Source organism: Podarcis raffonei, chromosome 13 (assembly GCF_027172205.1).
Source record: "Podarcis raffonei isolate rPodRaf1 chromosome 13, rPodRaf1.pri, whole genome shotgun sequence".
NCBI classification, from domain to species: Eukaryota; Metazoa; Chordata; class Lepidosauria; order Squamata; family Lacertidae; genus Podarcis; species Podarcis raffonei.
Window position 1 is genome coordinate 32596546 of NC_070614.1, and position 281502 is coordinate 32878047.

The 281502-nt window shown below is 46.1% G+C and overlaps 12 protein-coding genes and 3 long non-coding RNA genes across 39 annotated transcripts; 12 read left to right on the forward strand and 3 right to left on the reverse strand.

Moving 5' to 3' along the window:
* Positions 1–13555: 13555 nt before the first annotated feature.
* On the forward strand, positions 13556–19832 carry LOC128398770 (butyrophilin-like protein 2). Its single transcript, XM_053360025.1, has 6 exons — positions 13556–13654; positions 14253–14342; positions 15597–15702; positions 17616–17972; positions 18757–18870; positions 19696–19832. Exons 3-6 carry the CDS (start codon positions 15618–15620, stop codon positions 19830–19832), a joined length of 693 nt encoding a protein of 230 aa, XP_053216000.1. The 5' UTR covers positions 13556–13654; positions 14253–14342; positions 15597–15617.
* A 7885-nt stretch (positions 19833–27717) lies between these two features.
* On the forward strand, positions 27718–30269 carry LOC128401061 (uncharacterized). The gene is made up of 3 exons (XR_008327422.1): positions 27718–27772; positions 28680–28706; positions 30214–30269. It is a non-coding gene; the product is annotated as an uncharacterized LOC128401061 (long non-coding RNA).
* A 10150-nt stretch (positions 30270–40419) lies between these two features.
* LOC128401043 (zinc finger and SCAN domain-containing protein 32-like) lies at positions 40420–54169 on the forward strand. Of its 6 annotated transcripts, none has more exons than XM_053363916.1 (4): positions 40420–40624; positions 46917–47864; positions 50529–50658; positions 52290–54169. In XM_053363916.1, the coding sequence occupies exons 2-4, from the start codon at positions 47031–47033 to the stop codon at positions 52763–52765; spliced, it is 1440 nt and encodes a 479-aa protein (XP_053219891.1). In that variant the 5' UTR covers positions 40420–40624; positions 46917–47030; the 3' UTR covers positions 52766–54169. The 6 variants fall into 6 exon arrangements, with proteins under 6 accessions (XP_053219891.1, XP_053219895.1, XP_053219889.1 ...); XM_053363920.1 differs by lacking the exon at positions 40420–40624 and adding an exon at positions 40631–40874 and having other exon boundaries at positions 52293–54169; XM_053363914.1 differs by lacking the exon at positions 40420–40624 and adding an exon at positions 40632–40874.
* A 1371-nt stretch (positions 54170–55540) lies between these two features.
* ZSWIM9 (zinc finger SWIM-type containing 9) lies at positions 55541–60601 on the forward strand. Of its 2 annotated transcripts, XM_053363898.1 has the most exons (4): positions 55541–56127; positions 56863–56965; positions 57328–57580; positions 58391–60601. In XM_053363898.1, exons 1-4 carry the CDS (start codon positions 55810–55812, stop codon positions 59760–59762), a joined length of 2046 nt encoding a protein of 681 aa, XP_053219873.1. In that variant the 5' UTR covers positions 55541–55809; the 3' UTR covers positions 59763–60601. The 2 variants fall into 2 exon arrangements, with proteins under 2 accessions (XP_053219873.1, XP_053219874.1); XM_053363899.1 differs by lacking the exon at positions 56863–56965 and having other exon boundaries at positions 56037–56127.
* A 2619-nt stretch (positions 60602–63220) lies between these two features.
* On the forward strand, positions 63221–86305 carry LIG1 (DNA ligase 1). 6 transcript variants are annotated; one of them, XR_008327412.1, is made up of 28 exons: positions 63221–63343; positions 65285–65437; positions 66132–66218; positions 68884–69040; positions 69389–69500; positions 70550–70660; positions 70778–70933; positions 71033–71188; positions 72255–72366; positions 74349–74447; positions 75094–75150; positions 75244–75416; positions 75589–75755; positions 76880–76956; positions 77246–77337; positions 78143–78242; positions 78868–78953; positions 79997–80112; positions 80213–80308; positions 80454–80564; positions 80881–80952; positions 81094–81238; positions 81558–81640; positions 82003–82155; positions 82419–82472; positions 82851–82994; positions 83809–83895; positions 85118–85212. XR_008327412.1 is itself a non-coding variant. In XM_053363887.1 (28 exons), exons 2-28 carry the CDS (start codon positions 65406–65408, stop codon positions 86068–86070), a joined length of 2919 nt encoding a protein of 972 aa, XP_053219862.1. In that variant the 5' UTR covers positions 63221–63343; positions 65285–65405; the 3' UTR covers positions 86071–86305. The 6 variants fall into 6 exon arrangements, 5 of the variants coding, with proteins under 5 accessions (XP_053219862.1, XP_053219866.1, XP_053219863.1 ...); XM_053363887.1 differs by lacking the exon at positions 83809–83895 and adding an exon at positions 85993–86305 and having other exon boundaries at positions 85118–85210; XM_053363891.1 differs by lacking the exons at positions 71033–71188; positions 83809–83895 and adding an exon at positions 85993–86305 and having other exon boundaries at positions 85118–85210.
* Positions 86306–86359: 54 nt separating this feature from the next.
* Positions 86360–92845, reverse strand: ATF5 (activating transcription factor 5). Its single transcript, XM_053363926.1, has 4 exons — positions 92536–92845; positions 90069–90197; positions 88670–88948; positions 86360–87507 (listed from the first exon to the last, which is right to left on the reverse strand). Exons 3-4 carry the CDS (start codon positions 88845–88847, stop codon positions 86864–86866), a joined length of 822 nt encoding a protein of 273 aa, XP_053219901.1. The 5' UTR covers positions 88848–88948; positions 90069–90197; positions 92536–92845; the 3' UTR covers positions 86360–86863.
* A 7286-nt stretch (positions 92846–100131) lies between these two features.
* LOC128401042 (zinc finger protein 239-like) lies at positions 100132–107369 on the forward strand. Of its 3 annotated transcripts, none has more exons than XM_053363913.1 (4): positions 100132–100334; positions 101310–101477; positions 103423–103683; positions 105350–107369. In XM_053363913.1, exons 3-4 carry the CDS (start codon positions 103456–103458, stop codon positions 106163–106165), a joined length of 1044 nt encoding a protein of 347 aa, XP_053219888.1. In that variant the 5' UTR covers positions 100132–100334; positions 101310–101477; positions 103423–103455; the 3' UTR covers positions 106166–107369. The 3 variants fall into 3 exon arrangements, with proteins under 3 accessions (XP_053219888.1, XP_053219886.1, XP_053219887.1); XM_053363911.1 differs by having other exon boundaries at positions 100133–100334; positions 103423–104175; XM_053363912.1 differs by lacking the exon at positions 100132–100334 and adding an exon at positions 100781–101072 and having other exon boundaries at positions 103423–104175.
* A 4662-nt stretch (positions 107370–112031) lies between these two features.
* SULT2A1 (sulfotransferase family 2A member 1) lies at positions 112032–120284 on the forward strand. The gene is made up of 7 exons (XM_053361995.1): positions 112032–112570; positions 113773–113908; positions 114728–114936; positions 115560–115686; positions 116491–116585; positions 118004–118184; positions 118981–120284. The coding sequence occupies exons 2-7, from the start codon at positions 113773–113775 to the stop codon at positions 119130–119132; spliced, it is 900 nt and encodes a 299-aa protein (XP_053217970.1). The 5' UTR covers positions 112032–112570; the 3' UTR covers positions 119133–120284.
* Positions 120285–122109: 1825 nt separating this feature from the next.
* ARHGEF40 (Rho guanine nucleotide exchange factor 40) lies at positions 122110–159414 on the forward strand. 5 transcript variants are annotated; one of them, XM_053363215.1, is made up of 20 exons: positions 126382–126732; positions 134423–134620; positions 135356–137138; positions 142358–142478; positions 143451–143556; positions 144430–144528; positions 145458–145574; positions 146043–146141; positions 147500–147627; positions 148578–148695; positions 149642–150243; positions 151167–151413; positions 151914–152000; positions 153191–153415; positions 153719–153880; positions 154741–154903; positions 156034–156186; positions 156279–156385; positions 156948–157001; positions 158124–158229. In XM_053363215.1, the coding sequence occupies exons 1-19, from the start codon at positions 126709–126711 to the stop codon at positions 156984–156986; spliced, it is 4578 nt and encodes a 1525-aa protein (XP_053219190.1). In that variant the 5' UTR covers positions 126382–126708; the 3' UTR covers positions 156987–157001; positions 158124–158229. The 5 variants fall into 5 exon arrangements, 4 of the variants coding, with proteins under 4 accessions (XP_053219191.1, XP_053219192.1, XP_053219190.1 ...); XM_053363216.1 differs by lacking the exons at positions 126382–126732; positions 156948–157001 and adding an exon at positions 122110–122368 and having other exon boundaries at positions 158124–159414; XM_053363214.1 differs by lacking the exon at positions 156948–157001 and having other exon boundaries at positions 158124–159414.
* Positions 159415–163436: 4022 nt separating this feature from the next.
* On the forward strand, positions 163437–181413 carry ZNF219 (zinc finger protein 219). The gene is made up of 5 exons (XM_053363218.1): positions 163437–163771; positions 171912–172020; positions 173511–174909; positions 177844–177963; positions 179224–181413. The coding sequence occupies exons 2-5, from the start codon at positions 172015–172017 to the stop codon at positions 180045–180047; spliced, it is 2349 nt and encodes a 782-aa protein (XP_053219193.1). The 5' UTR covers positions 163437–163771; positions 171912–172014; the 3' UTR covers positions 180048–181413.
* Positions 181414–184458: 3045 nt separating this feature from the next.
* Positions 184459–208332, forward strand: LOC128399777 (tubulin polymerization-promoting protein family member 2-like). 4 transcript variants are annotated; one of them, XM_053361507.1, is made up of 6 exons: positions 184468–184668; positions 195378–195467; positions 196450–200199; positions 204984–205164; positions 207127–207277; positions 208068–208332. In XM_053361507.1, exons 4-6 carry the CDS (start codon positions 204995–204997, stop codon positions 208251–208253), a joined length of 507 nt encoding a protein of 168 aa, XP_053217482.1. In that variant the 5' UTR covers positions 184468–184668; positions 195378–195467; positions 196450–200199; positions 204984–204994; the 3' UTR covers positions 208254–208332. The 4 variants fall into 4 exon arrangements, with proteins under 4 accessions (XP_053217481.1, XP_053217483.1, XP_053217482.1 ...); XM_053361508.1 differs by lacking the exon at positions 196450–200199 and having other exon boundaries at positions 184466–184668; XM_053361506.1 differs by lacking the exons at positions 204984–205164; positions 207127–207277; positions 208068–208332 and having other exon boundaries at positions 184459–184668; positions 196450–200677.
* A 286-nt stretch (positions 208333–208618) lies between these two features.
* LOC128399779 (uncharacterized) lies at positions 208619–210137 on the reverse strand. Its single transcript, XR_008327263.1, has 2 exons — positions 209939–210137; positions 208619–209037 (listed from the first exon to the last, which is right to left on the reverse strand). It is a non-coding gene; the product is annotated as an uncharacterized LOC128399779 (long non-coding RNA).
* On the forward strand, positions 210102–213507 carry LOC128399778 (tubulin polymerization-promoting protein family member 2-like). 2 transcript variants are annotated; one of them, XM_053361510.1, is made up of 4 exons: positions 210102–210220; positions 210806–210983; positions 211802–211955; positions 213249–213507. In XM_053361510.1, the coding sequence occupies exons 2-4, from the start codon at positions 210811–210813 to the stop codon at positions 213429–213431; spliced, it is 510 nt and encodes a 169-aa protein (XP_053217485.1). In that variant the 5' UTR covers positions 210102–210220; positions 210806–210810; the 3' UTR covers positions 213432–213507. The 2 variants fall into 2 exon arrangements, with proteins under 2 accessions (XP_053217485.1, XP_053217486.1); XM_053361511.1 differs by lacking the exon at positions 210102–210220 and adding an exon at positions 210227–210389.
* A 5014-nt stretch (positions 213508–218521) lies between these two features.
* NDRG2 (NDRG family member 2) lies at positions 218522–259561 on the reverse strand. 4 transcript variants are annotated; one of them, XM_053360694.1, is made up of 16 exons: positions 259436–259561; positions 250428–250510; positions 248151–248195; positions 241773–241878; positions 239014–239134; positions 238847–238909; positions 237108–237168; positions 236100–236186; positions 234153–234209; positions 231777–231880; positions 228294–228338; positions 224453–224504; positions 224236–224283; positions 222964–222999; positions 222307–222358; positions 218522–220546 (listed from the first exon to the last, which is right to left on the reverse strand). In XM_053360694.1, exons 2-16 carry the CDS (start codon positions 250503–250505, stop codon positions 220386–220388), a joined length of 1116 nt encoding a protein of 371 aa, XP_053216669.1. In that variant the 5' UTR covers positions 250506–250510; positions 259436–259561; the 3' UTR covers positions 218522–220385. The 4 variants fall into 4 exon arrangements, with proteins under 4 accessions (XP_053216669.1, XP_053216670.1, XP_053216671.1 ...); XM_053360695.1 differs by having other exon boundaries at positions 259432–259558; XM_053360696.1 differs by lacking the exon at positions 248151–248195.
* Positions 259562–259665: 104 nt separating this feature from the next.
* LOC128400506 (uncharacterized) lies at positions 259666–263464 on the forward strand. The gene is made up of 3 exons (XR_008327335.1): positions 259666–260298; positions 260523–260726; positions 263170–263464. It is a non-coding gene; the product is annotated as an uncharacterized LOC128400506 (long non-coding RNA).
* The last annotated feature ends 18038 nt before the right edge of the window (positions 263465–281502 follow it).

Sequence of the window (281502 nt, forward strand, 5' to 3'; positions counted from 1 at the left end):
TTCTTTTCTTTTTTTAGAATAATTTTTATTAAGTTTTCCATTTTAACAATCTAATCAAATCACATTAAATATTCCAAATTTTACAAATACATATCATAAAGTCCAAATATTTTGCCAAATTATAAATTTTTGTTGGGGCTTCCCATGCTTCAAGTTCAGTGGGGTCCAATCATCTTATGGTTCTACTGCCTTGAGTTTCCAATAATTCCTTCTTTAAATCTTCCTGCTGTTATCCTTCTTTCTTTCATAGCCTCTGAGTTGTTTCCACAGGCGAGCTGAAGTGAGCAATAATATGCTTCTGTGTGAACTTTGTATGACTCTCTCTTTTTTTTGCAGCTGGTATGTCTTTTATTTGCAATATATCTTCACACGCTGGTGTTTATGCTGAATCAATCAAAAAGTCCTTCTCTGGTGGCAGACGCCATCTTCTCTCAGTTCCGATGAAATAAAGTCTAGGCGTTTGCTCATTAATTTTCTCAGACAGGTAGCACCAAAAATTAGTCTTTCCAGAGGAGGTTTGCCAAATCGGACTTGAAATACAGATATAATAACAAAGTAAGAGCTTGCCTCCCCCTATGACTATAAATATCTGTAACACAGACTGACTCATAATGGCGGATCCCGATTAAATAGTGCATCACAGGAGAGTCTTTTATCTTCTTCCAAGTATTTCAAAGAGCAAAGGCTTTAATTAATATTATTATTTCCACACAGTTTATATTTTCCGATCTCACTTGCTATAAATAATGTAGACAGTTCTTCTGGGGGGGGTTATTAAGTATTATCATAGTAGAAAAAGAAAAAGTTTTATCCCCCCCTCCTTTCCGTTCCGTTCCAACATACCGGTTTAGATGTTGTTCTTTGATGTTATCTTTCTTCCTCCCATCACTCTTGGCACCTCAGTGGCTGTAGTTGGCAGATTAATTACCCTTTCTTCGCCCGAAGCACATCCAAAATTCTTAAATCCAATTTTTTATCTTAAGAAATGGAACTTGGAGTGCTCGCAGAGATAGCATCCAGGAGATCCGAACTCCCTCGAGGGCTTTCCATCCAGTGCCCCCACCCCCTCCTTCTTTACGAACTCAGGGATGGTTTGTGGGCAGCCACAGGTGAGACTTCATCTTCCCTTCCACCGGGAAGAATTTGGGAGGCTGATTACTCCCATCTCAGCCTCTAAATTACCTTGTGTGAGCTGGAGAGATGGTATTGTCGGCCATCTTCCGTGGCGCCCCTAGCGGAGCCCCCCCCGGTTGTGCTCATTTTCAAGACAACTGTCTTCAAATCTGGAACTATACTAGATGATCTGATAACGTGGATATTCTTTCCTTGTACTTTGTTATTTTAACTCATGTGCAACTACTCATTTTACGTGCCTATTTTATAGTTATGTTTCTCATTTTTTAGTTTTCTTCTCGTTACCATTGTCCTTTCTTTTTTATATACTGTATTTTATAAAATCAAATAATAATAAAAAAACTTCACCCCTAAAAATGAAAAGAGAAATAATATTATTATTATTATTATTATTATTATTATTATTATTATTATTATTATTATTTACCCGCTCTTCACCCTAAGGTCACAGGATGGGTTACAAGATTTAAAAAAACAACATGAAAAACAGTTTAAAATGACTTATAACCACAAAAATGAGGCGGGTCCTAAAAATATACACGTCAAATGTCAAAGACCAGGATAAAGAAATGTGTATCCAGCATTTGTTTGAAGCTGTATAATGAAGGTGCCAGATGCACCTTTGCTGCTCCTGCTAGCCTGAGGCTGCGTTAAAAAGGATAGTCTGCCCTGTGTATGTTTGTTTAATTGCTGTTCACATTATTCTATTCACTCCCCAAGTGTGCACTCTTTGCAGTGTAAAATAGAATTAGCTGGCTTTTGGATGTTTCACTCAACAATAACACTCTTGAAAGAAATCAGAGGGAAATGTTAATATTGTAATGCGCCCCTTTCCCTTTGCATCTCCTCCACACAGTCACTGCTAGTTAGCTGGTCATCAGTGGACCGTGGTGTATTAATACAGAGTGACAGGTCTGTGTGTGAGAGGGGGGGTTGTCAGCAGAGCAGTGGCATAGCGTGGGGGGTGCAGGGGGGCCGGCCAACCGGGCGCAACATCTGGGGGGGGCGCTCGCACTCACAGCTCTCTGCCCCCTGCTAAAATCCATGGGTTAGTCAGCAAACATAATGTTATGACCAATATCTTGTGCCCATTTAATCATTGCAGATTTAACCGTTTCATCCTGCGTATTCCATTTTAACAGCAAGTTATACATTCTTGAAAGTATCTTAGTTTTGGGATCTAACAGTTCTGTTCCCAATTTTGATTTTTCCACCTGGAAGCCAATTTTTTTGTCCAAATTATAGGCCTCTCTTATTTGATAATAATGAAGCCAGTCTCGCACTTTATCTTTTAATTTCTCAAAGTTCTGCAATTTCAATTTCTCTCCTTCTTGTTCCAATATTTCCCAATATTTCAGCCATTTGGCCTCCATATTGAGCTTTTTCTGAGCCTTTGCTTCCATTGGTGACAACCACCTTGGGGTTTTATTTTCCAATAAGTCTTTGTATCTTATCCAGACATTGAACAATGCTTTCCTGACAATATGGTTTTTAAATGCTTTATGTGCTTTAACCTTGTCGTACCACAAATATGCATGCCACCCAAAAACATTATTAAAACCTTCCAAATCCAAAATGTCTGTGTTCTCAAGAAGCAGCCAGTCTTTCAACCAGCAGAATGCTGCTGATTCATAGTAAAGTTTAAGGTCTGGCAGGGCAAATCCGCCTCTTTCCTTTGCATCAGTTAATATTTCAAATTTTATTCTGGGCTTCTTGCCCTGCCAGACAAATCTAGAAATGTCTCTCTGCCACTTCTTGAAACAGTCCATCTTGTCCAAAATTTGCAATGATTGAAACAGAAATAACATTTTTGGCAATACATTCATCTTTATAGCTGCAATTCGACCCAACAAGGAAAGCTTCAAATTTGACCATATTTCTAAGTCTTTTTTCACTTCTGTCCAACATTTCTCATAGTTATCTTTAAATAAATTTAAGTTCTTAGCAGTCATATTAACCCCCAGATATTTTACTTTCTTAACTAATGTTAAACCTGTCTCCTTCTGAAACCTCTCTTTCTCAATCAGTGTTAAATTTTTCTCAAGAACTTTAGTTTTTGACTTGTTCAGCTTAAATCCTGCCACATGACCAAATTCTTGAATCAGTTCTAATACTCTTTTCGTACTAGATTCTGGCTCCTGTAACGTCAAAACTAGGTCATCTGCAAAAGCTTTCAATTTGTATTGTTTGGCTCCGACCTGGATACCTTTAATCAGACGGTCCCTTCTAATCATATTTAGCAAAACCTCCAGGACCGAAATAAAAAGTAATGGGGAAATTGGGCAGCCTTGTCGTGTACCTTTCTCTATCTTAAATTCCTCTGTCATCACATCACATTATTTTCTGTTAATCAATGAAGGCAAAATATTGAGTGTGTTCTGCTAAGAGTTGTGAAGTTGCATGTGCTTAGAATATCTTGTTTTCCACCCAGGAGCTCAAGGTTTATGAATTATTCTCCCCTTTCCCTTTTATCATTGCAACAGGCAGGCTTTCCTAAATTTATATACGTACATACCCTCCAACATTTCTCCAATGAAAATAGGGATGTCCCATTCCATAATGATAATTTTACTATTTATACTCCACACATCTTACTGGGTTGCCCCAGCTGCTTCCAACATATATAAAAACATAATAAAACATTAAACATGAAAAACTTCCCTATACAGGATTTCCTTCAGACAGCTCGGGGGTCGTATAACTCCATCCCCACCAACATTTCTCCAATGAAAATAGGGATATCTCTGGAAAATAGGGACTCTTGGAAGGTCTGTATGTATATAGAAGTAGCTCCAAATCAAGTAAATCAATAAAAAATACTTAACTAACTCAGGTTCTGCCACCCCAAACCCCATGCTACACTCATGCTGGCTACACCCATGCTTGTGTGGCAGTGGTACTCAGCCCAGGAAATCCTGCTGGCATCCCTGGTTGAATGTCCCTTCTCAGTGAAACTTGACTAGCACTTCTAACTCTTAGATCCCAGGTGAAAACACTGGCATATAATGGAAAGGGGGCATAATGATGGCAGCAACCATATTTTTCTCCCTGGAAGAGAAGGCAACTGTGGCCTTATTAAGAACACCCAGACTTTCAGCCTGCTTGGACCACCTGTTACAAGTCTGTGTGTATGCTGAGGTGAGGGAGAAAATATGAGGCATTAAATCACAGCTTGGATTTATCTTGTAAAACTAGGTTTTTAAAAGAATCTTTGGAAATTCTGCCGAGTCCACCTGAGAAAGCACCACTGAAGAAGTTGAGACTCTTCCATCCAATGCCACATGGAGTTTCTTTCAACTTCTTCATAACCGTTCAATTTATGTAGCTGTTAGCGTTCCTTTTTCAAGAACTGTTATATAGCCTTTAGGTTATGTACAGATACATAAGAAGAGCATTGCTGGATCAAACCAAAGGCCTTTCTAGCCTAGCTTTCTGTTCTCACTGTGTCCAACCGCAAGATACATGTTTGAAGCCCACAAGCTGAAGCAGAGTGCAAGAGCAGATACCCTTCTCTGCAGACATAGTGACCACATTACAGGCAGAGATGAGTCTGGATAGTATGTGTTTGCACAAGCTATTAAAAAAATTATTATGCTAATGGGTTAAACAGTATGTTAACGAAAACCTCAAAGGAAAAGAAAAAATGAGCGAATGTCCCAAAATAAATGTTATGCTGTAGCAATGTGGTCAGTTCTACAATCAGCCTAAAATACATTCTGAAGTTTGTTTTTTACTGTTCCCCTTCTGAGGGTTTTGCCAACACAACTTTCATACTTTCTCCTAATCCATGTAATTAGTGAGATTTAGGTATTGTTATTATTACTATTAATTATTTATTCAATTTATATACCGCCCTTTATCTAAAGATCCCAGGGTGGTGTACAACATTAAAACATTAAAAATACATTACAGAACATCAATGATAAAAACATAGTAAAAAGCACATTGACATGAGCCTGAAATGAGAAACTACCTGACAGACAGGTAAGCTTCCTATTAAAATCCGGCTGCGTGAGCTGCTCCCTCCATCCCAGTGAGACTCCTCCTGCAGGTCTTGCTGTTTAGGGATGTTCCTGTCACAGGTGGATGGAGGCACATAGTGTTGAAGTGCGTCATGATGGACCAGCAAGGCTTTGGCACCAAGGTCATGCTTGATAGTTGCCTGTTTGTACATATGGCCCATGATGGCCCTAATGGCTTATTTGGCCAATAGGCCTATGGGACACGTTTATCTTTTGGTTAATCAGGATTCCTCAGCACTGATGCAGTTTCAATTTGGGGCAGTGTTGCCCCAGGCCCTACATCACCAGACGATGTGAGAGTTTGGAATGCATTCATTCCATATTGGAGCCATGGATGTGGCTTGATGGGCATCCCTACAGATCTTATCAAGGACATCAAGAGATGGCATTCCAGTGTTTACAAGTTACATGTTAGGTACTGTCAGCGCTGCCCAAGGTCCCAGCTCACACAAGACCAACGCTGCTTCTTGCTCAAGTTTAAAAGTCTTTATTGAAGTTCAGTCTCATTTCCAGACGTGCAGCGCGCAACGCTACATCTATCCGTCAGACCGTAGAAGTCCCATCTGAATCTCCGCCCCCCTGACACCAGCTTAAGATTCTAGCTTTACTCCACCTTTTCCTCTGTTCCTTCTTTCTCTGGGTCCTTCTGCTAGTCGGAGTCTCTGCCCTCCGAGATTCTTCTGACGCTGATTCTCCCGACTCCTCCCCCCCCCCTCTTTCGGGCTTTAGGACCTGGCTCCCAATCCGGGTTTTCTGCTGTCCCGCGCTCCTCCACATTTGAACTTGGCGCGCGCGCGCAGCCTCCCACTTTCCTTCTGACCGTTACACTTGTGTCACTGCTCCCCCTTTCGGGGAGGCTAGCTGGACCTGGCCTTCCCTCCTTCTCCCCACTCCCCGATGGAGGAGAAGATGGTCCTGACTCACGTGACTCTTCCCCCCCACTGTGCTCTGGTGGGGAAACTGGCCCTACTCCTCCGCTACTCCTTTGGGACTCCCCTCTGGTTCCTTGTTTATGGATCGTCCCCTCTGGGATTCGCCTCGCCCTTACCATAGGCGCCCTCTCCTGGGAATCTTCTGATTCGCTGGAGAAGCTCATGGAATCTCTCGGTCCACTGTCATATTCCCCTACGCTCCCCTCTGATTCCTCTCCTCCGCTCTCTATCTGCTCTCTCCCCTGCTCTTCTGCTCCTGAGCCTCTGACATCCATCCCCCCCTCGAAGCCCCCCCTTCCCCCCTCCCCCTCTTCGGGTGTGGGTTCCAGGTGCTCCAGCGCTGGGGGTGTGAGTGCTGGCTTCTGTTCTCTCCCCCTGGTGTGCAACCGGCCCGCGGGATCAGGCCCCCCCACGATGGGTTCGTCGACGTCGACTTCCCCTGCTTCCATTTCTCTGCTGTCGTGCTCAAAACCAAGATCCTCCCCCCACACGTCCATGTCCTCCTCTCCACCCGGTCCCTCGGGTGAGGCTGTGTGCAAGGGCCCCCTCAGCAGTTCCCTGCTCCACCCCACTTCTGGTTGAGTGTCCCACCAATAGGAGCGGTCCGTGGCAAACCCCGAGAGCGACCCCTCCGGGGAGCTCATCCCCGGCGTCGGCTCCTCATCTGAGGAGAAACCTTGGAACGTGCTGGCTGACAGTGTGGGTGTGAAAAGCCAGTCGTCGAAATACTCCGCCGGCATGGGTCTGTGTGGGAAGATCGAATGGAACTCGTCTTTGAGATAGTGCTCCTCCACGGCGTAGCAAGGCACCCACTCGTTGGCGCTGGCCGGAGTACCCTCCCTGGCGAGGAGATATTCAACTCCCTCTTCCCCCCATCTGGAGTCCAAAATCTCTGTGACCTCGTTGAGTGGCGTCGCCCTCTGTGGTCCCTCCCCTGTTGGCGATGGGCTACGTGGAGCTGGTGCGTTCCCTGGCGCCTGAAACCTGTGGGGCGCCTTGTAAGGCGTGAGCACTGACCTGTGAAAGACTGGGTGCATTCTGGAGCCCTCCGGGAGTGTCAACCGGTAGGCCACTGGATTGATTTGTGCCGCGACCTGGTAAGGTCCCAGCTGCTTGTGTCCTAGCTTCCTCTTAGCTAGCGTTCTGGCCGGCACTGCCTGAGCTGCTAACCAGACCCAGTCCCCTACCTGTATGTCTTCCCCAACCCTCCTGTGCCTGTCTGCCTGCATCTTGTAGGCGTGTTTCGCGAGTTCCAAGTGCCTTCGGAGTTGCTCATGGACCTCCTGTAACTCTGCGGCTAAGTGCTCTGCCCCCCGTGGCTCCCCCTCTGCCTCGGTCTCCAACCCCGGGAAGGTTCTGGGGTGGCGCCCATTGTTGGCGAAGAACGGTGTCACCCCTGTAGACCCGTGCTTCGTGTTGTTGTAGGCAAACTCGGCTAGCGGTAGGTAGTCCACCCAGGTCGAGGGCTGTTGATTGGCGTAGCATCGCAGGTACTGCTGCATGATGGCGTTGACCCTCTCCGCTTGTCCGTTGGTCTGCGGGTGTCGTGCCGACGCTAAGTTGATCTTGACGTTCAGGATGCCCAGCAGCTTCTGCCAAAAGTTCGAGATGAATTGGCGACCCCGGTCGGACAGGATGGACCGCGGCAGGCCGTGAGCTTTGAAAACGTGGTCTATGAACAGCTTGGCGGTCTGTTCCGCTGTGGCCACCTTCGCGCACGGAATGAAATGCGCCATCTTGGTGAAGAGGTCTACGACCACGAGTACCGCTGTTTTGCCGCGCGAACTGGGCAGATCTGTAACAAAGTCCAGGGCCACTTTCTCCCATGGTTCGAGCGGCGTCTGCAGCGGTTCCAGCAGACCCGCCGGCTTCCTGTGTACTGGCTTGGCCCTTTGGCAGGTGTCACACCTGGAAACGTAATCCGCAACTTCTCCCCGCACCTTGGGCCACCAAAAGTCCCTGGTGACTAATTCCGCCGTCTTGTTCTTGCCGAAGTGCCCAGCGCTGGGCGCGTCGTGCAGCTGCTGCAAGACTCTCGCGCAAAGGTCGTCTCCCGGTACGTAGAGAGCCCCTTTGCGGAGGAGTAGTCCGTCGCGTATCTGGAACTCGTCGTCCCTCGCTGTGCCGTTTCGCACCTCCTCCATCTTGGATTGCGCAAACGAATCCGCCTGTAGCGCACGACGGACTGCGTCCAGGTGCACTGCGGCTGAAGCGCACGCCCACACCTCTGGTGCGAAAATGTGTTTGGCCGCTGCCGGTGCCGCTTCCTCGAGATACTGCGGCTTCCTGGATAGCGCATCCGCCATGACGTTGTTGTCTCCCGGGATGTATTCTATCCGGAAATCGAAATCTGCAAAGAACTCCGCCCAGCGGATGTGTCTCTGGTTCAGGAACTTCGCCGTGCGCCAGTACTCCAGGTTCTTGTGGTCTGTGCGAACCTGCACTGTGTGTCTGGCTCCGACGAGGAAGTGCCGCCACGCCTTGAAAGCAGCATGAATGGCCAGCAACTCCCTGTCCCAGATGGTGTAGTTCTGCTCCGACGTGCTGAGCTTCCTGGAGTAGAATGCGCACGGTCTCCAGTCCCCTTGCGGATCTTGCTGCAACAGGACCGCCCCCACCGCTCTGTCCGAGGCGTCCGTTTCAACCCTCATCGGTTTGCTGGGGTTTACGTGTAGCAGCTGTTCTTCGGACGCGAAGAGACGCTTGAGCCTCCGAAAGGACTGCTCCGCCTGGTCCGTCCAGGCGAACTTCTTCTTCTTGGAGCTGAGGGTGTCCGTGATGGCTGCTGTCTCCTTCGCGAACCCCTTGATGAACTTGCGATAAAAGTTGGCGAAACCGACGAACTTCTGGACCTCCTTCCGGTTGCGCGGGCTCTTCCAGTCCAACACTGAGCGGACCTTGGCGCTGTCCATGGCAAGTCCCTTGTCGGACAGCTTGTAGCCCAGGAAATCCACCTCTGTCGTGTCGAACTGGCACTTCTCCAGTTTGGCGTAAAGTCTGTGCTCCCGTAGTCTTTGCAGGACCTCCTTGACGTCCTCCTCGTGCGCCTCCTGCGAGTCCGAAAAGATCAGGATATCATCTAAGAAGCAGACGCACTTCTTGTAGAGGAGTCCCGCTAGCACGTGGTGCATGAAAGCTTGGAAACAATGGGAGCCATTTTGGAGACCAAACGGCATGACTCTGTATTCATAGGTTCCTAAAGGCGTAAACATGGCTGTCTTCCACTCGTCGCCCTCCCGCATGCGTATAAGGTTGTAGGCCCCTCGTAGATCCAACTTGGTGAAGATCCGCCCCTTCCTCACCGTCGCGAGCAGGTCGTCAATTTTGGGCATGGGGAATGCTGTGGGCTTTGTCCTGGAATTGATGATTCTATAATCCACTATGAGCCTCCGTTCGGGCGTGTCTCTCTTCTTCACGAAAAACACGGGACTGCCCCCCACTGCTTTGGATTCCCGGATGAATCCCCGCTTCAAATTGCGATCTATGAACTCCCTGAGTTCTTGCATTTCGTCTTCAGACATGGAGTACAATTTCCCAGTCGGCAGCGTCGCCCCTGGCAGGAGGTCAATCTTGCAGTCGTAGGGTCTGTGGGGAGGCAGCTTGTCTGCTTCCTTCTCGCAGAAGACTTCCAAAAAGGCCTTGTACTTGTTGGGCACCGCTTGCACCATGCCTAGGTGTAGCTGCGGTGCATCCTCTTGCCCCTCCTCTTCCTGGCAGGTCTGGATGCAATGCGCTGCGCAGTAGGAAGAGCAGAAGGTCAATTGCCGCTGGTACCACGCTAATGCCGGGCTGTGCCTATCCAGCCAACTCATGCCCAACACTATGGGCGTGTCCGACAGGTGAGTGACGTTGAAACTGATGACTTCACGGTGGTTCCCAATTTGCATCACCAGAGGCGGTGTCTGCTGTACCACCTCTCCTCCCAGTATCTTCCTGCCATCTACTGTGACAACATTTAGGGGCGTCGTGGCTGGCAGGAGTGCTATGCGATGCTGCTTGACGAAGTCCAACCCTACAAAGTCTGCGTTGCTACCAGAGTCAATGGTAATAGGGACCTCCAGGGTGAGCCCATCGGGCAGCTGGAGCGATGCAGTGAGTTGCACCACTGGTTTGGGTGGGAGGGGGTCCGTGGGCTGCAAAATCTCTGGGGACTGCTTCACTGACTCGCCTGGTTGAGCCCCAGTGCCTCTGTCTCCAACCAGGCTCCTCCGTTTCCCTGGGGCTGCTCCTCCTGCTGAATTGCTCCTTTAACAGTTGCTGAGGCTGCAGTGTGCTTCTGGAGCCTCTGGGGACACTCTTTGGCCATGTGCAGTGCACTGTCGCAGATGTAACACTTCCTGCTCCCTCTAGGAGCCTTCGCCTTGACTGCTCCTGGTGTTTGGGCTCTGCTTGCTGTCTGAGCCCTTGCACCTCCGATTTCCATTGGCTCCTCCCCCCTCATCAGAGCAGGCGTGGACTGAGCGCGCTCTGTCTCTCTGGGTAGGAAGGGAGTCGTTCTAACTGACGTGTTTGCTCTTCCCCCCTGCTCCCTGCTCCACGGGCGTTCTTCCAGGCGCACCCCAATTGCGAGCGCCCTTTGGACAACTTCTGTTGTATTTTGGGGTCTCTCTCCCCTCGCCAGCTCATCTTTCACGGCTCCATTCAGCCCCTCCCAGAACAGATCCCTGACGGCAGCTGAGTCCTTCTGCCAGCCCAGCACATTTACTAACCCAAAAAAGCGGGAATGATACTGGCGCACTGTCGCTTTTCCTTGCCGCAATCCATGCATTTCCCTTCTAGCGACATCCACATCCACCATTGATTTAAAGCAAGCGTCCATGGCTCCAATAAAGGCGCTTGAATCTTTGAGGGCGGGGTCATTTTCGCGTAACAAGGTTCGCAGCCACGACTTAGCTTCCCCATGCAGATGAGTGATTATGAAACCCACTTTCTCCTCCTCATCTCTAAAATCTTTCCGAAGCAAATTGAGCGCGAAAACTACTTCTGCTCTGAAGTTAGGGTACTGCTGCAGGTTCCCGTCAAAATGGGTCACCAGGCTTGCCCCCCTTTTCCCGAGGGCAACTCCCTCCGGCTTGGCTCCCAGCTGCCCCTCCTTTCCCCATTTGTCCCACCTGGCTTGCAGATCCTGGCAGAGCGCAGCTGTTTCTCCTTCTTTTTTCTTAGACGCAGCCAATTCTGCGTAGAGCGTTGACACCGCTTCCTGCAATTGCTTGATTTTTTCCTCTGTAGTCATCTTTGCCTATCTTCGTGAGCTTGCAGAGTTTTTAGGAGATGGGACTTACTGTCAGCGCTGCCCAAGGTCCCAGCTCACACAAGACCAACGCTGCTTCTTGCTCAAGTTTAAAAGTCTTTATTGAAGTTCAGTCTCATTTCCAGACGTGCAGCGCGCAACGCTACATCTATCCGTCAGACCGTAGAAGTCCCATCTGAATCTCCGCCCCCCTGACACCAGCTTAAGATTCTAGCTTTACTCCACCTTTTCCTCTGTTCCTTCTTTCTCTGGGTCCTTCTGCTAGTCGGAGTCTCTGCCCTCCGAGATTCTTCTGACGCTGATTCTCCCGACTCCTCCCCCCCCCTCTTTCGGGCTTTAGGACCTGGCTCCCAATCCGGGTTTTCTGCTGTCCCGCGCTCCTCCACATTTGAACTTGGCGCGCGCGCGCAGCCTCCCACTTTCCTTCTGACCGTTACACTTGTGTCACTGCTCCCCCTTTCGGGGAGGCTAGCTGGACCTGGCCTTCCCTCCTTCTCCCCACTCCCCGATGGAGGAGAAGATGGTCCTGACTCACGTGACTCTTCCCCCCCACTGTGCTCTGGTGGGGAAACTGGCCCTACTCCTCCGCTACTCCTTTGGGACTCCCCTCTGGTTCCTTGTTTATGGATCGTCCCCTCTGGGATTCGCCTCGCCCTTACCATAGGCGCCCTCTCCTGCGAATCTTCTGATTCGCTGGAGAAGCTCATGGAATCTCTCGGTCCACTGTCATATTCCCCTACGCTCCCCTCTGATTCCTCTCCTCCGCTCTCTATCTGCTCTCTCCCCTGCTCTTCTGCTCCTGAGCCTCTGACAGGTACTCTCTGGTAACTCTCTCCCTTTGGGCCTGTTGCCAGAGGCTTTCAGAGCTACACTATGAGAGCAATCTCTCTTGTTCTGTGTGCAATGGAGGGATGCATCATTGGCTGTTGGTATGCAGTTACATTTGCCTGCCCATATTACTTTCCAGCGCGTAACTGGGAGAAGCATGCTTTGAGGAGAGCTGCTGGCCACATTTTCTCACCTTGAGGTGCCTGGGTTCTTCCCCCACATCTTATGCATCCATTTGGGTGAGAATTATTTCATCCAGTGGACAGGAATTAACATCCTAGTGAGTTACGAAGGATCTTTGCTGGATCCATACTTTCTTTCCTTGGTTTGGTCTGAATTCTTGGAGCCTTGTGTGTGGCAAGAGGCACACCTACCAATCAAGGTGGATAGGGCCTGCTGGAAGGTGAATTGCCTGTTTAAGGACTTTGTTTGGGGTAGGATCCACGTTGATCTTCCCCACCATTTTTCAGGATGATGGGATTCACCTGTCCAAGGCAGGCTGTGACTTATTTCTTGAGGATCTGCAGAGGGCTGTTTTTGAATTTTGGTTTTATTTATAGAAGGCGTGAACTGGATAGAGGGATGGGGTGATCAATTGAGGTCATATTGGGTTAAAGGCACTCTTGGCCAGCCTACACTTTTTGGGTATCTTTGGTGGTACTCTTATTATTGGCTTGCATGCTGAGGTGAACATCAGGGCAGCAGGGCCACAAGACACTGGGCATGTTCATATACACAAGGTGCTCGGAGCAAGGCTTCTTTGCAATCCCTTTCTCCTCTACGACCTCGGAGCAAGGCTTCCTTCCAATGCTTTTCTCTTATACCAGCAGCGATACCTGCAAACATGCCCCCATGAGTAGGGAAGATCTTGAACCCTCCAAATTAGGGCTCTGCCCTGCCCAGACTGCATGTTTTTTGTCCATTTGCTTCTTTTGCAGAACCTCTCTGCAGCAGTTGTCATTTTCTTTCTCCAGTTAAAACATTGTACTTGCAAACAGCATTGTCAGGAGGTCCCCCCACCTGTGTCTTTACTAGCAGGAATTTCATAGTGAACCGAAGTTTTAAGTGATCTTAGCAGTAAGCAAACCCTACCTCTACAATACACCATTTATCATATTGGCAAGTATTCTGCTCATGCAAACATTACGTTTTATTGCTGGGAGGTGGTTGCTCAACTGAAGCAGAAGAAATGTAGGGTAGCTACTTACACATCACCAGAAAAGAGGCAAAAGAGGGCACATATTTGCATAAAATCAGCATGTGCTAACTCTGCCTGCAAGAGAAATACTCTGCCCTGAGCTTCAGCCCTTCCCCTAAATTAATCTGTAATTTTATCTGTTTTTTCTGGCCAAGGTTCAGCAGCACTGAACCTGCTCTCACCCTGCCAAGAATAGAAGCGAAACAAACACCAACCGCAGTTTGCTTTCTGGTAGTCAAGGGCAGAGCGTTTTAATCACAATCGTGATTTCTTCTAAATCCAGGAAAAGGTAACTTCTTCCTTGTATTTTTTTTAATTAATATTATTTTATTGTCAAAGGGTGTGACAGCATAGCTGCTTTTATGGATAATTCAAAGTGCATTATCACAGTCAGCAAGTGGGATTTCTTCACATGATCATCCCCTTGAGCTTTTTCACCAAATGTAAGGACACAATACAGTCAAAATTATTGACCTAACATAACCCCCACTGTTGTCAGCAGGAACATTAAGTGTATACTTGGATATTCTAACCTGAAATCAAATCGGATTAAAAATGTAGTTAGATTATGTCTCAAATTACCTTTTTCTGAATTTCTTAAGCAGATAATTTGCCTGTAGAAGAGAGAGAAGAAATGAAAGAGAGGATATGTGGAACAGATTTGAAGAACTTGAGCTACCTACAACTCTTTAGTGAGAGGAACTGAAACAGATACCAAAGGGGAGGGCTGTATTCACACACCCCACTTCCTCTGCATCTAGTACACTACCTCTGCTGGTTGGGGAGGTGGTCTACACACAATGTTAGCCACTATCCATATCTATCCTGTATAAAATGCTGCATTTTAATGCATTGCTCTCTTTCTCTCTCGTTCTCTCTTTCCCCAGCAAAATACATAGAAGTTACGTTTGAGAAAGCATCCAGGAAGTAGTTATTTTCCCAATGGATGAATGTGCAGTTCTCAGTACTGGTGAAAGGTATGTGTACTTGGCAGAGGTTTGTATTACAGTATGTTTTCTAACGGCCAACAAGAACCGGACCTTTTAGTGCTCGCTTTCCCCTAATGTGTGCATTTTTGTACACAGGTTTTGGTTGGAGAACTGCATCACATGAGTCAGTGTGAATTTTGAAGGATCGCTGCGTTTCAGTTTGTGTGTCTTTTTAGCAAGTGCAGATTAAGTACATTCGCATTGAAATATGAACCAAACCAATTTTCTCTCCCATCCCTACCCAATACTATATAACAACAAAACAATCAGACTGAGGGAGGCAACCAACTACAAACCTAATCCCTGTAAGTTTATTTACTGCATGGTTTCAGGAAGACGGAAAATAAAAATGTATCCATTTCGCTTCAACTCTGGAAGCTGCCCTCCCTCTATAAACTGCAAAAAAAAAAAAAAAAAGCGCTTTACATGGCTCTTGCTCCAGACTGACTGGATTCCTAAGCAGCAGCAGCAGTCCTGTTAGAGGGCAGGAATGCTCTGCAAAATTTTGTTTAGGTCCCCACTTTTCATGTGGTAGTGTCCTTTATTGTCACAGCAATACCTCAGAAAGTGCGTGACAGGATTTCTTCTTCAAAACCCCTCAGAAAGTGCGTGACAGGATTTCTTCTTCAAAACCCCTCAGAAAGTGCGTGACAGGATTTCTTCTTCAAAACCCCTCAGAAAGTGCGTGACAGGATTTCTTCTTCAAAACCCCTCACCATCCAAAACCTCCCTAGCTCGGAATGCCAGCAGATATGATTGTCGTTGATTTTGATACTTTTGTAGTAATCATTATTTTACATTTCTCTTCACTCCCCCCGCCCCGCCCCGCCCCACTTGTACTTTACCCTATGGTCTGAGGTCAGATTTCAACAATGTAAAAATGCATTATGAAAAGTCAGTTAAAACATTTTACAACCAGAAAAATAAGATCAGCCCCAAAAGCAAATATCTGAAGTGTCAAGGCCAAGGTAAAGAGACATGTCTTGTTGTGCATATTAGCAAGAAGGACTTCTAAATCCCTGCTACATTGAATTTCCGCATGGAAGTAGCTATTGACAAAAGGGAGTTTTTTTAACAAGCAAAAAAAAAACTTCACAGAATTAAAACATATTATTATCCTTGACTTTGACACCTGGATTGGTATGATTTGTTGGGATAGATGGGAATGTAATAGACAGGGGCTTCAAAACACAAAGCATTTGCTCCTAATTATGTTTGTTGGTGCTGTTGCTCATATTTCAGATCGGAGCTGTCTAAAGAAGGATGGGGCTCTATAAACCTCAAGAAATTGTCCATCTCATTCTTGGTTCTTTCTACGTTGTAGTCCTGGCACTGATCCCTTCATCAGGTAAAAAGTGTAGAGAAGCAGCAGCAGCAAAATGTTATGTTGCCATGGACTTAGCCAAGAAGGACTTTTAGGCATGTTGTGACACAGAAATCAATGTGCACATGGGGTTCTCATTGGTGGATCTTTGCAATTTCTCCTTTCCTACTTGACAGTGGAGAAGCCATAGCAGAATCTGGAAATGTGTCTGCCTCCATCTTGATTGTGTTCTCAGTATACGACTGGTTCTCATGGGGAAACTAGGAGCTGCAGTGGCCCTGCAGAAAAGCTAATTAATTCTTTTTGCCTCCCTATATCTTACTCTCATTTCAAGTAGGAGTAAGCAATGAAATGTTCAAAGACAAGGTGGGGCAGTCACTGTTAAGAAGGAGGATGTTTCAGTAATGGATGAGGCTTTTTCAGTGAGCAAACTAGTTTTGTTTGATAGCAGCCTAACCTTATACAGTGGTACCTCGGGTTAAGAACTTAATTCGTTCTGGAGGTCCGTTCTTAACCTGAAACTGTTCTTAACCTGAAGCACCACTTTAGTTAATGGGGCCTCCTGCTGCCGCTGTGCCGCTGCTACACAATTTCTGTTCTCAACCTGAAACAAAGTTCTTAACCTGAGGTAATATTTCTGGGTTAGTGGAGTCAGTAACCTGAAGCGTATGTAACCTGAAGCGTATGTAACCCAAGGTACCACTGTACTGAATTCTGACTATTGATCCATCTATCTCAATATTGTTTGCACCGATTGGCAGCACCTCTCCAGAATTTCAGACAGGGTTCTCTCCCAGCTCTACCTGCCAATGCTGAGGATCGGATCTCAGACCTGCATTCTCCACTATTGAGCTACACACACTCACCTCCTTCATACAGATGATTTAAAGGCTTTTCCTGCTTCTATCATCTCAGCTACCTCTGCTGCTGAGGCTATGAACTTATTTAAGACCTTGACTGACAGATTGCAATACCACTTGAGAACTGAGATCAAGAGTAGTGGCTCACAAAGATCGTTGGGATCTTCCAGCTGGTTTGACAAAGAGTGCAAACAGGCCAAAAGCCAGCTGAAGAGAGTCTACTGTAAATACAGGAACTCTAATAATAAATTATTATTATTATTATTATTATTATTATTATTATTATTATTATTATTTCCCTGCCCATCGGGCTGGGTTTCCCCAGCCACTCTGGGCAGCACCCAACAGAATATTTAAAACACGATAAAACATCAAACATTAAAAACTTCCCTAAACAGGACTCCATTCAGATGTCCTCTAAAAGTCAGATAGTTGTTTATTTCCTTGACATCTCACATGAAGGTGTTCCACAGGGCGGGCACCACTACCAAGAAGGCCCACAGAGTGTTTGTTGTGGGGGAGGAAGGGAAAGGAGATTGTTAGCCGCTTTGAGACTCCTGAAGTGGAGTGAAAGGCGGGATATCAAATCCAAACTCTTCTTCTTCTTCTCTGCCTGGTTTCCTGTAACTTCACTTCTCGCAGTGAGGGAACCGCCAGAAGGCCCTCAGAGCTGGACCTCAGTGTCCAGGCTAAATGATGGGGGTGAAGACACTCCTTCAGGTATACTGGGCCGAGGCCATTTAATTCATACCTTCCCCGATAGTAATAATCAGATAGTGTAGCCATCAGCAAATAACCTCAAAATGAACCTTAAAAATGGTATTCAGTACAAGTGCACCAAACGTCTGTAGACAAGTCTGGCCCATACATCCAGTGAGAGACTTGTAAAGGCTGCCTGTTCCTCTCAATCAGAATATTCCCCAATCTCACCGCTCACCTCCATGTACACAAAGTCATGTGGAGGGAAAATATTTGCCCCTTCTGTAAGGAATCCAAACCCCAAGATTTGGGAAAACCTTTCAACCTCAGACATGGTGCTGCTGTTGTTGCCTTTAATATTTGTGATTTTTTTTCCAGACCATTTTGAACTGAACTCTGCTCTATTTGTCATTGGGTATGTGGGGCAAGATGTCATATTGCCATGCCAGAGCTCTTCTGGGGCTCTGCCACAAAATGTGGAAGTTCAGTGGAAAAAAACTGTAGATGACAACACGGAGAACATCTACCAGTTCACAGCTTTCACTGGCCAGGAAACATTTGGGCAAGGCTATGAGTCCAGGACAGTGTTTGCCACAGAGGGACTGGACACTGGAAATGTTTCCTTGATGCTGAAAATGGCCAAAAAGTCTGATGAAGGAAGCTACAGCTGCATTGTCAAGACCAAAGACTGGGGTGCTCAGACCCAAACTGTTCTGGTTGTTGAATCTTCAAAAGGTATGAATCACAAAGTAGGACGGGCACAGAGGAAATAGCTCAGGCCTAACTTTTGCATTTGTGGTGTAAAATTTAAAGCTACAGTAATCACCAGAGATGACCTCTCCTTTACAAAGGAAGTCCTATTTGAAGGCACCCTCTCTTTGAAAAGCTTCCCAGTCCAAGACTGGTTTAAAGATGAAGAGCCATAAGAGGGGAAAGCAGCGGCCTTGAATTTGATCATTAACAGTTAGTGACTGCTCAGCAAACTGAGCAGGAACCTGAGTCATCTATTCACTAGGGTGAATTGGATACTATTTCTGATTAAATTTTAGCAGTTAGTTCCAAATTTGCATCTATGCTTATAAAGTGGCACGATGTATTTTATCTTTTTTAGTTGGTTCATGTGGGCATGGGAGGGGGTTAACAAATGAAAACAGGCCCCCTTACAACTATATTTCCCACTACTCTCTTTGCGACATCATAATCTAATCAGCAAAGAAAGGACCTGGCTGAACTTCTGAATAATGTGTTATCATAGTCCTCTCCATTGTCCTCCATGAGTTCCTGCTGCCACGACTGATACTGAGTCCCTGGATAGATGGCAATGAGTCCAAAAATCTCAGAACTCAAGTGGTTCCATTTAAAATGGTTAACGTTTTTAAAATATCTGCTGCCTGATCAATTAGGAACCTATTTTTAATCAATGGAAAGGTTTTCAGTTGATTAATCATACTGCCTGATTGTCTGACTATCATAGCATATAAAAAGGTATCCCTTATTCTCTGCCATTTCTTTCTTTCAGGCAACAGTACCTCAGAGAATTATTGTTCCTGCACTGCCTTTTGGGTGATATTTGTCTTTTTTCTTCTCACCCTTCTTGCTCTTGCAGTCACTGTTTGGGCAGTCATACACAAAGGTACCATATAAATCACTCTCTCTAACAGTGAATTCATGTGAGGAGTGGAGTGCAGACAGTGGGGCCAACTTGCATAAAATATTGGGGGCCCCAGATAAACCCCTCTCCACATAATCGATCACAAGATGCAGTGTACACACACCGTTTGCATGGCAATGCCCATCAATTTTGGGGGGCAGCCCCCTCAAATATTTTATTGGGGGGCAAAGAGCCCTCAGACCTTAGGAGTGCAGATAAGATTGTAGCCAAAGCAGAGACCCAAGAGAGATTTATCTACATGCTCAGAGTAATTACAAGGCAATGGTGGACCGTGGTTTTTCACATTTCAGTGGTCTCCCGTGTGACGCCCAAATCCGGCCTTCTGTAGCACTTCATAGTTGTGTCACCTGCTGCAGTGTCCCAGAAGCTCTGTGCCTAGTGTGGCCGAACCAGTCATTCTCCCCTAGATCTGCATCTGCACAAGGTCTGCAGATGTACAAAAAAAAAATCCAACAGAGGGTACAATCCCCCTCAAATGGCTTATAATCTGTGATTTTAACAGTACTGTAGCTGGATTACAATTCCCATCATCCCTGATGATGCTGGCTAGGGCTAGAGTCCAGCAATATCTGAACAGGCAGAAGAAGACTACCCCAATCCACAGAATTTATCCACTCTTACATCCTTGCCTTGGGACTTTTACTGTAGAGACCTACAGCTCTATATTCCGTAGTTGATTGCAAATAAAAATATCCATTAGGGTATTCTATTCTGGTGGTGCCCTTAGATGCCAAGCTAAACTGGACTTCCTTGTGATTCCCCCCGACCCCTGCCCCACATCTCAAGGTGCCAGAGAAAAGGAAACTCTCTCACGGAATGAAGAGCAGAGTGCTAAAGAAGAAAATGAGGAAATAAAGGAAGAAGAAGAAGAAGGTATGTCTTGTAAAATCTGTCTGCTTGTAAACAACCATTTGATCAACTGAAAACACGGCCACATATTCAATTTTGGTATTTAAAAGGAGAAATATGAACCATCAAGATTACCCCTTTGCTAAACCAAGAGGCATTTTCTGCCAGCCTGAGCCCCACATTAAGCCCGGGACATTATCTGGGGTGTGGGTAGGTGGTCCAAGCACCTCCCTGTAACTGATTTGTGGGTTAGGGACTGAATAGAAACAATGCCCCGTGCTGAATGGAGACTTGATTAGCTCTACTGATCAGAGGGAAGTGGTGTGAAACAATGTCTCCAGAATCACACCATCAACCCCCTCCACACGTAAAGCAGGATGGTGCTTGTGTACACCCAGCAACTATGCCACTCTAAATGGTATTTGTGGAAAGTCCCTCAGTCAGTCAAATCCCTGCTGTAGGCAGGCCACTCACCCTGAGAGACCTGGATCATTCCCTCTGTTAGGAGATTGGTGGGCCATATTGCTTAGAATGAAAACCATATGCATTTCTGTTTTTTAGGACTATTTCCAGAAAACAGAACATTGCAGGAAGAAAAAAGGTATGCCTTATGTTTCTGCTTTCAAACAACCATTTGATCCAATTAAAATATAACCCTATATTTCATTTTCCTTTCGTTTGTGACAAAACACGTTGTGTTCTGCATAGTTGTACTTTGAAACGCATGAAAACAAGGTAGACTTTCTTTCTTTATTAAGTTGTTGTAGCGGTACAATAGGAGATTCCACAAAACAGAACACCAGAGAGAGAGAGAGAGAACACCACTTGCCTGTTGAATAAAATAAATTGCCAATAAACATACTTTTAGTTATAATTAGCAGAATACAAGACAATGAGCTTGAGTGGTGGGAGGGAATCAGAAATTTCTGCACACTTTGTATCATGCAGCATATTCAGATGGTCCTGTAAAGAATAGCCCAAATCTTCCTTTGTAATCATCCTTCAGTGAGAACACAGAAGCGAGTGTGCACTCTTCTTATTTGTAATTATATGTGTAATGCCAAAAGCACATCTGGAGGGTGAGATCTGAACGTGGATATACCGTATTTTTCGCCCTATAGGACGCATTTTTTCCCTCCAAAAATGAAGGGGAAATGTGTGTGCGTCCTATGGGGCGAATGCAGGCTTTCGCTGAAGCCTGGAGAGCGAGAGGGGTCAGTGCGCACTGACCCCTCTCGCTCTCCAGGCTTCAGGAGAGCCCCACCGCCAGCCCCACAAGCTCGGGGGACAGCAGGGAGGCGGAACGCTGCCATCCCGCTGTCTCCCGACATCCTTTGGAGGCTGGCAGCGGGGAGAAGCCTGCCTCTCCCCCCCCCCGCCAGCCCCGCAAGCTTGGGGGACAGTGGGGAGGCGCAGCGCGCCATCCCGCTGTCTCCCGACGTCATTTGGAGGATGGCGGCAGGGAGAAGCCTGCCTCTCCCCCCGCCAGCCCCGCAAGCTCGGGGGATAGTGGGGAGGCGCAACGCGCCCAGGCTTAGCTTCAGCTGTGGGAGCCCAGTGCTGGGCTCCCACAGCTTGCGGAGAGCTGCATGTTCTGGGGGCTTGGGTCGGGGGAAGCTCGGGCTTCCCCCGTCCCAGCCCCGTGCCTGGGGGGGGAATAAATTTTTCCCCCTTTATTTCCCCCCCAAAAAATTAGGTGCGTCCTATGGGCCGGTGCATCCTATAGGGTGAAAAATACGGTAACTCCATCTTCTCCTTTTATAAAATCTAGTTACGAGATTCTCACACTCTGGACTATTGAACTGGGGTGTTGTTTGGGGGGGTTTGTTGCTGGGGAGGGACGTTCCGCCATTCATGGGGGGGTTTTTGTATCTTTGTTTTGTATCTTATGATTGTTGATCTTGTGATAGTTTATCTTATGAAGAATTGTTCGGTTTGGTTTTATACTCGTGGATGTTCTATTAATTGTTTATGAATACCTTAGTTATGTTAAGAAACTGGTGTCTAGATTGAGAAATGTTACGTGAATGTCTTCCCCGGCCCATACTTTCCCCTGTGTTACTCCAGCCAGTAAATATCAGCATTATGAGCACGCACAAATAGCCCTTTCGGGGCTGCTTTTCTCTCTTTGGGGGGGTTTTCATGCCTAGTATTCTGGAATTCTAATTTTGTAGAAGTATAGGAGATTCAAAGACAGACTAGCTGTCTGCCTGTCCTGTGTCTGCAGCTAATGATTGCTGTCAGCAGGGGAAGCAACCCTCTCTGTCGGGCAAATCCCTCCTGTTAGGCATGCCACTAACCCTAAGGGACCTAAGGGAAAACTGCAGAAGGAAAAAGGTATGTCTTATAAAATGTTTCTGTTTTTAAACAACCATTTGTTCCAATTAAAATATAACCACATATTCCATTTCTCTTTCTTTGTGACAAAACACATGAAAGAAGAAGGTATTAGATTGGAGGGTTAAGGTGCACATTGGCCGGCATTCAGTTAGTTAGGGGCCTTAAGATTAAGCCACAATGATGACACCAACACAGAGTTTTAAAGATCGCTAGGCCTGAACATTTTGTTCTTCCCTCAATCACCATCTGCCATTGTCTAGGTTTCCCTCAGTTTTGTAGCTTGCCTTTGTCATTTTTGTATTAAGAAATAAACCATCAAGATTATCCCTGTGCTTTGAAGCATTTTCTGCCAGTCTTAGCCAAACATTAAACACAGGACATTAACTGGGGCAGAGCATTTCAAGCTCTTCCCTGTAACTGATTTGTGGGTTAGGGGCTGATGTCAGAAACCTGGCTCTCCAGGACCCAGCAAATGAGGCAGGAGACGGGGTAGGAGAGGAGAGTCAGCCAGCAGAAGAGCCAGGAGGCTTGTCTTTTCGAAATGACACCCCGTTTCTAGACCTGGCACTTCCTTATCAATGGGAGGGGGAGGGCTGGAAGAGAGCCCAGACGAAGACAGTCTGCCAAGGGGCCGGGTGGCTCCGGAACCACTCTCTAGTGACAGTGATGGAGAACCAATTAACACTCTCAGTCCAAAGTCCCAATGTTGGGCACACCTATAGGAAGAACGTAAACACAGAGGCAGGCTTAAGAGGTTTTGGCACGGATCTTGTTGGAAACATAACCAGAAAGACTCAGATTTGAACATCCTTGATGTGTAGTGGATGTGTGTAAGAGCAGCTCTGTGAATATGCTTGTAAATCAAGCTCAATTGAACCGATAACCATTCCCGTGCTTGCTGGACTGTTTGCTGCTAACTATCATTATAGCTGAATGGAAACACTGTCCCCTGCTGAATGTAGCCTTGATCAACTCCTCTGTGACTCTCTGTTGGTAGTGAGAGAATAAGCTAAGTCTGATTGAGTCCCCCACTCCATGCACAGTTTCCATGGTGTTCTGTCTTACTTATTAAGGACCGACACCCCAGTATCTCCTGCATCTTCTTATTCAGATCTCTTAACTGCCACGTAACTACTCTACTTGGACTTCCTTGTCCACGGCTCTGGTCCACGGCTGAGGCAACAAAAGAAACCCTGCAGCTGTTGCCATTTCTTTTTGGCTGGTCCTAATGAAAGTATTGCCCAATTGTAGATCTGGGTGTTTCTTTTGACGCACTAACAGAGTTACCTTTGTTTTTCACGTACTATAATAATATAATAATAATAATTTATTATTTGTACCATGCCCATCTGGCTGGGTTTCCCCAGCCACTCTGGGCGACTTCCAACAAAGATGAAAGATACACTAAAATGTCACATATTAAAAACTTCCCTGAACAGGGCTGCCTTCAGATGTCTTCTGAATGTCAGGTAGGTGTTTATCGCTTTGACATCTGATGGGAGGGCGTTCCACAGGGTGGGCGCCACTACCGAGAAGGCCCTCTGCCTGGTTCCCTGTAACTTGGCCTCTCGCAGTGAGGGAACCGCCAGAAGGCCCTCGGAGCTGGACCTCAGTGTCCGGGCAGAACGATGGGGGAGGAGACGCTCCTTCAGATATACTGGACCGAGGCCGTTTAGGGCTTTAAAGGTCAGCACCAACTTTGAATTGTGCTCGGAAACGTACTGGGAGCCAATGTAGGTCTTTCAAGATCGGTGTTATATGGTCTCGGCGGCCGCTCCCAGTCACCAGTCTAGCTGCCGCATTCTGGATTAGTTGTAGTTTCCGGGTCACCTTCAAAGGTAGCCCCACGTAGAGCACATTGCAGTAGTCCAAGCGGGAGATAACCAGAGCATGTACCACTCTGGCGAGACAGTCTGCAGGCAGATAGGGTCTCAGCCTACGTACCAGATGGAGCTGGTAAACAGCTGCCCTGGATACAGATTTGACCTGTGCCTCCATGGACAGCTGTAAGTCCAAAATGACTCCCAGGCTGCGCACCTGGTCCTTCAGGGGCACAGTTACCCCATTCAGAACCAGGGAATCCTCCACACCCGCCCGCCTTCTGTCCCCCAAAAACAGTACTTCTGTCTTGTCAGGATTCAACCTCAATCTGTTAGCCGCCATCCATCCTCCAACCGCTTCCAGACACTCACACAGGACCTTCACCGTCTTCACTGGTTCTGATTTGAAAGAGAGGTAGAGCTGGGTATCATCTGCATACTGATGAACACCCAGCCCAAACCCCCAGCGGCTGCATATAGATGCTGAAAAGCATGGGGGAGAGGACAGAACCCTGAGGCACCCCACAAGTGAGAGCCCAGGGGTCTGAACACTCATCCCCCACCACCTTCTGAACATGGCCCAGGAGAAAGGAGCGGAACCACTGTATGACAGTGCCCTCAGCTCCCAGCCCCTCAAGACGGTCCAGAAGGATGTTATGGTCGATGGTATCAAACGCCGCTGAGAGATCCAGCAGAACTAGGAAACAGCTCTCACCTTTGTCCCTAGCCCACCGGAGATCATCAACCAGTACGACCAAGGCAGTTTCAGTCCCATGATGAGGCCTGAATCCCGAATGGAAGGGATCCAAATGGTCCGCTTCTTCCAGGTGTGCCTGGAGTTGTTCAGCAGCCACTTGCTCAATCACCTTGCCCAAGAATGGAAGATTTGAGACTGGGCGATAATTGGCCATCATGGCCGCATCTAAAGATGGTTTTTTAAGAAGCGGTTTAATAACCACCTCTTTCAGCGGGTCTGGGAAGGCTCCCTCACGGAGGGAAGCATTCACCACCCCACGAAGCCCATCGCCCAGTCCTTCCTGGCTAGCTTTTATAAGCCAGGATGGGCAAGGATCCAGGAGACAGGTGGTTGGCTTCACTCGTCCAAGCAGCCTGTCCACATCCTCGGAGGTAACAGATTGGAATTGATCCCACACAACTTGACTAGACAGGACTCTAGCACTCTCCCGCCCTGGCCCTGCTCCCACGGTGGAGTCTACTTCTTCCCGAATCTGAGCGATTTTATCTGCAAAAAACTTTGCAAAATCATTGCAGGAGATCATGTGGCCCGTACTGGGCCCCGATGTCGCAGGTGGTTCCGCTAAATTGTGAACCACCTGAAAAAGTCTCCTGCTGCTGTTTTCTGCAGATGCAATAGAGGCGGCGAAGAACGTCTTCTTCGCCGTCGCTGTCACCACTTGGTAGGCTCGACGATGAGCTCTAACCTGTGTCCGGTCAGATTCGGAATGAGTTATCCGCCACCGGCGCTCTAGCCGTCTCAACGATTGTTTCATTGCCCTCAGATCCGTGGAAAACCACGGGGCTCTCCGGGCTCCATGCAATCGGAGAGGGCGCTTCGGAGCCAAACAGTCAATAGCCCTGGTTAACTCCACATTCCAGCGGGCCACCAGGGAATCGGCTGAAAGGCCATCAACATGGGATAAAGCATCCCCTACCACTCTCTGGAAACCATTTGGATCCATTAAGTGGCGGGGGCGGACCATCCGAATCGGTCCCACCTCCCTGCAGAGGGGATGGGTCGCAGAGAAGTCCAGTTGCACCAGGAAGTGATCTGACCATGGCACTTCTTTCGTTTCGCTTTTACTTAGTGTCAGATCACCAACATCCATAGAGGTAAACACCAGGTCCAAGGCATGTCCGCGGCTATGGGTTGGGCCAGACTTATTCAGGGACAGCCCCATGGAGGCCATGCTTTCCACGAAGTCCCGAGCGGCCCCTTGTAAGGTCGTGTCGGCATGGATGTTAAAATCCCCTAGGACAACCAAGCTAGGTGTCTCCAGGAGAACATCCGCCACGACCTGAAGCAGCTCGGGCAGGGAATCCTTGGTGCAGCGGGGAGGTCGGTACACCAAAAGGAGTCCTGTACTACCCCTATTACCCAACTTCCAGAACATGCACTCAGAAAACTGGGTCTTCCCAATAGGACGCCTGGTGCAAACTAATGATTTCCTAAAAATCACTGCAACCCCCCCTCCCTGCCCACATGACCTGGGTTGCTGTGCGTAAGAGAAACCTGGTGGACAAGCAGCGGCAAGGACAGGCCCATCTGCTTCATCCAACCAAGTCTCTGTTACACATGCCAGGTCAAGTCCTCCATCCATGATCAAGTCATGGATGGCAGTGGTCTTATGAATCATTGACCTGGCATTGCACAGCAGCACCTTCAGGTCATGTGGGTATCCCTCGATGATTCTAGTATCCATCCGGTCAGGACCAGACCCGGAGGCAGGGATAGTCCTCAGACAACGACTAAACCTGCCTCCTCTGTAATGACATGGTCTGGTCTTAGCGTAACTCCTCCTCCTACCCATGATCACTGAGATCGGTTGTCCCAGTGCATCCCCCCCTGTGGAACATGCCCCAGCCATTTTGTGGGCTGGGGCCCACTCCCCAGCAGCCCTGACCCCTCCCCTTAAGAACAAAATAACACCTTAAAAAAAACACCAATAAAACAATACAAACAAAAAACAATAAAAATTACAAAAACATAAAATCAAACAAATTCCCAGGCCCAATAAACATCCATCCCACCCCCACCCCCCACATACAAAAAATTCAAAAGAAATTTTTAAAAACATTTTAAAAGCACTCTGCACCCCTCCAGCAGGATTTTAAATTAAATGTTAGATGATGTAATCCCTGCATTCATTCATTATACAGTGGTACCTCGGGTTAAGTATTTAATTCGTTCCAGAGGTCCATTCTTAATCTGAAACTGTTCTTAACCTGAAGCACCACTTTAGCTAATGGGGCCTCCTGCTGCCGCCGCTGCACAATTTCTGTTCTCATCCTCAAGCAAAGTTCTTAACCTGAAGCACTATTTCTGGGTTAGCGGAGTCTGTAAACTGAAGTGTATGTAACCTGAAGCGTATGTAACCCGAGGTACCATCGTATTTCTTTGCTGCTTTTCACTCACATGAGTCACAAAGTGGCTTACAAACAATAACGGAATAGAAAATCACAATCACAACATAAATCACACAAAATAATTTACAACTCATCAGTAAAACAACCACTTTCTATAACAACTAACAAAACAACAAAATAACTAACAAAACAGATTAAACAGCAGAACCACAAAGAAGTCATAATCTAAAATTCACAAAGCATGACAGCATGATATTAACAACATTAACAAACAGCAAAAGGAAACTAAGCACTGTTGAATTCATACACACACACTGCCCCACACCCACCCCCCTTGACTCACAGGCTGGATCTAGATGCATCAAAGAAGCTTCAAGTTTCAGTTAAGTGCATTGTAAACTTTTTAAAGAGAAATCGGCTTAGCAAAAACAGGACTCATCGCCATCTGGTGTCACAGTGTTATATTGCATATACTATGCATACATATCGCTTTTTCTTTACCAATCTAGCTGAGTCCATAGTCTTCCAGTCAGTTCATCGAAAGACATATACAAATAATGCCTATACCACTCTCAATGGTATTTGTAGAAATCCCCCTGTCATATCTATGCCACTCACCTCAAGGGACCTGAATCATTCCTTCTATTAGGGGATTGGCGGGTGATATTGCTTAGAATGAAAACTATATACATTTCTCTTTTTTAGGACTACAGTATTACAAGAAAACAGAAAATTGCAGGAAGAAAAAGGTATGCCTTATAAAATGCTTCCGCTTTCAAACAACCATTTGATCCAATTAAAATATAGCCATATATTCCACTTCTCTTTGTTTGTGGCAAAACACATGAAAAAATTAGGTATCAGTTTGGAGGGTTAAGGTGCTCAGTAGTGGGCATTCATTTAGTGAAGGACCTTCGATTAAGCCACAGTGATGATACTGGCACAGAGTTTTAAAGATCACTTGGCCTGAGCATTTTGTTCTTCCCTTGATCACCACCTGCTACTACCTAGATTCCCCTCAGTTGTACAGCTTGCCTTCGTCATATTCTATATATATATATATGTAGTGGGAATTGGGGTTGCTTATGCGTAAAACTCCAAACTGCTCCAAGCGGGTTGTATAGCTAAACCTTTCCCTAGTTTGACAGCCCCTTACAACGCGACTGTCTCAATCACTGGCAGAATCCGTCAGTGGGCGTTTCCTGAACTTCTTCCAACATAAAAATTCCTTGACAGCCAGTCTCCGCCTAGCTTCTCTGCGCGGAAGCCTTCTGCGCAGAGTAGGCGTGCCAAGCGGAGGTCCTGCGCTCTCCCCACTGATCTCACTGGAAGAGTCTCGGAGCCTTCCCTCCGAAGTACTCTCAGCCTCCCCTTTCTTCCTGGTGTCACCTTGGTTTCCTTCCCCAGCGGAAGCTCTCTCTCTCCCCTTGCTAGTTCCCTCTCCTGCATCATTGGAGCGACTTCCCTCTCCGCTAATCTCTGATGTCAGTTCCCTGACTATATATATATATATAAAATCATCATCATCATTACCTCTGTGGTGTGTGGAGAAGAGCTGTGGGCCAGCTCGCTGGATAGCTTGTGCCAACATTGCTGGTTGTTATGTGAAAAGAACTACTTACTAAGAATTACTTTTCTTCATTCCTTTATTCACAGAGTTCTGAGAGGCCTGTTCCTTCAGATGTGAGAACAACATACTTTTTTCTTTCTTTTTTTAAACTTTATTGAGTATTTGCAGAGGTACATTGGGAGATACCACAAAACAGAACACCATAACAAAACAATACAAAAAATATGGGAAGAACCACTTGTCTGCTAAATAAAATAGTCAATAAACCAAACGCTCCAACTCCAGGGGGCTAAGGCTCTGTGAGTTCTCCCAATCTTTTTTTTAGGGGGCTGCCCCCCCCCTTCCACTGTTGAGGCCAAACGTGGAGCCAGGCACGGAGCAAGCTTCATGTCAGGGCCCCCTCCATGTTCTTTGGAAGATGATGCTTCTGCAATAGACATACTTGTAAATATAAGTAGCAGAATACAAGCAAAGACAATGGGCTTTAGTGGTGGGAGGGAATCAGAAAGTTCTGCACACCTTGTGTTGTGTTGTGTCACTTATTCAGGTGATCCTGTAAAGCACAACCCAAATCTTCCTTTGTAATCATCCCTCCATGCCAAAAGGATGCAATAAAGATGCAGGCAATGCTTTTACTTGCCATCAAAAGCTGCAAGTGAATTTGTTTTTGTTTAGTTTTTTTAAAAAATGAAAATAGAGGAGATTCCTCTGCAGCACTGAAGAAAATGTCCAGACTTCCAAAAAAAACCTATGTTAAATAGTGAAATAGTGAATTGCTTGGTGCAATCTTACAGTACTAGTATCTGTCTTGCTTGTGTGTGCTTTTGTGTTTAAAACCACATGAATGTTCTCTCCAATTCAGTGGATAGGATTCTAAAAATCCAGAGAAATATACGTAAATTAAAAGTAGTACTGTACTACTACTAATAATAATAATAATAATAATGGGCGGCTCCCAACAGAACACTAAAAACGTGATAAAAGATAAAAGATTAAAATCTTCCCTATACAGGGCTGCTTTCAGATGTCTTCTAAAAGTCAGATAGTTGTTTATTTCCTTAACATCTGATGGGAGGGCATTCCACAGGGCAGGCGCCACTACCGAGAAGGCCTTCTGCCTGGTTCCCTGTAACCTCACTTCTCGCAATGAGGGAACCGCCAGAAGGATATGGATGATTCTCAGATATGGATGATTCTTTAATTTGCACCAGTACACTGTACTGCCACCTCTTTTCCCCCAGCCACCATCTTGCCAGCGCCATTTGCCCTCCCACCACATGCTTGCTTGCTTGCTCCCATACACACCTTGCTGCTTCCACCACCACTACCCTGCAGGAACGGCCTCCCAGAGGAACTTTGGCACAATCCTTTTACAATCTCAAAAGCGTCTTCCTCTGCTCTGGCGCATCCTTTTTCCAGTCGACAGACACCTTCCTGGAAGGCACTTTGGAGATCATGAGGAAATATGTCCCATTGACCTCCATAGGATTTACTTCTGAGTGAAAATCCCTAGGAATGGGATGTTGAATTGAAATTTCTATTTATCGCATGGTACAATGGCAGCTTGTTGAACGTGGCGTCGTTGTCCAATTAATGAAGTCCGTTTTCTTTACTTTGCAGTTGACGTGGTCTTCGACCCCCGAGTCAGCTCCCTCACAACCGGAAGTGTCCAGAGTGTTTCAGACACAGGAAATATTTCTAAGCTTTTTTACTACAGTGATATGTTAACCCTTCATACCTTCATTGTGGCAGCACACTTTTTTTCTGAAGGCAAATATTACTGGGAAGTGGAAGTTGTCCAAAAAGAAAATTGGGACTTAGGGGTTGCTTCTCATTCTGTTCATAGAAAAAGGAAGGCCAAACTGCATCCTGAGAATGGCTACTGGGTCATAGGACTTGATGGTGGGAAAGATTACTGGGCTCACACAAAGCCAAGGACCCATCTAGAAGTGACTGGAAATATTACAAATATAGGAATGTTCCTAAATAAGGAGAAAAGTTCCAGAACCCTACCTTTTTATGACGTCCACACAAGAAGTAAATTGCACACTTTCTGTATCTCCTGTCCTGACAAGCTTTCTCCTAACTTGTCCATGGGCCCCGTAACTGCAGAGATAGATCACTGGAAAAATCAATATTCCATTGTTTGAAGATAAGCAGATTGTTCAGAAAGATGAGAGGAGGGAGTGCCACACCTTAGTTCCATCAGCATCCTAGATGAATAATTTTGCATATACTTCTCACAGATAAGTTCTCAAACCCCAAAAGCAAAGCAAGTCTTAACTTGCCTCGATGAACCATAACGTGTGAGATTATCCATAAAGAATGTGCATTTCTTGCGGATCCCGACAGTTATTCATGGACAATTTACTTGACAGATTCAATTTACTTGACAGAAAGACTTATCCAACAAACATTGTAACCGGAGATTTTTATCCCAGTCTGTATGGTGGTATCTTGGTTCTCGAACTTAGTTCATTCCGGGAGTCCATTCGACTCCCAGAACCGTTCGAAAACCAAGCCACAGCTTCCAATTGGCTGCAGGAGCTTCCTGCACTCAAGCGGAAGCCGCGTTGGACGTTCCACTTCCGAAAAACATTCGCAAACCAGAACACTTACTTCCGGGTTTGCAGCATTCGGGAGCTGATTTGTTCAACAACAAAGCCATTCGAGAACCAAGGTACCACTGTATATGTTTTGGGAATTAAATTGTGTGTTTTTTAATTAATAATTTTTTATTAATTTTCAATTACAGTCCAATAACAGCCTTATTATAACAATATGAATTTATAATACAATTATTAATACCAAATTATATAATTTAGATAAAGTTCGTCCCCCCCACGTGCTAGATGTGATGGTTTCATGGTTTTCTTTACTTCTGCATTCAAAATCTTATTAATTCCAATTACATTCCAGTCATAATAATAATCCCTCATACAACAACTGCAATATTAATAACTTCTATTTGTGCTGACACATTAAATGATTTATAAAACTACAAGTGAGGAACTCAAACTATATCCTATATCTTTCTGTGTGTGGCAATTATTCTGTCCATGGTGTTCCTTCCTGTCCTTGTAAGGTGTTATGTCTTTCCTTCCCCCGGTTGTTGCTGTTATGCATCTTGCCTTGGGTGAAGCTGATATCCCACTGTTCCAGAAATTTCTCATTTGCTCCGTCCCATGCTTCATTGTTTTGCAACTTTAACAACAGCTGCAAAAGTCACTCTGTCCCAGTAAATATTACCTGTTGTCAACATTTTTCCTCTCAGCCTGGGAAGAAGAGCAGTCTGTCGAACTGCAGATGACTCAGTAAAGAACCTTATCAGTTCCTAGGGTTTCCTTCCTCCCAACTGAAGATATATGAGCAATTATACTTCTAATCAAATTAAATTCCAAGTCCTCTAAGCGTTATTCAGTTCACTTCATAAATAATAAAGGATGGGGAAGAGTCAGCTCTAAATTTCCATTGTATACCTTTTGCAAAATAGAGCTTCCCTCACTTTTTCCTTTTTTGTGGTGGAATGATGGTGGAAAGATACATGATTTGAGCTTAATAAATAGAGCAATGATGGGGTAAATGTAACTTATTTTTTGTTTTCGTTGCTTATATTAAATTGATGTTTTATTCACTGGTTTGTTGTTTCTAAAATGACATTTTGCAAGCTAATTTCAAGGCCCTCTTGCTCCAAAAGATACATATATTTCATTCAAGGAAGTACCGTACATAAAGAATCTGGGAGAAGCTGGTAAGACAGACCACCTTCTTAACACCCTGAAGAGCTATCACCTATCAGTATGGACAATACTAAACCACACACTCAAATAGTCTTGAGTTTCAATAAGACACTTCCTAGGTATTTTGGGGCAGCTCCAAATTACAAACTAATTACAGTGGTACCTCAGGTTAAATACTTAATTCGCTGCGGAGGTCCATTCTTAACATGAAACTGTTCTTAACCTGAAGCACCACTTTAGCTAATGGGGCCTCCTGCTGCTGCCACGCCGCTGGAGCATGATTTCTGTTCTCATCCTGAAGCAAAGTTCTTAACCTGAAGCACTATTTCTGGGTTAGCGGAGTCTGTAACGTGAAGCGTATGTAACCTGAGGTACCACTGTATGTGGTTTATAAAAATTCATTGACAGTAATGTACAAAAAAATCAACACCTTCTTAAATGGGAAAGAACACTCCTTTCAATAATGTCTCTGGCCCCATCTGACTCCTGTGTTCTGTGATGGTTTGAAGGAGGAGCACAAATGAAGTGAATTTCTGAACATGCATAGGTTCCTTGATGGGTTACAGAGTCCTTCAAGATCAGGATTTTCAAATGTAGAAAAGTCTACACACAAAACTATATGTGTGTAGATTCCTCAGTCCATATTCTCAGTCCATGTTTAATGTTTTATTTTGTTTTTAATATGTGTTGGAAGCCGCCCAGAATGGCTGAGGCAACCCAACCAGATAGGTGGAGTATAAACAATGAAATGATGATGATGTTCTTCTTGTATTCCTTGGTCTTCATTTGAGTATGTTAGCCTACCTAACTTCTGGTTGGTGGTGCAGTGATATTAAAAATGTGACAGTTACCTAAAGTACCACCCCCCCCCACACACACACACATGACCAGAAAGGTCACCAAGATTATCAAATAAGAATTTGCTGAAATCATCCAGCAGCACCCCAAAAGCAGGCCTTCTCCATAGTGAGTCCAGGGTTTGGGAGTCCAGGGTCTAAAATTACCTAAACAGCACCACTGAAATCGTGAGACCACAAGGAAAAGGCACTCTGTGCATGCTTGTTGTGACATTTCACAGAAGGAGTCTGGGCCAAAGATAAAAGAAGTGATGCTAAGTGGCTGAGCAGCAGTGGAGCTACGTGACCAAGACCAGCTGTGGCTGCAAGAGATTTTTAAAAAATAATAATAATAATACACTGCTAATGAGACCATGAGAGTTTTTTGCACCTTTACTTTGGAAAACGTCTCTGATGTAACACAGTATTTTCCATCTGACTTCTTTCCCATTTAGCAAATACTTGACAGCAAATAATTGACAGCCTGTCATTTTAAAACTTAAACACCAGAGGGAGCTAAACACATACAGCTTGTTGCAGAATTGATTTTTATTTTTTAACAAATCTGACTGTACTTCTCAGGAGGCAAGTACTGTCTATATGAAAACACCTGTAGCAGTCCAGAATTATTATTATTTTAAAGCAGGGAGTGGAATTTGGATCAAAACCCAACAAAAGAGACTGTGTCTAATCCTTAACCTGCATGCATCCCCTCGCCACAATTTCAAATGTGAAATTGCCGCAACATGGCAATGGCCCCATCTCATCCTTCAATTTATAACTTATTCATTCACTTTTTAAAAAGAGCAAGATCCCTATGCCCTTACAGGTGGTTTAGCAATCATGTCACCTCTGCTCAGGAGATAATAAAATTATTATTAATAACAATACTACTAATAATAATAATTAGTAACACGGGTGGTGCTGTGGTCTAAACCACAGAGCCTAGGGCTTGCCAATCAGAATGTTGGCGGTTCGAATCCCTGTGACGGGGTGAGCTCCCATTGCTCGGTCCCTGCTCCTGCCAACCTAGTAGTTCGAAAGCATGAAGTGCAAGTAGATAAATAGGTACCACTCTGGTGGGAAGGTAAACGGTGTTTCCATGCACTGCTTTGGTTCGCCAGAAGTGTCTTAGTCATGCTGGCCACATGTCCCAGAAGCTGTCTGCGGACAAAACGCCGGCTCCCTTGGCCTATAGAGTGAGATGAGCGAGCAACCTCAGAGTCGTCCGCAACTGGACTTAACAGTCAGGGATCCCTTTACCATCACAGAGATTTGAAACTTCCTGGTTCCTTTAGTTAAATCTTTTTCTTTTACTGTCCCAGGGGAGAAGCTCAGTTTTTCTTTTCCAACAGACATTCAACGTTCTGTGGTTACCACCCAGTCTTCATTGGGCTGTTTGTGTTTGTTTCTCGGGGGTGGGGGGGCTTAATAATAATAAATAATAATAATAGTTTTCCATACCTTGGGGTTCCTTAAAGCATATCAATACTTCTCTTTTGCCTCTTGATGGCATCATTTTAGCTCCAAACCTGTTAGGACATACTACCTGAGTTTGATATTAGGAGTGATGAAGAAATCCAAGATTTTAGTAGAGTCATGATTGCTAAGCAGCAGGCCCACCCAGAAACAAAAGATAACAGTAAAGACACAAGACTGTGCCTTTCTAACTTAGTTCTTACTTCATGCAAGATCGTAGGCTGTTACCAAGAAGTAACATAGCCCACTATTAATACTGCAAGCCAAACGTGAGGCTGAAGTTGGTTTTGATTTGTAGCCAGGAAACAAACATCAGATTCCCAGCCCAAATCCAGCACTTATATTGCCTACAGAAACCTTGCGCTCCTTTAAATTAAATGCAGGCATGCGGTCCTATTCAATGTTTAACAGCTAAACAAACAATTAAAATATAAAAAAGAGATGCGAGTCCAGAAAAGAAAGAGTTCCTGTCTATGTTGCTATTGTTTAGTGGGGAGGGATGGACGTTTCTGCCCAATCACAGCAAATATCCGAAAGGTCTGTAGATTTTCTCTGAGCATCTAAACCAGGAAATGGACCCTGCGTGTCAGTCTACCCTTCCAAGTCTATGGCGATCTCATGTTCAGCCCCAGGGGCTTGTGGGAAGGCATCTCAGCCCCCACCCACCGAAGAAGTTAAAGAGCCTGCGCAGGTTTAAAGGTTCGCAGTAGCTGCAAGCTACACAAACCGGCTTAAGCAGCTTGCTGAGCCAATAGGAGCAGCTGTGTGTGAAAGAGCACATTCACAAACCACGGGGAGAAGCAATTGGGAGCAGCCAGTTTTGTGAAGGCAGCGTAGCCCCAAGGCACACTCTTAGAGCTTTGTTTTATTAGCAAGGGATGCTGCACCAATGTACGAGGATAAAATTCAAAAAAAGTATTTGCACCACCTTTTCTGCACACAGATTGCTGCACCTGGATAGCATGCACACTTTGTCCTGCCTGTATTATTTACTCCTTTTCTGGGAAACTAACACAGATGACTGCCAAATTAAAGAAGCCCTAACTTTGTGATGTTCTTTATTATGCTCACTCACTTTGCTGTCCTGCAGATGTTTCTCATCCTTTCCATTACTCCCATTCTACTCTGGGCATTCTTTTGTTCCTAATCTCTTGCGCATATTCACCTATTCCTCAATTCCAACTACAGTGGTACCTCTAGTTATGAACTTAATTCGTTCTGGAGGTCTGTTCTTAACCTGAAACTGTTCTTAACTAGAGGTGTGCTTTTGCTAATGGGGCCTCTTGCTGCTGCTGCGCTGCCAGCACACAATTTCCGTTCTCATCCTGAGGCAAGGTTCTCAACTTGAGGTAACTCTTCCAGGTTAGTGGAGTTTGTAACCTGAAGCATTTGAAACCTGAAGCATTTGTAACTCGAGGTACCACTGTATCTGCTTTTCTTGTTTGTCCCCCATCACACAGCTGTGTAACTCCATCTACTTCCACATCTCACAGAAGTTTCCTCCATCCCTACCCTTTAAAGATGGACTCTTGCAAAGATAAAGTTGAACACATTTAATACAGTAATGGCAACCAGCTGCCTCTAGGCATATTCGGCTTTAGAGCAATAATTTTTTTAAAAGATATAAATCCAAACAGGAGGCATGCAAAGAGCAGAAGAAACAGCAAGAGAAACTTGTGGTAGATCAGATGTTGGAACTTTGGGAGCAGGGAAACCTAGGTTCAAATCTGTACTTGTTGACTGGTCTTGAGCAAGTAGCTATTGAAAGCCAGTATCCTGTTGAACAGTGCTGCATTTGAGCCATGGAGAACTCAGTTCAAAGCTTCACCCTGCCATGAAGGTCTTTGCATGACCTTGGGTCAATCAGGATCCTACAGGGTTGCTGTGCAGATGAGGAGCGGCAGGGAAGTCCCATGCATGCCACCCAAAATATGGGCTAAAAATGCAACATATACATCAATGGCCAACGCTCTATTTTATCTCATGGCTGTTCTGAGGATAAAAATGGGATAATCCTGGAGGAACGGTGCAATATACACATGATAAATAAATAAAACAAAGAAACAATCGAGGAGTTTAAAAAAGGAAGAACTACGTCCCTAGAACTACTGGGAGGCAGTGCCAAACTCAGCTAGGACTTTTTTATCAGCCTCAGGTATGCTGTTTTGGCAAGTGCACCTGTATCAAATTACACTCTGCAACTAGCTCTGGGCCCTTTGTTCTGTGCCAGTCTCTCTGCACTCACTGGCATGCATATAAATATTTAGGAAATGGTAATGCTTGACAGCTGTTTAGTAATAAGGAAACAGACACTGCCTGCAGAATTAACCACAATAACACTTAATGGGCAGGTGCCGGGCAGGGTGTATTTACAGATTTTTTGGTAGGTGATTTTGAAGTATAGGAACGGTGCAGTAAACATTGGTAAGAGCTGGACTGTGCTTGGAATGCATATTCCTGTGCCTCAGCAAGTCAAAAAAGAAACTTGTGTATGGTACTGGCACAACTTGCATTGAATGGCGAATAGTGTTGGCAATATCGTGTGTATGTAAATAACAGGAGATTTTATTTATTTCAGTTTTGCAAAACTTCTTAGGAATTGAACAGGACCTGGAAGTGAGCACTGAGGTCATCAGGTTTGCTAACAATGCCAAGTTATTTAAGGTGGTGAAGATACAAGGCAAACGTGAAAAGCTCCAAACACAGATCTCTCCAAGCTGGGTGAATGGACAATAGAGCCAGATAAATGGCAAATGATGTTCAGTGCAAACTAAGTGCTGTGTGATCACACTGGGGCAAAAAGCAAACAAAAAAGCCACCCCCCACAATCTTAGTTTCGCATATATTGAACTGGCAGCGACTGATCAGGAAATAAATCTTGGGACTGTTGTGACAAACGACTCCATGGAAATGGCAGTGCAATGTACAGCATCCATGAGGATGGTGGATTCCACACTAGGAATTATTAGGAAAGGAACAGCAAAGAACTTTGCCAATATCATACCAATCTTTGATGAGGCCACACGTGAAACACTATGTACAGTGCTGGTTGCCTCATCTCAAGAAGGATATTGTAAACACTTACAGGGGGGAGAAAAGGAGAACCAAAGTGATTTGGGGGCTGGGGGCTAGGCTGGAACACCTGCCCTACAAGGAAAGGCTAGAGCTGTGAAAGCTTGTCTGGGGGTGTGGGAGTGATTAAAGATCACTTGATCGATCAGTTTACCCTACTACACAGGGTTCTTGTTGTATTAAAGGATGGGAAACAGGTATTCTCAGAGAGGCAGACTTGGCCCCATCTCTGTCAATGTTCAGTCACCAGCCCAAGACTTTTCCATTCACCCAGGCCTCCGGTTAATTCATTTTGCTTCATGTGGTGGTGTTCATCTTTTAGTGGGGTGGGTAGGACTTGACTCTTATTCATTTATTATTGGATGAGCATTTTATGTATATTGTTACTAGTGATTAAACCTTCTCTGGTTATAAATTGTTATATGAAAACTGTATTTTACTGTTTTCAAGTCGCTTTGAGACTTCATTGCAAAAAGGTAGTGTTGTTGTTGTTGTTGTTTAGTCGTTTAGTCGTGTCCGACTCTTCGTGACCCCATGGACCAGAGCACGCCAGGCACCTCTGTCCTCCACTACCTCCCGCAGTTTGGTCAAACTCATGCTGGTAACCTCGAAAACACTATCCAGCCATCTCGTCCTCTGTTGTCCCCTTCTCCTTGTGCCCTCCATCTTTCCCAGCATCAGTGTCTTCTCCAGGGAGTCTTCTCTTCTCATGAGGTGGCCAAAGTACTGGAGCCTCAGCTTCACGATCTGTCCTTCCAGTGAGCACTCAGGGCTGATTTCATTAAGAATGGATGCGTTTGATCTTCTTGCAGTCCATGGGACTCTCAAGAGTCTTCTCCAGCACCATAATTCAAAAGCATCAATTCTTCGGCGATCAGCCTTCTTTATGGTCCAGCTCTCACTTCCATACATCACTACTGGGAAAACCATGGCTTTAACTATACGGACCTTTGTTGGCAAGGTGACGTCTCTACTTCTCAAGATGCTGTCTAGGCCTGTCATAGCCCTTCTCCCAAGAAGCAGGCGTCTTTTAATTTCATGGCTGCTGTCACCATCTGCAGTGATCATGGAGCCCAAGAAAGTAAAATCTCTCACTGCCTCCATTTCTTCCCCTTCTATTTGCCAGGAGGTGATGGGACCAGTGGCCATGATCTTCGTTTTTTTGATGTTGATCCTCAGACCATATTTTGCACTCTCCTCTTTCACCCTCATTAAAAGGTTCTTTAATTCCTCCTCACTTTCTGCCATCAAGGTTGTGTCATCTGCATATCTGAGGTTGTTGATATTTCTTCCGGCAATCTTAATTCCAGCTTGGGATTCATCCAGCCCAGCCTTTCGCATGATGTATTCTGCATATAAATTAAATAAGCAGGGAGATAAAATACAGCCTTGTCATACTCCTTTCCCAATTTTGAACCAATCAGTTGTTCCATATCCAGTTCTAACTGTAGCTTCTTGTCCCACATAGAGATTTCTCAGGAGACAGATGAGGTGATCAGGCACTCCCATTTCTTTAAGAACTTGCCATAGTTTGCTGTGGTCGACACAGTCAAAGGCTTTTGCATAGTCAATGAAGCAGAAGTAGATGTCTTTCTGGAACTCTCTAGCTTTCTCCATAATCCAGCGCATGTTTGCAATTTGGTCTCTGGTTCCTCTGCCTCTTCTAAATCCAGCTTGCTGATGATGCCCTGAACTACTTGGGAAACAGGGTAGAATATATAATTATTATTACTTTTACAGAGTCTCTGCTTGCAATTCACAGCGCAAAACTGGGATGGCAGGTGACAGCAGCACATTATGCTAGTGGAAGAACAAACAAGTGGGGTCAGCCTCCCAATTGGTCCCTAAATGTTTTGTCTTTGAACATGCAAAGAGGACCTTTCTTTCACCCACTGAACAACCACAATTCTGATCATTACATATTCTAAGACTTCCAGGTTCCCTAGTCAGACCAGAGTCCTGGCACCAGCAAACACACTAATGGGCCTTGGCGGTTTTTGTGGCCTTTAACAATCCAACAGGTGATCCCAGCCTGCCTGCCCCCAAAACACATCAAGGAGGTGAAACTATCTACTGCTAATGTCTGCACAGGAAGTCGCTATGAAAGGCAGAACTGCATAGAGTCCACTTGAAAAGTTGGCAATTCTACCTGAAGCTGCTCCTTTTAAAAAAAAGGCATGTGGGAAAACAATTCCACTTAAAAGTTAGCTCCCAAATGATAGAATTTGCAGACTTTCTGAACTCGACTTGCACTGTATAAAACTGTTGGTGCACGGAAGTAGGACATTCGCTTGTTAGGCAGCAAACTTACAAAGCAAGCACAAACAAGGAGGGGTGTTTTGTGGGTTTTTTGAGCAATCGCTTTGAGGCTGCGATCCTATTCACATTTACTTGGAATAAGACCCAAGGAGCTTAGAGGAACTTCCAAGTCGATATGCGCAAAACCGGAGCGCAGTTTGTTCCATACTGGTAAAAAACAAAACAAAAAACCCAGCTGTAGCTTATCTGTTCTGTTTGGCTTTCTTTATCCATCAACACACACACACCGATTGTGTCCCCGTTACAGCCACCCCAACTCACCCTGAAAAGCTCTTGCATTCCGCAGCTGTGCAGCGGGAAAAGCCCCTACTTCCAAAACAACCGGGGCGGCTCTAGGACCCAGAGAGCTCCGCCCGTTAACCCTTTCTCGTCTTACTTAGCAAAAATTTAAGGCTTCGTTTGAAACGGATCTGAGCGCCGAGTGCCTTTTTTTCCAACGCCGGGAAGCTCATCGCCGGGAACAAATGAAAGAGCGAGCGAGAGGAAAGTGCCTCTGAACGTAGACAACGTGCTTTGCCAACGCCACTGCATAACCACGGCCAATTTCCCACACATCTGGGATCACCAGGGGGAAGGACTTCCCAGGTCAGAGGGATGTGGTTTCCGGGCAGCTCTGAGCCCCGGTACCTCTTTTTTTATTATTTGGAAATTAACCGCCGGCAGAAGCTCAAGCAGAATAGCCCGCAGCAGCAGCCTCAGCAGCCGCCCTGGCGAAAGTTGCATTTTCAGAACCACTAGACACAGATGAGCGTTGCACCCTTTAGCCACCCTGCCGTGATTTGTGTTTAGTGCATGCTGCCGGGCAGAACTTAATTTCAGCCAGGGCTCACCAAAGGTATAGTTGCCTCCTCCTGAGCTGCTGCAATGTTCTGGGTACCTGGTTGCACCTGCTCCTCTGCCCCCGTTTGCTTTGTGCAGTCGTAGACCGTAGAAGTGAGCAGCGCATCAGCTGCCGGGCGAAGAGTTCTGCATAACCTGGAAACTTGCTGGATGGAGAAATGACTTCTCCGGGGAGCGAGGTGGGGGGGGGGAGGCGGAAACCATCTGTCCCTTATTTACCGGCGTTACTACCTGCCGCTTTAAAAAAGTGCTCCCTTGCTTCTCTTTGACTAGATAGGATAGCGGGGTGGGGAGACAGAGAGAGTCTAGTCCAGACCACTTAAAATCTGGTTAGAATGAGATCTTGCGGGAAGGAACGTTAATTATTTCGGCTGTCAAGGGAGGGTTTAGAAATGCTTCTTAATAGCCTGTTTTATGACCCTGCGGGAGCAATGGGAGGAGTTAAGGGCGCTCACCAGTAACCCTGGCAAGAAAGCGGCTTCAGTCAAGTCATTAAATAAATACGCCCGAAATCCTTTGCACGCTTCTTTGGGACCAAGCCCCACTAAACCGGGCGCCTAGGTCTGTGCAGCCTGATCCTGCGCCCGCTTGCTCGGAAGTAAATCAGATTCGGGTTCATTGAGACTTGCTCCCAGGCAGATACGTTTAGGCTACAGCCTTAATAAGGTGTGAAGACTAGGTAGCTACATCTATTTGTTCTGTAGAGTGAACACCGTGCACTTTTCCTTTGGTTTAGCGTTTTGATAAACTGAGGCTGCAATCCTAAACATTCTTACTAGGGAGTAAGGTCCACTGAACACGGTGGGGCTTCCTGCTGAGTCAACGTGCGTAGGATTGCTTGTGAGCTTTGGACTGGAAGTCTCTGCAGGGACAGGGTGTTCTAGTGCAATAGTACTGAAGGGGTTGGAAGAATTGCACCTGCCAAAATGTCCTTTTCTATAATTAATACATGTGCAGAGCTCCCCTAAAGTGCAGAGAATTATTTATTGATTCACAGCATGGCAATCATTTACTGTATCTTCTGTTTTGAAACCTGGACTAGGCACTGTAAAGCGAGTCATGCTGTTTACTGGGGGGGTGGGTAGATGTAAGGAAATGAGGTAAGGAGAAAGGAGGTTGGAGATTTTGCACCCTTCCTTGTTATAAACTGCATGCAAAGTGTTTTAGAATTTCGTGTTTCTTTTTGTGATATTAGCTAAAGCTGCAATCTGTAATTGATTAACTAACTGCAATTTAATCAGCTGCAAAGGCATCCCTGACAAATAGGGGTAAGATATTAAATGGTGGGCTTTCCCCCTTCACACCCACACAGAAGTTAATCCCTCTTCTAAAATGTCACATACAAACAAAGGAAGAATACTTTCCCCCTCCAAAACTACTGTTTTATTCATATGCAAATCAAACAATCGATTAAACCTCATTCAGCCATAATGCAATGTAGCTCAAATATTGTTCCTGTTTTCCAGAGGGAATAGATACTGACTAATGGCTCAATGTCTCATAAGAAGCTAAACCATGCTATATTTCAAACAGTCATAGAAACGTAGAATTCTAGAGTTGGAAGGGACCCCGAGAGTCATCTAGTCCAACCCCCTGCAATGCAGGAATCTCAGCTAAAGGATCCATGACAGATGGCCATCCAACCTCTGCTTCTAAACCTCCAAAACAGGAGTCCGCCACCTTCAAATGGAGTCTGTTCCACAGCTGAACAGCTCTTACCATCAGAAAGTTTAAAATGTTACCTATTATCAGTTGTAGATAAAGCCTCCCTCTTGATGCATCTGATTAACCCACCAATCATAGTCACATTCAGAGTTTAAACCAGGCTTTAATTTTGGAGCCTGGAAATCATACGCTATGCTGAGGTAATTTAGTACTTATTAAGGTAAAGGTACCCCTGCCCGTACAGGCCAGTCTTGACAGACTCTAGGGTTGTGCGCCCATCTCACTTAAGAGGCCGGGGGCCAGCGCTGTCCGGAGACACTTCCGGGTCACGTGGCCAGCGTGACAAAGCTGCATCTGGCGAGCCAGCGCAGCACACGGAAACTCCGTTTACCTTCCCGCCAGTAAGCGGTCCCTATTTATCTACTTGCACCCGGGGGTGCTTTCGAACTGCTAGGTTGGCAGGCGCTGGGACCGAGCAATGGGAGCGCACCCCGCAGCGGGGATTCGAACCGCCGACCTTTCGATCAGCAAGCCCTAGGCGCTGAGGCTTTTACCCACAGCGCCACCCACGTCCCATTAGTACTTATTATTATTGATAAAAATTTATAGAGGGTGCCTCTGAACATGTGCAAAGTGCCTTTTCCTGAGCATTAGGGCAGCCACCATCTGGCAGGCATTCTTTGTCTTTCAACAGCTGCATAAGGGGCAGAAACTTGGCAGAATAAACATTTCCCTATCAACCTCTACTCCTGGCTCTGAATTGCTGCACCTGTTCAATTGCTTCCTGCCATGTAGTTGTTAAGAGCACTGGAGCCCAGAAAAAAAAGGCACAGCTGACTTCAACGAGTGGAGGGAAAGGTTTCTTGGAATCTTGAGAGCTCCAGCACTTTAATTTATGCAGCATACATCATTGAGGAGCTCTCACAAACCAATCCAGGGTGCAGCTTCTCAGGTGTTTTGCAGAACTCAATTAGGCTGTCACTAGGGTGGCGCTGTGGGACGCGGGTGGCGCTGTGAGTTAAACCACAGAGCCTAGGACTTGCTAATCAGAAGGTCAGCGGTTCGAATCCCCGCGACAGGGTGAGCTCCCGTTGCTCGGTCCCTGCTCCTGCCAACCTAGCAGTTCAAAAGCACATCAGTGCAAGTAGATAAATAGGTATCACTCCGGCAGGAAGGTAAACGGCGTTTCTGTGTGCTGCTCTGGTTCGCCAGAACCGGCGTAGTCATGCTGGCCACATGACCCGGAAGCTGTAGCTGGCTCCCTCGGCCAATAAAGCGAGATGAGCGCCGCAACCCCAGAGTTGGTCATGACTGGACCTAATGGTCAGGGGTCCCTTTACCTTTACCTTAGGGCCTGAGTCTCCTCAAGTGGCAGGATGAGCTGGTGGTAGAATCTAGAGATGGTGGGGTGGTTACACCACTTCAGACCAAAGGTGGGGGCATTTTTGTTGGCTCTCCCACTGCCAAGCTTCCTGCAGGTGAAACAAAAAAAACCACAAACTTAGCAATTTAAGGAGCCGATCTCAGACCATTTCCTACTGCATAAACTTCCGTCTGTGGGTTGTTGTTTTGACTTTTAAATTTCTTATTATTCGAGGTGCAAATGTTGCCCATTCCCATAAGCAGAAATGATACTGCCCTTTCTAGTGATCCAGGATACCCCCACTTCATTCTTCTGCATGTGGTGACCCCCATCTTCTTCCCAAGTGTATTTAGAATGAGCAGCTCTCCCCTATAAATCCCAAAATGGGTGGTTAAAGCCTGCCATTTCCCTCACCCTTTGAATAGGTGCTTATGTGCAAGGGGGGAATTGTGTTTTTTTTAAAATCTGTGTTAAACCTGTGGAACCAGATCCTGGTATTAATACTCAGGTTTAATTATTTGAAGTAGAAGGATGTGATGTTGTGTATGTGGTAACAATACTCCCTCTTTTAAAAAGTGAATGTTTCAGGTATTTCACAGCTGCATGACCAACAGGAGTCAACTGGTAAAGCTTTTACTATCTCAGTGGCTCCCAATAACAGGAAAGTGCTTCTAATGTGGTTGTTAAAAGGCACAGAATTTATCTTTTTCTGTAGTTAAGTGATAATGTTCTTAAGAATGTGCTAATCCCTGCACATAGATGGCTAAAAAAACCCAACACTTTAGGCCTGCCTAGAGGCTTAAACAACTTTTTTAAGAAGTATAAACTCTGGTATGCATGTGGCCATAGAAACTAAGCACTGTGGGCAGATAATAATGCGCATGTATTTGTGAAGGTGATTATTGTGCATGGGTGGGGGCAGAATCCTGGAAAAGAAAGGAGCCCGGCAATCCGGCTAAGTTGATGGCCTTCTTTTGTGAAGCCAATGCTCTCTCCTGGGCTGGCCTTTTGTCTGCAATGCTCGGCCAATTGCATACATTCTTAACAGTGCTCTACTGTTTGTGGGAAATACAAAGTGGTCTGTGACCACATGGGTGCAATGAGGCCTAGTCAGTTGCACAGCCCATTTGATCTGAGCATGCTCAGGGTGGGTGGGTAGGGGGAGGGCGGAGAGGAGTGGTGCCATCCATTCCAGAAAGCAATGGGAATTGCAAAGGCAAGAAGTGGAGGTAAGGCATTGACTATCTGAGGCAGCTGTGGAGAACACTTGGGTGGACTTGGAAGGGTGCAAGCTGATGCTCGCTGGACTTCTTGGTTGGCAAGAAGCACCATTGCACGTGAGAAATCAGACCAGTAAGAGCTACCCACTCCCCCCTCAAAAAACACCCTGTGTTTCATTTTTCTGTCCTTTCCTGACTTCATCCTGCTTTACTTCTCTTGTTTGATTTTATTGCAGTGGTTTTTGAACAGGGCATAGTAGGATTGCCACATATATATATATATATATATATATATATATATATATATATATATACAGTATATATTGGTCTAACAAGTGTATCAGTTAATACATTTGCAGGTACTGAGGTGAACAAATGTGTGTGGGCTGGGGAAAAGAAAGCAGCCCCAAGATATGGCTCAGAATTGCACTACGTGTTCCCAGATTTCTCTGGTGTAAAAAAAGTAATAGGTTTGCCTTCTCTTGATGCGGTTATGCTCCCCATGAAGGAGCGGGTATGCAGCTTGGGGGTACTTTTGGATTAGGGTTACCAGATGTCCCTGGTTCCTGGGGACAGTCTCCAGATTTGCAAATCTGTCCCCGAGAAATGTGGCGGCAGCAGCCCAGAGCCAACCTGGTAGCGCAGTTGGCTCTGGCAGGCTTCAGGAGCTGCTTGCTGCTTCCTGCCATGGCGCCTGCCATGTTTTCCTCGCCGGAAGTCCCCATATGATGCGTTGCACACAGACCCATCATATGGGGACTTCCAGGAGGCAAACTGGCTGGCGCCACAGAGGCAAGCAGCTCCTGAAGCCAGCCAGAGCCAACTGCTCTATCAGGCTGGCTTCGGGCTGCTGACTGCTGCTGCCACTGCTGAAGGGGAACTGGGGACGTCCGGCAGTACAGATCTCCTGCCCGCTTCCCCCTTTGTTTTGACTGATCGGGGAAGGCTCGGAAGTTGCAGGCGGATGGCCATTGCCCAGTTTTTTAAAAAACTGTGCATTTATGTTTCACAGGGTGCAAAAGAAGGGCTTTGCACTTTTATACAATATGCATGTGTGCCTGGGCCCAGGATCTTTTTTTTTCTTTTCTTTTTTTTGCCTCACCATCCCCACTACTGGCTCCCTGTTGCTACTCAGCTTCAAAAAAAATAAAAGAGTCCCCAGATTCATTGAAAAAAAATCTGGTAACCATATTCTGGATCCTTTGCTGTTGCTTGAGGCTCAGATGGCCTCAGTGGCACAGTGTGCCTTCCATCAGCTTCAGCTGGTGGCTCAGCTGCACCCCTATCTGGACAAGGATAGCCTAACTAATGTCGTCTACGCTCTGGCAACCTCTAGGATAGATTACTGCAATGTGTTATATGTAGGGCTGCCTCTGAAGACAGTTTTAAATGTAACCAAGCCAGCTTTTTGATGCAGAAGGAGCCAAAATGTGTGCTTGCTTATTTTACAAAATGTATACTGATTGACTGTAGTAAAACCTCTAAGAGGTTTGCAAGAAATGTGTTGTTTATTTTCAAATACCACTGTAACACACCCTTTTCAGAAGACAGAATCAGATTGTTTTTGCTTGTTTGTTTTGCCTGAACTTTCTGTTCCTTCAATTCTAGCTAATATGATATTTCAAGCATAAGAAATCTCTTTCACAAGACTAGCAAACTGGTAGATTTTTAGAGCCCTTGCTGACCTATGGATTGATTGAAGCCTGCTGCCTTGTTAATAATGTTGCTGGAATTACAATTTAAATGGTTCTAATTCTTACAATTTTTTGTGTGATTATCACCCCTCCAGGTTGGCATCAAGACAGCCATAGGAGCTTTCCGCAGCTGATAGGCTCTCCTAGTGGCAAATTGGGTGTTGGAAACCCTAGTAAAAGGCCACATAAACTCAGAAACCGATTCAAAAATGAGGAGGAAAATGGCAGCCAAGCGGAATATGGTAGCTCAGTATCTACAGTGTCCGGCACCACTGGAGCAAAGAGTGCAGCCGTCAGTGAAAATGGAGAAGGAGCCAGACCCAATGGGTTCTGACGCACTGGGGATATCAGAGGGTTCAGTAAAAACCTATCGTATTGTGCAGGTTGGGACAGCTGGAGGCGGCCTAAGGCTGATAACACCTCAGCAGACCAGGAGCGAACGGCTGGAAACACCCCAGCGGTGGGAGATTCAGGGGCAACAGGAATTGCCAACGCCAGATCTCACGCCAGTTCAGTCGCCGGCGTGGAGGAACCTGCAAGTGCCAGAACTCACATTGACAGAAGACGTTGAGACCTACCTGGCTACCTTTGAGGACGTGGCAGAGGCCTGCAAGTGGCCGAAGGAACAGTGGGTGACGCGGCTCATGCCCGCCCTCAATGGAGCCGCGCTGCAGGCCTACAATAACTTGGATCCCAGAGAGAGTGGGGATTATGGGAAAGTGAAGGCCGCTATCTTGCGAGAGGATGCCGTCAGTCTGGAGAGGCAGCGCCAGAACTTCAGGCACTTCCGCTACCAGGAGGCCGAGGGCCCTCGCGAGGTCTGTGCCCGCCTGCGAGGGCTCTGCCATCGCTGGCTGGAGCCAGAAAGCCGCACCAAGGAGCAGATTGTGGAGCTGTTGGTCCTGGAGCAGTTCCTGACCATCCTGCCAGAGGAAATGCAGGACTGGGTTCAGGAATATCGCCCCAAGACCTGCGTTCAGGCCGTGACCCTGGCAGAGCATTTCCTGCTGAAGCAGCAGGAAGGCGAGAGGTGGGATCAGCAGGTGAGAACATTTTGTAGTAGTAACTGGAAGTTTTAGGAAGCTGAGGAAGTTTTAGATCATGTTGCTGAGGTCTACCGCAAGATTGAAATGCTTGCACAGAAACCTGGGGAATATCAATTTTATATTTATTAAAAAGCTTTTCTTTTCCATTTTGTGCACAAGAATGCATATAAAACCCTAAAAGTAGTGGTTGCTATGTGGGTGCTGATGTGCCATGCTCTGAAGGCTAGAAATTCTGCCTTTTCTTTTGAGCTTGTAATATTTCATCCAGCATTGGACAAATCTCATAAGGCTTTGTTGTTGTTGTTTAGTCGTTTAGTCGTGTCCGACTCTTCGTGACCCCATGGACCAGAGCACGCCAGGCACCTCTGTCCTCCACTACCTCCCGCAGTTTGGTCAAACTCATGCTGGTAACCTCGAAAACACTATCCAACCATCTCATCCTCTGTCGCCCCCTTCTCCTTGTGCCCTCCATCTTTCCCAGCATCAGTGTCTTCTCCAGGGAGTCTTCTCTTCTCATGAGGTGGCCAAAGTACTGGAGCCTCAGCTTCACGATCTGTCCTTCCAGTGAGCACTCAGGGCTGATTTCATTAAGAATGGATGCGTTTGATCTTCTTGCAGTCCATGGGACTCTCAAGAGTCTTCTCCAGCACCATAATTCAAAAGCATCAATTCTTCGGCGATCAACCTTCTTTATGGTCCAGCTCTCACTTCCATACATCACTACTGGGAAAACCATGGCTTTAACTATACGGACCTTTGTTGGCAAGGTGACGTCTCTACTTCTCAAGATGCTGTCTAGGCCTGTCATTGCCCTTCTCCCAAGAAGCAGGCGTCTTTTAATTTCGTGGCTGCTGTCACCATCTGCAGTGATCATGGAGCCCAAGAAAGTAAAATCTCTCACTGCCTCCATTTCTTCCCCTTCTATTTGCCAGGAGGTGATGGGACCAGTGGCCATGATCTTCGTTTTTTTGATGTTGAGCCTCAGACCATATTTTGCGCTCTCCTCTTTCACCCTCATTAAAAGGTTCTTTAATTCCTCCTCACTTTCTGCCATCAAGGTTGTGTCATCTGCATATCTGAGGTTGTTGATATTTCTTCCGGCAATCTTAATTCCAGCTTGGGATTCATCCAGCCCAGCCTTTCGCATGATGCATTCTGCGTATAAATTAAATAAGCAGGGAGACAAAATACAGCCTTGTCGTACGCCTTTCCCAATTTTGAACCAATCAGTTGTTCCATATCCAGTTCTAACTGTAGCTTCTTGTCCCACATAGAGATTTCTCAGGAGACAGATGAGGTGATCAGGCACTCCCATTTCTTTAAGAACTTGCCATAGTTTGCTGTGGTCGACACAGTCAAAGGCTTTTGCATAGTCAATGAAGCAGAAGTAGATGTCTTTCTGGAACTCTCTAGCTTTCTCCATAATCCAGCGCATGTTTGCAATTTGGTCTCTGGTTCCTCTGCCTCTTCTAAATCCAGCTTGCACTTCTGGGAGTTCTCGATCCACATACTGTTTGAGCCTTCCTTGTAGAATTTTAAGCATAACCTTGCTAGCGTGTGAAATGAGTGCAATTGTGCGGTAGTTGGAGCATTCTTTGGCACTGCCCTTCTTTGGGATTGGGATGTAGACTGATCTTCTCCAATCTTCTGGCCACTGCTGAGTTTTCCAAATTTGCTGGCATATTGAGTGTAGCACCTTAATAGCATCATCTTTTAAAATTTTAAATAGTTCAGCTGGAATACCATCACTTCCACTGGCCTTGTTATTTGCAGTGCTTTCTAAGGCCCATTTGACTTCACTTTCCAGGATGTCTGGCTCAAGGTCAGCAACCACACTACCTGGGGTGTACGAGACATCCATATCTTTCTGGTGTAATTCCTCTGTGGAATTATAAGGCTTACGAATGGTTTTAAAAACAGCAACACACACACACACACAACCAAAAACACTATAAACTGATTCATGAGTCTAAATTTTTCGCTTGGTATGTACTGCATGCTCACAGTCCCAGAATACACACCAAGATAACAGAATGTACATAACTGAGGTGGTGCAGTCCTCACAGACAGAGGGACTATACCACTACAAGTTGCACATACAGAGAGATTTGTGTGATAGGTGTGGAATCATGTCCCGTTTGGAAGCATTATTCACAGGAAGGGTATGTGGGGAAGGTTTGTTTCATTTTAACTTTTCTGTACACTGCGGTTAATAGTGGCTTGCAAACGAAATGGCTAACATCAACGTAGAAACTTCATTTTGTTAAATGTGAAGTCCTTTGCTAAACTGATTCGTTTCTCTGTTGTTAACAATGAGACAGCAGCGCAGGTGAGGAAGCAACAGGAGCCATGCCTTAACTCCTGCACTGTTAATCCAAGCCTCCCCCTTCATTGTGCACATTTGAATGAGCCCTGAATCAGGCCTTTGCCCACCTAGTCCAGTACACATGCGCTTTCTCTCTCTCTCTCCCCCCAACTGAACGCCGTTTTCCAGACAGAGCTCTTTCCTTGCTTGCCTTCCAATCTGTGCTCCTTTGAAAGTGATGGCTCCAGGGACTGTAGCCTTTATCTTTTTTTAACTGACTTCTCCAATTCTACAGTGGTATGATCTTATGAACATACCCCTCTCTGGCTTGAATGGGGTCCTTGCTGTTTTTTCAGGTGCTGGGGCCTTTTGTACTCGAGGAGGCTGTGAGCTTCCCAGAAACTGAGCAAGTGCCCTTGGACACCAGGCAGACGATGCTTTGCAGAGATGCCAAGGAGGAGGTGAACGAAAATGCCACTTCATTGGGTAAGGATTTTGCAATAGCATTCTAGTACAGGTGAGAGTATTAACGGGTTGCTCTCCTATACTGTTTTTCACTGTCTGTCTCTCCCCCCCCCCCCCCGGAATATTTCCTCCCTTCCTCTCTGGGTTCCCAGCTCTGGGATTATTAACACAAGGCAGCCAGTGTGTTGTGCAGTACCTCGGAGAAAAATAGGCTCACGTGGCACCTCTGTTGTGCATTCATTCTGCGCTTCAAGGAAGTCACACTTAGCCTCAGTTATTCATATCTAAAATGGCATATTTTTGTGGAATGCATTTGAGAGAGGTCATGAGGCTAAGTCCTGTTTTCAGTGCTAAGACTCATATTTGTAATAGACTGCATCCATACTAACTTAGTTTTATTCAGTTCCCATTAAAACCCAAGTGAAAAGTTAGTTAGACTTAGATCCACTTGATTTCTGTGGGTACCAAGTGCAATTAGCTTGTAGTGCAAAACTATACGCATCTACTCAGAAGTAAGTCCCATTAAGTTCAATGGGGCTTACTCCCAAGTGATGTGGGTATAAGATTGCAGCCCAAGTCTGGATCCAACCCAGTACAATTCATTGTTAGCATGATCTTAAGTGTTTCTCTCTACGCTTTGTGCAATTCAGAGTGTTGGTCCTAGCCTTTGAAGCCTCCACAGTTAAAAATTGAAATACCTTTACATTGCCTTCTTCCTGCATCAGTATGCCTGTCCACTGAGATCATCGTATATAAGGCATTTCTCAGGATTCCCCCATCAAGGCAACCAGAGAGAGCGCCTTTTCAGTGGTGGCTCCTAGCCTTGGCATGTCCTCCGTAGGTACTATAATTTAGAAACCAGGCAGAAACATTTCTGTTTTCCCAGACTGTTAAGAGCTGCTAATCTTAGCATGTTTAACACTGTACAATTTTGGATGGTTCCTGTCTATTTGAATGGTTTGTTGTTTGATTTATTATTTTTTAAAGTATACTTTACTTGCGACTTTGTTAACCACCCTGGCTGCATTAATTTATGTTGAAGGTCCAGGTTATAAATTATGTAAATAAGTAACTAACTGGAGGTGATAGCTCCAGGGCATGTGCAGAGTTGACAGCCAGTGTTCAGTAATGGTTATAGTATTGAAATAGGACTCAAATCCCCACTCGGCTGTGAAGCTCATTGTGTCACTGTGCAGCCTCCAGCTCTCAGTCTGATCTACCTTACAGGATTATTTGTTTCACTTGCTGCATTTATATAGCTGCTCCACAACAGGAGCAAACCAACAACAACATTTAAATTCAGGATAAAGCAAACAAATATGTAATAAGTATTTCCTTTTTTAAAAAAATGGAGAGCAATTAAAATACTTAATTGGGAGGTTATAAAGGATAGAGAAGAACCATGTAGACCACCCTAAATAAATATCTGCCTCCCTTGCCAATGTAGAATCTTAACTACCGTAGTCCCCACATATTTAGGAAGGGAGGCGAAGCAATAGGTTATGGATCAGATTGCATGCCTTCCGGCAGCAACCCTTCAGCTTTTGGCCCCCCTCTTTCACACACACCACCTTCTTTCCAGCAGCGAAATTATCAAGTGTTTCTACTAGTCTGATAGATTGATTAAAATGGGAAATTTTCTTTCCATCCAGCAGGTGAAGAGATCCAGACCAAAAACGAGGGGGGCTTTCTAATACAGGAAAGCATAAAGAAGCAGAGAAGCCGGATGCTCCCCACCTTGCAGCCAGCCCAGTTCGCCTGCCAGAACGTCGACGGCCAGCAGCCTGCGAATAAGCAAGACGCGCTTTTCCCCTGCCCCGAATGCGGGAAGAACTTCTCTCGCAAATCCACCCTCACCAGGCACCGGAGGGTCCACACTGGGGTCAAGCCCCACCAGTGCACCGAATGCGGGAAAAGGTTCCTGCACAAATTCAACCTGGTGAACCACATGAGAACCCACCTGCGGGAGGAAGCGAGCCGCTGTTCACTTTGCGGGAAGAATGCAAAGTGGAATTCGGGCCAGGGGGGCCACGACAGGAAGGCCGGGTGCTGCGAATGCGCAGAAAGTTTCGGCCTGCAGTTCAGTGCAGAGCAGAGCATGCAGGAGAGGGAAGAGCCCTTCAGCTGACTTGAAGGCAAAGGCGGGAATTGTAGCTGACTTGAATGTAGAGGAATTTTTTTTTAGGAAATACTCTAAACCTAGGGGATCTGTTTTATTTTTATTTTTGTCCTGGAACTCTTTAGAAGCAGGAACTGCCTTCTGATGACGAGGTGGTTACCTTTAACATAATCGAAGCAAAGAATGCCTTCAGCAGCTCAGATGGGTTGTATGTTTGTTTGTTTTCCTTTGGATGTTTGTCAGTTTATGGAGGGGAGTGTGGTGTAAGAAGGCAAAGAAGCCCCAACCTGCATTTACAGTGGGAAATATTTGCTCCTCCTAATGCCGTTGTGAAAGAGAGCAAAGATGGACAAGGATCCCTGTTGTGTCAGTTGCACAGGACCTACATGCAGAACTAGTAAAAACTACACACAAACGCAATGTGATTGAACGGCATCTTATCCACACACTCTTTTCAACTGACAGAATAGCTGTCTGAATATGGAAATCTGAGCAGTGAAAAGATAAGCTTCACCCTCAAAACTTATTATCATAAATAGGAATGCAAGCTCAAAGTATCTGTATTGGATGATCTGGAAAGCCATGTGGGTGGGTGCCAACCAATCATATTTTGGCTAAGAAATGACATAGTCAGAATTCTGTTAGTTTGGAGCAAACTCCTGGTAATGTGTCACCTCAAAGGCCTTCAAACCACTTCCTCCTTCATGGTGGTCTTTAACAAAACATACTCACTATTGCAACGTGGAGGAGATCTGTTCTATTGACATTCAACTTTTCTTTGTTTTTCTTTTTTCATAGCCTCTCAATTTAGAAGTGGAGCAATTCATAAAGAATATTTGTTGTCCATTCAAACTTCTCCTTTTACAATTTGTGGCATGAGATCTCCCTCTGACACTAGTTTTCTCCCCACCCAATTAATTTACTTTTACTTCTTTTTTTACTTTTAAGAATTAAAAGAGTCTCCATAGTTTCACATGCCCAAGGGGGACCTTGGACTCATGTTTTTTTCCTCAAATAACAGCTTTCCATACCACTAAAGCATTTCAGAAGTAGTTTGTGATAAGAAATGGGAGGTCTGATATTCAAAAGGGTGGGGGGAGTTTTTAAAAATCCTACTGTGTATGGCTAACGTAGCTTTTGGAACTCTGCCTCCGTTTATTTGTACAAGTCTGTCAAAACACGTTTCAGTATTTCAAGCCTTTCTAACACTACCAGTTTTAACCCCTGTAACACTGTTGATACACCAAAATTGCATGTTTGGAAACCTGCAATGGTTATAGCTGCATATGTAAATTTTAGGGTTTTTTTAAAAAAAAGAGAGAGAAAGAAAAAAAGGAATTGTTTTCATAAAAATTTTTTATTAAAGCTTTATTTTTGTGTAGTTTGCACATTAAAAAAAGTTTAATGTTGTAATAGCGATGTTTAATTCTACATATCCTGCTTAACATGGCTACAACCACCCTTCAGTTGTTATCTCTTAGTTTATAACCCATGGACAATGAATAGAACCTATGTTACATAATGGTTGTCGTGAAAAGAGCTCACAAAGCAGAATTAAGACTCCCAATTCCGTATACACTTACCTTACCTAGAAATAAGTTCCACTCAACTTACTGGGCATGGACTTCAGTCTGAGTTGGCATGCATATAGAATTGCACTGTACGGGGCCCAGCTACCAAAGTGTTCTAAGAATAGAAATATTGAGATGATTACCAAATACTCCCCTTAATAATGCTCTGTTTTATTTTAAAGTCTCCTGTCAGTGTTAGAGAAGGAATTGTTTTAACGAATAACAAACGCCTTTCCCAAAGGACTCTCCACGTTTGATGGCTGTGGTCCTGCCCATACATCCACTCAGTCTCTCCTTCACACACCCCTATAACCTCTCTGCACAAATCCTACATTTACCCCCATCAACCACAGCTCTCTTTTCTTCGGCACAAAAGGGGGCACATTGTCTGTCTGCCCAGGCACCCAACCTTGCACGGATTGAGCCCTGGCAGCCCATTCAGGAATTTCCACGCGCCCACCTTCGAGAGCTGCTCGCGTAGTAATGAAGCCAAGGTGAGCTGCGCCCCGGCCAGAGCAGAATTGCGCATCTTTCTCCCAAATGCGCCCTCGCGAGTGGTCGAGATGCTTGTCAATCCGCAGAGGTGGGAGGCGAGGCTCATCCTTCGCTCCCTTTCGCAGGCTCTGGCGCGCTGTTTCTTCCATCGGCAGCTCCAGCTCCATTCATTTCGGCTGCAGTCTGGACTCTTCTCCCTGGCTCTTCAGGTGCGCTCCGGTGCCGTGGGGTCCGAGCTGCCGTGCGGCAACATGTGAAGACGACAGCGCTTCTGTACCAGGAGCAAAGTGAAGGCACTTCCTAAATGCACTAGGTGGCCACTTAACGATTCAGAAAGGAAGGAAACAGATTTGGATATACTCATTTGTACTGGCGTACATTTAGAAGACAGAAGTGCCTGGCGTGCTCTGGTCCATGGGGTCACGAAGAGTCGGACACGACTAAACGACTAAACAACAACATTTAAAAATGGTTTCTATAACCGAAATGCAATTCAACCCAAGGGAGGGGCTTGAGTACCCGCTCAGTCGGCTGGCCCTGTGCGGATGAGCAATTTTTAAATTACGCGCCACGGTAATAAAGAGGGCCTCGTGAGCACGTGCAAAGTAAGGGAACATCAGCCAGCCTCCCTTCAAAAATATTTCATTTAAGGACGTAACCTCCGGCAAGAAGCCGGGGTGTGTGAAGCCGGGGTGTATGCGTTGCTAATTCTTGACATGTTTGCCCTGCTCTTCCTTCGAGGAGCGCAGGGGGGCGCAGCAGTTTCCCTCTTTATCTGAGGTCTGTAAGGCTGAGAGAGAAAGTCACTAGCCTAACTTGAACCCCCGTCGCTAAGTCGGGGTTCGAACCCGGCTCCCCCCGGTCATCACCTGGCGCGCCGGGACTGCCGAGCTACTGCGCCTTCCCAGCTCGAAGGCAAGTTCAGCTCCTAATCTCGGGTGCGCGACTTGCTGTCGGCCAGGTAAGCTACGGGAACGCACTCTGCACATGCTCAGAGGCACCTTCGTCTTCCCGCGCCGTTCTCCCTCGTCAGCCCTCCTCGTGATCCTTTCCCTTCTGCTCCTCCAGCCACCTAGACTTTGCTCTTTCTTGGCAACGCAGTGCTGCCGTCCACGGAGCAGGCTGCGTTGCTGGAAGCTCCAGCAGGCGGAGCTCGCGGCTCGCCTCCGTCGCCCAGCCGGAATCAGCAAGCGGGAGACGGAGCGCCCGGGTTTGTTTCGCTGGGAACGGGCCTGGCACTCTGGCCGCATCCCGGACAGGCAGAGATCCAAGGTGGCTGGAGGGGTTAAGGAGACAGCCGGCCAGGTATGGGTCCAATCCGGGGTCCTTTGCCGGGCGGAGGGGGTACGGAGAGTAACACAGGATTGGGACTCCCAGAGACAGCTGGGGGCGCTCTCTGAAGCTGGAAGGGTGGGAGTCGGGGCCCCAGAGCGCACAGCTCCGAATTGGCCGAGCTTATAAAATGCATGCATAAATACGTGCACTTTCATTTAAGCATATGTTCCCCTTCCTCATCATACAGGCATATATATTTTTGCATTTACTGCTGTATGGATTAAATGCACACATTTATGTCTCTTGCAGCATATGATGCATGTTTTTGTTGTGTCTGCATGCATGAATAAGTGTGAGTGAGTGTGCATGTATTAATGGGTGTGCGGGTGTTCTCAGATTTGTGCAAACCATCGTGCTTTATATGTGCCAGCCCAGGAGTAACTGTTTTCAGTTTCCTACTGACTGCAGTCCATTTGGGTGAGCCCAAGTGACAGGTGCCATTAACTTTTCCATTCTTGCACGCGTACGCAGACATGCCATACTTCTTGTAGTACATGAACGTTGTCACAACTTAGATCTGACAGCTGCAGTGCATCCCCTGCCCTGCCTCAGCTTTGCAATGGGCACCCCCAAAACTGCATCACATCTCTTGCTACTTACAGTCTTAATTCAGAGGCACCAAGAACCTCCCATGGGCATGGCAATTACTAGTAGTTCAAAATATTCCCATATTTGGTACTTCATACTGTATATATCTTTCTTCAGGTTACTTTTTCTCCAAAGAGTGGCAACAAGTCTTCATGGCATGATTGCCAGTGGATACTGGATCTCTGTAAAGAAAAGACTTTAAGCATATTCACTTTGGCAGGTACTGTACTAGCTTCCTTAATTGTGTTCCAAATTTGCAGTCCAGTTCCTTATATGACTTACTCCCAGAGAAGTGTGCATTGGATTGCAACTTCAACTACTTAACAAGAACACGTATCCAGATTTGTGGAATCTAAATAGTGTTTTACATAATATGTCTAAAACAAAATACAAAAGCCTGCATTTTAATATGGAGATATGCATCTTGTAGGAAAGGTTAGATCGCAGAAGGTGTCTTAAGAGACATATGAAGTTTTTTGGGTGGAAATTGCTGGCTACAAATGCCATCACTGGAACTGCCAATCTCACTGCCGCCTCCTGCTTTCTCTTATGATTTAAATGACTGTGCTTCTCTGCTCACAGATGCCATGGGGGACCTCGGCCTGGGCCGGGAGTTTCACACCTGGCACCAGTTCAGCACGTTCTTTGATGACTGGTGTGAAAAGCACAAAGTGCTCTTCATCATCGCCAGCCTGAAGCCACTGATCTCACTGCGCCAGAACCCACCGCACTATCAGCCCAGCCTCGCCGAGACACTCCGCTTCCGATTTGTGCGTCTCATCTGCAAGCACAGCGGGACCTATGTGGGGCAGAGCACAGTGCAACGCAACCGCCTGTAAGTCTGTCGTGTGTTTGATTATATAATGCCGTCTGTGTACATGCTGCTGCGCAGGCCCCATGCTCCAAGATGTTTACAAGCTAAAATTCTCTCTGATTCCCATTCCCCCAGTATCATTGAGACCCTCAAAGAGACATTGATTGTTCCTCTATATAGCTTAGCTTCCAGGTGCTTTTGGGTTCCACCAGCCCAAGTCAGCATGGCCAGTGGGCAAGGATGATGGGAGCTGTAGTCCAGCAACCTCTGGTGGGGTGCAGGTTGCTTATCCCTGCTCTATAGAAAGCAAAACCCTAGGATTTCGTCACCAAACAAGATATTGTTGTGCTGTAATTACTCCTGAATTAAAAATCCCAAGTGTGTAGTGCAGAAGAGAATTAAGGCATGCTCTTCTGAATAAAACCTGCAGAATTGGTTGGCCCTCTTTGCCTTTTTTGACATAAGCACTGCTAATAATAGTCATAGTTACAATAATAATTATAATATTTATATGCCGCCCATCTGGCTGGGTTGTCACAGCCACTCTGGGTGACTAAACTACAATACATTCAATTTTTTATTTTTATTTTTAAATGAAGCCATGGAAGATTTCTTTTGAAAAATCCACAATATACTTGAGATATTTTTATTTCCCCCCACTCTATGTAAAATATTTCCTCTATGTGGCGGGGGGGGAGACCCCCAGACGGGGGGGGGGGGATTGGCAGTGACAGCGGTTCCTACCAGTATCCATTGGAGTCCAGTGTCAATAGTGCTATCGCTTCTTACTAAACAAAACCCTTTCCCCCCCCACCATCTCCTCCTTTGCAGCAGTGAGAAGATCGACTGCCCAGCCTCCATCACTCTGCGCCTGGGCCCCAAGAAGGACCGCTTGGTGGTGATTGAGGCCAACCTGGAGCACAACCACCGCCTGTCGGAGCTGGAGTTTGCCCATCACTTCAAGCGGCACCAGCTGAGGGCCAGCCTAGGGCTGCCCATCCGCATCACCAACAGCATCTCCAAGCGCTTTCTGGCACCTGACCTTATCTGGAACCTGGAGGACTACAGCAAAGCCAAAGACAAGGGCATGTGCAACCTCCTGGCTGTTCTGGATGCTCTCTTCAAGGCAGATCCAGGGGCCAAAGTCAAACTTGTCTTCCAGGAGGATGTGGCTGTCCTCAACAGCATCTTCCTGGCCACCTCGCACATGCGCAAGCTTGTGCAACATTTCCCGGCTCGCCTCTTCTTGGAGCGCGCTGCCTGCCTTGATGCGGACTTTGAGCTCTACACCGTGCTTTGCCAAGATGCCAATGGGCGCGGGCGTGAGGTGGCCTACTGCCTGGCACGCCAGGGGCTGCCCGACCTCCTTATATTCATTGTGGCTTCACTGGTGCAGAGTGCCCCAGACATCAAGTTGAGGGTGAAGGTGGTCACAGTAGGGGCTGGTGTCACAGGGCTGGACGCTGTGGAGGAGGTCCTGCCATGTGCCCGGGTGCAGATCTGCCGCCTGCAGGTCTTGGAGGCCCTCTACCGCAGAGCTTGCGAGCTGGCTGTGCCGAAGGAGGACCGGATCCGCAACCTGTTGCTGAACCTGGCGAATGCTGACTCTCCACGGGTCTACAGCCAGTACCTGAGCGACCTGGAAGATGTCGCCCCGCTCTCCTTTTTGCAGTACTTCCTGGAGCACTGGCACCCTCACAAGGGCATGTGGGTAGAGTGCTGGGCCTTTGAGAAGAACCGGGAATGCTCCTTCCTCGACCACCTTAGCACTCACCGCCGTAAGCTGCTGACAGTACTCACCCCTCCTATGGTGTTGGCCACCTGCGTTCAGGGCCTGCTAGATCTACAAGCCCTGCATGTGGAGACCTCAACGTTCAACGTGGCACCTGTGGCTGAGCTGTACCACACCGCCTGCCTGCCCGACAGCGCTGATCTGGTGGCCGAGGAACTGGACCTGGTGCCCCACGCGCACTATGAGCTCAAGGACACGCCTGAGGGCCACCTCTTGGAGGGAAGCACCTGCTCTTTCCTGGTGAGCCAGGACCTGGCCACTTGCAGCTGTTCCATCTACATGGCTCACCAGCTGCCCTGCCGGCACATCTTTGCCGCACGCCTTTGGGTTGGAGAGCCTCTCTTTGACCCCTGCCTGCTTCCCACCTCACCAGATAGGCATCAAGACTGCACAGGCCAGGAGGAATGCTAGCTATGTTGCCCAAGTGCCGCGGTCCATTAAAGTGGCAGAACACAGTCCCGGTGACCAATTCAGTAATTGCCACTGGCACGAGGAAGACGCTGGCTGCCACACTTCTTTGGCTGGAAGTGATCCAGCCTGGGGTGCTACACATACTACTGACCAGCCGTCCCTGGACAGATGTCCAGTACCCAGCCATATGGTGGGTACTACGAAGCATCACATGAGCACTGCCACATTCTAGGACCAATACTAATGGACCGATCGTCTTATTCAGTAGAAGGCAGCTTCCAGTGTTCCCAGGATGCTAGTTCATTATGCGTTAAAGCACAGCTAAAAAATGCCAACTTCTGACCTTTTTCAGTGAGCAGATCTGTGTACACACTGCCTTTAAAAAATATGTAAAGATTGTGCACCAAGGTAGCTCAATTTTTTTGTGAGGAAAGCTAAATTCTGTATACATTACTTTATGCAATTTGCAGCACAATCCTGTGCAGAGTTCTGTGAACCCATCTACTGAAATCAGTGGACTAAAGGTGTGCCTAGCTCGGCCTAAGATAGGGTGTTAATCATATTCTAATTTTGTTAGTTATAAGAGGAGGCAGAGAGCGGTGGAAGTCGCCGAAAGGCCATCAACCAACAGCAGTCCTGCTCAGCTCTCCCCTAGGCTTCTTAATTACCCCACCTCAAATATGTCCACTGACTCCAGAACCTGGATTTTATGCCTCGTATTAGTTATCCTAGTAGCCAAATGCACAGAGCCCTAGGAATAAGCAATGTATCTAAATGGATGGATGTATACCATGCTATCTGACTATCTGATCTAATAAATTCACTCATTTATTTATTCATTCAGAGATTTATATCTTGCCTTTCATAGTGTTGCGTCCTCAGAAGGAAATGTATGTACAGTTTTAAAAAATAAAAATAACAATTAGAAATGAAGCATTGATTTGCGTATAGGCAGCAGCAACTAAAAAATTTCAGACCCACAATGGACTGAATTTTTTTCAAGCTTCTTAAAAACCAGCAGACACTGAGAAGATCCTGTTTCTGATACCTGGAAATCTAAGCTCCTACCAGCAGTCCGGAGAGCAGGAACTAAACATGTAATGCTCAAGCAATCTCATAACAGGAGCAAGCAATCCTTCCAGTAACACAGTTGCAAACCATTAGTGCTTTAAAGGCCAAAGCCAGCAAATAGAATTGCACATGAAAGCAAATAGGCAGCCAATGTAACCCATACAGAACATGTGTAATATATCTGAGCTCCCACGTTCTTGCTGCTGCATTCTGCACCAACTGCAGTTTCCAAGCACCATCAACTATTCTTCAGTGGAATGGATATTTTGTGGCTTCCACAACAGTTTTTTTTAGATTTTCAAAGATGCCCCCATCAAGGTAAGGTTGGGCTGATCTAAGTTAAATGGCACATTGCAAGGCAGGACTATTTGCACATTAGTGACTAGGCTAGAGTTTTGAACTATTTTGTGTTTCTGTTTTCATATTGTTGGTAAAATGTCTGAAGAAAAATACACTGGGAATAAAGGTTTCCAGGATCAGAAGATCTTAAGCCTTCTCAGTTTTAAGACTGAGCAGAAAAACAGTGGATTTGGTTTGGATCTAAAGTGTTAACATGGTTATATGCCACTATTTTACATTAATACCGAATGTTCTCTTTTTTTTATAAATATTTATTAAAGTTTTAAACACAAACATATAATCACACAATACAAAATAAAAAATTAACAAACTAAAGAAAAAAAGTGAGAAAAAACACACATAGAAAAAGTATATATAAAAAGGAAAATATCATAATAACAAAATATAAGAAAGAAAACAGATAAAATTCAAAATTAACTCCATCTTTCAATAGTCCTTAGTCTCATTTCCTTAATTCTTTGACCTCCTCACACCTCCCCTTTTGTATTCCCATTTAAAAAGTCCTTTCAGCAAATCCTTACCCTCTACCATTTTTCATAGCTCAATATCATCACCTATTGTAAATATATATTTTAACCGTTATCAATCCATACTTGCATATTCTTGTAAAACTTTTTACCAATACCACTTATTTTCCATCCAACATCATTTTAACATTCCTTAATTTTACAGTATTTCTGCAAGTAGTCTTTAAATTTCTTCCAATCTTCTTCCACCAACTCTTCTCCCTGGTCACGGATTCTGCCAGTCATTTCTGCCAGTTCCATATAGTCCATCACCTTCATCTGCCATTCTTCCAGGGTGGGTAAATCTTGTGTCTTCCAATACTTGCAATGAGTATTCTTCCTGCTGTTGTTGCATACATAAAAAAAGTTCTGTCCTTCTTTGGCACCAATTGGCCGACAATGCCCAAGAGGAAGGCCTCTGGTTTCTTCAGAAAGGTATATTTAAATACCTTTTTAAATTCATTGTATATCATTTCCCAGAAGGCCTTAATCTTTGGGCATGTCCACCAAAGGTGAAAGAATGTACCTTCAGTTTCTTCACATTTCCAACATTTATTATCGGGCAAGTGATAGATTTTTGCGAGCTTGACTGGTGTCATGTACCACCTGTATACCATTTTCATAATATTCTCTCTTAAAGCATTACATGCCGTAAATTTCATACCTGTGTTCCACAACTGTTCCCAGTCAGCAAACATAATATTATGTCCAACATCCTGTGCCCATTTAATCATAGCAGATTTAACCGTTTCATCTTGAGTATTCCATTTTAACAGCAAGTTATACATTCTTGAAAGTATCTTAGTTTTGGGATCTAACAGTTCTGTTTCCAACTTTGATTTTTCCACCTGGAAGCCAATTTTTTTGTCCAAATTATATACCTCTCTTATTTGATAATAGTGAAGCCAATCTCGCACTCTATCTTTTAATTTCTCAAAACTCTGCAATTTCAATTTATCTCCTTCTTGCTCCAAAATCTCCCAATATTTTGGCCACTTGGCCTCCATATTGAGCCTTTTTTGAGCTTTTGCCTCCATTGGTGACAACCACCTTGGGGTTTTATTTTCAAGTAAGTCTTTATATCGTATTCAGACATTAAACCATTAATACCGAATGTTCTAACACACCTTCAAATCAGTAGTGTCTGTTTTCTCCCAATAAGAGGAGCAACTGCCACAGTCCTATAAAAAGAGTACTGAAAACTGGAATTAAATCATTTAATGGAGCCTTCACTAACTGCAGAACTTGCCCAAACTCACAAACATCGACTACATTTCCCAGCACGCACTTCGCTAAGCAGTTCGGAGTGCAGGACATCAAAAAGTGGAATGCGATCTAAAAAAATAAATAAATCCATTTTCTAGGATGCCTCCGCCGAACCATAAGTAGCACAAAGCGCTTTGGCTGCCTAAGATCGGACTTCATTTCCCAGCATGCCCACGGAATGAAGGATGGAAACGGGGGAAGTGATTCCCCTCCACCACCACCAGAAAACTACGTTTCCCAGCGTGCTGAGGGTTGTCGAGTGTGTGACGTCGCTCCGTCTGTCAGAGTTGGATTTTCGCGCGAAAAAAAATAGAAAGGTTTGCAAAGCGGCAGAGAGAGAGAGAGACAGCGATATCGACGTTGCAGAGGCTCGTGCAGGTAACTGTCGCGTGCAGGCCGCTGAAGGAACCTTCGCAACGAGGGGGGAGGGGCGGGGTAAAGTTTTGGCGGGAATTCACTGGGCAGCGCGAGACAGAGAGTGGGGCCCCCCCTTTCGCGAGGGGGGAATGGCGGGAATGTGGCAACCCCTCCCCCCACCCCAGTTCTCCAAGGAGGCGCCCCCTCACCTGCCCCTTTTTTCTTCTTACTCTTCTTCCCAGGGACCCAAGAGGCCGTCGGGTATTATTCTCTTTGGCTCCCATCACCCCCACCATCACCTCCGTTGGAGGTGGCTGCTGAGGGGGGCGGCCTATACCTTTCACCTCCTCTGCTCCTCTCAGTGAATTGGGTTCTTTAAACGAAAAACGGTTTATTCGTTCGTTGTTTGTCTCATTCGCCGTTATGAGGGCGGCGTTTTTCTATCTCTCCCCTCCCCCCCCCCGCACGCCTTTCTTCAACAGAAGATGAGGCGACGTTTGTTCATACAAAATGAAGGGGCTCAGGCAGAGATACTATCGTGCCAACAAGGGCCAACCAGCCTGTTCATGGTGAAAGAAACAAATCCTGCCACATCCAGAGTTCTGTTTCTTGGTCATTTAAAATGTGGCAGGACACGAGAAACTAGATAAAACTGTGGGGCACGTGAGACGCCTGTTTGGGTGCTGAGGTTCCTGCGCTTTCAAAAGTTAGGAAGGAGAGGAAAGCCTCTCTTGCTGAAGTTTCTCCTTTTCCACAACTTTTAAAGGCACAGGGACCCTGTCCCTGCTTTCTATCAGGCAGCATATGTAGCAGCTACAAGGAGTTTTGCCTACTGTGTTTTTTGTAAGTCGATTAATCTTAAGAGGTCTAGCATTTCTCTGCTATGCAGCTGAAGCACAAGGATGTTCCTCTGGACCCTGAAAAAGACATGGCACCAGATAATGTAGCTTCTCCGCTGTCCCTTTTGCTTCACAGATCTTTCCTTTTTTTAGGTTACATGCTCTTGGCTGTGTAGTGCCACAGAAAGTGTTTCAACATAATTTCTTTTTTAAAAGAAAGCCTTATCAATTTCACACACATATCTTCAGCAGCTGCCATCCCCTTCTATCCTGTCCTGTGGCACACAGTACTACGAGGGATTTACAGGAGGACTGCACACACACATACAAAATTGTAGTTGGGGTGTTTTATGCACAGTTGAGTAAAACAGTTCTAATCCATGTTAGTGACGGGGGATATAAAATCGTTAGCTAGTACAGTAGTCGTTCTTGATTAGTTCACTATATACATGTATGATTACGTGTAGAAGGGTGCACAAGTTAGCTGCATTCCCCCCCCCTTTCCTATTTAAATTCATTTTAGTCTCAAGGACTACTGGGGCCAAGTGACCCTTCAGGAAGTGTTCTCCTTCTTTTTCCTAAGGTGCCTTTGTCAGTCCCTCGCCAACTCCATCCTCTCTTTTTTTGTACCTAGTGAAAGGGTTGTGGAGGCTCACAGCACTGTCTCTCAGCTGACAAAGTTTGGTGCATCCTAGGAGGGAACTGGAACTGGAACTGTAACTGTGGAGACACTTGTGTCTTGTGAACCAGACAGCTGTGTCTCATAAGACTAGCTATTCATACTATGCTTTTGGGTTTCCTCCACAGTACAAGTATGTATATGTGAATGTTTGAGGTGTCGTGTATACTCCGTAGCATGCTCCCATATATATATATATATATATATATATATATTCATTTCTAATTGTCATATCACAATGACTTGGAATGGATATCAACACTTAAAGCAAGATCATGAAAAATATAAAGTACTGCATCTTGAGATGGATTAATATTTATATTTTATTTGTCTGAACTTTAAAATCAACCCAGATGAGGTCTTGCCATACTTCTGGGAGTAGCTCAGGCTCCAACTAATGCATGACTTGTTTGTTCATCTGCTTCCTCTTTTCATTTTTATCAGCTATAGCCCATGAGAGGATAGAATCTAACAACCTGTTCCATGAACCCCACTTGTGCTCTCTTTGCCTTGTGGAAGAGGCCAGCTGAGTTGTTATTCTGACAGCAGGTTCAGTACTACCCTTATGCAAATCTGCACAATGCAAAGCACTATAAGGTAAGCATCACTTTGGAATGTGGGAATGAGGAGAACTTCCCCCCCCCAAATGTTCAAACATAGAAATTGGCAACTTGGTGAAATGTTTCCTTGTCAAATATTTTTTGCTGGGCTGAACAGTGTGATCGTTCTTTAGAGCAGGTATTGTCAGCCTTTTCACACCCAATACCCGCTTTTAACCCAGACATGCATTTGGGGACCCATTTCTTAATCTTTTACCATACATTTGCACGTTGGTAGTTTTCCTGTAGCAACCCACCTTGGATCAGGCCACAACCCACTGGTGGGTTCCAACCCACCAGTACTGTGTGCATGGTTCTCATTCTCCCTATTTTTATCCTCACAACAACCCTGTGTGGTAGGTCAAGCTGAGAGAGACTAGTTGGCCCAAGGTCACTTAGCAAGTTTCATGACTGCATGGGAGGACTTGAACCCTGCTCTCCTAGTTCCTAGTCTGCCACTCTAACCACTCCACCACCACTGACTTGCCATGTATCATCATGCGTACTATATCTGCCTAAGATACCCATGTAATAATATGTGACTCTATTGGGTATTGGGGGGAGCTATTGGCTTTTTGAACAGCCAGAAGTACTGATAACCTCAGTCCTGTTGTTGAAAGAAGTGGGTGAACTCTGCCGCCAGGAGTAGAGGAAGATAACAGACATAACCATATTTACTTGTATCTGGGCAGATCATTCTTCCAGCCCCTGGCACAAACAAAGCCTGGAAAAGAAGCAGCAGAGAAGAAGCACCTGGAAGAGGAGCCTGCCCCCAAAAGGTAAGTCACATTGGGGTATGCACTGGTATATGGACAAAACTGTACACTACTCCCCTTTTTAATGCAGTTTGAAACAATCAGGATGCAAAATTTTCACAGAATACCAGATTCCACACATGCACAATAAAATCTGCTGAAGACCAGTGCTTTTAAGTAAGAGCCTTTTGGTTTTACTCTTACAATGCAGTGCTACTTTGGTTCTCAAACTTAATCCATTCCAGAAATCTGTTCCAAAACCAAAGCATTCCAAAACCAAGGTGTGCTTTCCCATAGAAAGTAATACAAAACAGATCAATCCGTTCCAGACTTTTAAAAACAACCTCTAAAACAGCAATTTAACATGAATTTTACTATCTAACGAGACCATTGATCCATAAAATAAAAGCAATAATCAATATACTGTACTATAAAATAAATAAGACAGTATTGTAGTTGATAAAAATAAAAATTACTTTTTTTCTTACCTGCACTGATGATAGTCATTGTTTGGATGGGGGACTTTTATCCATTTCCGCAGTCACACAATCCATCAGTAGCTGAACTGGGTTCCACACAGTCACAAAAACAAGTGAACTGAAAAAGCCTCAAAAACAAAAATGCAAAATAAATAGCAAAAACAAAAGCGCCAAACTTAATCTATTTCGGAAGTCCATTTGACTTCTGAAATGTTCAAAAACTAAGGCACATCTTCTGATTAGTGCAGGTGCCCTGGAAACAATAGCCGACAGCTGGGTTTTCGGTGTTTAAGAACCAAGGCGTTTGAGAACCAAGGTACCACTGTATTTTCTCAAAATATTTAAAATGCATTTAATGATATTAGATAAATACACGTGAAGAAGTACAAATTAGGAACAGTGTTAATGTAAAACAATTTTATACTTCCAAGCAGCACTTTTCAATTCTACCACGTTTCTCTCTCAGAAGTAAAGAAGCTTTAATTGCTGCTATTACATTTATATCCCACTTTTTAAGATAACAGATTTCTTGTTGAAGCTAAAAATGAAATTTAAAGGAAAACCAAAAATACTGTTCAGCAATCCAATATGGTCATTATCTGTCTAAATATGAAATATATTTTTATTGGTTTGCTATTTTAATTTTTGTTATAATTATGTCATGGGTTGTGTTATGTTATTATAGAGCGGGAGCATTTATCATTCCAACACTGAAAAGAGTTGACCCTCTTAGAAGGTTGGTAAGGAACTGTATCATGTGATGGACAAGAGCATTCCAAAGCAGTTAGAATCGGTTAGGAGAAAGCTGCAATCCAATAAACTCTTGCCTATCCATAGGGCTTAATTCTGAGTAGAGAAGTGTAGTCCAAGTAGCATGAAATAAAACAGGAGAATATGGAAAGAGAGACTTCACAGGTGTTTTAGTGTCAGGATTTAATGTAACTATTAACATGAACAAGTTTGTTTGTTCTTTTATTTACTGTTTGCTTTTTCACTTTTTATGTACAACTTCCTTGACATTGATATAAGAATCAGAGACCCAGGGTGTACATTTTGATTTAATTATGTTTCAAATATTAATGGCATCTAATGCTTAGAAAGATAGAATGCATCACTGAATAGTTTTTATGTGTGGTTCCTGTGTGCCTATATTTTATAACCCCTGTGCTCTCTAGGCCATAAACAAAAAACCCTATCTAACCTTGAAAGTTGCACAAATGGTTATGTTGTTCTAGTTAACATCAGAGTGTAAATCCAAACATCTCAATGAAGCTTCCTGAAATGTCCCAGGGACAAGGGAAGTGAGATAGGAACTGGAATGTAAACAACCCTTCTAAAGGCCTGGTTGCCAAGGAAATGGTGATAGAAATGCATCATTTGAGACCAAATAGCCAGGACACTCTTGGGCTATCTCAAGGTGTTTGCAGGGGTGAATATATAGAACCATATATGTTTTACTTGTCGTGTAACCTTTCTTGATGTATGTAGAAGGATGTTTATGTTTTGAGAATGCTTAGGTGTTTTATGACTCTTTGTGTGCTGTGCCTATAAAACCCTTGTTTTAATTCTTCTCATGGCAGACCTTCTTAAGTGGTGGTTTGACTAGAATAGCCACATTCATTTGGTCCTTTTGCAATAGTATCTAATAAACTCCAAGTCCCTAACTGGATCTGCTGAATCTTGCTGTAATTCTCTTGGTTCCGTGTTTTATTTAAAAGTTGTCCCCTCACCTGGGTAACGAACAAGTGGTGTAGAAGTAAATTCTTGCCACACCATCAATTCTTTTTTCCTCTTCACAATGTGCCTGAAGTGTAATTGCTACCTAAACCTCTCTGCTAGAACTTTTGCTCCTGCTCTTTGCTGATGGCACATAAACTAGAATGGATTTTGGAATGAATCCAGCTCAAAGAGTCCACATTAGGGATGGATGATTGGCTTGTGCATACATGGGAGAGCCTGTATGGTATAGAGGTTAGAGTTTTGGATTAGGACTGTAGAGATCCAAATTCAGATGCCCATTCAGCAATAAAGGTCACTTCATTAATTTGGGCCAGTAATTATCTCTCAGCCTAACCTACCTTATATGGCTGTTGTGAGTATAAAATGATTGAGGAAGACTATGTTTGCCAACTTGAGGTCTTTGGAGGAAAGTTGGGGTTAATAATAATAGGTCCAGTTGTTCTGTTGCTAAGCAATCTGTCTCTTTTCAGGAAACCTGTAGATTCCGAACCACAGGTAAATGGTACAACACACCATGCAAATTCCCCAGTGAATACTGCAGCCCCAAAAACCACCTCCATTATTAAAAGTGAAGAGGATTCTGGGAAACCAAAACAAAAGGATACAGAGGCAGATAATAACAAGCAGGTAGGCCCCCTTTCTGACATGCCCTGATCTTCGAATAACTATTCATGCAGAAATCAATCCATCTCTGAAAACTGTAGTTCAGGTCTTGCAGCCCTGGTCTTTTGGGTGTAATTTCAGTTTCCAGCAACTTAGTGTATTTAGGGTGCCCTGGTTCATCACTATGTATAAAGACTGCTACATCCCCCTTTCACCCTCAAAACCGCATCCTTTGTAGTGCCTCTTTCATTTCAACATTAAATTGATTCTCAGGTAGTTTTCTTGTCCTGCCCAGCTCCAAGAATGCAACACTTTTATTTGGAGTTATTTCTTCTGCCGACACCTTTTTACTGTGCAGTTCTGCCTTTTTAGGTTTCTGACTGTGTTCCTGAGCAAAAGATTCCTGCGCAGAGCACCTCACAAAGCACCAGCCCAGCTACCTCTAATTCGCCCTCACCCACCTACATTCCCCGGCGCAGAACAGGTAGGTACCCAGCCATTTGGTCTTCAAGAGCATCCATAAAATCGTAGGTTTTTTCTTCTTCTGTACATGATAGTATAATTGAATATTGACCTGGCTCTTACCTTACAACTTTCACCTCTCTGCTATAAGACTTCTTTAGTGGCATTTCTTTTGAAATTATTCTTTAAACACATAAGAAAGTAAGTTTCTTTGAAGTTAGAGAGGTTTAGTTCTAAGTAAGCATGCACTGTTTAGAATATGGGCTTATTGATCAGTGCCACTTCTAGTTCTTTTAGCTACTTGGAAAGACTATTACATACATGCACATCACATATTTAAATTCCCTAATTTCCCCTGTGTTACACATTTGAAAAATTAAGATGGCAAGGATGGATGGACCCACAACTTGCAATAAAATAGTTTTTCTGATGCAGCAGAACAGGTTGAAATCACAAATGTGTTGAAAATTCTCTTGCACACTTTAAAGTAATAGAATGGCTTTATCACCAGGCTGTTTCCTCTTAACTGGAGAAATTTGGCTCTGAACAGAAGGGCAACTTGCAGTTTGAGATACACATAGGGGATTCATTAGATTCCAGAGCCTGGGGAAGTAGTTTTCAATCATAGCAATCCTAGAAAAATGCAAAGAATTTTCAAATAGTGAATGCAGGCAAAGAAAAACTGGAACTAAGGCTTCCAACATGGTGTTCTCTAAGGCTTCCCTTAAAATATTTCACTTCCCTTTCAGCAGCCTACCATCTTAACCCTTTTGGGAAAATTCCCTCAGGCTAATACATCAGTGTGTGGTATTATGGCTAGACAAGTGCAGAGACAGAACCCATAGGACCTGAACATCATTAATGTCTGTGAATGTGACATTCCATTGTTGCACCCATAACCTAGGTTTAAGGTGACATTTAGCTCCTAGCTTTCATATCTCAGTTTGGCTGAGGGGCTAGTGAGGTGACAACTAACTCTTACTTTAGTTTGTACCAACAATAAATTATCTTAATTGTTAAGAAAATTGTAGTGCCAATTTGTCCATCAGCAAGACTTATCTCTGCCTTCAGCACGCAAGCAGCTCCCTAAACGTAAAGCAGAGGAAGAAGTCAGTAACCATGATAGCATCCAGCAGGAACATTGTACCAAAAGATGGAAAGGAGATAATGAGGATGGAGAGGGTGAGTACTTTCTGATGCCTGGTTGCAAGGCTGAAGAAAGGTACAAGATGATATCCAGGTATCCAGACTGAACCTTCTTTGAATTCTGTTAGATCTTGTCTTCTCCTTCTTGTGTAGGCACAGAAGGGGAGCCAGATGAGGAGTCCAACAAGACAGAAGAAATGAAATATGATAATTCAGAAGTGGTGCAGGTAAAAATTGAGCAAGATGCAGAGGAAGAGACAACACCAGCACCCCCTAAGCCATCCAACAACCCCATCTCTAATTTTTTTGGTGAGCATATGGTAGATGCAAATATTCATGCTCAAATGATAGTACTTCTATTAGATCCCCACTGAGAATGTTGTGTGGGAATGTATCCTTCTTGTGTAGGCACAAAAGGGGAGCCAGATGAGGGGTCCATCAAGACAGAAGAAATGAAAGATGATAATTCAGAAGTGGTGCAGGTAAAAATTGAGCAAGATGCAGATGAAGAGACAACACCAGCACCCCCTAAGCTATCCAGCAAGCCCATCTCTAATTTTTTTGGTGAGCATATGGTAGATGCAACTATTCATGCTCAAATGATACTACTTCTATTAGATCCCCACTGAGAATGTTGTGTGGGAATGTATCCATGGCCCCATTTAGAAACCACTATATGATGAGAGTTTTGGATTCTTGAAAATATATGGTTTTTTAAAAAAAATTAGTCAGAATGGTTGTGAAAGGAAATTTGAAAGGGATTGGCAAAGAACTGTGTGGAAAAAAGAATACCTTCTACACCAGTACTGTGCTGCATAACATCGGAGATAACAGATGCCAGGAGGTTTGTGGGTCTCCCTCTCAAGACTGTTTGGAAACTTCAGCTGGTGCAGAATTCAGTGGCCAGGTTGCTCACTGGGGCAAGATGGCTTGAGCATATAACACCAATCCTGGTTCGACTGCACTAGCTGCTATTAGCTTCTGGGCCTACTCAGGACCACAATACCTCAAGGTCCACCTCTCCCCATATGAACCAACCCAGACCCTGCACACTTCATCTGAGGCCATTCTTCATGTGCCTCCTCTGCAAGAAGTCCAGAGGTCAGCAACACAAGAACTGGCATTTTCTGCAGTGGCTCCTCGTTTGTGGAATGCTCTATCCAGTGAGGCTCACCTGGCCCTATTATTATATATCTTTAGGTGCCAGGCAAAAACTTCCCTTTATAACCAGGCCTTTTTCACTTTTAACTATTTGTGGTCTTTTAGAAGTGAGTGGGATGTTTTTAATGTATTCCTCTTTCATCTTGGTTTCAGTGTATCTATGTGGGGTTTATTGTCTGTTTGTTTGATTGGAAGTTGCTTTGGATTGCCCTAGGCAAGATAAAGCAACTGACAAATTTAATAGAATAAAAAAGGGAAAGGAAAAATAAGAAGTGATTCTGAAATCTCACTGTTGATAGTCCAAGAAGGGGCTAAGAGTCTGGCCTACTGCAGAATGCTTCCAAAGTCTTAGACTTGGTCCCAGTACCTCCCAAGGTTGTGGTAATTCTCATAGATTCATCAGTACTCCAAAATAGTTGTTCTGCCTATGGAGGGAAACTGCCACTTTTGTCTCATTTCTGCCTTATAGCCCCTCGGAAAGCCTCTATGAAGACAGAGAAAAAAGAAGTGCCGGTGATAGGAGGAATCATGCCTGCACCAAAGAGCCTTAATGGCCATGAATCCAATAGCAAAGCTGACTGGCAAGTGATCAGTGCCATTTGAGGCACTATATTTCTTTTGTGTTACCACCAGGTTAGGTGCATGCAGGAATTCATACAATTGCCAGCCACTCTGTATGGAAGCAAGCTAGTTTTTGCTCACTTGGGAGAGTTGATTGGAGGGAAAACCAAAGGTAATGGTAGCAGCACAGTAAGAGAGACTGTAAAGTGTTTTGTCCACAGAAAAAAACCACCATAGATGACAATAAATTCAAATATTTCTGTTTTGGACTGTATGGGAGCCCCACAATTGTACATGTTATGTTTGTTGTTTCTAACAACTGTAATCATGCTGATAAGAAGTTAGGGCTGGCAGACAGTGCCTTGACAAACTTTGAACTTTCTGTTTCACTGTTTGTATAGAGGAATTGGTCTATGTTTCTGCTCATTCCCAAGTAAGGAAACCCACCACAATCACCCTTCATTCTTACCCATCTTCTCTCCTGCATAAACTAGGCATACTTTGAGAAACTCCTTGTCCAATGAGACAGTTGAATTGATGGTTGTGGTCAGTGCTTTTTTCCCTAGAAAAATAGGTACAGTGGTACCTCGCAAGACGAAATTAATTCGTTCCGCGAGTTTTTTCTTCTTGCGAGTTTTTTGTCTTGTGAAGCACGGTTTCCCATAGGAATGCATTGAAAATCAATCAATGCGTTCCTATGGAAACCGCCTTCAGACCAGGTCCGGGGACAGTCTGTCCCCCAACCTCTTCTGAAGGCTAGGGGGGGGGACAAGGGCTTTTCTTCCCACCGCCAGCCTTCAGAAGGCTGTTCTGAAGGCTGGCGGTGGGAAGAAAAGCCCTTCTCCCCACCTCCCGCCCCGCAAGCTCCGGGGACAGGAGGGCTGTCCCGGGGCGATTTTAAAATGCTGGCGGGCGGCAGCGAAGGCTTCGCTGCCGCCCGCCAGCATTTTAAGATCGCCCGGGACAGCGGAGAAGTCTCCGCTGTCCCGGGAAGGCAGGCGGTCGGGAGCAAAGACTTTTGCCCCCCGCCGGCCTTCAGAAGAGGTCCAGGACCTCTTCTGAAGGCCGGCGGTGGGCGAAAGTCTTTGCTCCCGACCGCCAGCATTTTAAAAGAGGTCCCCGGAGATTTCCCTATGGGCTTTCTTCTTGCGAAGCAAGCCCATAGGGAAATTCGTCTGGCGAAGCACCTCGAAAAATGGAAAACTCTTTCTTCTTGCGAGTTTTCCGTCTTGTGAGGCATTCGTCTTGCGAGGTACCACTGTACTGGTACTCACCATGAAGCTGTTAATGTGTACCCTTGAGTACTCCCTGAAAAAAAAGCACTGATTGTGGTCATTATTGGCCCCTTCATTCACTTGATGAGTTGCTAATTTTACTTAGTTGTCTTCTCTGTTCCTTCTCACATTTGTGAAGGCTATCCCTAGAGCTTTGATTAGCTTAGTACTGATTATAAGAAAAAGCTAGTAACTCCAATCCCAGACTGGGTAAAGAATGCCTGGGGAAATAATATGTGTTGACCTAGGTCTTGGCTGGCTTTGTGGGAAGAGTTGGGGTTGTTAATATTTCTCAAGGTGCCATTGAATTCCACACCCTCAAGTATCTAGTCACATGTGGGGTCTAAAATGGTTTTGACTATATTATTTTTATCTTTTTCTAACTAATGTGTATTTAGTAATGCTAGAAAGTTTCAGCTCTTGTCAGTGCTAGTTTGTTTAAATAAGATTACCAATTACCAACTCTGAACCATTTTGGATCCTATCAGTCTGTCTTTACGAGAGATCTATAAATAACCACTTGCTTGTGCTGAGCCAGAAATTAGCATCAGAAGATGGAGAATTCTTGTAAACAAAGTAACAGTGGATTATGCATGTGCAGGTGAACTAATTTATTTTAAGAGAAAAAGGTTAATGGTTTGAAACCTTTGTGGACTTATTTGCTAAGTTGCCTGAACACATACATGACGGTCACAGTCAAACTGCATGCCTATTTCCTACTTTTATAGTTCTGCCAAGCCATCTCTTACACTTGAGCCTACAAATTACAACCCAATGAAGGGAAATTATCATCCTATAAATGATGCTTGTTGGGGCCCTGGCCAGAGGTAAGTGCTGCTAGGGTGGGGGCCTTTTTTGTGTGACAGAAGGCTGTTAGTTGCAACCCTTGTTTCCATAGTCTACCTTCATACACCCCTTATAATCCAAGAACTAGAGAGCATAGTTAACAAGTGGCTAACCTGTGACCCCCAGATGTTGTTGGACTCCCAACTCCCATCAGGCAGCATGGCCTATAGTCAGGGAAGATGGCAGGCCAGCAACATCAGGAAGGCTAAAGATTAGCCATCCTGTTTGGATAGTCTGTTTTCATGTTGGCCACATTCATGCTTGACCATAGAATCATAGTGCTGAAAATTACTGCATTGATCATCTAATCCAATTCCTGCCCTGAGGTCAGAATCTAAACGGTCCAAAAAAGCACTCTTGTCATTGGTTTGTCGCTCCATGTTTGCTTTGGTTGGAGGGGAAAAGTGGCTTTCTTCTATGGTGTATCTTGGCTTACTTGTTTCAGTCAATGCAGAAGGTGGATGGACTTCTTGGTATGACTTAAGACTTTTTAATACTCACATTCTATGACCACAGCCCTTGCCAGGCGATGTAAAAGGTACAAGAAAGCAGCAACTGACTCTGTTGCCTGATCCTTATTTAGCTACATGGCTCTGAACCAGTGTCATGTCCTCATTCCTCTGACAGGGTACCATACCTGGCAGTAGCTCGTACCTTTGAGAAGATTGAGGAGGAATCTGCCCGGTAAGGTCACTTTCTAGAATTCATGGAATGAATGGGGGTAGCATTTTATCTGACCACAAGCTGTTCTAATACGCTTCTGATCTATGTTGCCAGGTTGAAAATTATAGAGACCCTGAGCAATCTTTTCCGCTCTGTGATTGCTCTGTCTCCAGAAGACTTGCTGCCCTGTGTCTACCTCTGTCTCAACCGGTTAGGCCCAGCATATGAGGGCCTAGAGTTGGGCATTGGTAAAACCATCCTCATGAAAGCTTTGGCTCAGGCCACAGGTGAGTTTGCCCAGTTACAGTTACTGCTAATCTCCAGGCATTCAGCACCAATGTAATAATGGCTGCCTCTGTCCTTATCTAAATGATGAGATTGTCAGGAATTCATAAGAAATTGGCGATTGAGCTAGACCATGGTGTTCATGATCATTGTGGTCCTTCCTTCCTTCTGTAGGTCGTAATTTGGACCAGATCAAGGCAGAAGCAGCAGAAAAGGGAGACCTAGGTTTGGTTGCTGAGAGTAGCCGCACTACACAGGGTACCATGTTTGCCCCACCCAAGCTTGATGCTGCTTCTGTCTTTGGCAAACTTCAGGCCATTGGGCGCATGACAGGAAGCTCTGTAAGTAATGGATGATTGGGCACGGATGGTCAGGGACAGGAGTCAAGAGAAAGCATTGGGTTATCTGGGGAAGGGGCAAGATTGAGGTCAGGTTAAGCCTAAAGCAGAGACTTAGAACCTCCAGCACATGGGTCTAATTTGGCCTGCTAGCCCCTTTTTGTCAAGCCACACTCATCTGTGGAGCATGTAAAGACCTGGCTTAGCCAAAGGAGGTTTGCTATGGTTTGTGCAACAGGCTTTGCAAGACCTGACCACCAGTGAAACACTTTGAAAGGAGCTTTGCAACCAGTGCACTTGCCTGCACAGTTGGATTTGAAACTGCAGGCAAAAAAGATCATATGATGTTATAACACCAGACGATTGACAGGTGGACCATCCTTCCCACCTACCAAATTTGTCTTACACAGTGGAGAGATATAATTCTGGCCCACCATCCAAATCTAGTTCACCACCCCCAAAGCGTTTCTCCTCTAATGTGCATTTGGTACAACATATCTGATGTGATATTTTCCAAGAAAGCACAGATAATGCTGTGCTAAAGGAGTATACATGTGTGGTACGAGGGCTCTCATATAGTACAAGGATTCTAAAGCAGAGGGTTTTTCTCTGTACTTTTAGATTGGGCTGCTCTTTTACTACAAATCATACAAAGGATAGGCTGCAGAGTCCCCAAGGGAACATAGCTATAAGCTAATATCTGGGAGGGGTGTTGTAAAAGCATTAACTTGAACACAATTTTTGTGAGCTTGCTATCTTCATTCATTCATTCATTCATTTAAAAGCATTTCTAAGCTACTTAATATTTAAAAATCTGTAAGCAGTATACAAAAATGGCATAAAAACAATTAAAAGCAGTAAAACAGCATTATAAAAAGAGGATCAGTTAAACACAGGAATTCAGAAACATCAGGGGTCATTCTTTCAGGTCAGTGAAAGCTGGGCAAAAATATATGTCTTCACATGATGTCTGAAGCAACCAAGATATATGCTTCATGTATGGCAGATGAATGGGGATTCCACTGTATTTCATTATATAACACTAAAAAGAGTTCCTGAAGTATGTGCCAGCTTGCCTTTCCCTCCAGGTGCATCTCAACATTAACTCCCATTTGTGCTCCTTTCAGTCAATGAACAAGAAGATTGACATTATCAAGACTTTGTTTGTTGCTTGTCGCTATTCAGAGGCTCGCTACGTTGCTCGGTGAGTGAGATAGATCTTCCTCTAGTGTGCCTCCTCTCATATCCTCACTTTAGCACCTCCATACTGCACCCCTGTAACATTCTGTTCCCTAAAACTATACTGTAAGTTATTTCTCCCACTCCTATCTTACCCGTTGGTTTATTGTTGCCACACACCACCCTATTTCTCAGTCCCCACTCCTAATAACCCTGCTTCCAACAAGCACAGACCCATTCACACACAGAGTTCTCCTAGAGCCTTCAATTCCAGCCTTGTAATGTTACAATTGGGTTTTTTTCTTGTATCACAGGTCACTAGAAGGAAAACTGAGGATTGGGTTAGCAGAGCAGTCTGTCCTGTCTGCTCTGGCCCAGGCAGCATCACTCACTCCTCCAGGACAAAGTGAGTTCAGGATACAGTACAGCAGTGAGGGTTGGAGCTGTGTTGTGTTGCAGCTGGGAATAGTTAGTGTCCAGTGTCAAGCAGTTGGATGTTGCATGTAGGGAATTTGGTGCCATCCACAGGACAAGAGTAATGTGTATTTTGCAATTGGTCAGAATTAAATGCAAATAAATGGGTCTCTTATTTCCAAAGATGAGATTTTGTAAGTGTGTGGAATTTGAAGCTTTGAGTCATGGAGGAGAAGGAATAGGAGAAAGACAAAAAGTTGGGCTGTGGTAGCCATGAATGATACGGAACTTTGCAATATACCGTATTTTTCACTCTATAAGACGCACCAGACCACAAGACGCACCTAGTTTTTGGAGGAGGAAAACAAGAAAAAAATATTCTGAATCTCAGAAGCCAGAACAGCAAGAGGGATCTCTGCGCAGTGAAAGCAGCAATCCCTCTTGCTGTTCTGGCTTCTGGGATAGCTGCGCAGCCTGCATTTGCTCCATAAGACGCACACACATTTCCCCTTACTTTTTAGGAGGGAAAAAGTGAGTCTTATAGAGCAAAAAATACGGTATTTAAGCACGCTCTGCTTCCCTTTGTTTCTTGATCTGTTTCCAGATACTGTATATGTATAAAAACTTCCTTGTTATCTTGGAAGCTTAAGGGTTAGGAATTAAAATTGAAAACTGCGTTTAACAGATTCTGTATTTTTCATAGTGAAATCATAAACAAAGAGGCACATCCCAGCTACAGGGACCTTAGCAGTTTATATGTGAGCCACTGGGAATAGATATATTTCTTCCCTCTATAGAATTTCCCCCAGGAGTTTTGGATGCTTCAAAGGGCAAGTCTGCAGAAGTGCGCAAAAACTGGTTGGACGAGAGAGCATTGATTGTTAAACAGGCCTTCTGGTAAGTAACATTCTGCTTAATGTTCAGCCCCAATTGTTTTTCATCTGTCCCTAGTTCTCTGTCTTCAGAGGCTGAAATAGCTAAAGTTTCAAAGAGCAACGGGACCTCAAGGAATATCAGATATTTTTGCTCTCAGCCACGTGTATGTGGGCCTTTCCAGACTAAAATAAATAAGTGTATCCATTTTGGGATGATAAGAATAACCACGTGTCGTAAAATAGTAATCGTGGGCACTGTTAATCTGCTAGTTTGCATTTTATGTGTATACTCAGCCTACCCCACCCAACGCCTAAATGCACTCCTTGTTCTGGGGAGGGAAGGGGAGAGGGTTGCTCTTATTGTATTGTAATCAGATTGGAGTGCAAATTATCAAATTAGTAGTAAAATGTGGGTTTTTCTCACGTTAGCCTTTCTTTCCTACAACCTGGAGCCTGATAGAACTTTCTGCAAGAGCAAATAAATGCCAGAGAAGACATACATAGCCATAGGGAGTGCTGCATGAGTAGTGCTGGCTTCTGAATCAGCAGCCTAGGGCTGCAAGCAGTACTACTCTTTTGCAAGACCTTGGCTTGGAACCAAGGCCTTAGCAGAAATCTTAAGTCATTCTGGTTTACTTTGTTTTCAGTGAGCTGCCAAATTATGATACTATTGTGCCTGTCCTTCTGGAACATGGTGTGGAGAGTCTGCCTCATCACTGCAAGATCACACCAGGTACCTAGAACATTTGTCTTGTGGGTGGAAGGAAATTTAATGTATTGCCTTCAGCAGAGTGTTTACCTCTTTTCCAGAATTATTTATTCTACAAGGAGGAGGGAATCTTCAGATGGGTTGGTCCTCCCTCTCACACCAATATGCAGGGCTATTCAAATTAGCTGCAATACAAGGGAGAAAGTCCTCAGTTCTAGTCCTGCCACTGATCAGGGTTCTGGCTAGCTCCACCTTTTTTGCTGATTCTGCCTAGAATTTTTTTGCCCTTCTCTCAGTTTTCTTCTGAAAACTGTTAACCAGTGCAAAACAAAAAATTTCTAAAAAACATATGCTTTCATTTACAGAAACAAAATAAACCAGTCTCTAACCCTCTTGGTTGTGGGTGTATATTTTAAAACACAGATGTTGTCTATAACAACAGTAAGAAGTGACTCTGTCATGCATGACTTCATGTTTTGGAATCTCTTAAATTGGGAACTCCATACTTAAATTGGGAAGAATTAATAATAATAATAATAATAATAATAATAATAATAATAATAAATTTATTACTTATACCACGTCCATCCAGCTGGGTGTCCCCAGCCACTCTGGGTGGCTCCCAACAGATTAAAAACAGAATAAAACATCAAACATTAAAAGCTTCCCTAAATAGGGCTGCCTTCAGATGTCTTCTAAAAGTCAGATAATTGTTTATTTCCTTGACATCTGATGGGAGGGCGTTCCACAGGGTGGGCACCACCACCAAGAAGGCCCTCTGCCTGGTTCCCTGTAACCTCACATCTTTGAGTGAGGAAACCGCCAGAAGGCCCTCTGAGCTGGACCTCAGTGTCTGGGCAGAATAGTATACCTTTGGGTATACTGGGCTGAGGCTATATTAATAGGGGGGGAAATGTTGAGCTTCCCTTACCCCTTTCTTCTCCATCACCATCATATGTTTCCTGAATCCTGATCTTTTCCATACAGGGATCTCTGTCACTTTCCCTTCCAATGACTTGCTGATTAAACTGTTGTTGCAAATCTCAGCTTGTGTACTTTCCCCACAGGGATTCCACTGAAGCCCATGCTGGCTCACCCAACAAGGGGAATTGGGGAGATACTAAAGCGATTTGAAGAGGCAGCTTTCACCTGTGAATACAAATACGATGGGGAGCGAGCACAGGTAAGGGTGCTAAGGATGCGTGGTGTAAGACCAAAAAGGGGAATTCACCCCCATCCCTTTTCAATTTGTAGCTCAAGCTCAACTGTTTCCTTTCTCACAGATACACATCCTGGAGAATGGAGAAGTGCACGTCTATAGCCGGAACCAAGAGAACAACACAACAAAGTACCCCGACATTGTCAGCCGTATCCCCAAGGTGCAGCAACATTTAGAAGTATGGGGTGAAGGGAGTGCATAACTAGGAGGGAACAGAATGTGATGGAGGCTTGCTAACACAGGGTCATCTCTATACCTACTGGGTCTCAAAAGGGAAGCTAAGCTAAATCCACTCCCTTGTTCAGGTAAAAAAGAGCACTGTGCAATCATGCATTTTGGATGCAGAAGCTGTGGCCTGGGATCCTGATTCCAAACAGATCCAGCCATTCCAGGTACTCACCACCCGCAAGCGCAAGGTAAGTGGCCTCTGCTGGATTGTTTTACAAAAATATTAATCAGGTATGGTGCACACCACAGTTATAATGAGGTGGATTATGTTTGGATTGGGGAAGGAGAGTATTGCATGTGGGAGTTGTGGCTTTGGGAATAAGAGTACCTTCCATGAATAAATTGTGCGGCATATGGAAAGAAGATTTCTCTTCTAGCATCTGTTAGTTGGGGTGTGCAAGAGACGTGAGGAAAAATAAAACCAATAAGCAGAAACATTTCAAAGAATTTTTCCTGTGAAAATGTGTACTTCCCCTTTTCTCTGACTGCACCTTTATTCTCCAGGATGTAGAGGCCACAGAGATCCGAGTGCAGGTTTGTGTGTATGCATTCGACATGCTCTTCCTTAATGGACAGGTAAGTGTATCCAGTATTACCTGGATCTTTGGTGCTTTCAGTCATTTGTTTTCCTGATGCCCTGCTTTCGGCCTTCCTCACCCCACTGGACTCCCTGTTCTGTATCTGCCTTTCAAAACGTGTAATTGTGCATCTTTCCAGTCTCTAGTCCGGAAACCCCTATCTGAGCGCCGGGCTTTGCTTCATGATTCCTTCAATGAAGTTGAAGGCCAGTTCCTGTTTGCAACCTCCATGGACACTAGTAACACTGATGAGATAGCAGATTTCCTGGAATGCTCCATCAAAGGTATTGTGGGGATAGTGGTGGCTCACTGTTCTCCTTGCCACTGTACTATTTCACATAAGAAGCTCTAGACTCCTGGTGAGCCCCCACAATGAGAGCCAGTGTGCAGTCATGGGTAGGAGACCCAGGTTTAATTCTGTGCTTAACACGAAGCTCACTGAGTGACCTTGAGCATGTCCCTCTTTCAGCCTAAACTATTTTATAGTATTGTGAGGATAATAGGGGGAACCATGTGGACAGCTTAAAGCTCCTTAACAAAAGGAGCAGGATAAATAAATGTGCCATAAAGGTTGGGATAATAAGGATGGTTTGTCTCCCTCAGATTCATGCGAGGGGCTAATGGTGAAAACACTGGAAGTGGATGCCACATACGAAATTGCAAAGAGATCTCACAACTGGCTGAAGGTGAGAACAGAATCCCAGTCCAGCTTGTAGTGCCACCTGGCAAAAGAAAGTCTGCTTTAACTCGACTGACCTGAGGCAGGAGTGAAGATCCTGCCCCCTTCCTTCCCCAAATTGGCTGTGCTCTTGTTGGAGGGAGGAGGGGATCTTATTTATTTTCCTCCTTGCTTCTTCATTTGAATAAAATGTCCTTATGGAATGCTGACAATGATATTATAAGCAAAAATTCATAAAAGCAACATTATATACCTCAAATTCAGAATAAAAATTTGCATCATTTGAAAGTTCCAGACAAAGATACAAGTTCAGCCCATATGCCTGAACAGACAAGTTGCTCAACTTAGTAACTCTGTTTTCCATACCAGCTTAAGAAAGATTATCTGGAAGGTGTTGGCGACACCTTGGACCTTGTGGTGATCGGTGCCTATCTGGGCAAGGGCAAACGTGCAGGCGTATATGGTTGTTTCCTCTTGGCTTGCTATGATGATGATAGCGAGGAGTTCCAGAGCATCTGCAAGGTAAGGCATCCCCAGGATTACCCAACTGTTAAGGACACTTGGCTTAGTGGTGCCCTGTTGCATCAAGTGCACCTGGCCCAAAACTTTAAAAAGTACTTTTGTTTGTTGCCATTTTATAAGTTAAAAGGCAGGAGGGTAGATGAAAGTAGTCTGAGAAGCAAACTGAGTGGGTCTTGCACTTCCCACATCATGTTCAGCGCATGGGTTTGCCAGCTCTGCAAGGCAACACTTCCCTAACAGCCATGTTTCCCCTCTACTCTCAGATCGGCTGTGGATTCACAGATTACGACCTAGAAGAATTCCACACCTCTCTCAAGGTAGGAGCTTTTTTCTGCTCTGACAAACTATCCTCCTGTATGTCCCTCCATGCTTGGATACAGAAGAAATTCTCATTCCCCCCACCCCCACCTTATCGCTTTACAAGGAATTTCTATTTATGTGGAGCTAGGAGTGGCAAAGAAGGGAGTCCATCCTCCTTGGATCTGGCCTTCTGCCCTAGTCAACTATTTCTTGATTTATAGGGGAGAAACGCCAGTGTTCTGGGTCCTATGCCTAGAGAGTCTTAGTGGGCATCCAACCCTCAGCTATAAGTAGAGCCCAGAGGAAGATTGTATCATGTTGTGACAGTGACGATTGTGCAAACTCCTCTGGACTAGTCCATACAAATACTACTTATTCTAGTCTCTATATTGCAGGACTATGTGATTCCACAGCCACGACCCTACTACCGCTGGGGTGGAACAGCTGAGCCTGACCACTGGCTAGAGGCTCAGCATGTCTGGGAGGTGAGGTGTGCTGACTTATCCATTTCTCCAGTCCACAAAGCAGCAGCTGGTTTGGTGAGTGATTGATGGGCCATTGGTGAGAGATTGTATGTATGATAATTCTACACTAAACCTCTCAAAACTATCCGTAGGACAGGCTTAGATGCATATACTTCACTTACCTGCTTTTTGTTCCTGAACTGTCCCACCCTGGAATAAATTTGTATGAAGGGCAGTACACACATACCTTGAGTTAGGAAACTATTTTTTGTTCACATTAATCATTCTGATTAGATACACAGTGGGTAATGAGTAGGATGTAACTATTCAGGAAATCTTTTTAATGCAAAGTTCTCTGAGAACATTAATTCAGCATGCTATATAAAGACACTCTTTAGGTTTTGTCACTGGAGAATCAAAAGACAACTAGGTGTAAATCATTGTGCCAAACTGAAAACGTGCTAGTGAAAAACCACAAAACTTTATTGTCCAAACACAGTCAAATGCTAACTAATTTTGACCACATACTCTTTTTTTTCAGAGATTATGTGTTAAATAGGAATTCCTCATGGGATTTTGAAGCAATTGTTAATATGTAACACATCTTATTTGAAAAACATTCTCTCTATATATATATGTTGTTGTTGTTTAGTCATGTCCGACCCTTTGTGACCCCATGGACCAGAGCACGCCAGGCACTCCTGTCTTCTACTGCCTCCCGCAGTTTGGTCAGGCTCATGTTTGTAGCTTCGAGAACACTGTCCAACCTGCACCCACAGAAGCACATTAGTTGTTCATTTGATTATAAACACACGTAGCAATTAACAGTAAATTCTGCACCATATATATATATATATATATATATATATAATTGCTTCTGTGGGTGCAGGTTAGAAAAAATAAATTTTGTAGAGAAGGTGGATGACACTTTGATCTGGCTGAAATCCATCACTTGCCTTTAATAATTTAAAGACAGGTAACGTTTCTTGGAAGATTACTTCATATTTAAGTGTGCTAACCTTGAAAGACCTTCAGCACCCTGTTTCTAGAAGCATCAATGCCAAAGTCACACATAAATTATTATTTCTGGCACATGCTCGGTGAATGTCCTGACATCCATCATAGTTAAACTCCTCTGGGCTCTTCTGCTTAGAACATACAATTACTGTTGAACAATATTTTGCAGCTATTTACAAAGTTGTACTATTTGTCCTATTGGTAACCATACTATGTAATTTGTGGCAAGTTATATTTTATCCATTCAAATCATGTGCTGCCAAAATTGTGGTATAGTTTGTATACTACTGCACAGTATTGTGGAGTGTGTAATGTTTTACATAGTTTTTCATGTTTTTAGAATTTTGTAAAACATGCAAGTTTATTATGGCCAGTGGCTTAACACTGGCAAACATTTTTTCAATGTTTCGTGAAATGTCTTGTCATTGGTGCTTCAGTATATCAGATCAGAAGAAGAAGAAGAGTTTGGATTTGATATCCCGCCTTTCACTCCCTTTAAGGAGTCTCAAAGCGGCTAACATTCTCCTTTCCCTTCCTCCCCCACAACAAACACTCTGTGAGGTGCGTGGGGCTGAGAGATTTCAGAGAAGTGTGACTAGCCCAAGGTCACCCAGCAGCTGCATGTGGAGGAGCGGAGACGCGAACCCGGTTCCCCAGATTATGAGACTACCGCTCTTAACCGCTACACCACACTGGCTCTCAGTCATATCAGTCATAATGTTGACTTTTAGATAGACGTTGCAATTGGTCTGAGCAAATTTTTCAGTTCTGTATTATTGGTGTATTTCATGTGTGTTCCTCCTCAGATTTTTTTTCTTCTGCAGTGTATACATATGCACGCAGACATGGATAGAAAGAGCCGCGCATATGCAGAAAAGCAGTGTCTAGATTGCTCCGAAGAGATCATGGCTTAGTTCTGGACAAGGAAAGAGTAGTCAGTGCTTCAAGTAATCTAGACACTAAAATTTGCCTCTTCAGAATTAAAATAAGTATCGCATCGCAAAAACTGTATTGCAGAAGGGCATACCCTATACTGTTTCTCTTCCCTTGCTATCCAAATCACCAAATTCTGAAATTGGCTAGAACTCCAGATAAAATACTTTGGGGGAAACTGCCTTGTACAAATGAGGCACTGAAACATCCAACCCTAAACTTCTGACCAGCAAATCTTTCCACTCCAGGTTGATGAAGAAAAGGGCATCTCCCTCCGCTTTCCCAGATTCGTACGCATCCGTGATGATAAGAAACCAGAGGAAGCCACTGCCAGTACTCAGGTACAGTGGCGGGAGGATACATATGTATGGGATTGTAGTCTATGGGTCTAATAGTCATTGTTTGCAGACTCTGCAGAGCCATCTTTTCCTTTTACTACTCTAGTATTTAATTTCTATAGACCAGGTAAGAAGCGGGTGAGGAGGGAGAAGGGATCATCTTCAGGTTTTCTTGACAGATCTGTGACATGCAAGAGATTGGCCTCGTTTTTCTTTGGAAACATATACAGTGGTACCTCGGGTTAAGAACTTAACCTGAAACTGTTCTTAACCTGAGGTACCACTTTAGCTAATGGGGCCTCCCGCTGCCGCCACGCGATTTCTGTTTTCATCCTGAAGCAAAGTTCTTAACCCGAGGTACTATTTCTGGGTTAGCGGAGTCTGTAACCTGAAGCGTCTGTAACCCAAGGTACCACTGTACAATTTAGGACATTAAGGAACCATCTCCCTCCAGAGATCTAAAGGTTTAGGAACACTGGGCAATATTCTAACACATTCCTTCAACACAAGGAATTCTGCTTGCACAATAGGACTTCCTCCCTCTCCTCCCCACTATGTGCCCCATGTCCTCCCCAGAGAATTAGGAGAACCCCCTGGAACTGAATTAGGGTTAATGTTCCATTGTGTAAACAGAAACCCTTGCACTGACAGAATGTTCTCCATAGTGCTACGTTGGATTCCACCCACTGGAACTGTAGATAAGGACTAGGTAGCAGTGTGCAGGGTAACTATGGTGAATGGCAATGGAAAATGGACAGCTTTCCATAATATTTCTCTGGCTGCAGGTGGCTGAGTTGTACCGGAAGCAGCAGCAGATTCTGAATCAGCAATCAGTGGAAAAAGGAGATGATGATTTCTACTAATCCTATTCATCTGATTGTGAAAGGGTTTTTGCTGAACCCCTCTTGGAGTCAAGGTAGAATCTTGGTGCCCTCTTCAGACTTTATCTAATGAATGTACCCCAACTCTGTGGAGCTGTGGTAAAGATACAATGAGGCATGTTCTGATAAGGCCCTGCTGCTTTCCCTGCGCTCGCCCAAATGCAGGCATATGTTGAGTTGATGATGGTCTGTTAATAAACCCTTGTATTTTTGGTAACTGCCTGTATCATTTGCTGTGCTATCTTGGGCTTTCACTCACATGACTCATGGCAGGTGTTCAAAACAAGTGTTTATTGGTGCATAGTTGAGAAAAGGTGCAAGAAAGTAGTGCTATATAGTGTACATATGAAAAAGCCATCTCACAGCCTTGAGACTGTTGTCTGTTTCCTGATTTGGGGGACAAGTAAGGATGGGGAAGGAGAAAGAGAGAGAAAGAGAGGTACTATCCTGTCACAGCCTACCCCAAAAAACCTGAGACGATTTCCAAAACTAGCTCATCTTGGACCTTTACACATCAGCAATCCTCATTTCCTCCAAATGTAATCCATTCTCCCCCTGATTTGTGCAGAGTTCAGTAGCCCCACAACTCTGAATCTGTCTTGTATAGTTCGTCTACATGGCCCTAACCTCATGCAGGCTCCTAATTCCCAACACATCCCAAACTTTATTCCTACATGCTTGATCTGTTCTTGTCTACTTCCTGTATCCCCATGGTTTCTCCTTGAGGCTATTATTTGGGGAAGTGGAGAGAGAATTGATACACAGCCCCCTGCCTTTAGGGGGAGGTGCGCTGGCGCTGACTTCGTGCCTTGTAGACTTCAATGAGAAGGTCTTTTACATACTGGATTTCTCTCTCAATGGATTCTGCTTTCTCGCGCAGCTCACGATTGCGTGCCTCCAGGGCCTGGCACTCATCCCCCAGTGCCTCATGTTCAGCCCGCTTGCGCTGACGGTACCGCAAGGCTGCTGTCTTGTTCTGGTCTCGCTTCTTCTGGCGCCGGTCCCCCTTGGGTGCTAGGGCAGATGACCGTTGTAATGGGGCATGGACATCACTGCCCTGCAGGGGGAGCTCAGCAGGCACTTCTCTGCCATAGATCTCCAGCAATTCTAAGCAGCTTGAATCCAAGGTCTGCAGGGGAGCAGGTGCAGGGTGGTGGTCGAGGGGTTGAAAACCATCACCAAAGGGGAAGTGGAAGTTCCCATCAGAGGGAGGGGTGCTGGGTGCTACCTGGTCTGGTGAGAGTGACTCCTCCAAGAAATAATCCTCCATCTGCTCCAACTCTTTCTTGAGCAGTGAGGCCATGGCCTCCAGGTCCGGAGCAGGAGGGGAGGGCAGTGAGAGTGGCGAGGGCTCCCCTGACACACTCAGGAGCGTGGCCAGGTCTGTGCGCTCCGTCATCCAGTCTGAGAAGCCATCGCCTACAAACAAGCAGGAAGAAAGTCAGCTGTAGACAGGCAAGTATGAATCTACAAGACTCTGCTAGAAAGCTGACTCCAACTTCTACACATGAGAGTGGACAAACTGGGAGCCAAGGCTCTTGCACATTAGGCAGTTGGTACATATGGGATGTTCTGGAGACAGCCACGCGTCAGAATAAGCACAGGAAGGTCAAAATATGCAGCAATCAGAAGCCACATGTGGGAAAGGGTAGGAGGAAAGTGTAAAAGAAATTAAAAGACTCTAAATTGAAGCCTTCTCCAGTCCTTTTATTGGTTGTAAAACAGCTATTCACCTTTTAGCTTTCAAGCTGTCCAGTATAATTGTGAGTCTTGAGTCTTTTTTAAAAAAATAATTTAATACTGTGTAATGGATATCAAGAGGATAATATTCAAGAGGAATAATAGGTTCATGGGGGGGCAATGCTAACCCTTGATGGAGTGGCATAGCCACCCCTGCTTTCACAGTCCTGCTTAAGATGGGAAGGGAGTATGGAAGAATACATTTTCACAAGCTGGAGCAGCAAAGAGGCCTGGATCAGGTCTGTTGCTGTCGTACGATAGCAGGCTTCTCTGGCCTATACTCACCCCCTCCATTAAATGCCCCAGTGGTAGCTCCCACACGGCTGCTATTTGGGCAAGGCCATTGTAGTACTCCTCACAAATGGGGCTGGAGCCATAGCTCAATGGTAGAGCATTGCTTTGCATGCCCAAGGTCCCAATTTCAATTTGTAGGCATCTCCAGGTAGGGCTGAGAGAGAATTTCATCTAAAACTCTGGAGAGCTGATGACAACCCCGAGCTACACAGCCAATGATCTGACTCAATATAAGGAAGCTTGCTGTGTTAATGGCAGAGACCAGCCAGGCAGACACCTCCACCCATCAAAACCCTCTCCAGCACAGAGGATCATCAGATGGGATTGCTCTGCCCACTCTCAAATATATCTGATTTGCTGATACTTTGGTTGTTTCCCAATGCTGTAGCAGATTTATGAGCAATGCTTAGAAGAACTACAATCTTTGCCAATGCTAGTTTCTCCATGACCTTCAGGGAAAAGATTCTCCTTTCCTGCTGCACCTGGAACAATTCCCCACAGCCCTCAGACTCCAGCTTATGGTTCCTCCCCTGCTCAACCTACTCACCTGTCAGCAATGGGCGCTCCATGCTGAGGGCAAAGCCCTCATCCACAGGTCCGGCAAGCAGCTCGCAATGACCGGCGTGGGGCAGCCGGTGCTTGAGCAGCTCCGGCCTGCAGGACATGGTGCTAGCTGGGAGCATGGTCAGGTCCAGGTCCAGGGTCAGTGCCGCCAGCAGGGACATCGTAGCAATGGTAATTCAGGGTGGACACAGGATTGGGATGCAGCACGCAAGGAGTAGCTCGGCTCCTGCAGGCAGGGATAGTGGTGGTGGCAAAAAGGGACCTGGAGGAGGAGGAGGAGGAGGAAAATACAGGTCAGAAATGCATACAGTTTACCATTTCAGTAGAGGACCGAAGAAAAGGCCAGATCCCTTCTTACTCCATACCAGGCTTAGCTTACCCATCTCAAACTGGAACTTTAACTTTTTTGTTCTGCTAGAGGATTTAAGTGATATCAGAGCAGACAACAGGACTTGCAACGCAGGCCTTCATATGTTGTTAGGCGGTTAGCTGTGGCCTGGACCACTCCCCACCTCCAGTCCTACAACCTTCCTAGCTTCTCTCTCCCCTCCCCCCACATCAAGAGTATTATCCAGATGGACACGGCATGTGTATGTTGCACAATTCCTGCCAGCATAGCCTTTGGGAGAAGTGCTTCATGATTCCGACCATGTGGCATCCACAGTACAAGCTCTGGACCATTCGACTGCTGGTTTCGGGTGTCATGAAAGGGCAGCATATGGTAGATCCCATTGATTATCACTGCATTTTGACTGCCAGGGATAGAACAGGCATTTGTGGGACTTTCCGTCTTGGGTGCCAAAATAACCTGGCCGCAAAACAGCATTTAAAAAAAAAAGCGCTTGGGCCAGCCCTATAGAAGCGCTACGCCCTTGGAACAGTGGAAAATCTCCCGAGAGGTGTAGCATGGGCAGGGATAGACAAGTCGCGCTCCCCCCCCCCCACCATCTGCCTTATGCGCTGGGAGGGGAAGAGGGCGGGAACATGTCATCGCGCACCTGCTTCTCCCGGTGAGGTTTGGCATGACGCACCTGCTCCCTTCCCTAGAGAGCCCAGAAGAACAACCCTCTCGAGCCCCGAGAACAGAGGGCGCCGATTTCTCTATGCGTTTTTTCTGTGCGTGGGGGGGGGAGGGGGGTCGTGCTGTTCTACCGCAATACAGAGGACTATGCTGGCGTTAGGAAAACCTGGAGGTCTAGCAACACGCCCCCACCCATTGCGTTTCGGTCTGTATCCTCAACGCCCCCCGGGATTGCAAAAAGAGATACAGGGAGGGAGAAAGGGGGAAAGGGACCCGACCGCGCCAAGAGGCAGATCGATCCCCGACCCGCTTTTCCTAAAGATGGGTTCTGCCAGCGGAAACCCCCAAAAGATCTACTCACTCCATTATGCTTGTTTCGTTGCAGCGTGCAATACACGCTTGTTCGCTTCAAGATCCGCGCAGCTCTAGAAAGCCATGTCCTCGATCTCGCCCACGCGTCGCCGCTCTCCGTCTGAATCCTCTGTTGTATCTGTGTCGAGAAAGGAATGAGTCATAGCGGGGTGGAGTCTTCCTATATATCGCTCCAGCCGCCCTAGCCGCAGCGCCCGCTCGTCGCGTATCCATCCACCGGCCCTTTCCCTTGACATTGCGCATGCTCCTCTTGGAACGGGATTGTAATCTGTTTATCCCTCCTTAAAACATATTCTTTATTCCACGCTAGGAAACGCGCGGTTAGTTCGTAGCTAATTCTTTAAAATAAAGGTGTTTCGGTCCTGTACTTCCCGAGGAATGCAGAGCTGAGCTGCGGTTAGTTGAGCGACATGCCTGTACTCTGCACATGCTCAAAGGCAGCCTTGTGATCTAAGAACACCTGTCCAGAGGTGGAGCCTTGAAAAGGAGGTTGCTGGCTAATTCCTTCTCTACTCGAATTAAGTTATGGCATTGCAGGTGCAGAGTGCCCTGGCTCAGTTTAGCTGGAGCCATGCCTGGTAGGACATGAGCAAGTAAATCATACTTGACATATACTGTACCCAGCCATACTTTTGCTAATGCACAACAACTCTCGAGCTGAACAGGTGTTTTTCATGGAGGAATAAAAAACAGAAAGGTGACCTATAACCCAGATCAATTTTCTCTTCTGGTTCTTTGAACTTTCTTTACTAGCAAGAAGAACTGAAGAAAAGATGGGAGAGGAGGGAGGGGTCATGGAGAAGACCCTCTGCTGCTAAGTCACTGATGGGACTTCATTGCTGCTTCTACTTCTGCATGCAGTTTTCAGGTGATTTCTGATCTTTGCCTGTTCCCAACAACTTTATGCCTTAGGTCCTTCTTGTTCCTATTGTGCGATCTAAGAGGCTGAGATCACAAAGCATCGTGTGATAGGATAATGAAACATGAAAAGGATCCAATCTAGATCAAATATTTGCTCTAAGTGGGTGGGTGAGTTATTTCCCACTGATATAGACTGCCACATGCTTCCATCACAATCACACAAATAATGTGTGCTCCTTGTTTCAAATGATAATATTTGAATATTGGGTCTTAGGTGTGGCATCTTTCTCTGACAACACTAGCTGGTGTGAGCAGTGTGACTTGCACAGTTGAAAATAGTGGAGGTTGCCAAGCTCAGCCATCTTCCACTGCAAACAAAACAGTAGCCCAGGTGGGCGTTTCCCAACCCAACAAATGTCAGTCCCTCTCGTCCCTCTGATTCACAGGGAAAGCACCAAAAAGTCTCCACAGAGCAGTGTGCAATATTTTAAGATGCACCTTCAAACACGCATCCCAAAGAATCCTGGGTAACATGAAAGCTTGCACATTTGTTTCTTGATTCTCAAAAAGCTGGTGTATAACTCTCATTGGGATATACTTCTTTTTAACCATCTAACATAGATATTAAACCCCTGGCCCATGTCTTTTCTATACAGTATTTAGCACTCAAGTGGTTAAAGAAGATTTTAAGCAGTAACAATAGCCCTCTCCTCTGCCCCCAAATTGAAAATGAGATCATCACAAGCCGGTCTTTGGGCTTGAATGTTTATGCCTGCCTACAATGTCCACATGTTAGCAAGAACTAGATGGTACGGTATTTCAGAACTATTTTACCAGTGCAGAGAGCAGAACACACACAGCAAAGGCAGCCGCGATACGGCACATTGCACTAGGGTTGCATCAGCTGTGGGTGTACCAGGATAAAGAAGGGGAATTCTCAGTTGCTTCTCATTGGCTACTGGACAGGCAAGTGCGGCATCAAGATTAGCTTCAGGAACTGTCCATCTAACAGGAGGCCAGCAGCTCAGGCCCGCCTCCTGCAACGGCCTGCTGAGGTTGTCACAAATGCTTCCCACATATGTTGAAGTGGCTCCTTTTATTAGCGTCCCTGAAAGTAAGCAAGCTTTTGCATTGCGCAGGTCTCCTATCAGGCAACAACTGTGAAGGCTGTTGTTACTATGTATAAGGATAAGAGCTACAAAGAATATAGGAATCCCGGAAGTATCACCATGGTTTTAGGGAGAGAATTTAAAGCTTATTCTAGCAGAGGAGGGAGTCACTTCGGGTATGTCATATACTACTGGCCATGGCACTGCCATCTGCTTCTGAAATCAGTCCCACTCAGAAAGATTTAAATTCCATCTGTACTGACCTGAGATGAGTAACAGAATGTAGATTTCTAAATGTAGACTCTGCATGTCAAGAGGGAAAATAAAAAAATGAAACCCTTGCTATTTGTACTGTGAGGTTTTAAAAATCAGATTCTTCTGATTTTTTTGTAGTGAATTTGGATAAAGGTTGACCCTTGAAATCGGGTCTTTTTTCACTGCCATCATGCTGAATTTTTAAATGTGTGGGATTCATTATACTCTTACATCTTTACTCCTGATCGAGTTAATAACATTGACATCTTCTTTCCATTTATTCTTGAATTCAGTTATTTCTTTCCTGTTACCCTTGCCTCTGTCTTCCCTTTGTCATCATGACAATAGAGTTTGGATAGAAATGCTGCTTCGGGCACTGAAGGAGAGAGTTGTTGTCAAAGGACTTGTAATTATTGAAGAACATTGAACAGAGATTGTATCTTATTGGCCAATGCTTCCCATAACATGGTAATAAAAACTGTCAGTTCCGAGACAATAATAATCTGGAAAGTCCCTATTATCCGCCTCCTCCTTTTCTCTCGCTGTTCTGACTAACTTCTCTTCCTGAACTGACTCCAACTGGCTCCAACTGCCTTGGAATGCCCATCATGAGTGACATTCCAAACGACTCCATCAGCAAAATTTGGATAGTAGGCTCCTTGGGGCAGGGAGCAGTCTTTTTTTTGCTTAGATTATTATGTTAAGATCTGTGGGATGGATGAAGGAAAAAATGCTGAGCTTGAATCCTGGCAAGAAATCCTGGCACTGTAAGTAGTTCCTGTGTCAGAGAAACTGGCCCATTGTCTGCCCTGGGCCGATGGAGGAGGAGGAGCACATTTTGTTTGGGTGTGCACCCAGGATTTATTTATTTATTTATTTATTTATTTATTTATTTATTTATTTATCATTTTGAGGAAAGGAGAAGGGAAAACAACAAGACAAGCAGATAAGGACAAGGAAGAGGCAAAAAGCTAACAAAACAACCACAAGAAGTGTGCTCACAAAGCCGAAACAGGAGATTTTTCCTGAAGAGGGGGAAAAAACAAACTCGTGCCAAACTGACCAGAGGCAGGGCTGATTTGGAAGGCTGAGGGCACCAGACCCTCAAAGTGTCCCTATTTTCGAGGGATGTCCCTGATTTACAGAAGACATCCCAGTTTCTGAATTGATCCCAGAATATCCCACTTTTCCTTAGGATTTCCCTATTTTCATTGGAGAAATGTTGGAGGGTATGGTAAGATTTCCCTATTTTCAATGGAGAAATGCTGGAGGGTATGGAGTTATATGACCCCTGGGCTGTCTGAAGGCAATCCTGTATAGGGAAGTTGTGTGTTTTTTTAATGTTTAATGTTTTATTATGTTTTATATATGCTGGAAGCTGCCCAGAGTGGCTGGGGCAATCCAGTCAGATGTGAGGGGTAGTAAAATTATCATTATGGAATGGGACGTCCCTATTTTCATCGGAGAAACGTTGGAGGGTATGAGGCAGGATGGCTCCTTCTCCACACTTGCGGGCCACAAAAGCAGCCCCTCACCCCCACAGATTTCTCTCCACAAAAGATGGCAGCCTATGGGGCTGGGAGAGCTTGGCCACGGTAGTCCAGGCATTGGTGAATCCAAGACTAGATTACTGCAATGTACTCTAGGTATGGAGTTTCCCTTGCACTTGGTCTGGAAATGGCAGTTAGTGCAGAATGATTGTTAGCGTGGTCAGCATATAACACCCATGCTCAAAGATCCGCTAGTTTGTTGCTAGATTTTGGGGGTGGGCAGTAAGGTTTTGGAGGGGACACAGTGTGCCCTACAGCCTGTGTTTTGTTGCCTAAGCTAGCCGGCTGACTTCAGTTGTGGCAAAGACAGCAGCACTGTCACCAGTACCAAAGTAAGATTCAATTTACAGCCTAGTCAGCTTATGTGTGTGGAAGGTGAGTTGAGAGGCACCTTTGCTTCATGCAACAAAGCATCTTGAGCCAGCCCTGTCTAAAGGCTTCTTGTACTGCTTTCAATAGAATTTAGCCACTTCCGGAAAAGCTCCTAGCAACTGCTGTCAGATTGTCCAATCTCACACTGTAAAATGTCCCTTATGCAAGAGAATTGGGATCTCATGTTCACTGAAGGGCAATCCACACATGGAAATACAGTTCTAGTGTTCTGAGGAGGCCTGGCTGGGCCAATTTTTGAGCCTCAGAAAACTCCTGTTAGCTTCATCTTAACAACTCATATGTCGGATTTTTCAAACTGCGTTTTCACTAGTGAGAATTAGAAACTCCTTTGGCCTGTGGAGTTTCTTACTTGTAAACACTCCTAAGGCAAAATAGGAAGCGGAAGATAATTCCCAGACCATCAGTTTATTGTATCAGATGCAGTTTTTTAAAATAACCTTTGAATTTCAGAACTTGTGATTTCACAGACCATTTGAGGATCTCTTTTGAAAAACTGAGTGAATCTCTGTGGTACTTTGAATTGTTTGCTCCACTGGCAACGGCAAGGCCTGGCCAAGAGGCCACCCTCTGCTGCCTTGACCCCTGGCCAGTTCTCTCTTACTGTAGGGTGACCCTTGCCTTGCCAACTGCATTCCTGGAGGTCAATAGCCCAGAAGGGGCAGAGGTTGCCGTATGCAGCCAGCATGGCGGGGACAAGGCCTCTGTCTCCTGGATTACCCCTGTATGTTATTTTCTCTGCCCGTTTGCTGGTCATGAAGGCAGCACGTGGAGATTGCTAACTGTGGCTGGTTAATGTGGCCAGGAAATCTAGGGCTTTTGGGTACCTCTGTCCCTTGCATTAGTTCTATTATTGTTATTATTTATATAGGTTTAGAGTAACAAAACCAAACAAAAAGCAGGTCCCTGCCCCAAACCACTTACAGTAAGGGTTGGGCAAATCTAGCACTTTTGGTTTTCCCCTCAGTTTTCCAGACTGAAATTCATTTCCACATAAGTTTGCATTTTTAAAAAAAGCTCCTCATGAAAAATTAATTGCATTTTAGTAAGAACTCCCTCTAATAAGCACATCTGAATGCAATTTTGATAGACAACGTTTTCCAATAATACAATGCATTTGGTATGACATGTTCACTAATACATGCATATTTATGCACACTTGACCCCAGTGTATGCGTTTTTGTATGCAATGTCTCAGGAAGCACAATGCAACATTTGGAGAAGTGCACATTTTGAAGGTTTCCTGTGTTTCAGTTCTCATTAGTTTTGGAAAGTTTAAATTAGGTAGATTTGCCTTTAAACGCAAACATAATTTAATTTCTCTTGCGCCCCTAATTATGGTCCACAGTTTACTGTGAGGGAGGCAACAGAAGGGGGGGGGAGATGGAAATGGTCATAGAAAAGGGGCTTTTGCTGATTGCCACGAAGTTGGGGGGGAGTGACAGGCCCCCAGGGTTGGCCCAGGACCTGCTGCCTGAAATGAAAGGCAAGATGTCCCCACACAGGGGCGTAGCTAGTTGCTCTGGCACCTGGAGCGGTGGGGGTGGGCTGTGGCCCTCCTCCCAGGGGGGCGCCGCAGCAAGCTGCCCATGGAGTCCGCCTGGCGGACGCAAGTCCCACGCTGCCATTTTGGGCAGTGCAGGGCCCCGAGTCACCGCGTCACTCTCAGGAGAGACGCGTGGCTCGGGTGTGGTGCAGACCAGGCCCCGCAGTAAGTGCCGCCCCCCGCAGTGTACCATTTTGTCACCCCCACAGGGATGACACCCGGGGCGGACCACACCCCCTGCACCCCCCTTCCTATGCCCCTGTCCCCACACCCATTCCATGTACAGAAGCTGACATATTTCCTCCTCTGCAAACTTTGCAAAGACATTTGTAGCTATGCGAAACCTGAGGTGCTTCAGATAGCAGACCACGCTTCACAGGAAGAAAAAAAGACAAAACAGGCAGCTGATTCTTATACATAGATACACATTGTTATAAATGGGTAGCTCGGGCTGTAATGTGCCAAAGGGAGAAGTGGATGGTCTTGCCTTCTGGCAGGGAATGGTTGGACGGTTGAATTTGTGGCAGAAAAGATACCTAGAATGAAGCCTGTCTGCAGTTTATGCGCACACACACACACACACAGAGAGAGAGAGAGAGAGAGAGAGAGAGAGAGAGAGAGAGAGAGAGAGAAAGGAGACAAGTAGCCCTTGCAACACTTCCTAGGTGTGGAGATGCTGGCTGCAATTAGGAGGGAAATGCACTCTGCATATGCACATAAGCAACCATTTCCTAATACAGTACTAAAACTATTCCAAGGTTGATCCTAAGCCTTGGCTTGAAGCAAACTCTATTGACCTTGAAAGCCTTTTCAACCTTTTTGAGGCCCACTAAAAGTACTTGGGGTTTTTTTGTTTTGTTTTTGGCATGCTGAACAAAGTTCCCCAGGAGTATTGTGTAACTAAATGTTGGCTCCATCCTCATCGCAACCTCCAAGTCTCCATGGTGACCATGGCTGGCTCCCCACCTCTCTTTGGTGAGTTGTCATGGAGATTCCTTTAAAAACTCAGGGGAACTGAAGTGTTCCAGCCAGTCCTTCCTCGAAGCACAGGGCAGGGTGAAACATAAAATCCTGTGGGGAGTTACTGTCAGCTTTTCCACTGAGACTTTGTAGGAAAACATATTTGGGTTGTGTAAATGCAAGGCAGCCAATCTCACATCAGTCCTTAATCATAATCTCTAACTCTTCCCATTTACCTGAGGCAGTCCCCATCTTCTGATAGTCAATTACTATCCCTTTTTTTGGGGGGGGGGTTTATTTATTAACTCAAGTATTAATTCATTCCACATTGCATTAACATCTCTACATTCAAAAAATACCCAAGTCATTTACTGAAACAGAAAATAAATGGATGTTGGAGATACCGTCTTTTAATGTTGTTATGTTCACTAAAGAGGGTGTTCACCTGTCCTACTTTACAGAGGACAGTTCCTCTGAGGAACTGTGGTTTGTTAAGGGCGCTGGGGATTGTAGCTCTGGGGTGATAAACTATACTTCCTATGAGACTTTAAACGTATGCTATGTATGCAGCCTCAGCTTGGTTTAGAGAGAAAAAGCTATCAGAGAGCCTTCAAGTTGCTCATCCACAGTTGGCACCTAGACAGCAGACTGAAGATGAGGCACTTCTAGGGTGACCTAGTCATCACCTACATCTACCTTTGCTCCAGTACAAAAGCATGAACCCACACTTCTGCCCCCCCCCCCACCTGCCTCCCTGGTGTAAGGTATTGCATTTTTATGAGCATTAAAAGGTAAAGGTAAAGGTACCCCTGCCTGTACGGGCCAGTCGTGTCCGACTCTGGGGTTGCGTGCTCATCTTGCTCTAGAGGCCGTGAGCCGGCGCCATCCGAAGACACTTCCGGGTCATGTGGCCAGCGTGACGAAGCTGCAGCTGGCGAGCCAGCACCAGCGCCGCACACGGAAACACCGTTTACCTTCCCGCTATAAAGCGGTCCCTATTTATCTACTTGCACTTAAGGGTGCTTTCGAACTGCTAGGTGGGCAGGAGCTGGGACCGAACGACGGTAGCTCACCCCGCCGCGGGGATTCGAATCGCTGACCATACGATCGGCAAGTCCTAGGCACTGAGGTTTTACCCACAGCACCACCCGCGTCCCTTTTATGAACATTAAAGTGCATTTATTCATATTAATTAGTGTATGCACATTTTATTGAAATCATCTTTGGCCCTCTTTTTCAGGGGTGGAAGGGTAGGATATATAGCTACAGCTGTTCTTGGATTGAACTATCTGTGAAATGGTAACCTCATGGTTGGATTACTGCAATGCACTCTAGGCGGGGGGGGGGGCTACTCTGGAATAATAGAATTGTAAAGTTGGGAGGGACTCTGCGGATCATCTGTTTAAACCCCCTGCAATGCAGGAATACGCAGCTGTCCCATATGGGGATCAAACCTGCAACCTTGTCACTATCAGCACCGTGTTCTAACCAACTGAGCTATCCAGAAGAAGTTGTTCTGGAGGCTACAGCTGGTACAGAAAGCAGCAGCTAGGTTGCTTGTGGGTGGGTGGCTGGGACATTGGATAGAACACCTTTGCTATCCCAGTCCCACAATGGCTGTAGCTATATATCCTGTCTTTCCTCTGGAAGAAGCCCAGGGTGACAAGCACATCAATGATAAAGCATATATTTTTTTAAAAGCATTCTGAAAACAGTTACATTCTAAAAAGCTTAAAACATTCTCTGAACCAGTGATCTCAGGGTTGCCAGGAACAGTGTTTCATGCCAGGGAATTTTCGATTTCCTCCTGAAAGTCAATAATGTAAATAATGAGGGAGACAGATGCACCTCACCAGAGGAGGACACACCAAAAATAGGGAACAACAGGTCAATGCCAACCATGCAATCACCAGCAGCAGTGGCATCACCATGAAGCTTTATTTGGTTAGCACTTGGGTCCTAAGCGATTTAAGGCTCCATCTGCTACTATTACCTTGAATTGGGCCCAGTAGCTCACTGGCAGCTAGTGCAGTGCTTTCAGGATCGGTGACACCAGATCTCACTGCACTGGATCCCACCCTAGTTTCAGCCTCCAAACTATCTTCAAGGGCAGCCCCACAAACACACGGTCTTATTTGGTATATAAAAAAAGCTTTGCTATGTTCCTGACTTTAGCCCATGACCACATGGTAATGCAAATCAATGCCATACGGCATTTTCTTATAGTGTGGACGGCTAAAAGCTCTGTTATTATCAATTAAAAAACAACAACCAGATTGACATTCTCAGTTTTAACCAGATCTATTACTGAGAGACTAGCTTCTCTTCCAAGGTTCGAAACATTCTTCTCCTGGGAACATTTACAGCCTTGTTGACATTGCTGAGGCAATGAACACAACTCAGCGACTGTGTTTACTGCCTCCGGTTAGTGTACTTGGCACCTGAACAGCTCCAGCTTCTTCCATCTAAGGAAGGTGCTATCTGTGGCCCTATAGATGTTGTCAGACTTCAGGGCCAGATTTAGGTCTGATGAGGCCCTAAGCTACTAAAGGTTTTGGGGCCCTTTATATGTCCAGCTGTCCTTTGTCAACAACAAATTGTCACGTTTTGTGTTGACTATATGCTATATGGTAATTTATGGACCTAATAGGTATCTAAAGCCATTTGCCACTGTTGCTGTATGTAGGTTTTATTTGATTTGTTTTTTTCTCTTATATTTTGGAAAATATAAGTTTTTCCCCCCTTTACATTTTTTGGGGGCCCAAAGAGAGTGGGGCCCTAAGCTATAGCTTGTTTAGCTTATACGTAAATCCGGCACTGTCAGACTACAATGCTCATCAGCCCTTGACCATGAGCCACGCTGGTTTCATGTAAAGGAAATTCCTAATAAACATCAGGAAGAGCATTCTGACAATAAGAGCTGTTGGACAGTCTCCCTTAGGAGGTGCTGGCCTCTCCTTCCTTGGAGGTTTCCAAGCAGAGGCTGGGTGGCCATCTGCCATGGATGCTTTAGCTGAGATTCCTGCAGTGCTGGGGGCTGGACTAGATGACTCTGGGGGTCCCTTCCAACTGTACAATTCTATGATGGGAGGGGGGAGAGGGAGTATGACGCAGCACATCATTTGCACTACAATGCCCACTAACGAGGGAGGGGCTCAAATATTTTACTGGGGCGGAGCTAAGGGCCCCTGGGCCCTTAGGAGTTGGCCCTATGAAGCAAAGAAAGGGGGCGACCAATGGCGCGGGAGGGAAAGGGAAGAGTGCTTGATCCTCGATGCTTGATCCACTGCGGAATCCAAAGCGGGGGGGGGGCAGCGAGACGGTGCATGCGCACTTGCGATGGAAAGCAAGCGGGGTGTGTGTGTTGGGGGGCTGCTAAGACATGCAGCAGCGTTGCTGCTTCAGCTGCCGCCTCCTGGAAGTGCTGCCGGGTCTGCCGAGAGGAAGAGGAGGGCGGCCCAACTCTTGGTGCGATCGCGTGTTTCGCCAGGAAGGGGTCGGGTTGGGGGAGCTCCGAAGCGGCGCCGGCGCGAAAGGGGCGGAGGAAGGAGGAGCGAGACAGAAGAGGCGGGCGGCTCCGCAGGGTGAGTCGCGGCAAGGCTCGCCGCCCCCCTCTCTCCCGACTCCCGCAGGCAGGCAGGCGAGGAAGGGGTCCGCGCCACCCCACCCTAGGGCGCCCACAGAGGGAGGCGGTGCAGCCCCTCTCGGGCGCGGCTCCGTGAACCCAGATCCCCAAAGGCTGCCAGTGCCCCCGTGGCAACACCTGAGCCATCCTCGAAGGGGAGGGTCAGAAGGGAGAGCCCTCCCCCCAGAGGTGGAAGGAGGGACGTGGGATCCTTGACTTGCCCCATGAAGGAAGTGGGGAACCTGATTTTATTTTATTTTAGCAATGCCGAGGTGGTCGGCCGCCTCTGCCTTCCGCCCCTATTTTCCTTATTAGGAGTGGATTCAGACGTGCTACACACAGTTTGTGAAACAATATGGGAATTCCAATCTCTCCCCTCCGCTCAGCGAGATGACGGCAGTAATGCCATTTGATCTGCCATCCTCACTTCCTTACCGAAATAAAAGAAAAAAGGCAGGATAGAATTGGGATGGGGGGTAACATTTTTTAATAAACCAACATACCAACAAACAGAAGTAGCAAAATCAATCACCATATGCTGTAGGTTCTGTCTTGCGGTACTGTGCTCTCCATCTTCCACGAACCTAGTAAACCTCCCAAATCTTATTATTTGAGGTGTCACCTGCTGGGTTAATTTCAGCAGGTCTTGCTGAAATCCAGTAGTCCCAGGGGTATTTTGAATTTCTGTGCCTTCAAGGTAGGGATGTTTTGTCTGTCAGTCATTCTCAAAGGAGAAGCTGTTTAGGGCATTTGCCCATAGTAGATTGGTGGATATATATATATATTCTAAGAAGATTGGATCATGGATTACATGCCGTATATTGTGGTGAATTTCCTGTGGTGGGGAATGTCATCAGTAGACAACACCACATTGCATGTGTTTGTGTGGCCTCCAGTCATATTTTTTATTGTTTTCTCCTATTTTTTTGCATAGGGTCAAGGAGACCAGTTACTGGTAACTCTCAGCATTGTTCTTTGTTGGATTAGTCACTGAAGAGATGGCCCATACTGCTGCCAACTGCCATTTTGAAAGGATGATAGTGGCAGGATCCACACTCCCATTTCACTCGCCGATAGTCTTAAAATGAAGACCTTCATTTAAGTAAGTATATGAAAATGTGGCAGATCACTTGACTCCTGAGGCTTCCGCCATTTTGGATGAAAGTAGTGGCACTCCTTAATACCAGGGCCGTTGTTAGAAAGTGGCTGAGGGGACCCAAGCCCTGGGCCTGTTGTGGTGGGCCACATATCCCATATTCCTTCTCTCTCTTGTGTAAAACCTTCCTTTAAAAAAAAAAAAGCCTATAGGTCAGCTGGGCACCCTGCACATCTCAGTGCTGCTGAGACTCCATCCATGTACCACCTTAATTTTCCAGACCCATTTATGATGAGTTAACATATTAATATTTTGAGTAAGTTTGTGTCATTGGACTATGCCCCAAGTCCTTTAAATACCTAGTAGTGCCTCCCATTAGGCCTTTACTGCTTTGCAGCAGCCAGGTTTCATGATACTTGGAGAATCTGGAAATGCACAAGAATATTCTTAGAAACAGAAGGCACCCTTTCCCATAACGCAATAGCTAGTAGTTGTGGTTGGAAACTTGATTTTTCCCTTGCAGAAACACACACACAAACACTTGGAATATTTTCGTATGCACAGCGTATGTACTTTGTTGGCATTGTAAAGTGTCTTGGGAAATCAAGCTGTATTTCACACCCAACAAAACAGTATATCGTTCCAAGTTATGGAGTATATAACATCTCACAGGCACGCATTGTAGATATTAGGATGGCTTAGAACACGACACAAAATTTACACAGAAAAGGTTTCTGTGCAGAGAATATATCGTTGACACATGATTATTGTACAATGGTATATTTTGCTCTGCTTAGCCTTGCATGCTTGTGTTTTTCTAGTGCATGCATTTGTGTGCATGCTGCAAAACAGACTTGGTAAATGTGCACATGGATTGAATGTTCCATCTTATCCTCTGTTATATGGACTTCTTTAACATATGAAACTGCCCTTCCTCAGCCAGCAAAATGCAATCTGCTTTTCTCATTGATTGGCTTGCAGCTGCCCCTGCTGGAGCAATATTAAGGCAGCTTCCAGAACCAAATTACCTAAGAACATCTTCTACTGAGTCAGCCCATTGGCCCATCTAGCCCAATACTACTGTCAATAGTGGCTCTCCAGGGTTTCAGCCAGGAGCCTATCCCAGTCCTAGCTGGAGTTGGCAGGGATTGAACCTGGGATTTTGTTCATGCAAACCATGTGCTTTAAACCCTGAGCTATGGCCCTTCCCCAATTTACCAACTGCCCAAACACATCATCATCGTCACAGAGAGGCAAAAGATCCAGAGCGTGGAGAGGAGAGGACCATGCTTGCCAGGTGAATGCGGCTAGACTGAGAAACACACTTGAATTGGTGTCATGTAATGACTATGATTTTGTATATATATATAATTTTTATTGAATTTTCTATTTTACAATTTAAAGATATCAATGACTTCCCTTCTTCTCTTTCCATGGTTCATTTTACATATCACAAATCCCTGCATATTTTACAGAAACTATACCATTCAGTATTCCATTATTACATCCATCTTAACTTGTTTACACTGTTGAATTTATCTTAATGCTGCCAGCGTTTTCAGCTGTACACAGTTATTTCACATATATTCAATAAACGTTTTCCAATCTTCTCTAAACATATGTTCTTCTTGTTCTCTTATTCTATATGTTAAGTCTGCAAGCTGCACATATTCTATCAACTTAAGCTGGCACTCTCCTTTGGTTGGGACCTCACTTGTTTTCCATTTTGGGGCTAACAAAACACGGGCTGCAATTGTGGCATACATAAATGACTATGATTTTGAGTTGTGTGTTCAACTTTTTACCAGATGGTTTTGGGCAAGCCACCATACCTCAGCCGTAGTCTTATCTTCAGTGATAACAACGCTGACCTACCTGACAGTGTGTGAAGGGCTTTGAATAGGAATAAAAAACACTAGGCAAATTACTTGTTTTTTGTCATTTCTTGTAGAGGAGTGGGCTCGTGAAGTTAGCAGCACCCGCCATGGTGGACGTTCCCTCTTCTCCTGCCCATGAAGCAGATTTCTCACCATGTCGCATACCCAAGAACGGCTCTGAGGGATCTGAGCTGCTGGTATCCCTGGAGGACTGGAACGATGGTGAGAAGGAGCTGGACTTCACCGGAAGCTCTGTAGGCCACTCTAGGAAAAAGCACTTTCTATGTGTCTCATTGCAAGGCAAGGATGCCACCGCCGCCACCTCCAAGACTGAGGTGAGGGTGGCAGAACTGCAACACTCCTCCCTCTCTAGCCACAAGCCCCAGCAGTGTAGAAAGCAAGGGTTTGTGGCCCAGGAGGTGGACAGACCTATAGGCAGCATGGAGGAAGCTGGGCCTTCTCATGGGAGGCATCTACGGTCTCAGGGTACCTGCAAGAAGAAGGGAACTGCAGAGAATGGGCAGGAGGTGCGGGAGAATCTAGACGCCCAAGCTCCCTGCTCAGATGACGTGGTGCAGCTGATAAATGAAGATGGGGTGTATTCCTCAGCCAAGCTGGTGCCCACTACGAAGGTGGCGCTCTCGCCGTGCCTGCCGCAGCGTTTGGAGCACTGCAGAGGGGAGGATTTTGAGATCCGGGAGGTGATCGTGGATGAGAAGCCATTCCAGTGTGCCATCTGCACCAAGGCTTTCAAGCGGGCATGGGAGCTGTTCAGCCATGAAGTGGTGCACAATGAGGAACGCCCCTTCTGCTGCCAACTGTGCCAGGTGAGGCAGGTGAAAGCAGGCAGGAAGCTAGAAATGGGAATGAAAGGAAAAACACACAGAGAAGTAAACTATTGGGTTCCCACGATTAGCCTTTGGAGCAAGGTAAAAATCCAACTCGTATTTTGAGGCAGAGCTGCTGCCCATTGTTAGAAGGTACCAAATGTATTGATTCCTGCTTCCTGCTTTCCCGGACCTGTAAACACCATCTAGGGCAGAGTCTTTCCCTGCAGCATTTTCCTTGGGAGGAAATAGTGTGTGTGTTTGTGTTTTGTGCTCTTTAAATTGCAATAACTAAGGGGTGGGGAACCTTTGGCCTGCCATATGTTGCTGGACTGCAACTCCCACCATCTCTGACCATTAGCCATGCTGGCTGGGGCTGATGGGAGTTGTAGTCCAGCAACACCATTATAAAGTTGCAGTTCTCATATATAACAACCAGCTGGGATGGAAGCAGTTCAGGTATGCTGATGGAATGGCAACAGCTCAGGAAAGCCAAAGGCATTATTTTCATTTTGGGCAACTGCTGGTAGCCACCAGTCATTCAAAAGCAATCAGAGCACCTTACATATAGATGTTTCATGGTTAAGCCATACAAAAATCCAAAGAGATGACTATCTTCTTTCCTCTTTTTTTGTAAATAATTTTTTATTAATTTTCCATTAATAGCTTTCCAATTAATAACATATCAAATCATACCAAATCATAACACAAATAATAAAGCCAATTATACACTCCAAATTACCGTATTTTTTGCTCTATAAGACTCACTTTTCCCCTCCTAAAAAGTAAGGGGAAATGTGTGTGCGTCTTACAGAGCGAATGCAGGCTGCGCAGCTATCACAGAAGCCAGAACAGCAAGAGGGATTGCTGCTTTCACTGTGCGGCGATCGCTCTTGCTGTTCTGGCTTCTGAGATTCAGAATATTTTTTTTCTTGTTTTCCTCCTCCAAAAACTAGGTGCGTCTTGTGGTCTGGTGCGTCTTATGGAGCGAAAAATACGGTAAATAGATGACCATCTTCTTTCTGTGTGGCTTTATCAATATGATAAATGACAAGAGGCAATTTGTGCAGAGGAGCAGGCACCGGAAATTATTCCTCTCTGTCCGGCAGGGGATCCCTGGGGGTTGCTGCGTGTGTGTCAGCCTGTTGCTTTCTGCCCCACTTTCCCTCTCCAGGCCTCGTTCAAGCGCCATTCAGACTACAAGAGCCACGCCCTCGTGCACACAGAAGAGCGGCCCCATCGCTGCGAGCTCTGCGGGAAGCGTTTCAAGCGCGCCTCCAACCTTGCTGAGCACCGGCGCATCCACTCGGGGGAGCGCCCTCACCGCTGCGCCGCCTGCGCCAAGCGCTTCAAGACTCCCTACGAGCTGCAGAGGCACATGCTGACGCACTGCGTGGAGCGGCCCTTCACCTGCACCGCCTGTGGGAAAGGCTTTGCCGCGGCGGGGGCCCTCCTCCTGCACCAGCGGCAGCACTGCGACGACAAGCCCCACGTCTGCGGCGTCTGCGGCAAGCGCTTCGCCTACGGACACAGCCTGCGCGTCCACGAGAGGGTGCACACCGGGGACCGCCCGTTTTCCTGCGTCCTCTGCGGCAAGGCCTTCAAGCAGTCCAACGCGCTGGCCTCGCACGAGCGGGTACACACGGGGGAGCGGCCCTTTGCCTGCGCCACGTGCGGCAAGGCCTTCAAGCAGTCCTCGTACCTGGCCATCCATGCGCGGTCTCACACCGGCGAGCGCCCCTACGCCTGCGGGGCATGCGGCAAGGCCTTTGCACGGCCCTCGCTCCTCCTGCAACACCAGCGCGTCCACAGCACCGAGCGGCCTCACCGGTGCCAGCACTGCAGCAAACTCTTCAAAGACTTGGCCTACCTGGCAGTGCACGAGAAGGTGCACACTGGCGAGACCCCGTACAAGTGCTCCATCTGCCAGAAGGGCTTTGCGCACCCGTCCAACCTCCTTCAGCACCAGCGAATCCACCGGGATGGATAGCAAGACGGGCACAAAGAATAATTTGTCATTCGATGTAACTTTACGTTCCCCGACTAACAGAAACACAGCAGTTTCTGTTCACCTGTGCGCTCCAACCTGCATCAGTGCCACATGTGCATGCTGCGGTGGACAGAGAGCATCACTTGCATGCCTTTTGCACATTCCCCAAGCCATGCTCAAGCTTGCCTGGGCATGCATTGTTGTACACAAATGCACTATGGTTCCCTGCCCCTGCAGCAGCACGAAAATAAATAGTAGCTGGAGTATGAGGAGCAGGGCTCCGTGTATTTCACACAAAATTGCACCCTCTGAGAATCTGTGCTGTAGCTTGGTTTTTCATCCTGCAAGCGTGTTTCTAGTCCATAATATTACAGAAATAATGTTGAAAACCATGCATGGTGTAGTTTTGCAAATCGGAGCCATAGGGCTGAGCAGGAAATCTACAGGAGCTGCAGTGCTCTGGGTAACCCTTTGTCCTTTTCCTTAGCTAGCAAAAACAGAAGGCAATTGTGTAATATAAGCAAATGTATGCACATTGGCTTAATTTGCATAATGTGGTCCATTGACTATTTTTTAAAAGCACAGCCATGGTTCTGAGTATTGTTGTCTTTTACCCTGATGGGCAGTATTGCTGACTTACAGTGCCTTGCATATTTGCAGGCACTTGCAGAACTTCCGAAAAAAGTACTGTAATTTGTGGGTTCTTTTTATAAAAATGTGGGTCAATGCCAAGTCTCTCACAGTGTTGTGAGAGTGTGTTTGTGTGTGTATTGTATTATGCAGGGCCAGCCTTACCATTAGGTAGAGTGAAGCAGCTGTCTCAGGTAGCAGATGCTGGAGGTCGGAGCTGGAGGTACCATGAGGCTTGCTATATGTCACCTAAGCTAGCCTGCTACCCCCAGGTGCAGTGCAGGATACTGACCTGTCATCATTGTTGATGTAAGATTGACTTGCCAGGCCTGTCTGTCTACAGAATGGGAGGGAGGAGGTCTTAACCTTTCTTCTCTATTGTGGCTTAGGCAGAATGGGCCTCCTTCCCTCTACCGCTGCCTTTGAGCAAAGAGGTGGTGTTTGCAGTATTACAGAAATAAGCTAGGGAAAATGCCATCTATATGTTTAAATTGTGAACCGCCCTAAGATCTACAGTTATAGGGGTGGAATACAAATAATAATAATAATTTCAATTAAAAAGCAATCCTCTTTTTATTTTCTTTATGTCTTGTGATTTCCACATGTGTGTAGATTATTTATGGGATGAAAAAATTCCTGTGCTCTATGGGGTAACCAAATTGAGAAGATCAGTGGATCTCACATCCACAAACTGGAGGTTATCTGTTCACCATACTCTCACATGTGAGATTCAAATAGTGTTAATTATGTGTGTGGTCTAAAACCACTGAGCCTCTTGGGCTTGCCGATCAGAAGATTGGCGGTTTGAATCCCCACGACAGGGTGAGCTCCCTTGCTTTGTCCCAGCTCCTGCCAACCAAGCAGTTAAAAAGCATGCCAGTGCAAGTAGATAAATAGGTACCGCTGTGGCAGGAAGGTAAACAACATTTCTGTGCACTCTGACTTATGTCACAGTGTTGCGTTATGCCAGAAGCTGTTTAGTCATGCTGGCCACATGACCTGGAAAGCTGTCTGTGGACAAACGCCGGCTCCCTCGGCCTGAAAGCCAGATGAGCACTGCAACCCCATAGTCGCCTTTGACTGTACTTAACTGTCCAGGGGTCCTTTACCTTTACCTTAGTTTAACATATACTTAGAATTTCAATAAGGATCTCTCAATAGTTCGCATTCACACACAATGACAATCCTTCATCTGCTGTTATGAGGGTGCGCTCGCCCTTCCCCTTCTTTTGCACACAAGCGAAAAGAGAAGATTTTATTTTGCAACAGAACATAGTTTGGGTTCCTGATTTGAGGGCAATATGGTTTGCACAAATCAGTAGTTTGGTGCATTTAGAATCTAACTGAATCAGCAGACTAGAAGTAGAAGCTTATCTCAACACCTACAAGGGGATGATGAAGAGAAGGAACAGCACACATCTTTTTATGTCGAACTCTGAATCGAACCATTGCCTTTGTTATCCTTACAAGCCAGTATTATCTCCATACTGCAGACACAGGGGCTGAGGCTGAGAGGGCAGTGGATTGCCAGAGACAAGTGGATTCATAAAAGAGGCAGGGTTTGAACCCCTGCCTTGACTATTGGCCTCTACTTCTGTGTATGTGTGTGTGTGTGTAAGCATGTAAAACTCCCTGTGGCTTCGGGGTTATTTTTAAGGGTAACCGTTTTGGTGTTTTAGAAACCCATCACCACCAGGCCTGGATTCTGATATTGTGGCCTGATTAACAGACCTGGACACCAATAAGCTTAATGTGACCTGCCACAAAGTTTTCATTTGGTGGTTGTTGCTGACTGCCATCTTGAATCTTGACTAGAACCTCACTGTTCCATCTTTTGCAATGATTTGAATTCAAAACCTAGAAATCCATAAAATCCAAACCTCTTGAACAGCCTAACAAGAATACTGTACCTACCCATAACAATGTTAATTTAATAAGTTGCTGAGATGCCTTTTTAAAAGGTGATATTATGAAAGCAATTCAGACCTCAGATATCAACAAGTTTGGTCTCAGTTTTATGACACTCTTATGTGCCCTGGAGACACCTCATCAGTTGTGGAGAGAGAGAATTGACCAAGGCTTAAATACCTTCCTCTTGGATACATTTGAAATTACCTGTTAAAACCACATTTATACCATACAATCAAAATAGGGCAGTCATTCTTGTGGAAACAAATTGATCTCTGACTTTGACTTTCCATGCTATTCTTTAAGCTCTAAAGATCACCACAGATCCTGCACGTTCAGGGTTCTTCCACTAGAGGGCATGGAGGAGTAAGAGACTGGGCTCCCTTTTCCAAATTCAGATTTCACCCCTGACTAAAAAACGGGGTGGGAGTCCAGAGGTAACAGAGGACACCTGTGCAGAGAAGCAAGGAAGGGAAGGGTCCTGCCTTGGTGCAAACAGGTGTTATGGTTGAAAGTTACCTCAGAAAAGGTGGAGACTATCAATAATCTGGGAAACTATTGTGGATCTTTCCCCAATTATATAGTATGCTTTTTATTATTTTTGTGAGTATGGCCTGTAAGAAAAAAGTTGCAGGGTTGAGTGTTTCTGTTCAGGATACTCTATTCTCCCTCATTTTCCAGTCCACCCCCTGACAACGGGGAACATTTTTTTGCCACAGTGCGCAAAGTCTTCATTGCACATCCCTCTTTTTTTGTTGATGGGGAGAAAGGTTTTGAAACTTTTCTGTACTTCTGCAAACCTTCTGCCATTAACTTGGGGTTGTCATATTTCAGAAAGTGAAAATCGGGACACAAAAGTTGCTTTGTTTTGGGGCAATGTTGAGCTTTTTTCAGTTTTGTCCAAAGTTGTTGAGATTTTTTTCCTCACACACAAACAAAAAAGATGTACCCCCCACACTATTTTTAAGGGAAATTAGCAAATACGACACTGTGACATGTAAAAAGTATTGTAAACAAAGCCCATCTCATGGAAGCTAGCTGGTACCACCTATTCTGGACACAGTCCTATAAAACCTGGCAATTCAGATATGTAAAGCATACTTTATATACGCCATCACAAAAATGCTTAGGTATATATATTACAAATTACCGTAACTCAGTTGGTAAAGCATGAGACTCAGTCTCAAGGTCAAGGGTTTGAGTCCCCCGTTGAGCAGAAATTTTCCTATACTGCAGCAGGCTGGGCTTGATCCTTGCAGTCCCTTCCAACTCTACAATTCTATAATGAATTAACATCAACAATAATAAAATATTATCAAAACAACATGTGCCAAAACATGACAAAATTGGACAGGGCGGGCGGGGGAGAGATATGATAAGGAGTCAGAGAAACAATATAAAAATACTGTCTATTTATTCCAAACATGATACTTTTCAAATGTAATGGTGTCTATCAAGGGCCTTAAGACTGCAATTCTGTAGTCACTCGCTGGGCAGGAAGTCCTATTGTGCATAACAGGTTTTAGTTTCAAGTACTTGAACTGTAAGGCCACGTTCCTATACCCACCAGCGTAAAATAAGGCCCATTGAATTCCATGGGACTTACATGCATTGGTCTAGGATTCTACCGCAAAGCGTGTCAACCATCCAATTTATAAAACACAATGTCTTTCCCTTGGGAAGTTGGCTCATTGACATTTCAAACCATTTTCTTCCTCATCAAGATCCCACTTTACACACAAACATGTAGCCTGTTAAGAGTTGATGGGGAAAAGAAAAAATTACATCATCAAGGGAAACCCCTTTAGAACATGTAACAACGTTCTCTCTCTCTCTCTCTCTCTCTCTCTCTCTCTCTCTCTCTCTCTCTCTCTCTCTTTCCCTCTCTCCTCTGTAATTCACACAGTAACTAACTCCCAAGGGCAAAGCATTTCACAGCCAAGCTGAAAATATCTACTTTCTTAAAATACATATTCTATCGGATGGGAACCTACTATCAAGGCTGCCTCTTGCATAATCACAGTCATTATTCAGTCTGGCAATTCATTACCAAAGTGGATATTTCAGCTTGGCTGAGGAAGAATAAGAATATGTATGTCATAAATACACTGAGAAAATAAGATAGAAGGTTCTAACCTTCAGAGATGTAATGTATTATTCTGCACTCTGCACTTTCCTGAGGGCTGAGGAGTGCTGGGGTACTGCCACTGGGTCCCCCCCTTTTTTGAATGAAGCATTCCTTGGGGATTTAAGATGTCTGCAATATTCAATTTATTGATAAATGTAGAAGTAAATGGAAGCAAAGAAGCATACCTGAAGCACAGAGGGGTCTGAAAAGAGGGTGCTGGTGAGATCCCAAAGATACAATTTCAGTTCCAGCTAGAAACTTGAAACTCTTGAACCCGTGGCCCTGAGCTGAAGAGTCCCATGCTCTACCAACTGAACCATCCATGTATGTACAGGCAGTACCCAAGCAGTTGCATCTAGCTGCTGTTTCTGGACCCAGAGAGAGTGATGCTACATCAGAGACATTGTGGCGAATTAAAATGTCGGCTGGAATTAGCTGCTCAGAGCACCAGGCTGAATCTTTTTTTAAAAAAGCAAGCAGGGTTCAGGGCAGGTGGGACCTGCAAGGATGTTGAAGCCTGGCTGCTGCCCAAGGATGCCAGGCTGAGCTTGCATCTTCCAAACTGCCAACTGTGGTCTCTTCCCCTCTTGACCCCCTCATGCCAGCTTTGCTTGTGGATAAAACATCCACAACCATCAAGATTAAGGGCTTGGGGGGTCATATTTAAGCAGATTCTAAGCCAGTGGTGAGTGGTCAATTACAACGAATGGGGCACTGCTTCACCAAGCTCAGTCTGCCCTCAACCAACCACCAGCTTTCCTGTCATCTTGTAACCAGTCCGGGGGGGGGGTAGCATTGCCTATCAGCTTCCTGCTCCTTAGCCCCCTCCACCACCTGTGGGTCTGCCTGCCTTCTGCTCCAGCAGTCCCAATGGGCATCGGCCACCAGTACATTTATGCAAATACAGGGGTACCTTGGGTTAAGTACTTAATTCGTTCCGGAGGTCTGTACTTAACCTGAAACTGTTCTTAACCTGAAGCACCACTTTAGCTAATGGGGCCTCCTGCTGCTGCCGCACCGCCGGAGCATGATTTCTGTTCTCATCCTGAAGCAAAGTTGTTAATCTGAAGCACTATTTCTGGGTTAGCGGAGTCTGTAACCTGAAGCGTATGTAACCTGAGGTACCACTGTAAGCATGCTTTGTGTTTCTTTCCGATTTTTTGCTCCATCGACGGAAATGGGCTAAGCTTATCCAGTGAATTAGCAACTCAGATCGTAGCAAAAGCAGGGGGGAAAAAACCTTAGGACGATGCAGAAATCTTCATCTTTTGAATTCAAGTGGACAAGGAAAGGCTGAGGAGGGGGTGTCAGGTGATGGGGTTAACAACAACAGGCATTCCAGCCGCAGCGAGTGGGACAAAGCAACGCTCACAGCAACAAGGCCTGCTTATGAATGAGACTCACAACATCTGATTCACATTATTTCCACCCATGCACATTTCTTTTTTGTTTAAAGCCAGGGTCAGCGAGGGCTGTATAGACTGTGTGGGACATTCTGTTAATGATTTGCTTTTGGGTCGCTGCTGCTGCTGCTGAGGCACACGAGAAGATTAATAAAGACCTTCTGAAGAAGAAGGAGGCAGGCTGAGCTTGAGGCAAGCAGGTGGGAGATTTAGCTGCCCGCTACTCTTTGGTAGTAGACGTTACCACGTAATCCCACCCATCCCTGCAATTTTGCTGCGGTCTCCTGGAACTTCTCTTGCTCCCTGCACATCCAAGGAAGCCATATTATTGCACAGGTGAGTAAGCAGATTTAGAGGAAATTGTGTGTATGTGTGTTCCTGCAAATGCGACATCAAGCTTACTATCTCAAGAAGGTTGCTATGCTCCACCTCTTGCCGGGCATTGGCTGGTTCACCCATGGCCCTTACAGTTTCTACATGCCGTGGGGCAAAGAGGGCTTGTGTATCAGTACTTCACAGCACATAGAAACAGCATTAAAGCAGGGCCCACACAAGGAAATACCTATTATCGGGTCTGGTTACTGGTTCCATATAGGCCCTAGTTCACATTCCCAGATATGAGGGGCAAAGAGCCATCTGGCTCATTCAGGAATATTCCAGGCCTGCTTCCTGATTGTCACCTCTTATTAAAACAACAACAACCAGACCTTTTTTCTTTCTTTTTTTACTTTTGGAGAGAGAAGGAACAGCGTGAGACTATGTTGTTGTTGCTAACAGAAAAAACCAACACCTGCAAAAATATAGAAAAAGAAGGAGGTGCATAATTTGAGTTGCTCCCCAAATCACGATGATCACTTCACTGAACCATCATTGTGCAGCAGATAGGAATACTAATGTCTGGCTTTAGCTGGTGCACCAAAGGTAGCCATGCCCTTGTAACCTCCAAGTTTGACTACTATGATCTGTCCTTCAAGTTGGTTCAGGAATTGCAACTAGTGCCACAGTCAGGATGCTTATGGGAGTGGCAGGCTGGGTATAAATCCCATTTTAAAGCAGCTTCCCTGGTTACCAGTTGTTTTCTAGGCCTAATTCAAGGTGCTTACAGTTATAGTCCTGGACAGTGTGGGGCTCAAAGATATAAGAGAATGTCTTCTTCAAATATGGATCTGTGGTTGACGTTTGCTGGTTGCCCCACACAGGAAAGAAGTATGTAGTGCTGGGGCCTATGAAGAGCTTGTTCAGTGGCAGCTCCACATCTATGGAAAGCTCTCCTCACTGAGGTGCACCTAGCTTGGCTCAAAGGCTTTCATGACTGGCCACAGCTTAGTGGAGCAAGGAGACTTCTTTGGCTGGCCTCCCTGCAGTTCCCTCCATTGGCCAGGGCACAGTGATGGCAAACCTCCATTCAAAACTGTTGTGTGCTTGGATCCTGACACCTGAACACACTCTATAGGAGACCCACCCATCTGCATCAAGAACCCACAGTTTCACTGGTGCTTTGTCCCCATGTTGAATTCTCTTTTTTTGCTCCATAGGAGATGGCTGTCCAGTATGTCCATTATAAGGGGATAAAGTTCCCCCCTGGATATAATTCTGTGGAGAACCTTTGCTTTGCTGAGAATGAGTTTGAAGTGCGAGATGACGACATCTTCAACGTGACTTACCCCAAGTCTGGTAGGAGTGGGATTCCTGCTCGGGAATCAGGTGGGGAATGGGATTTCAAAACGGAAAGACATTCTACATTTGTATAGAATCACAGAACGCACAGCCCTGCCCATTATGTTTGGACCTACTATGAATTCAGGCCAGCTTTGTTGTAAACAAAATATTACAATGCCATCTTTTCTCGTGCACTTGCAAAAATGTAGCTGTTTTTATGTGCTTCTGTAATTTGCTTCCCACCCCTGGAAACATTTGTAGTTGTTTAGTTTTTAGGTGGGGGAATTAAAGGACAACATAATTGAATCTGGAAACTGGATAATTAAGACGATGGCCTTAACATTCTTTAGATAGACTTAAGGTTTTAAATTCTGTAATACCAGCCTTAAACACCGAATTTCAAAAAATAAACACGGGATTGCTCAAAATCCAAAATCAAACTTGCTTGATTCAGAACTGATTGAGATTCAAATGTTGCTTGAATTTGAATGTTTGGGAAATGTTATTAAGGATGTAATCCTCTATCCACTTTCCTGAGAGTAAACCCCATTGAACTCAAAGGGATGTACTTATGAGTTGGCATGTACAGGAAGGTTTGCACTGCATATTTTGAAATCAAATTCAAAGCCTGGTTTTCCTCTTCACCACTCCCACTCCCAAATTTTGAACCAGATTTAGATGTAGGAATTGTGGTGGATTGCTTTGCAAATGGTTTTGGGCCAGCCACTGTTAGAAAATGATGGTGTGCTTGGCTTAAAGTAAAATGAATTTGTGGGTACCGACAAAATAACAACCCTCATTAAACCTGTGGATTTATTTCTTTCCTTGATCAAGGAACAGTGTGGATGATTGAGATCCTCAGCTTGATCCTCAATGGAGGTAATCCAAGCTGGAATCAATCTGTGCTTAATTCCTGCCGTGCCCCCTGGTTCACCACCCAGCTAGGCCTGGAGGCAGCGCATCTCCTCCCACCTCCACGGCTGCTCACCTGTCACCTCCCCATTCATATCTTCCCCAAAGCCTTCTTCAGCTCCAAAGCTAAGGTGAGTAAATGGTGAGAAGCTGAATATGGAGTTGCCTGGGGTCCTATCAAAGAGTCTAGGGGCACTGCCATGGTGATTGCTTGTGCGTGAAGGGAAGGACATCTTTGGAAGTGGAAAATAACATTTCATTTGATCCAGGAGTGAAGGAGAAAAACAAACCTTTTTGTCGTATTGTGGGTCTAGCCCATTCAGCACAAAAAACTCCATGTTGGGTATGCAGCTTATTTATAGGGGTGGGGGAAAGTTTTGTCATTAAAGCTGTGGTTATAGCTCCAGGCCAGACTTTTTTTTGTTTCAAGTACCTTAAGCTATTTTCATTGCAAGGACTCGAAAACCAAAATTATAACTACATAGTATAGTTGAGTTAAAGTGATCAGTGTTGGTGTTGCCATATTCACCAGTGAACCATATTCCATCTCATCTGAACCTGCCCTTGGCATCTCACTGTTATCACTCTGAATGGCAAAAGCCATTTTTCACCACAGAAGTTCAGCCTTGGATCATGCAAAGTTCCAAATTTTACAACCTAATGCTCAGATGGTTTCCCTGTAGTCATCCTAAGTCAGTGTTCACTCACTGATAATGCCCCACCCCCACCAATTAACAAAAGTTTTCTCCCTTAGGTGGTGTACACATTGCGGGACCCCAGGGATGTACTTGTTTCTTACTATCATTTTTCCAAAATGTGTGTCCCATTTGAGAACCCCAAATCCTTCAACCACTTCCTGGAGAGTTTCCTGAGTGGGGATGGTGAGTTGGATTGAGGGTGGGTGGCCGGAGGAGGAGGAAGAAGAGACTGGGACATTTGGGTGTCCTTGGTGGAAATCCAGTTCATGTGCCAAGCAGTTCATTGCCACAAGATGCAGTGAGGGTCCACTCACTCAGGTGGCTTTCGAAATAACAGCTGAGACAAATTTATAGGGCATGGTTTATCTATGGGTTTGCCTATGACCCTCCAGATATTGTTGGACACCCACACCATATTTAAAGCACTTTTGCATTAACAGTCATGCCTTCCCCCAAGGAATCAAATAAATTGTAATTTGTTAAGGGTGCTGGGAATTGTGGCTCCATGTATGGCGTGACCCTCATATGGGTTCCTGTTGTGTGTCTGCTTACCTGCATAAATCTATCTGTATGTGCAGAGACATGCCTTTTCAGACCCTTGGATGCATGTGTGGCAGTCAGGGTCAGGACCAGCAAGGTGCAGTGACATTGGGGCCAGGCCAGCAGGCTTGGTCCCATTCCCCCTTCTGTGCATTATCTTTACTCATTGAGAGAGCATAGGAAGCTTCCTTATTGTGAGTCAGACCATTGGTCTACCTAGCCCAGTACTGGTCTACAATGACTGGCAGTGGCTCTCCAGGGTTTCAGACAAGGGAAATTCCCAGTCCTACCTGAAGATGCCAAAGATTGAACCTGGGACCTTCTGCCTGCAAATCAGATGCTCTACCAGTGAGCTACATCCCTTCCTTGTAAAAAAAAGGGTTTCTGTAAAAAGTATTTCCACCACCCATTGCTGATGTCTCTATCTCCGTGTATTCCTTGGTGCAGTACCTTTTGGATCGTGGTTTGACCATGTCACAGGTTGGATGAAGCTGAAAGGCAAAAGCAACCTCCTTTTCATCAGCTACGAGGAGCTGAAGCAGGTGAGAGCATGGGGCAGATCGCACCCTTTCCAAGGTTTCTGTAAAGCATCCTCCCCATTAGTCGAAAAATGAATGCAAACCTATTCCACACGTTCTTCATTGGTAAGACAAATGAGACAATGTTTTAGCAAAGTGAAAAACAGGGTTGAATTCAATGCTACACACATGTAGTTCCACCCGCACAGCAGGACTTCCTGTTCTACTCCTTGTACCTCACCCCCAGTCTGTTCCAGACGGTCCCCCAACTCAATAGAGCAGATTTTGAATTTGTGATGGGGAGCAGGGGGCTGCAAGAGAGTGGAGGGGGAGATTCCACTGTCCAAATGGAAGTTTATAGACCAAGCAGAATTGCCATGCTGGTAGGGTTGCCCTTCAGACACAAAAGTAGTTTTTGAGCTATTTTTAAGGAAATTTGCCAAAATCTACACTTCTGACATGGGTTACAATGCATCTGGATTTTCTTGGACATTTCATCAATTTGTGCCTGGACACTGTTTCCAACAGCCAAATTCTGACTATGTCCAGGAAATTCCAGACGTATGGCGGCCCTAGGTGTTGCATGCAACCCAGAATTCAAAAATGTCTGCTAGGTGTTGGAGGGAAAAGACAATTTACACAGGATAGCATAGGAACCTCCCATAGGTTTACACAGGATAGCATAGGAACCTCCCATAGGAACCTCCCAAGCCAGATCATTGCTCCATCTAGCTCAGTCTACTGCACTGTCTCACAGGTTTCAAACCAGAGCCTTTCCCAGCCCAACCTAGTGATGTCAGGGACCTTTTCTGAGCAAAGCATGTGCTCTTCCAGTTGCCCTATGTCACCTCCCATTTTTATTTCATTCATCCCACAAGTCACAATCTGTATTCCTTTTCCATTGTTATCAGTTCTTAAACTGCATCCTAAACATCACGAGCTGCAGTCATGGACACACTTTCCTTGGAGCAAGTCCCCGGAGTAGACATGTACAGGATCATGCTGTTCTTTATTTAAAGCGCTACCTCCTACTCATTTCCCCCGAGGTTGTTGCATTGGATATTGCAGTATCATAAACAGGTAGACACCATTATTAATATATGGTGAAACCTCAAGAAGCTGTCTCTAGTCTTTTGTCTTGGCTGTGATTATGTCTCAAGTTTTGTGCAAAAATTAGAACCCAGGGCATGATAACAGAGGGATTTGGGGTTAACTGGGAAACGGATTCTCTGGCTGTGCTCAGGATAAATAGGGCTTTGTATATTCTGCAGTTTTCTGACATGATGCAGGATGAGTGCACAATTCATCACCATGAGCATCTCAGATTTCATTAAAACACACACTTCAGGATACAAAACCTTAAGACTGAAGATAGGTATCAAAGAACATAGGTCTTATTTTTTCTGCTGCCTAGAACACTAGTCCCCTCTGTATCTGTTCAGGACCTGTTTGGTATTGTGGAACGCCTCTGCCATTTCCTAGGGAAAGAGCTCGATGAAGCAGCGATTACATCAGTGGTGGAGAACACTTCCTTCGAAGCCATGAGAAGGAATGACATGTGCAACTCAACAATGCTTCCCAAGGAATTTATGGACCAAGAGAAAGGGACCTTCCTGAGGAAGGGTGAGGCTTGCTCCAGTAGCTTTTTCCGTAGTTTCAGAGGAGATGGGGAAGAAGGGGCATGGCAGACAGATCACGGATAAAGGAACAATCCAGCCCCAGTGCCAACAAAGGTGAGAGAATTTGGGTGGCACCACCAGTGACCTTGCACAATCAAAAATGGCTGGGGCGAAGATGGAGTGAGGACAGGAGTGGGATGTGTGTGTGGTGACACAGCAGAATCTGGTGACACAGCAGAATCCTCTCCATGTCAGCAAGACCAGAGACGCGCCACCCGAAAACCATTTATATTAATCAGTGCTGAGGCCCATAGCCCTAAATTAAAAACCAGGCGATAATTAGCATGCATTAGTGCAACAGTAGAGCATTAGGTTGTTAATGGGGTGGGAGAGAGCAATGTAGTATCTTTGCCATTGCCTAAGAGGCAGGCAGTGACAAAACAGAAGGGGAAAGTTAAGCAACTTGAGAAGATCTTGGCTGACTGGCCATAACAGAGAGTCTAAATAAGTCTTCTGGCACCATGGGAGAGAGAGAGAGAGAGATCTGAAGGCTTCTACTTTGACCTCTGACCTCCTGACTCTGCCTTTGCACCGGTCACTTTTCCCTTTGCTGGAAGTGTCCTGCACAATTTCATTGGCAATTACAGGCACCCTTTGATCTAGTAGCAGTGGCTTTTACAATGCTTATTTTCTCTGGTGGGCAGAGGAGCTGACTTGCAAAGTGCTGGGAAGCTCAGCTCCAGAGAAGTTTAATCAAAGGTAGTTTGAATTTAATTGTTGCCCGTGTCCTCATTTTCTAGGCATCTGCGGAGACTGGAAAACTCACTTCACGGTGGCACAGTCTGAATACTTTGACAAGGTTTACCAGGAGAAGATGGAGGGCCTGAAAGGAATATTCCCTTGGGAACACACTAGGCAGGAGAACCACTTGGGAAAAGGCCTTAATTTCTGAACTGAAAGATGCTGCAGCTTAAGCTTGTCTGTCTGTTACCAAGAAAGCCTTTCCTTAATCCTAAACCCTAAAGTAGAGGCACTTTTTGTAGGGGAAATGTATGTGCTCGGAGCAATTCATAACATTTTTTATAATTTCACATGCTTCAGGGTGCTGGATGTGAACACATGTTATGCTTCAGGGCACAGAGTGGCATATGATGTATCATGTGAAGGCATCTACTGCAGTCATCTGGCTGAAGATGGGCTGCATTGGAATTAGCAGGGGGAAACTGACGGAGGCTGCCTTAAGTTGCACAGAAGAAAACGGGGATCTAATCATGTTTCTTTTTCAAAAGAAATATTATTAAGGCAAGCAACGAACAGCAACTGAATATAGCGATGCAACACACTATTAATCTCAAGATGGTAAATAGCAAAAGAAAGGCAATTTTTAAAATAATAATACTCAGTGCTTTTTTTCTAAAAAATGTTTAGGGGTACAGTGGTACCTCAGGTTACATACGCTTCAGATTACATACGCTTCAGGTTACAGACTCTGCTAACCGAGAAATAGTGCTTCAGGTTAAGAACTTTGCTTCAGGATGAGAACAGAAATCGTGCTCCGGTGGCGCAGCGGCAGCAGGAGGCCCCATTAGCTAAAGTGGTGCTTCAGGTTAAGAACAATTTCAGGTTAAGAACGGACCTCCGGAACGAATTAAGTACTTAACCCGAGGTACCACTGTACTCTCATTTTGACTCAAGAAAACCACCATTTTATAGTTCAAATAGGGGAAAAATAAATACAGTAAATGGACAAAAGTACAAAGATTCACAAAATGTTTAGGAGTATGTGTCCCCCAGCGTCCCCACAAAAAAAAGAACTGATAATAATAATAACAACAACCACCACCAGTTTTACAGACAACCACAACCGAGACCATATTTTAGAATCAACAGTGTGGATTTCAGAAAGTTATTATTCTACAATGTTTGTGGGAAAGGGCTTCCGAACCCCATAAAATAAGCTTGAGGGAAGGATGGGTGGCAAAGGCAGAGAGGACTGCAAAAGCATGTGTTTGGGGGGCAGCATTTTGATTTGAGCTAATCAGATGCCTTTCCTAACTAAACAGTTTTTAAAAATAAATAAATAAATAAAAACGGATTAAATTTATTTGTTCGTTTTGGCTTCAAATCTGGAACCTGATCAAAGTGAAGTCACTTGACTCCCACTCCTTCTCTTTTGCCAGCTTTTCTGGGTACAGGCATCTCCATCCTGCCTTGTCCTCCTTTGCTTTCAGGCTTATTAGCTCTGCTCAGTCGAAAAGCCTGGAAAGTTGTGTGTGTGTGTTTAAAGTTTTTCCTGGAATTTAAACTTGTTCTGAAAGGGAAACCTAGAAGAAAGTAGCCCCTCCCCCTAGCTGGCATATGAAATACTGCTGATACAATGTCAGTCTGTTATGCATGCATTTGTGTGTGGCCCAGCTCCTATAAACTGGGGGGCGGCAGGGGGGGGGATACAAAAACCCGCTTGGAACTCACATTCTTGGAATCTCACAACCCAAAAGTATGAGGGTTGGTTGCGGTTACGCACTGGCAAGGAAACCGTATGGTATACTCATAAGTGGCATGGCTCAAAAGTATAAAATTGGTGCAGGAGAAGAACCCCACCCCCTCCCTTGCACACACACACACAATTTCCAATCCATTCTAATAGGTGTATTCACATTGCGGGATTCCTCAGAGTGCCACATGCTGAGGACTGCCTTCCTGCCATACTCAAGAGCTTTATAGCGGCATCTGGCTTGTTAGTAGGTTTTAGTGGACTGTTGTTTAGATCCAGCAGGGTTCTTTAGATGTTATTGGTGAGAGAGAGAATTTTGAATGTGGAACTAGTAGATAGTAGTTTTCTTGGATTAATTAATGTTATGTTGTTGGGTACATAAGGACCCGTCCTTGTGCCTGTAGGCCTCCATCAAAATGATTCTGTTTTCGTGGTTTGCAGCTCATAGCCCAAAGGCAACGTCTCATTTCTGAACCGGAGAAGTGCTGGGGCTAAACTCTGCCTGGGAATTGCACCCCTGGAAGCCCCAAAGTGGCACTCTGCATGCGGTCAATAGCCATTCTCTTCTATAGCAACCTGCTTGGACTCTGACATTTCTATTGTCCCAAGGCAAAGGGCAGCAAATCTCTTGGACTATAACCCGGGTCACTGGCCATGCCGGCTTGGGCTGATGGGAATTGGACTCCAGCAACATCTGGAGGGCCACAGGTTCCCCGCCCTTGTTTATGGCCAAGCATCTGGTTTAAGTTAAGCCAAACAAGCAGTTCCTGAATTGGGAAGGGAGAGAGAGAGAGAGAGAGAGAGAGAGAGAGAGAGAGAGAGAGAGAAGGCTCTTAATGAAATCCATAAGGTCCATGTGACTTCTCCCAATTTTCCACAAATCATGATCCCTCCCAGCCTTCTAAAAACAGTAGCTATGTGGGGGACAACAGCACATAAACTCAGGATCCCTCTGTCTCCGCTGTGGTCCAAGCACTACCCTGCGAGCTCGCATTTCTCAAACTGTCTCAGCATCATTTGCTTAAATCATTTTTCTCCAGAGGATCGTGTGTGTGTGTGTGTGTGTGTGTGCAAGAAAAGCCAAATCTGCCCGGGGAGGGCGAGCCCTTTTACCGGGCAGCCTCGTGGTCTAATGAGCCTCATCCTCCCCTGCGTTAAACACAAGCGCGCTCTGCACACGCTCAGAAGCAGCCTCGCCTCTCGATTCGCAGACGTTCCGACATCATCAGCCGAGCCCCGCCGCTGCAAAGCGGGCTGGAGGGACTGAGCTGCCTGGAGCTGCAAGTCGAGGCGCGATCATCCGGCTGGGGGAACTTGTGGCTCGGCTCTCAAGGGCACTCGTAGGCGGAGAGCGAGCCTGGTCCCCCTCCGTCCCTCCCTCCCTTCCCCTCCCCTCGCCTGCCTGCCTGCCTCCCCTCCCCTTCCCCTCCCGCTCACTCGGCGCTGCCGCAGTCGCGCCTCCACGTGCCCTTGGCCGGGCTCCGGCGGGGACTGCAGCTGCAGGCAGCCGTGGCGTCGGGGGCCGGGATTTCTGCCAGGGGGTGGCTCCAGGCTGGGCTAGAGCCGGCCAAGGCGGGGGGCGGGGGCGCAGCGCGGAGTTCGGAGGCGGCGGCGGCGGCAGCGACAGAAGCAGCCGCCTCAGCAATAGATCAGGCGAGCCCGTCCCGTCGGTGAGCCCGCCTGTCTGCGCCATGGTGAGCCGCTGTGCGCTCTGCTGGGGGGCGGCGGGTGGGGGTCCGGGCTGGGCAGGTAACGCGGCCTCCGGGGGTAGCTGGGTGGGTTGCTAAGGGCAGTGGGGAGGTGGGCCACGTCGGGAGAGGTATTCTAACCTCACCGCCCCCTCCCTTGAAGGAAGCATACTAACAGCGGGAATGAGGTGCCGGGCATCAGAGAGGGCATTGCGATACTGGAGGGGGCGAGAGTGATGGGGATCAGGGTGGCTCGCCGCTGGAGGGAGCCCACAGCACTGGGGGGGGGCAGGCGGGGGCGGGGCAAGAGTTAGGGGTGTACCTGTCAGGGGTGTAACTGGGGCTTTCAGCCGAATCGCAACCGTGTTTACTCGGGAGTAAGTACTACTGGCCAACCTCGCTGTGCGCACGCAGGACTTCTAAGTCTGCTCTTTAATTCCGAGTAGTTAAAAGAGACGGTGTGTCTCTTCCTCAACCGCGCCTCCCCTCCTGAATGCTTCATGCCTGCTGATGTGAGGGATCCCAGCCTAAGATTTGTGATTCTGGGTCGGGAACCCCGGTACTGTGGTGGTGGTTACTGATTTCTGGCCGTGCAGTACAAGAGTGTGGTTTTCAGCACCTGGCAGGAGTCTCTCTTTCCAAGGGATGCTCAAACAGAGAGTTTCCTTTGACGTTTCCTGCATCTGTAATTCGAATTAGAATCTACACTAACCAGAACAATCCTTTTGGTTTAGAATTGTGTGTCTTCATTCTGCTTTCTAGCCTACTCTTCCATCCTGCCTCCCTCCCTCCCTCCCTCATTAACAACACTCTCAAATGTTTTTGGACAAAAAAGGCATTGATAAAGTATATTATTGGGTGGTGGTGGGGAACCTTACATTTTGGAGCGGGGATTAAGAGCAGCATAGCTAGCTGAAAGTTGGCTCTGAAGGAGACACCTGATCTCATTGCGTGTGTGGACCGGGCATTTGTTCTAGCTGGGCTCAGGTTGGTTGTTCCAAGCTGGAGGTGGTGGCAAGATACCTTTTCTTCCGGATTTAAACAAAGTCCTACGATCTGTGTGGGAGGTCAGCAAAGGGGAACATATTTTAGTATCTTATTGCATGGTTGTCATTTATAGATCCAAAGAAACCCCAGGAAAGGTTGACCTGGTTCCTGGCTCCATTGAAAAAGAGCAATCTTTGGTGTGCACACACATGCAAAGAATTGTGAGAGTTGAACTGCACATGATCTGCAAATGCTTGCCGCGAAACCACAGTAGGTGGTTCTTCAAAGGAAAAATGGCTAGATTGATACTTTTTTAGGCATTTGTTTGCTGCCTTATAACCTTGCTTGCCATTTCCCCATTGCAACTCTATTCCCCCCACCCCAAAACACAAACACATGCTAGTTGCTACTCTTCCTCCTCCTCAGCTGCTAGGTATGGGTTTAAATAGGTGGAACACATTTGGAAACCTGTGGAGCAAGGAAGGAATAGGACTGTGGCTTGGGCAGAGGTAACTGCCACTGAAAAATGGCAGATGGGGAAAGGACCAAATAACCCCTTCCCTCCTTATTATCCCCCTCCCAGAACTGCTTGTCTTTAGAAGCAGCAGGTTTATTTCACATGCTTATGTGTAATTTAACTTTGATGGGCCTTGCATTCTTTTTTTGCTTTTGCAAGTTGACAGTGTGGCAGAGGGTCTGTCCCATAACCCCCATAATGGCTGTGTGGTCTAGGGACCGACTGGTGTGCTTCGTGTGCCTCCTCTCAGTGCTCAGTGTTAAAAACAAAATGCACCAGAGCTTTAATCCTGGAAGCGTAAAGTGGAAGCCCCCACTTTGTCAGGTGGGACCGTATAACACATGATTCACAAAGAAGAAACCGCAAGTTCAGTCTGTGGTGTCTTCAGATAAAAAGGACCAGGCAGCTGATAGGCCTATGCAAATTGTTTAACATTTTCTTGAGCAGATGGTCATTTTCACTATTGTTCTGAACCACTTACAGTGTTGTTGGTTTTTTAAAAATGTTTTTATAATGTTGTACACCATCCTCCTGACCTCCTATGAGAGGGCAGTGTAGAAATACTTCTGTGAATAGGTGGATAGCAGGTGATGGGAAGAATGTTTGCCACAAACCAGAGCATTTTTCTACCTGAGGCAGAACAGGAAACAGAGCCCCTCCCACAAGCCAAGGTGCATAGGACCCCTGGGAGTATGTAATAAATAAGCAAAATAAAATAAATAAGGGTTTTCTGCTCTTTCGTGGCAACCGAGACCAGTTGTCTCCACCCTGACTCATGGTAGAGCCGGCCTTCTGCTGAAACTGCTCAGTGCTACTCAAAGGAAACATCTCTGGGCTAGATGGGCAAATGATCTGGCTTGGCATAAGGCAGACTCTTGTAATCCCAGGTGTGTGAGGGCTAGAGTTGATTGTGAAGTCTTCTCCGATAGGGAAAGGCACTGCACTTATTCAGCAGGGTGGCTCGTAGGTAATTTTTTCAGCTTCTTATTTTCTCCATGGAAACCATTCCCCTGGTACACAAATGTCTGCAGAAACATAATCATGGCAGTCAGTGGTGCCCAGCAGCGATTTCTGAGATCAAGGTGATGTTTTCTAAATGATGTGATTTCCCCCCTCCCTCCACACATTCAAAAAGTGGGTATCAACTGTGTTTTTAAATAGAAAGTTATCAGTTCTTGATGTATTTCAATCCAAGACACTCTTCACTGGGGAATATCAGTAAAAGGGTAAAGGTAAAGGGACCCCTGACAATTAAGTCTAGTTGCTAACGACTCTGGGGTTGCAGCATAACCACTAAACACAGGCACAGCTCTGCAATGGTAATATTTACAAAAAAAATTAAAGAGAGAAGAAAGTCAGTATATAACATCATATCATAAATATTGGTAATATTAATATCTGTCATAAAAGTGATTTTAAAAAATAAGTATACTTGCTTGGAAAGAATAGATGCACTAATGTGTGCCGCATAAGTAGGGACAACGATGATAAGTAATGAGTTTAAACATTTTTTCTACATTCTCTATTTTAAAAGCCATACAAAAACAAGTCCTCGACAATCTGGCTAGGAAGAAGCAGAATTTAACTCTGGCATTTAATTTTCTTAATGCAGGGGGTGCCAACATGGAGCCTTCCAGAGATGATGCTGAACTGCAGTTCCCATCATCCTTGGCTGTTGGCCATGCTGGCTGAGCCTGATGGGAGCTGGAGCCCAACAATATCTGAAGAGCATGATATTGGCTCCTCTGGACCTAAAGAGATAAAGAACAGCCTGTAACATCTCAGTCATACATGGAACCACTTATTTAGACTTTCTATAACTTCCCTGATCATAAAAAAATGCTGCTGAATTATATATGGACTAAGTTCCTGGCTTACACAGTATATTGCTGGGCAGGCCATCCCAAGACATTCTGCTACCTGAGGTGGAGCAGTCTCCCCAGGTGCTGAGTACCTAAAGCCAGCCAAGTTATTTTAGCACCCGAGGCAGAAAATTCCATGAGCACCTCTCTGCTGCTGTTCCCTCACACTGTAATAATAGATTAGATAAGTAGCAATTTGCTGACCTTCCATGACACTCAAAATCAACTGCCTGAGGGGGCTGCCTCATTGCCTAATGGTAGGGCTGGCCGTACCTGACACTAGTAAGAGAGAAGACTTGGTCACTTTTAGAAATGGAGGCAGTTCATACACTGAGCAGTGAACCCCTTTGAGCAATCCTTGAAAGTTTACTTTGACCCATTGAAAACCACCGCTGTAGAATTAGATGAAAGACGGAGATCTGCCTCTGGTGTTTGATGTGAGATGATGGCTTTTCCACCAACACTAAGACATAATTTGTGCAATTACTGAGTGCTGTGTGTGTGCACGCATGCATGCGTGCATGCGTGCATGTGTGAACTTGCCCCAAAACAGGGCATAATCTGACCAGGGTTCAGCCCCTGTGAAATGTTGCATAGTGTCCAAGAGACGGTGTTGTGCACTAAGAGCTCCTCAGTTCCAGTCTGAAATTCAGTAGGTGCTCTCAGGTAAGCTGCTCTCTCTTGACCTCACCTATAATATGGGGATAATAACTCACAGAGTTTTCCCTAAGGATTAGTGATGTTGAATATGTGAAGCACCTGGAATCTGCTAAAAACACTATATGAATGCTAAATCTGATGATGACCTAGTGCAGAATGTATTTCCTTGCCGGAAGGGCTGTAACATAGTGGCAGAACATCTGCTTTGCTTGGGAAAGGTTCCAGGTTCAATTCCTGGTATCTCTAGGTAGGGCTGGGAGAGAATGCTGTCTGAAATCCTGGAGGGCCACTGATGGTCAGTGTAGACAACCCTGAGATGGATGGACCAATCGTCTGCGTTCAGGGTAAGGCTCCCTTTCCACTGAGTAATCCTAACTAGGTTGCTGCACATTGATTACATTAATCTTACACTTCCTCCCAGAAGCTTATACAGTAGTACTTCAGGTTACAGACTCTGCTAAACCAGAAATAGTACCTTGGGTTAATAACTTTGCTTCAGGATGAGAACAGAAATCGCGTGGCGGCGGCATGACAGCAGCAGGAGTTCCCATTAGCTAAAGTGGTACCTCAGGTAAAGAACAGTTTCAGGTTGAGAACGGACCTCCGGAACGAATTAAGTTCTTAACCTGAGGTACCACTGTAGTGGGTTTATGTGGTCCCCTCATTTTATTCACAAAGCAAGCCTATGAGGTATGTTAGGCTGAGATACTGTCGCAGTGAGCTTCATGGCTGAGTTCAGATTTGAATATTTTTCTCTGATAGGGCCAGTCCTACCATTACATAGAGTGAGCCGGGTTGCCTTAGGCGGCAATGTAGAATGACCTGGTTCAGGGTTCCAGCTAGCCAGCCAAATCCGTTCCATTCTCACCTCACTTTTTTCCCCTTCCCCACCCCGTCAATCAGTATTTTGTGCCCACTGAGCATGCTCAGTGTTCAATGAGCGATTTTGGGATCTCCCATCTTAGGATTTTTTAAATAGAAGGTTTCCCCCTTTTTGTACTTCTGCAAACCTTGGGCTTCCCCCAAGTCTGCTGATAATTCTCCTTTGTGCATGGATGGTGCTGTTTTCATTGCAGAAAGATCCACACTTTGAGAAGGAGTTTGGGTTTGGTATTAGTACGTAGGATGGAGATGCGGAGACTCCAATTTGCGTTTATGAGAAAGAGAGAGAGAAAATATATATACTCCACCAGCAATATTTCTGGAGGAGGACGGCTTTCTGTTTTTTTGCCAGCCACTGTTCTCCCTGGAACCATCTGCCTTGCACACCCTCCAGGACGTCGAGCCAAGAAGGGGCCTCCTCACTCCTTCCTGCCTCCTGCCAGTGTCTGTGTGGGAAGGGGGGGTTGCCTCTTCCTGTCGGGGATGTAGAACTTCTCCCTCAAGCTTGGCTGGCTCCGAGTCTCTACTTTCCTGCCTCTCTTCCAGAAAGTGGCAAAAAGCTCCTGGGGGGCGAAGGAGGAATGTAAAACAGACATACTTTCCACTATTCTACAAAGTACCGTGTGGCTAAAAACTTGAACTGAGGCCTGGTGAGGGCTAGTCCCTGAAAAGTAGCCAGCTTGCCAATTTGAGCCTTCCTTGTGGGAAGAGGGCTGGGGCCGGCCCTATTATGAGACGCGCTGAGTCACTTGTCTCAGGTGTCAGATTGAAGGGGGGCGGTGGAATGAATGCCACCCCCCACTGCCTTGCTAAGCCACCCCCCACCCCCGGCTGCTAGAATGAGTTTGCCCCCTTGCCAGCCGCTGCTTGAGCTCTCGTTTCCGGCAGCTGCCTTGGCTAGACGTTTTGACACGGTGCTGTGAGACTTGGGACACCTTCGCTGCTGTGCTTGCAGTAAGTAGCAGTTGCCCGTCTTGTTGGGTGCAGCGGCTGGGGATGAGGGGTGGTCCTGCCTTGCTTCAGGTGGCAAAATGGCTTGGGCTGGTCCTGGCTGTAGGGCACCTGTTTTGCATGTAAAACAAGGATGTAGTACCTTGGCCTTGGGGATATGAGTGCCACTGCCTGGTTCTCTTTATCAAGCCCTTGGGACTCTTTGTCACTCGCCCTCTTGAGTGCTTTGGCCTGCCTGGAATGCGTCCTTGAGCAGTGATAACTGCTGCTTGCCAGAATGGAGGCTTGCATGTGCATTGGGTGTGTTTAGAAGGAAACCTCTTGACTTCTGTGTGGCTGGAATGCAACCTGCTGTACAAAGGTAAGAGTCACATGTATCTCTCTGCTTAAGTTTGCTTCTACCTCTCACATGTGCCTGGAAGGTTTGTTTGCTTGTTTATTTTATTTATATCCCACCTGCCTTCCAAAGAGCTCAAGGTAGCATTCCTGGCTCTTCCTTTCCCCTCACAACAACCCTGCAAGATAGGTTAGGCAGAGAGAGTGACAGGCCCAAGGCCACCAAGTGAGCTTCATGGCAGAGTGGGGATTTGAACCCAGGTCTCCCAGGCTGTGGTCCAGCAATCTAACCACTACACAACTCTGCCCGTGAGCTTCCTCACACCAGTGAAAAGGTTCCAGGTTCAATCCCTGCTGTCCCCTGTTAAATGATATTGAATAGTAGGCAGGAAAATTTCTCCGTTGGGAAGCCACCACCACACAAGGGCAACGAGTTTACTGGGTGATTTGGGATGCTGGTTTCAGAGGCAGATTTAGGGGAGTGTGACTGGTTTGGTCGCATTGGGTGCAGAGCCTCGGGGTTGGCACAGCTGTGATGTAGAATGGAAGGCAAGAGGCACCCAATTTTGGCATTGCCCAGGGCACCACTGGAGAGCCAGAGGTTCCTCACCATTGTCCCAAAGGATAAAGGCATCAATAGTACGCAGGATCTGGAGTGGATGGAAATTGAATGGAAAGGGGTAGCGATGTTAATGGATATGCAGCGGGATGTGTTTTACAAAAGAAGAGAAGACAAATTCCTCACTACTTATGCCAAAGAGGAAAAATGCATGGAGAATATCCTTTAAGCTCAGTGATTTCATAGATTGGCTAATTATACTCACTAGAGAAGAAGCAAGGGCAGTTAAATGATACAATAACAAACCCACCTCTTCAAAGAGAAGGATCTGATTGAAAGTTAAGAGATCGATTCAAATTAATTATCACCAGGAAATTATTATTTTTAAAAGCTTTATTCATTTTGACTCTTTGGGCACAGATGACTTGGCAAGTTACTTACGCAGCAGAGGTGAAACTGGGATCCCAATCAATCCAGGAAAGGAAAAGGCAGGCTGCAATGGGACTGAAGATCCTATGGAAGTGGAAGCTTGAAGGGTATAGTTGGCCAGGTAGACTGTTCCCCCAGCAACCAGGTAGCAAAGAGAGAGGACAAAATTCCTCCCTGGAGATGCTTTTGCCTGTCTCCAACAAAATGAGCATACTGCACCTGAAGACATTCATGTTTTGCTTAAACTATTCCACCTGCTGATAACCACAAAGATGGGATTTCATTATTATTATTATTAGTTTATATACTCCTTTCTGAAGTGGTATGTGGCTTTTTCCAGGGAGCCTCTGTTGGCCACCACATCTTTCTGGTTCTCGGGCATCATCCTGACACAATCCCCTCTCCTGACATGCACACCAGTGTATGTTACCTCCTGGCACTTTCCTTACAGGCCCCAGAGGTGACCAGTGGTGCCTTCCTGGATGTGTCATGGAAGGAGAACTCCTGAAGTATCTCTTGATGTAACGTGGTAATGAAATGTGTGAGGATAAGGATAGCCAGATGACACTTCTCTGACATCTGGAAGTTCCTCCAGCAGGCCTTGCCAAATACCTCAGCAGGGATCAGTTTGCTGTATTGATCACAAGTACTGGCACATGACTGGAAGGATCTAGACTTGGTGCCCATTGAGTTTGGCTTAAAGCAGGAGTGGGGAACCTTTTAAAGCCCACAGGCAACCTTCCAGGCAACCTTCTGGGGGAACCCAGTGGTGGGTGTAGCCAGAGGCAAAACATGCGTGAAACAACAGGTGTTACTCTTGTCTTTGTGCAGTAGGCCACATTCAAGTCACGCAAAGCTTGGAGGTTTCTAAGGCAAGCAAGAGGGCTTATCACAGCTCAAGGGCACAGTCCAGTCAGCCTAAAGCTCTCCAGGAGAGGGTGGAGCAGTGTCCATGAGAGAGAGTCCCAAGGGGCGGACAGAGATGCTTAATGGCCCCCAGGCTTGAGGTTCCTCACCCCTAAGCTAAAGCATAGAGGGTTACACATTGCCCCATCTTGTTTCCAAAGCACCCTGTCCATATATACCACTTCATATGGCGTATATGAGGCGGAAGAATTGCTGATGGTGTTGAAGAAAGCAGAGTATTCGATCAGTGGGACATTAGGTGCGTTTTCAAAGTTTGCCCTCCGGGGCCATTAAAGTTATCCTGCCAAGCAGGTAAGCAGGTGCAAGAATGTGGGGAGAGGCAGGAGAACAAAGGAGCACAATAAAAATAATAGGGAGTGCTGGCAGAAGACGTGTGTTTCTGGGACAGTCCTAGCTCCACAAGGGGGGCTCTTAAAGAAAGAGCAGGGTAGAGTGAAAAGGCAGGTAAGACTAACACTCTCAGCACACAGCCAGGGAGATGTATTCATACATCTCTTGCCTTGTGCCCAGCTGGACTATATACTTCAGCCTGGTCTTCCGCTCCCCACCCCCCCTAAATAAGATTCATTGTTTCTTCCTTTGCCTGGTGGAAGAGTTAGCAAGAGAGGGGAGAACAGTGAGCTAAGAGGAGGTGCAGCAGGCAGCAGCTGTAATGGGGGGGGACAAGGGAGAAAGGTGGGGGGAAGCGGGAAAGCTGAGGGTGGGGAGATGCAGATGCTGTCGCAGTGCTTCTTCTTCTCTGGGCCCCTCTCTGGCAGGTGACATCACCGTTCTGGCACCGAAAGAAGGAGAAAAAGCACCAAATCCTGTTTTCCCTACCATTGTGTAATCTTAGGCAGCCTCTTCTATACCTGGGATTAGGAGAACTGATTTTTTTAGACATAGTAGCATACCCTCTCCTTTTTAGAAATGTAAAATAAAGCCCTGTTTCTGCAAAATACATGAATATGTGCTCTTGCATTTGGTCCTGTCCCCCCCCATAGAAAGCTACACCCAACAGATGGTTGCTTGCACAAAGGCAACCTAAAAGTGCAGCCCTGATTCACTGTCATTGCAGATGTGCTCTGTATCCACGTAACGCTGTAATAGGTTTCGAGGCACTCCAACTTCTTCATCAGTTGTATGTGAGCACTGAGCTTTTCACTATGAGGTTTTTATAAGCCACCCTGCAGATCTGGCCCTACCGTTAGGGAGAATAAGGTTGCTGCAGCAGATGATGAGGGCAATTCTCTCTGTGTGTCTTGCACAGCTCCCCATATTCCCTAAGGGAGCCTGATGTCCTTTGGCACATTGTCCTTTTGCCACTGCAGAAAACAAGATTCATATGCCAGTCCGGTCAGTTTCTGTACAAGGAATTTTAGGAGGTGGGGGTCTGTATCTTGTCCTTCACCTCAGGCAGCAAAATGTTTTGGGCAGAAAACTGCATGGTCCGTAAACCATTTGAAGAAACGCGGAAATAAAAAGAACAAAACGTCTCAAAATCTTGTGGCGTTTTAAAGACGAAGGGCTGCATCCAAACCTAGTCCTATTTAGAGTAGGCTCATTGAAATGAATGAATGTGACCCTGGTCATTAATTTCAATGGGTCTATTTGCGTATGACTAACACATTGGATACAACCCTAACAAATGTCTCATGACGTAAGCTTTTGGGTGTGCTACAAGACTCTTAAATTGTTTTTGCTGTGACGGAGTAACACTGTTACCCCTTTGGAAATAAATACAAGAGCTAGTGGTACAAATAAGTCAATTCTAAAGGGTTGTAATGGTCACCGTCTGCTACAGGGTTTGTTTTTTTAAGGTTCAATTCAGGGTGGATTTGATTTAAATCAAATCGATTTAAATCACGATTTAAATCACTAGTCAGTAAGACTTGATTTAACCCCCCCTTTTTTTACAGAAAGGCATTCCTGCTGGTATAATCTTAATATTTACAATGAGATGAAGGTTTCATTTTTTGGGAATAACAAATTGTCAGAGTAGTTTTTACAACTATATCAAAAATTACTGATTTGGTTATACATATACAGATAATTATGAAATTATTGTGAGGTTTAGTAAGTTAACTGTTTATATTTGGACAACTTTTCTGCTGTACTTTATTGGAAGGAGAAAAACAATCATTTCCTTAATAACAATTTAAACAATTTATTTAACTAAAACAATAACATTGTAGCATATGTATCCATGTTTTTTAACTGATGTGGTTAAACTTTTATATACTGTATATACTTAGACTGAGTTTTAACACACATGAAAAACTTAAAACAAATCCTTATTTCCTGATGGCCTTTGGACTATAACGTAACTTAAATAGAAAACTATCTTTAGAAATACTTTTTCCTCCAAAAGCATTTTATTTTAAAAATCCAATTTAAATTTAAAAAATCATTTTTTTTAATTTTTAAAAATCATTGATTTTTATCCACCCTGGTTCGATTGATGGTATAGTTCCATGGACCCCTCCAGAATTTTCACATTTCAGTACCCAGCAGTGTGTTCCTGTGTCAGCGGATCTTGCCTCTAGGTACGAGGCTTTGGATTGCAGAATACCCTCTTTTTTGGACATGTGTTTCATTCCACTTCTGAATAGACATGGAAGGGATTAAAAACCAAGAAAGAAACTTTTAGCACTTTAACAACTTACAAGTTTGTCCATGGCATAAGTTTTCATAGACTTTGGTGTGCTTCAAGAAAACTTGTTCCTTAATAAATTAAGCCGCCTAGGTGCCAAAAGACTGTTGTTTTCTAATGCAGAAGTCTAACACGACTACCCCCTGGAAATGTACAGGACTACACAAAGGGGAAGGGTCACAGTTCAGTGATAAGAGCATCTGCTTTGCACACCAAAGGTCTCAGCTTCAGTCCCTGGCCTCTCTAGGTAAAGCTGGGAGTCACCCTGTCAAAAAACCCCGGAGGGGCACTGCCAGTCAGTGCAGGTAATACTCAGCTAGATAGGCCAGTGCCTTGTTTGGTACAGGGTAGCTTCTAGCATGTGCCCTGTAAATCAAGCCCACCACCACCTGATTCTGCAGTTTTTGGGATTTTTTTTTGAAAACAAAGCAAAATAAATAAATAAATTGCAATAGGTTTGCAAAGTCGTTTGATCTGGATTCTGAAACCAATGCAGGAAAGCACGGCACCCGTAGCAAGTTAGAAGAATTAAAAGGTTTGCATCTGATTCAATGTGCTTGCACGTGGTACGAAAAGGGTTCTTGCTACTCGTGATTAGGTGCATTTGGAAGGTCTGGCACAATGGCTGCCTCTTGCTGTTGGCCCCTTTCCCTCGCAGCCTCTTTCTCTCTCTCTCCCCCGCCCCCACCCCCATTTCCTTTGCTGGGTGGAGCTGCGGAAGGAATGAGCTCACAGCTGCTAATGTATTCCAGATGGAACCTCGGCTGCTCTGTTCTCAGACTTTGGCACCTTCCCAGACTCTTTCTTCCCTGCTGCCCCCTCATGCCCCCTGTTCTTTTTACACGCTGCCAATCTCTGTGCGCTGCGCCGCCGCCGCCAGCTCCCTTGCTGCCCTGTCCCATTTGGCTCGCCGCTAGGGGGCAGTGATCTGGCGTGAGGCTTCAGCCAATGCTTGCAGGTAGCCACGACCGCTGCATCTCTTCTGTGAGTTTGCTAAAACAAATAAAAATGTGCTTTTAAAAAAAATGGACAAGATCAAGTACAAGAGGCCCTTGGCAGCAGCGCAGCAAGTCCCGTGTCATGCAAAACAGCAAAGGACATTGCGTTTGTGCTGAGAAGGCACCGGTGCAAGTGGTTGGATCTAGCAGTGGTGGAGTTTGTCCTGGAGTATTTAATGGTCTGGGAATTGGCATAGATTCCCTGGTGATTGTATGGGCATTAAAGAGCCAGGGAGCTGGCGATGGGGCAGAAAGGGAAGGTGCAGGGGAGGCTACTGTTGGATGCTGTTTTCCCCTCACTATGCTCTCTCTGTTTGCAGGAGCCTGAGCCGGTTGAAGAATGCGTCCAGAGTACGCTGGCCGCCTTGTACCCCCCCTTCGAAGCCACTGCCCCCACCCTGCTGAGCCAGGTCTTCGAGGTGCTGGAGCGGACGTACCAGCACGACGCCCTGCGCTACACCCTCGACTTCCTTGTTCCTGCCAAGCACATCCTGGCTCGCATCCAGAGTGAAGCCTGTGTGAGCTGCTGCATCGGTTTGGCTCTGTTCCTCCGGAGTATACCTCTGAGTGGGAAATCTAGCTCAGCACAGGGGCAGTATAAAAGCATTCTGTTCTGACGCTGGAATCCCATTACAGACCTGTAGAACCACAGCTGGTGGACTTCCCCTTCTGCGTTAGAGCTCGCTCCAAGAGTCAGGCTGAGTCTTATTAACTCCAGCATCCCCCTTGCTCCAGACAATAAGTTCCAAACACATCAACCTTGTACCCCCATTTGAGTGTTGGCAGATATGGGTGGGTGGCAGTTTAGAGAAGGAGTGTACATTTTCTTTAGCTTTAGGGCTCCTTGAAATGTTAAGCCGTGCACTGGGCTTCTCTCTCCCCTCCCCTCCCCATCAGTTGTGTGGATTCCATGATAGTGCCATGCAAAAGCAGGAACTGTGTGCATCATGAAAATCTCAGCTTTGGTGCAGAAACCAAGTTTTTAGCCCATAAGATGCTGGAGGGATTCTTATAAATCCTTCGACTGTTGAAATGCCAGCTGCCAGAGGAGGGTGGGACAGGATTTCTCATTATCATGGAGTGGCTCTTTGCCCCTCTGCGAGGTTGGCAGAAGCAAAATAGATGGTGCAAAATAAACAAATCTTCAGTATATTCATTGTCACGGGACTTAGCATTTCTTGATGCACAATTTTCTTTTCTCCCAAGGCAGTGCTGCATATATAATTCTGTGCCTCTCTTTCCCACTGTTGCAGGCTCAGTATAGTGGCTTTGTGTTCTGCCACGAGGGTTGGCCACTGTGCCTCCGCGAGAAGGTCCTAGTGCAGCTGGGCTCGCTGCCCTGGCAGCACCTCTGCCCTGGCGATTTCTACCTGCAAGTGGTGCCTCACCGGGAGTGCTCTCCGCGTCTGGTGCTGAAATGTCTCTCCCCAGAGGGCCGTGGCGTCCAGGAGCTGCCTGTGTCCTCTGACTCCTACCCCTTCCTTTTCACCGTCGAGTGGCTCAATGGCATCAACAAGGAACGCAGAGCGGGGCGCCTGGAGCGTTGCCTCCTGGCTGCTGGAGAGAAGGTGCTGAGCCTGCCCTGGCCGGAACTGGTCTACCCCCAGTTTGTGCACAAGGACGGGTTCATTGTGGGTCAGCGGTGCCCTGCGGATTTGCCTCCTGAGGTCCTGGGGGCCCGGAGCCCTGGAGACGGGCGCCATTCAGGCGGCGAGAACCGGGAGTCCGAGGGGGAATACGTTCACCTCCTGGAGGTCAGCCCCACCCTGCACCAAGCCCCCAGGATCCCACAGCCTTGCGGTACCCAAATCCAGACAATGCCTACTCGCAAGGGGCACAATAAGAGCAGGAGCCGGCGCCATCGGGCCTGGCTCCACCACAAGTCTGGGTGTGGGGAGAACTTTGCCTTGCGCCAGGCCTGTAAAACCCAGGAGGCAGAGAGGTGCAGCCGAGAAAGCAGCACTCGGGGGGATAGGGTTGAGCAGCAGAGAGGAAATCCTACTCTAGTCCTGGGTTTAGCATCAGAAGCCTCTCAGGAAGTGGTAAGCTTGAGTCCTGGACAACAAGAGCAAAACCAGAGCCCCTCTGGAACTGAGGCACGGGCTGCCATTTTTGATGTTGTTGCTGCTGCTGCTGCCACTGAGGACACAGGACAAGGGAAAGCTGAGGTGCCAGGAACTGCCCACCACGATCCTGCTCGTTCCAAGGAGGACAGTAATGAGAACCACTCTCCGGCTGCAGCCACACCCAAACGCACCTCTAAGGGAAACCGCAGGAAGAAAAAGGGGGCCGGGAGAGGAGGCGGCGGACGAATTAGACAGGGGGTCGATCCGGCTAGCAAAGAAGAAACAGCTTCTACCGATACAAAAGAGCCCAGGAAAGAGGAAATTTATGTTGGTACAAGGGAACAGGATTCGAGGAATGCAGAAGCTGTAATTAGCACCCAAGAGCAAGCAGCTAGCATCGAGGACTGCTGTGTCAGCATCGCAGTTTGCGGCAGCACCCAGGAGAGAAGTAGCGTCCCTGGGGATCGAAGCCTTGTCGCCGGAGAGGAGGTTGTCAGTGCCAGTGAGTTGGCTGCTGGCACTGGAGAATGTACTGTTAACACCAGGGAGCCAGAGGGTGATGCAGAAAAGTGCTCTCTTTCTGTTGGCGATGGTGGCATTGGCACCAGCGGAAGGGGCATCGGCAGAGAAGGCCCGGGCCTTTGTGCTGAAGATCCAGCTGCTTCTGCTGAGGCTGACGGACCTGCAGTTGGCAGAGAGGAGCAGAGCATCAGCCCCCCAGGGCAAGGGGTGGATGGTACTGAAGGGCCTTGTATGGGAGAACAGGGCCTCCCCGTTAGCACTGAAGAAGCGACGTTGATCCCATTGCCAAAGAAGAAGGAGCCAAGTGCTGATGGGAGAGAGGAAGCCTTAAGTACTGCAGCTGATCAGGGCGCAGAGGAAACACAGAATTCCCCTCACCGTGCTGCAGTTCATCTTGGGCAGGCTGTAGACTGGGCGCTTGTGCTGTCGGGTGTCTTTGCTCTAACAGGTAAGTGACAAAGCAAGGCTATCTTGGGTCCAGATAGTCATCTTTTCAGGATTTGAAACAGCCTTGTTCTGTGCTTCTTGTAACCCTTAGGATGTGCAGAAAACTTTGTCCCCCTATGCTTCTGTATTCACAACAGTGTGGGAATACAGTGTCGGGATTATATTCATTTTATAAATGGGAAAACTGAGGCCTTGGTTAGCTTATCCACTCACACTACAATCAAAAGCTGGTTTTAAGTCAGTTGAGGCATCTCCCCAGGCAATGCTGCTTTTGAATGAGGAAGTCATAGCTGTTGCAAAGGATCCCACAAACTCACTGGGTAAGGGTAGACAAGCCATCAGCTTTCAGCTTTTGCCCGCTCCCATCTGTCCTACAGGTAAAATAAAATTGCTTTGTCTTACAGGGCTGTTGCAAAGATTATTGCGATTAAAGCACCATCTACGTGTTAAATGTAATTATGGATTGCGAGGATCCACCTGTTGGATGATGCTTGTGACATCTCTGCGGCGAGTCACATAGATCCCTCCTACTTCTACCTTTTCTGTTTTAAGAAATGGCTTTCCACCTTGGATAGGCTTTTCCCTTTTGTTATCATCTTTCTCCTTTGGAGGCTGTGCACTCCCAAGTTGTTGGAGTGTCCCTGGAATGTTTATTCTCTCTGTCTCTCCTCTGCCCTTCTCCACTACGCAGGGATGGGGAAGTAGTGCCAGAGATGCTGGGTGAGGCTAGTGCTAAGAGAAAACCATAAACAGGTACAAATTTGGTTCAGAGCTGCCCTTAACCCAGAGGTGCATTCAGGTGAGGAAAGGCCACCTGGGGACATAGATTTTGGTTGCCATTGAAAATGGTGGAGTGGGAGGCAGGCAAGTCTGGCCCACAGGGCACAATCAACCAACTGGTCCTCCTGGCTAAAATTAGTAGGAGCTGTGTGAGAGCCCATTATGCAGCTTCTTTTAATTTCAGTGGGGCATGTGCAGAAGAATTCTCCAGTGGATTGTGCCCCATATTAACCAGAGTGCAGAACAGTGGAAGTGCCCTTTGGATTTTTCACCTTGGGAACTTGGGATGGGAGTCCAACACCAAGTCTGGAATTCTGTGCGCACTGCATGAGAGCAAATCCCATCAAATGCAGTACTGCTTAACTTCCCAGTAAATATGCATAGGCTTGGGAAGCATGGATTAGAATGGAGGTACTCTGGCGAGTGGGAAACCCAAGGGGCCATTGCACACTGCAGCCTGTGTCTGACTGTGCATAAGATCTGTGCAAAACTAGTCTCCTTGGGCTTCCCAAACCGACTGTCCTTTCGCCCACATTTTGCCATCTTCCTCAACATCACAAGGTCTGAGCAAAACAAACCTCCTCACATGCCACATCACAGCAGTTTGCAAAAACCACTCCCTAACCCAAAGCCACAAGACACGACCCAAAATAACACCAGAGCCTGATCACGTTACCAGAGGCCTGTGGCTTGCAAAATGGGAGGCCGACCTCCCTGAGGGCAGTCACTAAAGGGAAGCGTAAACAAAGGCAGGACAGAAAGGAAGGGAAAAACTGGAATGTTACAGGGGAGGACAAAGGGAGGAGCTGCTTCAAAAAGGCATAATATTAGTGGCACTCTTTAGGATCCCTCTATATTTAACAAACTGGTCATCAGAAGTAACAGTGCATCTGAATATGTGGTTAAGCGCCATTATTCTCTTTGAATTTGCCTCATCCTTTTCCCTCTCCCAATTTAGCTTTTTGGTGTGCCAGTGAGATGATAAGAGGGGGATCAGAGGACTCTCCACACACAGAAAGAACATGGGGCTTCACACTCTGTTTACCATGCCATCCATATATGTTTAGAGCATGTTGAAAGGAACTCTGTATATGCACTGCTATACGTGCATAAAACTTCTCCAAGCAAGGGAGAACTCTGTGGTATTCCTAGGCCTCCTTCTGACACACACTGAATGAGTTGAGGGGCAGGGCATGGCCACTTGGTACATCAGTGGAAGTGGGCAGAGACCTCCCCCCACATCTTTTTCCAGTGTGTGTGTGGTTATTTGAACTGTCTGAAGAACAGCCCTATCAGAACAGATCAGAGCAGCAATTAGTCCCATGTTCAGCAGCAGCCAATCAGATGCCTTTGAGAGCTCAAAAGCAGGGTGTGCTAGGCAATATCTCCCCCCACCCAAAAAAAAATCTGTTCCCAGCATCTGGTATTCAGAGCTAAACTGCTCCACTAGCATGAAGGTTCCATTTCGCTTTCGTGGCTAATAACCTTTGATTGACCTGTTTTCCCCTGCATTCATTTAATCCATTTTAAGAGCCATCTAAACTGAGGTTAGGGGGAAATGCTGTTTCCTTTCAACTGATGTGGTAGAGACCTTTGGGGCTGGATCCAAAGGTTCTTGCTTCCTCTGTTGGAAAGCTTTTTCCTTCAATAGAAGAACATCCATTGGCAGAAGACTCAGAGGAAGCAAAGTACAAGAACTTTGGGATCTGATTGCTGCCCTTTCCCACAGCACATCAACTTAGTGATGACAATGTGCTCCTCTGTGCAACACCACAGTGCTTTGAAAAAGACCTGTAGGGCGGGCTTACATTTGTATAGGGCAGGGATGGAGAACCCTTGGCCCGCTAGGTGTTGCTGAACTACAACTCCCATCAGTCCCAGCGAACATGGCCAAAGATCTGGGATGATGGGAGTTGTAATCCAGCAACATCTGGAGGGTGGCATGTGTTCCCCATCTGTGCTGTAGGGCAATATATCCCAGCACACAATACAGCAGTAGGGGAAACGGAAGAATTTCCATTACAGTGACAGTGTGTCACCATCTGGGTGTGTGTTTATAAGAACAGGTAACTTAAAGAAAAAGATAACTCGCTTGGCAAGATTTTCCTAAAGGAAAACAATGAAAGGTGGGTGGGGAGTGTCTTTTAAACAGCCTTAATTCTGTCAGTTATGAATGATACAACTTTCATATCTGCAAAGCAATTGCAAGTCACAAAAGTGGAGCACTGACACTATTTCTGAGCAAACATCAGACCCTCCAATTGTCCCTATTTTCCAGGGACAGTCCCTGATTTACAGAAGTTGTCCCAGTTTCTGATTTGATCCCAGAATGTCCCACTTTTCCTTAGGATGTTCCGATTTTCATCAGAGAAATTTTGCAGGGTATGGAGTTATCTGACCCGTGAGCCGTCAGAAGGCAGCCCTGTACAGCGGTACCTCGGGTTACATACGCTTCAGGTTACATACACTTCAGGTTACAGACTCCACTAATCCAGAAATATTACCTTGGGTTAAGAACTTTGCTTCAGGATGAGAACAGAAATCGTGCGGCAGCAGCAGGAGGCCCCATTAGCTAAAGTGGTGCTTCAGGTTAAGAACAGTTTCAGGTTAAGAACGGACCTCCGGAACGAATTAAGTACTTAACCCGAGGTTTTTATATACGTTGGAAGTTGCCCAGAGTGGCTGGAGCAACCCAGTCAGATGGGTGGGGTATAAATAGAAAATTATTATTATGGAATAGGGCTTCCCTATTTTCATTGGAGAAATGTGGCAGAGTATGGAACATTCAGGGTCTAGGTATCTGGAGATATCCCTCCTTCCCCTCTACCCAAAAAGAACAATGCATACTATGGCTTTGATGGATCCTTAGTTAACTTATGGAAGCTCATAGAAATAAAGTTTTCTGTCCCTTCCTCTTACCTGCTGCCACCCTCACAAAGCCTTCATTGAGGGCCTGTGTGTGTGCTCCCTCTTGAGAAGGGAGGAAGGAATGGGAAAACTTTCTCTATGTGAACTTCTTTAAGTGAAATTATCTTAGAATTCAAGCTCTATTCTTTCATTGTTTGGGAGGGGGGCTGAGCTTCCATTTAGGCTTTTTGGAGGGTTTTATGTAGCTCTTCTGCGAAGGCAGGAATTAGAAACTTTCCTTCTGTGAACTCTCTTATTCTAACATCTTAGGATCTAGGCCTTTGTGCTCAGTGTGTTTGCTGTTATGGAGCAAATAAATTATAGGAACTGGTAGGAAATGGATTTTTTTTTTCAATCAGTAGGAAATTACTGCTTTTTTTCCAACCCCAAAAGGCAACATAACCCTGGGAAGATGGTGCAGTAACTATTTTATGGAGCATGAGCTCAGGGATTCTTCCTGTAATAGTCTATTTTTAAAAAACGTTTTGTGTTGGTTTGGTAAATAGGCATGGCTTGCATATGGCAATGGCTAAAATCTGCCCTCTTTAATCTTGTATTATCTCTGCTTTAGCATGCAAGCATAGCAAACTTCTTCATTGATATAGTTGCATCTGGGCTTTCCCACACACTTAACATGCAGCAAAAACAAGGTTTGCAACCATCTGTATACTTGGCAAAGGGCTGCAGCCAAGTTTGCTTCTCTGAGGGAAGCATGTGTTTTGTCTCATTCACAGGCTGCGTTTTGAGATGTATACTTAAACCTTAAGGTGTACCCTTTAGAACTGCAATGTGTGAACAATTTAATTATATGGTGGGGATTTGAGTGGCATCTAAGCTCAGTGTGATTTCAGAGGAGGGAACAAGGATTAACTGTGAGTCAGGACTAAACTGGATCAGACCCCTTGGCTGTTCCACAGCCTTACAGCAAGTAAGGGAAGCCAGTGGCCTGTGAGCCAGATCCGGGCCACAGAGCCTTTCTAACCAGCCCTTAGAAAGAGCATGTCACAAGCCTCACCCCCCTTCTCAGCTCTACTTCACTGTGATGCCTGCCATCATTTTGTTCAACCGGCATCAAAAGGTTCAGGAACCATCAGAACTTATGTTTCCCCATATCCTCAAATGCTTGCTAAGGTCTTCATTTAAAACTGTGCACTTTAGAGTAGTGGTTTTAAAGGCTTCTATCCCTTGCTATTCCCAGTGAAAAAAGTGGCTGTTAAGAAGAAAGGCTCTGTCAGACCTCACTCCAAGTTCCTGCTTGCCTTGAAGCAGTGGGCCCAAATGCTTTTTTTGCCCCTCAACTTTCTTGATAGGTTCTGGAAGCCGCAACCCTCTCTCTCTCTCTCTCTTTTTACTGCTGTTTGCTGTTTCCCAGTAGCTGGGGTTGGGTGGCAACGCAAGAAAAGGAAGTTTGGAGTCAATGAAATTTGGATTTTGAGTGGCTAACCTGCTCGTTTGTTTGAATCAGGACCGGGAGCTTTCCCAGGTTCCAGGACAAATGTACCTCACGTTTTTCTTCTGATGCTCCCTCCACAGGAGGAATGGACAGGTCAGGACGGCCCTTGCTGATTGTGGTGCCTCAGCCTCTTCGGGATGAGCTGCCACCAGGACAAACGGATCTAGTCAATACCATGAGATACCTGTACTCCCTTCTCAGGTAAACTTTTACCTCAAGATGCAGCTCCTCCGAAGGTGACCCAGCAGGAGATAAAGTGTGTCGGCTTGAGTAAACAGCTGTGCTAACAAAGATGTAAATAGTCTTCGAGTGAGGCTGATTGTCAGGATTTCTTTCCAAAGAAAAATAAAATAAATTCATCAAGAAAGGTTGAAAGTTCAATAAATTCTCCTCAGCATCGTCATAAAATAGCAAGCTAACAGAAACCGCTTTGGAAAGCCATTAACAGTCAAATTGGCTTAAATTTGTAACTTAAAGCTGCTTTGACACATGATGCTAAAAAGTGCCTTTGAGGCATTGTTTGCACCTAGTGTGAGTGTTTTCATGAGCTAATGTGGCATCATGGTTAAGGGCATGAGCAGTGAGCTGGAAAAAAACCCCTCAGTTCATATCTTGCCATGAATTCATTTCATGGCTTTAAGCCAGGGATGGGGAACCTGTGGCCTTCCTGTTGCTCTTTGACTCCTGACTCCCGTCAGCCCCAGCTTGCATTCAGAGGACCTCGGATTCCCCAGCCCTGCTTTAAATAAGCCACTAGATCCCACCGCCCTCTCCTCATCTGTGGAGATAATAATGCAGGCCTACCTTATAAGGGCCAGTAAACTGTGCTGATATAATGTATGTGGAGCGCTTTGAACACCATGATGTTAATTAGTACCATTCAGTGCACAGTTGCTGTCAGTTCTCTACTTCTTAATTTGGAATTGTTAACAACAAAGAATTTCCTCCTGTGCCTTGTGTGTACTAATGATAGTACACAGAAATATATATATATACACAGAAATTTCTTCAGTTTTCTCATCTGTACAACTGTGGCCCAGAGTGGGGTTATTGTGAGGATAATCTAAGCCTTATGCTTCCATGAAGCCTGACCAGCTTTTGTACACTGACTTTGCTGCCCCTTTGATGACTTTGCAGCTCCATTTCCCCCTTTTCTCTTCACAATTGTTCCAGGCAAGAGCTGAAAGCCCGTGGGCTGACACTATTGTTGGACCTGAGCCAGGTGGATGACTGGGCCCTCCAGGCCCCTGTGCTGCTGCCGGCCATTAGGACATTCCAGGTATCTTCCTGACACAACTGTAGGAGCTCTGTATCTGTGTCCTCGTGTTTTCTGCTCCTGTTCCTCAGGAGACAGGCTGTGGGTTTTGCTGATGCAGCAATAATTTACTATGGCAATATATTCAGAATGTAAAGGGGGGGGAGGAGAAGGTGCTCACTGTCACAGCCTTCCATATTTAGGATAGGTATGTATAATGGCATAATAACAATAATGATCATGGTGATGATTACGATTACATAATGAAAAGTGATCACCAACTCTTCTGCCCTGGACATCAAAATGGTACAGTGGTACCTCAGGTTACATACGCTTCAGGTTACAGACTCCGCTAACCCAGAAATATTGCTTCAGGTTAAGAACTTTGCTTCAGGATGAGAACAGAAATTGTGCTCCAGCGGTGCGGCGGCAGCAGGAGGCCCCATTTGCTAAAGTGGTGCTTCAGGTTAAGAACAGTTTCAGGTTAAGAACGGACCTCCGGAATGAATCAAGTACTTAACCCGAGGTACCACTGTACTGGATTAAAACAACAACAAAGCTTTCCACCCTTTTGAGAATATATTAATTTATTAATTAAATTTCTATCCCACCCAGAGGAGGGATGGGGTAGCAATACGGTAAAGCTTTGGCTTTTCCATTTCGTTGTCTGAGAGCCACTACTAAGAAGCCCTTTCTGTGACCCCTTGTTGCGTCTTGCATACCACAGAACACTGCAGCTCTTGTGGCTATGCCCTATGTCCAAGGCCCCCTCCTCTTCCCCAATCCACTTTTGCTCCCTCTGCCTGTATCTCAGAACCACCTCCCATCTTTTCTTCCTACTCTATGAAAGCCTTATGCAAATACGCCTCCATAAAGCAAAATCCTTTATCTTTTTAGGAGAGTGCTCCAGCCCCCATCCGTCAGCTGCTGGTGATATTGCCACCTGATGACCGTTTTGTACCCCATGAAGAGGAGCTGGCTTTGGAACCTGCTGCGGTAAGTTCTCCTATTTATTATTGTTTATATACCACTTTTTCTTCCAAGGTGCTCAAGGTAGTGTACATAGCCTCCTCTCTTCCCATTTTACCATCACAACAACCCTGTAAGGTAGCTTATGCTGAGAGACTGTGACTGGCCCAAGGTCACCCAGTGAACTTCATGGCTAAGGGGGGAAGGTCACTTATTGACTGCATTTCTGAATCACCTTTCTTCCCAAGGGATCCCAGTGCAATGCACAATAAAAAAGTACTTCCAATAAATAAAGCATAACAGATAGCCAAATATGATTTAAAAATATCAGAACCATTAAAACACAAAAAACCTTACCTGTAGTTGTTAGGTATTGAAGCAACTTTACTCGTTTTGTAAAAGCCTAGCAGAAGCATCTTCGGCTAGTGTCTCAATGTATAAAGGAAGGAGGAAAAATGTACCGCCAAATGGAGAGCATTCTAGTGTTGGGGTGTCACCACAGAGAAGGCCCTGTTGCATGCCCCTGTACCAGGAATGCTCATGGGAACAATGAGTAGAGCCTCATCTTGAAGAACAAGTTGGATGTTATTGGATTTTAATCCAGGCCTCCTAAGCCCCAGCCAGCACTCTATATGCAGAATAAAAATAGTGGAATATAAACATGACAAAATACTGCAGAGAGAACACTGAAAGAGACAACATAATTTGTACTTTGTCATACATAACTGTACTTCCAAGATGTGTGCGTGTATATAAATATATGTGTGTGTCTGTGTGCGTGTGTGATAATTATAAATAGCTAAGGACTGCCCCTCTCTTCTCTAATGTTAGTTTGGGCCTAACTTGAACCTAGGGTTCACGACTGGAGCAGAAGATGGGTGGTGAAGGGACTGGGGTTAGGCACTGATGCAAGGAGGCAGGATTGCCTCTGACCTAATAGACTCCTTTGCCCACAGGGGGTCAGAGTTCTCTCTCTTCCTGAACTGCCACATTATGTGGCTTTGGACCAGCTGACTCCGACACTAGGAGGGACCCTGAACTACTCAGCATGCAAATGGGTTGAGGAACACCAGGTAAGAGAGATTAACAAGGAAATGGACCTTGTGTGCTTCTGCACGTGGTTCATCCATGGAACCAAGGCAGCCTCCCCGCAGCCCTGCACAGAATCCCCCTGCCTTTCCTTCCTAGTGGTATATGGTTAATGTCATAGGCGCCAGCTCCCTGGATGCCACAGCACCCACAAAATTTCCCATGAAGGAGCTGGGCACCCACAAATTTTGGCGCGGTGTCCACAGGTAGCCTTTTCCTTACTGACTTTCAGCATATCCTTGAACCTTCTCACCCCACTCCAGCTGCATCCAGACTCTGTGTTAACTTGGGTCTCGTGTGGGCCCACAGACCACCAGCCACAAATGACAACGGGCCACTGTGACTCCTCCTTCTCTCACAAGGCATTTTCTCTGGGTGACCTTCATGTATATTCCAGCTCGGCACTTCTGTGGTACTTATCTTCCTCTGCCCCACCTCTTCTCTCTGCACAGGCTCTTGAGCAACTGCAGTCTCTCTGTCGTAGCGTCCTACAGGCTGTGTGCGAGGCCAGTGCCCACCTTGAAGCAGTGGGAACAGCGTCAAGTCAAGAGGTAAACTCATGTGGTGGTTCTCCAGAGACTATGAGGGTGCAGGAACATAGCAAGTAATTGGTTTGTTTTTGTGATGTGTGATACTTCTGTTTATGGACTTGTACGTTTCTCTGGTTCACTTGTGGTTCTATAGTTGTTACGACTTACAGTCTTAAATAAGATACGGACATGTCTGCTCAGAAGTAAGCCCGACTGAGTACAGTGGGGCTTACTCCCAGGTAAGTGTGCATAGGAATGCAACCTTACCTACTGTGAAAGCATCAGCATAACCATTCCGCTGGGGACACTAAGATGGGACTGAACTTTGGTTCAGTTGGCCTCAGGCCTGTATGTAATTCATGTATTCTGCATTAGTCCTAGAAAGAATCATATAGCGTGGAGAAACTCCAGCTTGGCATGCTAAAAAAGACTGGAATCTTTTTGCAGATACTCCCTTGTGTACTGCTACAGTAATAAGGGTGAAAAAATTAAGACAGTGACTAAATAAACCTACATCTCGGTTGTACCACTTCAGAGTGCAGGCTGCTTAGTTTTCTGTGGAGGGCTGGGGTAACTGACCAAGTTTTCTAGTGGTCAGGAAGTGAGGTTTCACCATTTTGTGTATCTCTTTGCTCTTCCCTTTGATGAGCAGCGGCTGTAAACATTATTCAAAGTAAGGTGAATATCAACAAATTTGCTTGATTATTTGGCCATTGTAGAAACCAGGGTTTTGCTGCAGTATTTGGGTTACTGAGGATCTGAATGCCCCCCCCCCGTTTTTAAAGCACAGAATGTGCATGACTTTAGCGATTTATTCCCTAGTACAGTCAAACCTCAGTTGTCGAACGCAATCCGTTCTGGAAGCCCGTTTGGCTTCCGAAATGTTTGACAACTGAGGCGTGGCTTCCGATTGGTTGCAGGAGCTTCCTGCACTTAGTGAGCTGCGTCGGATGTCGGGTTCCAAAAAACGTTTGAAAACCAGAACATTTACTTCCAGGTTTTCTGCATTTGGAAGCCGAAACATTCCAAAATGGAGGTGTTCGGGATCCAAGGTTTGACTGTATCTCTAACTGCTCCGTAAACAAATCAGCATGAATGCTCAATAAAGACTGGATACAATCTAACCTCTGTATTAGCTTGGTGCAAACATATCAGGATGAATTCTGAATAAACATGTTGGGTGGAGGAGTCAGGACTGGTTGTGTTGCTGTGCTGTTTTGTTCAATGCTAGTTATTATGATAGTCATGTCAGCGCTGGTATGCAGCATTACCACGTTGCCATAGTTTCTTTTCTGTCGTTGAAGTCAGAATTCCCATTCCACTATCCCCCAACCCATTCCTTTTGCCTTGTCCTAACTGCTAGGATTTCACCCCTGTAGGAACTGTCGGCCCAGATCACCTTGCACCAAGAGACCATGCAGAAGCTCCTCTCAGAGCCGCGCCTGCTGGAACTCCAGCGCCGTGGGGGGGCCTTGCTGGCACGGCTGCCCCCCCTGGGGCCCTGCAGGTGAGGATCAGGGCTGCAGGGCATCATAGCAGAAAGTTCCCTTTGTCCCCTGTTCCCATTTGTTCTGTAGCAGAGTTATGTAAAATAACAACAGCACTTGTGGATGGTTTTTAAAGCTTTTGTATAGTACACTTCACTGCTGTTCAATTAACCTTCCTGCATGTTGGAGTAATCCTGCAGTTATGTGCTTACGTATCTGGAGGGGATGCTTAATTGGTGTGTGAGTGGGTGGCAGGGAAGGTAGCTTAGCAGCTTGATTTCCATTGTGTGTGTGTAATCAATATTGTGTGATCTGCACCATCAGGACCAGCAAGACATAGCTGATTTCCCATTGTAAGCATGAAGTTGTTCTTGGCTCTCTCTCTGACTTTATGTTATGCTGCGCAATGGCATCTGTTTTGCACTATGACACCCCACCCTTCATGGCAGCCATTTTGTGACTGGTGCCTCCCAGCACTCCCTCAACATTTGAAATGTGCCCATTGGGTCAAAAACAGCCCCTGATATATGTAGAGTGTAGCTTGTTCCTAAGATCTCTGAAACACAGTGTGGGGGTGGGAAGGCAGCAACATTTTAGCTGATCTGGAGCAGTAAAAAGACTTGCAGCAGTATGCAGCCATTGGCCTGTGAGGGCTAATTCCTGTCCCTCTCTGCCCAGGGAGAATGTCCCATGTAAAGAATTTTCAACAGATTTTTATCCAAACTTTCCTCAAACCCTCTTTTTGTACACATTGGCATCTTCCATTGAAGTAGACAGAACCTTCTGTTACATAAAGCAAAATAGCTGAGTGGGAGGGGATTGTTCCCCAGAATGGCCGTAATTGGGTCACGTTCAGTTCGGCCTTCACTGGCGTTAACATGGCCCACGCCAGTTTCTTCCTTCCTTGCTTCATGCAGCAGCTTCATACCGCAAGGCTCAGAGTAACTGTGTGTGTCCTTTCCCCCTGTAGTACAGAGGCTGTGGCTGCTACCAGGCTCTACCAAGAGGTGGATGAGGCCCTTCATGGCCTGGTCCAACTCAGCAACCGGCGCCTGGAGGTGCTGCAACAAGAACGGGAAAACGCACAGGTAATTCCTAAAGTCCCTCATTATGTGTTTGTGGGGAAAGCTGCAGCCTTCAGGGCTTTGGCAGAGCTGGTATCAGCGAAGAGAAGTTTCCCTTCTTTTTCTTAGTGTTTGGCAATTGAGCTGAAGGAGCCTTAAAGACATCACTCGGACTACAACTCCTGATATCCCTAACCATTGGCCAAGTTGGGCCTTACCTCTGAAGCTCATTATTACTGTTCCTAGAACTGAACTATAAAAATCAAGCTGAAGAAATTCTGCAGATGACGTTAGGAAGAGATGCTAGTCCTAAAATCTTTTTTTTTATAAAAAAAGGACAATGCACCTACAAACAGTCAAGTCTGAAGCATGAGTCCTGATCCTGCTGGGAATTGTTGAAAGGGATGAGAGGAGCTTCACAGATCATTGCTTTTTAGGACTCAGTCCTCAGGCAGGTGATTGAAGAAGGGGATAAATGTAGGAACCATGTCTGAAGGGGCTCTGAAGAGGCATTATGGCGAAAGAAATGCAGGGGTTGCAGAAACAGGATAGGTATACCAACTGTGGTAAGAGGTGTGGCGAGACTGTAGAGATGCTGTGATGATAAAATCTCATGTTCAGAATTTCACCTCTCCTTGTGCAGAAGCTAAAGACTTTGGGCCTTTAAAGTGGCAACCAGGGCCAGCTCTAGAGGGTGGCAGGATTGACCCACTAATAGTATTTCCACTTTGCACGGAGTATCCAAGAAGATCAGATGCAGCTGGAGAGATTTCTGAGTTTGCTTGCCCTGACATTTCCACATTTTGGGGGCGCAGAATGGGACTGCCATACTCAGGAGCTCTCAAAGATCTTAAATTACAGTGGAATTTGTACACTGGCGATATAAGAAACAGTGAGGTCAACAGAGAGCAGCCTTCTGGGATTGGCCAAGCTTTTGCTACTTTTTTCTTTCTCTCCCGCTTCTATACAGGTTCAGGAACAAGCTCTGGAAAACAAGGCCCATCTTGAATCTACTGGCAACTGTGTAGAAGAGAAAAGGGAAGCAAAGAGGCCTGTCGAAGGGTTGGCTGAGGGTGCATCACTGGAGAGGACACTGCTGCAGAGCCCCAAGTCCCCAGGGAGGATGCAGCTCATGCCAGAAGCTGGCTGTGCCCCACGGCCACGGGCCTGCAGCATAAGTGCCTCCTCCTCACCCAAGCACGGCTGGGGCCTGGGGTCCAGATTTGGCTCCTCTTGCAGCCTGACCTCCCTCTTCCAGCCGCACCCCAGCCCCAAGGCCTCCCCTTGCTGTTCTCCCACTCGAAGCGGCGTCCTGGAGAGTGGCAAGAAGAGGCAGGGCCTTCCCAGCAGCCCCAAATCATCTCTGTCCCCCGTCTCCCAGCTGGCTTTGCGAGCCTTGAGTGACCCTGGCCGCCCCAGCGTGCACATCCGCGGCCTGGAGGTGAGCAGCCGTGAGCTGGCAGATAGGAGCTGTTCTCCCCGTGAGCATGTGCTGCTGAGCCGTAGTGGGACCCACGTTGCAGAAGCACCTTGGGGGGCCACGCCTCGCACAGAAAGAAGGCGCTGCCTTGGGTGAGTAGCGGAGAGTACATGTGGGAGGTTTTCCATCCACGGTCTTTGTGTTACCCCAGGGGTATGATTGGGGCTGAGAAGATAGTAGTCTGAACCTGTCAAACTTAGATTTGCAACCAGGCCCAGCTCAAGAAAATCTAAATGGCACCCTCTTTTCCCATGAATTAATGTTTAGTATGGTCAAGCTTTTCTTCGTAAATGTATTAAAATGCACAGAGAAGCTGCTTGTGCGCTAGGCCTCATGTGTCTGCCATTTGATCTGCCATCTTCTCCCTAGGAAGGCTAGCCTGGTGCTATCATTATATATCTTTAGGTGCCAGGCAAAAGCTTTTCTCTTGAACCAGGCCTTTGGCCTCCATCTTTCTGTGGCCTCTTAGGAGTGGGTGGGGTGTTTTTAATGCATTTTAATGTAGTATTTTAATGGGGTTTTAAAAAATGTATCTATGTGGATGTTTGTTTGTTTGTTTGTTTTGGTTGTAAGTTGCTTTGAGATCCCTTTGGAAAAGAAAAAGCGACCAATAAATTTAATAAAATAACAACAACAACACTAGCCAATCTCCTAGCACTATATCATCAGCTGTATTGCACCACCAACACCCCACAAACATTGTTCACTTCCCTGGACCCACCTACCCTATATTGTTCAGGGAGGGCTGAGTGGCTTGGTACTGGTATTGCGTTTTATTTTACGTGCATGTTTGTGTATATGTAGAAATATATGTGTGTACTTTTTATCATTTCTATGCACATAATGTTTGGTAAATAACTGATGTTATTTACCAAAGACTCTAGCGGTGTACGTAAAAATGATAGCATACAATGGATAAGATCCATTTAACTCAATCCTAGTAGACATGGGCCTTGTATCAGAGCCGTGGGGAGGGGTGTGTGATTTTTTCCCCAACTTTCCCCTTTCTCCTCAGGGTCCAACAGCAACTTCTGGCTGAGCTGCTGGAGTGTGAGCGGGAGTATTTGACGGCCCTTGCCCAGCCCCTCTCTCTGTCCCAAGAACCTGGGGGACAGGCCTGGCCAGCCGAACTGAGGTGCTTGGGCAGTGCTCTCCGGGCCCTGCGGGAACAGTTGCTGGCTTTCCATACCAACTACTTCCTTGGCGAGTTGGAGGGGTGCATGAACCACCCGTCACGTGCTGGGGGCTGCTTCCTGCGACATGTGAGTGCCCCCCCAACTAATATCATTTTGTTCTTGCTCACTGGTGTTGTCCCCTTACAGAAAAATCCTTCTTCCCTTTGTGCCTGCTGCAGAAGGTCTGCTTCTTTTGATGAATGAAAACAACCTTAAAAGCCAAACTAGCTCTGCTCCTGTTTTTTTTAACCATTCTGGCACATAGGAATGTAGCAGCTGAAGCCTTTCCTGGCGCAGAGATAAAATGATGGGGAATTTAATTGCCCAATTAATGCCTATTGGACCTCTGTTGAAAGAAGCAGCAACAGGGCCAGTGGAAAAGAAGGAGAGATAACAATCCTGTCCTTTGAGCTCGCCTCTGGGGCATATTTTCCCATTAAAGGAAATGGGGGTGGGTTGGGGAAGAGAAGGAATAATCCCCCTCACATGAGCTAGATTTCACATTGTTTCATTGCAGCAGCCTGATGTCTGGCCTCCTGCTCAGTTGGATGAATGAGGGATTTCTCTCTCTCTCTTTTCTCCTGTAGGGAGAGAAGCTTCAAATTTATGCCACGTATGCCAAAGAGCACCATAAGTTCCAGGCTGCCCTGGCTTTGCTTCGAACCACCAGCAAGGTATGATCTGTGGCCACAGGGACCGAGTTTTAACTTTGACCTTTGTGTGGTGGGTTGCTGATAGAATAGCTTTCTCTTATAATAGATTCTTTCGACCCACTTCTTGGAAATCCTTCCATGGCACTAATCTTTAGCAGGAGTTTGATGTTCAACTAGGCAGCCATCTGATTTGTGAGGAGCTTGGCCTCTGTATGTGGGTGTTTTGAAAACTTTGTGCACCTTTCAGTCTCTCTGACTCTGGGTGAGACAATTGTCAAGGCTGGAGTCAGATGCAGGTCAGAGCAAAGAGACAGAGTCAGCTGTCAGTGAAGTTAACTCTTTGTTCAAGGAAATTGCATATAACTCAGCAACACTTCCCCGCAGGTCTTGCACCTATACAGCAGTTGCCAGGACTGAAGGTCCCAGTGTTCCACCCCCTCCTAGGGCTCCTCCTCTCCTAGATGTTTCCCAAGCAGTCTCAAAATGTGTCTGCGCATCTCTGGTCTCTGTTGTGCCCTCATCATTATCCTGCGAGTTCTTGGAGACCGGGGGTGGGGTGGGGGAGGGAAATTTGTCATAGCCGGAGATGGAGGCTCCTGGGATGCTTCAGCCTTGGATTCTGAACTGCTTCCTGTCACAGGTTCCTCCTGTTCACTAAACCCTGTTGCCCCTTCAGCATCCAGCCTCTCTTCCCAAGCTTCCCCCTCTGGCCTTTTCTCAGCGTCCTACCACCAGTTCCCAGGCTTTGAGCCTTCCTCCACTGGAGAGCCAGTGTGGTGTAGTGGTTAAGAGTGGTAGTCTCGTAATCTGGGGAACCGGGTTCGCGTCTCCACTCCTCCACGTGCAGCTGCTGGGTGACCTTGGGCCAGTCACACTTCTTTGAAGTCTCTCAGCCCCACTCACCGCACAGAGTATTTGTTGTGGGGGAGGAAGGGAAAGGAGAATGTTAGCCGCTTTGAGACTCCTTAAAGGGAGTGAAAGGCGGGATATCAAATCCAAACTCTTCTTCTTCTTCTCCTCTGGGATCTCCCCTGGGTGCTCCCTGCCTGGTGCCTCCCACCACCCCTCATTGTTCAGGAGTCCAGGGTATTGTGGCAGGTGGGTGAAGGAAGGGCAAGAGATTGAGTGCCTTGAGTTCCATCACTTCTGCAGATGATCTTGTTGCCCTGTTCCCAGCTCAGCTGCCTTTTCTTTCCCCTTCCTCCATGCAGAAGAGCCCGGCAGAGCTGCGTGAGGACGGGCAAACGGTGCACACGTTGCGTGTGCCCCTGGAGCAGCTGGAGCGGTACCGGCGCTTCCTGGGTGAGCTGCTGCGCGAATGTGAGCTGGAGCGGGGGCCTGACCGCCAAGCCCTGCAGGAGGCCCAGCAGCTGCTGGAGGCCCAGGAGCAGCGAGGCAGGGACCTGCTGGCCGCAGAGCAGATCCGGGGCTGCGAGGTGAGCGCATGGGCGCTCCCCTGGCATGCAGCGCTGCATCCTCCCTGCTGCTTCCCTGTGCATGCGCTGCTCCCTCCCCTGCTGCCTGTCCCTCACTCAAACCAGGTATCCCCGTCTTCTGGTGCTTGCCCATGGCCAGGTTTTGCCCTTGCTGCACTCTGGGATCTCTGTGCAGGACACTGAGTGGGAACACACACGAGGAAACTGGACAAGTGACACTTTTGACCACTTCTGCGATTGGGGCGGGGGGGGGGGAGAGTCCTCAGCCAGATGACCCTGATCAGGCCTCCTGTTTCCTTGCAGATGAAACTATCGGAACAAGGGCCACTGCTGCAGCGTGGCGAGCTCACCGTGGTGTGTGGGCGTCGTAAGTGCCAGCGGCATGTCTTCCTCTTTGAGCGGCTGCTGCTCTTCACCAAGTGCAAGGGACCCGAGGGCGGCTACGTCTGCAAACAGGCCTTGCAGGTGCGCAAGTGTGTCTACGATGGAGAGCTCCTTTCCTTGAGTCGTGAGCTGCGTGGTTTGGGAAGGAGGGCACTGGCACACAAGACAGGCTCCTGCAGCATAAACGGATGGAATAATGGTTACTTGGAATGGAATTGTTGGACCTGTTTGGTGGAATATACATCCCCACCCCTGATTTGCATAGGGCACAAAGCGGGAAGGAACTGCCAGTGCAACAATGAATGGGATTAAAATTCAAGAAAGCTAAATTTAACAAAGACAGGTGTTCGGCATTACATAATACACCAAGAACAAGCCTGGATTAGTAACCATGGTTTGTCTGAAGCAAGACAAGCCAGAAGCTTGGGTTCAGACAACATGCTAAGCCTAACCATTGCTTAGCTCACAGCAGTGCAGCAGGACTAGAGGAGGAGCACAGCAGTAGCTGTTTCCCTTCTGGAAACCCATACGCTGCTATTATTATTATTATCATTATTATTATTATTATTATTATTATTATGCTATTATTATCACTACTACTACTTCTGCTTTATTTATATGCCAGCCATCTGACTGGGTTGCCCCAGTCACTGTGGGTAGCTTCCAACAAATTATAAAACCACAGTAAAACATTATTAAAAGCTTCCCTATACTGGGCTGCTTATGGATGTCTTCTAAAAGTCAGATAGTTGATTATTTCCTTGACATCTGACAGGAGGGCATTCCACAGGGCGGGCACAACCGCTCTCTGTACCCAGAAAGTCACGGTTTGGCTTAATGTTATGTCTGAACCAGGTCAGTCTTGAACATAGACTTCCTACTTCTTGTTGCAGGTGGCCCTATCCTAACTTTTCATTATCCTCTCTCTTTTTCTTCCACAGACAGCATCCATGGGGCTGACAGAGAGTGTGGGGCCTAGTGGGCTACGCTTTGAGCTATGGTTTGGACGTGGACCAGGGCGACAGGCCTACACACTGCAGGCAGCCTCTGCTGAAGTCAAGCATCAATGGACAAATGTTATAGCCCAACTGCTATGGAGACAGGGTATGTGGCTACCTAAGAGATTGTCCCAGCAGGATGAGAATTGTATCAGGGCAATGTTTGTGCAGACAGTTACTTCACTTTAACAAGCTCTTAATCTTCTTCCTCACTTTCTTCCTCTCTCAGTGAAAATAGTTAAAGGGCCAAGAGCACAGACTGCTCTCCAAAGAGGAATGGTTATTTATTTTATTATGAAATGTTGTCTGCCTTCCTGTAGTTAGAATGATCAGAGTAGTTTACAATAAAAAAGGGTTAAAACACATTACATTCTCAACATCTAAATAAGCTAAAGGCAAGAAATGTAGCAATATAGCACAAAATAAAACAGTCCAGCAAGAATTAACAGCACTAGACATCTGGGGAAATAAAAAGGTCTCTGCGTGCTGCCAGAATGACACTGGCATGAGCAGCAGAAAAGCTTCTCTGGGGTGGGAATTTCAATACCAAGGATGCCACTACTGAAAAAGCCCTTTCCCTGACAGCCACTTGCTATGCCTCAGATGGCAGGGGAGCCCTTAGAAGTGTCTCTGGTGGAGATCTCGGTGTACAGATGGACACATGTAGACAGATGGTCTCGTGGGCACTTCAGTTAATATCCCTGAGCAAACTAGGGAGAAGTGGAAAAAGGTCCTGCCCAGGTATCAGAGTAGGGCCTGCCCCACTCCTCTGAGGTGCTTCTCTCATTTACTGTAATGAAGATCTGTTTTCTGTATGAAAAGGAAAGAAAGGATCATTGATGGCTGGTGGATTGTGCCACTAATTCCCTGGGCTGGTTATCAGGCGGCAGACAGGTGGGTGTGGGCAGGCTGAGATTCATGGGGCAGTGCCCCACTTGCGATAATGAGCCAGCCTCCGCTGGAAGAAAACTCAGGTATCAACACATAACCTCACTAAGCACTATCCTCTCTTTGTAGAGAAAAAATGGAAAATGAACTCATGTGCATAATATGTGTGTGAACAGGATGAAAGTAGGGCATAGCCCTTTGAATATTCTATGCTATACCTAATGCTTAGCATAGGGAAAGGCCAGAAAGATGTTTCTGTTTGGTGAGATGGGAGAATGCCGAGGGTACTGCTAGCACTTGTAGCAGTTTTTAAGAATGCCTTGGATGGTTTTCTCTCCATCTCTTCAGCTGCCCATCCGTCTGTCTCAATGAGCATATCCTCCTGCCCTGCCCAGCGCCTGGCCCCTCTCGGCCTTAGTCCTGGGGCCCCTCCCGGGCTGTCATTACCCGGCCACTTTGAGGAAGAGGAATGGGACCTGGATGTCAAGCCCATCCCAAGGGGTGAGTGCACACTGCTGTTCTCCCTGCCTTCTCATAGAGCGTTGCTGCTCAAATTTACACTCACCCCTACCTTTCTCTGCTGCTCTCCTTAGCCGAGACGTCTGAGTCCGATGGACCCTCCCCAAGCCACCAAGAGCTACCTAGGCAAGGAAGAGGATCGTTGCCCGGCAGCAGCACTGCTTTGGGGCAACCCCAGTCGGTGAGTGTACGCAACACACAATGGCTCTTTAGCGAGGGTGTCTGTTGTCACGAGTCCATTTATACAATTGAGAGAATCATGTGGTAAAGCCCTTCCTGGAGTGCACTGGTTCAGGCTGCCAGCAGGGAAAGAGCCGCATGTTCAAATGGTTCCCCTTATCCAGACAAAATGAGCGCACTCGGGAAGAGTTCAGCCCCATTTATGCTAACTTCCTATAGAAAACAGGTATCCACACCCTAGGCTCATTACTCCCCCCCCCCACGCTTTTATCACTTGATTCTGCTGATTGTATAAATAGGCACTAAGTTTGGGAAGCATCTTATATGAAAGAGTGCCAGTGGGGCTCTACCAAATCTCTCCTTGCTGTGAAAAGGGTCAGGGGCATGCTGTTCTGGGTTAGGTGCTGGTAACCCAGTGGCTGTGTGCACCTGGGCAGAAGTCTTGTGTGCTTTTGTGTGTGTGATAGTGCAATCCTCCTGTCCCACCCTTGCCCCCCTCCCTTCCCCACCAGGATTCACCACGCCATCCCTGATGGCTTTCATATGTTTTCTTTATTTGCCAGAGCTCTGGCGTTGCCGACGAACCAGTGACCCCACTCTGAGGCCATGGCGGCCAGGTACAGAGCCCCTGCCAAACTTCTCTGCCTTTGTGCAACCCCCTCCCACCTCTTTACCTAACTACTGTCACCTTTTTCCCAAAGTGCAGCACATGGCACTCCCCCATGTCTTTTTCTGAGCCTTTATTTCCAGGCACACTACTTGCTCAAGTTCACTCCATCCCTGTTACATGTATGACTGTACTGTCCAGGTTTATCTGTGTTTCACCATCCTGCAGCTTCTCTTTGTCTTGTGTGCTGTTCTCACTGGCTATCCAGTTGTCTTAATGCTACTACAATTGTTTAAAATTAATCTAATCCCTACAGAGCTGGCATAATTTAATGGCTAACAGTGTGATCTGGCAAGTCACTGATTTAAACTTTGCCTCAAGCATGGACTTACTGGTGACTGCCATTTATCAGCCTCATCCCCCCACCTGTGAGAATTGTGGGAAATAATATTGACCTACCTTGCAGGGTTGTTGTAACAAATCTGGAGATAATCTAGCTGAAGTGCTTTAAATACTTAAAAAACCAAGCTACAAAATGCTAAGTTTTATTTTTACAGGGAAGTAGGACCTTTATGGGGACGCGGGTGGCGCTGTGGGTAAAAGCCTCAGCGCCTAGGGCTTGCTGATCGAAAGGTCGGCGGTTCGAATCCCCGCGGCGGGGTGCGCTCCCGTTGCTTGGTCCCAGCGCCTGCCAACCTAGCAGTTCGAAAGCACCCCCAGGTGCAAGTAGATAAATAGGGACCGCTTACTAGCGGGAAGGTAAACGGCGTTTCCGTGTGCGGCTCTGGCTCGCCAGATGCAGCTTTGTCACGCTGGCCACGTGACCCGGAAGTGTCTCCGGACAGCGCTGGCCCCCGGCCTCTTAAGTGAGATGGGCGCACAACCCCAGAGTCTGTCAAGACTGGCCCGTACAGGCAGGGGTACCTTTACCTTTACCTTAGGACCTTTATGTTGTCCCTATCAGAGCTTATAATGCATTATATTTAACTAGACCAGGATGGGTTGCAGAGAATCATGTATAAATTTGGCTCATGAGGACTAGAAACTTGTCGAGTATTGGGTAGCCAGAAAAACTAAGAGGCTTGGTGTCTTTCTTTGTATCTAGACACTCACCCATCTGTTTCTTTTGCAGCACTGGGTGTGGAGTCTACACCGGAAGCTGTTTTCCCCAGGCAGCCGTGGAAGGCAGGACTCAAACCCCAGGAACTCTGGGAACAGAACTGTCTGAGCCCCACCAAACCTTGGAGATGGGGCATGAATGGGCACTAATGTCAAGCAGTCCTATGACCTGCTCCTACCAAGACTCCTGATGGCTGTCCCATTCACCCCGCTCTGCTACCATCCCACAGGAACACCCAGACATGGGCTGCAGTCTACCTTGGGATGGCTCTGTCCTGTCCCTGGCAGTACCCATCCAGTGCCTTTTCCACCATTTTTTCGGGCTGCAAAATACTGGAGATTCTTGACCAAGCTGATGTGGTTGGTAGTGAAATGGTTTTGTATTAGGCAAGGAAGGCCAAACCAATGAGCTCTGGGCTGACCCAAACTAAAGTGCAGACTAGGAGGAAACTTAGTGGAGTCACTGACCGAGTGGGGTGGTTTCCAGACAGTGTTGAACCACACATTTCCCTGGTGCCCTACCTCTGATCACAGCTTCAATCTCTTGCCCAATTGGTATTCTGATCATTTTGATGGGAGATGGAAGGGAGAATCTGGGCTGCAGTTGCTAGGCAACTACAGTATGCACTCCCCAAACCATGTCCAGGTTAGCCCAAGAGGAAAAGGAGAAGGTGGGTCTGGATTGCATGGTGAATCACTATAAGACACAAAACCACCTTCATCCAGAGAGGGAGTTCAGAGGCAGCCCCAGCCGAAAGGAAAGGCATAATACAGCAATATACATAATGTTATGGAGGTTCACATAATACAGCTCTCCTAGGACTGTACCACTTTAGATTGCAGATGGGTAGCGTGTTTGCATACCCCCACATAAAGAAAACTAGTATGCCGAGGAGAAGGGCTCTAACTTAAGTCATCTCCCTGGTGTGCTGTTTTCTTAAAAGAGTTTTGACAAGTAAGAATACTTGGTCAAGTTTACTTCCCCACACTCATGTGTTTGCAGTCTGAGGAGACAGAATCTAAGGAGGGCTGTATCATGATTCTGCTGCACCTGGGGAAGTTTTTCCCCTCCCTTGATTGCTTTTGTTTGTTTTTGAGATGATAAGTTTCTGCACACAGTAATGTTACCACATTGTTATGAATACAATAAGCCTACAACTTATGTGGGGGTTACATTCCAGGGATCGCCTTTAAAGCCAAAGTCATGTATAGTCAAAACACATTTGAGTGCAATGGTGGGTGGAATTGCCAAAGTCTTTTTTCCTAGATGCCTACCCTCTTTCCGCCTCCCTTTAATATTTTTTTTTAAATTATTACCAAGCGTGTGAAGCTGAATGCACACAAGTTAAATGTGGTTAAGTTGTAGGCTTACTGTACGAGGAAAAAGTCAAGTGAAAAAAACACAGGGGCTGTGAAAGAGTGTTTTGCCTCTCTTTTAGATTACTTGTTGGAGGTCTGCAACACCCTTCTGCAATGTCTGTGACATTTTGGAATCTGAACTGTAGGAACTGATCTCTAACAATTGGTGCTATATTTTGTGTTAGGTGGCTGAATATGTGGTCTTTTTGTTCATTCAGACTCTTCTATTGGATACAAATGGTCTACCTTTGGTCTGATTTTGGTAACTTGAGTTGCTCAGCTAACTTGTTCTCTTTGACAGGTCTTGTGCTGGATTTAAACCTGGGGCCTCTCATATAGAAATCACACACACTTCTCCTGCCCACATGAAAAAGATTTAGTAAACTCACTTGGGTGTATAGAGACTAAGTTAGTGGCACTTAGTTCCCACTGAAATCAGCAGGAGTCGTAACCAACTTTTCACATTGATTTCAACAGTATCTAAGTGCAAAACTACCCTGTGAGCTTCAGATGAAGGGCAGTATAGAAATTTAATAAATAATAATTATGATACTAAGGTGGCCTCAGTCCAACTAACTGTGTGTGGACTATACTGCTTCAAAAACAAACATTAATAGGGAACCAGAAAAATGCAAAAAATAAGCAGTAATAATGGAAGACATGTTTGTAATTTCAGAATGGTGCACAGGCCAGGCAGTTCTTGAGATTTGTAAGGAAACGTAGGAATTCTTTCACACAGAACACTGAAAGTGGCTGCTAACTACAACCTCTTCTCCCAACCTTTTCAAATACTGGCCTACCAATCCTCATCAGCCCCATGTATGTCAAGAGCACTGATATATATGCCTTTGTCCAACTTGCCACTATAGAGCTGTGGCTCTACAACCCCCTGGATTGGAATGAATGTCTCTATTTACAACCACTTTTTGATGAGGTTGGTGCTAGCTTGTGCTTTGACCTAACCACTAAAGTAAAATATAATGCAGAAAAGCAGCTTCGAATATGCAAAGCAGGCACAAATGAGACTTAGTTCTTGAAAAAGAATATGTACGGTAGTAAATCTATGTCTGGGGTGTATCATTTGACAAACTAGACATGATGAATGGTCCATGTGTTTTAACACGGAATTGCTCTTGTTATGTTTGAAAAGGTGTACATGTTGAGTTTAACCGCAAAAGTGGTCAATGGGTAAGAAGTGCAGAACCTTCCCCTGACTGTGGTTTATCTCCCTGAACGCTTGGCAATCCTAATCCATTCACTCCTTTTGCTGTTGAAATCATGTGCTTCTCACATTACTGGGCAGCTTCATGTTTGTACATGGCACTGTCATCATCATATGTAGTGTCCGGATTACATGACTGCTATTCCACGCTAACATTCCCTGCACACAGAAAACTTGACATGACAGGAAGAAGGGTAGGCATTCTCAGAAACTAGTTCTCAAAGCGCAGGGAATTGTATTTGGATGAACATTTAATCACATGAGCACCTGCCTGCACCAGTCTGAAGCAGTACAATCCATACATAAGTTTAGCACACCTGCTGTATGTGAAGTCTAGCTACTGTAAACTGATGTGGGTTCAAAATTCAAGGTATCATGGTAGGGGACTCTTTTCACAATTAGAAGCATTTTCTGTGTGGGTTCAAAAACCAAAGCTCCAGCCCTGAGTTTTGCAGCATCTGCAACTCTTTACCTGTGCTGGCCTCAAATTACCAACATTGTTCTTAGTGTTATGAAATGGAAAAGGTGAGGAAGGGCCAACAGTAAGTTGGAGTTGAGGTTGGTCCTGGAGAAGGTAGAAGCCCAAGGAAAGTAGAAAGTACGGGTACTGCAAGTGTTCCCATTGAAAGGGTTCCCCCAAAGCTGGCTGGGAAGATATGGTGTTCTAGCTATGCTGGTTCAAAGAAGTAAAAATTGTGCAAGCTGCACAGGTGTTCATAGGAAAATTAAAATACGATGGGAACAAACTAATTTTTAACCCATTTGAAGAGTGATTTTTAGCTACTGCTGCCCATGAACCTAAGCCATGTAAGGTACTAAGCAAACCCCTTGGGTCTCTGTAAATTAATGGTTACCTTTGCCAAACATGTAATCTTGTCAAAATAATCAGTCAGGTTTGTCTAACAAGACCTTATTTTATATAAAAAGCATGCTGAACTGTATTAGTCATTTCTGTTCTTCCGCTGCAGGGGCTACCCTATTAATTGCTTTCCCACTACTTTTAACTTGGGTTTTCTGTCAGCTTAAGGCAGAACATATTTATCTCTAGGCCGATTTCACTTGCCCTTGAGGGGCTTAATATTGGTTAAACATCTTACTCCCACTATTCTCTATTTTTTCCTTGATTTGGAGGAGGTTATTCCGGAGAAAAGGCTTTCTTCAACCAACTCCTTTAAAAGCAATGACTACTTGCTTAAGCTTGCAGATATATGCATGCGGGCATATATCTCACTGAAGTTAATAGAACTGAGGAAGGAGGGTTAGCTTGTTTGTGTATTTACACCAGTGTGTGCTTAGTGAGGTCCTTCATTCATCCCCATGCTCCCTCTCCACAAGGGTCCTTTTCACCATACTGCCATTTACCCTTTAGCCTGCCCTAGCTGGAGCCTCCCTCCACCCATACCCTGATAAGGGGAGGGAAACAATGCCAGGCTGAAACAGCCCCTCCCCCATCTGCTTTCCTGTCCTTATAAGTATTTGGCTTGTGTGCTCCTGTTCCCACTCTCTCTGAGGCCTACACAGGAGGTGGATAAAAACCTGACCTGTAGTTGCTAGGCAACCAGAATGTTCCTGTTCCTACCCGCTTTCCCTGAACTGACCTGAGTGGCTAAACAGTGAGAGGCCCATCTAGCAGGCCTCGTGCCTGAAACCAATATTTCAGACGTGCCTATCTGCAAACGCAGCCTGACAGAGCCTGGCTCTTCCTCTCCTTGTCAGTGCCCATAGACCTTGCTTTTTCCTCTATGGTTTGGTGGTGGAGAGAGGCTAGCATTTTGCCCTTCTGTCTCCTGGCATCACCACAATCCAACAAAGCAGGCGATGCCACTGGGCACATGCCCTCGCCACAAAATGGTTCACAGTGCCAGGATCTCAACTCTTAACAGCTAGCTGTAAATCTGTAAAAGCTTCTAATCTAGACAGTACCCTCCTCTGCCATGGCACTGCTGTATAGATAGGGACAGGCTCTGCCTAGCTGGCCATGCCAACCCAGCATCCCCTTTCTATCATGGCATCACAGAACAAAGCTAGGCTGTGTCTAGCTAGTGCCAGGCCAGTGTGCTACTCCCCACCCACCCCTGCCAATGACACTCCATCAACCAAAAAGAGCAGACTGCGTCAGGCTTCCCGCCCACCCACCAGTGTACAGCAGAGCAGACAATACTTGTCTGTGCCAAGATGGTGCCCTGCTCTCCCCCCTCCCTGGCTCAGCAGAGCAGCATCCTGCCACCACAACACAGTGGCTCTTAATCTACTTCCATTACGGCCCCTGTGTGCTTGGCTCTGCCACAGACAGCAAATTCTTGACTATAACTGACCCCCCCCAAGATCGCCCACAGAGCAGGCTGTGTCCCTCCGCAGGCCACTAGGATGCATAGGCAACTTGGATTGTGCCAGGGCAGTGCCACCCATCCTCGTGGCGCAATCTTTCTAGGGGCTTAATGGGGTAGGTTTCATCCCACACTGTTTCCTTTCCGCTGTCTCTCTCCCCCCCCCACCCCCGCGTTGAGACAGTGCCCCTTCTTCCTACTTATTCCCTGCCACCAGGGCAAGGAAGATCCTGATTGCCCTTCGCCGTGCCGGGGCAGCGCTTGCTTCCACTCCCGTGGTGATTTTCGTTCCGTTTTGCAATCCACGGCCTAGCAGAGCGAAGAGAGGCAGCAGTGGCAACCCTAGCCCCAGCATGCCTCTTTCCCCATATTCCTCTCTCGCTCTCTCACTCTCTCCCCATAGAGTGCCCCCCTCCCTCGGGGAAGGGCTGCCCCCTCCGCGCCCGGCCGAGCGAGAGCGCACAATGGAGCCGGGCAATCCCTCGCCGCGCAAGGCTCAGAAATGCAAATCGCCGCCGCTGCCTGCGGCTCCGTACAATGGAAGGGAGGGAGGAAGGGAGCGAGAGAGAGGGAGGGAGGAAGGAAGGGAGAGAGAGTGAGAGAGTGAGAGAGAGAGGGAAGGCGAAGAGGAGAGAAGAGGAGAGGGGGGAGCCCCACTGGCGGGGAGGCTGCTCGCCCCGGCCCAGCCCCGACGACGCGGCGGGTCCCCGGAGCGCCCCCCTCCTCCTCCGCGCCGCCTCGCCGTGCGCCTTGGTGAGTAGCTGCGCTGCGCCGCGCCGTCCGCCCGCCCACCGTGCGCCCCCCTCCCCAGAAAACCCGCCCGACCACTCGGCTCTCCTCTCTCCCCCCCACCCCCGGGGCTCCCAGAGCAGGTGCATGGCAGCAGGGGAAGCGAGGCCCGGGCTCCGATCTTCGTCGCGGGGTGGGGTGGGGGGCAAGTCACCCGGCCGCGGGGCTGCAACCGGGCCAAGCTGCGGGGTTGCGCACCGCCTGGGCGGCGCACGGAAACCGCCCGGCCTCGGCCTCAGGCTTCGTTATCCCCGAATGACCCGGTCGATTTCCTCCATGTCTTTCTCTAATAGATCCTTCTCTCCCCACCCCCAGCCCCACTATTCCTCGTCGTCTCTCCCCCCACCCCCGCAACTCCCCAGCCACGTGACTGTGATTGCAACTTAGAAGGGGGGCTCTGCTTCAGAAATCGGAGTAGGGGGAAATGTGGCGCGGGGGGGGGGTGGGCCCGTTGGGGCCATTTGGGGTGAAGTCGTTTCTGCGGGAGGAAGGGAGGGGGGTTCCTATAGCAGGTGGCTCGGAGCCATGAGGGGTGGCGGGGTGGGGTGCGGTGGGGCGGGAATGTATCGCGGCTGGTGCTGCAGCGACGAGGGCCAGAGGGCCATGCTCTCATTCCATCTCCAGGGCATCCCCCTCTCCCTCAACCCCCCTCCCCGCCCCACATACTTTGTAAGGGTTGTTCCGAGCTGTCCCACAATCCCACATTTCTGTACCCTTTCAGTGGCACTAAATGGAATGCGCACGCGGGGGGGGGGGCTGTCCTCCAATGTAATGACCCAAGATTATTAAGTTATGACTCTCAGAAGCTTGAAACTTAAGTGGGGAGAGGGGTGTCTAAAGGGTGATGACTCGGTAGCCCTTAATCACTGGAACAGCCCCCTTTACTCATCCTAACCCCCACCCCCCCACTGGAATGTGCACTGGAGCATTTGCTCAGGCAGCTGCTCCCTTTGTTCAGGGTGTGTGGGGCGGGAAGGGGGGGGTCAGCTCTGTGTCTTGCTGGGACAGTCACTCTCTTGTCTCTTCTCACACGCCAAAGCGGGGCTGTGGTGTGAGTGAGGGGACTGGCCTGCTCCCATGGATATATTTCCCCCTCTCCTCCCCCCATACTCCATCGTGGCCTCGAAGTTGGCGGGAGTTGGTTTGAGGCCTGGCAGCCGCCATCCCTATTCCTGGGACCCAGGGAACCTTGAAAAGCTGCCCCGTTTTTCCTTAGGGTGCCTTCCCCTAAGAAGCAGCCATCTTGTTTGTTTCTGAATAAGACTAAATGGGCACCCAACACACACACACCACCCGTTAGGTACAGTTGCACTCTATTATCATGTACCTCTCCCTCCCCATAGTATGCACAAACAAGCAAGACAGGACTGTCTGCCTCCCTAATACTGAGTAGGCCCAAAAGACTTCATGGTGTGTGTGTGTGTTTAAAAAAAAAGATTAGTCATTTGGGTACTGCTATAGGCCCAGCATGGCAAGGTGCCAAAATGAATCAGCTATCTTTTATGCAGGCTTATGAATACCACCAGCCTTGCATTGCTGCAAGAGAACAAGGCCTCCTGCTTGATTTTGGCAATACCTAGGGGAAGAACAGGCCCGTAATACTCTCTCTGCAAACTAGACCCACCATTATAAACAACAGAATGTTCTATAATAAAGGTGTCAGGATAGTACCTGGTGTGCTGTTCCAAAATCACGGCTTAGTGTTAGAACCTGTTTTTATATGCCTCCGGGCACAATCATGTGTAAGAGACACTCTGCACATCGTCCAAGGCACTCTGTTATTAGTTCTTAATAACAAAGAAAAGAGTGCCTCAGAGGATGTGCAGAGTGTCTCTTACACTAGCCACAGCAAGCTACCCTCAGCTCTCCCTGCCACCACATGAGAATACAGGGAGACCTGCCTTATCAGAGGCTGACTTACAAACAAGATTAAGGCCTGCCCATTGGGCAAGTGTCCCCTCTTTTGAAGAGTGTTTGAAAGGAAATAATTAGTATGGTAAACTATAAGACTGCATGCCTTTCTATATGGCAAGCTTTCAGGTTGCACAGAACACTTGCAGACAATAATAAAAAGTTGGGCAAGGCAGAGTCTTTTTTTCCGTCTGAGAAATGTTTCTATGCTTCTCATATGATTGCTGCCTTACTCAGCCTATATGAACCATTTTAGGGCTTGTTCATACAAGGTTATGTTATCCCGAGTTTGTTACTCTGAAATAATATTCTTTGTCTACACAAGCAAAGAATTCCAGGGAGTTTCTGCTCACTCTTGCTTACTGTCTCAGTTCATTCAAAGTTTGCTAAATTTGCTCTGAGGCACACTGAACTCCACCTAGCAGCTATCACAACCCTATTTTAGTTTACATGACCTGTTAGCCCAGGACAACATGGGAGTCAAAGAGTCTCTGATTTTGCCACAGGTTGTCAAATCTCATTTCAATTCCTTCAACCCCTGATTCACCCCTTGAACCCGTAACAGGGCAGTGTTTATGGAGAGTTGAAGGGTTGCTGTCCTTGAGTAATGAGGACATTTCTCCAGCACAGCCTTAAACTGTTAAAAATAGTCATGCTATTCCCCACCTGTCCCAGAAACCCTGGGAACTGTAGTTCTGTTAGGAATGCTAGGGCTCTCTAACAGAAGTCTGTATTCTTATTAGACTGCAATTCCCATGATTCCTGGAGTTAGAGAGCTTTGACAGCTAAACTGGTATAAAACAAATAGGAATTTGCAGTAGCGTAGAGGTCCCCTAAGAAGCTTTAAGGATACCATGGTTCCTTTGGGATAAGAATTGCCATCTGTGTTACAGAGAGTGTAAAAGCTGTGAAAGATACATACATACACAGTTGCCATCAGAAGTGAAGTGCATTCCCAGAGAAGTCTTAACTAAACCTGAGGGTAGAGCCTATGGCTTATTTTTATGTAAAATGTGTAGCCTTTAAAGGGATTCTAGAAATATTACTACGGTTATTAGTACTACCTCTGCTACTAATGATGGTGATGGTTGCAGGATTAAGGAAGAAGTGCTGTTCACATGCATAATCTTATGATGCTGTATGAATGCTGTGGTTAAATTTTATTTGATAAAGGTTATAATCTCCTTTTTTTCTACCAGGTGCTATGGCACATGTCTTTAGCTGTGAATTATTTCTATAAACAGCAGGTGTGTTGACAAAACTGCTCCTGGGCTCTATCGCTCCAGATTGTAGGTGGCAAGACTGAATGTCCATCCATAGGAAAAAATGATATCTAGTTCAGCAAGGGAACTAGATATGAAGAGCTCAAGCCGAACCTCCCTGATCTGCTGGCTTTTGTAGGTTCAGGAAGCATTCAACCACGTGCACAGGAAGCCAGTTCTGTGAAAAGTATTGCCTTTCCAGTGTGACTATCAACTCCAGACAGACGTTTCTCATAGTTGCTCTCTTTTCTTCTGTGAGGTCTGTTGCCCTTCCGGAGGGGAGGGGGGTGTCACATGATAACTATGAATTCACAGCTCTGATTCACACATGCCAAACCTACAGCGAATGTCATCTAAGGTTTCTACCCCCCTCCCCTTCACCAAAGCCGACTGTTTTGAATCTGCAGGCCTTGGACCACCTTGCTTCTTGTTATAGTCCTTTTTTTTTTTTTGCTGGCTTCTGCACAAATCAAAGCTGCTTCCTTTTCTAAGAAGATGCTTGCAAGCTGTAAAATTGCATTTGGACATTTTCCTTAGAATGCGGGGGTTTTAAGGCACACACACTTAAAGTGATGTACTTGGGACTTGCTACCTCTTTACACGATTTAACCAACCTATTGTTTCTGTAAATCAGTGTGATTAACGGGCTGGTTTTTCATTTTTATGGTTGAAGTGAAGATTCCAGTTCCTGCTTGTAATTGTGAGTACAGAACCAAGAGGTGGTTGTTCGTTTCAGATTAATTAATGCAGGATCCTATCTTACGATTCTGCCAGTGTTTTGTTACCTAGAACTGGGAGGCTTAAGAGCCAGCTGGGATGAATCAATTGTGCTTAGTTCATCAGAGATCCTTGCAGCCTTGAGTGTTTGTACAGTGTTCTAGTAGTGATGTAACCTAAAGCAGAGGGGAGGAACCCTTTTTTAAGAGTGTGGGTCACAATATCAATTTGGTGGGCCTGACCAGGGAACACAGCACAAAGGCACTTTGGTTCACTGGCAAAGGATTGTTATTTATTACACACAGAAAATAGGCCTCTTCAAACACTCCCCCCCACCATCAAATGAGGGAAAGAGCAAGAGAGTGCTGCACCTTTTGTTGTGTCACCATGCCTACAGCCCTTCAGGTGTTGGGAGCTGAACCCTGCAATGGGGGGAGCCTGTTGAACATGTGTAGGCTCCCTTGTGTGATTGGGAGTCCCTGGAAGATCAGGAGGAGGGCAACAAAAGTGCAATAAAAATAAAATAAAATGACTTGTTAATCCAACTGTTGCATAAATGCACTTGTAAGTCCCCCCCCCCTCTTGGCTCCTCCTGAATTAGGGTTGCGGGATTTGTAGGAGCAGGGCATGCCTGAAAACTGTGTAGAGGGCCCATTGCAGAGCGAGGGAATAAGCAGTAGGAAGAGCCAGCCGCTCATCCTGTTTCCTGGATTCCTAACATGATATTTACAGTCATCACGTTGATGACTTGGCTGCCTGAATGCATCCATACATTCTGAGCTTGGTAAAATACTTTAAATAGCTGGGTTCTGACAGAGCCAATTTTTCAAGGATTTTGTCAGTCTTCTCTTTCCTTTTCCAGGGAGGAAACTATTGCAGGGAATGAGAGGAGAACACCCACAAACACACAACCTCCCTCACCAGTTAGCCTTACCCCACTGCCACTGCCATCACTTGCTGCAGTCTACAGGCAGGGGTGGGGAGCCGTAGGCCTCAGAGCCAAATGTGGCCCTCCATGTGTCAGTCTGGCCCTTTGGGACTTTCCCCCTGAACCACATCCCCTCTTCCCAGGGCACACCTGGCACCAGCCCTGCTTCACATCCTCCTTGAGTGGTTTTGTGTGACTGGAATGTGTCCTTGAACTCTGAGGTTGCAAAGAGGAGAATGTGAGCCTGAGGAAGGTCCCTGCTCCTGAGACGAGGCCACATCCAGACCTGACATGTAGGCCCTGCGTCAGGAGGCAGCATTGCCAGGCACTCACAAAGCCCACACCCCAGCAGGGAGCCCACTGCCAGCCCCTAGAGCCCCCTGGTTTAGCACTGATGCTCCTCCTAACCATTGCTGCCTGTTCAGCTTTTCGGCTGCTGTGTGGATTGAAGGAAGAAGGCAAGCGAAGGGCAGGTGAACCTACACAGGAAACAGGCCCAGTAAGGACATCTTGCCCAGTGACTATTCAAAGCCTGATGTAGGCCAGAGTGAGAAAAACTGAAGGAAGGCTGGATTTCAATGCACCTCTTTCCAGTGGTTCCTGATACAGTACTTTTGGGAGGCGACCCTCTGAAAGAAACCATATTTTCTCTCCCCTTTTCTCCAGTTATTGTCTTCTGGTGGGGAGAGAAAGAGAGAGAAATAGGATAGGAGGGCTGTGCTTGTTTGCATCTGCTTCAGGAGAAAGGAGGTTCCAAAGAATCCATATATTGTGGGGTGTTTTTTGCCATAAATTATAGCTTGAGTTCCAAATGCAAAGAATTGTAGAAGATGACAGCCTTGCCTCAGGCAGAGTGGGAGCGAGGTTTGGGTAAACATGTTGATCAGACCACACCTGCTTATGGTATTGGGGCATATCACATGTCTGTATCTTGGTGTGCAGTTAGTTCCCTGGCATTTGTCTTCTGCATCATCAGGATTTCAGATTTGAGGTAAAATAAAGCTATTAAACTATGGAGCTTCTTGTCATTAAAAAAAAGGTGGCAACCAGCACTGTGTCAGTTCCTCTATCCCCACCCAGTTTTGCTTGATCTTTCTCCTCAACTTCTGGCATTGTCTTCTCACATCTCTGTCTCTTCTGCTCTCTCCCTTAGAGCTGTGCTTCCTAGCCCCCAGTTTCCTTTCATTTAGCCACTCTGTCTTGTATTCCCCCACCCTTCAAGAGCTTTTTGCCCCTACTGTCCTTTGCTCTGTGCAAAATGTTCCTCACAGCCAAAGTTTAATTTCCCTCACAGAAGCGGACACCCCTGGACACTTGAATGTTTGTGAACATTCCCTGACATCACAGTAGGTCAACTAATGGTTGTCGGGAAAGGAGTAGGGTGCAGAGCACAGCTGTTTTGTTTTTTCCCTGTCTCTTGTGAGCATGATCCCGATTTATTCCTTTAGAGCTGGAATATCTTGAAATGGTGCTCGCAGAAGCCCGAAGAACACTCTACAGAGTTATGCATTTTTGTTTCAATTTCATGAACTGCAGAGCCAAGTGTTTCTGTTTTTATTAGCTTCTGTGGAAGTGTAGGTTTTCTGTTATTCGGAGCCGTGGGTGCATGTTCTGCTGAACTCTGCAAAAACAATGGGATGTTTTACGTGCAAGCACTTGTACCGTGAAGCATTGAGAGACATTTTATGGTATGGGAGTTGTTAACACACACTTTGCCTGTTCGTATCCCACTCCTTCCTCCAATGAGCTCTCCACAGTCAGCGTAGAAGTTGAGGGTGTGGGGCCCAGAAGGAGAGGCTGCATGGGAGGTCTCAAAGGGATGCACCCAGCCTGTGAGCTAGAGACTCCACTGAGGTCATCCATTGAGCCAAACCAAGCACCCCTACCTTTACCCCACAATTTTTCCTTTGGATGATTCATTGGGGTAAGATTTGACGGATTCGACAGGCAGTCAGATCAGGAAATAAATTTCCCCCAGGGATGTTTTGCCCTTCCCTGCATTCTTGTCAGACTTTGTACAAACTCTGCAGTGAAAGAAGATGCAGTTGAGGCTTTTCCCACACTTCTCCTGCCACTCTCTCTTTTGGCTTGCAGGGTGGTGAAATAATTTCCTGCTGCAGAAGGTGGGAAAAGAGAGGTTGGGCAGGGCCAAGGGAGGGGCAGCAGTGAAGAGAAGCCATGGCTACGCCCTGTTTTTTACTTCAGAGGCACTAAGCTGCGTGGCAGACAAAAATCTCCATTGCAACCTGGCAGTGTATTATCTGGCTTGGCTTCCTTCCTTCATCTTACTGCTGGACCAGTCCTGCTTTAGCATCCCCAGGAATGTTGGTCTGAGACACAACATGGGCAAAATACTTGCAAGGTTCCAAAGGCTCTGTTCCATAGAGATAGAATAAGGACCACTGTGCTGTCAGTTCAAGGTTTACAACTTTCTCACCTCACTCTCTGGTTCCTAAAACAGGTTAAATCCAACTTAAATCATGCACATTGCATGTGAAAATTAGGGTGGGTAGTGTTCTCAAAGTTACCAGCATGAGTTTGACTAAACTGCGGGAGGCAGTGGAAGACAGAAGTGCCTGGCGTGCTCTGGTCCATGGGGTCACGAAGTGTCGGACACGACTAAACGACTAAACAACAACAACAACATACTCAAACTCATGTCAACAAATCTCTCTGCACTTGAACCCCTTCCCCTGATGTTTGGGGTCTCTTATGTCAGGATTGGGGAGCATGATGGTGGTCTTGCTGACGCTGTGGGCTAAAACTCCCAACTGCCCATTGGTCATGCTGGCTGCGGTCAATGGGAGTTGGGAGTCCCAACTTGCAGAGTTCCCTTCCCTGCTCTTACGTATTCAGTGGTGAGCAAAATGCACCCTGGGCAAATCCAGGGGTACTTCAGTCCTACATTGTATAAGTTCCAGGGTTAAGCCTCGGCAGCAGAAATATGCCAAGATAGCTCTCTGGATGTGGCACAGATTAAGTCCTTGTGAATGAAGAATTAATGGTATTTGTCAAATAGTGAGCACTGCAAAATGGCAACTGTGGGCAGAAGGCCTGATCTTTTCTTGTTTAAATTCTTTTTTTAGTAGAAGCATGAAAAGCTGCCTGATATACCAAGTCCTATCTAGCTCAGAATTGGCTGGCAGCTGCTTTCCAGGGTTTCAGACAAGGGAGTGTTTCCTCTCCCTATCTGGATATGTTGAGGATTAAACCTGAGACCTCCTGCATGCAAATCAGATGTTTGACCTCTGAGCTAAAGCCCTTCCGTTTCTCTCCTTTCCTGCAGCTCATGCTCCTGCCTACCTGCCTATCAGGTGTGAGATGTCAGGTCACATCCTACGTGCTGCCCTTTCACCAATCAACAACTGAAGCATGTGATCAGGAGCATCATGGAGGTAAGCCAGAAGACCAGGGTTAGGTGTGGCTGTCTAGGAGAGGGACTTAAATGCCCTTGCATGTCAGCCACACTGTCTCAGCTAGAGATGGGTAAGCTCTCCCAGGCTTATCATGAATTAGTTTGGAAAGTAGGATCTTCTTTCTCCAATCTCCACCCCCCTTCAAATGGGAAGATCTTGTATAATTTTTTCCAAGCTGAAAGTCAAAGCCTAGAAAAATTACTTCCATTCGCCCTCTAATGGATGTAATGGAATGACATGACTTAATTACTTTTAATAGGGGAGGCTATACACACACACACATTGTTGCATTTTTTTTTGTTTTCTTTTCCACCTTTGATACAAATCCTTGCCAGGCAGGCTACATTCAAATCAAAATATAGCAATGAAATTACAGCCAAATAGTATCCTAGCATATCAGTTCATCAGGATCCTTCCCACAGGGCAGCTGGTGTCATTTGGTACGATTTTTTTTTGTTTAGGGTGGTGAAGGACGGTCCATCTGGGACAGGAGAAGCCTCCAATGCCTTTTTCATCTGCATTCTTACGGGCTTCCCATGGCAACTATGAGAGGAGGTTCTTACACCTGCCTCTTAAGCTCTTGTTCCTTCCCACAGGGCAGTTGGTGTCAATTGGCATGGGGGTGGGACACATTCCAGTTGGAGCAGGAACAGGAGAATGGGCAAAAACTGAAAGGAGGAGGAAGCTCATCTCCTGTCAAAGAGTCCTTTGGAATGTAATGAAGCCCCATTTTCCCATCACATTCAAGAGGGAAAAACTGTTCCCTCCTGGGGCACAGGAAGCCAGCAATTGGGGTAAAATGTGGAGAAAGATTCTGGGGTTGTAAAGGTCATTTCTGCTTTGGTGCCTATGGGCCATTCAAGGTTCTTTTACTAGCCTAGCTCTGGAGAATGATGCCTTTATCTCTAGTCTCAGCAATAGGTCTTACTGCTCTTTCCCCTTGTTGGGTTCCCAGCGAAGCTCCCTCAGCATGATGTCCCTTTGCAGCAAACCTATAGACTGATTGGCTTTCAGCCTATGGTTTTGCAACCTCCACTGTGGCAAAGGATTAGGTTTGGGCACCTAATCCCTGCTGGAAGAGACGTTGAGTCACCCCTTGCCCGTACAAGTGGAGCTTGGCCTTCATATGAGGGAATACCACGTGGCTGTGTTATCAGCTGCTAGTTTGCAAGCTGCTTTTGTAGCAACATAGATGTCCATGTCTGCTTCCCCTAGGAGCTTGCATGGAGAAGCAGTAGCAGGGAAGGGTGTCTGCAGGCTGCCTGCCTGGCCAGCGCTGCTCTGCATAAAGATTTAGCTTCATTCGCTCCTTTCTCCAGCAGTGAGCTGTTTAGTTACACTGGAACAGTAGTGGTGTGAAAGAGGATTTTTTTTGGCAGTGTGTGTGTGTGTGTGTGTGTGTGTGTGTGTGTGTGTGTCATTCCATGCTGAGGCTTCCACTGCCTTTCCCCTCCTTCTCGTTCCTGCAGGGTGCAGATTACCAGTTGCCTTCTGCCCACTCAGCCAGTGTGACTCTCTCTTCCCCATCCTCCTCCCCCTCTTCCTGTGATGGAGCGGACACCCTGGCTTTCAACGGGGAGCTGGATCTGCAACGCTACTCCAACGGGCCAGGGGGACCTGGGGGCGAAGCCCGCCCTTACCCATGCCCCATCTGTGGCAAGCGGTTCCGCTTCAACAGCATCCTGGCCCTGCACACGCGCATCCACACCAGCTCCTCCCCTCTCACCTGCCCCTACTGTGGCCACCGGGCAGGGCAGCGTGCCAGCCTGCGCCTCCACTTGCGCTCCCACTGCCCCGAGGCCCGCGCCCGCCTCAGCCACCAGAGCCGCCTGCTGCTTGAGCTGGAGGAGCGGGCGCTTTTGCGGGGTCAAGAGGAGGAGAAGGAGGAGGAGGAAGAGGAAGAGGAGGATGAAGAGGAAGAGGAAGACGAAGAAGAACAAGCTGCCCCTGCTCCGCCTCCACCCCTGCCCACCTTCCGCTGCCCTTTCTGCAAGGGCAAGTTCCGTACCGCCGGCGAGCGGGACCGCCACCTCCGCATCCTCCACCAGCCCTACAAATGTGGACAGTGCTCCTTTGCCGCCGCCCAGGAGGTGGAACTCCAGTGGCACAACCAGCAAGCCCATGGGCTCCCGGCCGCCCGGCTGCCCACCCCTCCTGCCCCTGTCCCCGCCGCAGCCGCCCCGCCTGCCCCTCCAGCCTCTGCCCCTGCCGCTCCCTCAGCCGCTGCACCCACTGAGTTCCGCTGCCAGGTTTGCGGCCAGGCCTTCACCCAGTCCTGGTTCCTCAAGGGTCACATGCGGAAGCACAAAGACTCCTTTGACCACAAGTGCCAGGTGTGTGGGCGTGGCTTCAAGGAGCCGTGGTTCCTCAAGAACCACATGAAGGTTCATCTCAGCAAGCTAGGCCTCCAGAGCGAACAAAGAGGGCCTGGCCCAGGCCGGTCCGCCCAAAGCTTACTCGTCGGCTGCGAGGCCCTCTACCCTTCCCTCCTCTCCCCTCGGCCCACGGATAAGGCCAGCACGGGCAATTTCTTGGGCTATGGCGATGCCAGCTGCGCCGAGCGGCTGCAGGCCACAGCTCGGGCGGTGGAGAGTGGCCAGCAGTGGAGGGAGCGCTCTTACGCAGGAGGTTCCAAGCTAGTGAGAGAGGACCCAGGAGGGAGCCACCGCTGCCCAGATTGCTCCCGGACCTTCGGCACATTCCAACAGATGGCCTTGCACCGACAGAGCCACCTGTCTCGAGAGAGGGAGTGGAGCAAGGGGCAGTCGCTGGGCTCTCACCTTCTCGCAGGACACTGGCTCCCCACAAATGTCAGAGCCTCCACAGCAGCCAACACCAGTCCGTCTCTGCTGACCCAGGAGGAAAAGGGCAAGTATGGACAAGCAGAGCATAGCTGCTTTGGGATTTGGGGGTGGCTGTTTTATGTGGGGGCTACCAAAGAGGGTCTCACATATCACAAAGCAATCTCAGATTCTAAATCAACCCGTGCTTTTGAGCTGCTTCCTCTAGCAAAATAAAAAAATTAGGATGTGGGTGGGTTACATTCCATAGCTAGGCTGGTTTTAGCTGAAAACTGCATTTCCCCCTTTGTTTTACAAAAGGATATGTGTGAGGGGTGGAAGGATATGTCCAGTTGATGGATATGAATAAAGGTCAGGAATAAACTAATAGAATTGTATCGGTAGGCCAAACCCAGCAAAGGAAGCAACATACTGGATGGAAAATGCTTAACAAAACTATATGTTTACAATAATGATGTTTAGCAGCGGCCTGTGTGGTGGGACATGGTTGCCACTATTGGGTAGCATCCAAGGCAGAAGCAGGGCAAGACCCATGTGCTTACTGATGTCCACCTTTCCTCCAGCCCTCTAACAGAACTGCACAGGAGGCTGATGATGCCATTGGATATCAGAGCACATCCCACCAAATAGGCTACTACTAAATTATTTAAAATATTTAAGTAACTAGCCTAAAGGGATAGCCAACAAGGAGTTGACCAGTTGCTTTTGGACACCAGTTCCCATCAGCCCCAGCCAGCATGGCCCAGTGGTCAAGGGTGATGGGAACTGTAGTCCTTAAATATCTACAGGACAGCACTTTGGTCTAAACAACGGAATGCTTATAATATAAAATACAAAATAAATCAACTAACAAAAACCTTGTAAAGCTACCATGCCTGGAATTCTGGGAAGGGCAACAAGCCTGGCATGCAGTTATCTACAGATTTTACCTCAGAATGAGCAAGAGTTCCGTGATACCCAAACAATAGCTCTCAGTATTCAAAATATTAGTTGGTGTAACTGAAACATTTCCCCACTGCTCTGCACAGTTTTGCATGATTGTTCGGTGTCTCACCTCTGCCTCCCAGTTAAAACAAGTTTGGGCAAGGGGATGTTGGTGTCATGGGACCTTGTAGCTTTCTGCATAAGCACCCACACGCACCCACACCCAGATTCTGCATGAGGAAAATTCAAACTCTGTGTCTTGAAGGAAATAAACTGCATTGATGCAAATAAATACTTCCCCAAGTGGTTTTACAACATTCCTTCAAAGCACATATCCGCACAACAAATGCATATCTGTTTTATACTGTTCCACTGTTCTAGAAGCCATACTGTTTTGCTGTTCTCCCAGTAAACCTGGGGAACTGTGATAATTGTTCTGAGAACTTTTCTGGAACCTGCAACGCCTCCCTCCACAGAACAGCAGTTCCTACCAATTCCTGATTAGAGAAAAGGGCTATTAAGCCATTTTAAGCCTATGATGTAGAAATGTCCTAATTCTCAAGTCTGCCACATTGTTTAGCTCTTTAAAAAAAACGTAAGGCATGAATCACATGCTGTGTCACCGCCATGAGGTGATTTTTACCATGTCATTTTTGTATGGTGGATGTGTTGCTTAAATATGCCCTCAGGTGGCGAAAGCTGGGATTTACCACACTGGTTAGAATAATTGGAAACTAGGCTTTGAGGCTATTATGTTTAGTGTATTAAATTCCATCTCTTTCCACCTGAGGGTGGATTAAAACATGTTCACCATTCCAAAAATATCATGGCCTCATTTTTTGCTTTGTATGCATTTGTGTGTGCATTTCTTCTTCCCCACAAGACCAGCATGAACCAACACTCAGGCAGCTAACTTGGGCCTCAGTACTGACAAGTACCCAATACTTCCATCATTCTCACTTTCAGCTACCCACAAATATTACTTCCTCTGTCCTTTGGCGGAACCTTTTACAGGAAAGAGGAGGGAAGGAAGCATGGTGAGGTTGCCTAGCAACTTGGAATGGAATAACTAGCAATTGTGCTTTCCACCCCTCGCTTCTTCATGCAAAAGTTTGAGCTAAACCATAGTTTGCAGTGATGTGAATAAGCTGAAGTGAGCCTCAGGGTCTTGTGGCTGTGCTCTCCCTCTCCTGCTCTTCCATTAGGATGAGTTTGAAAGCTTTTGCCTAACCACAGCTTGTCATCTAAACTGACAAGCTGTGGTTAATGTTGATTATGGTTTGTTTGAAGCAAGCCAATGTGAAACCATGTTGCTGACCAAATGGTTTTTATTTTAGACTTGGTGTATGAGGGTGCAGTATCAATTTTTCCAGTCAATTTTATATATATATATATATATATATATATATATATATATATATATATATATGTGCCACATGACTAAGGAAGAAGTACTGGAAAAGATGACAACACAGTCAGATGTTAATATAACAAACAGAATATCTCTTTTTAAAAAATCAAACCAACCTATCAAAGTCAACTTCTGTTGTCACAAATGATTCTTCTTCTATTTCCATCTCTAAAAACATAAAAAACACCACCATTTTTTGACACCTCACTGCACAGTGTGAGTGATGTTTGTGAACAGTGGCAAATTTTTTTTTTATTCTAAAGCATTCCATGATTCCATGTAATCTTTACCCAAGGCAGCCAATCTTCTGTCATTGGTTTTTATTTTCAATTCACAACTCACCCACCCCCGTTTAGAGCAGTCATCATTTTTTGCAGCTACTATGTTGGGCTACATTTTGAAACAAAGGTGACAAATTAGCTACAGATCCAGACCTAGCAATGTAGCTGTCATGGTTGTCTTCAAAGACATGGTCTATGTTGGGGTGAAAAAGTGAGACACCTGTGGCACTTGTGGATGTGGGGTGGGGTAAAAACTATGTTTCTATAGCTCTAAAGAAGAGCAAAGCAGGCAAAGAATCCATATGTAAAGCATATAGAGAAGGGTCAAGAAACCCTGCAGTCCCCTCATACTAAAAATCTTCCCTCCTTGCTGTGTTTTCCCCAGACATGCAAGGGCAGTCACGCCTGGACGGCTCCCGGCGGGGCACTGGGAAAGACTGTCCGTTCTGTGGGAAGTCCTTCAGATCCTCCCACCATCTAAAGGTGCACCTCCGCGTCCACACAGGTAAGGTCAAGATGCGGCAACAGTGGGGTTGGGTTTGCCTAAACCGGTGGAAATTTTCAATAAGGCTGGTACTTGCTAGGTCCCCCCCCCCCAGTTCTGTATCTTGCAGAGGCATACCACATGGGTGGAACCTGATACCATCAGAGGCAGCTCAGACCTCTGTACAGTCGTACCTTGGCTGACGAACGCCTTGCGAGTCAAACCTTTTGGCTCCCGAACGCCGCAAACCTGGAAGTGGGTGTTCCGGTTTGTGAATGTTCTTTGGAACCCGAATGGCCGATAGGGCTTCCGCAGCTTCCCATTGGCTGCAGGAACTTCCTGCAGCCAATTGGAAGCTGTGCCTTGACTTCTGAACGTTTTGGAAGTCGAATGGACTTCCTGAACGGATTCCGTTCGACTTCCGAGGTGTAACTGTACTGCCTGTTCCTTTGCTTTCACCAGACATGCAAAGCAGTGGCACAAGTGGAGACATGGAGCAGCATTCTCTGCTGATCTCAGTTTAGGCTGCCTTTCCTTTCCGTATGGAAACTCAAAACTGGTTACAAAAAGCCAGCACAAACAAATATATATTATGTATAAAACTACCAATTAAAATGGTAAACTAGATTAGTAGTTTTTTGAGCTAACAACTTTGGGGGGCATTTATTTATTTATTATTACACTTTATATTCCACCTTTCCTTCAAGGAGCTCCAGGTAACTCACATAGTTGTCATCTCCATTTTATTCTCCCAACAACCTTGCGGGGTAGGTTAGGCTAAGAGACAGTGGCTGGTCCGTGGGAGCTTCCTTGCAGGGGATTGAAAACACTCACCACACCAGACCGACTTATTTGCAAGGATGTTTCATATTTTGTCTGTTGGTTCCTTGCGAAGCTCTCCACCTTAGAGAGGAAATGCAAAGTTGTGGTGCCACAACCCAAAGGCCCTGCTCTGCCTATTCATTGATTTAACCTCCTCAACAGGTAGAACTTGAAGTGGGGCCTTCCCCGTGTGTCTTAAACACTGGGTGAATAGTAAGATTCCAATCTGAAGATCACACTGAAGATGGTTGATGCTTTTTGCACAACTCTGCAAGGTTGCCTTAATTCCTGTTTTATAGTTTGGGGGAAATGAGAGAGAACGATTCACCCAAAGTCCCTTGGTTAGTTTGCCTCAGAGGTGGAGCTTGAACCAAGGGCTGCCAGGTCCAAAATCAACTGTCTAGGAAACTGCATTTGTTCGCTGCCTTTCCAACTTGCCTCTACCATTTCTCCTTGCAGGCGAGCGCCCGTACAAATGCCCTCACTGTGACTATGCTGGCACACAGTCTGGCTCTCTCAAGTACCACTTGCAGCGCCATCACCGGGAGCAGAAGAGTGCTGCGGCTGCAGCAGCTGCTGCGGCAGGAACGCTGGAACGGTGCCACATTCCCCTCGCTCCCACCACAGTCCCTGCCTTTCCCGCCACGCAGCTCGCCAAGAGCCACGGGCCCTTCCTGTCTCTCGGGAGCTTGGGTGCAGCTCGGTCCCGCCCATCCCGGCGCAAGCCGCTGCTCAACGGGAAGACCGACTTCCAGCCCCTGGACCTGTCGCTGCGCCCGGCTTTGGCGGGAGGAGCCCTCCACCGCTGCCAGTTCTGCCCCTTCGCCACCTCGGCTCCGGAGCTCATGGAGTTACATCTTCAAGTCCACCACAGCAGGAAAGCCCGAACCCGCCGCTGCTCTCACACTGCCCCTAAACCCCGGGGGGTGGCGGAGGAGGAGCTGCCCGAACCCCAGAGCCCCCAGCTGAAAGCACCCGAGTCTCCAAGTCCAAAGGGGGAGATGACCAAACCTCAGAACCTCTGGCATTCGGAAGACCAGGGAGAACTTCCCAGGCCTGAGTTGCCCCGCGGGAAGAGGACGCCCGATCGAGCAATAGTTGCCAGCCTCTCTCCTGGAGCCGCACCAGCTAACCAAGATTGGGAGAACCTGTCGCAAGACTCTGAAGAGCCAAGAGCAGAGGAGGAATTGCCTGCCCCCAAGGTCCAAAAGGGCCCACACCAGGAGACATCTAAGACAGGCCAAGGCCTCATGGAATTGCAGCTGGAGCCAGTGCAGGCCTGAGTACGTCTACTCTGCATATATAAACCAGTTTCGAGCCCGTTTAACTGTCATGGCGGCTCTCAAGCAAGGGACCCTGGGAACTGTAGCTCCTTTCTATGAAGCAGCAATCTCTAATAAAGAATTCTCAAGCACCCTACGAATCTACGCTTCCCAGAGTTCACGGGGAGGGTCTTTGATAGCCCCTAGCTTAGTGGTAGAGCCCATGCTTTGCATGCATTAAGGTCCCAGGTTCAATCCCTTGTATCTCTAGCCAAAAGAGGCAGGGCCCGGAAAGGCCGCTGCCAGAGACCTTGAATGGACACGGCCAATTAAAGCAGAAAACATGGGGCTCGATGGATCAATAAATAGTCCTGCGCAATAAAAGGCAGCTTCACAAGACAGTTGAACCAATTTCAGACCTGTTTACATTTGTAGTATAGACGTGCAGAGACCAGAAGAGGCAGCTAGTAAGATGCCACTCCACAAATGACAGGGTCATGCACCCATCTGTTGAGAGGCGTCAAAATAGAAGGTAGTAGGGTTGTCTTTTTGGAAACAGGTTTCTGTGTCTTTAACAGCAGCGAGGCAGGCGGAAATTCAAGAGGTGCAGATCTTCTCTGTCATGGAGCTGTTAATGGTACAGAAGACGTGTCAGGAAAAGTGCCAACCTTCGGATGTAGAAGGGAGAAGCTGTGATAACGGCTGGGGTGTGGAATTGGTTAAGGGGCAGCGATGCTGTTAAAAGTCTTTTTTAGTCAAACAGGGTTTTGGGGTGAGGTGGCTGGAGTCCATTGGATTCCAATGCCTTGTCCTCACCTCAGTTCTGGGCTTGATGCTGCTTCCTATCGGTGCCACTGTCTGAGAAATTGGGCCCTTTCAGGACCTCATTGTTGGCACAAACATAGGGTTGATAGGCCCTGTAGGGAACAAGACACCTGTGGTGTATACCGTTTTTGTAAAAAGGGGAGCATTTCTGCGGGCACAGCTTTCCCTCTCCGTGGTGCTGCTGCTATGGCAGGAGAAGCTGGCCCTTTCAAAATCCCCCCTTTAATAACACAGGAGCCCTGTCTCCATTAGCCTGTTTACCCTGTTGAGTGCCACAGAGGCAGGGCAGGCCGCACCAGCCACTCTTGGCCTAAGGGGACTTCAAGCACCTGTGTTGGGGCCTTGTCTCCATAGCAACCAGGTGCTACAGTCTCTTGTGTGCGTAGCAAGCAAGCAAACCCAGTGCCAGTATGTTATCTCCGTAGTGACCCAGGAACAGATCCCTGTTTCTGTAGTGAACTGGCATGTCAGGGAGCTTGACAACTTCTAGAGTTTTCTATTTTTTTATTGTTTTTCTTGTAGAAAATTTGAAACTGGAAATAAAAATTAAAATGAGAAACAACTAACGCTTCATTCAGTGCTTGTGTGAGTTGTGATCAGTGTTCTCAATGCAATCCCTGTCAACAGATTTAAAAGCTGCTGCTTCACATACCCTTTTTTAAAAGAAAGAAAGAAAGAAAAATCCCCTAGAACAACTGTAGTACTGCCGTAAGCTGACTGTCCTTTAAATGGTGCAAAAATAAGTTTTACCAGTTTTTCTGTTTCTGAACATCTGAAAACTGGAAACTAATTCCTAAAATTGTGTGTTCCTGGGTTTGAGCTCAACTAAATCATATGAAAGAATCTCATGGCGCCTTGAAGACTTAACAATATTACTATAGCATAAACTTTCTTGGGTGGCTTGATGCCTCTAAGTTTAGAGGAGGAACAGAGCCACCAAATAATACGGTAGTAGTTTCTACATCTTCAATATATTTCCAAGGTATGCAGAAGTATATTTGTATGCATTAAAAAAAAAAATAGCCTGACAAAAGATCTGTGGTCAGTGCTTTCCAGGACCTACAGAATGAAGGTGTCACCTTAAAAACAACAACCACCAAATGCTGGAGGTGTCAGGATTTTTTTATATAAAAAAAGAAAGAATGTGGGAAGAGGATTAATCTGCTTGAATAAATGAAGATGTACAGTATTCTGGAGCAAGGGGTGAGGGTGGGGGATGCATGCAATGATTTTTTTTTAAAAAAAACTACACTGGGCTCCTTACGACCTCTTTATTGAGCATTAATTTGCTTGAACAATGTCGGTTCTTTATTTATTGAGCATCTGTTCTGATTTGTTTGCAGAGAAGTGCAAGAATAGGCATCCTCATTTGTTTGTGCTCATTTACATGCCTTCCTGTCAGTCATTTGTCCCCATACTCACACTTTTTAGTGCACGTCACTGACAGTCTCCTAACCACATTTTGTCTGTCTCTCTCATGTATTATTATTATTGCATCAGAACTACAGAGCACTGTAATCCATTGTAACTCTGCAAACCTAAATTTCCAGTGTGCAACTGAATCCCTTCTGCAAAAATACAATCTAGAAGTGACTGATGGCAAAGTTTTTCCTTCCTACCCTCTCCCAATGTGTTCCTTCTCTCCTAACTAAATAGCACAATCTGGAAAGGTTGAAAAACTCCTTCTAAACCTCCCTTCTGTTCTATATAGGCTGGAGTTCTATATAGTAGGAGTCATTTTAGGAGTTCTACTCAAACCTTTTCTATTGCATTATATCTTGTGTCTATCACAAAAACTTCTATATTATGATAAATTTGGCATTTTTTATACATATTGGTCAATTTATTTCGTGTTAAATACCACCTGTACATCATTATAAGAGTTTTCTCTTAATGTATAACAAGCAGTAAATTCCATATGCTTTTTCCATAACTTCTCCCAAGAAGCCATTATCAATATTATGACCTAAATCTTTAGCCCACTGTATCATTCTTGCCTTAGCCAATTAATCTTTAGTATCCCATTCTCATAATATTTTATAACCTCATTTTGAAATCAGATTTTTTGTCATATAAAACCATCTAATGGTGATACTGAAACCAACCTGATACCAGGTCTTTCTTTAATTTCTTTTTCTTAAAAAAAAAAGTTTATACCCATTTTCAGTATAACTTAATATATCTCTCTAAGTCCTCAATTCACCTTCATAATTATTACTTTTTTAGCACAAGCGTCTATGGGAGAGGGAATCAATTTGTCCAAAGATTTTATATCCTTATTCCTTTTCTGTTGAATTCCATTGGCAAATGGAGGCCACAAGCGGATCTATGAACTTGCCTTTAAGATCTTGCCCTCCATGACTGCAGTGAGCAACTGTTCTGGCTTGCCCTCGGAAGCACATGAAAATGGTCAGCGGCCTTTCCTCCCCTCGAGGCCTGCTAACTATGATGAAGCGTGAGAGAAGATTCCTTTGAGATTTATGGAGTAAATGCCTCATAAAATAGATTATTTAAGCAGCATACAAAGCAAACAAACCAATTAAGCACACATAAAAGCCAAATACAAAACTTCCTCAACTGGCCAATGGCGATACAAGATACACAGTATGGGATTGTTGTTTTTTGTTTAGAATAATGGTGTGTCAGTATTATTTACAGCCTTGAGTAATTCAGAGGACAATGAGGATTGAAAGGTGTGCTCCTAAGTCCTAACAGCTTAGCCTTGACCATACACATGCCTACCTCAAATCAGCTATGTGGGCCTCACTGAACAAGAAAAATAGAGGACACGAAACCAAACCTTTTACTATATTGGGAATAACATGTTCAAAATGCAGAAACTGGCCGTGGACTCCATGTTTTGAGAAAAAGAAAAAGGCTAAGGTAATGCCATTTCCAAGACTCTCTCCAATAATTTTTATTGGTTTTACAAAACAAATCACACACTTATCACATTTAAATTTTAAAATCAAACAAGATTCTTCCGAATCTTAGGACTTCCCTCCTCCCCTCTGTGGGTCCTTTATATATCTAAAAAAACTGCATATTCTAGTTCATCTGCACTATAGTCCTCCAAAATAACCAAAGTCTTTGTAACATTGCAGAAGTTATTGAAAGCCTGCCAAGGAGCTCGTGATTACAGTACACTGTTCTTTTAAATACAGTCTGGGCAGGGACTAAGAGATGGGAGTTCCTAGTTCAAAATATCCACTCAGCCTTGGACTCACTCAGTAATCTTAGGAAAGTCATCATAATCCCTCTGTGCCTTAACTTCTCACGTGCAAATGGGGATAATAATGTTTGCCTACCTTACAGGGTTGCTGTAAGGAGCAGTGAAACGGCGAGTGCAAAGTACATCCTTACCTTAAAAGTGCAACGGAAATGCTAAGAAATAGTGTTATAATAAAGGAAGAAATAAACTGCGGGTATGCACTGCTTAAATGCAAAAACGACAATGGAAACCCGGTGTTCAATTAATCCGTTCCCCTTCTCTGGGGGGGCTGTGTTGCGGACCAGCATCCGGGATCCCCAGCGACCCGGCTTGGGGGAGGAGGGATGCCGCTTACGTCATTGGGATTCCTGGCGCGTCACGCCGGGGGCGTGACCGCAGGCCGTTTAAACTGCAGCGCGGCCGGGGAGCGGCCTCTTTTCGGCTAAGGCTAAAGAAGTGATTTAGAAGGGAGCCTCGGGCTTGATTCAAGCAGAGAGAAGGCGTGCGAGAGGAGGAGGTTGGGAAGCAGGATCTTGGTCCGCCCCTTCCTCTCCTTTCCCGGTTGAATTCAGGACCTTCCATGATGCACCCATTTGGACAGAACATGTGAGGAGTGTTTATAATATTCTCTTGGGGAAACCCAGCCAGATGGGCGGATGATGATGGTGGTGATGATTATAGATCATCTTCAAGGTAGAGACGGGGACATGATCAACCCCTGGGGGGCTCTTTTTGGTTGGGATCTGATGATTTGCGTCAACTGGTAGCGTAGTTTTTTACTGCGGAAGGGGAGGCGAGGCTTAGGGTTTTTTCTCTCTTTGAAGCTCTTACTTCCGTGGTGCACAAATGTATAGGGCTGCTAATAGTTATTCATTGGCACATTTTTAAAAGATCTTTTGGCGCGAGTGATAGCTGCGCCTTCCTGGCAGCCAGGAGGTGGGGTTAGGAGACCATTGGATCACACCCGTGATTCTTGGGACTGTCCTCTATACACGTGTGTTTTATTCTAGAGCCATGCATGCAAGATCAATCCGCCTTAAATACTTTGTGTACTCCCATCGCCTTGATTAAAAATATACCAGAGTAGCTGAAGTTGTTTCAGAGGCAACCTTCCGTTCGTGCAGTGCATCTTTCTTAATGCCACGGTCGCTTTACTCTGCTTTTGTTATTCTGAATTTTGGACTAAGGGTCCATAAATCAGAGGAGATTACCATGCCTTAATATCCTTCAGTTGCCTTCCTGTTCTTTTGTTTGGGCGACATAAAGTAGGTTTTCCCTTCACAGTCCAGGGGCAAAATGGAGATTATAATCTAAGGCAGATGGTGTTTAATTACAAACTCTGGGGTAATAAACATGAAGCAGGGATGTGTGATTGCATTCAAGGCCCACCTTAGTGGCAGTGTCTAAATTTTCCTTCCTTCCTTGGAAAAGGTGTAATTAGGCTCATTGGCTTTTTTTGATGGATGAAATATTCATTGTGGCGATCACACAAAGAATCATTGTTCAAGGAAAAGGTGGGTTTTTTTGTCCTGCCTGCTCATGTTCTTCCACAGGAAGATTTCAGTTGTAGAGAACAAAGAGTTTTTACTGTGGGGACAGCCAGCGGCCAAAGAAAGGCCTTCTCTCAGCCAAGATGCAACTTGCAAAAGTGCTGGGCCTTTTAAAGAGGGTTCGTTGTAGTTGTTATATTTTTACACCCTCTGAACAATAGTATCAACAGGCCACTCACCTCTTCCTCAACCTTTTGCGTGTTGAGGTCCCCAATCCACCCCCCAAAATAACTCACAACGGACACGTAATTTTTTGTTTAAGATTTTTGGCATGATTTTGGCCACAACTTTATTAAAATACAAACTGTGAGTGGTTGTTTAGGCATTGGTTAAGACTATCTGTCCCCCCGCCTGGGGACAGAACTGACTTCCGGGCACCACCGAAAGACAGTGCGGGGGAAAGCAAGTCGGGGAAGAATTGGAGCTGAGACACAGACCCTCAACTCTCACCCGCCTGCTCCCCGAAGGCTTGCCGGCCCTAGTCCCATTCCAGGGATTGGACGAAAAGATGGCAAGCCCCAGGATTCCTTTAACGGAATTCCCTTTCCGCAGCAACCATGGAGGGGCAGGCCCAGCCTATCCTAACCCCTCCTCCACCAGATTTATAACCAATGCCTAACCACAACCTTACAAGTTGTGACGATTTGCTACGCAGTAGGCAAAAACCACCCAGCCAGCCAATTTGCCAGGTGGAAAAATTCCTACCAGGCCCCTGCTCAAAGGCAGACGACCCCATGACAGGCATAGCAAGGTCAACGCAACAACCCCTTATTCTAGGGCGGGTGGGCGGGTGATCCGTTGCACGCAGCAAAAGAGAAAGTAGAAGGCTGCATGCAGAGTATTTAAACCTTTTACCCCTCCCACCAAAATTGCAACATAACTTTTCCCCCAGCAACTCGGCAATCCAATCAATGCCCCCTGGCCATCTTGGAGAACTTACCCAGCAACAAAGGGGGTGGCTCAGTAGACCCCACCGCAACACGTGCTCTCCCTGAAGGAGAACACGCTTTGCGTGTTGAGGTCCCCAATCCACCCCCCAAAATAACTCACAACGGACACGTAATTTTTTGTTTAAGATTTTTGGCATGATTTTGGCCACAACTTTATTAAAATACAAACTGTGAGTGGTTGTTTAGGCATTGGTTAAGACTATCTGTCCCCCCGCCTGGGGACAGAACTGACTTCCGGGCACCACCGAAAGACAGTGCGGGGGAAAGCAAGTCGGGGAAGAATTGGAGCTGAGACACAGACCCTCAACTCTCACCCGCCTGCTCCCCGAAGGCTTGCCGGCCCTAGTCCCATTCCAGGGATTGGACGAAAAGATGGCAAGCCCCAGGATTCCTTTAACGGAATTCCCTTTCCGCAGCAACCATGGAGGGGCAGGCCCAGCCTATCCTAACCCCTCCTCCACCAGATTTATAACCAATGCCTAACCGCCAATCGAGCCCTTTATGCTCGCCGCCAACCACTCACAATCCCAACCCATTCTTCAACCCTTCAATTACCGCATCCAACCAGACATCATTCCCCAGCTCGGAAAGATGTACCCCATCATTGCGGTAAAGGGCCAGAGCCTTGAAGGTAATATCTGGGTTGTAAATCACCAACCCACCCAATTCCGTTACCCTTTTGCTCACTGCGGAATTAATTCGCTTCCTGGCCCTTTCAGCAGCCTTGGGTTGAGAAATGCCCAGCCAATTGCTCCTTTGCAGCAATTGTGACCAAAATATTTTAACGGTGGTATTAAGGTCACCAACTCCCCCAAGTCTCTTTGAATTGTGGAGCGCCAAGTATAGCAATCAACCTTTGCTATATCATTCTCCCCCAACTGCACCACAATTCCCAAAGGGGGACCATGTGAAAGCACCCTCCGCTTAATTAGTGGGATGAATTCACTCCACCGCATTCCCCGTCTGGATATCCACGACACCTGTACGTGCTGTGGGAAGCCAAGATCCGGTCCCCTTCCAGACTGCCTCGCTCTGATGCCAGCCCAGTGAACGATGCTGTGCCCCACAATCCAGATACGGACTGGAGCGAGACCTACAGGATGGAGAACAAGCACACATCAATACAATAATTCAACATCTCTTCCGCACGTAACCCTTGAACGCATCAGACTTCCACCGGCCCAAGTCCTTAATCCTGTGGGCCAACAACCCCCAATGGGCTGCTGTTGTAGCAGCACCAATGCGAAAGGAATGGGGTGCAAAACCATAAGCCGGGACCCCACAAGCAGAAATAACCTTACGCATTACCTTGGAAAACTGATGCCGTGCCAAGGGACAACCATTTTCATGAATGAACAGTGGATCCCCCCCCCAGAGGGCCTCACTGCTAAGAATTTCCTCAAATCCTTAACCGGGCTGAATGAGGCGTGTTCAGCGGTAGGCAAGCCGCAGGCTGCAATAACTGGCGCACGACGTGAGCAATTAGATGCCTGTCGAACCGGAACCCATTTCTGTGCACTAAGATCGAGCCAGCCCCCAAGGGAACGAAAAGCCAAATATTTCCGGTATCCAATAACAGGGCAAGGGCCCACCTCACCTGTGACTGGAAGCCTGATGGTGGCAAACCTGCTCACTAGGTCTGACTTAGAGCTCCAGACACTTATGACAAGCTCCAACGCAGATAAGGAAAAGTCCTGAGGCAATAAGCCTCCAAACTCTCAGCCCCGTGCTGGCTCCAACACAATTTCCCCAACCCTCAGTACACCAAAATTACAATGGAATACTGAAAGAAGACTCGTCTTGATCTTGAACCAGCCGACAAGTCTTAACTTGTTGCGGATACTGCATAGGTCAAAGACTGACCGGCTTCCTGCCTGCTGTCCTGTGAAGGTTGGAGCCTATTCCAACCTTCCGAGACCCTGCGCACGACACACTTTTAGAAGGGTCTCTGAAAAATTAAAGCTTTACTCTAGCAGACATTGCAGCGGACTGAATTCTGATAGTTTTAACAGTGTATCCGATCTGCAGCAGGTGGGCGAATTACTGCAGGTCCTGCTCAGAAGATGGGGGCAGGTTCCTCTGAATGGCCGAGGACTGCCAACTAAATTTTAAGAAATCAGTCCAGGCCTTCTCATAAGACCTTAAAGCGGATGGGGAAACGTAAGCTACTACTCCTCATAATTATTAATTGTTGCCAAGTGCCACAGGAGCTCCGGAAAAATCCGGCTATAGCTGGGCGTCCAGAGCCCAGGATCTGAAGCTCTCCAACTGAAAAAACGGGATAGAGCGACAGCGAAAACATTAGACGATCCCGAAATAAAGAGAGCAGAAATGCAATATTAAACCTTAAGCAGTGCGAAGACTCTGCCAGAGCACGAGGACCGTTTTGCCAGGACTCTCACACTGCTTGGTTATCAGACCAAGACAGACCCGACGGTCCCTAAACTCCTCAGTCCAGATGTGCGCTGACACTACAATGGGGAAAACTCGAGAAAAGTTAGGTCACATGTGATTGCCTTGCCCTGCCAGGCTCAAGGCCACTGTACATGATGATGAAAGGACCCCGGGCCATGAGACCACCTGGCCAAGCGGGAATGGAAGGGGCAGCCTGGAGCAACCACCCTGCATGCAAAATTTAACTGACCTAGGAACGATAGGATCTGACAAAGCAACACTTGCTTCAGAGGAAGTATTACAAGAATAACGTCCTTCAAGGCAAACAGCTTTTCCACAGGCAAGCAGATGTTTGAGCAATGGTATCCAGCTAGCCCCCAAATACGTTAAAAGGGGCAGTAGGAGCCACTGTCCTCCACTGCCAACAGAACACCCAGCTCCTCAGGGAATAAAGGGGCGTCCAGTTAGCCTAAGCAGTGGCTGGTGTCACATGAACCAGCCAGTAAAATAATCCACATAACGATACCCCCAGTTAAACGAGTCTTGACTCACAATGTTCAATCCAGAAAGGCGCTAAAGGACTCAAGTGCTGCACAGCCTATTGAGCAACCCACCGGCATCGCCTTATCAATATAAGGACCATCCAATTAAAGCCTAACTAGTTAAAATCTTGAGGGTGAACCGGCAGCAGCCTAACAGCCGATTCAATATCGCATAATGCCAACAAGGCACCTCCTCCAATTTGTTGGTAAGCTCAACTGCCTGATCCAAAGATGCATATTTCACGGAACAATTCCGGAGGGATAGCATCATTCACTGAGGTGCCTTTGGGATGCGATAAATATGGATCAGATGGAATTATATGGGGCTTTCTTAGGGACGATCCCCAATGGGGATAAATGAAAATCGGGAATAGAAGGAGAATCAAGGGGATCCCACCATACGTCCCAATGCAAGCTGCTTCCTAACCTTCTTTCAGGCTACCACAGGTAGCTCTCTAACTGGCTTTTGAGTTGCTGTATTCCGAGCCACTGGCTGAAAAGCCAGAGGAATCCCAAACATTGGGAAAAATCCTTCCCACAAGCACAAAGCCACTGACCCATCTAGATAACCTTTTAGCCAGGCTTTCAAGGGAGATATTTTTATGGAAATATGGGCAAGAGGTATTGAGTTATTGCTTGCCGGCGCCCGCTTGGGCAAGATGCCCTGCCTCGTGTTGCCACCATGATGTGTAAATTTACAGGGCCAACGTTGGCCAGAAACCCTAAAGAAGTCCCAACAAAGCTGCCACCGGGCCAGCTTCCTGCATACCAACTTCAGGTTCTATTGCTCAGGGAATTTCCATTTGAAATGTGGAGCTGCGCAAGTGGTCCACATGTCCCCGTCCCTGGGATCCTAGTGAGCTGAGGGGATGATGGCAGCCCTGCATCTAACATTCCCATCATAGTGAATTACCACTTATAGAATAGTGGGGTTGGAAGGGACTCCAAGGATCATCTAGTCCACTCTCCCACAATATAATAATAATAATAATAATAATAATAATAATATAATAATAATCTATTTGTACCCCGCCCATTTGGCTGGGCTTCCCCAGCCACTCTGGGCAGCGTCCAAAAAAATATATATATTAAAATACAGTAATGCATCAAACATTAAAAGCTTCCCTAAACAGGGCTGCCTTAGATGTCTTCTAAAAGTCTGGTAGTAGACATCTGGTGGGAGGGTGTACCACATGGCGGGTGCCACTTCCGAGAAGGCTCTCCACCTGGTTCCCTGTAACTTGGCTTCTCACAGTGAGGGAACCACCAGAAAGGCCCTCGGCGCTGGACCTCAGTGTCCGGGTAGAGTGATGAGGGAGCATGCAGCTGTCCCAAACAGGGACCAATCCTGCAACCTAGGCATTACCGGCACCATACGCTGACCAGCTGAGCTATCCAGGATGATCCCTAAAGACCCGGAACAGCCTCACCCTGACCCCTGGAGAGGTCCAAGGTGATGTCTGAATCATCATCAGAGCCCAGGGATGATTTACCTGCAAGGAGGTGTAAGCATCATCCCTGCTCCGCTTTTTTCTGCCTCTGAAGACGCTTCCTTCTGGAAGAAGGCACCTGGGGCATCAGCAAGTCATCCTCTGCAGGAGAGGCAAGCTCTGGAGGCATCTGCAAAGGCCCTGTCATAGACTCCAAAAAGAAAAAACCTAAACAATGTGAGGAACAGGTGAAACCAATGCTTTGTGCACCATATGGGGACGCTATTCAGGCCAGAAACGCTGCCAGAGGCCATCAAATTATAGGGCCAAGCGGGCCAAGCCCTAGGATCACCTGCTAGGCCAGACATAAATGTTTCCAATGAGATAACAAACTTGAGGCAGCCCGCCGCCTGTCCAGGTACCCCTGCTTGCCCTTTAGAGGGAAGCACCTCCTCAAGAAACCCAAAGTTCTTTTTGGGAGCAATATCACAAATGGGCCAAACTACCCAGCAACAAAATAGTCCAAAAGGAGCAGCATGTTTTGCTTTGTTATAACAATGGCTAAGTGGGGGATATGAACCCTGTCTCCCAGGTCCTAGTCCTGCACTCTAGCCACTAAGCCACAATGGCTCGTCTCTAAAACGGCAGTCGCCACTATCAGGGCAAAACAAACTTGAAGAAAATAAACTTGTTCAGAAACAGCATAGTTAAAGAGCATACAAAGAGTGCTCATTGGAGGCACAGAGAGCCTCTGGCTCCACTCTGTCTGCCTAAGATATACATTAGCAACAAGTGAGCCTGCAAACAAACAGATAAATTCTTATAGAGAAAGAGAGTCACATGTCACAGTGACTTAACAATTACTGTACTGCTAACTGTAGCAGGCTAGGCTTGAATGATATGTGCAGGCCGAGCAGGCCGTGAAGGCCTCCCTGCTTCTGCTCTCTGCCTTTTATAGTCTCATTGCAATATTAAAGGAACTCAATATAGTGCTCCCGCCCAAGGCTAGATTAAAACTTGGCCAACAGCACTGCACGCACCCAAAATAAAGCCAACCTATGGGGATACTATAAATGAAAGTGATTCCAGGTAAGCTGGGAACAGCCCTGACTAGCCCCACAATCAAACAGGCGAAAATGGGGAAAACCTCTTTGCAAAAGAAAGCCCCTAATGGGGGCTCTCTCCCTATTGGGAAAGGCAAGCCCAGGAGGATTATGCACAGGCAGCGCTCACAGTTACAGGGAGAATCTTCCCAAAGGGCAGGGTAAGGGGTGGGGTGGGAAATCAAACAGAAAAAAGGGGGGGAATTAAATTAATTAAGGGACTAGAGAAGACTAAAAAGAAGGGGAAAATAAAGAAATGTAACCAGATAATGAGAAAATCGCTCCACTGTCCTCCAGACGGTCCAAGTGCTCCAGGTGATCCGTTGCACACAGCAAAAGAGAAAGTAGAAGGCTGCATGCAGAGTATTTAAACCTTTTACCCCTCCCACCAAAATTGCAACATAACTTTTCCCCCAGCAACTCGGCAATCCAATCAATGCCCCCTGGCCATCTTGGAGAACTTACCCAGCAACAAAGGGGGTGGCTCAGTAGACCCCACCGCAACACGTGCTCTCCCTGAAGGAGAACACGCTTTATTGAAACAAGTGGCCTAGCAGGAAGTGGTAGCTTTGATCTAATAAGCGATCTTTACCTGTTCATATTTATATTGATGCATCTGCATATTTTTATGCAAAAGAAAAGGAACTTCTATTGATGTTTTGAGAGTACATTCAAATTCAGGTGGCAATCTTACACATACATGGGAGTAAGACTGTATTTAGCAGTCAAAGCCTTGCCATATTGCACTGGCCAAGGCAGATAGTGGGGGAACATTTTTTTTCTTCTTTTGCTATGCCAGTTCCAGGCTGGCTTGGCCTAGCTTCTGTGATAGGAATTTTGAGGTCTTAGATATATGGTAATGTTCATAAGTGTACCAAGCAAGCACGTACATAGATCAGCACAGGAAGACTGACCTGAAACCATTTTGATTCCCAAACTGACCAAAAGTTTTCCCTGCAAGGAGGGAGGGGGGTCAGGGAGCCTTCCCATTGTCCCAAGAATTGAGTAATCAGTATTTTAATGGGTGACAGACTATCAGGAAAGGCAAGCAGGAAAGGAAATCAGATAACCTGGCAAACAGGAAAAACAACATTCAAATTTCTGTTTTAGACTGCCTTTTCTGTGATGTAGGTTTGATGTATCTGGGGGATGGTCTTAGGTTACACCCCTTCTGTGATGTATGTATGATGTTTCTGGGGGTGGTCTTGATCTACAGGGTGGCAATCTCAAAAGTCTTTATAAGGCTGGGTTCCTCTTCCTTTCCTGGAGATCAAGCTTACTAGCTGCTTTGCTTCTCAATATTCTCTGGTTGGCCTCTGTTATTTTCTCCTACCAATAGGGAACCTACGTAAGGACTCTATATGGGCTCTTCGATACCCCATAAGGGAAAAGGGCAATTTTTGTTTACAACACTTCCTTGTGGAGGAACTGTGGGGCTTAATTAAGATGCATCATCAGTAAGGGGTGCCTCCTGCCCCCCAGAACTTTATTGGGCTAGTGAAGCTGGGACTAACAGAGGGGACCCCACCATCCTACCCCAAGCTATCAATATGGTACAGGCTTATGGTACAGGCTGACAAACCTAACTTTTACGGTCCTTCAGCCACAGAACTTAACCTCCCATGCAGATCCTTGCACAAGGGTTGTGTTATCATTTTACTTCCATTACTGTATAATAATTTTTATTCTACTTTTCCATTTAAAAAACATTGAATATGACTTATAGGGCTTGGAGTATTACATTCATAAAATTGGAGTATTACTATCATAAAATGCAAAGGTAGAAACCATATTAAAACAGCAGAATAGATAGTGGTATTTGCTGCCAGGTCAGTAGAATAACAATGCAAGCAATTAAACATTTAAAATATTTATTACTGCAACCTTTTCAGGAGGACCCGGTTGGGTTTGGGTTGGGTATTTTATTGGCATTTTTTTGGGGGGTAAAATGGCTGACATACAGTGGTATCTCGGGTTACGAACTGAATTCGTTCTGGAGGTCCGTTCTTAACCCGAAACTGTTCTTAACCTGAGGCGTGCTTTCACTAATGGGGCCTCCCACTGCCAGCGTGCAATTTCTGTTCCCACCCTGGGGCAAAATTCGCAACCCAGAGCAACTACTTCCGGATTAGCGTAACCCGACGTGTTTGTAAACCGAAGCATTTGTAACCCGAGGTACCACTGTATCGGCCAAGAATTGTTAAAGCATTGACATTGTTAGAACCCCATTAAAGGTTATTATCAACTACCTTATTAACTTCGTCAACAACAAAATTTCTTTTTTTAATGTTATTTTATTGTGGGGCAAGGAAATTAACTTATATAATACTTTTTTAAAGTTCTTAATCTTTAACAATCTTTGGTAAGGTTTATGTAAGTGCAAATGATTCACTAAACAGCTCTTTTTCTTTTTCTCATGGAATGCCATTCTAATCCTGAAGAGCTGTGATTTCTATTGAAAATGGAAGAGCTTCAACTAACTGATGAATAAAAAACCAAGCGCAGTAGCTACAGAATTTTAAAGAATACTTTAAAATAAATTTAAAAAGGAAGTGTTTGTTAAAAAAGTAATTTCATGGTTCCTACAGTGACCTACAGGGGGCACCAGTGATGTTTGCCATTGCTGACTGCTTTCCCTCTTGTTTGGAAATGCCTGTAGTTATGGCAGTTTACCAGCAGGATAATAATAATAATAATTTATTGCCCCGTGCATCTGACTGGGTTAGCCCAGCCACTTTAGGCATACAGACACACACACACACCTCTCAAACATTAAAAACATCCCGATACAGGGCTACCTTGAGATGTCTTTTAAAAGTTGTATAGTTATTTATCTCCTATACATCTGATGGGAGGGCATTCCACCGGTAGGGTGCTACTACTGAGAAGGCCCTTTGCTAGGTTCCCTGTAACCTCACTTCTCACAGTGAGGTAACTGCCCTAAGGTCCTTGGAGCTGGACCCCTAATTGTCTGGTCTGAATGATAGGTGTGGAGACACTCCTTCAGGTAGGCTGTACTTTTTAAAGCTAATGTGCTAAATTTGCCCCCTGACTACTGAGTGGGACATGTTGTTGTTGTTGTTGTTCCCTGTCCATCTGACTCGATTTCCAGCACATATAAAAACATAATGATATGACAAAGGGAGTAGACTTCCCTTCTGATCTTGCTAACTAATGACACCAAAAAAAATAATTTAAAGGTAGGCTGCCAAGTACAAAGATATTCTTCTCTTCATAATAGTCAAATAGTAGACTTTCAGTTGGCAATACCTGGTGGCTGATCAGTATGACCAGCATGCTAACTTTAAATTACCCCCTTCTAATGCCTCTGAAATCTCTTCAACAGACCTGAACTCCAAGGCTTTTGAGGATCAGAAGCATAATCTGCCCCCAGTGGCCTGTCTGCAGTGAGAAAAAGAAGTAGAACCAACAAAAGGTGAGTTTGTCCAGGGTGGTTGTCTACCAGCTCCATTTGGTATGCTGGCTGAGACCCTTCCTGCCTGCACACTGTCTCATTGGAGTGGTACATGCACTGGTTATCTCCTGCTTGGACTACTGCAATGTGCTCTACATGGGGCTACCTTTGAAGGTGACTTTGAAACTATAACTAATCCAAAGAATGGGAAAGATTTATAATATATTTAAGAGACCACTGTAAACAAATGAAAACATTAGCAGGACTTTAATAACACTTGTAACGTAAAAAATACTTTGTACAATAGAGAGAGACTTAAAATATGGATGATGAAATAATATGCAGTTGAAAATGTTGACAGTAGGACCCATGGAAGGGATGGAGGGAAGTCATGAGATTCAGAGGAATCTCTAAATTTGAGTATGTATTTGATATTGTTATAATTTTACATTTGTAAAATCAAATAAAAAATATTTATGAAACTACAATTAATCCAGAATATGGCTGCCAGACTGGTGATTGGCAGCAGCCACTGGGACCATAAAACACCAGTCCTGAAAGACCTATATTGGCTTCCAATACATTTCCAAGCAGAATTCAAAGTGTTGGCGGTGACCTTTAAAGTGTATACCTGAAGGAGCGTCTCCACACCCATCGTTCAGCCCTGACACTGATGTCCAGCTCCGAGGGCCTTCTGACTGTTCCCTCACTGTGACAAGTGAGGTTACAGGGAACGAGGCAGAGAGCCTTCTTGGTAGTGGTGCCCGCCCTGTGGAACGCCTCCCATCAGATGTCAAGGAGATAAAGAACTGTACAACTTTTAGAAGACATTTGAAGGCAGCCCTGTATAAGGAAGTTTATACAGGGTTTAATGTTTTATGCTTTTATGTTTGTTGGAAGCCGCCCGGAGTGGCTGGGGCAACCCAGTCAGATGGATGGGGTACAAATAATGAAATTATTATTATTATTATTATTATTATTATTATTATTATTATTATTACAGGGGTAAAGAGACTACGCAAGGTCAAAACCAATTGGAAGCAAGCAGTCCAAATCTGTTAGTCCTCATTCCTCTGTAGGCAGATTCAAATTTTTGTAAAACTCAAAGCCAATCACTAATCAGAAGGACTATTCCAAAGCCTTGTGGGAAGGAGTTCTGATGGCCCTCTGACCTTGCCCGACACCTGCATTTTAGGAATACAGCAGCTAACAGTTCCCAGTTGGTGATGAATCAACATTCCCAGTCCAAGAAGTCCTTCAGCTGTGAGAATTGCGGGAAGAGCTTCCGGTGGCCTTCCGACCTTGCTAGACATGAACTCGCTTGCCGTAGGAGATTAAGAACAGACAAGAGCATCCAATCCCAGAAGTCCTACGTCTGTGAGACATGTGGGGAGAACATCCAGTCATCTACTAACCTTGCTCATCATAAATGCTCTCGCAGTGGAGGAAAGATAAAGACTGACCAGAACGCTCCCTCCAAGGCATCCTACATCTGTGGCCTATGTGGGAAGAACTTCCGTTGGCCTTCAGACCTTGCTAGACATAAACCCCCTTGTCTTAGGAGAATGTTAAGGACAAGCAAGAAGTCCTATGCCTGTGAGAAGTGTGGGAAAAACTTCCAGTCATCTACTGACCTTGCCCGTCATAAATGCTCTTGCTGTGGGGAAAAGGTTAAGACTGACCAGAACAGCCCCTCCAAGGCATCCTACATCTGTAGTCTATGTGGGAGGAACTTCCGTTGGCCTTCAGACCTTGCTAGACATGAACTCACTTGCCGCAGGAGAACACTAAGGACAGGCAAGAGCACTCAGTCCCAGAAGTCCTACACTTGTGAGACGTCTGGGGAAAACGTCCAGTCAGTTACTAAACTTGCTCATCATAAACACTCTTGCTGTGGAGAAAAGGTTAAGACTGACCAGAACAGCCCCTCCAAGGCATCCTGCATTTGTGGTCTATGTGGAAAGAAATTCCGGTGGCCTTCAGACCTTGCTAGACATGAGCTCATTTGCCATAGGAGAATGTTACGGGCAAGCAAGAGCACCCAGTCCCAGAAGTCCTACGCTTGTGACAAGTGTGGGGAAAACTTCCAGTCAATTACTAAACTTGCTCATCATAAACACTCTTGCTGTGGAGAAAAGGTTAAGACTGACCAGAACAGCCCCTCCAAGGCATCCTGCATTTGTGGTCTATGTGGAAGGAAATTCCGGTGGCCTTCCGACCTTGCTAGACATGAGCTCATTTGCCATAGGAGAATGTTACGGGCAAGCAAGAGCACCCAGTCCCAGAAGTCCTACGCTTGTGACAAGTGTGGGGAAAACGTCCAGTCAATTACTAAACTTGCTCATCATAAACACTCTCGCTGTGGAGAAAAGGTAAAGACTGACCAGAACAGCCCCTCCAATGCATCCTACACCTGTCGTCTATGTGGGAAGAATTTCCGGTGGCCTTCCGACCTTACTCGACATGTGAACACTCACTCTGGAAAGGCGTTAACAGAGCAGAACACAGCCTCCAAGGAGCTTGACATTTGTGATCACACTGGGGAAGGCTATGACAGTCTTGCCCAACATAAACTCAGTCACCCTAGGGGGGAACAACAGATTGAAGCACCCGGGCACAACAGCCAGACAACAGAACAGAGCATCAGTATCCATAAGCCATTTCTTTGTGACCAGTGTGGGCAAGGCTTTCCGTGGCTTTCTGACCTCATTCAACATTTGATTGTTCATCCTGGAGAGCAACTTTATGGCTGTGACATTTCCAACTTGCAACCGATAAAGAACAATGAATCATATCAGGAAAACAATAAGGAGGAAGGCCAGAGTAATTGTGAGGAAGATGTCCCTGTGGAGAACATCTCTGGAGAGTATCTGCAACGCCTTTCCCCCCTGGGTTCTGGGGAACCTTGCAAACCTTTTGCCTGTCAGAAAGCCTGTGAGTGTGGCAAGTGCCATTTTAGAGCACACAGTGACCCTGAAGTGCTTCCACCAAACATTGTGTGGGAAATTGGGGTTGAGGGCTTGCCTCATCCCCTGTTCCAAATGCAGCCTTCTGAGAGTGGGTACTGTGGGACTGATGATGACAACGTCAACCCACAGCCCACCGAGCTGTCTCCCTTCTGTGTTGACATCAAACCCAGCACTGAGTTGACCCCCATTTTGAGTTCCCGTGAGGCAGTCTCTGTGGAGTGCACTGTCCCAAGCACCTCAAGGGGACTACAGAGGAAGGCTTTGACTGAAAGCATCACCAGTTCTACTGGGCAACCACAAGCTGTGGCCAGTCAACACCCTAAGGTGCCCCGATTCCTGAGCACTCCAAGCCTGTTGATGGAGGGAGCTTCCTCACTAGTGGAAGGGGACAAGCCTTATGTTTGTCCCAAGTGCCCAAAGCAGTTCAGCTTGACTTCATACCTGTCAAAGCACCTGCTCACCCACCGGGCGGGGAAGCCATATAAATGTTCCACCTGCGGTAAGTTCTTTGCCCAGCGTTCGTATCTGACCAGGCACCAGGAGGTGCACACAGCGAGCTTGGAGCATGAATGCCTCGTTTGCGGAAGCTTCTTCACACGGTCTTCGTATCTCAAGAAACACATGCGCAGGCACAGAAGGTCACAGCCCAAATCTTAGGTGGCAGGCGATCGTTAAAGGGCAGCAAATTGACAGTTAATTAGTACAGCTTTACAGCTGTGGCAGGCCCCCTTTTGGATGCACCAGAACATTTCAGGCCTCATCTTCTCCTCCTCGTCCTTCTAAGTATGTGCATTGTCTTTTTTGTGTGTGCAGTGTGCTAACGCTCTCCCTTCGCTGTTGGTGCATTGTGATTGGCTGAGTGGGTCGAAAACACACATGTCCTGAGCTTGATTGGGTCAGCTGAGGGTCAATAGATATATCCTTGTTTTCATGGCCCTGAAGCTCCCCTGAGGGACATTAGAGAAACCTCAGACTCATGCCCAGTATGTTGGGGTCCTTTACTCTGCCTCCGTCAAACTAGGGATGAGATGGAACACAGGCAAGCAAGCAGCCACTTTGAGGACTGCTTAAGTTAATTGACTTCAGATTAATTGCATGCCACGAAAAACCAAGGATGCCTTTGTGAGGATTCTGAAGGCAGGAGAAAAGCTTATTTATTTTAGGTGTGAGATAATTTGACAGTGTAAAGCAGGGCTCAGCAACCTTTTTCAGCCGTGGGCCGGTCCCTCAGACCATGTGGTGGGCCAGACTATATTTTGAAGAAAAAAATGAATGAATTCCTATGCCCCACAAATAACCCAGAGATGCATTTTAAATAAAAGCACACATTCTACTCAGGTAAAAACATACTGAGGTAAAAACACTCAATCCGTGGGCTGGATTGAGAAGGCGATTGGGCCGCATCCAGCCCATGGGCCTTAGGTTGCTTACCCCGGTGTAAAGACTTATTACGGACTGTCAGAAGGAAAGACCAAGTTGATTAGCGCCCTCTCCATTCCATTTTGGTATGGGGAATGTTCATCAATACAAAAGAAGTGTCATTATTTTAAAAAGTATCATCTCTGGTACTCTAGTTTCAGCAAGTTGTCTCCTTCTCTTCATAACCTGGTCCTCAAAACTACAGGGTCAAGAAGGTGATGTCATCACTGGCATCATCGACAAGTCATAATTGTCACCTTAAAATATATGCTTCAGCCTTCTGGTTTGCTGAAACAGAGCAGCCCTTCCCCTCCCAGGCAATACATAAACAGAACATACAGGGCCTCGACCATCTGCAAGCCCAGGTAAACCCAGCTTCTGGCTAGGGTTGGAGAGAAAGGGCTCAACTTTCTGGTTTCTATGTTCTATGGTTGCAGGAATATTTTTTACTTTTTTAAAATGAAAGCTGAAAATTCAGGGGAAAGACCTGAAAAATCCTCGTGGGGATTGGGCTCCAGTGCAATGGCTCTGAGGCAAGAGATGATCCAAAGTTTAAAGGGACACTTTGGGATCAAGAGCTTTCTGGGTTTACCTTGCAGAAAGTGACAAACATACAAATGGATCTTGGAGACCCTAAGACTTATGCTGCTTAATCATCCTTTGTTATAGGGCAGTCTCCTTCTTTGTCATAGGTATGAAGTACAGTAATACAAAGCGTTTTGGAGGGAAACCAAATGGTGTTGCAGCTGAACTGAAACTGCAAGCTATTTGTAATGTGTCTGTTAACCATGAAATGACAGGTTGAGAAAATGCTGTTCTTATGATGCTTTAAAATATGTTCATTATTGATGCTTTAAAATATGTTTATTATTGAGGTGTTTGCCATCTTGCCTCCTGAAGGGCAGTTTACAAATAACGCATTACAACGGATACACTTTGGCAGCAATCCTGTGCACACTTTCCTGGCCGTAAGCCCTTTGGACAAAGTAGGCATTCTACATAAACACATACAGGATTGCATTGTTCATATCTAGCAAGAGTCTAGAGTGAGATTTCATTACAGTATTTCAAAATGCCTCCCCCACCCCCATGACCTCCAGAGAGGTAGCTGTGTTGGTCTATTGCAACAAAAACAAAGAGCCTTTGGTACTTTAAAATCATTATGTTATACACTTCTAGGTATAAACAGAAGTGCCAATCTGAACTTTTGACACTGTTTATTACTGCAGGTCATGGCATTAGTACAGTTGGTATCATTCAATATGAAATATACCCCTAAATAATCTTTCCTGAGCTTGATCTAGTTCTTAGTGCAAACATGTCCTGGAAGCCACTCATGAGGAGACTTCCTGAGCTCCTAAGACTTTTATGTAAAGGTCAGCACAAGTAATGCACTAGTTATCAGCAAAATTTAAGCAATGCTTCCTGTAAAATAATGGATTCCATAGATTATAACCATTTTAATCATGGCTCACTAGAATAACACTCTTTCAACTACCAATTTAGCAGAGTCCATGAAATAGGAATTGGGCAGGAACTTAATAGCAAATGGGTGATAGGAACAAAGAAATATATGTATTCTAAGAAATTACTCATCTCAAAGACCCCTTCCCCTTTCTATTAGGATGCATTGGCTAAAATTAGTACAGAACATTAGATTTTTCAGTGGTTTGTTGATCAAGGAGCTCCACTTTACGCAGTGTCTTCAAGAAACTAGCACATACTTTGCATCAAGATAGGTATGCCCTTCCCCTTCCCTTTCTAACTTTACTTTTAACTTGCTTCCTCTAAATTTTGGGGAATAGGTATTATTTTACACTTTAGATCAAGGTGTGTTTGTGTTGTGAGATTTGCTGCCTGCTTATTTTGTAACTTTGCTGTCCAAAGCAGCACCCATTTATTCTGTCGTTTTCATTTTGTGTAATAAACCAATTCTCCTTCCTCTGGCGTGAGAACTTCTTGTGGTTATAAGGTTAAGGTTAAACACCTTAACAACAAACACATGTTGTAAATAGCAAAAGATCCCCAAAGTCTCTTGGCTTAATATTAAGTGTGCCCTTAAGACAACATGGGTTCTGGACACAGATGCAGGTATTAAATGCACCTCTTGTAGCACATGGACTTCAGTCCATTGAATATGTGCATTATGCTGAGCTAAACTTAGATGCAAACAGTTTTTTTTGGAGGGCTGGGGGAATTGCAAGCAGTGAGGTCAAAGTGAAATGGAATGCAGAAAAGTACAGATGGTGATTTATATAATTGTTGTTTAGTCGTTTAGTCATGTCCGACTCTTCGTGACCCCATGGACCAGAGCACACCAGGCACTCCTGTCTTCTACTGCCTCCCGCAGTTTGGTCAAACTCATACTGGTAGCTTCGAGAACACTGTCCAACCCTCTCGTCCTCTGTCGTCCCCTTCTCTTTGTGCCCTCAATCTTTCACAACATCAGGGTCTTTTCCAGGGAGTCTTCTCTTCTCATGAGGTGGCCAAAGTATTGGAGCCTCAGCTTCACGACCTGTCCTTCCAGTGAGCACTCAGGGCTGATTTCCTTAAGAATGGGTAGGTTTGATCTTCTTGTAGTCCATGGGACTCTCAAGAGTCTCCTCCAGCACCATAATTCAAAAGCATCCATTCTTCGGCGATCAGCCTTCTTCATAGTCCAGCTCTCACTTCCATACATCACTACTGGGAAAACCATGGCTTTAACTATACGGACCTTTGTTGGCAAGGTGATGTCTCTGCTTTTTAAGATGCTCTCTAGGTTTGTCATTGCTTTTCTCCCAAGAAGCAGGCGTCTTTTAATTTTGTGACTGCTGTCACCATCTGCAGTGGTCATGGAGCCCAAGAAAGTAAAATCTCTCACTGCCTCCATTTCCTCCCCTTCTATTTGCCAGGAGGTGAGTTATTCAAGTTATTCAAGCCCCTTCGCCATGGCAAGGCAGTGATCCATGAAGGGGACTTATATAATTAACTGTGGTCAATAAAACAAAGCAGTTGTGAATGTTTTGTGAATGACCACAGTTAATTGTGCAGTTATTACTGGACTTTTCCTCATTTCCTTTCCTTTTATTTTGCTTACAGTTCCAACCCACTATCATGTGCATATATTCCTGGTGCATCTGATGAAGTACAGTGGTACCTCGGGTTAAGAACTTAATTAGTTCTGGAGGTCCGTTCTTAACCTGAAACTGTTCTTAACCTGAAGCACCACTTTAGCTAATGGGGCCTCCTGCTGCTGCCACGCCGCCGGAGCACGATTTCTGTTCTCATCCTGAAGCAAAGTTCTTAACCCGAGGTACTATTTCTGGGTTAGCACAGTCTGTAACCTGAAGCGTATGTAACCTGAAGCGTATGTAACCCAAGGTACCACTGTAGACTTCAGTCATGAGACCAGAAGAAGCCCCTTGCTGGATCAGGCCAAAGGCCCAGTTAGTCCAGGACTTCATTCTCATAGTGACCAGCCCGATTCCCATGGGAAGCCTGCAAGCAGGACCTGAGCATGACCCCCCCCCAATTTGAACTAGTGGTCAAAGGCCTAATGCCTCATGGAAGCTTATTCCATAATGGTTGGCATCTGTCTATCTTGGAAGACAATGGAGGAGTTCACTTTTGGGGATTATGTCAAACCATTGGAGAGTTATAGCACCTGCTGTGGTTGTAGAGATCAATGCTGGAAAGACATGTTCAGTCCCTCCAAGTGTCCCTATTTTCCAGGGACGTCCTTGATTTAGAGAATCCCTGTCCCTGAACAGTTATGGACCACAGGTATAAAGTTTACGGCATGTAATGCCTTAAGAGAGAATATTATGAAAATGATATACAGGTGGTACATGACCCCAGTCAAGCTTGCAAAAATCTATCATTTGCCCGATAATAAATGTTGGAAATGTAAGGAAAACGAAGGTACATTCTTTCACCTTTGGTGGACGTGCCCTAGGATTAAGGCTTTCTGGGAAATGATATATAATGAATTGAAAAAGGTATTTAAATATACCTTCTTGAAGAAACCAGAGGCCTTTCTCTTGGGCATGGTCGGCCAATTGGTGCCAAAGAAGGACAAAACGTTTTTTATGTATGCTACAACAGCAGCAAGAATACTTATTGCAAAGTATTGGAAGACGCAAGATTTACTCACTCTGGAAGAATGGCAGATGAAGATGATCGACTGTATGGGATTGGCAGAAATGACTGGCAGAATCCGTGACCAGGGAGAAGAGTCGGTGGAAGAAGACTGGAAGAAATTTAAGGACTATTTACAGAAATATTGTAAAATTAAAGAATGTTGAATGATGTTGGATTGAAATTAAGGGGTTTTCAGCTGTAATGTTTTGAGATAAGGATTTGCTGAGTAAATAATTTGAATTGGAATACAAGAAGGGGAGGTATGAGGAGGTCAGGGAAATATGTCATTGAAAATTAAGTATTGAGAACTGTACGTGTTTTTTTTCTTTTTTCTTTTTGTTTGTATAAAATTGGAAACTTAATAAATATCTTTATATATATAAAAAAAAGAGAATCCCTGTCCCTGTTTCTGATTTGATCCTGGAATGTCCTTCAAGTAGAGACTGCGTGGCCATCTGTCAGGGAAGCTGTAGTTGTAAGATGTCTAATTGAGTGTGGGACTGGAGTAGATGACCTCCAAGATACCTTTTGATTTTAAAATTCTGTGAACTCAGGTTTGGGAACACAGTTTGTTCAGGGAACTGGTCATCTCTAGTATCTGGCTGCATCATGAGATGCGTTTTACCACATGCTCACAAGAAATGTGAGGGAGCCGGACTGTGATAACCTGCACTAGGTAGCCAGGTGCAACAGATTACCAGATACCATAAAATATTTCCACAATAAGTAACCATTTGGGGAACAGGTGTATTTATTTACCTATAAAGCTGTGCAGGTGTAACAAAGTGTATCCCCTAGTTGTGAGACCATCTGGTAATCTATTGAATCAGTTTGGGATTACTAAACAGTCAATTCTGAGAATTCTGGGTCACTTCCATTTATTACCCGTGGCTCCCATTCCCTTCATATAATACAAGGACCTCCAGTCCGATATTGAGAAGGTATAGTTCTTCTACCAGCAACATAGAGCCAGAAATAAGTGCAGACCTCTAAACACCCCACTGTCTTCAACCCCCTTCCTTTGCAGTTGTTGGAAACATGTCAGAGCTGGAAAAAACTTTCCGCAAATTTGCCGTGTACGGGGAAACGAGCAGCAGCGGCAATGAAATAACGGGCAAGAACTTCTCCAAGATGTTGAAGGAATGTGATGTGATGGATGGGAAGTTTGTGACCAGCACTGACGTGGACATTGTCTTCAACAAAGTCAAGTGAGCCATGGGGTGGGAGAGGCAGTGTCTGGTGAGGAATGCTGCAACCACATGGCAAGGCCACTATATTAAGTGGTCACTGCAAGGCTCTGGCCCAGAAATTGCACTTTCTCAGGTACCAAGCCTTTAAACTCTGCAAATAAAAAGTCAGTGTATTAAATCTTAGGACAGGAGTCCCCAAACTTTTTAAACAGTGGGTGAGTTCACTGTCCCTCAGACACTGTTGGGGGCCGGACTATAATTTGAAAAAATTCCTGAAAAATATGAACAAATTCCTATGCACACTGCACATATTGTATTTGCAGTGCACAAAACCAATGAGACCAATCCTTCCCTTTTATGTTGCCTGAAAAGCAGGAGTGTACCCAGGGGTTGGCCCCAGTAAAAGACGCAGACCAATGGGAGTGCAAAAATTGCACCCCTCTATTCTGGCTCATCTCTGGCAAGGATGCAAGGGACCGATACAGCTCCTTGCCAAGGGCACAAGGGAGCCTAAGTATGCCTCTCCTGATAAGCCAGCTCTACCAGGTAGCATAGCAGCTGAACTCATTGCTCCTCTCTCACACCAGCCTTCTGCCTTGTCCCATACTTAACTGACTTGTACATGGTGACAGCACCACCCAACCCACCTGGGTAAAGTCCAAAAGTTCTCATGCGCTCTGGAGGAAAATCCTTTCCCCTTCGATTCCTCTTGTCAGAATTCCCCCTTGCCAGGAGACTTAAGCACATGGTGAGGCTTCTGCAGCTCCTCACACTGAGGTAAATCTGGCACGCTGAGGTGTTTCTGTTGAAAAGAACATGCGTACACGAGCGTTCTTTTCAAGGAAACTCCTTGCCGTGCCGGGTTTACCTCAGTGCGCGGGGTCTGCTCAGTCAGTCCCCATGTGCTGAGAACCGGATTTATAGCCTGGCAGGCCGGATCCGGTCCTTGGGCTGTAGTCTGGGGATCCCTGCCTTAGGAGGTTAAACTCCCCCCCAACAACCCCAGCCCACTGAAGATTGAGCACACTCAGAGGCCACAAAATGCTCTTTCTCTTTGAAAAGACATCTGAAGGCAGCCCTGCTTAGGGAAGGTTTTAATGTTTGATGCATTACTGTATTTTAATATTTTGTTGGAAGTTGCCCAGAGTGGCTGGGGAAGCCCACCAGATGGGTAGGGTATAAATAAATTATTATTATTATTATTATTATTATTATTATTATTATTATTATTATTTATTAAAAGGGTGGAATTCCTTTCTAGAGGAAATAATGGAATGGAATAACCTAGAAAAAGGTGGGCTAGCTTGCTGGAACCCTGAACAGGAGCACTCTTAATCCAATCCAAATCTTTATTACAGACAGACCAGCATATAGGAACACTCTATGTGGCAACATTTTGTTGTAGGGCCCACTTGTTCCTCCATAGTCTGATATAGTGGCAAAGAATGTGCAGTATGGTTTGGGTAGTTCTAGGTTAAAATCTCACCTCAGGCATAATCAAGTCACTCTGCTTTCAGCCTCATCCCTACTACTGCAATATGGGGATGAGAATAATGGGCGGTTGAGAGGATTACTGAAGTAATCTCCTGTGCAAAACACTTTGCACACTTGAAATGTACTATATAAAATTATTAGTCCATTTCACACAGAACCCAGTTATGGCAATATTTTCACCCTCCATTCTGATTTGTGGTACGAAGAAACTGTTTTGAGCAGAGCTGAGGCAGCCTTCTCAGCCGCAAAGCATCTAAGGGTCTTTGACTCTCTTTTTTTTTTTAAAAAAGATATTTATTAAGTTTCCAATTTTATACAAAGAGTCTTTGACTCTTTAACTCGCCTCGCAGGGTTGTTGTGAAGATGAAATAAGATAAGGAACTGCTCCAAGAGTCTTAGAGAAAGGGTGGGGCACAAATGTAGTTGAACAAATCAAATAGCCGCAGAGGCTAGGAGCTAAGAGCATTCTCCCTCTGCAACCTTAAGGACCAAAGGGGCCCGCAACATGAACTACATCGAGTTCCAGCAAGCCGTTAAGGAACTGAGCAGAAAGCGCTTCCAGGCAAAGTCCCCAGAGGAGGCTTTATTGGCCACATACCAGCTGATGGAGGGCAAAGAACCAGCCAGCACGGGAACAGTGAGTGTGGCTCCTATGAAATGGGAGGCAACCACTTTTTTAAAAAATTAATGAATAATGCATTTAAATTAATTAAATCATTCAGGGAATGCACACACACACACACACACACTCTTCATTTCTGTGGGAGGGCAGGGGAAATGTACAGAATGTAGTACTGAGAAACCCAGCTTTATTTTTATTTTTTAAAGAAAAAAATAGTTTACAATCCTTATGGCTGGGAATCTATGGCCCAAAACTGTAGGAACAATAACTCCTACAATCTCAGAAGGAATTAAGATGGGGAACAAGGCTTCAGCGCCCCACAAAAATCAAAATAATTTATGTAAAATCGCAAGTCTGTAGCAGAAACCATGCAAAATGAGAGAATATTCAAATTCCACCTGATTTGCCTAATTCATAAAGGCTGCAGAATTCACCTCTTGGTGCAGAATTTGGATAGGAAGGAAGCTGCAGCATTGGCCTACAGACCAGCACGGGAACTTCTTTAAAAGTGCCACTAAAGAGGGGTTTATCCTGAAATGATTTGGGCCTCGCAAATTTTGATGCAGATTTTGAATAGCTTGTACCTGTGTTTATTTTTGCGCATCGCATGCCATCCCGCTTTCAGTGCCCTACACAAATGCGAAAGGCTTGGAGTTTAGACATTATCTTTGAGGGACGAGGCAACGAACACATCCACGCATTCCCCCACCTCATTATTTTGCATTTTTAAGCATCAGCTCAGCGCTAACCCCTCCTTCCAAGCACCACCAACGCACCACTGACTTTCCACTTGCTTGTCTTGCAGAAATCAACCGCGGCTAGTGTTGTGGAGAGGCTGACAGACACCAGCAAATACACAGGCTCCCACAAGGAACGGTTCGATGCAACTGGCAAGGGCAAAGGGCTGGCTGGACGTACGGACCCGGTTGAAAGCCACACCGGCTATGTCTCTGCCTACAAGGGGGCTGGAACCTACGACAAGTACCACTAGATGTGGGGCACAGCCTCCTGAAAACCCTGCCTGTTCCCACTGCCTTGGGAGGGGAAGGCAATAAACATCTGCTCTGATATGTTGCTCGCCCCTGGGTGTGTTTTTGGCTGTGTCCAGGCCTAATTTCATGCAGGTGGCAAGAACTGAAAAAACTGGAATGGAGGAAAGGGTGTCAGAAAGAGGGGGGGGGGAAGGGAAAAGGTCTGCAAGGTAACACCCCCCCAAATTAGGAGTAGAGAACTCCTAGGGCACTGGCCAATGTTGGCCACAATCAATGGGCCCAGATTTAAGCCACTTGGAGGCCCAGGGCTATGAGACCTCAGGAGGCCCAAAACTTAGTAGCATCTGCTCATGAGAAACAAAACCTTGTTCTCTTCTTTATCTACTCAATGAAATTAGAACACTGCCAAAATGTTAGCATTCATAAAAAGCTTGTTTCCTTAGATGCTTCCTGCTTTTTTCTTGTTGGAGTTGTCTGCGTTTGGGCCTTCAAAATTTCATCTTTAAGAAACTCCCATTTATCTTGGACTTCCTTCTCTCTGAGTATTTCTGACCATGGGATCTCACCCAATAGCTCCTTCAGCTTTTTGAATTTGGCCTTCTTAAAGTCCAGAGTGCATGTCCGACTACACTCAGCTTTCCCTTGCCTCTGTATCCTGAAACCCAGGAAAACATGATCACTTCCTCCCAAGTTTCTGAATACTTCCACTTCTTTGATCAGCTCCTCCCTGTTGGTGAGTACCAGGTCCAGTATAGATGATCTGCTTGTTGCTTTTTCCATCTTCTGGGAAATGAAATTGTTAGCAAGGCAATGTAAAGCACTGCCAATGTAAATCCAGCACTCCCTGTCAGGGGGCCAATTTGGCCAATGATGCCACTTCCCCCAAAACATTCCCACTGGTGTGCTGGCAAAGCAAGACCACCCACCTATCAATCTCCTGGTGCCATCACGATCTCAGATGATTAATATGTGGGTGGCTGTACCCAGTTATCAAATTTGGCCCACAAGGTGGGAAGATATTAAGATCTGTCCTGCTAGGCCACAAGGATTACCATCCCACCATTTTCTTGTCTATAAACCCAACATGGTATATTGTTTGATTTCTTTTATATTGACGTACACTTCACATATTGTTTTGAGATTCCTTTATGCTGTATTTGATTTTTATGTCATGCACAGGGCAATCTCCATTTACGCAGGGGTTCTGTCCGGAAGACACGCACAAGGGAGTCCCTTCTTCTGCTCCCGCCCCGCCCCCTTTCAGCACTGAAAAGGCACGCTTCTTGGCAGGAGAGTGTGTGCTGATTGCACGCAAGTGGGGAAGATGCCTGTGTTGATTTTGAGATCTTGTTTGTTTGAGATTTGGTCCCCGTTTTGCACATTGTTTTGACAGGCTTTTGTAAAGTACTGGACCTCCAAGTTGTATCATGTTCTGAAACTGTTACATATGATTTATATTTTCTGCACACCAATCTGAAATTATTTAGTGTCTAAAATGATTAAGGAGTTTTCTAAATGGAATAAAATAACAACAACAAACAAACAAACAAATTGATAGCTGTTGCTCTAAAATGTACCCGAATTTCAAGAGTCTGTAAACCAGCTTGTGAATCTCTGTGTAACCAGCAACTCTCTGGGTGCCATCTCAATTTCAAGTATGTACAAGAACAGCTATGTGAAATACCTTCCTTTCTGGTCACGCCTCTCTGTATTTCTTGCTCCAAAATACTGTGATGTTGGGCCAGAGTTGATAAGATGATCCGGAAGCTAGAAGGCTTTCATTTTACATGGAAAAACAACCAGCACCCTGCCAATCTGCAATGCAGAGCAAACTATGATGTCATAGAGAACTTGACACAGTCACAATGACCACCACAACTTGCACCATCAAGCCAGTGGTGCTTCTGGCTCAGAGCAGGCTATCCTTCCTAGGAGGAACAGGGCAGGAGCAGAACATCTAACTCAGGTAAGCCCAAACTCAAATTAGAGCAGGGGTGGTGAAAATGTGGACTTCTAGAAGCTATTGGTATACAACTCCCACCACCCTTCATTCATCATTGACTTTTCCGACTGGAACTGATGGGTGTTGGTGGCCAACAATATCCAGAGAGCCACAGGTTCTCCATCCTTGATCGGTATGCATGATGTTATTTGTTTTGTTTTGCTTTGGGTGCTACTTTAAGTTTCAGTTGTTGGGAGTAAGATTCAGGGCAAGGGCGAAAGGCCAACCCTTGTATACAAGTGGTACATTTCAACAGCATTTGTACCTCCTAATATACCTCAGAAAAATAGGTTCTTTTAAGGAATAACCAGGTGTGTGGTTTGATAGACCTATGTGTGCATGAGAGGGGGAGATTTCACTCCAAAATGTTTACCCCTGGACCTTCTTACACAGCTGCCAAGGAAGCACAGCATAAAACAATGACACCATCACTACAACACTGCTCACCCTCTGCCTTTTTTAATAGCTCAAAGAGGGCTTTCGAGATAGTCTTGCTGGAGGGAACCAGAAACCCACGTCCCTTTTCATTCCTATTTCCCACTATTGCAGGAGGCATGGCATCTGAGCTGGAAAAGGCCTTCCACAGATATGCTGTGTATGGAGATACAGCTGCCACTGGAACTGACATGACGGGCAAGAACTTCTCCAAGATGTTGAAGGAGTGTGGCGTGATGGATGGGAAGCTTGTAACCAGCACTGATGTGGATATCCTCTTCAACAAAGTCAAGTGAGCTGAGGGTGTGAGGGGTGGGTGGATTTGCGTTTGGACAGGCCTTTTGGGCCAACCCCATAGCTAAGGGCCACTGGAAGGTTGTCCTGGTCCAAGCCCTGTGTCCTCTCTATTGTGGAACGGCTCAACAATCCTGCAAGCAAAATCAGTTCAGCCTTTTCCATATGCTGTTATGGAGATAACAGCACATGCCTTACCCTTCAGTAAGATCATAAGAACCTGCTGAATCAGGCCAGTGACCCACCTAGTCCACCATCCTGTTCTCACAGTGGCTGATCAGATGCTTATGGGAACCCAAAATCAGGCCCTGAATTTGGCAGGAAACCCATAGGTTAACCCTACTCAGAGCTGACCCATTGAAATGAATGAATCTAAGTTAGCCAGGCCCAATAACTCCAATGAGTCTATTCTTAGTAGGTCTAGCATTGGATACATCCCATAAGCAATCCTACACAGGAAGCATAATGAGGCGGCAGAGTCCTGAGATCTTTGAATGCTTCTGGGTTGTTGTTTTTTGGGTTTTTAAAATTTCTATGGAAGTAGAAAATGAGCACATAAGGAAAACTGCAAGCCTGGAACTTTCCTCATGGATTTACTGGTTTCTGCTTTCAGGGAGCTGGGTGGGTTTTTTTGTGTCCCCCCCCAAACTTGGGATGCCATTAAAAATGGTTTCTCCCACCTGCAATGTAAAGAGGTGCAAATCCACACCAAGATTCATGTCAGCTGTGGGTATGACACTGTGTGTGGATCTGTGAGTAATTGGGAGGGTCTGCTGTAGGTGGGGCTCAAAGATGATGCCGTTCTCTTGTCTCCAGGAGCAAGGGTGCCCGCAACATCACGTTTCCAGAGTTCCAGGAAGCCCTGAAGGAGCTGAGCACAAAACGCTTCAAAGGAAAGTCACCCGAAGATGCTTTGGCAGCTACACACCAGATGCTGGAAGGCAAAGAACCAGGCAATGTGGGGGTAACGGTGAGTGACAAGGAGCTTCCCTGCGAAGGAAGAGCACATCCAAACAATCCTGCTTCCATCCCCCACCCCCAAATTATTGGGCTCTTTTGGGCAAAACCACCACACAAACTGCCAAGGGTGGACCCTAAGGACCTGTCTACAAAACAAGTTGCCTTGAGGCAGGACTGGGAACCTCAGCTCCAGGGGTCAAACGTGGCTGGAATGTGCCCTTGAACTTTGATAATGCCTCTTGCTTATAGGAATGGGGGACAGGCAACAGTGGGTGTAGAAACTAGTCAACTGCACTATCACAGAGCTCTCCCGATGGGGCATTTTTGGTGGTCCCACAGGACCCTGAGGGTCAGCTGATCTTTACCAGCAGCCAAACTCTTATTGTGGCAGGCCCTGCCCTGCAGAACACCTTGCCAACAGAAGTCTGGCAGGAGCCATCCCTGCTCATTTTTGGACTTCTTCTAAAAACTGTGTATCGTTCAGATGGACCTTTCAGATTTGCCAGCCAGCTCCTCCTGATGTGCTTGACATTGTTCTTGTTTTTGTTGTAATGCTTTGTTTTTCATCCATATATTTTAGATGAAAGTGCGGTTCATGGATATTTAAAGAAATAATTACATTTGTTGTGGTGCCCACATTTACCTCTGGTTTGGCCAACTATTGGCATGTGGCCCTCAGAAAGTTTCCCAGATGGTAATATGGCCCTCAGGCTGAATTCACCCTGCTTTACTATCTCCACATTGCCAGGTGTCAGCACACATGTTATCATCGGGCAGCTGCCAGGGCCCCTACTGTTGTGTGTCCTAATTCACCTCTATTTCCCCTCCGGCCATTCTTTAAATTTTCCACAATGCTCCTCAGCAAGCATTATATGTGGCACAAAAGGAAATTGAACAGATGGCTACTTCCAGCCCCTTGGTGCTGCTAGGGTCACTGCCACAACAGCCAAGCCAATTGGGCCTCACCAGACCTCTTCCCCACTATTAGACCTCTTCCCAATGTAGAGCAGGAATGGACTCAATGCAATCTTTAGAGCCCAACCACTTTAGGGATATAGTTCCATCCTACCCATGAGCCTTTGCTGTACAGTCAAGGGTTGTGCGGACCAGCAGTTTGTGCATGTAGTTACCTGCCCCATCCCTAAACTTTCCGTAGGCTGGAATAATCCCATGACTCAAGCCTGCCGGCTTGGTCCAGTGTTGTGGGGGCTGGAGCACCCAGCCCACCCATCACCTATGCCATGACTAATCAGCACCCACCACAACCATCACCACTTAAGTGTTCTGCTTGCTTGTCTTGCAGAAAACCGTCGCGGCTGGTGCAGTGGACCGGCTGACAGACACTAGCAAATACACAGGCTCCCACAAGGAACGTTTTGACGAAAGCGGCAAGGGCAAGGGCATCGCAGGACGTGCTGACCTGGTCAGTAACAGCGGCTATGTGGGTAACTACAAGGGGGCTGGAACCTATGACAAGTCCCACTAGATGTGGGGCACAGCCTTCTGAAAACTCTGCCTGTTCCCACTGCCTTGGAAGGGTAGACAATAAACATCTGGCCTGATCTGTTGCTCTTCTGCGTCTTGTGTGTGCCTCTGGTGCCTGAAAGAGGAGAGTGTTAATACTCCCTTCTCCCAATCTTAAGAGCATAAGAACTTAAGGTGTGCCTGCTGGATGAGGCCAATGGCCCATCTGAGCCTGCATCCTGTTCTTACAATGGACAGCCAGATGCTGGAGGGAAACCCAGCAAGCAGGAGTCAACCACAAGAGCGCTCTTGTCTTCCGTGATTTCTAGTTGCTGGTATTCCAAAGCATCGCTGCCTCCCAACTGTGGTGACAGAGCACAGCAATCATGGCTAGTAGCCATCAACAGCCATGAATTTACCAAATCCATCCTGTGGGAGCGAGTTCTGTAGTTTAACTATGCACTGGATGAAAAAGTACTTTCTGTCCTGATTCTTTCGACCTTTCCCAGTTGGGTGTCACCTGTGAATTTGATCAGCATCCCCTCAATTCCTTCTTCCAAGTCGTTTATAAAGACGTTGAACAACAAAGGGCCCAGGACAGAACCCTGCGGCACCACACTTGTCACTTTTTCCGAAGCTGTGTGCGGCAGACACCAGCAAATAAAACTTTCTGCATGTTATGCTGCAATTGTGGGGGTCCCTATGCCCTTTTTTGCTGTGCTGTTTCCATCATGGCCAGCAGAGAGCAGCAGCCTACCACCAATAACCCTAGGCAATAAGCGCTCAAGTCAAAAACATGCCAGTGCTGGTCTCTCATCTCCATAGGGTGTGTCTGCAGCAGCTGTTTTCCATGGAACAGCTGGTCCAGTCTTTAGCTCTTCTTTGTTAGTGTCCCTAATTAGGGCTCAATTTCTTCTGCGGCTCATCATCCCCCGCCCCAATAATGTGATTAGCATTTTTAATAAGGAAATTGCTTTTTCCTGCACCGACAGAACATTTACTGTTCAAACAGATGTATAAGCGAGTGCCAGCATTGCTTCAAGAAAAGCTGGGAAAGGTCAAGAAAAGCTGGAAACTAGGGAATGAAGAGTAGAGGACTTTCTACAGGCGCTAGCACCATTACGGTTAAATGCTATGAGTTGTATCTAGTGTTAGACTCATTGGGATTAAGGGGCCTAAATTAGTAAAGTCTGTTAATTTCAGTGGGTATACTCAGTAGAATTGACATTGGATACAGTCAATGGTTGTCCATGAATACTCAGAAGTAAACACCACTAGAAGTGCCAAGAGGCTTAGTCTCATGATGTAAGTGTAGCTAGACGTTTAGCCATAATTAGCTTCCTCATAGTTTAAATGGACTTGTTCATATTTTGAAGATAAAGCTATTCTGGGGTGTTTGCTAGATTCAACGAGAATGGGAGATACAGCCGTTTCTTCTAACCATGGAAGAAGATTATTTATTAAATTGTAGATGACATTTCCTTTCATATATGTATCTCAGAGGTATTGATACCGAAGTTTTGAGATACCTATTTTGAGATAGGAATAACTGAGTGGTTTTAGAAAATGGATGATGAATCAATTAAAAATTATTTAATTAGTTAATAGCATAACTTCCACATGACATGCAAAGCATGTTGGAGCCCATGCAGGCTACCTACGTTTCTGTGCGCTGCTCTGGTTCGCCAGAAGCGGCTTAGTCATGCTGGCCACGTGACCCGGAACTGTATGCCGGCTCCCTCAGCCAATAAAGCGAGATGAGCGCTGCAACCCCAGAGTCGGGCACAACTGGACCTAATGGTCAGGGGTCCCTTTACCTTAGGCTACCTATTTGGAGACAGAGCATGGAGGAGTGTGATATTTCTTTTCACTTTGTTGAGCTGATACTTTAGCTTGATTTGAGCACAGCTGCAGATGAGAGACAAATGCTGTAACATCAAGGCCACCATCCTATACAGTGTTAAGCATGTTTAAGCTCAGGGATTTCAATGGCTTCAAGCGCAAACTTCTTTGAATTGCAGTGGCTTGATCTCTGACAGAACATTACATTCCCACCTTCTCCTTCCTTCTGAAGTGTCAAGCCTGCACCCCAGTCTGCTTTTTGGGAAGCTGAGGGACCCTTGTGAATTAGGCAGGAAGATGCAGAGAAGAAGGAAATTGGCAGAAATAATCTTCTCCCACTTACATTAATGGGGGGAGCAGCTAGGATCTGGAGCAAGCCAATGCATCTAAAAGAGAATGTAACTCTATGGCTGATTTCCCCTCAAATATACAGAAGCGCCACTTTTTGACTCAGATGATGGGAGTCGGGGAAGCGTGGTGCCCAAGCCAACTCTAGTTGCACATAGTTAAATGGGAATAGTTGTGTGATAATATAATGCAGATAAGAGGACACCTGCACTCCTTTGTGCTTCCGCAGACCTGAATCAAGTGCACAGCAGCCCGATGCAGATCAATGCAGATTGTTTCCCTACCCCTCATTCCTTCCACTTGCAGATACCCAAATTATGGGTTTGCTAGTCACAAGGAAATTGTGCCCGACTTGAAATGGATTGAGCCTAAGAGTCAGGGAATAAGCTGAAAGAGGCTTGTTTTTCATCCATGGCCTAATTCAAAGGTCTCCAACAGGACTGCCTGCCCCCCACCCCCCCCAAGGATACCATGGCTTCAGAGGACGTTGTTTGGCATTCCAATCTCAACTTTTTTTGCGCCGCTGCCTTTTTAAACAAAAGGCCTTCCAGCCTTCTTGCTGGAAGCGGAGATGGGGCCCAAATTCAGTTTTTAGTGAAAACATTGGACACAGTCACATGGCTTCGAGCTGGGATGAAGGCCCAGGCCTTTGCGGAGACAGGTTCAAAACTTCCCCATTCCACAATGATGGATACTCCTTTTGTTCCTTGAAACTAACAACTAACAAAGGCTTTGACCCTCTCCCTCTCTCTCTCTTTTTGGAAGCAGTGGGGGAGAGGGAGCACTTGGCAGCATGAGTGGTGTTTTGGTCTTGGAGCTGCTTGCTGGAACACAATGGCAGAGGGAAAAGATTTACACTTTTGGCTCTTGGTGAAAGGTTAGCCCTGCAAAGAGGAATGTCAGCTCCACTGGCAGGAAGACTTGGATGGAAAACAGATCTGCAAAGGGGAATTCTGCTGCAAGGGAGTCTCTAAAATCCCTTCCATGGGTGCGGGTTCTTTGAATGCTCACCTACATTATAAAAACTCCCCATGCGTAGTAAATTATTAGTTCAGGTATCTGGGTCCAAATTTGCTATCTGCAGGGAGCGTTTTAGTAAGGGGGGAGCATTAAACACCCCGCCTACCTGCATGGTTCAGTCCAAGCTGGACAGTATCATATTGCTCTACAGGCTCATCCATGCTTCTGTTTCCCTGTGATTTCTAGTCACAGGTCCAAGAAGTTCTTCTTTTGTCCTGCTGCTTTTCCTGGGAAAACTTGCTGTTTACTACTGAATCAGAACAAATGTCAATCAAGTTTTCTGGAGATTGTTGTTTGTTCTGTTTTACAAGTAAACAGCGGGTTTCCCTGGGGAAAACCAAAAACCTCTAGAACCCGTGACTGGAAATCATGACACAAACAGGAGTGAGGATGAGCCTTTCCTCTTCCAAGCCCAGATACAATAAAAGAGAGCTTTTGGATCTCCCACAGGAATATCGACAAAGTTTTTGTTTGCTCGCTATTAGATGTGTAAGAAATGATTTGAAGATCAGCAAGTTAAGTTCCCTAAACTTAACACTCTCCTCAAATGAACTGGCTAGTCAGATGATTCCCTCACCTGAAATCTGCATCTGTACATGTCTCTCCCCGCAATTCCATTGCTTAAATAGCAGCTGTGGGGCTGAGGTGGTGGGGGAAAGATTTGGAGAAGGGCATGGGGTTAAAGGTTACATACTGCCTTTCAGAGCACCAGATGCTAGTACTGAAAGCAAAATAAAACGAACTAGCTAAGCATGACATGCAGATCCTAATCATTGGCTTGTGGTCTTCCTTGATGCATCACATGTGGCTCGGCCACCAATTCTATGTAGCATGTACTCCAGGCACAGGGAGCCTTTTCCCCTCCAGATGTTGCTGGGACTACAAATCCCATCAGCCCCAGCCAGCAATACCAATGGTCAAAGATGATGGGAACTGTAGTCCAACAGCATCTGAAGGGCCATTGGTTCCTCACCCATGATGCAGACTGTGAAGATGAGCTTCAGATTTGATGGGAAAACATAGGGGACTGGATTTCCCCATCCTTTCAAGGCAAAGTGGAGGCTCTAATCACCACTGAGGGTTGTGAGCAATGATCAGTTTTAGATTATTTGGTTTGGGACCAAAGTATTTCCTGCCCTCTCCCAGCATATGATCTCAAAGCCATAAGGAGGGCAGCAGAAACTTTTTGAGTTCTGTGGGGGGGGGAAAAGGATCTGGGGTTTCTATAGAGTATGGGTAAATGTGGGCAGGCAACTCTTACCCTACACATCACTTTCCTACATGGCCTCCCTCCTGCAATATGGAGGTAATAATATAGAAGAACTACCTTAGAGACTGTTGTGAAGATAACTGAATGTGTACAAACTAAGTCTCATAGGTGGCACCTGTAATGAAATGTTAGAATGTGCATCCTTACCTCCCAGCCCAAGAGCTCCTGTTCAAGGTTCAGGTCAGTATTCCTTTAGGATATGGTAAACTGTAAGGGGCTCCATGCTTCCACCCAATTTCCCTTTTCCACTTGACATTCAACATTTCTGGGCTACCAAGCATCCTCAGTCTTTAGTGGCTGGGTTGCCTGCTTATGGGGTTTTGTTTACAGTGTACTTCTGCAAACCTCAGGAAGCATGCTTGTTTGGGGCTACAAAGCCAGTGGCACTTACCACCAGCTTCACTACTAGGAGATGTGAATTGCTTGTGCATTTCCCCGAGGCATCTGATTGGCCAGTGCAAGATGGCGGCATGGTGAGGCTCAGCCTCGGTCTCTGTCTCCAACCCACCCTACCTGGCAACTTTGGTTTTCATTTTCATCACAGTGTGCTGGGAACTTCCCTGTCCTGCAGAAAATGGCCCTGGCTTGTTGCATGAATGGGCCACCTTGGCAATAAGAAAAGAAGCAAAAACTCATTCCTCTAGAGACTTTATTGTTAAGAGTCAGAATTCACCATCAATGGCTCTGGGGGAGAAAAAAAAAACACAGAGCCCACACATTCTCAAATACAACAGGATCCCATTACATGATGGAGTTTAAATTCCAGCTGGAATCCATTTCAAACAATGCCCGTATATACAGGCAGCTGAACCATTAACCCCCAGTGCCTATTCAGGTTTGCAGAATAGGTAAGGTGACTTTCTAACTGGACCATTGTCTTTTGGGTTCACAAACTACTCTTTATTCTGGGTTTCGACGAAGCGTTCTGTGCCACTCAGAAGTTTACATACTGGATACCCTCACCTACAGCTGGTTCCAAGAAAATAGTTTACCTTATTTGTTTTGGATTCCTTATTCTGTGAGATCAACATGGCAAACACTATCGATACATTTAGGTTTTTTTTTTTTAATACAGCTGATAACATTCAGAGAACTGATACAGTTGGAATCCCGTTACAGAGTTAAGCTGACGCAAAGTTTGCCCTCCACGGCACCACAAGAGCCCTGCTCAAAGCCAGCACCCAGAACCCACTACAGTCAGCCCTTGTTGCAAAAATAATAATAATAATAATAATCACAGCCGATAACAGTCGGGAGTCTCCTCCACTCATCTCATTACACAAAGCCAGTATAACTGTAGCCTGTTGACATCTGTGCCTGGCACAGTCACAACAAAGCAATCTGGCTCAAGCCTCCAGCAAGTCTCCCCTCCCAGCATCCCCCCTGAAACATCCTGAAAAAGGAACAACCCCACCCTCCCCAACCCCTAATTTTAGCTTTGCCCAGCCTCCCAAAATGCCCCTAACTGCCCAAATCACTTGCTGTCTTAGCAGGAACCGTACATGCACATCACAACGCAGCTACCATCTACAAGGGGTTTCAGGTGGGAAAGAGAATGGCTAAGGTGAGGTGTCTGCATAGGACGGGCAAGATGAGAAACGAAAGCGAGATAGATGATGGGTGAGGAGGAGCGGCTGAGGGCTCCGTTTCTATTGAAGTGAGAATGGGGAAGAAGAGAAGTTGTCTAGGCCCTGGAGAAGGAACTCTAACCTCCCAAGACAGACGGAATGGACAGAAATCTCAGGAGATGAGGCGGGTAAGGAGGGCAGAGGGATGATGGGGGCGGGGGTGGGGTGAAGCAACTGCCATGCTGGGGGGCACTATGTCAGCATGACAGGAGCATAACAAGTCCTTCTAAGGGGGCTTGTGCGTCTCTCTTGTGAGGTCCTGCTTTTTTTTGCCTACGTACACTCCGGAGGGGACAAAGAGAGAGGGAGAGCTAGCAAGGCAATCTGTTGCCCATCCAGGCTACTCCAAGAACGAATCACTCAGAAATCAGGGGGAGGAGGAACCATGGTTAGTTATGATCTAGACAGGAGAGAAAAAAAGAAAAAAAGAAACCCAACGCTAATCCAGACTTCCCTTATTAAGGAACCTAAGTGTGCAAAAGGAGGGAGGATTGAGGAGAAATTCAGAACAGGTGCAGGATGATCTAACAGTTTAGAAAATGTATAGTATTCCATCCATACCTCCCTAGGTGCCGAGGGGGGTCACTAAGGGAACCGGGGTGGGGGGCCGACACTAGTCTTGAGGTTATGGGAGAGAAGAGGGCAGGGTTGGCGAGGGAGGGTGTGTATGTGTTGGGTGAGAAGGAAGGGTCAAGGGGAGTTAATGTTTGTTTTAAAAAGAGTACAATTGCATCCCATCTGGGCCTCCCTGGACGTTTAGTACCGTTAGGGGAGATCGTCACATGGCCCAGTGGCCGGAGTGCATTGTGGGATAGCAGAAGAAGTCCTGTTTAGAGGTGGGAGGCGGCCTCGTCCCCTGGCCCGGCGCTCAGCAGGACACCTCCATGGTGGGGGCTGGCGGCTGAGGTGCCCCCGCCTCGCTGCTCTGGGACAGCGTGCGCGAGCGGGAGCGGTTCCCGTCCCCTGAGGCGGCACTGGACAGAGAGGCGGTGCGCGAGCGGGAGAGGCGCGTCATGCAGGACGAAGCCACTGTGGGGAGGAGAAAAGAGAAAGGGGCAGAGTCAGACAAAGCTCTTGCACATGGCCAGACATAAGTCGCTCCTCCCAGGTCTTGCTCCTCCAAGGCCGGGTGAGCAATCAGTGCAAGGTCAGCATAGTCTTCACATGGCCACTGCAGCTTCTAAGACACATTTGGGACTGAGCACCTTTGGGTGTGAAATACGGATCTGGAACTACCAGGGAATTGTGCAATACCTGCTGGTTTTATATATGTGTACAAGCTCACTTTTCTTTAAATTCCCAGCACCTGTGTGCACTGAGACCCACAGAGCAAGTTAAGGGCAGTGGGAAGGGAGAAGCATAGGCACCATCTCTGGGGGACCCTGGGTTCTGGGGCACCCACAAAATTTTCACTGTGGTTGCCCGTTGGGCCTTTTGGGGCCTATTGCAGACACAGGAGGGTCTGATGGGACCGTTGAGTCATGTGTGCCTCACACTGTGTGATGTCACACACGTGACATCACGCACGCACACTAGGCACCCCCAATGTGAGGCAGAACCCAGTGCAACTGGGCGGGGGAAGGGAGAAAGACCTTAAGGCAGACTCCTCTGGGAAAGGCTCATGCAGCAGATTTCAGATCATGTGAATAACTTGCATAGTCATCAACAAGGCCTGCGGTCCTGCTCCCTCCATCACTTATTGCCATTTTGCATTGTATCCTTTCTCCAAAACAAAGCCATGCATCACCACCACTTTTTTCCCCCACCCTCAAATATTTTGCACTGTCAAAGCCTAGATTGGGGTGCAAATTGATCAAATTTGTACATAATTAGGTCATTTGCATAACATGTTGATAATGTGAGCAATTTTGTTTTGGAATGCAAACTTAGGGTTTGCATGGTGCAGAACTGCGGCAGTCCTTGTTGTCCGATAGTGTCATACAACGTATGACATTATACAAAGGCACATCACCAGCCTTATTGACTTAGGTGCATGACAGAAATCCAAATAAACCAAATTTTGCTTTCTCATCGTCACAGCAAACAGCTCAGTGTGTCCTAACTGGAGGTGATGTAAGTGTGAATTTTAGAGAACACGGGAGTGAGGAAGTCACAAGGGAGGGTGTGCAGGCAAGTCGGGGGGAGAGTGTGTCAAAGGGTTATAGGTGGTTGGGTGGAAATACCACAGAAGGTACCTGACCCCTGACTCAGTTTCTTGTCCAGTACATAAGGGACTGAGGAGAAACAGGAAAATATACCTCAGTCTACAAAGAAAAGACACCCCCCCCCAGAAAAGAATTTACCGCTGACCACTTTTCAAGGGTTTTGGTCAGAACTTGCTTCAGTTTCCGGACACCCCCAGTTCCCAGGCAACTTAATCTAAGAGGCCCCCAGGAATGTCACAAGAAGGCGAATGTCAGCTGGGGGAAGGATGGAGGGAACATGGTGCTTGGAAAGAGACAGATCCCTTCGTTACTACAAGGGGCTATGGGGAGCGCTGTAACTGGGTGCAGGGCCCAGTCAAGGTGGAGACAGTGAACAGGGTCTTCAGATGCTCACAAAGGAAGGAAGAAGATGGATCTCTTAGTGAGTCACAGCCCCGGCAATCACACAATTGGATCAGCCTCTGACGTTGGCCCTAGTAGTAGTCACAGGAAACCACACAGCTGAGGTATTGAGGGGATGGGTATTCTGAGAAATCTCTGCTCTGGCTCAAACATTCCCAGTAATGCATGCCCTCTGAGGGATGTATGGGGGAGGGGGCAGAATGTCTAGGATCCAATACTCACTGTATCCCATGCCTTGTACGAAGTACTTGAAAGCCTCAGTCAGTTTACCAGGCTGAAGGACGGATGAGAGGGAAGAGAGACAGAGAGAGAGAGCCAAGGAAAACATTAGAGGTGTGCTAACATCGGGGTGGAAACATAACCAGCCAATCCTTTTTTGCATCGTATTTGTAATCTTGCCTCCCTCTTTACAAGGTAAGTACTTAAAAAACCCCACCCCACACCAATGCTTCGGGTTGGAGGCAGAAGAACCCACAATAAGTTGGAAAATGTCTGGCATGTTAACCTCTCCAAGTCAATTTGGGTTAAAAATTGGAATTGATTGATCCTACTAGAAAACAGCAACAGTCCAGAAGCACCCACAGGTATATATTTGCAAGTTATTGAGACCTTGAAAACTTTTGTGAGATGCATTTGGAGCTGGAGAAACAGCAGCAGGGAAGGGGAAATTAAGTGCTTGCTCTCCGAACTCTAAACCACCCCTTCCCAAAGTGACTTTTCTATTTAAATCGAAGAAGTGTGCACAAACCTTTGAAGCATGTCCTAGCAGAAGGTACAATGCACTGAGGAACATTAGGGAGGGTTTAACTAAGTGCAGCAGAATGGACAGAATCAAATCCTGCCCCCGACCCTCCCACCAGTCGTGCCAGCCTGTCTCACCTGGGTCAGCTGTGGTTGTCCTCCAGAATCTGCCATCTGAAAGATACAAAGAGAAACCTAAATGGGGAGCAACTGTCTACAGGCTGGAGAATATGCAAGACTAAGAAGGAAGACCTGGCCATCTCTCTTAAGTGGCTGCCTCCTACTCCCAACGATTCTCTGCAAAGCACAGGTTGTTGTTCAGTGACAGCAGAGGATGAGGAAAAGTTGAATTTGGTTTGTATGTGTGCGTGGGAACCTGAGCTGATTTCTGTATAAACATGAATAGACACACCAAAGCTTTGACACCAGTGGAACCTCAGTCACAATCTACCAAGAATACTCCTGTGCCCTACCTCCTAGCACAGAGAATCCGTGTTCAGAAAAATCCTGCCCCTCCCCAAAGGGAAACCTTAAGAAAGCATTTATGCATTCATCCTTCAAAGATTTAAAGTTATATAAACAAAGAAGTAGCTGTGGTGTGTGGTGTGTGGGAGGCAGCAAAAAAGATTTAGGCAAACTTTAGGAATCTCAAAAGTGATGTTATGGGGATGGTAGACAAGCCCTGAAAGACAGAGGTAGAGGAAGTGGGAGGTGTGGGGAGACAAAATGATGGTCATAGAAGAAACATGGAGCAACCAGGTTTTTAGCATTGAATTTCATGGGTATTCTTAATAGATTATATTGCTTTATGTAAGGTGCTTAGAGGTTTTTGTCGGTGATTGTTTATAAGTCTAGCCTAATAAAATAACAAATGGGAGAAGGGATGATAGAATATTTGATTTCTGCATTTCTTGCCTGTAAACTCTATGAAGACAACCAAATCGGATTGGCGACTTGTATTATCTGAAAATTTCCAGGCAGGACTTCTGAATGGTAACTGGCCTACCTTTTGGCAGATTCAAGCAGGTTATTAACTGAGATTGTGGCTAGCTTTCTCTTTCTGACTACAAAGCATGAAACGAAATCTTTCCTGATCAAACCTATCCTGTATGGCTGCTGTTGTCATGCGTTACAGTTTTTAATCTGGTTATGTTACTCATTTTGTTCGGCTCAAGTTTAAGTTCCACATTTTAAGGTATCCTGTTGTAGATTTCATTTTAGACATTCCTGCTATTTTATATCATTTATGCATTGCAACCCACTGTAATGTATTTTGAATGTTATGCTATGTATTGCTGTTGGCTTAATTTTGTTCAGGTCTACGAAATAACAAAGGTACAGCAGCAAAATTAATGGAAGCCGAAGGCTAGACTGGCATCCCCTGCAGTGGCCTCGAGAGGCATTGCTTACCTTGAGGAAAGAAGTCTGGGTAGGGTCCAGTTTGGAATTGCACTCCACCTGGCGGGAGAGATAATGGCAGCATGAGGATAAAGAGCAGAGACAAAGTGAGACAATAGGTATCTTAGTTCCTGTCAAAACCAGAAAGTAGAGGATGGGCGGAAGGTCCAATGGCTCCATAGTCTTTTGCTGTGGAATTTTTGAGAAGATATCTAGCACTATCACTCACCACTGCATCTTCATGAGGGGCCTGGTCTCCCACCACCAGCATCACAGGACACCTGGCAATGTGGAGAAGAAGAAAAATGTGTCAGAAAGTTAAAGCTGCTGTAAAGGTTGCAACTCAGCTTACTTGGGTCTTGCAAACAAGTGAACAGCTTTTGAGTTGGGGCATCAAGAGCCCTACTCTACGTTTCATGAAAAGCTAGACAGCCATGGTGATTTGTAGAGGGGGGACGGACCCCAAAACAAGTACGGTAGTACTTTTATTAGGACCAACAAAATGTCAAAAAAATAGCAAGCAAGCTTTTGAGTTCTCCACCAGTCTTGAGCAAGCTAAGCAGGATGGGGGAGCGAAGAAGAGAAGAAATGTTTGCAGGTTGAAACAGCCTGAAGATGGGATTCCAGGAGTCTGGGCCCTTGCAGACTCCTGCTATTTTCAGATGGGATGCAGTCACAGAGTGGCAAATTCAGGTTGTGCAATCAAAGCCGATAGGGCACTTTTTTTGCACAACAAACTCCGGGATGGGAAAATAGACTTGAAGTATCGGATCACATTTGCTTCCTGCAACACCACACCCCATGAAGTCCCCACAAACAAATAAAAACGGATGGTCGTTAAGCCGGCTGCCCGGAAGCGGCCTACAGGCTACAACAGTCTCCTGCAGCCTAGTGCTCTCCAGATGTCTTGGATGGCTGCGCTGGCTGGGGCTGATGGGAATTGTAGTCCAAAACATCTGAAGGGCTCCTGAGGTCTCCGGGTTGGGAAGGGCTGTGTTATACTGTCCATAGGAGAGCAGCTGCACTGCAGGAGAACTCTGAAGACTCCGCTCTCCCACACAGGCAGAAAAAGGCAGAGGACAAAAACTGCAGTGAAGGAGTAGCTGTTGGCTGCCTCCCCCCCACCCGCCCTTGCCCCAAGTGACTAATTTTTCCCAGGCACTCAGAGGAAGAGAAGTCGGGGAAGTTAGCTGCTAAGAAAAAAAAAAAAATAAGAGGAGATAAACAACAGAGGGGGAGAAGCAGCCAATGATTCCTCCTCCACTCCAATTGATCTCTATCACCTCCCACTCTCTCTGACTCTTGGTGCAGGAGCCATTAGAAATCACAACAAACAGATCTCTCATGTGGTCAATGTAACATGTAGTTATGCTCTCAGGTACTGCTGGTGATATGCCAGGCCTCTCTGGGTGGTGGGGACAGCAGGGATCCTTGCCTCAGTGTCAATCCAGGGCATGTCTATCCTGGAAGTTTGTGGAAAGGGGGACCTGGCAATCAGCTACACACTCTTGCACACTGCATCAGCTCAGACCCAGCCATTTTGTTTGGGGTTCAGAGGTGCTTCCTAAGGTTGCTTAGCAACCACAGTACACTACTGATACCCTCCTGTCTCAGGGTCAGCTCAGCCCTAGAGGCCATACAGACCATTTTGGGTGGGCGGAGAGTGGCGACAAACTTTGAGAGCCACACAGTTTTAATGTCAAAGACCCTCAAGGGAGGAGCACAATACCCGCCACCCTGCGAACATTTGAGGAAGCAGGGCAGCCGCCATTTTCCCAGTAGCAGCTCCATCTCCTCACTCTATCCAATTGTGAACCAGGAGTACAAGACTGCAATTGGGAAGACCCTTAAGGAAGGACCGTAATCTCCCTGCATATAAGGTGTCAATATTGGGAACAGCAAAATTGTAATTACTGATTATTATTCATTATTGTTGTACTATGTATTTTGGGTCTACAGACTGCAATAAGGCTGTGTGTGAATTTTTCTTTTGCCTGGAGAAACAATATAGCTTAAGCCAGCCCAGGCCCCTCATGAAACCTGGCACAAAAACCAAGGCCTATATCCAAATTCTACAGAGATGGAAGTCCTCCTTCCCATTAACTTCCCATTCCAGCAGAGTTTTGCTGTTATAAAAGGGTGTGCAGCTGAATTTTGTGTCAATTCAGGGCGTTGGTTTCTTTTTGAAAATAAAATAGCTCAACCAAAAGAACAGCTCATGGTTCCTCAAAGGAGCAAGTGTACAAGAATGGGAAACTCATGCAGATGAGCACACACACAAAAATCAGGGTTATAAACAGCTTTTTCTGGGTCCCTCAGAAGAACATAGTCAGGGCCCCTCCTTTTTATTGTGAATTCATGATGATGTTGGGGAAGTTATATGTGATTCCATTTTCAATACTGTTTGTGCCTGCAAGTTTCAAGGTGGACATACTGCTTCATTTCTAATTGGTGCATGCCCTGTGACTTCCTGCTGAAATCCTTTAACTTTTTATACTCCGCTTTTTCCACTTTATCCCCCCCCCCTTTCCTTGCCCTATAACACAAGAGTGCCCCTGCAAATGGCAATGCCATAACATTGGGGAAGCACTGCAGAATAACTTATCAATGTGTGGACCTCTGGTATATATTCACCACTATTGCACTATTATTGTGCCAATGACATACAGAAATTTAGGAAGCTTCCTTGTACTGAGTCAGACCATTGACCCATCTAGTTCAATCCTGTCTACACTGACTGGCAGTGCCTGTCTAGCCCTACCAGGAGATGCCAGGGATTGAATTTAGGATTTTATGCATGCAAGGCTTTACCACTGAGCTATAGCCCTTCCCAGTGGCAAAATGCACCTGGGGGGATCTGGAGGCACTCTCCCAGTGGCCCTTCCATGTAGCCCCTGCTTGAAGAATTGGTTCCTTTTCCTCACTGGTGTGCCCAGAAAGCTGGCATGTGAGCACGTGACAGTAGCGAGGATTTTGGGGGTGGCAGTTACTGGGGTCTTGACAGATGCCCATGGACGTTGACCCACTAAGTTGGGATCAGTGAAAACAACAAGAAGGAACAAAAACTGCAATGCAAGATTGATTCGTTCAGACACAATGTAAGAAATTGCTATTTTTAGCATCTCTCTTTCCACATCCCTCTTGCCACCCCTGGGAGTTAGTCACAAGGTCACACCTTTTATTTTCAATTAATTAATCTTGCAAGCCAGTCCCTGAAGTTTCAGAGTGAAGAAAATAAAAGAATTGCTGGGAAAACAGAGCAAGCTTGTCACTAATTAATCTAAAATAAGATTAATGAGGATGAGAAGCAATGTAGGAATAGGTGGGAAGGCACTGACACATCTTAAAAAATTCTGCTCTTCCAGCTTTTCCTCCTAGAGATTCTAAAGTACTTATATATGTTTGAATGCAGAAGTGCTTTAAAAGTACAGTCATACCTTGCTTTGCGACCGGGATCCATTCCGGAGCCCCGGCCGCTAGCCGAAAAGGATGCAGGGCAAAGCACCAAGGTCTACGCATGCGTGCGGAGCAGTTTGGGCTTCTGCACATGTGCGAAGCGCGATTTATCACTTCTGCGCATGTGCGAGCAACAAACCCAGAAGTAACCCGTTCCGGTACTTCTGGGTTTGCAGCGGACATTCGCCAGAATGGATGCTAGACGAGGCGGATGTTCGCAGAGGTATTACTGTATATAAATGATTGCTCATTTTTTAACTTGCCGCTGTTCCTATGCCTTTAAGCAATGTTTAATCAGCAGGCTTTAGAAGGTAATAAATTTCACATCCAGTTTCATGAATAGCTGCACTGCTAGCACCCCAAGCCGCTGTTCAAAGGCACAAGAGCAGGTCAGACCAGTTTTCCTGTTCAGCTGGCAACCCTCTTAATGTGCATCTTTTTCAGTGCTTTGTTAGGATGAACTGTGCATCAAGTGTCAACCCGAGCCTCTAATTTGTATTTTAAAAAAACAATTCCCTTTGCTATTGACAGCATGTGAGCCCTACCAGAAGCAAAGGTGGCAATTTGAGGACACAAATGTGTGAAATAAAATGCAGGGGCTGGCTGGCACTCACTTGAAAGTGATGTCTCCTCCGCGCTCCAAGCTCAGGTCTCTGCGGCTGTAAGGGGGGAAAGAAGGGAATTGTAAGCTTATTTTTTTCCAGCCTCCTAAACAAAGACCTCCTTATGCAACCCGCTCCCTGCCCCTGCATACCAATACCATCACTAGGCTCTCCATATGCTGGTCTCCCTTGTTATATAACTCTAGGTCTAAGAGTTGCCAACCCCTAACTCTTCAAAAAAGTGCTCCTCTGTCTTGATCACTGTGGCCCTTCCAAACATCTCCTCTCCATACAATTGTTGAAGGCACATAAATATCCTTCTAACCCAGAGGTTGGCAACCTTGCCAACTTTCAGGAGCAAGTGTACTGGTCAAATACGAAGAAAAGAAAACAATCCCAGCACAATCAGTCCGAATTCTGCAGCCAATCTACATCCTACACCAAGCAGAGCATAATTCTCTAACCTGATGACAATTTGCATCATCCTCTTATTTTGCATTGTTCAGTTGCAACTGTTTTAAAAAGTTTGCATCACTGAGGATACGATCCTGATGTTTACTCCTGGGGAGCGAGGGGCAAGGGGAATCACAACTACTTGCCTTTTCCATCTCCTTCTGCCAGTGGAGAGGAACACTGCTCTCAGTAGAAGCCCTGAGCTTTGCTCAACGGGTGGGAAGTTGCCACTGGGGCATTTTGGGGTGGCATGCTGAAGCCTTGACTCTCGTGTCACATCCGCATCATGCATTCAAAATACATTGAAAGTGAATGGCTTCCCCCCAAAGAATCCTGGGAACTGTAGTTCACATCTCGCAAAGATACAATTTCCAGCACCCTTAACCATCTACAGTTCCCACGATTCTTTAGTGGAAGCCATGTGTTTTAAAATAGGGTTGCCAAGTGTCCTCTTTTCCCAGGACACACCTTCTTTTTCAGGGCGAATTTGGGGCGAATTGCATTCATTTGCTTTGAATGTCTGTCATAGGATCCTCTATTTTGCTCTTCAAAATATGCCATCCCTAATATATGCTATATTGGACCCCTCAGCCGCATTCACCTCGAGCTAGCCCAAGGGAAAGGAAAAAAACATCATTCCCACCTTATATGCAGGCTTGCAGGGCTTTAGATGTGGGATTGCTTTGCCTTTCTGTTTTTACTAGTCATATGGCGAAGCAAAGAAGTATGCAAGCCATACTCTAATGTCGGGAAAACTTATTCAGCCACTCATCCAGCACCTGAGATTTCTCAGACCTTCAAACATATCCTCGCAGCCATGAGGCCTGGAAACTTGCTTCTTCCTTTTTCTTTTTATACATAAAGTTAAGATTCTCTGAAGATTGAATTCTACCACCAATATAACATCCTGCACCCCCCCCCGAGCTGCTGCAGAATGCCAACACACACACACACACACACACACACACACACACACACACACTCCTCCCTGTGTCTCATCCCTTTCTCTGGGCCAACCAAATGGTGCAGTGACTAAACAACTGCAGTTATTATTTATCATTATCCCATCCTTTCACAACCACGCACAAGGCAGCTTACGTATGACTGAAATAATACAAAGGCTTCAGTCATCTGCCTTTTAACTTGAACAGTCCATCAGTTCATTGATTTACGTTTAAATAATACACACCAGCATATTGTCAAAACCTTTAAACAGAGCAGCCTTTCTGAGAAGCATGAGGTTAAATTTATGAGTGAGCAAAAACACACACACACAAAAAAACAAGCAGCAAGTTCATTAGAATGGCAACTCCTTAAACTGTGTTCCATGAGAGGAAATGAGGATTGAAGGAAATTATTAAGGGCTTCCGTGAACCTAAACCATCTACCCAGGCCCAGGTTCAGAAGGCTCCTTTCAGCTCTGGTACACCAGCAGAACACAACTTACATTTAAATTAAAACATGTGAGTAACCCTCAAAGAACCCTGAGAACTTTAGGTTTTTGAGGGTGCTGGGAACTGTAGTTCTGTGAGGGTAAATTACAATTTGCAGGATTCTTTGGGCAAAACCACATGCTTGATATATGCTGTTAAGTGTATGGTGTATACACAACATCACTGTGGGTGCCTGTTTGGGGCCCTCTTTAGACTAACACTCATATTGACATCAGACGGTGGCTGTGTTTTTTTCAAACTCTTTTTACAACAGTGCCCTGGAAGTTGAGTTATGGTGAAATAAAAGGCAGGGTCGTCATCCAGAACTACAAAATTAGCCACACAGAGGCCCTATCCCCAAGACCCTGTAGGAGTGGAACGGCACCAGATGGCACTTCTCCAAGGGCTCCCTCAACTTTGGAAGCAGCCACCCCTTTCCAATCCATTTCAGCTGGAGACGGGCGATTCTACTGTGATTCTGCATTGAGTCTGAACGGATGTTCGGCTATTCCCCAAAGGAGAGATGCAGCAGAACCACCCATTTCATCCTTGCATGAGTCACACTGCCCTGGGCAGTCAGGAGACATCCTCAGAGCAGTGAGCCATGCGGTAACACACAGGGTGTGCTTCTCTAAAGGCAAGTAGTTATTTCAATAGAAAAAGCAAGCAGTTAATACAGAACAGAAAACCCGTAGCTGTCAGAAGTCCGAGGAAAGCCTGTGTGGGAATTAAAGAGTGTTTCAGTCACAGGGGGCCTTGCCATTAGGCAGAATGAGGCAATTGCCTCAGGCGGTAAGTGCTGGTGGGGGGAAATTATCATTCTGAGCACCCCCTGGTTGTACCCTTCTGTCACTTGCTATGCAGCCAGTGCTGTGCAGCCACAATGAGCCTGCTGTCCTCAGTCCTTAGCACTGTTAGAAGTGCTAAGCAAAACTGAACTGCCAGCCCAGTTAACCTCTGTATGTGGAATTGCGTGTGCATGCAAATGTCTTGTGCCAGTCCTGGTTCCAGTTATTTATTTAGATACCTTAATATTTATATCCCTGCCAACTACATAACATTGCTAAATTCTAGTCTGCTGGAGAACTAGAGGCCACCAGGGCTTGAGAAGGGAATCTTCACCTATGTGATTATCATCTACAACTTTGTTGTTGTTGTTGTTATTCATTTCATTTCTATGCTACTTTATATTTTTAAGAAAAACACCACAAAGCGCTTTACAACCCAAACTAAAACATCGCATGAAACATTCAAAAATCAAGCATTGCAGAAGAAGATAAAATATAGAATAGATGTTCAAAGCAACATAATTGACAAGAAAATAAAATGTCTCTTAAAATTCAAAAGAAGACATTACAGAGGGAACATATTCCTGCGCAGTAAAATCTTATTGGTGTCTGGACCAGCCCTGCCTACCCAGGCTGGCCACTGGATGTACCTAGGCAGGAAGAGGTCTAATAAAAGACTTCCTGCTTAGTCTGGATCTGTTTCTTGCACAACAACTATCTTTCTTGCTCTGGATTGCTGCTGCCAACACAACTATGACATGCCCTCACGCTGGTCTTTGATGCTGTGTCCCCACCCAGGTAAGTCCTGCCCACACACCCACCTGTTGTAGCTGCTCCAGTAGAGCTGGATATTGGGCAAATTGGTTGCATGACTCAGGACATGCCGCTGTTGTTGCACCAGCTCAGTGTTCTTGGACAGTTCCTCCTGTGGAAGAACATAAACGGGGCGTTAATGCAATATCCTAATCCCACTCAATTAAGACATGCCATAATTAGTACATGGAAATGCTTATTTCTGTGCTATGAAAAGCTCTGCTATCTGATTTCCACAGATCGGAACAGGTACAAGAACAGACCAAGATATTTTCTTCGGGAGTTTGGCAACCCCAATCACTTCTCTCAAATGTAAATTACATTATTATTATTTTGCAAAAATGCAAAGAATGCCAAACATCCCCTCACCCTAAAAAAACACTGGCCTGCCATCAAATCCACACTATTTTTTTTTTAAGATGCATAATTGGATACCAACTCCAGCCATCCCTTGTTTAGAGAAAGCAAAACCATCTTCATTCATTTTCATCAAATTTGCAAAACAGGCCGTGCTCTGGCCCTCGAGTTTAGATGGTGATTGTTGAGGTAACCGAAGCTGACATTGTGATGTGCCTCTCTTCTTCCCCTTGTTCTCCAGTCATGATTCTGAACATCCAAGGTTGCTAATCCTGGCAAAACTGAGAAATGTGTGTCTCACTCACAGGGCTAGGCATTGCTGAACCCCAGTTCAGCTGGCACTGCTGTGACATGGATAACACAAAACCCCTCAGTTCTTCACTCAAACAAGGGAACTATGCTGGCATTTCCCCACATAGAGCCATTTCCCCACATAGTGGCTCAATATTATTATTATTCTCTATTATATTTATATCCTGTCCTCTTTCCTAAAGGAGCCCAGGGTGGCAAACAATAAGTGATAAAACAAGAAAAATGTATTTAAAAGCATCTTAAGAAATCATGAGGTAAAGTGAAGTGGTAGCCAGATGGTGGGTTTTGGAGACAAAGACAGCTTCTCCACTGAGGCAGGGTCAAGTGGGAAGTTCTCCTGAGCAAGCTCTATTGAGAAGAGTGGGGGCTACCCGAGAGTGCCCACCCTTCATTTGAATGGATCTTTTTCAGAAGAACAGAGGACATTCCATATTTTCTATTTCTTCTGCCCACTTATGTCCAGGCAGAAGCTATTCCACCCATTGTTCTCTTCCTACAGTTTTGTGTACCCTTTCCATCTTTCTTCCCTCTGTTGTTTTCTCCACTTTTTAGAAATTTAGATTTTACTTAGTTCCAGGTTTTTGGTCATAATGCTTAAAAAAACACCCATTTGATAGCATTGATTCCCCACCCCCAACTGTAGTAATTATTACCAATATACCAGTCAACCTGAATACAAATGGAGTGGTGGTGGTACCTAACATTTAAATGTTGGAACAAAATAAATATATGTTGGCCTTAGGTTCACTGAATAGGTCTGGTGAAGCTATTTTTTTTAAAAAAAATGGAGATTTCTTCTTTTGTTTTATTACTCGGTAAAGTGACATGCACAACACTTATACGTGCAGTTACTTTTGTTATTAAAATAAACACACCTGCATAAAACTCACAAATATTACAATCAGTGAGGGTAATTGGGGAAATACAAGCACTATAGAAAAATTACATAGTATAGTATGGAATAAGGTGCAGGGTAAAGCACAACCATAAAATTTCTGGGTAATTTTGCAAAACAAGAGAGAAAATAGTTGGAAAGATAATGTTGGAACATTGACGATGGAATACCTTCTGTACTGATGTGTGACTGTTGCTGACATTATTTGCAGTACCAGGTTGAAATTTTATTTACCCAGCCATTTTAACAGTTCACATTGATTAGTCTGCCTTATTGTTTTAGCTGCTTCTATACTGACTCCATGAAGATGTCTTGTTGTTTTATTTACGCTAAAAAGGTGGCCAATTTTAACCATGCTTATTATATACTGATAAAGAGCTGTCTACATAAATACGTGGTAATGTACATATAGCAAAAAGTGGATTTAAAGTATGAAGTAAAGATACAAGAACAAGACAGTGTTTTTTAATCAATAATAATAATAATAATAATAATAATAATAATAATAATCCATCAAGTTCTAAATCCATGAATTTTAAAGAATGGTTTCAGCTTGGTCCCACACAAACCTTCGCCAGTCTGCTGCGCTCCAAAGCTTTTGGGCTATAGGTCCAATCCACTCCAGACAGCATGGCTGTGTTGACTGAGGCTGATAGGACTTGCAGTTCAAATAATCTGGAGGGTACCAGGTTGGTGAAGGCTCTCACATCACTAGAGAGCGCCTTCTCAGACAGGGGGGCATCCCTGGTCCATTCTATCTCTGGCACACCGCTCCATGCACCAACTATTGTCACCCTTCTCCTCTCCTGCACATGCTTACCTGGCTGAAGAGATGTTGCAGAATCATCTCAGAGTTGGAGGATGTGAGGCCAGTCAGCTGAAGATAGAAACAGAATGAGATCAGAGGAGATGCAAAAGTAGACACTGGTTTGAATGGGCCAGATTGGCACCTGCATGAGAATTATGGGGATTGGCTTATTCCCCAGAGGGAAAGCAGAGATCTCTGAGAATCTATTGCCTTCCAGAGCTCAGCCAGTACTCAAAAGCTAAAATCTCTTTTCAGTACCAGAACAAGCAAAGCAATCAGAATTAAGTGTTTCTGAGAACATGCAGAATGCATTTTATTCCACTGCTGAATTACTGAATCCCACCTCTAAAAGACATCAAGATAATGTGAGATGTGTTATGTATTCAGTGGTCTGTGTTTGCCTGAGCTTGAGTCTGGACTAAGGATTCTGAGCTCCTGTGTACTGATTCGATACATGATGTCCAATCACAGAACATTTCAGGATTTGGGCCTCTGCCATTGGCCCTTGAACTTTGAGTCATGATTTGCAGCTTGGAAGTTTATAAAGCCAATCACGCTGGGAGTGGCTCAGGCTTTCAGGAATGTACATAAGCAGTTGCTTTGCCCCTGTTTCCCAGTTATGTAGTTCAATAAAGGTTCTTGCTGTTTTCGCTGTGTCTTGCCTTGTGGGAACCCACCTACACTTCAAGAGGGATAGCTTTTATGTAAGCCGCAGCCCCTGAATTTTTTCCCTTCAGAAATTGGCCTTTACCCTTCCTACCTCCCAAGTTCCCAGAGCCAAAAATTGGGAAAGAGGAGGCTCACTAGAAAGCTTAGCCAGGTGGTGCTACCTGGCCAGAATTGTCTAAGAATCCTGCCCTTTAGGTTGTTTGGGGGAGGAGTAGGTTGCACATCTGGGTCTTTGATAAACTTGGACCAAATGTGGAGCCATATAAATCCTTTTAAATTCTAGGAAATGTGCCAATTTATGTTTGTTTATTTTTAAATAACGTAACATAGAACATGGAGGAAGTTGGGGGGGGGGAGTAAAGTGCTTGGTGAAAGAGGGCGAAGAAAAAGTTGAAGAGAAACTGGAGAAAAAGAAAGAGGGAGACAGAAATGCAAGCAGATGAAACAGGGCAGCAGACAGAGGAAGAAGAGTAAAATGGAGGTTGCTTTCAGACAACCTGTTTATGGAGCACTCATCTTGGTTTGTCTGAACAAAGTTTGTGGGGAAGAGATTAGATGTCAAGCAACTGTTGAGCATTCATTTGTTTGTGGGGAGATTATACATCCCATCTAGTAACTGTTATCCTCCACTTTCAGTTGCAACACCTTGTCACTTTCTTTTTTAAAAAAATTCAAGTTAGTTTTCCAGTATACCCCAATAATAGCCAAATTATAAGAATAACAATGAATTAAGCCTCTCATCACTTTTTTTAGCACAAAATTTATCTCCCCCCCTCCCCCCTGGAAATGGGCTTGTTGTGCAGAAGTGCCACTTTAATTGTATGACCTCAATTTGCTGGTATGTGGTTGAATCCCATCCGCAAAAGTGCAACAGTCTAGAAGTGCCTGCAGCTGAGAGGTTGATAGACTGAAAGGAATTTCTGCTATCTAGATAGCGATGGGCAACTGGCACCAACACCAAAGTTTATGGGCTTTTGTTTGTTTGTTTATTTGTCATTATAAACAGTCAAAGAATAGATTGTGTTAGCTGTTTAAATTTGTAGAAATAATAACAACGATTCAGGTGCCCATTGGACCAGCTTGCCACAACTGTGAGCCTTCCGAATGTTTAGACTACAACTCCCATCATCCCAGCCAGCAAGGCAATGGTCAGGAATGATGGGAGCTACAATCCAAACTATCTGGAGGACACCAGGTGAGCAAAGGCTGCACCAGACCCTTTCACTTCATCTGCAATTGATTACTAGGCACATTAGACAGTGGTAAGCCCCTTCACTTTCCCAGTCTCACCTTGTGAGCAGCCCAGTCCATCCAGCCCTTGGCATTGGGGTCAATGTTGACCAGAACCAACCCCTCCACGGTGTCTGCATGAGAGAGCTGTGGAAAATCATAATAACACTCATGACTAGTGGATAAAATGTTCGCATGGCGCTCACCATACTGCTTATGTATAATTTCAGGGACATAAAACAGAGGCTTCTCAGTGCCTCAGAGGCACCTGGCTGGCCAGGGAAGGAAATAAGACGTGGCATTTGCAGAACCCTTGGCCTGATCCAACAGGCCCTGCTTATGCTAAACTTTTTCCCCCTTCTGGTTCTGGCTGAAGTGAGATCTGAACCAGAGCATTGCTTGTCCTCTCCTCCTCCTTGTCACACTAGCTCTCATAAATAGCTTTTGACACATATTCGAGTTGTTCTGTGTACATTATTGCAGCAATCCCTACTGAAACCAGAGAGATAGGGTGGTGCGTTTGGAGCATCAAGCTAAGCCTGAGGTTCAAATCCCTGCTCAGCCATGAAGTTCACTGGGTGACTTTGGGACATGTACTCCCTCTCAGTCTAATCTACCTCACAGGTTGGTGTGAAGATAAAAATATATATATTTTTTAAAAAAGGGAGCAGGCAGCACACATGCAGATCTGGCGTCTCTGAAACAAATAATCAATAACATCAGAACAAAGTTTCTCCATTCATCCTGTGAGCAAAGTCTTGGCCTCTAAGAGAGAGCCACTTATGTAATTTCACCACACGCGTTCATGCCTCCCCTGAGATTTGAAACAGGAATTTCCTGTCTCTCAACTAATTCTCTTAATTACTGCAGCACATCACACTTGCTGGAATCAAATGTTGGGCCCATCCTTCCTCTGTACTTCAGCTCAGGAAACAACCGAAACGCTGCTCTGTGGTTGTTAATAGGAATGCAGAAGTCAGCTACTCTGCAGCCCTGCTACTTTCGGAGAGGTTCAAACTGGGCATTTACTTAATTCAACCACCACTCATGGGCCCCCCACCCACTTACGCTGTAGCGTGCCAGGATGTAGGCGCCAGCTCCGACTCCAATTCCGATGATGCTGGTGAAGCTAAAGGAGGGAGAAAGAGGCCAGTTTCAAAATACGCAAAGGAGCAGGAGCTGCCTGGCACTTTTCTGGCACTTGGGAGCCGAAGTGGGCCCCAGCCACTTGCTTATCTTGTGCCTTTGGAAGTTTCTCTAAAGTGAACACTTTGAAATGGCACAGACTGTGTGCCTCATGTTTTCATGCCCCACCCCCCGGCTCCAATTCCCCCTCTCTTTCTCTTTCTCCCACGTATTAAGCGTGTATTCAGCTATCTATCTATATTTCTCTCTCTCTCTCCCTCTCTCTCTCTCTCTCTCTCTCTCTCTCTCTCTCTCTCTTTATATATATATATATATGACAAACCGAATATAACACTGCATGATGAAAAGGTGGGAAGCCTAGGCCACAATCAGTCTGTTAGTGTTTAAGTTGCCAAAAGACACTTGCATTTCCTGTAACAGACACACGTGGCTGGCTATCCCTCTGGAAGAATGATAATAATGGGAAATACCCAAGAAGGAATCTTACTTTGGTAGGCTACCTTGGGTCCCCAGATGTTGTTGGACTACAACTCCCATCATCCCTGAGCTCTGGCCTTGCTTGCTAGGGATGATGGGGGTTATAGTTCAACAACATCTGGGGACCCAAGGTTGAGAAAGCCTGGCTTAGAAGAAGGGGCACAGTTTCCCATCTCTACCTCCAGGGTGTTAGGAATAGGCAGGAAACACAGCTGGGGGACAGGAGATTTGTTTTCTTCCCCCCTGGACTGAGAGTACAAAGGAGAACTGAGAGGAGGATTTCCAATGCTTATCCTTAGCTCCTCAGGGTTTCATGGACCTAAGAACTAGTGGAGAGTCTAGGAACAGTCTGGGTTTTAAGGATTAAAATGAGGAATATTTGGAGCTAGGGCTCCTGGACTGTGTTCCCAGGTTTTGGAGTGCTATGGGGTCTGGGGTATGGAGGGGAAAAGGGGGTGTGGAGCAAGTTTGGAGTTTAAATTGTTAAAATAACCCCTGGCTGGTGGTGGTGACTGGAAGGGTGAGAGAAAAGTCTCTAAATTAATAAGCGGATGCGAAAATAAACCTATGGTTGCTAAATCTATGCTCTCAGGCTGCTGGTTGCATGAAACATATTTTAATATACTATGGGGTATATAAGCAAGCCAGAAACCAACGAATTAAGCCCTTATTGGTAAATTTACCTGGAAACTCTGATATCTTTTACCTCAAGTATCTCTTTGAAGATAAGAAAAATGATATAATCCTGGCTGTGGCAAAATTTCTTTCGGGTGTAGTAAGAATTAGAAATCAACATGTCTTGGATAAAACACAGTGACTGCCTAGTAATGCCTTTTCTGTATTTCTGCTGTACTTTGCTTTTGTTTTTGCGGTCTTTGGATCATAATAAAGAATGTGTGTGAGCTAAATTCCTGCCTGCCTAACATCTGTGAAAGGCACTGAACCCCTTTCAGGGAATGAGGTAGCAACCGAGCCAACAGGCTAGGAGGTAGTAGAATCTTCCGGGTTTTAACCCTGCCCCCAAGCTGTTTCTGTGCTTTGTTTGATTGATGTGAATGCAAGGCTGTGCCTTTTCTGATTTGACACTCCAGGGCAAAGAACCCTTGTTTGAGAAGGCTGACGGGTGACCCCGTCGCAGGTTGTTGTTGCAACCCACCCACCCATGTGATCTCGCCCCGACTCACTTCACATATTGCAAGATGCACGGGATCATGTCAGCCAGCTGGTCCAGCGAGGGATACTGATACCTAGGAAGAGAGCAGAGAGCAGGGGCTGTGTTAGACTGCTAGGCTGTTGTCCCCATCACACCCAACGATGCGGGTGGGGCAGGAATGGAGGCTGCAAGGCTCACCCCAGAGGGAAGGCCGGGGCCCCCTCCTCCATGCCAGGCGCGTCCACATGTATCACCACGAAGTTCTTTATGATCTCTTGCATGTCCTCAAAGTGGAAGAGGGTGTCGAAGCACGAAAGATCTGGGGTGGGGGTGGGGAGACAGAAGAAGTGGGTGTCAGGCTGCAGAAGGCCAAGCGGTAGTGCCGTCGAGACTGGCGAGGTGTAAATCAGGACAGTGGCTGCCGTCTTGCTCCAGGAGTCAGTAAACCGGGCAGCAAACTGGCTGTTGTTGTTTTTTGACACTGGAAGGTGCTATTTGGATTCCTCGCCTTACCATGCAAGCCTATGCAAGTTTACAGTCGTACCTTGGTTGTCGAACACCATGGTACTCGGACGTTTTGGCTCCCGAATGTCGCAAACCTGGAAGTGAACGTTTTTTGGAAGCTGAATGTCCGACACAGCTTCCGATTCAGTGCAGGAAGCTCCTGCAGCCAATCGAAAGCTGCACCTTGGTTTTTGAACCGTTCTGGGAATTGAGTGGCCTCCCGGAACGGATTAAGTTCGACAACCAAGGTACCACTGTACTCAGAAGTAAAACCCACTGTGTTCAGTGAGGCTTTTCCCCCAAGTAAGTATCCTAAGGGCTGCAGTCTAAGGGATCAAAATGTCTTCAGCTGGCCTGGCAAAAGAGCAAGAGATGGGGGCGTTCAGACAAGCAAGCAACCTTGAATAGGAGAGAGCTCCTATGTTCTCCTCAACAAGGGTGAAAGCTTTTGCAGAGAAGGAGAGCCTTCTAGGCCTGACTTCTCCAACCTGGTGCCCGCCAGATGTTTTGGACTACAACTCCCATCAGCCCCAGCCAGCACAGCCCCATGCTGGCTGGGGCTGATGGGAGTTGCAGGAAGGCACCATGATGGGAAAGGCTGGTCTAGATGCTTTCAAAACCAGAAGATGATTGGCCTCAAGGGATGGTGGGAAATTCTGGAACAGAGCGCAGATCACTTGGAAAACATTAACGATAAATAGGACAATGTTTAAAATTTCAAATTAAATTTTTAGAATGGAATCTGGCGATTCTAACGTAAGGTATGAATCCACTTTTTTTTTTTTAATAAAAAGAGTTAGGGAATAAAAAGCAGGCCTTTTGGGAGTATGAAAAAGTAGACCAGAGTGCACCAAAATGCAAAGCTGCATGACTGAAAGCTTTCCTCCAGTTTTCTTCTTCTTCTTCTTATCAGTGATAGTTTAAATGGTCCCTTGGCTGTGGAAAGAATGCAAGACAACCCATGTTTCGTTCACATTCACAACCCAGTGAGGAAGACTGCTATCATTCCTGTTTTCTAGGACGGGGACTAAGGACTTGGCTAGACATTACACTCACCCTGAGAGAGCAGGCTCCACCATTCCATGGGGAATTTTGGAGACTCCTTGCAGACCGGCATAAATGGTTAGAGGGAATAAATATGTCACACGTGCTGGAGGAGGCGCTGCTGGCTGCATTTCTCTGCCCCTTGTTTATCTCCCCTACTTGGTGGCTATTTTTCTCTAGGAGTTGGAAGGGAGAGTAGTAGGGGAAATTAGCTGCTAAAGATAAGGTTGAGATAAACAACCAAGTAAGAACGAAAGCCAGCAGTTCCTCCTCCCCTGGATGAGTGTTTTCTGTCTCCTCCAGCTTTCAATGCCTGTTGCAGAAGGCAGAAGGCAGGCAGGCGGGTGGGTGGGAAACTTCAGAGGCAGCAGCAGTCAGATGCCTGCAGACAGACTCTGAGGCAGAGCGACCGACTTGCTTGAGAGTCGACCACCAAGCAAGCCCACAATGTAAACTTGAGCATCCTCAAAGGCCACAAAGATCTGGTATTCTAGAACAGGAGAGTGGAAACATGCTCACAGACACCTCTCCCCACACCCCCGCCCTCAAGCAACCCAAAGGCATGATCAGGGTTCAGGGACATATTCCAGCCAGGCAACAGCTCTCAAGGACAGTGGTGAGGGGAGTGGCCAAAGAGAGGTGTGTATTTGCCCCTCCCCCATTGGGCCTGAGTGTCCCCCTCCCTCCTCTACATTGTTAGGAAGTGTTGGTTCTTCATCCTCAAGCAGCTATGGTAGGATTGATTGTGATGGGTGGGGTAGAGTGCATCCCCAGGGGGCGGGCAGATCAAGGCAAATTAGGGTCCACCAGTAGATCGCAGGATGATTTGCAGTCATAAAGCAAAGGCTTTTGATTCCCCATTGTTCAAGAATAGTGTCCACAAATGGCTCTCCTTCCCTACATTAATCTGTTAGAATTTCTGATCCACACAAACTTAGATGTAGGTTTGTGATCGTACATGCAGGTCTTCCCAATGTTTTGTTCACAGGGGGCAGCAGGTACCTGGCTCCAGCCTTCAAATAGACCTTGACATCTGTTTATGGTATTCTCCAAAGAGGCCCTTGTATTTTGCACCTGATTGGTGGATCTTGGGGTTGTAGCCTGAAGTTTGCCCCCACCAGTGGTATAGTATCAAGGAACCTCCACACAATAGGAGGCCGTGTGTGTGTGTGTGTGTGTGTGTGTGTGTGTGTGTTGCATAGGTAGGTGTGAATATGTGTTGGGACTTCCTGACCCCACCAAACAAAAAGTTCTTGGAGTTCTTCCAGAATGGCAAGATCCTTGACGCAAACGTTCTACGAACTGGACTGTAGGGCAAATGGCCAAGTTCTCTTTTGGGGTTGCACTGTTTGGAAAACCCCCAACCTCCCCTCCCTCCTGCCCCAACCAAGTGGGTGCTCCAGTCTTACGGTTTTGTCCCACATCATGGTAGGTGAGGATGGCTGGACGTTTGGGCTTGGGTGTCCCATGGATGGTGATTGTCACAACCCCATAAGGTGTCTCCACTGTGTGTTTCTGTGGAAGGGGGAAAAGAGAGAGAGATAGAAAGAAAGAAGGGTGAGCAAATGTGACATCACAGGGCTAGACCATAACCCAGTGCAGACAGCCATAACCAGACTTATGCTGAGGGCGTGGAGGGAGAAGTCAGGTCATAAGTGGTGGTGGCCCCATCTCTGACTTCTGTGCTTAGATGGTTCCTTGTAACCCGTAAACTGATTGTATATGTGTGGGCTTCCTCTGTGAAATCTGGGATCCAGCTAAATGCAGGTGTTGCACATCACATGTTCATAAAGATTTCGCATGCATAGATTCTATGTACAAGGCACAATCAACATGGGGATGGGGAAGGAGCTGGTTGCTGTGATCCTAGTCCCCCTCGCCTTCCAGGCTTCCAGTGTATGCTGATCATAGCACCTGTCTGCACAGAAAACATACAGTGCATGAGTGAAGATGTAGGTTCAATGCTAGTTTGTTTGCACTTTTTAAATTAGGGTACCTCAAGGGACAGAGCTGAGACTGGGTTCAGAGACAGCAGAGAAATGGGGCATGTCAAAAGACCACTCAGGGCCCAGTCAGTTGTTGCTTTCCCATACATCTGAGGCTGTGTGTGGTGTGTGGTTAAAAACAAGGAGTGGGAAATGAAAATTGGAAAACTGGATATTTTCGCTTATTTTGCACAGTTTATTCTACTTATGCTAGTTATGGGGTGGTGAAAACTACTATGCATGTACCATGGCCCATCCCGGCTGCTAGAACTTCTGCTCAGAACTTGAGTCCCCAGCATTGCCAACAATGCACAGCAATATATAATCACCAGGTGGACCTTATCACAGTACGGAGATAAAATATTATCCCCCTTCTATTATCTGCACTGATACTGTTAAAGACCCAGCTACCAGTGTGAATTAAAAATTGCTAATATTCTTCTCTTCTATTCCACCACCCTCAGCTTCTGATTTTCTGACCCTTCTATTTTCATGCCTATCTTCACAGCCTTGAGGACTAGAACCTTGGTGTTTTGTTTCAAAGAAGACTCTGATTCATGGGTTGCTCACTTTTGTTCCCCTGCCCAAGTACCCACCAAGACCATCAAGATCACTAGTTGCTTACTTTGTCCCTACAACTACTTCAAGACAACTCTATGTTTTTTGACCTGTAGATTAAAATCAGCATCCCTTCCAAGGCTCTCAGGATAAAATTGAGAATAGTAGCCAAACCATGGTTTAAATATGAGTTAGGAATCAAACCCAGAACATGTTGTTTATATGGTAAAGTCCAGTCCAGGAATATGCCAAGTAAGATAGATTATTTGTAGCTTTGAGTATACAGGGTTCAATTTCTTCTCATCCCAATTTGGAATTTTATGAAATGACATATATTATAATCCACTTTCCTCTGTGCTTTTTCCTAATGTACAAATCATCTCCAAGCCATGTTGTAATCTTGAAATACATCTGAAGCGTGTGCAAGGTCAGGCGGTATGACTCATAAGTGAAGACTATGCTGGCACTCGCTGCCTTAAAAACGAAACACTGCCCACAACATTCCAGAACAAGTGCAGAATTCAGTGTCAGAGGACTGATCGTCTCCACCTTATCATTCCAATGATACACTGGGAGAAACCTGGGCCAATATTCAAAACAATCACATTTCTTCTCTCTCCCTCTCTCTTTTTAAAGTTCCTTGTTTATTCTACAAGCCCTTCCTGCTAAGGCTTTCTCTTATAGCACACAAGGGAACTCAATGTATTCAAAAGCAATTGGACTCTCAGAGAAAGGTTGAGTGATTTGGCACCGGCAGATACTCCTTTCCAGAAAGGCAATAACACAGGCGTGAAAAGGGTAAAAGGTGGAGATGAAAGAAACAGTTCAGAAGAGAGGCAAGCGACCGTGAGCCTAGATTTAAGACTTGCTGGCAAGGCTGCCACAAGCCCAAAGCAGGAAGCGCTGACTAATGGTTACAGATGATAGTCCGGGACAGCACCCACTGAACCAAACAGAGGCCACCAGCCAGGCATTGTGGCTTGCCAGGAAGGTTGTTTGCTGAACCCTGAGTACTGTATTCAGGTCCTACACAAGCCCTATTCAGGCGTTCTCCTTGTCCTGAGCCCACATGCACAGGGGAAGAAGAGTGCTAGTTCCCTCAACCCGTCCCATGGGGGTCAAGTGAGACAGAAGCAAAGAGTTAGTTGGAGGGTTAACTTTTGAAGCAGGAAGTCTTCTCTGCTCATGCACCGTTCCTGGCATACAGCCCATGACATCAGGTTCTGCATCCCGAAGAGAAGCTATACCTCCAACTCATGGAGAATGACAGGGATGGCAATGGGGGGTGGAGGAGCTGTCCTTGCCTTCCCCCTCTCACACAACGATTAAACACAACAGGAGAATGCCTGCATGAAGCCCCTGTTGGTGTACAAACTATGGGAGGCAACTAACAGGCATTTCTAATGGGGTCATATACAGCTTCCTGGTAGGACTCTTAATACAGTCCTGCAGCAGGGTTTCTACTAAGCCAGGGGTGAGGAACTTATTTTAGCCTGAGAGTCACATTCCCTTCTAGGAAACATCAGGTGGTAGTGGCAGTGCAGGCAAAAGTGGGCAGGATGACAAATGTTAACTTACTCTCACACCCCTCTCCATCCTCCACCCAGGCATGGGAAAGGAGGATAATAAGAGTTTGGGGACACGTTCTAGCCAGGCAAAAACACTCAAGTAAAGGAGCCAGCGAAACATGGCCTGTGAGGAACAAGAGTCCCAAAAGTCAAACAGAAAGACCTGGAGGCGATTCCTGGACCTGAGGCTTCCCATTCCTGCCCTATGCCAAGGGAACATGGCAGAATGGAAGTCTGGCTTATACTTAAGGATACAACTTGTAGAGAATGGACTGTGCCTAAACACAACATACTTGGCAGCTTCTGTAGTTTTGCAAACCCAGGCAGGAAGTCAAAAGAGGAAATCCCTTGTGGGCTGCTGCTGCTGCTGCTGCTGCTGCAGAAAAGTGTTGGGCTGTGTTTGGCTTGGTGGGTTTTCAGTCATGGTACAAAGGCAGACATTGCTCCCATGTCTTTAACAGCTGTGTAGGGGTGGCGAATAATGCCAGTGCAGGAGTGCGCAACATGGTACCAGCTGACCATACACAGAGGCCTCTTCCCTTTTTGCATCTGGTCACTCAACTAGCCATAAACCCCTTGGGAGGTTTTTGCTTCATCCATGTCGGCACACCAGCTACTGTTGTTTATTGCAGCCTAATCTAATCTTACGTTTTCTTATCTACTCTCCTGCATTCTGATTTGTTTTATGGGTTGTAGTTTTATTGCTTTTGTGTTGACTTCGGATGATTTGGCACCTGTGTGCATATTTGTGTTCCCAAAAACATTTCAATAGAAATATTGTGATTAATGCAGCAGTGTGGTGGAACGGGGGGGCGGGGGCAGGGATGTTGGCGTCATCTCGGGGGGGGGGCGATTACTTGCCAATTCTTTATGTGCCAAATAATTACGCTTAACTCAAAGAGAAACCCACCAAATAAACTAAACAGAGGAAGAGGGAGGTAGCCTTAGCAAGCATAGCTAAGAGGCTAAAACTGGCACTTTCCTTTCTGAAAAAAATCCCAGATCCCTACATCATGACCAACCAAAATGTCACAAAATACTGACCAAGACTTTGAGCCCACCCAAACTGTTCAAAGTGGGGGATGGGTTGAAGGGAAAAAATGCTGTCAAAGGTTTTTCTTCTTCTTTTGTATAGGCTTAGGAGGGGCTTGGCTATCAGGCCTGTCATGAAGAGGGCACGAACATCAGCATTTACCCACTACACCACTGAATGAATGATCAAATGAATAAACAAAGTGGAACTGCAAATTTTTTTTGCAGTACATCCTCCCCCGACTGCTTGGGCTGGTGGTTTTTTGTGGTGTGTTTTTGGTCCATCTAGGTTGTCTTTTTCTCTCTCTGTTTGGTCCAACTGGGTTTTGTTTCATTCCTTTAAAATATATTTTTGGACTTGGGAAAACATCAGGGCTACCAATACTGCCCCTCCTTTTACTCAGCAACCTCATTTTGGCTCCATTTTTCTTGGCACACCCCACCTCCGTTCGCTCTTAGAGGGAGCAATAAATAAAGCTAAACTTGTCACCCACCAAGTGCAGCTCAGAATCCTAACAGCTGGTAAGGTCTGGAAGCCAAGCCTCCAGGAGTCTGCCTCTAGCTCTGGGATGAAATGCAAATATAGTTTAAGAATTTGACCTGTACAGGGCTTGACCTGGACAGATCCCTGTCATGCTGGGTGGTCTTGGAGAGATCTAAGTTTCCTGATCTTTAGTTCCTCGTTTGGAAAATGGGCACAAGAATGACTTACCTTGCGTGTGGGTGGACTGGTGCAATAAGATTTTTGCAATCAGGAAGAGCAGCTATTATTTGGCATTTCCAAATAACAACCCTATAATTATATTGTCCTATTTTACCAAATGGGACTTTGCCTTGCCTAAGGCTGGTCAATGAGGTCATGACTAAACAGAGAAGAGTTGCCACCTTTTTAGCCAGATGATGAGCAGGGATTTCAACAGGTGCAGCTTTCCTCAACATGGTGGTGGTGACAGAAGCTGTCCTGGCTGCTCCTGCATTTTTGAAGGCAGCTTGATTTACAGAAGTCAGCAGGCAAAGCTTTTCATGAGCACGGCTGGACTTGCTTGTTAAAGGCACAGGAGCAGGGATATTTCTAAGACCTGGCAACCCAAGTGAGGGAATAAGCTGCAGATGTTGAAGTTCTGCACATCCCACAGCCATTTAAGGCCACAGAGTGGAAGCAAGGATGGTAGAAGCTTTAATTCAAGCCCATCATGGTCCTGGCACTGACTAAGGAACTGACTGGTAGATGGCAAGGAAGAATAGTGTCAGCCTGCTGGAGTTGGCAAAGGTGCCTCCTATATATCTCGAAGACAAGAAACAAGAAACAGGCTGGGCCAGAGCCAAGATTCCACGGGAGAGCTGTTGTGCCTTTAATGATTATACAATGGAGAAATTAAAGGTGGCTCATTGCGAGATCTTGTGCAAGAGGTCTTTTGAACCTCCAAGTAAGGCTAGGAAAGACCCCTGCCTGAAACCCTGCAGAGTATAGACAAGAGCATAGTCAGCAAGCATAGGAAATAAGAAAGCTAGGTAGACCAGTGGTCTGACACACTCTAAGGCAGTGCTCTGTTTCAGTTTGACAGAGGCATCTTTTCTCAGCATACAGAGAAAGGTGGCAACCTCAGAAGTGCCCTCAGCTCCTGCTCACAAGGCCTTAAGTTGGTTACACAGAAGTCATAACTCAATTATCTGCTTATGTGGGGAACCTTTGACCCTCCAGATGTTACGGAACTACAACTCCTGTCTTCTCTGGCCATTGGCTATGCTTGCTGGGGCTGATGGGAGTTGTAATTCTGCAACATCTGGAGGGCCAAAGGTTCCCAACACCTGGCTTACACTGACTTGCTAAATAAACTGTGCAGATGTGGACCCTCCAGAAGGACTCCAACTGCCACCAGCCCTGACCAGCATGGCCAGTGGTCAGAGGTGATGAGAGTTGGGGATCCTACAACAACTGGAAGGTGACAGCCTCTCCATCCCTGTGCTGAAAGCTCACTCTTCCTTCACAGACTAGGGTTGCTGCTTCTCCCTCAAGAAGGACTCTGTGTCTCATCCCAGAGTAGCAAATCAACAGGAGTTGTTGGCAGGAATTCAACAGGAGCAGAACCAGGGGCGCCAACAAAAATTTTGTTGTGGGTACTTAGCACCCACACTGCAGAGCCCCCAATGCAACGTCTGGTGCCTCAAAAGCATCAGAAGTCATGTCCAAGGTCTTGTGAGACCTCGGTGATGCTGTCCGAGACCTTGCGAGACCTTGGTACCCGACTTCTGGTGGCACCAGAAGTCAGGTTCCGAGACCTCGCGAGTCCTTGGACAGCATCCCTGAGGCCTTGCCACCAGAAGTCAGGTTCCGAGGCCGGGGCACACGTGACGTCATGACGTCACGGGCACCCATAACTTTAGGCCCAAGTTGGCTCCCCTGGGTAGAACTCTGAAACTCCAGGCTGAGGGAAAGGTGCACGTGCAAGATTTCTGCTAAATCCATCAGGCAGCAACTGCAATGCTTGGATGCACAGTATACCCAGTGTGGATAGAACAAGGAGAGAAGGAACGATCACTGAGGGGTTAACATAGCTTCTTTCTGTTTGGCATTTTTGGCATTCTGAGGGTTCGGGGCACCAGTTCTGTCCCCGTGAACAAGAGGGGACGGGGTGGTGATTACCTGGCCTTGTTCCTGCAGAAGTTTGGCTGCTATCAGTTCAGCATCCTAGAACACAGAGAGAGAGAAAGAGAAAGGAGGGGGGAAGACAGACAGACAGACAGACAGAGAATGCAGGGTGGGAAGTAAGTGAGGAAAAAGAATCAGAGTTATGGGAATAGGGCAGGGGAGCGGAAATCAAGGGGGTGCAGAGACTTCCTGCTATACATAGGGGCCCTTTTTACCGGCACGGGCAAAGAGCAGACATTGAGCAAAACTGGACTCACCAGAAAGCTAACTGCACTCTAGAGCTGTAACGCTAAGGGTTACATGCTTTCTGCTAAATGATGCATTGCTTAGCTGAGGTCATACTGTGTCTTTGGGGAAAGGCAAAGGCCTGCTCCCTACCCATGCTTCCCCAAAGAAACTAGCCATTTAGACTGTATAGTTCACCAGAGCAGTCCTGGCAACCTGTGTCCAATGGTAAGGACACCTGGGCTAAAAGCACACCTGTGCCAGATTTCTCCCTGCCACATATCCTAGGACTTCTATGATTAAGAATATGACTTCCTGGGAACATTTGCACACACCCACACCTTACTTAACCCAGGTGATTTCACAGTTTTGAGATCAGTTGCTGGGAAGTGATTAGCACCTGAGTAAAAAGGAATTAACTGGCTGCACCGTCCTTTGCAAGGGCTGAGCTGCTTTCGCATGGAACACAAGCTTGGGGGCGGGGAGATCCTTTGTTGACAGCATCCCTAGGTATTGAGTATGACAAAGTAGATAGCACCAAGGCATTTAGATACAAAGCAAGCTGTTGATCATATAAATCAATGGTTTGATTTCTATCCAAATACACTCTGTGGTTTATTAAAACAGATACCACATCATCTCTTCGGTCAGGTCAAACTCTGTTGCCTCCGAAAATTAAAATAAGTAGTCTAGGGGCTCCATTCACCTAACTTTTACTCAAAAGGAGACCCACTGAAATTAATGTACCTATGTTAGCCATTTTAATGGGTCTACTCTGAGTATGACTAACACTGGGTACAGTTCATAATGTCTGTGGATTTGGGGTGCAGCTCCAGAAACACAACAACAGGCTGGACAAGTCTGGACCTAAATCTCCCCCAGCAGCATGACCACAAAGGATTGTAAGTGCAACATTTCTGCAAGTGTTTTTTTGCTGTTTTATTTGCTGCATTCATTCATATTCCAGCGTTTACGTCTGGAAGCCCAAGGCTCTGCTGGGTATCCAAGAACAGGCCAGCTTTGGCAATTCTGATAATGCCCTGGACCTGGTATGTGATTCTCCGGTCAACCAGTTTATATAAATGTCTCACTTCATCATCAATGGAAGGCAAAACAAGCCCTCTACATAGACCAAGGGAGGATAAGGGTTTATACCACTATTCAGAGAGTTAAAGCTCTCAAATAGCAACAACCAGGGAAGGGCTGCAGCGCAGTGGTAGAGCATGAGTTTCTGAATTTCCCCCCTTCCTCAATAGAGGAGATGGTCCAGCTGTTGCATCTCTGTCCTGCAGTGCTTTGAAAGAGACATGCTTCGTCTCTCAGTAGAGCTCTGTCACCTCTATGGATGTGGCCAGCAGAATTGGTGGATTGGCAGAGGTTGCAATTCTTAGGTATCTGGAGGGGCCATGGATTGGTGGTAGAGTGAGTGGTGGTGGGTGCCCATTGGGATTGGTAGGGTGGAAGGCAGGGAGGCCACCAGTAGGTGGAGCCAGAGCCAGCGCCAAAGCCAGGCGCAGCCAACTAACTCTGTTTTTGTCCCCCTCCTGTTCCCTGTCACATTCTGCAAGGGCAAAACTTGAGATTGAGGGGGGAAGAAACTGACACCCAGAGCTGCCCCCTGGACTGGATGTAAGGAAGAAGGCAGGCAGGTAAGGTTGGTGGGGCATTTGGGATAACGGACCAGCCTCCAATGGGTAGAGCACATATTTTGCACAGACTTTGCACATGAAACAGCCCAAGTTCATTTGCCAGCCTCTCCAGCTACAAGGATGTAGCAACAGTGTGATGGGGAAAAACAAAACAAAACAAAACAAACAAAACTTCTGCCTAAAGCACTGGGCCCTTCCGCCATTGGGCCAGATGGACTGACTACTGAGCTCAGCGTAAGGGAGATTTTTTATGCGTCTGCTTTGCCAATCTGCTTCAGACGGAAAAGAGCAAGGAGAGAAACAGGCAAGACTGGACAGCTTTGGGTACACTGGTGAGAAGGAGAAAGAGGGATGGCAGGGAAGGGGAGAGTCAGGGGAATCCTGTCCTTTTGCTGACCTTGCCCGGATCAGGTGCTCCTGGGGCTCGCAGAAGTGGCTTCTCCTCAGTTATCTGCACTTCTTGAAGCTCCGTCATGGCTCCTGAAGCAAAATATAAGAGACACAGACATCAAGCAGTGTATTAGCTGGGGCACAGCCACATGCATCCGATAAGTCACTGGCTGAGGATGGGGCTCCTGTCAGGACTCTACTCATGGCAGAGCCAGATTTAGGGCAGTACAAGCAGTTCCCCTGCACAGAATGCAGAGCCAAGGGGGCACAAAATGATGGTGAAAATAACCACCTATATTTATACGGATACCTACTGAGAAGATTGATTGAAAAAGCAATTGTACCAAAAGGAATTATTGTGAAAATAATAAATATTTAGGGTCTCTGTGTGTGCCAGATTTTGTCCTTGCTCAGGGCGCTGTATTACCAAAGTACACCGCTGCTCATGGTTTTCCTCAAAGCTTTCTGCTGTATCTTAGTGATGGCTCACACAGGAATAGTCCGCATCTGATGGCTATTCCATCAAGCAGGGATGGCAGATGTGAATCAGTCATCCTGGACCAAATGCCAGCCAATAGAATTCGCATATTACCCAGTGTGAACTCAACTGTTATGCTTTCCAATGTGGCATCACTTTACAGTGACACATTTATCTGCTGGCCATTAAGTGAAGAGGTCAAGAAATGTATCTGTGAACTAACCCAGAGTCTTGGCCTCACTTTAACAAAGAGATGAGCCTCATTGTCCATCAAAGAGTGTTTTTGAACACCACACATAAAACTGCCCATACTGTGGATCTCCGGCAGGTTGTATTGATTTTATCGTATATCAGTTGATTGCATGTGTATTATTTCTGCTAGATGCTTTTGAGACTATTCCTCAGAAAGGCAGGATACAAATTTAAATAATAAATAATTGAAATCAAATGTGTGCCAAGTTGTGAGTGTGGGATTGAAAGTGGAACAGAGAACATATGAGGTAGGTGTCACTTTAAAATTACTGATGCAGGTGATGCAAAATAAATTTTAAAATCTCAAACACTCTGCATCATGATTACTTGTGAAAATAACTGAAGCCTATAAGGATGCTATTATTTTGGTTTAACTATCACAGAGGCAGCTGCAAAGACAAAGTGTAAGAACGGAGGACATAACACAAGTTGTAAAAATATCATACCTAAAATGGTGTTCTGTGTTTTGTTGTTGTGGTTGAAATAATATCTTTTAAAAGTCTGCGGGTATGTGTGATATTTTGCGGCACCGTGCTGTTGTTTAATCTGTGGCATTTATGTGGCTGTGTTTTGACCAATGGCCCTTTGCCTAATGCAATAAACCTCCCATTTTACAGGTTGGGGGACTGAGGGAGACAGACTCGTCTAAGGGTACACAGGGGGTCCTGGACAGAGCTGAAGAAGTGAACCCAGCTGTCCTAGATCCAAATCCTCTGGTTATGTAATGGAGTGTAACTTTATATAAAGGACCATTCCTTGGCAGGGGCCCAGGGTCAGCCTGACATCAAAAACAACCCAAGTGGTATCGCTTAGTTTAAGGGTTCCAATTAAAAAACAGTGCTCTGAGAGTTGCACCCCAGAATCTTTTGCAATAGCCCAATGGGTGTCAGGATGCAATTCTGACGAACGCCATTGCACCCCATCATTCTCGGCAAAGGAGCAAGAGATTGTGGGGAGGCACTTCTTGAACTGTGCCATGCCGTTGCTTCCTGTGGCAGTGGAACCCCTTGGCTAAGCCCTGCAGCTGGCACAGCACCAGCCCTGATCATTCCTGCTGGGAGTGCAATACATGATCAAGCGCTACAGTAGTTAACGAGAGCCGCTGTGACATGTGGAGCAGAGCGGTACACCAGCAGAGACACTGCATCAAACCATAGGTGCACCCAGCTCAGTATTACCTGCACTGACTGGCAGAGGCTCCCCAGGGTGTCGGGAAAGCCCTACACAGAGATGCCAGGGATTGAACCTGTGGCCTTCTACATGCAAAGCAGATGTTACAAGCGTGCATACAATGAAGGTGTATGCTCCGTGGTGCTATCCTCCCCAATCCAAATTTTGCACTGAGGGAACCTAATCTCTATACACAGCACAACTGTGATCTTTCCAATCATACAAAAAAGAAATCTATGCTTATATTTCACAATTTATTTTCTTTTTTAGTAACTACCTGGAGGGGCCAGAAGTAAAAAACTTAAAAGCCTAGCTGAAAGATTAGCTCTCCAGCCCCATGCATATCCGCACCCTAAATCCTGAGGTTTCCTCAAGCCCACGTCATCCTTTTCCCAATTCCTCCCTTCCCCCTTCTCTGGACTGGTATGTTCAGTGGCTAGACTATTCCCTGTTCAGCTGATGCAGAAAGCTACCCCCCTTCAGGTTGCATAAAAATCAGTGTGATTGTTTTTGAAATTGACTTTTTAACAAAACATTTCAAAATACATCATAGGTCTCCCCCAACCCCCAAGCAACCCATCTAAAATAGCACCTGCATGGAACAGGTTCCAGTTCTTACTGCCAAACTCTTAAAACTGAATCACGGCCATCTATCAAACAGATTACTGTATAAATTAAAGTCTGGTCTGCTTAAAAAAAGCTCTGGTGGGCAGAGGGCGCTTGACTGCTGAGGTTAAGCATCATAACGATGCATAAGTTTTGTCTATCCTGTTTATTGCCAAGGGCTTCCTAATGCACCTGGTGACTGTAGACACTAGGATACAGATGTGCTCTCCTACATACCACCAGGATCACCATGGGAGACCATATTGGTGATCTTGGGCTCCTTTATAGTATGCACCTTCCAACTATCGAAGCTCTTCAGTGTGTCCCAGTTCTCAAATTATGAATATTTGTGCATCGGCCTCCACAAATCCACTCCCCAGCTCACCCGGGACGAGCGCCCTCCGTCCTCTAGCAAACAGGATATTCAGCACCTGACAGAGGTTCGATTGCCAGTGCAGTTTTTGAGCAGGTAAGTAACAGCCGGAGTGCCTTCCAATCAGCATGAGACTTGAGCTGTTTCTTGTCCTCTCCAAGCCAGGCACAGACAACAGATGATCCTGCATTGGATTAGATGAGCCTTGGGGTCCCTTCCAACTCTACAATTCTGTGATTCTGTGACCCTGCCTCTCCCAAAGCCCTCTGTGTGTGCCAGAGGAGTCAAGGAAGGGAATAGATGGTGATTGCATATAATAGTTGACTAGTAAGACACTTGTTTTTGAACCTGCTAAACAAACTACGTGATTTATTTTCCATCTGATGGGCAAACAGTGTTTTGCCCAGCAATGACTAACCTATTTTTACAGAAAGCTCTGGACATTTACAGCTCAGTCCTATGCTTGTTTACTGGAAGTATATCCCACTTTGTTCAACAGGACATAGCTCCAAATAAATATGCACATGACTGCAACCTTAACTTCCAAGTAAGTGATCTTGCTTAGTATTCTCACATAGCACAGAGAGAGTCCAAAAGAAATTTATCTTCTAACAGATGTAGCTGTGCTGTGCATGTGAATACCATGGCCACACATTTTGGATCATGTTCCTAGCTGATATTAAGACTTCATTTAGTTTCAAACCAGCAGGTTAGATCCAGACTAAGTCAACTGGTTAGGCTGCAGCCCTATGCACATTTACTTGGGAGAAAGTCTCACTGAATTCAGCAGGGCTTACTTCTGGGAATATATGATTGCAGAGTTAGTTGCCACTGAAATCAGTGGGACAAGTTAGTTGTGACTTACATTAAGCCTCACTGATTTCAGTGGGAATTAAGGGTGCCAAAGGCAACCAGTTTGAGCATTCCTCCTGATTCATTTGCAGGAAAATTAGACAACGTGGGCCATTTAATAAGCATTCGTACATACTAATTTGTTTGCAGAGAAAGCTTTATCCCACACTTCCCAGTGCATTTTTTAAAAAAATGCAGAAAGTTCAACCATTGGGGGAGGAAGTGTGTTTGTTGCGCAAGCTCTCCCAATCAACTCTAATTGCACTACCCAAATTTGCCAGTATGCGATTGAATTCCACTTGAGAATAGCAACAGCCTGGAAGTGCCCAGAGTGCAACTGACTTGAGCCTGGATGCAAGCCAATGTTTGAATTGTGTTACAGCAATCCGCCAGCTTGCTCATGCCTGTTCAGGAAATATGTGAATTTCAAAATGTAGAAGTTGATTTATTTAAGTCAATGATCTAAGCCTGCCTTCTTCTTTTCTTTATAACTTAAATCATCCTGGCCGTGCCTAGGAAAAAAATGCTGTATATGAAATAGCCCTAAGCTACTACAAAGTTCACTGGGTGGTCTTGGGCAAATCTCTTTCCCAGGGCCGATTCACACATGCAGGTGTATCAGAATTTCTCTCTGTGCCTGCAACATGACACAATGCATTTTAGTCCCACTATGGGGCTAGCTCAGTAATACAGGGACAGCCAAGGTAGACTACAACTCCCATCATCCCTGATCGTTTGGCCATGGTGGCTGGGACTGAAAGGAGCTGGAAGTCCAACAACATTGGCCATCTTGGCACACTTATTGAGGATTGCAGCCTTTATTACTGTTCATGTGGTGACTGTCAATGGATTATGTGAATGTACACACTACAGTGGTACCTCGGGTTACAAACACTTCGGGTTACAAACTCTGCTAACCCAGAAGTAGTACCTTGGGTTGAGAACTTTGCCCCAGGATGAGAACGGAAATCGTGCACCGGCGGCACAGCGGCAGCAGGAGGCCCCATTAGTGAAAGTGCGCCTCAGGTTAAGAATGGTTTTGGGTTAAGAATGGACCTCCAGAACAAATTCAGTTTGTAACCAGAGGTACCACTGTACTGAGGAAGACAATCCCTAAAGGAAGTTCTATCTGAGGGGAGTTAGAACTACGGCAGCTCATTCAAACATGCAAGTTATCCCTTGATGGTGCAGGCATCCCTTTGAGGAGTAGCCCATGTTGGAAGGATTACAAAGAAGAAGAAGAAAAAAGGCAGGAACTGCAAAGCTCTTTGGACCATTCTGGAACATGCAGTAATGAACTGTGCTTGTAAGGGGTGTGTCTGCATATAGTCTGCCAACACTCACATATTTCAATGCATCTGAAAAATGGAACCGTCCTCCCTACTGCCCCAGGGCACTCTGGAGAAGGGGAAAGTACATGTGTGGGTGTCTGTGTGTGTATGCCCCCCCCCCCCCAGAGAGAGAGAGAGAGAGTCCAAGAGCACACCAAACAACCACCACGAACACATAGACCCCCTAGAACCATGGAAGGGCCGGTCCCCGTTATCTGGCAGCTAACCAAAGACACAGGAACCTGTGACCCAAACTAGAGGTTTTTATCCAAACTGGGGCAACATCTATCTCCTCTCTTCTCCCTGGTAGATACCTTCAAGCAAGCCTTACCATGCTACTGAGGGTTTGTTTGTTTTGTTTATTTTGCACTGGAGTTAAATTTTATGAACAGAAAAGAGAGAGGAGCAACGAGGGAGCAGGATGGCTAGGCATCCTCTTCCCCGGCCCTCTTTTGCTCTTTCAAACTAGGCTACTTTCCCCTTGCTGAGCTGTGAACCTTCCTTACTTCCCTCCCTCCTTCCCACCACCAGGTGCCACTCCATTGCTGGAACAAGAAGAGGGGCTGCCAGGAGCCCCATAAAAGCAGGAGGTCCCCCCTTTTCCCAGGCTCCCTCTTCTTCTTCTCCTCCTCTCTTTCCCTCTTCTTCTCCCTCCCAGGTGCTGTGGCTGGTTTCCACTCTGGCCTCCATCCAAGGATCCCCCTCCTGGGCCATAAATAGCTGTTTTGATCACCCTGGCACGGGCAGCGATCCAGTTCCCCCGGGGTGCTCCTTGTCACTCTGGGGCCCTTAACGGGGCCTGGAAGGAACAGGCATCCAGAAGAGAATTCTTCCAGCCAATCACTGAAGCAGCAGCTGCACACAGAGACCTTCCCAGGGCAGAGAAGGCCAGGCCGAAGTGGGGGAAGCCAGGATCTCCCCGGTCCCTGGCTAGGAAGGTACAAAAGGGAGAATGAGGTTTGCAGAGAGAATGGCGGCCGATCTGCTGGCACAGAATGCAATAAAGTACTTTTGGGGCTAGGTATTCTACTCCTGACAAGCCATACATTTAAAGCACATATCCCCCTTCCCCCAAGAACTCTGGGAATTGTAGTTTGTTAAGGGTGCTGGGAACTGTAGCCCTGCAAGGGGTGAACTATCATTCCCAGGATTCTTGGGTGGGTGGGTGCTTTAGATGTATGCTGCATTCACAGATTTTGTCTCACTTGCTGTATAGTCCTTTCTACAGTCGCTGTTTTTTTTGTTGCTATTCTTCTTCACCTTGGTAGGGCTCCAGTGTTTTCAGGTGCTGAATGGTAAGCCAAAAAACCGGACAGGTGCAGTTTCCCTGGCACAGAGCTGCTCTGCTGGAAGGAAAGCCCCACCTGTTGAATGTACGCCTGCTGCACAGCTGTTAAAGACACAGGGAGCCCTGCCAGGAAGGTTTCCATTCACCAAGCCAATGCTGCACAGAACCTCAGAAGCCATGGTTAAAAGGCTGCTTAGCTGGGTGGGGGTATCCCCTTTCCCACCCACCCCTTTCTCTTTTTTTCTCTTTCTCTCTCACTTACTCATACACACAGCCAGGTTAGTTCCAGGGCTGAATAAGCCTGAGAATCTCCCTCCCCCCCTGTCCCTGCTTTCACAACCAGCCTTTCTGAAATGTAAAGAGTGCCTCTGAGCACGTGCAGTGATTTTTCTACCTCACTTCCCCTACTTTACCAAAGGCAGATCTGAGCCCTGGCAACACCTATTTTAGAAAGGGAGTGCTACAAAGGGGTGGAGGTATATTCAGCCTTCCCATGTGCTTGCCAACCCCCTCCCTGTTTTGGAGGTCCCAAGACAGCAGCAAAACTAGGTTTACTGAGCCCATTGTGGGTTGTGTACTTCGTTTTGCGGCTCAGAGGCCTAGGCTATGCACATATCATCCCCAGACCCGAAGAAACAGGTGCTCCAATTTTAAAACAACAACAACAACAATAATAGCTACTTATGTATACCAGGACATGTGTGTTTGTGTGTGGAGAGTCTTAATGTCCATGCACGTGAGATGTTTCGACTAAAACTGGTCTGTTTTCCCTTCACTGCTCGCTCCAAATAAACCCAATTATTCCCAGACCTTCTGTTTGGAAAGTGGGCAGTGGGGCTTCCTAGATGTGCTCACATCTAGTACAGTCAAGAGGTTATGTGTGAGGAGGTGCTACATGTGGGAAAGATCTCTGGTGTCTTCAGTAGTAGAACCCAAGCACATGGCAAGGGGGCGGGAGACTGTGCTGCTGCTGCTGCTCTGCTGAAGACTGTGGAAAGCTGAAAGTTAGCTCCAGGTAATGTAGGCTGCCACAGAGCTTCCAGGTGCCCACAGATGCCAACACAGGGAGGGCCTACGTGCCAGGCGGCCTTGGCACTCACACCAGAGGAGCTGGAAACACAGGCACACACCTGCAGCTGAGGCCACGTGAAGCCCCACCAGGCTTGGGGGCTGGGAACATGCAGCAAAAAAAGGAAAAAAGCCCAAACCCAGTCACCCTCCTTGCTCTGCAGGGGATGAACGGCTTCCTATCTCATTGGGCCCTAACCCTGTGAGACCCGGCTCTGTTCCAAGAGCCAGGAATAAAAAATCCAGGCATCCCAGCCTTGGACTTCAAACCCTCTGACTCTTCTCTCCAACAAGTCAGGAGCCTCGACTGAACTCCCAGCACACTGATTTGACAGCACGGTATGCCTCTGGAAGTCTTCTTCTGCACAGTCAGGGCAGAATCCAGATGCTCGTCCCACTGCCTCCTCTCCCAGACAACCCTGGGTTTTATGGTCCTTAACACTGGATCCCAGAGAGCCCAAGGCAGCAACATCCACCTGCCCTCACCTGATGACACACCTCCCAGAGAACCCAGGAGTGCTGACTCCACCGCTGACTGCTCTCCAACCTGCCAAGCCTTGCAGAGAGAGCCCCAGAGCTCCTTGCACTCTGCCTCCTGCCTCCCAAGATCCATCCCTCTTGCGACCCACTAGCATCCTGGCCCCCTCACCTGAAAGCTTGACCTCCTAGCCCCACCCCCTTGCTTCTACCCACTGGGGCTTACTGCTCACTCCCAGAAATAGGACCAAGCTGCCGGCGGATTTGGGACACACACATACAGACGCCAGTTTCACCTCTCCTCGCTTCCAGCAGAGCTCAGGGACCCTGCAGCTTGCAAATCCTCCTCTGGTTGCAACCCACTTAATCCTCCGAGCGACCCCCCCTTTCCTTCTCCCTCCAGCAGAAGGCAAAAATCCCTCAGCCCCCCCCCCCGCATTTCCCGATTCCATCCTGACAGACCCCCCTCTCACATGGAGACCAGGGGGGCAACCCGCCTCTCCTTCTTCTCTCTTTACCCCCCTCCCCAATACGCATAAGCAATCTGGCCCTTCGAGGGCTGGGGGGGGGAGGGAGGGGTGCCTCCCATCCGGAGTGTTTTTCCATTTGACATTTGAGTCTGTTGATCGTGTCAATCGCAAAGCGAATCGAGGAAGCGGGCAGGAAATCAAATCAAAGCAGCTCATGGCGCGGGCGAGGAGGAGGAGGATGAGAAGGGAGGGGGCTCCTACACACACAAGACATTTCCCCGAAAATACTCACAGCAATAGCAACGAAAAGCAACAGAGGATTCTTCTGGTTTTGGTTAAGAGGCGGGGGGGGGGGAGGCGGCTTTTGTATAGTTAGCTCTAGGGAGGTTAGGCACCCGATTTAGGGGTGTGCGCGGGGGGAGGGAAGCGGGAGATTCTGCCTGCAGGGGCATTTAATCTCCTATAAAACTAGGCAACATCTGGCAACAGATTTCTCCTCCCTCCCTTTCGGGGTGCTCGCAAGGGATCGGGGGAGGTCAGAGGCGAAGAAGAAGAAGGAGCCGGGGATAGGAAAAAAGGACAGCCGCGCTTTGCAGACTGGCAGCCCCTCCCACCCACAAAATGTCACCCCCTGTTTTTCTGGTACCCACTGTCCGCGCGTCTGTCTGTCTGTCTGCCTGCCTCCCTCTCGTCCGCGGCGGCTGCGCTCGGTCGCTCCGTCTGTCTTTCCACCTTCACTTGCCTTTGACTCTCTGACTGCAAACACCACCTCCCCCCACCCCCAGGGAGAGACCCCTCCCCCCAGATCCCCTCCCCCCAGCTCCGCCTCTGCCAATCCAGATTGCCAACAAGGAAGGGAAAGGGGGTGGGGGGAGGAAATCAGGGGAGGAGAAGAAGGAGGGGGAGGAGAGACCGGCAACCATCTTTCCCCAGAACCTTGGTAACAAAGGGGGATCCCTACAAAGGCAGAGAAAGACCCCCCTCTCCTCTCGGGGTGACCCGAGCACCTCCCTCCCCGCTGACATCCAGATTCGGTTCGAGCGCAGTATACTTTTTAAAAAAATGTACGTGCAAATGCAAAATGGGACGAAACAATGTGTGGGGAGCGGAGACCCTGCGCCCCCTACAGGGCAAAGGTCCTCAAATCCCCCCCCCCCCGCAACCTATGGCCAGCCCTAGGGGGCGTTCCCGAAAGCAGCGAACAGCCAAAACAAAACCTGTAGTAGTTAATCCGGAACTAATAATGAAATAAAATAATAATCGCTCAGTCGCACAACCGATCCCGTCTCCCCTTGCAGTAATCTCAGCGAGGATTACAGAGCTCCAGTTAAGCGCCAGGCTCAGCTCAGGCACAGAAGAAGCAGCTATTTTGGAATGGGAGCCCCGGAAAACGTGGAAGAGGCGGCACCGCCGAGCATGTGCAAAATGCATTTCCGCTCAGCTGTTAGCAACCGGAGCCCATCTCCACAAACCTTGGGATTAGGTAGCAGGCAGCGCTTGATCTTTAAAATAGGTGATTCTTCAAAATCTATATTGAAGTAGCACCCCCTGCATTTGTCAGATATATGTTGTTTGCGGGGGGGGGGGCTGCCCAGGATTCTCTCTAGGTTTCAGGAAACACTCTGCACATGCTCTTACGTGCTCTCAAAGAAAAAGGGTTCCAGGAGAGAAGGTTTGAATTCCTAGCAGGCTTGGCGTCTTGGTATAACTCTTCTTCCTCCTCTTGCTTTTTTAAAGTTAACTACAGGGTACCAATTATCCCCCCCCCTATGATGAACCTGGGTCAACATAAAAGATCCAGAGTCAGATTTCAACTTAACCATCAACTCGCTGAATGCTGCCAAGCATGTCTCTCTGGTCTGCAGCTTCAATCTGCCCATCAAAACTTGCAGTCAGATGAGACAAGAAAAATCCCTCTTTGCAATGCATGTTTATTCAGAGGTAAGTTCCACGACTGACTCCCAGTGAGGGATTTTGAAGCTTTAAAATCCACACGTGCCTTCAAACAAACAGCGATTTCATGGTGGTCGATTCCCAGCTCTAAAACTCTCTTCCTCTTGGAAGTTCACCAAATGTTGAGCCTGAGCATTTTAGGATTCTGATGTTGGTGTCAGAGATGGATCTGAAATGAAATGTTGTTCTGTTTCAACATTTGGGAAAAATACACCTGTGTTTAATTTTTCTTTTGAAAAGGGTGGGGGGGGGCAAATGCAACAGAGCTTGTTTTGCACATGTTGAAGTGGGTTGAAGTAATATACATTATGATCTATAGAACTATTCTCCATAAGACCTTCAACACCCAGAGCCTAAAATTACTTAACTGCGTCTTAAAGCAACCATATTGCCAAATTCAGTTGGTCTTCCCCCACCCTGCTGGGTTCACCCCCAAGCCATATATCTAATAGCATCCATAACCATGGACATAGCTGGGGGGGGGGGATCAAATCAAAATCAATGCAAATCTGAGGTTCTGCCCCACTAACAAAAGCCTCCCCCCAAAAAAAATTCCTCACTGCGCCCATGTCTATAACTGGGAAGACGAAAGCCTTTCAAAGCAGGAGAGTATACATTTTAATTTTTGAAAGCAAATACAGGAATTTAGGAAGCTGCCTTTATCCAAGTTAAACCACTGGTGTAAGCTGTGCATTGTTTGCACGAAATAATCAAATTATTATTAATAATAAACCATGGTTTTGCTTACTGTTAGATGCAAAGGGGTTCTCAGGCAAACTCTCCTGTTTCATGGGGAAGGATATTAGCTCAGAGGTAGAACATCTGCTATGAATGTAGAAGATCTCAGGTTCAACCCCGGTTTTTCCATTTAGGGCTGGGAATGTCCCTGTCTGGAATTTTGGAGATCCCTTGCTAGTCAGTGCAGAAATTGTTCAGCTTGATAGACCAATAATTTTACAGAGGGTCCCCCTCTTTTTTTTTAAAAAAGTGCCAAGGTCCTGTATACCTGAAGGAGCGTCTCCACCCCCATCGTTCAGCTGAGATCCAGCGCCAAGGGCCTTCTGGCGGTTCCCTCATTGCGAGAAGTAAGGTTACAGGGAACCAGGCAGAGGGCCTTCTCGGTAGTGGCTCCTGCCCTGTGGAACGCCCTCCCAGCAGATGTCAAGGCAATAAACAACTATTTTACTTTTAAAAGACAACTGAAGACAGCCCTCTTTAGGGAGGTTTTAAATGTCTGATGCTGTATTGTTTTTAATCTTCAGTTGGAAGCCGCCCAGAGTGGTTGGGGAAATCCAGCCAGATGGGCGGGGTATAAATAATAAATAATAAATTATTATTATTATTATTAATTATACCAGGGTAGTTACATTCACCCGCGGGGCGCGGGTGGCGCTGTGGGTAAAAGCCTCAGCGCCTAGGGCTTGCCGATCGAAAGGTCGGCGGTTCGAATCCCCGCGGCGGGGTGCGCTCCCGTTACTCGGTCCCAGCGCCTGCCAACCTAGCAGTTCGAAAGCACCCCCGGTGCAAGTAGATAAATAGGGACCGCTTACTGGCGGGAAGGTAAACGGCGTTTCCGTGTGCTGCGCTGGCTCGCCAGATGCAGCTTTGTCACGCTGGCCACGTGACCCGGAAGTGTCTCCGGACAGCGCTGGCCCCCGGCCTCTTAAGTGAGATGGGCGCACAACCCTAGAGTCTGTCAAGACTGGCCCGTACGGGCAGGGGTACCTTTACCTTTACCTTAGTTACATTCACAGGCCAGAATACTGGGAGATAGGAGCAGGTTTGTTTTATTTTTTTAAAAAAATGAGCAACTGTGTAGCAGGGTGCCTGTATCTTTCCCCTTATCTACCTTGGTTAGTTCTGTTGCAATAATTTTGAGGTTAAGCCTGTTTCTGAGCCAGATTGACTAACCTTACCGGGGGGGGGGGGACAGTTCCCAGCATTTGGTTGCAAAAAGGCATGCTCAAAACACAGAACCTGGGATGCAGCCTTGATTTTTAATGTCTGGAGTCACCAAAGGCATGGGGTAGGTTCAGTTCACATCTCAAAGGAGTCGCATCTCAAAGGGTCTCCTTTATTTTGCACCACATAAATCTATGAGCTCCATTCAGCTCTGTGGGGAAAAGACCTGCATTTTAGGGACAATGTTGCAGTGCAGGCAAAAGCTGCATCCAAGCAGTGGATGGATGGACCAGCTATCCGGAAGGATGAACACCCACCATCTATCACCCGGTGGTTTGAAGATCTCACCGCCCTTTCTTACAATCACCCCAATTTCATTTAGGCACCTGTTTGGACTGCTTATATTAATGTATACGTTTAAATTGATGGGATATTCTTATTTTCCACATCAGCTGGCAAAGGACTCCCTCTTTTTAAAATTATTAACATTAGCTTGTATTTTTCCTTCCTCTTTTCTGTTGCCAATTAGGGAAGGAGGCAGAGATTGAGGGAGAGAACTGAAAAACCAAGGCCCAGAATATCCTGGGCAGGGAGGCAATTCTCTGGGAGACCCATCCCTTGGGCTTTCCAAAGGAGGTTTGTTTGGACCCTTCTTTTCTTGATGCTTGGTGGGACTCTTTTTGAGGTTGTTCTATTTTATAAATTAGAGCCTCTGTTTTAGTGCTGTTTTATTACTGCTATGGATTTGCTGCTGTTGCTTTTGAACTGTAGTTTTGTATGTGTTATATATACAAAACTAGTCTTGTGTGTGTGTGTGTGTCTGTCTGTCTCTATCTATTTGTCTCCGCCTTGAGTATTCCTTGAGTGTGTGTGTGTGTGTGTGTGTGTACACACACACACACACAACTACCTTGAGTAGCAGGATGTAAATACCATAAATAAATATTATGAAGGAAATTCCTTGTTCTTTCGCAAAGCTTACAGGTGGGCCATGGGCCAGTCACTGTCTTTCAACTTAACCTTGCTCACAGGACTATTGTAAGGACAGAAGATGGGGGCAGGACTGCACATACTGCCTTGAGTGTCGTGTAACCAAAACGAAAACTGCTATGTGGCCTTGTACGCACATTTTCCACAATCCTGCCCTAGGATGAAACACTCAAGCCAATAGCCAGGGTCTCCCCAGTGATCCGTGTCACTGCTCTTAATAGAGCCCCACTTTATTGTCATCTATCAGGTGCTAGATGACATCTGCCCCAGTTTTTGCACTCCTGCAAATGCAGTGAAAACAATAGGATGCTGGAATCTTTTACTACCCCAGTAGGTTGCTGCCACTACAGCACGGCTGTGCACGGTTGTTACGATAAGAGAGACGCTCTGCCTCTCTTGTGCCCACGTAAAGCAGCACACAGAGTGAACTCTGTGTGACTACGTTTTGAAGCATAACCTCTTCTCCGCAGCCCTGAGTCTCAGAGAGCTGCTTCTCTCCCAGCTTCCTAACTTTTCTCAGTTCACAGCTAGTGGCTGCGTCCTGTTCCTAACCCACCCACTTAAATGTTGCTTTTTCTGGCAAGGCTGGGTGGGACTGTTTTGCCTGGCACATTCTTTGGGCAAGTCTAGCTGGTCAAACCAGTTGGGCCCTGTACTGCTTGCATCCTGGACTAATCCTAGTGCAGGATCACAAAACACACACACACACTCACACACAGAGAGAGCGAGAGAGAGAGCTGCTATACATAGCTGCCTCTACTAACTCTCCAGCGTTGGTGCAACCCGACATCCAGCACCCCTTACAAACTTTTCTATTTCCCTGCTGAAATACTTTGCTTGGCAACCTAAGAATGCCAATGTTTGACTGTTGGTATTGAGCCCCTAACCCATACCACCCCAACTTGCTATCAATGTGGAGTTGAAATATGAATTGAGGTCCACACTGTAGCCACAGCAGACATTTAAAGCCCATGACTTTCCCCAAAGAATCTTGTGAACTGGGCTTTGTTAAGGGTGCCTGGATATTGTAGCTCTGTGAGGGGTAAACTACAGTTCTCATGTTTTTTTTGGAGAAGCCATTTGCTTTAAATGTGTGGTATGGATGTGACTCCAGTGTGAAGTTAAATGCTTCAGGGCATCCAAAATGCAGGGTTCTCTCATATATGTCTGTCTATCATCTATCTATATATCTATCATCTATCATCTATCTATCTATCATCTATCTATCTATCTATTTATCTATCTATCTATATATCTATCATCTATCATCTCTCTCTCTCTCTCTCTCTATCTCTCTATCATCTATCTATCTATCTATCTATCTATCTATCTATCTATCTATCATCTAGCATCTATCTATATCTATCTATCTATATCATCTATCATCTATCTATCTATCATCATCTATCTATCATCTATCTATCTAATCTATCATCTATCTATCTAGTGCAAATAACATCAACTGGAGAGCGACTCAGATTAATGGAATCGGAGCAGGCATGGTGGAGGGCCTTTAACCCTTTAACACCTTCAGAAGACAGAGGGTGCCAACCCCCCCGTTCTCTCTCCCCTTCCTGCCAGTGTCCGAACCCAGTGGCTCCCCTGCTGTGGTCTAGAGCAACACCCCTATTCCAAAGTTGATACTTGCTTTGGGTCGCTTCCAGACAACCTCTTTAATGAGACTTCATCCTGATTTGTTTTAGGAGAGATTAGGCAGCCTTGCATCATCAAGCAAAGTGTTGCACCGCACTTTCCAGGGCATTTTCCCTTCCGTTCTGCAAAAAAAGTCAGTTGTTTGGGAGAAATGAGTTAGTTTCACAAGAGCCCCAAATTAGCGAGAATTGGGCAGCTTGCTGGGATGAGATGGGATACCATTTGAAAATAGTGACTGGAAGCCCCTTTTGGTGGTATTAGTGGGGCAAATCCTCCAATTCATTGATATTGGCTTTGGGGCGCTTCCAGATAGTCGCTGTTTTCGGGTGGAATTCCATCCTATACCGGCAAATTCAGGTTGTGCTATTACAGTTTATTTGGGACTCCTGCGCAACAAAGTCACTTCCCCCATAGATCAGGCTTCTTTGCAATAAGGAAAACGACAAAAAAAAAAGAGTGTGAGATCGCACTTGTTTTGACAGAATGTCATCCACTCTCCCCACATACAGGATGAATAGCCAACATGTCATCTAATCTCCCTGCAAACATATCAGGGTGAATTCTCAATACACAGGTTGTCTCAAAGCTGCCTTGGTGATCCTTCAGAGGATGGGTTGTCTTCAGGGTTGTGTTAGCAGGGAAGGAAAGTGTCAAATTTGCTTTCTTGTATGCCAGCTCTGATCCAGGTAATTCTCATGCGCACAGAGCTGATACAATTTGCCTTTTTAACAAACCTTAAAGGCATAATAATAATAATAATAATAATAATAATAATAATAATAATAAGTTGTTATTACAGTGGTACCTCAGGTTACAAACACCTCGGGTTACAAACACTTCGGGTTACAGACTCCGCTAACTTGGAAGTAGTACCTCGGGTTAAGAACTTTACCTCAGAATGAGAACAGAAATCGCGCGGCGGCAGCTAAAGTGGTACCTCAGGCAAAGAACGGTTTCAGGTTAAGAACGTACCTCCGGAACGAATTAAGTTCGTAACCAGAGGTACCACTGTATTTATACTCCCACCCATCTGGCTGAGTTTCCCCAGCCACTCTGGGCAGCTTCCAACAAAAGATTAAAATACATTAAAACATCAATCATTAAAAACTTCCCTAAACAGGGCTGCCTTCAGATGTCTTCTAAACGTCAGATAATTGTTTATTTCTTTGACATCTGATGGGAGGGTGTTCCACAGGCCGGGTGCCACTACCGAGAAAGCCCTCTTGCCTGGTTCCCTGTAACTTGGCTTCTCGCATTGAGGGAACCGGCAGAAGGCCCTCAGTGCTAGACCTCAGTGTCCGGGCTGAACGATGTGAGTGGAGATGCTCCTTCAGGCCAAGGCTGTTTAGGGCTTTAAAGGTCAGCACCAACACTTTGAGTTGTGCTCAGAAATGTACTGGGAGCCAATGTACGTCTTTCAAGATCTTGGTCTTGGTGGCTGCTCCCAGTCACCAGTCTGGCTGCCGCATTCTGGATTAGTTGTAGTTTCCGGGTCACCTTCAAAGGTAGCCCCACGTAGAGCATGTTACAGTAGTCCAAGCAGGAGATAACTGGAGCATGCACCACTCTGCCAAGACAGTCTGCAGGCAGGTAGGGTCTCAGCCTGTGTACTAGATGGAGCTGGTAGACAGCTGCCCTGGACACAGAATTGACCTGTGCCTCCATGGACAGCTGTGAGTCCAAAATGACTCCCAGGCTGCACACCTGCTCCTTCAGGGGCACAGTTGTCCCATTCAGGACCAGGGAGTCCCCCACACCCACCCCCCAAAACAGTACTTCTGTCTTGTCAGGATTAAACTTCAATCCGTTAGCCGCCATCCATCCTGCAACCGCCTCCAGGCACTCAAACAGGACCTTCATCGCCTTCACTGGTTCTGATTTGAAAGAGAGGTAGAGCTGGGTATCATTCGCATACTGATGAACACCCAGCCAGGATGTTATGGTCGATGGTGTCAAAGGCCACTGTTGCAAAGACACATTTAAAGTCCAGTGGAGGTTAGCCCCAAATCATGTCACATCTTGACTGTAGCATGGGATCAGGCCTGGCCTACATGATTTCATAGGTATATGCATTATCCCTGAGCATGCGAAAAGTGCTTTCTCTTCACTAGTGAGTAACTAGGACCATCTTCCTCTTCACCCCTGCCACCACATATCTGAGATTTCAGGCAGTAGGTTTTTGAGGGCAGCTGTGGAGCCTCAGTGTCACTCGCATCGGGAACTTAGCACAAAGAGTGTATCGTCTGTAGCGAATTCTTTTTAAAGCGAGACAAAACAAACGTATACCTCATTTTTTCATTATTTTTTTATTTGCAAGGTTTATTACCACAAAAAAGAGATCAAGATGACATGAACAAAAGTCCAATGAAGCAACCATATTAAAAACCCATTTGAAGCATTCTGAGGATTGGTAGCAGTGGCGTCACGGTGCAAATTACGTATTTAAAAGTTTAGAATTCAAATGATTCAGCCTCATATTCCTTTCAGTCAGCATTCCAGGTTTATGGAACAATGCAGATCTCAGCCTCAGAGGACACCAGACACCGGGACAAGACAGCCTGACTTTAGCAGCAGAGTTCTGGGTACCATAAAAGGGCAGGGAATTGTTAGTTATTTAGTTTAGATTTTTACCATCTTGGGGGCTTCCTGCCTCTGGCACCAAAGCATCTAGAAACACACAAATACGGATATAGATATATCTGGCAGTGGGCAAGTTCACATAGAGCTGTTTGACACTTGAGGGATGCAGTATCTGGTATGAAAACACCTGGGATGTGGTCCCATTCTTTTTCTCGTGCCCATAGCCCCACCAAACAGAAGGCCCCATCGCTGAAAGAAGTGAGGGCTGGAACATCACAGTAGTGGCCTCATGGAATTCACTTCCTCCTGAGGTGAGCAAATACTCTTCACTGTTGTTCCTCAGAAAACAATGTAAGGCTTTATACCTTTCAGCAGGCTTTTTAGCAAGCCAGCAATTTCCTGAGAGCTGAGGAGAACACTTTTCTACCTGAATTGAAATAAGCACATTCCACTCTTGTACCTGAGAAAAGTTTGATTTTTAAGAGGGAGAGTGAACTACTCGTAGCGGAGAGCACTCCTGTGATTCTGTATCAGTCACTTTTCTGAGCAAGTTTTCTGATTGGAAGGCTCAGAGCACTGTGTTACACAGAGACGCAGCAGGCAGCTTCCTCTAATTTTGTTGCATCTGTCCACAAGGGAGTACACCTTCCGATGCAGAGGTGCAGCAGAATTTATTGTTCCAGCCCTGACTCCTTTCCATGAGAAGCTGATTTAAAGAAGGCAAGGCCAGAGCAGTAAATCATACCGAGAGACAGCGGGCAGCCTCCCCTGTGAATGGGTGTTTCAAGCTCATAAAAAGTCCCTCGTTATTTAATAATTATCACTGTGGCAGTTCTTTCATGGCACGCAGTTTGTGAATTACTACACTGAGCCAGTAAGCCATGGTGGGTTGGAACTTGGTTGTTAAGCCAGGGAGTTTGTGCTTATTATCATTCTTCTGAAGTTTTATTTTGTGCTATAATTTTTAAGGAAGATTTTTCTTCACCGTAAGTCGCTATGAGCTGAAGTAGTCAATGTAAAAATTCCTCATTAATAAGCCTTCATCGCCTCTCCATTACAGAAAGAGGTTGCCTACACCAGACACTCTTTGAACCAAACACTTTTCAGTGTAGGCAGTTCACACAATCTGCGCTGTGCTGCTGAATTGCCATGACTGGTTGCTCAGTGCTCACTCAGTAACAAAGTATAAACGCAGGTGACCCTCATGTCTCCCTGTCCATCACTGAATAATTCTGAGAGGTGTGAACGCACACAATATTTGGATTTTTTTCTGAAGGAAGTGGATGTTTATTTTTATTTATTTGAATATTTGTAAATGACACATTCATATAAAATACCACGGGATGAGATGAGACCTAAAAAACAATATAAAACATGTCAAGCCCTTAAACAAAAGCTGGTTTGCAAATGAACACCCCTAGCAATGGGAGCAGGGCTGGAATTATTGGTGGTGGGGAAGCTGGACTTGATGAAATCCACAAGGCCCACCCTTTGATTTCCCTTTAATTTTATCTGAATCAAGCACTCCCATAGTTTTACAGAAGTGTCGCTAAGGGGGCTACCAAAAAAATACCCCTCCATCCCTTCTGTAATTTGAACGCTGGACTAGAGGCCATCTAGATATTTTGGCACTTGAGTTAGAAAACCCAAATGGCATCACCCAGCCAGCGGGGAATAAATTCTTGGCCATGTGTCTGATAAGCCTAGTAGTAGGCACTGTCAACATCCAATTTTGGAGTTGGAATCTGGACCTTCGTGTCTCTTCTCGGAAACACCAACCTCGACTTTGGAGAGAATTCCTCGCTCTTCTTTCTCTCTTCCTCGCACCCTTCCACCCCACTTTTTCCTCTTCTTCTTGGACTCGCTTCTGGGACATTTTGTTCCTGGCCTGCAATGCAACAGAAGCCCGCCTCAGCTGGACTCTGCTCTTTTCTCCTCCTCCTCCTCCTCCTGCTCTTTAGCTCCAAAGGGGAGCACCCGAAGAAAAGAGAAGGCCTCTGCTTTCTACAGGACACACAACAATACATGGTTTGTGGTGGAACCTCCTCCCTGGCGGATTTGAAAGGAAGCGGGGCATGCAAGCCTTAGTAAAGAGCGAGTAGCTTGGGCTACATTTGGAAAAGAGGGAGCAGCCAAGGGCTATCTGGGGAACGGGCTGTGTGTGCAACAGACCCAGCCCTCGAGGTGGACTTCCTGGCAGTTGGCCAGTGTGGCAGGGACACGTGGAGGGTGGGATGCAGAGACATGGAGGGGGCAGCGTTAAGGTGGGTAATGCGGTTGGCACTGGCCTCTCCCACCCCCTTGGCTCAGGCTCAGAGAGGCTGGCAGGGGAAGCTGCAAAACAAGTCGAGGGGGGTCGGATCGGAGACAAGGAGCGTCTCTAAAAATAGGACACTTGGCAGAGCATGTGAGGCAAACAAGGATTGATTTAAAGAGACACCGGAGCAGGCATGGGGCGTGGGAGACACCAGCCCTTTAAAATGGGGCCCCAAACACACATAACCCCCCACGCGGGGCAATGGGCAGAGCTAATCCCTCCTCTGGTCTACATGGGCCCATCTGTTCCCAAGGCATAAAAAGGGGCATTTTTATTGGAGGAAGAGTGGGAGGCAGCGAGATGCTTGAAACTCCCCTGGGCACTTGGATGATACAGGAGGAAGTGGGGTCAACAGAAGGAAAGATGGGAAATTCATCCCTTGAGTTCCCTGGGATGGGAGAGTGTGACCTAGTGGGTAGTGCAGGTGTTTTTGTGTGTATGTGTGTGTGTGGACTCCAGGGCTCTATTCCAAGCTTGGATTGGTAACGTTGGGCTTAGCTATGCACCATGGTGGGTGGTTTGGCAGACAAGGGGTACACAGTGTAACACCAAGATACTGGACATGGATTAGATTTCGGCTCCTTTTAATCACTTTGCTGTGGGCGTATTCTTCCCCAACCCTTCCACTGTGTTCCTATAAAGTGAGGGTCGTATATCCACATAGGGGTGCGTGGTTTTAATATGGCAACAGGTGACAGTAAATTGTTCCAGATTAAATAACAGGCTTATTATTTTAACATCTGAAGGCTGGAAAATAAGAATCTATTGCAAGGGTGGGAAATCCTCCTCCTATCAAGCCCCAGTGGGTTGTATTTCAGTGTAAGGCATAATCAGAAGAGACCCATTGAAATTAATGTGCATGTCTAACTAGGGTTGTCCATTTTTCTTGATTTTACTCTTTTATCTTTTGTAAACCACTTTGACTCTTTTTACAGCCAAACGGTGTATAAATTTTATGAACTAAACTGAGGTCCATTCGCCTACAAGGTTTAGTGAAGAAAATGAAGGGCAGCGATGGGCAAATCTGCCAATTTCGATTTCTCGCAGTTTTTCATTTTTGCAATATTTAAGTTCAGCGCTCCCACATTCCCACATCAGGCTGGTTGTTTTTTTAAGTCCTCATGAAAATTCACTAGCATTTGACTAGGAATTTTTATCCTAATATAATCATTTCTTAATATACACAGAGTGGCTGGGGAAACCCACCCAGATGGGAGGGGTATAAATAATAAAATTATTGTTGTTATTATGTTGGGATGCAACTTTGCCAATTATACACATTATTGCAGAGCAGTTTTCCCCGATCGAATGCATTTTTTATATGTTGTTTTCACCTATCTGTTCATTTTTATGCACGCTTCGTCCTAGCTAGTCTATCCCTTTTTGGTATACATTACTAACAGGCACTGCAAAACTTGGAGAAGTGTATGGCTGTTCTTGTGTTCATGCGTTCTTTGGGGAAGAGAGAGAATGAGGTAGGAGGTCCTCCTTTAAATGTGAACTAAGTTTAATTTCTCCCTATTCCCAGCGGAGGGTCGAGGTCTTTGACTTGGCACTCCTGAGCTCCCTTTAAGCCTGGGCGAGTCCGATGCAAAGGAGAGCAGCGCTCCTATGCTTTTAACAATCGCGAAGGAAAGAGGAGCTTTTGCCAGGGGGTGGGAATAAGATGCAGCAGCTGATGTGCCCTGTTCTCAACAAGCATTTACAAGATGCCCGTTAATTATTTGAAGAGTGAAACTGTCTGGGAGCCAGGACTCTGTGTCAAGTGATTTTAAGATCCCGTCCCAATGAACTACTCCTGAATACCTTTTAAACACTCTTTAATAGTGAAAGAGGGATAGAAAGCAGCTCTTTCAGACTTTGGCAATTAACTCCTACATAGGTGGATTCTAATCCTTATTAATAACTGGAAGCACAGACCCGGCAAGTGGTAGCTGTACTCTTAACACAGAGTACAGGAATGTGCTTATTTATACATAATTCCTGCTCTCTTGGTGTTCCGTCCACAACAGACATGCTTCCTTGAGTGAAAATATGTTGAAGAAGGGGAGTGCCCCAAGGGATATTCTAGATCCAAATATTTAACAGAGAGCATAATCACTTAGGGAGTCGCTGGATAATATCTTGCCTTATGCAGTGCAGGTAATGTGGAGGCCTTTCCCCTAACCCAGGCATAGGCAAACTTGGCCCTCCAGATGTTTTGGGACTACAACTCCCATCATCCCTAGCTAACAGGACCAGTGGTCAGGGATGGTGGGAATTGTAGTCCCAAAACATCTGGAGGGCCGAGTTTGCCTATGCCTGCACCCTTATGAGATCCTCTGTTTTTGCTGGGCACAGGAAGGATCTCTTTGAGGAGTAATGCTTTAATGCTGGGGGAGGGGTGAGGAGGCAAATCTCTCTATTTCTTGAACAGCCAAGCCCTTAAGAGGTAGCAGTTCAACAGGTGTATTCTGGAGGAAAACGTCACCTGTTGAGCTTCTGCTTTTGAACCTCTCTCAACAGGCACAGCAAGGCAAGGGCCCAACGGAGGGAACAGTTAGCAGCTGCCCTTGCAAAGATCCTCCGTTCCCGACTTCCTCCCACCCGTGTGAGGCTTTGGCTGGTCACCGAGCCAGGGCTCTGGGTAAGGCGACTTTTCCCAGTGAAGAGAACAAAAGATCTGATGCCAAGCGCTATGAAGGGGTGTGTGTGTGCGCAGGAGAGCGAGCGAAAAGACTTCTCAATGCCCTATTGTGCGCCAGGGCTGGCCTGCCAAGGCGTGGGGCTGGCAGGCTCGATAAACAGCAGCCCCCTTATCCTATTCTTTTCAGCTTAGGTCTGGCCCTGGGGCTTCCCAGCGACTTGTCAAGGGGGTCCTCCGCTGAGGGAAGGGTGGGGGAGAGAGAACCTTTCGAAAGGGTGGGTGAGGAAGGGAATCTGGATAGGCCTCGCTGTGGGGATGGTTTCCATGGCAATTTGGGGAAGGGGGTGGTGGTGTATGAGTCCAAAAGGAACTGGCTTTGAGCCTGGAAACGTGTTGGCACCAAGTGGCAAGCAGCCAGGAACAGCAGACCAGAGCCGGATCTATTCCACTCCTCTTGCACCCTCGGGCTGCCCCGGGATCAAAGCTGATGGAGGGGGGGAAGCCCCTTGGAGTGCTCACCTTGCTACGATTTGGGAACGGGCAGATGGCGTGGGGTGGGAAGGGTTGTGTGTGTGTGTACGTGCATACACGCACACGGTGGTTGCTTAGTTCCTTCACCAGCTTCCTCCTGTGCCTGCCAGACTTTTAAGCCCAGGTGGGAGCGTTTGCCAGAGGTGGATGAAATCCTCCCTCGCTCGAAACATCCGGTTTTGCACGAGGGAGGAATTAACTCCTGCTGCCCAACTCGGGGTCATGGAGTCACTCACCACTAAGCCAGAGGGGCTTGCCAACTGTACCAATCTCATAAGCTGCCAGCCTCCTGCAAGATTCAGGTCGCACGGTTACAAATATTGTTGTGTATTTATTTGCTTATTATCAGTGTCAGAGTTAAATCGTTTTAAAAGCAGGCAGCTGACCATATGGAACAACCTGTTTATACATAACGAGGGTTTGATGGAGGAGCAGCCATACCAGCAGGCCCCTGCAACAAAATGTTGTGGCGTATCCCTGATGTGTGTATGTTACCACACCTGGAAGCTGAGGGATTTGAAAAATAATAGTATATGCAATAGCATTCCCGCTCTAACTTGGAGTCTTACTTGAGGTACCTTTTTTGGAAATACGCCCAGATGCAATCGCTCTGTATGCAAGTCTATGGAGTCTCCATGTAACTGACTGCTGGGTTGCTGGGGAGGATATTTGAGGGTGCAATTGAAGTAACCCCTCCTCTAGACTGCAAAATCACATTGCAGGGCTTATAAAAGCTACTATATTTCAACATAGTCTTCTAACATTCAGCAGGGTTATAGTAGTGAACTACACTGCAGGGGTGTTGTGTTTTTTTGTCTTTATTTGCTGTATTTCTTCCATCAAAGCAGCTTACATGTGGTTCTGAGGCATTGACCAGGTCCAGCTTCAGCTAGGTGGGAGCATTGTGTATATTCAGACCATATATTACTCTTCTCAGCCCTGTAATATGGATGCTAAAAGCAATGAATTATAATGCAGAGGTAGGTGTTGGGCTGGAGTATTGTTTATGTTGTTTCGTTGACATGTGTTTTATTTTTTGTTTGCTGTTATTGATATTAAATTTTTGTACCTTTATTTTAGAACTTATGATTTATGTGGAAATTGTTCAGTTTGGTTTTATCCCTTTTGATATTTTGTCTATTGTTTATGACTACTTTTGTTACATTTGTTATTATGTATTTTGTATGTTGTAAGCCACCTTTAGTATGATTTTAATTATACAAATAAAAATGATGCGTGTATGTAAGTTGCTTTCCATTTTCCCAATTTACAAACATGGGGAATAAGGCTGAGAGTTTGGAACTTTCCAAAGGTCCTACACCAGATTCAGCAGCAGAGCTGGGCCTTGATTAGGCTCTTCCAGGCCAAACCAGATACGCACTTAGCGATATTGTTTGTGTGACTTTACCACATTCCCTAAGTGGCAAATGTCTTGTGTGTCTTACCTGTGCCTGTGTAGTATGTAATTTATACCAATAACGTGTGCTTGGAGAACCTCTGACAGCTAAGCAGTACTCAAGCAGTATAGCTTAGCAAAAGATGCTTGTGGACCTTGGCTTTCAAATTCTAAAGCCTTGTTGCCCAATTCAAAGTTTTTGCAGACTCTCTGTGACATCACAGCAGGTAAGCGAAGAGAGCAGGCAGAGAGAACATAGAGGTTGAGTCAGCCACTGACTATAAAAACACTGCTACTACAGGCTCCAAAGATTGTGTGAATGAGCCCAAATTTAAACTAATTTCATAATCACTAGCTCTCAGCTAGGGAACTCACAACCTGTCTGTATTCTCACAAAACTATTGTCTGCAGAATTTTGGGGGGAGAGCAGAACTTTGATAAATAAACAGCTTTAAACTGAAGTATATGGCTATGGTTTAATCATAGAATCACAGAATTGCAGAGTTGGAAGGGACCATGAGGGTCATCTAGTCCAACCCCCAGCAATGCAAGAATCCAGTTGCCCAACATTGCTCATTTAAGAATTGTAAGGCATGAGAAAACCAGAGCAAGAGAGAAAGCAAGTACAGGCTTCCTAGCAATTAAACACGTCAGGATAGACAATGAAAGAAAATATTTGCCCTAGTCTCGAACATTAATTTGCTTTTGGCAAGGGGGTTACTGCCTCTTTTCCTTTTGGTGGTTTTAATACCTGCCTGGCACTGAGAAGTTCAACAGATTCAGGTTTTTCTTAGGAAAACAGCACTTGTTGAATTCCTCACCACCATGCAGCTGGTAAATGCACAGAAATCTTCATCAGGAAATGCACTTCATATTACAAAAAACAACAACTATGCAAAGCCAATCTAGTTTCTTGTCTGCCACAACTGTGTGGGCAAGGATAATGTAATAGATCTTGAGAAAAGCAAGCTGTTTACATGGTTCCACTTGATGTACTTAAGTGTCAACTAAAGGAACACGGTTTGGAAGGTGTTATAATGCACCTCAGCTGGTTGGAAAGCCACACCCAAACAGGTAATGAATCAGCGTCTGGTTGGGAGGAGTTACCTGGTCCTGAGTTCAATGACCTTCAACATATCCACTGATGGATGAGCTTCTGAAAGATTGGGAGGGATTTACTCACCCACTTGAATGTGACATAAAACTGTAAACATTAAGAAGACAGGATTAGAATTCAAACCGACCTCACTTATACCAGAGCTTTGGGCAGTAAATCATAAAGGGAAATTTATGGAAGTCAAAAGTGAAGTACACTGCAATATGTGGACATATTTTTCAAAGCCAAAATGAAACCTAGAACCTGTGTCCTCCAGATGTTGTTTGACTACTATCCCCATTACCCTGGCCATTGGCAGTGCTGGCAGGTGCTGATGGCAGCTGTAGTCTAGGCATAGGCAAACTCGGCCCTGCAGATGTTTTGAGACTACAATTCCCACCATCCCTGACCACTGGTCCTGTTAGCTAGGGATGATGGGAGTTGTCACAAAACATCTGGAGGGTCGAGTTTGCCTATGCCTGCTGTAGTCTAACATCATCAGGAGGGGCACAGGTCTAGACTAAAGACTCAGCCAATGGGATCTTCAGGTAATGCTAATAATAATGAATTAGTGGTATAAGGCAGCAACATGTCACTGTTGCGAAAGGGACAGGTTACTGTCAACAACGCTGTGTGCAGGATATGGGATTCAACTGAAATAACTCAGAAATTAAGCTCACTTCTCACGCAGTACCTTAAAAACTAGCAAGTCTGTTATGGTATAAGCTTTAGGAGATTCAAGCCCACTTCATCGGATGCATGAACTGAATTTTTAAACGGCAACTCCATTCCTATTAGTGCAGTTGCAAGGCCTTGATTTCTGGTGGGCATCAAGAAGCGGGGATGCTCTGGCACCACAGCAGTCCTGCCCCACTGGTATTCTGTGCCTGCCATCCTAATTCTGCTGAAGGCGACCTCGCCACCAGCTTTTGGGGAAGCGCCATAGCCCAGTGGTGGAATACGTGCTCTGCATGCGAAAGGTCCCAGATTCAACCCCTGGCTTCTCAGGTAGATCTGGAGCCTGGGAAGCTGCTGCCAGTCAAGTGTCAACAGCTAGACGGAGTGGCAGTCTGACTTCAGATAAGGCGGCTTCCTCCGCTGCACTCATGCCAAGCTGAGGCTCTTACTCTTGGCCAGTGGCTATGAAGGCTGGGCAACTAAAGGATGAAGGCAAGGTAGCACTAATAAGTGGCCAGGCCAGAAAGAAAACATAAGCCTTTGGTAACTGTTTGCATACTTCCCTAAACAACTCGACTGCGTGCCTGTAATCATGCCTTTTCTACTGCTGTATTTTACTGGCATTGGCAAGGAGCCCAGGCATGTGATGATAATCTCAATGTGTCGAAGCCAAGTTTATGTGTACTGTGTAAATTAACCTTCCAAAGAAAAAAGTTTCAAAGGAGACTATTATTCAGCAGGTCCCTACCTGCTACACCTCAGTATATCTACACAGAAAACAAGAGCCAGGGAGGTGTGGTGCTTTGAGTGATGGACTGCGGCTCAGTGCTAGAGCATCTGTCCCAGGTCCAATCCCCAACATCTCCAGGCCCAGCAGGGAGAGACCTATGCCTGCAACCCTGGAGAGCTGCTCTCAGTCAGAGCTAGATGGAGCAACAGTCTGGTTCGGCTTCCTATGTTCCTATGACCCGCAGGTTGAAATCCTCACTCAACTACAAAGTTCACTGGGGGACCTAAAGCCAACAAGCACTATCTCTCATTGTAATTTACCTCACGGGGTCACTCTGTAGATAAAATTATGGGTGTGGGTAAGAACTCTGCATGCTCCTTGGAGGAAAGTCTGGCTATAAATGGAATAAGTAAATCTATATTTATTTGTGGGACACTGATGTTTTCAAAGGGGAAAACAGCAAAACAAGACCCCATCCTCCTTCCAACTGACACAAACTTTATGGCCCAGTTGCCTAATGGTAATTCCCATGTGACTAATGTAATAAGCCAAGCAGCCATATTGGAGGTAAAAGGCTTGGTGTACAGTGGTACCTTGGGTTAAGTACTTAATTCGTTCCGGAGGTCCGTTCTTAACCTGAAATTGTTCTTAACCTGAAGCACCACTTTAGCTAATGGGGCCTCCTGCTGCTGCTGCTGCGCCGCTGGAGCACGATTTCTGTTCTCATCCTGAAGCAAAGTTCTTAACCCAAGGTACTATTTCTGGGTTAGCGGAGTCTGTAACCTGAAGCGTATGGAACCCGAGGTACCACTGTATTTAAAAGCTGTTTGGCTGGTCAAAATGTGACTGGGTGGCAGCTTTCAGGATGGACTACTCTGCATTGTCAAGGCCTTAACTGGAACAAACTGGAATATGATGCTAAGTTTTGATTGCCACACTTAAAGGACGGCACAGACAACGTGGAGATCTAGAGTGTTTCCAAACAGGAGCCTTATATTACAAGAGCTAAGCTCCTAATAATTTATTTTTTCTGGGTGCACACTTGGTATGTTAGAGCACTTTCGGACTGTCAGCATTTTGGGGTGGGATTCAGTCACAGACCAGCAAACTGAGGCTGGCAGTTAAAGCTGGAACTCTTGCGAAAGAAACCCGCTTGCCTGAAAGATTGGGAAATGAGGAAAGTGACAGGAAAAATGCGCTGGAAAGTGTGGGATAACGCAATTGCTTGACGCATTGTCTAATCTATCCTCAAACAAATCAGGATGAGTGCTCATTAAATAGCTAACATTGTCTAATCTGTCTACAAACAATTCAGGATGAATGCTCATTCAACAGGTCTGGAAGTAACCTTAGTTTCCACAAACACTTGATGTCGTCGTCCCCCCCCCCCCCCCGTCATGGATATTCATTGCTATTCCATTGCTTGTCATCCACACCAGTGGCCAAACCATGACAGAATGTTACCTGGGTGGTATCATTTGTCCTTCTCATTCACTCATTTCCTGCCCTCTGCTACTTTTTCCCATGCTGAACATGTTCACATGTATTTATGTACCTATGCTTACACACACTATATATATCTTCATCTATATATAGATATCACAGGAAGTGTACAAAAGCAGATGTTACCTACCCTAGTTATCAAAGTTCACAGTGGGCAAGAAGGTGGCTGGTGGTTTTTGAGAACAATATCCATTTCCTTTTTGTAAAAAAAATGCTGAGGTTTGCACAAGAGCGATATTTACATGAATTATACAAGACTTGTGCAAGAGTGAGAGGTCTTGCATAAGACATCTGTATTAATTTTTTTTTTAAAAGACTTATCTTGTGTTCGTACGATCACAGTCTCTGAGGTAATCCCTCACATGTGCTTGAGGTAACAGTTTCTATAATCCGAGTTGTTGAAATTTGGATGTGGCTTCAACATGCTGCAGTCAATGTAGATTGACACATGTATACCATTTGGGCCACTGGAAACCAAGTGTATTGCGCTCAGAATCAAACTGAGGAGCAAACAGAAGTAAGGGTTTGAGAGACAAGCTGCCCCCCCCATATATGTGTTAATGAGCTCCCACGCCAGTGGTATCTTTGGATGTATAACAGCTTATTTTTACTTACTGGATTTTCTGCATTAAAGGGAAACAGAGATTAAATGCAAACAACGTGCATGCTAGCAATTTGATGATGACATTGTGTGGTTGCTGTGAAAAACATTTGTGCATGAGCGGCACTGATTCCACAATAAATTCCTATCTGGAAGCACCCCTGGTAAGGATGGAGCAGGGTTTGACGCACACACCAAGTGGTTAAAAGGAACCAGGCATATTTAGCTTAAAGAGAAAAGAAAACGAAGCAGGGATAGGACGGCAGTTTTCAAGAATCTGAAAAGCAGGTTGTGTAGCTTTGCATGCCAAGAACGACTAAATCATGTGCCAAGGAAAACTAAGCTAGAAAGCGCATGCTGCATATTAAAGCTCAATTAAACAAAATGTAGGACATTTCCCCTCACCGATCATTCTTAGCACAGCCTTTGAAAAAAAAAGAGTCAACAAAAAGACGACTGTCATGAAGAGGGTATGTTTGCTACAGCACTGAATAGAGATAGAAAGTCCATTAAAGTGACAGGGGCATTGTGAAGCAGGTTGGGGGAGGGCAAGCAAGAGGTATTTTGAGCCGGGCCCTAGATTTTCTGCTGCTTTCCTTCTCTTTTTAAAACATTTTAAAAAACCAAAAACTTTACTGACAGGGGATCTGGGCTCAGAGTGCTGTTGAGACCCCAGCAATGTCTGTGATGACTGACCTTGTTGCCCCTCAAACAGAAGACAAAGTTCACCACCTGCATACTGTGGCCTGGCCAGGAGCCAAATAGATTCATGTGACTTGCAGGCCTGGTCTATGCACAGCTTTTATAAAAGTAGACAAACTTGTCTTTTTTTCTTTTTCTTTTTTGAGAGAGGGGAAAACCTGTTTTTGAAAACAGCAAATAAAGAGAGCAATGGTTTCTCAGGGTCACAGACAGAACAAGGATCAGCCAGTCCAACTGACAAGAAAGTAGATCATTAGGCTGCAAGTTGGGTCACACTCACTTGGAAAGAGGTCCCATGGAACTGGGTAAGACTCTGAGGAAACATGCATAGGCGCAGGCCTTGAAAACTGGGATGGCTGAAGTCTGGGGAGGCCCATTATTGAATACATTTGGAGCAGATAACTCTTGAAAGTATAGATCCTTGGTATTTAAGACAAGAGGTGCCAGAGTCTTCCGAGCAATCCTCTGTAACATGCCATGTAACATCCCTCTGCAAAAAAACTCCCCGGCCTCCTAGGAACTAGCAAAAGCAGTCACTTCATGTGAAGAGCTTTGGATAGGCCTTCAGCCTTCAACTGATGTGCTGAGATCTGCTACTGGGCTGCAGTCTGGTGGGGAGAGGCTGTAGCTCAACGGCAGACCATCTGCTTTGCCTGCCTGCAGAAGGTCTCAAATTCAATCTCCAGGGAGAGCTGGGAGAATCCTGTCTGAAACCCAAGAGAGCCACCAGGAGTGTAGATATTACAGTACTGAGCTAGGCAGGCCAATGGTCTGACTCAGTGCAAGACAGCTTGCTGTGTTTCTCAGTACCAAAGTCATCAACATCACCATGGGGGACAGGACCATACAATATGTATGTTGTGGTTAAAGCTGGACTGAAGACTGCTGAAGGAAGCCCACCAGAATGCAGAACTGAGGAAACCACTGGGCAGCTTAGGATTTTCACGAGGCATCCTCACTAATAAAATATTCCAGGCGTGTGCACTTGAAGGGTGTTCAACTCCTGTTTTGCACTGTGCCTTTCAGCCATGAGCTATAAATAAGGCCAAGGAAAATCACTCTGCCTGTGACACTGAGCAGCTCAGATGGTCCATGTAGGATAGCTATGTGGTCCTACTTAACAAAGGACCGTCCTCTATTTGAAAGGGTGCCTGGTCCAAGTCTGGCCAAAGTGTGACGCGGCAGCTAAAAAAGCCAATGCAATTCTGGGCTGCATCAATAGGAGTATAGCATCTAGATCAAGGGAAGTAATAGTGCCACTGTATTCTGCTCTGGTCAGATCTCACCTGGAGTACTGTGTCCAGTTCTGGGCACCACAGTTCAAGAAGGACACTGACAAACTGGAACGTGTCCAGAGGAGGGTAACCAAAATGGTCAAAGGCCTGGAAATGATGCCTTATGAGGAACGGCTAAGGGAGCTGGGCATGTTTAGCCTGGAGAAGAGGAGGCTAAGGGGTGA

Bases quoted from the DNA above. Each gene is read 5' to 3' on its own strand.
- LOC128398770 (XM_053360025.1), top strand. From the start codon at position 15,618: ATGGGGCTCTATAAACCTCAAGAAATTGTCCATCTCATTCTTGGTTCT. The intron at 17,973-18,756 runs GTATGAATCACA...TCTTTCTTTCAG, and splicing joins GGTTGTTGAATCTTCAAAAG to GCAACAGTACCTCAGAGAAT. The intron at 18,871-19,695 runs GTACCATATAAA...CCACATCTCAAG, and splicing joins TTGGGCAGTCATACACAAAG to GTGCCAGAGAAAAGGAAACT.
- LOC128401043 (XM_053363916.1), top strand. From the start codon at position 47,031: ATGAGGAGGAAAATGGCAGCCAAGCGGAATATGGTAGCTCAGTATCTA. The intron at 47,865-50,528 runs GTGAGAACATTT...CTGTTTTTTCAG, and splicing joins GCGAGAGGTGGGATCAGCAG to GTGCTGGGGCCTTTTGTACT. The intron at 50,659-52,289 runs GTAAGGATTTTG...CTTTCCATCCAG, and splicing joins CGAAAATGCCACTTCATTGG to CAGGTGAAGAGATCCAGACC.
- ZSWIM9 (XM_053363898.1), top strand. From the start codon at position 55,810: ATGCTCAGAGGCACCTTCGTCTTCCCGCGCCGTTCTCCCTCGTCAGCC. The intron at 56,128-56,862 runs GTATGGGTCCAA...ATCTTTCTTCAG, and splicing joins TTAAGGAGACAGCCGGCCAG to GTTACTTTTTCTCCAAAGAG. The intron at 56,966-57,327 runs GTACTGTACTAG...CTCTGCTCACAG, and splicing joins AAGCATATTCACTTTGGCAG to ATGCCATGGGGGACCTCGGC.
- LIG1 (XM_053363887.1), top strand. From the start codon at position 65,406: ATGCAAATCTGCACAATGCAAAGCACTATAAG. The intron at 72,367-74,348 runs GCAAGTGATCAG...CTACTTTTATAG, and splicing joins TCCAATAGCAAAGCTGACTG to TTCTGCCAAGCCATCTCTTA. The intron at 80,953-81,093 runs GTAAGTGTATCC...GCATCTTTCCAG, and splicing joins TGCTCTTCCTTAATGGACAG to TCTCTAGTCCGGAAACCCCT.
- ATF5 (XM_053363926.1), bottom strand. From the start codon at position 88,847: ATGTCCCTGCTGGCGGCACTGACCCTGGACCTGGACCTGACCATGCTC. The intron at 87,508-88,669 runs GTGAGTAGGTTG...GCTTGTTTGTAG, and splicing joins GGAGCGCCCATTGCTGACAG to GCGATGGCTTCTCAGACTGG.
- LOC128401042 (XM_053363911.1), top strand. From the start codon at position 103,456: ATGGTGGACGTTCCCTCTTCTCCTGCCCATGAAGCAGATTTCTCACCA. The intron at 104,176-105,349 runs GTGAGGCAGGTG...TTCCCTCTCCAG, and splicing joins TCTGCTGCCAACTGTGCCAG to GCCTCGTTCAAGCGCCATTC.
- SULT2A1 (XM_053361995.1), top strand. From the start codon at position 113,773: ATGGCTGTCCAGTATGTCCATTATAAGGGGATAAAGTTCCCCCCTGGA. The intron at 113,909-114,727 runs GTAGGAGTGGGA...TCCTTGATCAAG, and splicing joins CGTGACTTACCCCAAGTCTG to GAACAGTGTGGATGATTGAG. The intron at 114,937-115,559 runs GTGAGTAAATGG...TTTCTCCCTTAG, and splicing joins TCTTCAGCTCCAAAGCTAAG to GTGGTGTACACATTGCGGGA.
- ARHGEF40 (XM_053363214.1), top strand. From the start codon at position 126,709: ATGGACCAATCGTCTGCGTTCAGG. The intron at 144,529-145,457 runs GTAAGTTCTCCT...CTTTGCCCACAG, and splicing joins TGGCTTTGGAACCTGCTGCG to GGGGTCAGAGTTCTCTCTCT. The intron at 148,696-149,641 runs GTAATTCCTAAA...GCTTCTATACAG, and splicing joins AAGAACGGGAAAACGCACAG to GTTCAGGAACAAGCTCTGGA.
- ZNF219 (XM_053363218.1), top strand. The intron at 174,910-177,843 runs GCAAGTATGGAC...TGTTTTCCCCAG, and splicing joins GCTGACCCAGGAGGAAAAGG to ACATGCAAGGGCAGTCACGC. The intron at 177,964-179,223 runs GTAAGGTCAAGA...TTCTCCTTGCAG, and splicing joins GCACCTCCGCGTCCACACAG to GCGAGCGCCCGTACAAATGC.
- LOC128399777 (XM_053361506.1), top strand. From the start codon at position 196,673: ATGAATCAACATTCCCAGTCCAAGAAGTCCTTCAGCTGTGAGAATTGC.
- LOC128399778 (XM_053361510.1), top strand. From the start codon at position 210,811: ATGGCATCTGAGCTGGAAAAGGCCTTCCACAGATATGCTGTGTATGGA. The intron at 210,984-211,801 runs GTGAGCTGAGGG...TCTTGTCTCCAG, and splicing joins ATCCTCTTCAACAAAGTCAA to GAGCAAGGGTGCCCGCAACA. The intron at 211,956-213,248 runs GTGAGTGACAAG...CTTGTCTTGCAG, and splicing joins CAGGCAATGTGGGGGTAACG to AAAACCGTCGCGGCTGGTGC.
- NDRG2 (XM_053360694.1), bottom strand. From the start codon at position 250,505: ATGACGGAGCTTCAAGAAGTGCAGATAACTGAGGAGAAGCCACTTCTG. The intron at 238,910-239,013 runs GTGAGCCTTGCA...CTCTCTTCCTAG, and splicing joins GCCCCGGCCTTCCCTCTGGG to GTATCAGTATCCCTCGCTGG. The intron at 224,505-228,293 runs GTGAGTGCCAGC...CCACATTGCCAG, and splicing joins GGAGGAGACATCACTTTCAA to GTGTCCTGTGATGCTGGTGG.